Source organism: Equus asinus, unplaced genomic scaffold (assembly GCF_041296235.1).
Source record: "Equus asinus isolate D_3611 breed Donkey unplaced genomic scaffold, EquAss-T2T_v2 contig_1, whole genome shotgun sequence".
Taxonomy (NCBI): domain Eukaryota; kingdom Metazoa; phylum Chordata; class Mammalia; order Perissodactyla; family Equidae; genus Equus; species Equus asinus.
In genome coordinates this window covers 1-250,499 of record NW_027224738.1, presented here as the reverse complement: position 1 = coordinate 250,499, position 250,499 = coordinate 1, and the positions used below count along the sequence as shown (strand labels likewise).

General features: G+C 40.2%; 3 protein-coding genes and 3 long non-coding RNA genes across 18 annotated transcripts; 1 reads left to right on the top strand and 5 right to left on the bottom strand.

Moving 5' to 3' along the window:
• Positions 1 to 17,780: 17,780 nt before the first annotated feature.
• Positions 17,781 to 31,326, bottom strand: LOC139042820 (uncharacterized). Of its 2 annotated transcripts, XR_011499972.1 has the most exons (6): positions 31,131 to 31,326; positions 28,555 to 28,646; positions 27,614 to 27,692; positions 25,726 to 25,823; positions 22,620 to 22,783; positions 17,781 to 20,739 (listed from the first exon to the last, which is right to left on the bottom strand). It is a non-coding gene; the product is annotated as an uncharacterized lncRNA (long non-coding RNA). The 2 variants fall into 2 exon arrangements; XR_011499971.1 differs by lacking the exon at positions 22,620 to 22,783 and having other exon boundaries at positions 17,781 to 20,735.
• Positions 31,327 to 38,069: 6,743 nt separating this feature from the next.
• On the bottom strand, positions 38,070 to 72,752 carry LOC139042819 (centromere-associated protein E-like). Its single transcript, XM_070503353.1, has 13 exons — positions 72,290 to 72,752; positions 67,838 to 67,914; positions 63,309 to 63,416; positions 59,951 to 60,169; positions 57,834 to 58,031; positions 56,727 to 56,930; positions 54,640 to 54,858; positions 51,530 to 51,715; positions 44,947 to 45,059; positions 43,243 to 43,340; positions 41,444 to 41,627; positions 39,470 to 39,756; positions 38,070 to 38,425 (listed from the first exon to the last, which is right to left on the bottom strand). Exons 2-13 carry the CDS (start codon positions 67,838 to 67,840, stop codon positions 38,331 to 38,333), a joined length of 1,914 nt encoding a protein of 637 aa, XP_070359454.1. The 5' UTR covers positions 67,841 to 67,914; positions 72,290 to 72,752; the 3' UTR covers positions 38,070 to 38,330.
• A 4,630-nt stretch (positions 72,753 to 77,382) lies between these two features.
• Positions 77,383 to 169,291, bottom strand: LOC139039788 (uncharacterized short-chain type dehydrogenase/reductase y4lA-like). 12 transcript variants are annotated; one of them, XR_011499969.1, is made up of 6 exons: positions 169,080 to 169,291; positions 166,504 to 166,595; positions 165,563 to 165,641; positions 118,674 to 118,849; positions 111,048 to 111,206; positions 77,383 to 78,229 (listed from the first exon to the last, which is right to left on the bottom strand). XR_011499969.1 is itself a non-coding variant. In XM_070503344.1 (6 exons), exons 2-5 carry the CDS (start codon positions 166,573 to 166,575, stop codon positions 95,228 to 95,230), a joined length of 456 nt encoding a protein of 151 aa, XP_070359445.1. In that variant the 5' UTR covers positions 166,576 to 166,595; positions 169,080 to 169,291; the 3' UTR covers positions 77,383 to 78,229; positions 95,196 to 95,227. The 12 variants fall into 12 exon arrangements, 7 of the variants coding, with proteins under 7 accessions (XP_070359445.1, XP_070359451.1, XP_070359452.1 ...); XM_070503344.1 differs by lacking the exon at positions 111,048 to 111,206 and adding an exon at positions 95,196 to 95,356; XM_070503347.1 differs by lacking the exons at positions 111,048 to 111,206; positions 169,080 to 169,291 and adding exons at positions 95,196 to 95,356; positions 166,836 to 167,948 and having other exon boundaries at positions 77,601 to 78,229.
• Positions 169,292 to 176,018: 6,727 nt separating this feature from the next.
• Positions 176,019 to 213,392, bottom strand: LOC139042863 (centromere-associated protein E-like). The gene is made up of 14 exons (XM_070503429.1): positions 213,318 to 213,392; positions 210,239 to 210,704; positions 205,786 to 205,862; positions 201,257 to 201,364; positions 197,899 to 198,117; positions 195,782 to 195,979; positions 194,675 to 194,878; positions 192,588 to 192,806; positions 189,478 to 189,663; positions 182,896 to 183,008; positions 181,192 to 181,289; positions 179,393 to 179,576; positions 177,419 to 177,705; positions 176,019 to 176,374 (listed from the first exon to the last, which is right to left on the bottom strand). Exons 1-14 carry the CDS (start codon positions 213,390 to 213,392, stop codon positions 176,280 to 176,282), a joined length of 2,529 nt encoding a protein of 842 aa, XP_070359530.1. The 3' UTR covers positions 176,019 to 176,279.
• A 1,931-nt stretch (positions 213,393 to 215,323) lies between these two features.
• Positions 215,324 to 239,631, bottom strand: LOC139042817 (uncharacterized). Its single transcript, XR_011499964.1, has 2 exons — positions 238,393 to 239,631; positions 215,324 to 216,170 (listed from the first exon to the last, which is right to left on the bottom strand). It is a non-coding gene; the product is annotated as an uncharacterized lncRNA (long non-coding RNA).
• On the top strand, positions 237,535 to 241,972 carry LOC139042818 (uncharacterized). The gene is made up of 2 exons (XR_011499965.1): positions 237,535 to 237,950; positions 239,625 to 241,972. It is a non-coding gene; the product is annotated as an uncharacterized lncRNA (long non-coding RNA).
• Positions 241,973 to 250,499: the final 8,527 nt, after the last annotated feature.

The window sequence follows — 250,499 nt, the reverse complement described above, 5'->3', positions numbered from 1 at the left end:
GAATAGATGGGTAATATAAGCAGAGAGATGGAAACTCTATTAAATAAAACAAAAGGAAATGCTATAAATCTAAAACACTGTAAAAGAAATAAAGATGCTTTTGATGGGCTCATCAATAGACTGGACACAGGCAAGGAAAGAATCAATGAGCTCGAAGAGGAAAGAACCAGTCAGGTTGATGATACGTCAACAGAAATTTTCCAAACTGAAATGCAAAAGAGAAAAGAGAGAAAAAAAGAAAACAGAAAAACTAGTAACTATAGGACAATTACAAAAGTTGTAACATACACATAATGGAATAAGAAAGAGAGAGAAAAGAGCAGAAGAAATGTTTGAAATAATGGTGGGTGGAAAATCTTCCAGAATTAATGATAGATACCACAGACGCAGGAAGCACAGAGAATATCAAGCAAGATAAATACCAAATATCTACACCGAGCTATATCATATGCAAACAGGCAAAAAAACAAAGACAGAGAAGAATTTTAAGAAGGCAGAAGAAAGACACCTTATCTAAAGAGAAACAAGGATAAGCATTCCATCTGACATGTGGTCAGAAACCATGCAAGCAGGAGGAGCACGGAATAAAATATTTAAAGTGTTTAAAGGAAATAAAAAAACCACCAAGCAGGAACAATGTATCCAGCAAAATGATCCTTTGAAAGCGAAAGAAAAATAAAGGCTTTCTCAAACAAATGAAAACTTAAAGAATCTGTTGCCAGGAGACTTGCCTTGCAAGAAATGTTAAAAGAAGTTTTTCAAAGAGAAAGAAAATTATATACGTCAGAAACACACATCTGATAAAGAAAGGAAGAGCATTAGAGAAGGAATAAATGAAGGGAAAATAACATCTTTTATGTTTCTTATTCTTAACTTACCTAATAGCAAAAATGTATCGGGTGAGTGTGATCCCCTTACAGATAAGAGGAAGAATTGGGAACGCTCTATTATCAGGTACCTACACTATTTGTGAATGGTATGGTTTTATTTGAAAGTAGACTCAGACTAGTTATAAATGTATATTGCAAACTGTAAGACAACCAATAAAAATTGTTTTAAAGAAGTATAATTTATAAGTTAAAAGAGGAAAGAAAATGAAATCATATAAAATGTTTAAAACCAAAGGCAAAATGGGGAAGATAAAAAGAAAACAAAGAACAAGTGCAATGAATAAACAACAGCTACAAACATGGCAGATATTAATCCAAATATATAAAAATTAACTTTAAATGTAAATGATCTAAATACATCAACTAAGAGTCAGAGTGTGTCAGAGTGTCAGTGTGGATACAATCAGGTGTCAGAATGAATTAAAAAACAAGACTCAATTATATGTTGTCTACAAGAAACCCACTTGAAACATAACAATATTGGGGCTGGCCCGGTGGCACAGCAGTTAAGTTCGCATGTTCCGTTTTGGTGGCCCAGGGTTCGCCAGTTTGGATCCCAGGTGCAGACACGGCACCGCTTGGCAAGCCATGCTGTGGTAGGCGTCCCACATATAAAGTAGAGGAAGATGGGCATGGATGTTAGCTCAGGGCCAGTCTTCCTCAGCAAAAAGAGGAGGATTGGCAGCAGTTACCTCAGAGCTAATCTTCCTCAATAAATAAATAAATGAATAAATAAGTAAATAAAAATAAACATAACCATAGTGATTTTAAGTAAAGGGATGATGGGGGAAATGGGGACTTGTTGTTTAATGGGTATAAAGTTTCAGTTTTGCAAGAAGAGAAAGTCCTGAAGATTGGTTGCACAACAATGTAAATGCACTTAACACTATTGAAATGTACATTTAAAGGTTAAAATGGGGGCCAGCCCAGGTGGCCCAGTGGTTAAGTTTGGCACGCTCCACTTCGGCAGCCTGGGTTCAGTTACCAGGCACAGACCTCTGTCAGTGGTCACGCTGTGGTGGTGGCGCACATACAAAAAGAGGAAGATTGGCAACAGATGTTGCCAGGGTGAATCTACCTCAACAACAACAACAACAACAAAAGGTTAAAATGGTAAATATTATGTTATGTATGGGTAGTTCACCACAATATTTTTTTAAAAAGTAAAGGGATGTATATTCAAGTCCTTTGCCATTTTTTAATTGAGTTGTTTGTCTTTTTGTCACTGAGTTGTAAGAGTTTTTTATATATTCTAGATAGTAAACCCTTATCAGATATATGATTTGCAAATATTTTTTCCCATTCTGTAGATTATCTTTACACTCTCTTAACAGTGCCCTTTGATGTGAAAAAAGGTTTTAATTTTAAGGAAATCCAAACTATTTTTTCTTTTGTTGTTTGTGTTTTGTGCATCTTATTTAAGACACCACTGGCAAATCCAAGGTCATGAAGATTAGCCCCTATGATTTCTCCTGAGAGTTTTATAGTTTTAGGTCTTTAATTTAGGTATTTGATCCATTGTGAGTTGTGGTATAAAGTATAAGGTAAGGATCCAATCTTCATTCTTTTGCATGTGGATATCCAGTTGACCCAGCACCATTCACTGAAGAGACTATCAAGAAAGGTATACAGTTTTTGTCAGGGATGATAAAAGAGCTCTGAGTATAGATGGTGGTGATTGTTACATACTGTGAATGCATTTAATGTCACTGAATTGCACATTTACAAATGGCTAAAATTATAAATATTGTGTTAGATATATTTTACCACAATAAAAATAAATGTGAGATACTACTTCACATCCACTAGAATGGGTATAATAAAAAAAGATGGACAATAGGATGTGTTGGTAAGGATGTGGAAAAATTGGAACCATGATACAATGCTGATATGAATGTCAAATAGTATCGTCACTTTGAAAAACAGTTCTGAAAGTTCCTCAAAAAGATAAACAGAGTTACCACATGACCCAGCAATTCCACTCCTAAGTATATACCAAAGAGAAGAGAAAATATATGCCCAGACAAAAATTTATACACACTCATAATTCGATTCATAATAACCAAAAAGTAGAAACAAACCAAATATCTGTCAAATGATGAATGGGATATTATTCAACAATAAAAAGAAATGAAGTTTTAAGTCATGCTACAACGTGGATGTACCTTGAAAACATTATGTTAAAATGAATGTAGCTGGTCACAAAAGACCACATGTTGTATGATTCCTTTTATATAAAATATTCAGAATACACAAATACATAGAGATAGAAAGTAAAAGAGTGGTTGTTAGGATCCAGGGTAGAAGTTGTGAGGGGCAATGAGGCATGCCCACTAATTGGTATGGGGATTCTTGTTGGAGTGATAAATATTGTGGTGACTATACTAAAACCACTGAAATGTACTCTTTAAATGGGTAAACTGTGTGGAATGTGATTTATTTTAATAAAGCTGTTATTTTAAAAAAATGACGCACATTAACTGAATTGCTGATAGATCTTTTGACAGTAATTGCACTGGAATTTTGTCCTTTAATACAATTTCTAGCCCAAAGAAGAACGAGGGAGGAAAAACCTAACTCAAACTAAAAGATTTAACATGATCTGAAAATATTATTTGAATCCTGAGCTTTAAAAGGAATAAATAGGAAGTAATCAATCTGTAATTGCTTGAATTTTTTGCTTCAGCAGAGATTATAAAATTATGGAATGGAAATAGAAATTAAAATAATCTGTTATAAATATACATATTTTTTAACTTATCTGTCAAGACAATTATTTTGTTGCCTTTTGAGGCCAAGCAGTAGTGAACATTGATTGACTATATTAAAAATGAGCAGAAGCAGCACAAGTTCCTTCCACCAAGGATCTCACCCTAGGATATCAACTCTTTAATGAAGCTCTGCTTTCTGAAAAATTCCACATTCAGTATTAAGAAAAAAACCAAGTGTCCACACTTTATGTTCATCAAGGGCACAAGGTTTTTACAATGTGATTTTACAATTTCTGTTCTCTATAATAAGATTTTTTGGCCTTCAACTCTACTTGAATCTTATTATTGTATTACTTTCTATTTAACATTAATTGCTTAATATTAATTTTGTACTGGGACACAGAAAGGACCAAAGTACCAGACAGTCTGGCAGGAAGCTTGTGCCACAAGTAAGGGAAGTCAAATGGTATCTTCCCTTTTTAATTCTTCAGAGATCTCTCTAGAGATCCTCTAAAAGACCTAGACTTTTTAAACCCACGTGCTTCTCTTGACCCTTGAGAAATATTAACATCTTAAACTTCAAAAATTTCTGGGAATATAACAAACTTTTGTTCCTTTTCAAAAAGAAAAAAAAGGAGGGGAAGAGAAAATACTGAAACAAGAAATAAACAAGACTGGTGTCTATTCTACATCATCTCAAAAAATCATTCAGGCCTCCCAGCCATCTAAGGATATAAAAATTAAGTATATGAGACAACAGGTCACACCAGCATGGGTAACACAGAATAGTCATCTTAGAAGATTAATTTTATTTTTCTAAAGACAGCGTCCAAAGTTTACCACAACCAACATGGCATTACTGAAACGTAAGACCTTCTCTTTGAGTCCTCACACAAGATACATTAAAAGGTAGTCCTTCACAAATAAGTATCCTGCATACAAAGAGCCACGGAAAATCTCTTGAATACCACTGAAGATTTCTCTAAAAACAAAAAGGAGGCGATCCTTTTTTTTCACAAAACCTTGGATCTAACTCATTTGAGTAAAAACTCAGAATAGCGGTTCTACATTTTGTAGAAGCCATCTTAAGACTTTGCAGAAGTAAACGGAAGAATTCATAAGGAGTTGATCAGAAGCAAACTAATTCTGTACGCCGTGCCTAACCATTAAAGTTACATGAAGATTAGCATAAAGAGAGGGCTCAACTAAGAAGAAACAAGAGAAAATCAGTAAGTTCTGCAATTCTGATAGATGAGGAGTAGAATACAACCCAACAAACGTGTCCAACATCAGCTCTAATCCTCCTACCTCAAGACAACTAGAGTTCCTAGTCTGTGTGTACTCATTCTGATAGTTGAGCATCTTGCCCTGTACGTAAAACCTAATTCTCGTCTTACCACCCAAAACTACAACTCATTCCTTGTCACTCTGGTTAAACTTCCTCATTCATTTCTTTTCAGCTGATGGCACCGATCTCAGAAAACTAAAATTAATACCACTCCCAGAATGCAAATAGCCTATCTTCTTTAACTATTAAATGGTTTTCTTATAATTCCATTATGATTAATAAAAGAGATTCAGAAATGGCCAAAGATCCTGAGTTTCGAATTTTCCAGTCTGGTTTAACACATGAAAAAGTCATATGGGTCTGTTTTAGCAGGCTGATGCCTCAGGGGAAAGATGAGTCATAATCTAGGAGTAACAATATAATAAGGAAACAAGACTAATAGATATAACTTTCTAATGGTTGATGCTTTTTTGAAAATCCTTTAAAGTAACCGTGTAGCATTAAAATTACAAAGCAAAGGCAATTCAGGTCACCTTCACAAATATCTGTTGCCTGGAAAACTTCCATTTAAACTCTTCCCGAATTGATAAGGGTTTTAAACCCAGTTAACCAGTCAGATTTCACGTCTTATTCATGAGGAGTTAGATTCACTTAGTCATTTTACAATATTTACCAAATGCTGAATCTATTCTGGACACTTGGTATTGGAATAAAAAATATATTAAGACCTCACCTCAAGGAACTCACAATCTAATAGTGAAAAAAGGCTGTTAAGTAGCCCAGGAGTAATCTAGGGAAGAAAGGGGGGGTCCATCCCTATAACTATGAATTACCTAATGCTTTTTAAATCTTTGACTACACCTAATTTTTATATAGCTTCCTTTAGGGTTAAAACTCTTTACCTTATTTCCAACAACTGCTAACCTCCATTTTAAGAACCAAAATTTGCTAGAGGGTCAGGAATTTCCTGAAAGAATACCTTGGAAAAGCAAACACTGAACCACAAATGTTTCCTGTATTAAAAGAGAAAGGTGTAATGGTTTAACATAAAGTCAAGGGAAAACGTAGATCACTTGAAGGTGGTAAATATTTGCAAAGCTTAGATTTATCATTCCATTCAAGGCAAATCTACCCAAATTCAATACATTCTATTCACTTTAACACAAAAAGTAAACAAGTATTACTGCCTTTATTTTCTACAAAAGCATGCTAAATTCTTTCAAAAAAGGAAACCTTTAGGAGGTTTTTAACAGGATGAAGTTTATTTTAGCTCAAAGGGAATGAATTTAGATTTAAGTAAGTTAAAAGACAAACTACCCTCAAATGAAGCAGAAATACAATTTTACTTCTACTCATTGTAACAAAATCTATTTTCCTCTAGAACTTGATTCAGAGTGAATTTATATCCCTATATATTGTCATACAAAGAGTACTTAAACCCAGTTTAAATAAAAGCCTTATTTCTCTTTTGGTAAAGAAGAAAGTGGAGAAAACCAAAATCTAGATTTCCTGAGAGAAAACAAAAGTCACGTTCCTATTCTATAGCTAAATATTTAGTGTCATAACTAAGCCCATCCACAAGCTACTATGGTAACCATTTAATTTGTGGACTACTACTCAATTTTGAGAGAGTGCTAAAAAGCAAATCTCTCCAGATAAAAACAAAGCTTATTTCCCTAATCAATAAAAACTGAATCAGATAAAATCTGCAACACAAGTGGCTAACTAAACAGAGTTTTGAAAAATATTAATTAAGCTCTGAAATAATATTAAGCTTTTTACACAAGCAATAAAACCATCATGCCAGAGGCAAAAGATATATAAACACATTAGATCATCTTCGAAAAAACAGTGTTCAGCTCATCTTTAGAATGTAGTGAACTCGATACTCCAGGTGATAGACACCTGAGAAGGAAGGTATGAAAAATCAGAATCAACTTATATGGTAACTTCCATACTTTGGGATATGTACATCACAGCTATTCATAGCTCTTTTCATAGAATTCATACCTAATCAATTCTCTCTCCAACTATTAAGTAAATCCACTCCAAAAAATAGAAAAGGAGCAAAAAAGGAAAGTCAAGGGGCTGGCCCTGTGGCCTAATGGTTAAGTTCACGGGCTCTGCTTTGGTGGCCCAGGGTTTTACTGGTTCGAATCTTGGGCACAGACATGGCACACTGCTCATCAAGCCATGCTGAGGCGGCATCCCACATGCCACGACTAGAAGGACCCACGAGTAAAAATACACAACTATGTACCAGGGAGCTTTGGGGAGAAAAAGGAAAAATAAAATCTTAAGAAAAAGAAAAGGGAGGGGCGGCCCATTGGCACAGCAGTTGAGTGTGCACATTCTGCTTCAGAGGCCTGGGGTTCACCGATTCGGATCCCAGGTGTAGACATGGCACTGTTTGGCAAGACATGCTGTGGTAGACGTCCCACATACAAAGTAGAGGAAGATGGGCACGGATGTTAGCTCAGGGCTAATCTTCCTCAAAAAAAAGAAAAGAAAGCTAGTCAATTTTGTTAAGAGCGTACACTATGCTAAACATCTTATAAAGATTTTCATTTAGGTGTTATTGTTTCCATTGCACAGATGAAAAACCAACTTTCCAAAGTCACCCAAAGTTACAAAGCAAGAGAATTGGATTTGAACCCAAATCTATCGCTATATCATGTAATTCCAAATGAAAGCAAGTTGAGAGTAGAGCTCAAACTATTTTAATTGTATTCCAAAGGATTGGAGATTAATCGATTTTCCTCTACTTCCTTTCCCCGAGAAGAGAAAATACCAAATGCAAATAGACCTCTTACTTAAGTTAAATGACAATCCCTCAATAATTTATGAGATATTCTTTGAAATATTCCTCTAATAATGGAAAAACAACCGGTAAACAATAATATAGCTTGGTTCCATTTGCATCTTAAGGAAAGCCTGATATTTAATAAAAGAAAAGCACTAATTCGTCTTTGAAAATGAAAACAATTACAGCTCATTTACTCACTTATCTTTTCTATAACAATAGTCCAGGTGTGGAAGTTTTAGCATATGGTTACTAAGGACTCTCCTCCACATCCTTCTTCCCTGATGATAAATCCACTACTGAAAGTAAAATATAAAGAAAAGTGTGAAGTACAAAATAGAATGTCATCTAAAATCCCACCATCCAGAGATAATCGTAGGGGAAAATGTTAACACACATTTGGTTTTAACAAAACTGAATGGTTACTCTACTGGTTTGTAACCTTTCCTGTCCATTAATATACTGTAAATATTTTCCTGCATCATTAAATATTCTTCTAAAACATAATTTTTAGTGGCAGCATAGTATTCCATCATGTAAAGATGCCATAAGATTTTTTTCCAGCTAACAGCACTTAAAGAGGGATATGCTTTCATTGTAAGAATTGCAGCTGCATACTAATAGGATATATAGCACAGCTGGTAAATTTTAAAATCAATTTTTATTTATTCAGATCATAAGTACCACAAAAATAAGGGCTACGTGTATTAACTATTACAAAAGATTCGCTGAGAAAAATATGGTGACACTTATTTTATCTTCACTTAAAGAATTACCAATGCTTGTCTGCGCTGTTAAAAACTTCAGTGTTAAGTTATAGGTGTCTACAAAAACACACTGGCCACAATAAAGAACTGCAGAACAAGAAAATTCTCAAACTGCCAGTGGAAGTGTAAATTAATAAAGTCATTATGGAGAGCAATTTGGCAATTCTAATAAGAAACAAAGGAGTGACATCAGCATCATGGCAGAGTGAGGTCTTGCCTTACACTCTCCCCCCCTAAGATACAATGAAAAGGACACTCATAAACCAACAGAGGAAACTGACACAATACAAGAGATGTCTGAGAGATCCACACAGCCATATGTCTGAAGATGAAGGTGCTGGACCACACAGGAGGCAGCGGAAGGAGGTAAGGGGATCTCCTGTCGCCCCTCGAACGGCAGCAATCTAGAGCATAACACCATGCATGGCTCTGAGAGAAGAGAGGGGGAAAGGGCAGCCCTCCAGGGGAACGCATTCAATCTCAGAGTTGTCTCCCAGCCTGTGGCAACACTCCACACAGAGGAGGCTTAGCAATCACGGGGGCGTCTTCCCCAAGCTGAGCAGCCCAGAAGGGCAGAGAGTGAGTACAGAGCAGGAGCACCCCCAGGATCACGCAGCAAAAGAAAGCAGCCTTCCCCTGCCTGGCACATCAGCTCATCCAGAGCAAGGGACTCTCACCAGAGCGCCTGCACACCTATGTGTGTAAAGCAGCGGTGGCCAGTGGGCAAATGCAGATGGGCCCTGTCAGCACAACTTCCAAAGGACAAGCACACCTGCCAGGGATTGCAGTGGGCTCAGAATACACAGGTTCTGCCCGGCCCTCCCGTGGTGGGAAGAGGCAGCTGTGACTAGATACTACCACTATGCAACAGCACAAATCCACCCCATCAAATAGTATGAAGAGATATATTAACACTACAGACCAGAAAGTAAATGACCCAGAAATGAATCCTGAAGCCACAGAAAATTACAATCTAACTGACGGACAATTCAAAATAACTATCACAAAAAAACTCAATGAGATATAGAAAAAAAAAATCAGAAATGCTGGCAATGAAAAACACAATGAATAAGATAAAGAAAAATTTGGAGTCTTTAAACAGAGGTGATATTATGGAGGACAAAATTAGCAATTTAGAAGAAAGAAATATGCAAATGCTTCAGAAGGATGAGGAGATAGAAGTAAGACTACAAACAAATGAAAAAATATCCAACTCAATTACAAAATGTAACATAAGGATAATCGGTATTCCAGAGGGAGAAAGGAGCAGAGAGCTTGTTCAAAGAAATAATAGCTGAGAACTTCCCAAAGCCAGGGAAGGAGCTGGAATTACAAGTAAATGAAGTCAATAGAACTCTTAATTACATCAACATAAAAAGACCTTCTCCAAGGCATGTATTAGTAAAACTGGCAAAAATCAAAGACCAAAAGTATTAAGGGCAGCAAGGCAGAAGAAAATAACCTACAACAGAACCCCTATCAGGCTTTCAGATTTCTCAGCAGAAACCTTAGAGGCTAGGAGAGAGCAGAATGATATATTCAAAATTCTGAAAGACAAAAACTTTCAGCCGAGAATACTCTACCCAGCAAAAATATCCTTCAGATATGCTGGAGAAATAAAAACTTTTCCAGATGAATAAAAGCTAAAGGAGTTCACTGCCACAAAACCTCACATAAAAGAAATGATCACGAAGGCCCTCATACCTCAAAAAAAAAGGGTTAACCAAGCCTTGAGCGAGGAGATAGACAAAAACAGAATATTACAACTCTCTATCACAACAGGTTAGCAAACAATTATAACGTTAAAGAAAAAGGGAAGGAAAACATCAAAAATAACTATAATCACTTCATTTTAACCAAAACTCACAAAACGGATTAAGTTGTGACAACAATAACTCAGGGAAGAAGGAAGAGATGGAACCTGCTCAGACTAAGAAAATAAGAGGCTATCAGAAAATGGACTATTTCATCTACAAGATCTTTTATACAAACCTCACGATAACTACTGAACAAAAACTCAGAACAGAGACACAAATGATAAATAAAGACAAAACTGAGAAAACCCTCATAGAGAGTCGCCAAACTTAATTCACAGTCAGAAATACACCGGATTGAGAAACAAGGGAAATACAGAACAACCAGAAAACAAGTGATAAAATGGCAGCATTAAGCCCTCATATGTCAATAATCATTATAAATGCAAGTGGAGTGAATTCTCCAATCAAAAAACACAGAGTGGCTGGATGGATTAAAAAAACAAGACCCAACAATATGCTGCCTCCAGGAAACATCTCAGCTCTAAACACAAATACGGGCTTAGAAGGGATGGAAGACAATACTCCAAGTTAAGGGAAAACAAAAGAAAGCAGGTCTTGCCATACCTGTATCAGACAAAGTAGACTTCAAGATAAAAAAGGCAATGAGAGACAACACAGGCAGTATATAATAATAAAAGGGACACTACACCAAGAGGATATAACACTTTTAAGTATATGCACCTAACACAGGAGCACCAAAGTACACAAAGTAACTACTGACTGACCTAAACAGAGATATTAACAGCAAAACAATAATAGTAGGGGCCCTTAACACCCCACTTACATCAATGGATAGATCATACAGAAAGTCACCAAGGAAACATGGGATATAAATGAAAAACTAGAGCAGAGGGACTTAACAGATATGTATAGAACATTCCATCCAAAAACTGCAGAATACACATTGTTCCCAAGTACACGTGGAACATTCTCAAAGACGGACCATATGTTGGGAAACAAGGCAAGCCTCAAGAACTTAAGACTGAAATCATATCAAGCATCTTTTTCAACTGTATTCTATGAAACTAGAAGTCAACTACAAGAAAAAAGCTGGGCAAGTCATGAATATGTGGACACTAAACAACATGCTACTGAACAACCAATGGATCACTGAAGAAATCAAAGGAAAAATCAAAAAATATCTGGAGACAAATGAAAATGAAAACACATCATACAAAGTCATATGGGATGCAGCAAAAGAGGTCCTGAGAGGGAAATTCACAGCAATCCAGGTCCACCATGGAAACAAGAAAAATCTCCAATAAGCAATCTTAAACTATGCCTAACAGAGAAAATGAAGAACAAAATCCAAAGTCAGCAGAAAGAAGAAAATAATAAAAACTAAGTTCAGAAAAAAATGAAACAAATCAAATAAACAGTAGAAAAGATCAATGAAACTAACAGCTGGTTCTTTGAGAAGATAAGCAAAATTCACAAACCCTTAGCCAGACTCACTAAGGAAAAAAGGAAAAAGGCTCAAGTAAATATAATTAGAAATGAAAGAAGAGAAATTACAACGAATACCACAGAAATGCAAAGGATTATAAGAGAAGACTGTGAAAAACAGTATGTCAACAAATGGGACAATCTAGAAGAAATGGATAAATTCTTAGACTCATACAACCTCCCAAAACTAAGTCAAGAAGAAACAGAGGATCTGAATAGACCAATCACAAGCAAAGAGACTAAAACAGTAATCAAAAGCCTCCCAGAAAACAAAAGTCCAGGACCAAATGGCTGCTCTGGAGAATTCTAGGAAACATTCAAAGAAGAGTCAGTGCCTATCCTTCTCAAACTTTTCCAAAAAATTCAAGAAGATGGAACACTTCCTAACACGTTCTACAAGGCCACTGTCACCCTGATCCCAAAGCCAGATGAGGAAAACACAAAGAAGGAAAATTAGAGGCCAGTATCACTGATGAACATACATGCAAAAGTCCTCGACAAAACAGTGGCAACCTGAATGCAGCAATACATTAAAAGCATCATACACCATGATCAAATGGGATTTATACAGGGATGCACGGATGCTTCAGCATCTGCGAATCAATCAATGTGATAAACCACATTAACAACATGAGGAATAAAAACTATATGATCATCTCAACAGACACAGAGAAAGCATTTGACAAGATCCAACAGCCATTTATGATAAAAACTCTCAACAAAATGGGTACAGAAGTAAAGTGCCTCAACATAATAAAGGCCATATATGACAAACTGACAGCCAACATCATACTCAACAAGGAAAAACTGAAAACCATCCCTCTAAGACAAACAGGAAGAAGACAATCTCCACTAATATTCAATGCAGTAGTGGATATTTTGGCAAGAGCAATTAAGCAAGAGAAAGAAATAAAAGCAATCCAAGCTGGCAATGAAGAAGTGAAACTCTCAGTGTTTACAGATGACATGATTTTATATATAGAAAATCCTAAAGAATCCACTGGAAAACTACTAGAAATAATGAAGAACTACAGCAAAGCTGCAGGGTACAAAATCAACTTATAAAAATCAGTTGCATTTCTATACTCTAATAATGAACTAACAGAAAGAGAACTCAAGAATACAATCCCATTTACAAGTGCAACAAAAAGAATAAAATATCTAGGAATAAATTTGACCAAGGAGGTAAGACCTATACAATGAAAATTATAAGACATTATTGAAAGAAATCAATAATGACATTATAAAACGGAAAAATATTCCAGGCATATGGATTGGGAAGATAAACATAGTTAAAATGTCCATACTACCTAAAGAAATCTACAGATCCAATGTAATCCCAATCAGAATCCCAATGATATTCTTCAGGGAAAGAGAACTAAGAAGGCTAAAATTCATATGGGGCAACCAAAGACCCCAAACAGTGAAACCAATCCTGAGAAAAAAGAATGAAGCTGGAGGCATCACAATCCCTGACTTCAAAATATACTACAAAGCTATGGTAATCAAAATAGCATGGTACTGGTACACAAACAGACACATAGATCAATGGAACAGAACTGAAAGCCAGAAAGAAAACCACACATCTATGGACAGCTAATCCTCGACAAAGGAGCTAAGAACATACGATGGAGAAAGCAAAGTCTCTTCAATAAATGGTGCTGGGGAAACTGGGCAGCTACATGCACAAGAATGAAAGTAGACCATTATCTTTCTCGCCATACACAAAAATCAACTCAAAAGAGATTAAAGACCTGCAGATAAGACGTGAAACTATAAAACTCCTAGATGAAAATATAGGCAGTATACTCTTTGACATCGGTCTTAGCAGTACCTTTTCAAATACCATGTCTACTCTCGCAAGGGAAACAAAAGAAAAAATAAGCAAATGGGACTTCATCAGATTAAGGAGCTTCTGCAAGGCCAAGGAAACCAAGAACATAACAAAAAGACAACCCACCCACCAACTGGGAGAAAATATTTGCAAGTCATATATCCAACAAGGGGTTAATCTCCATACTATATAAAGAACTCATACAATTCAACAACAAAAAAACAAACAACCCAATCAAAAAATGGGCAGAGGAATGTGAGGACACAGGGAAAGGTGGCTGTCCACAAGGTAAGAAGAGAGGTCTCACCAGAAACCAATTCTGGTGGCACCTTCATCTCTGACTTACAGCCTCCTTATGAGAAAATAAACTTCTGCTGTTTGAGCCACCCAAAAAAAAAAAAAAAAGGGCAGAGGATATGAACAGACATTTCTCCAAAGCAGATGGCCAACAGGCACACGAAAAGATGTTCAACATCACTAATCATCAGGAGAATGCAAATCAAAACTACACTAAGTATCACCTTACACCTGTCAGAATGGCTATAATCACCAAGACAAAAAAGAACAAATGTTGGAGAGGGTGTGGAGAAAAGGGAACCCTCATACACTGCTGGTGGGAATGCAAATTGGTGCAGTCACTATGGAAAACAGCATGGAGATTTCTCAAGAAATTAAAAATAAAACTACCATATGATCCAGCTATGCCACTGCTGGGTATTTATCCAAAGAACTTGAAATCAACAATTTAAATAGACCCATGAACCCCTATGTTCTTTGCAGCATTATTCACAATAGTCAAGATGTGGAAGCAACTCAAGTGCCCATCGACTGATGATTGAATAAAGATGATGTGGTAGTTATATACAATGAAATACTACTCAGCCATAACAAAAGACAAAACCTTCCCATTTGAAACAACATGGATGGAACTTGAGGATATTATGTTAAGATAAATAAGCCAGACAGAAAAAGATGAACACCGTATGATTTCACTCATGTGGAAGATAAATACATGGACAGAGAACAGATTAGTGGTTACCTAAGGGTAGGAGGTTCGGGGGTGGGGATAAGGGCTAAAGGGGCACATATATATGGTGAGTGACAAATAATAATGTACAACTGGAATTTCACAATGTTATAAACTATTATGACCTAAGTAAAATTGATCTCCTGAAGAAACGCTAGCATATGTTCAAAGGAGACATGATGAAGAGTGTTTATGGAACCACATTTAATAGCACCAAATTAGAAAAAGATTCAAAAATCCACCAAGGGTAGATAAATTACAGTTTACTCATACAACTTAATACTAAACAGGAATGAAAAGTGAGCAATCTAGATTAGTGTTGTCCAAAAGAAATGTAATGTAAGCCACAAACATGAGCCACAAATATAATGTAAAATTTTCTAGAAGCCAAGTTAAGGAAATTGAAAAGGCAGGTGAAATTAATTTTAATATCTTATTTAACCCAATATATCCAAATTATCACTTCAATATACAATATAAAGGAATTCGTAATGAGATTTTACATAATTTTTTCATTTTGTCTTAACCCATTGTGCAAATACACTTCCAGCACATCTCAATTCACACTAGCTACATTTCAAATACTCAATAGCCAGAGATAGTGGCTATTGTTTTGGATAGTGCTGATCTGAGGCTACTTCATACTCCCCAAAACAACACTAAACAAAAAAGCAAGCTGTAAAATAATATGTACTGTAGGGTGCAACTTAAACTTAGGAAACCAAAAGAATTCTAAATAATGTTTATGACTACGTAAAAACGTGTCCATTATATGTTCATATATGTAGACAATATTTTAAAATCCATGAGACCTCATGTCTACCTGTAATGTTTTACTTCTCTAAAAGAAATCTGAAGCAAATGTGACATAAGATTTCATAAGGCTGGGTAGTAGGTGGAAAGGTATTTATATTGTGTTCTTGTCTGGAATATTTCACAATTAAATAAATTCAGAGTGTGCATGTTCTAGAACTCTCATTACCTCTACCTTACAATAACTTAAGTCTGAAAATATGCTAACGAAGTATTTAGAATATAAACAACTTACTTCACTTTGTTCTACAGAGAATAAAAGTAGCCTTCTTTCCTTCATGTAAGTTTTAAGGGAAACGAAAACTTCAAAAAACAAAATAAAGATAAAAATTGATACATTTGCCTTACTTATTTACTCAATAAGCATTTACTACATGGCTATCATTAGCATTCAAGAAGCTCATGGTGTGGAGAACAGCTTTTTCTGTCACAAGTTACACAGTCATGTGGAGATCAAAGTATATTTAGGCACTTTACAGAATACCAAGATCCAAGAAAAAGAGCTACACACCAAAACAGCGACTTTTGGCCCTCAAAATAATCGTTAAATGGAAAAATTTAAAGGAGATTCCTAAAATAGCATATTAGTTTGCTGTATCACCCTGGGACACACAAGGACTTCCTAGAATAGTGTTTTTTAAAAGACCAGTGAAAACACACATGCAAAACCCTCATTATTCATTCTATTTAGTGTTGGCTAAATATGAATTACTGGGACATAAGCTAAATACTCTAAGAAAGGTTCCCAGTGTATGAAAGCAAAGTTCAAAATGAGAAGCACTGAAACCACAGAGAATGAGTTGTCACAACTCAGAACTTCAGATATAAACCATCATTCACAACAACAAATTTTATGCAGAACAAGAAATCTGATAAAATCTAGTTGAAAAGGCAACTTTAAAAATTAAACTTCAATTATCCTGATCTCTTCAGTTTACTTTGAAATGAATAAGAAAACAAGATGGATTGTTACATCAATGGAGAGTTGGATAGATAGATAAATATGTGATGAAATAAGTACAGTAAAATACTAAAGGTAGACTCCAGTAAGTATATGTAAAATTTTTTCAATCTAGCTGTAAGTTTGAAAATTTTTCATAATAAAATGTTGAAATATTTATACTTCAATAATATGAGAGTAGGGGCTGGCCCCATGGCCGAGTGGTTAAGTTTGCGCGCTCCACTGCAGGCGGCCCAGTGTTTCGTTGGTTCGAATCCTGGGCACAGACATGGCACTGCTCATCAGACCACGCTGAGGCAGCATCCCACATGCCACAACTAGAAGGACTCACAACGAAGAACGTACAACTCTGTACTGGGGGGCTTTGGGAAGAAAAAGGAAAAAAATAAAAAATCTTTAAAAAAATAACATGAAGAGTATAATAACCTCTAAACTACAATTATGATGGACGCCAAACACCAAAGATACTACCACTTAAAGGAAATCAAGAATGCTACCTGTTTCTTGTATTGGCACCAAAAGAAAATAAAAAAAAATCAACTTGTCTTTTTGCAAATAGTTCATTTTAGGCAAACCCTCTACGGCACAGTTTTTTTAAAAAACAAAAAAATTCAATATAATAATATGATGTCTGGAATTTGTTTCCAAATAATCCAGTGAGGGGGGACCTGGGTGGGTATATATGAAATTCAACTAACCATGAGATGGTAATTGTTGAAGCTTGGTGACAGGTACTTGGCAGGGTTCTATTTTCTTCTTTTTGAATACACTTGTGATTTTCCAGAATAAGAAAGTTAAATATATAAAGAATATTATTTTAACACCTAGCTCAGTGTTCTATACCCTAGAATAAGTGGCCTATAAACAGTAGGTACTCAAATTTGTATAGATAAGCATTTATATAAGTAAGGAAATCTAGAATTTAAACTCACACACTTCTGATTATATTCAGTTAAACATGGATTAATGCTTATTTGTGAATTCATGACATAAAAACATACAAGTCATTCATTTCAAGCGTCCCCTGCCCTTACACCTCACTGGGTGTTCCTAGAGAAGATTCAACCGCCATAGGTAACATTTACTGGGTTAAGCACTGTTCTAAGTGCTTAACACGCATTATCTCAGGTAATCCTCAGAACTACCCTATAAGATAGGTACTATTATTATCTCCATTGTACGGATGAGAAAACTGAGGCACAGGGAGGTTAGGTAACTTGCCCGAAGTCACAATGTAAATAAATTGTGGAGCCAGAATCTAAATGTAGTTGATAACTCCCAAATCATACCTTAGCCAGATCTGAATTACAAAGTACTTAAGAAGTAGAGGTTTGCTTTCATTTAATATAGCAAGTAAAAAATGGGGAGAGATTTTTAAAGTACTCAGGAAAAAAAGAAAAAAAAGAAAGTACTCAGGAAAAACAATTCTTAGCAATGTTTTAATTAGATGGGGGCTTTAAACAAGTGAGTCCAATGTCCTGAATTTACAGCAAATCAAACACAGCTATAATTAAACATATTCTACTTGATTACATAAAAATTCCACAAATACATATGACACTAGAAAGAAACAGCTCTCTAGAGCCACAGGATAGTATGGACGTCACGACTGTATCCCCTAGTAAATAAATAGCCATTTAATAAGTATTTGCTGAATAAGCTGAATGGTTAAAACAATCCTTATCTTATTTGTATAGTTGGATGTTTTTTACTTTGCAGATAAAATAAGCTGTTTCAACTATTTATAGTATTAAAGGTGTAACTAATCCTGGCTCCCCATTAAACGATAATCTTGTAGAAAGATACTGATCCTTGTTTTTATGGACAATTAAGTTCTAAATCTTCTGGGTACCTCCATATTTCTTGATCTATTATTATAGTGTGCATTTAGGAAAGTAGTAAGAGAGTTACCAGGACTTGACATGAGTTCCATAAATCTGATCCAAGCTTCTGGACTTTCCCCACTCTGATCAAAGAATGTAAGGGAAGGGTAACTGTTCTTTGGCCAACTTCTAACTTATTCCACATTTTTCACCATAATAAAATCACATAGGTAATAAAGAAATGGAATTCCAAGTTCTAATATAAGACATACGATGGAAAGGTCAAATAAGGAATATTTTTTCACAGCAGAAAGATTAGTTTAAATTACTCAAATTTTATAGAAGACTAGAATTGGTTTACTCTCACTTTTTTTCTCCTATTCCAGACTTCCTCCTGCTATAGGTAGGCATCAAGACCTTTCTACCTAGCAAATGGAATTTATTCTGACCCCTAAAGGTCATACTGTTAAACTGGTTATGGAACTTAAAACAGAGTCAAAACTATGGAGCATGCAAATCCAAAGTAGAAACTGTACATCAGAACAAAGAACACATACAAACTACTTTGAGATTAGAAAAGGAAACTTTTCTGATCGAAAACAACTATGTCACTAATTGCACACTCCTAGAAAGTTCCCTTAGCTTCTGAGTTATGTTGTAGTGATTTCAGTAAATAATCACCTTATCTTAATTTAAATAGTAAGGAAACAACTCTGAAGCATATGAACAAAAACACAAGGAATCAAGAAGATTCTAAATAATCCACTGTCACAACAATAGAATTGTAGCTAATTTACTTCCTTGAGACTGTAGCAATGACACAAAACTGTAAAAATTACTTTAAGACATAACAAGTGTCCTTTGGTTTCTTGAACAAGAGTTCTGACATGACTTACAGAAAAATATTCTACATTCTTCATTGTTATAAAATACATACAAAAAATCCTAATGGGCTATTAAAAGCATAGTACTGCACCAAGAACCCTGATCTGGGAGTCAAATAATCTTGGTTCTAGTCCTAATTACTACTTAGAGTTATGACCTTAAGCAAACTGCAACCTCAGTAGAGCTCAATTTCCTCACTTGTAAAATGAGAGAACTTTACTAGATGACTGTTAAGATAACGTTCCAGCTATTAAATTTGCTTCTGAAAGGGATCATCAATCCAACTTTATATTTGACTTTCCAAGTGGTTAAGTTCACACACTCGCTTTGGCAGCATGGGTTTCCCCAGTTTGGATCCTGGGTGTAGACCTACACACTGCTCATCAAGCCACATTGTGGCAGCATCCCACATAACATAGAGGAAGGTTGGAACAGATGTTAGCTCAGCAACAATCTTCCTCAAGCAAAAGGAGGAAGATTGGCAACAGATGTCAGCTCAGGGCCAATCTTCCTCACACAAATAAAAAAGAAAGAAAGAAAGAATTGAGACCTAGGGACACACAAGTAATAGAAGACCCAGAACTAAGTTACAGAAAGCATGGTATTACTCCAGTGCTTTTTCAATATTTCATTCTATTAAAAACACTACCCATAACCTGATAATACCTTGACTTACTTTATATCACCCAAAGTTTCAAAGTTATTTCATTCCTTCACCAACTATTTAAGTCTAAGTGTAAATCAAGCTAGCTATCATCGCTGAACGGGAGCTGTGTCATATAATAAATCTACTTTGCCCATCATTCCACTGTTTATCATTGTTAACTAATTATCTTTTCAAAAGCAAGAGACTCAATAATCCTCACAGAGATCTGGCCCAAGAGTAAAGACAGACTTCCTCCCCCTACCATGTTTCCTAATTTTTAGAAAAGCACATGCAACAAATAACAAAGATTTATTATCTATCGTTACACAAATAAATGTTGGCTTTAACAATAACTTTGATGAAACAAATTTATGAATAAAAGGAAATGTTTTGAACTCCTCACTCTTTTATAACTGGATCACAACTAGGCCACACTACTCAAAACTAAGGAAATATGAACCATACCCTTGCTTCCTTAGAAGGATATCATTAAATATGTCTAGCGTCCACATGGAGGAAAAATCCTGTCCTCAGGTACTTTTCTTGAAAAACAGAAATACAGTAAATAAGAGGAAATAAATGTATCTACGCATATGGTCTTAGCCAGTTCTTAGAAAGCAAAAGACTAGCCATACCATTACAAGATTCAAAACCATGAAAATTTCACTTCTAAAATCGTTATTACATAAAAACTTGCAGAGCTCTCTTTTAGAGAAAGGAATAGCAAATTCAAATACAACACTAGAAATAAAACAAAAGTTAGAAAAATCCACTTAAATTATTAAAGATAAAGCAAACAGGAGCCAGACCGGTGGTGCAGCAGTTACGTTTGCACGTTCCTCTTTGGGGGCCCGGGGTTCACGGGTTCAGATCCTGGCTGCAGACATGGCACCGCTTGTCAAGCCATGCTGTGGCAGGCGTCCCACATATAAAGTAGAGGAAGAAGGGCACGGATGTGAGCTCAGGGCCAGTCTTCCTCAGCAAAAAGAGGACGATTGGCAGCAGATGTTAGCTCAGGGCTAATCTTCCTCAAAAAAAAAAAAGGTAAAACAGTATAAACAGTATATTCTTAGACATGACTATGAACATGTTAAAAGAACATTTCCAGTCACATAAAAATTACTTCTGATTTTCACAGAATGCTATTCCCCATCCCTGCCAACTATAATCTGTTATGGTGAAAGACCTAAGCCAAGCCAAGTTATATTTGTAAGTTTCAAGACCGTAACAATTTAAATAAAAAGGAAAACAAGCCAAGAAAAATACCCCCAGAAATATGATGAAAAACTAACATCTATTTCTATTAAGATATCAAATACATTTTAAAAAATTTTGTCATCAAAGGAATAGACAAGGACATCAAGGACAAAGAATAGAACAATTCTCACAAAAGATGCAATTAGTAAAATGTGTTGAACTACCTTTAACCTCTTTATAGCAAGGTACCATTTTACACCCAACAACTGAAAATATAATGCCCAATGAAGGTACAGTGAAATGGGTACTCTCACACATTATGCTAACAGTGTAAATAAGTATAAACCCTTTAGAAAGCAATTGGTAAATTACAGAAGAATCATAAACGTCATAACCTTTGATTCACTAATCCCTCTCTTAGGAATATAAACTAAAGAAATAACCTTTTAAAACGCCTTATAAGAATGAATGAAGCCATTGTCACAGAGAATAATAGAGTAAATTACGCTATAGCTAAATGGATTAAAAACAACTGAAAGAAACAGAAATCAGAACAGAAATTAACAGAGGATAGAGAGAACAGGAACGGGGAATTACTGTTTAATGGATACACAGGTTCTCTTTGGGATGATGAAAAAGTTCTGCAAATAGACTGTGGCGATGGTTACACAATACTATGAATTTACTTAAAGACACTGAACTGTACACTTAAAAATGGTTAAAATGGTAAATTTTATGCTACGTATATTTTTACCACAATAAAAAAGATGGAAAAAATAACTACGTAAACTACATTTTTAAGTGAAAATACTGATTCTCAAATTTAATCAAAACTATTTCTAACTATGTGAACATTATACACGCACATGTCCAAGGAATTTTAAAGCACCACGGGAGCTGGAGCAAAACACCGCTGGAGGACAGCAGCTCTCTCCGGGGGCAATTTTGCCCCCAGGGTACATGTGACAATGTCTGGAGACTATTTTGGAGATCACAACAGCGGATGGGGTCATCACTGGCATATAGTGGGGAAGGGGCGAAGGATACTGCTAAACATCTTGCGACGCACCCAAGAGTGCCCCCACGACAAACAATCATCTGGCCCAATACATCAACAGTGATCCTGCTGAGAAATCCTGCTTTAACAAGATTTTTGGAGAGTTCTCTTTTATTTAATGTGTCTATATTGTTTTTAACGACTGCAGGGTAAATAAAAATTCATTAAAGGCTCAGCAGTTGGGTCTCTTTTTCTTTCCCCTACAAATCTCCCCCACAATCCGTATTTTTTATTCTAGAGAAAGGTCGGGAACCAAAGGTCAAAAATGGGAAAAGCAGCAAATTGTTACACATGGGTTATTTTTCTGCAAACTGTTCTTAAACAAATTACAAGAAATAGAACAAATCTGGAATTGGCAGGCTTTTAACACAATTTCCATAGACCTATCCATATGTTGGCTTTGTATTATTTTCTATTATATTTTTTCTATGATTTTTCTTATTAAGATTATGATAGATTACAACCTTGTGAGATTTCAGTTGTACATTATCGTTAGTAATGATGTGAGTACACCACTTCACCCTGTGTGCCCTCCCCCCACCCCCCCTTTTCCCTGGTAACCACCGATCAGTTTTCCTTGTCTATATGTTAACTTCCACCTATAAGTGGGGTCATATAGAGTTCGTCTTTCTCTGTCTGGCTTATTTTGCTTACCATAATACCCTCAAGGTCCATCCATGTTGATGCGAATGGAACAATTTGGTCCTTTTTTATGGCTGAGTAGTATTCCATTGTGTATATATACCATATCTTCTTTATCCAGTCGTCAGTTTCTGGGCATTTAGGTTGGTTCCATGTCTTGGCTATTGTAAATAATGCTGCGATGAACATAGGGGTGCATGGGATTCTTAGGATTGCTGATCCAAAACCACAAAAAGTGACAAATGTTGGAGAGGTTGTGGAGAAAAGGGAACCCTCATACACTGTTGGTGAGAATGCAAACTAGTGCAGCCACTATGGAAAACAGTATGGAGATTTCTCAAAAAGTTAAAAATAGAAATACCCTATGACCCAGCTATGCCACTACTGGGTATCTATCCTAAGAACCTGAAATCAGCAATCCCAAGAATCCCATGCACCCCTATTTTCTATTATATTTTATGACTCCACATTCTCATTTGTTTCATCATAGCAATTTATTTTCAAATTTGAGACCTATTACTGTTTTACACCATCGTTTCTCCACGATAAAATAACTTTTAAAAATGTTGTTCTTCAAATGCATCTTTGTAAATGCCAGTAAGCGTAAAATAAATGAAATCAATCACCACATTTTTTAAAAGTCATAGTAATAAATTAATGCTAAAACTAGTAAGTGAAAGTTTATTAAGGAATAAGATATTTACACAGTCTCAGTATCTCCCCACAAATTATTTAGTGGTTAAAAATGGGGAATAATTAACTTTACATAGAAAAATCTGGTGGATACCACTTTAACCAAGCGATCGAAATTATCATCACTAGTCTTGGGATCAATTGACATCATGTGTCTCCTATCAAGATGCACTAAAAAGAACACAGTATCACTTCTGTTGTATTTCTACCAAAAATGCATAACCTTAATCTAATCATAAGGAGGCATCACACAGACCCAAACTGAGGGACCTTATAAAAACATAACTGGCCTGTGCTCCTCAAAAATATCAAAGTTAAGAAAGACAATGAGAGGCAGAAGAACTGTTCCAAATTAAAAGACATCAGGGCAAGTGGAAACTCTGAATATGGATTTTGCATTAGATAAGAGTATTATACATATTTAAAGTTTCTGATTTGTTATTTGCATAAAAGAATATTCTTGTCCTTCCAAAATACTGAAGAATTCAGGGGAAAGGGAGCATGATGTCTGCAACTCACTCTCAAATGGTTCAGAAAAAAAATGAATATAAGAAGAGAAAATGCAACTAATTAAGTAGTTGGGACAAAATGTTAACAATGGAACTCTAGATAAAGGGTAAACAGGAGTTCTTTGTACTAGTCTTGTAATGCTTACGTAAGTGTGAAATAATATCACAATAAAAGTCACCAGGTTCCATGATGAACAAAACTGGAAGAGTAATTAAACAATGGGGAAAAATTATCATTAAAAACGATTTCTATTCCACTTCCTTTTCATTTTTATTTTCATTTATTGACTTAGACCATTGTCCCTTCCCTAACCAAGACTTTTAACAATTCAAACATAGTATCACTTGGTACATTAGGTAAGTAAGTGTCTCAACAACTTAAGGTAAAAAATTCATTATTTGAAAACAAGATCCTTCTTTTAAAAGAAGGCGGCAAGTGTCTGGAGCCCCCAAACATAAGAAGCTCTATACCAAATGCACAGGAAATATCAACGCCATTACAAACAACTGAGGACACTTGCCCCAGTGGACTCTGATTTCAAGAGCAGCAGTGCCCTCAGGTGGCAAGAACTTATCATTCTCAAGGGAAATCAAAGTTGCAGGGAAAACAAGTATCTCACCATCTCAGGGCAGCAAAGTAATATCGCTACTGTACAGTTCTGACATACTGAGTAAACAAAGCAGAACAAAAGAAAACCCTCAAAATAGCCTTTGCTATTTTCCAAGTCACATTTCCTCAAGGAAGCTTTATAACAATGGGGTCCTAATTGATTTCACTGTCCCCTGGACCAAAATTATGTAATTACTTATAAAATATTGTCAGTTGTGATTCCCATGTACCACTGTACTTCCAGTTCAATCAAATGACAGCAAGAACCACATGCTATATTTCTATATCCCTTACTTTGCTGAAAATTTAATAGATGCTCAAAAAATAATTTTGCTAGTTGATTTTTTCATGGTTCTGAATATATTCTTCTATGAAAGATGAGCAGATTATTTATAAAATAGATAATCATAAATTGTTGCTTTAATTTCCATACATTGTAACACATGATAAACTATGAATAGACAGACTTTTTTCATACTGAAACATGATTAGGAAGAATCATAAAAATACATAAGAAGGCTCTAGGATTTTTCTATCAATGCCACAGTATAAACGTTAACACCACACAAGAAAAGTGGAACATCAGACTCTATCTACTTAGTCCTGCGTAAGCCTCAACTGTCCTCATCTCTACTGTCATGCCTGAAAAGGGAGAGTGAGCACAAGCACTAGCTGCTCCACATGGGGCTGCTCCAGCTCCAGTCTCTCATCCTTCAAGCATGGTTCAGCAAGTTTGGTACTACTCTATCAAGTTCAATTAAGCCATTCTCTTTGTGCTGTATATAAAGCAACAGAGTGAAACTTCTTTTGCTGGGATTAATTGTCCTAATAAGAAATGCTGCGCTTGGGAGGTAGAAAGAACTTGCCAGAATGTTGTGCCAACAAATGGGGAACATTCGCATTTCAATAAACTGAGTACTCAGTTTTTGGCAGATATACTTTGCCTTAAAGACACTCCTGGAAAACAGTTTTTAATTTTATTTTATAAGTCTTAGTGGAACATCAGTGACAAGTCCACTGGTGTGAGCCTGTCCCCAGCCTTAGGTAGATCAACAGCGTTGGATTGGTAGCAGTTGTCTTGAGTATCCTTAAGTGCCTTTAGGCCCCAAGCACATGTCAACTTCTATGGCTGTTTTACTTGCTGAATCTTACTTGTAACAAAAATTCTGTCCAAAATCCAGCTTTATTTCCTAAGGAATATATTAGGGTTCACAAAGAATAATTTGGCCATATTATCAAATTTCTTTTAATAAAAGACATAGAAAACTTTCTGTGAGGAGAATGAAATTAAAAAGTTATGAATTACCCAGCAACATTAAAGAGAATGTCAACTCTCTCAATTTCATTGGCAAACTCATCAATTTGTTTTTTTTTTTGTGACATCCAGGACTCGAGTCTGAATACCTGAAACATAAAACAAGGGAAACTATTTACTTATACCCATAAAAAATGTTTAGTCTTGTAGATGTAGCTGCTTTGAAGTACAAAGATTACAGTATCTGTCCATTTTGCCTTCATAGGATTGTTGACCATTGGTAGGGTCTTAAGAATCTTAAGAATCTCATTAATAAAAATCTTAAAATCTTCCCCATCCTGAACTCCCAATAACACACCTCTCTTTCCCTCCCTTTCTCTTCACTCTCTAAATTGAATACTAAAGGCCTTTTCTGAGAAAAGACTTTACAGTGAAGTATGATCTATATTAGATGCTTCTCAGTGAGCCAGCAGTAATAACAGAGCGCAGGCTTGCTCTTTCCCCAGAGGTGAGTCACTGCCCCAGGAACACTGAATCCTATCTGAGTGAGGGGTAGGGAAGGGCAGGGCAGTGAGACAGGAGACTGCTTCCATTTGTGCACTTTACCTTCATGTCAATTCCATTATTTATTGGAAACAACTTTGTCAGTCAAGGGTATAATCACTTATTTCTGCACTAAATTGCAAGGAGAAGAAATGAGGGGCCAGGAGAAGGGATGAAACACTTGAAAGCTAGACATGAGAGATCCAGCATTGGATCTCAGAGACACACTGTAATAGTTACTAAAAAACCCCAAACATTCTCTAATAAAAGAAAGTCACTATTTTAATGTTTTTAAAAAAATATGGTTTATTATTCTTTTATAGATATAGAAAGAAAAGATTATAAACATAGAAAAGGAGAGAAAGGGGAGAAAGTTTTGGGAGGACTTTCTTCCCTTAGTACTTTTTCAATACTTTTTCAGTACAACAGCGTTTTTCTGACTTGGAGTTAAAATTCCCTATTATTAAAATTAAATAATTTTCCAATAATAAATAAACAATCCAATAATTAAAATAGCATAGTCTAATTCCGTTCATGAATTCAATGTGCTAATTTGCATTTGATTATATAACCTGTTCTATTTTGCTGGAAGAATTAACTTTCAAATGAGCTGTCTGTTCTGATTTCTTTCAGAGGAACTCTAGTTGAAGTCCTTTGATGCTGGAGTTGAGTTCAGTGTGGTGCAGTAAGGGGTGATACACAGCGAAATAATTTGCATAATCTCTTAGGGTTTCTGATCATATGTGACTTTAGGGCTGAGCTGTCTCCAATATGGTAGCCACCAGGCACATGTGGCTACTAAGCACTTGAAATGCAGCTAGTCAGAACTGAAATGCGCTGTAAGTGTACAACACACGTGAATTTAAAAGATTTAGTATGAAAAAAGAACGTAAAATATTCCATAAATTTTTTTTATATTGAGTATGTTAAAATGGTATTTTAGATATATTTAGTTAAATAAAATACATTACTAAAATTAATTTTCATCTGTTTCTTTTTACTTTTTAAATGTAGCCACAGGAAATTTAAATCACACACGTGGTTCACATCATTTTCCTACTGGACAGCACTGTGCTGAGTAGGGCACAGAAGTGAAAGTTGTCATTAAAAGTTAACGCAACAACTGTTAAATTTCACATACAACTTTGTAATTAGGTACTGAATCCTTCAACATGCTGGATAAAAAAAATTTTAAGTATACAACTTTTATATATTTAAGTATACAGATTTTTGTCTGTAGGTTCACAGAATATAGATTTGATATCAAAGAATCAGGCTCTAAGAAGAAGGCCGGTGGAGCTGACCAGCCAAGTAATTTTCTTTCAGCAGACGAGTACTGTTTTTTATAATACCTTATGGACTCTGAATCCCAAGTTCAAGCTGCTGAGTTGCTTACCCGGGTACTTTTCCAGTTCTTGAAGTTTGGACTCATTGATATCTGTGGCTATGACTTGGGCACCTTCTCTTGCAAAAGCCTGGAAGACAACACACAAATGAATCCTTTGTTTACTTGGTTAAGCTGCTCTCATGAATAGAAAATCCTTTAGCCTTTTCTCCCTTTATCTTATTTTCATTGTTTTCCTTATACATGGGTGGAATTTCAAACTATCTAGTCTCACTTAGCCCTTCCCATTGTTATTTTTATCATTAATTAGTACAACATGACATACATTGTGCTTGTCATCTGACTTTGTCCCTTTTAGTAACATCAAATACAATCGTGTTTTTAAAAAACTAGGATTCTGTTATTAACACCTCTCAAAATACTACTATTCTGTGATTTGACAGCCTTTATTCCATTTCTGAGCAGGTGACTAAACCCAAAATAATGAGAAAAATGGGTTATTTCAACACTTTTCCTCCTAAGAGTATACTAGTGTATTTACAAATATCAAACTAATCCTACCGTTACAGTTAAGCTGCATTATTAGCTCAAGTGAGGACTATAATGTGCAAGAAGCTGCTATAAATTACAAGGTAAAGGTAACCTGATAGTCTTAGAACTCTGGAGTCCTATGTCTGAACTGAGGTGATTTCAGAGGGCTATGTACTCCTTTAGGCCCGCTGTAACAAATTTATTACAGTGCAGAGAAACTGAGGCAAAGAAATAAGTTCTCAGCGTCAAAAGTTATGAGACGTCACATAATAAATATGTGAGGTAAGCCTTGCTTCATCTGCCTGGGATCAAGAGTAGCAACTTTTATTTTTGTAACTTAAGACAACAGAAGCACAAAAGCCAATAAAAAAAAGAAGTAGAGCAGAATTAAACAGCCATGGGATCTGTCCACGTGATTCAACACCTCTAAAGGCAGGAAGCAAACAGAGATAGTAACTTACTATGGCAGTGGCCCGGCCGATCCCCTGAGCAGCAGCTGTCAGGACGATGACCTTCCCATCAAGTCGACCCATAACGGAACCTGCGGTTTAATCTACAGACACGTGTATTTAATGGCATGCACTGTAGACATGGTCCTATGCAGTAACATCTAGAATGAATGGTTCAATGTACTCCTTTAAGAACCTGAAGATGGCACCTCAGCACAAATATTCCCACCATGAGAATTCTCCAAGAGCGCCCACTCTAGATACCTAGCTTTGTACATCAAAACCATTTGGCACAGCCCACTCAACTGATACTCAGTAAGAGACAGACATTGAACTTGACCCACCTTTCGGTTTTTTGAGAACCCAATGCTGATCCAGAAGGGGTGGAGTCCTCCCCTCCCCATCCTCCCCGCTGTGCCCGCACGCACTGCTATGCCACTGGGCATGTCCTTCCTGCTTTCTGTCCTGTAAACTTCCGTTGGGTTTGCACCATCAATCATTTCTAGTTTGTTTATTTATATTCTTATTTTTGCAGGGGAAGATTCGCCCTAAGCTAACATTGAACCAGGAGGCTGAAGTGGAGTGCACCAAACTTTAACCACTAAGCCATCAGGGCTGGCTCTCATCTGTGGTTTTTCCTTGTCCCTTGGAAAGATTTCACCATCGGCCTCAGAAAGTCACTGAACAAAAGAACCGGAAAATCAAATCATGTCCAATACCCCCATTTTACAGATGAGGAAACTGATGTGGCCTGGTCCAGGTGAGAGAGACAGACGAAACGCAGGCCTCCCCATAACGCTGCCGATCCTCTTCTCAAGCTTAAGCCGGCGGGAGTTAACGCTTTAACAGCCACAGTCAGTCACTTCTGACAGGCAGGACTGAGACACTGTGACCTGGGGAAAGGTGGCGTGCATCAGGTCTGATCAGTGCCGACTGCAGGGCGCGCGGAACGGCTAGTGCTGAGGTCGGGGTGGCGAGGAGTCAAACGATGATCAAATGAGGTGGTCTTCAAGGAGCCAGGCTCTCTCCCCCATCCTGCTGTTCTCAACGTGTGCCTCTGACCTCGCGCCAAGTCACAACATGGCTGCTATGTCCCAAGGCACCATATCCGCATCCGCGTCAAAAAACACCAAGGGAAGGAGCAAAAGCCAAAGGTCTTTCTACCCAAGAAGGAAGGCCTGCTCAGAACCCCGGCCCACGTTTCACCCGCCAGCCCTAGCAGCCGCGGGGGCCGGCGTGTGGGGGCGCCGTCTTCCCCCCTCAGGATGGGAAAGGCAGGGAAGCGAGCTGGGAGGGCGTTGAGCGAACGCACTCAAGCAGCACGCGCGCACACACACCGCGCCCGAGAAGGCGCAGGCGGCTTCTCCAGCCTGGGCCCCGAAGCCCTTTCCTCCCGAGCCCCACTCCGTCCTCCTCAGCCACGCGCGGCTCCGCCCGCCGGGGGCGCTCACGCGGGCAGGCGTCAGGCAAGCGGGGGCGGGAGGGCCGGGGGCGGGGGGGGGGCGTCAGGAAGGCGTGGGCGGACGCGCCGGGGGGGGGTGTCAGGCAGGCGGGGGCGGGCGCGCTGGGGGAGGCGGGGCGCGGGGCGAAGGCCCGAGGTGCGGCCGGGTCCCGCGCGCTCCTTCCCGCGTCCCAGCCGGCGTCGCACCCGGGCCTCCCACCGGCCATCCCAGCGGGCCTCGTGTCGCCCGGACGCCTGCCGTCCAGCCCTCGGCCGCCCGGGGCCCGCGGCGTCCACGCGCGGACAGGCGGCGGGCGTTCCAGGGGGTGCCCCGCCGTCCCCGCCCCTGCCCGGGCGCTCGCTCCCTCTGCTCCCAGCGCTGCCCCGAGCTGCCGGCGCCCGACTCCGGGACCAGCTCGCCGCTGCCCGAGGCGCTCCGACCGCGGCCGCCCTCGCCAGCCACCAAGAAGCCCAGCCACTCTGAGGCAACGAAATTTTCACTGGTTTTCCCCCTTCTTACACGAGAGGTTCATACTCACTTTAAACTTGGGGAGAGTTGAGATATTTTCAGTATGTACTTTAGGAATGAGAGACTCCAGGAACCTTTACCCACCCCCAGTCCTGAGCGTGCGGATCAAACGCTGTGACTTGAGACCGTGCGCCCCGCGGCTCTGGGCGCCGGGCTCCGGGCGGCCTCCCCGCCTTTCTGGGCCCGGAGTTTGGAGCCGAAGGTTTACTGTTAGGTCAACTGCACTGCCACGCTAAAACAGAGTTTTTGGGAAAATGAGTTGCAAACATAGACTGAAATGGTAAAATCCAATATGAAAAGCAAACTTGATGGCTTTCTTACTGTAAACACTGGAATCAAAGTGTTAATTTTTCATTATCAGAGACAGAGCATTTTCAGGAATTCTGTCTTCGTGAGCCCGGAAGAAAAATGTTCACTTAAAACACTGAAAAATCCTCTCTTCTTTGGTTATTTTGAAAAACTTAAGATACCAGACTTCCAAATGCATCCTTATCCTGATCTAACTGCTAAGATTTCCTGAAATAAGTAACGTGCAGAGCAAAGCAACATCTAAAAATTAAACATCTCCTTTTCCCAGTCCATTTAAAGTTTCATTGAAAAAATACCAGGAAATCTTACTTTAGAGTAGCAGCAGGTGGATGGCGTCCTCCAGGTCACTGCGCGAGCGGCAAACGGAGACCGACCTTCGTGCAGACAAGTCAGGCGCTTAATGATGAATGCTGGGATGTGTAGTTCAGGTTTCTTCCGAGTTTGCTGGTTCTGTTTCCTTGAGTTTTTAAGGATTCGCACATTGGTATACTCAATGTGTGTACGTGCTGCCGTCTAGTGGAGCTCAGGTCGAACTGCTAACTCCGAGTAAATGGTGAAAAGCGGAAAAAGCCCCCGCAGCATGCTCAGGACTGGAAACCACTCCCTTGGCTTTGACCCCTCTCAGTCCCTGTCGTTTGTGTCTACTACGTGCCGTTCTGCGGTGTTCAAGATGGAATGAGGCAGAAGTCGCATGTGGAAGACGGCAGAGCCGCGAAACAGAAGGAGCCCAGGTCACTGAAGATACTAGAGCCTTCTCTCCTGGCCCTTGACATGATTGCTGAGAGGGCAGCACACGTTCTCTCGCGTTGAAGGTATGGTTGTGGTTCTCTTGTGACGCGCCGTCTCTTCTAACACTAATACACGCTTAGTGGCGGAATGCAGGCGTCCTGACTGCACTGGCGGTGGCGTCAGGGAGCAGGTTGAGCCTCAGTGGGAGTGTGGAGGCTTCAAGGAAAGAACATGCTGGGTAAGAGCAAAAAGCCAAGTCTGGCTGAAGAGAACAGATACACAAGAAGGAAAAGAAAGGACTGGGTCACGTGAGCCCTCTACACTAGGCTTCGTAACTCCAACTTTCTCAGGCAGGTAACTGAGCAGAGTGAGTGTGTAGGTTGTTTGTGCACGTGCTGTTTAAGTGGCTTCACTCAGCACCCACCCAACTCACTTTCACCTGCCTCCTACACTGTAAGGGTGATAAATAAATGACAAGCAGTAGGCTATATTGGAGGATATGAGGAAGCCATTTGGTTTGAAACTAATTTGACCTGACCTTGTTTTTCCAGAAAGGTCTGTTGAGCATGCATTGTACATCTGCTTTAAACGCTTACAATGTCCCAAAGATAAGAACAATGCCCTTAAAGATAAGGAGGTAGCTTCCCCCCGACATCGGCATTTCCTTTAATATGCATCTCTCCCTAAACTAAGGATTAATTATGGACCTGCTGTGCTCACCGTGTGACCACCCACCTTGTGACCACTGACCTACTGACCTCTGACCTGCTGGGCCAGCAAAGCATCTCGCGATAATTGTAAAAGGGATATTCCTGCCATATATGATGGATGCTCTTTGTTCCAAGACTGTGTATAACCACTCGGTACACCCCACTTCTTTGGTGCCCTTCCTTCCTTGGGGGAGGAAGGCCCCAGGCTAGTCCTCAGACCTGACTCATAATAAATTCACCCCAATTTTGATTTGTAGATTGATGTGGATTATTTGTGTCAAGGGGCTGAAAACAAAACTCTCAAATTGCCAGCTTCCTTTGCTGCTAGGGTTGGCCAATGAAATGTGGGCTGGAGTTTCTGAGGAGGCCTTTCTTCTTGGATAGAAAGGCCTTTGGCTTTTGCTCCTTCCTTTTTGGGGGGGGCGGTCCTGGAACGTGGATATGGTGCCTTGGGACCTAGCAGCCATTTTGTGACTTGGTCTGAGGTCAGAGGCACACACTAAGGACAATAGGGAAGAAAAGGAACCTAGTTCCTTGAAGACAGGCTTAAGACAAAATCCCTAAACTAACTCCTCTGGACTTCTTATGTGAGAAAAATAAACTTTAGTCACTTTTCAGGTTTTTCGTTCTTGGAGCTAAGTGTATCCGTAACAGTCACAGTGGTTAAGAACAGACTGTGGAGTCAGAAAGATGCAGGTAAGTCCCACATCTTTCCCTCACCAGCTAAGTGAATAAGTTACACAGCTGACCAAACCTGTTTCACGTCTGTAAAATGAAGGTAGGCATAGCACCTACCTCAGGGATGTTGTGAGGAGGAAGGACTTGGCATGTACAATATTTGTTACATTTGTACTTAAAAATGTGAATGATTATTAGAAATCCAATTATAATGGATGGTAAAAATTACCCTTAAAGATTTTTTAAAACCCTGCCCTAGTTTCTGCTTGTGTTCACATAAGGTCTTTGGTAAAACTGTCTCTCATTGCCCCACTGTAGCTTCTAACACTGGGTCTAATGACTGTAATCACACGCAGCTGTGCTCCTTGTGTTCCTAACAACATCTTTCCTTTCTTTTTTTTTATGCTTTTTTTTTGGTGAGGAAGACTGGCCCTGAGTTAACATGTTACCAATCTTCCTCTTTTTTTTTTTCTCCCCAAAGCTCCAGTACATAGGTGTATAGCTTAGTTGTAGGTCATTCTAGCTCTTCTATGTGAGACACTGCTACAGCATGGCTTGATGAGCAGTGGTAGGTCCACGCTCAGGATCTGAACCAGTGAACCCCACGCCACCAAAGCAGAACATGCGAACTTAACCACTTGGCCATGGGGCCAGCGCCAATACCTTTCCTTTGACTTTTGAGGATTTTGGAATAGACTTTTTATGAATATGAGAGTTCCCTAATCAAGGCCAACTCAGGTACCTCTTTCTCGATGCAGCTGTCTTCAGCCTCCCTTTATTCACAGATCTTCAACAATTATGCTTACTCTACGACCGCCTAAGTCACATGGTATTGCAGATATTTGCTTACCCCTCTGTATAGTCAGTGGACTAAATTTGTTTAAGGTTAGGGACCATATCTTTTTCACCCTTACATTGTGATCAGCTCATATTAAAAGTATGAGTTATTTGTTTTCCAGCTACAACATGAGTCCCACAAAGGCAGTGCCTTTCGGTGCCTAGACCAGTGATCAGCACACAGTAGAAGGTAGTTAAATATTTGAGTATGAATGGCAGGCTCTCAATAAGTTTCCTGAACATGATTCTGCTAGGCTCTCAAGAAAATGTTTCCTATGAACAATACTGTATTTTGTCTTCTCTGGTCCTGACTTGACTTTTCAGATTTTAGTGTTGTCTGACCATCTTATTGCTTTTTAACATTCTCGCAAGTTTCCATTGCTAACTTTCATCATTGTTCCTTCACAATCTTTCATCATGACACTGAAACTCAGGTCATAAGAGTTAAGCAACATTCTGAGGGAGACATCAGCAAGACGGAGGAATACAAAGTCCCGGCTCTTTTTCCCTGACAGAGACACTGTCGTAACAGCAATACATGGACCAAAGTATCTTTGTGAGAACTTCAGAAGCCAGGTAAGAAGTTGCAGTCCCCTGGGTAAGGGCAAAGCTAACAACTTCCACCCTGAAACTAGGCAGAAGAGCCCTTTCATTTTCCCTGCGACCACCTCTCCCCCAAGCCAGCACAGCTCACCCCTGCTTACAGCTCCTCCATCGTGAGGAGCAGGGGAAAGAAAAGAGAGGAAAATTCATTCACAGTTCCGTCTTTTTGGAGATCTGCCTGAAGGACTGGTTTCTGTCTCACTTGACCCGAACTGCTGATGGAACTGGCATGGTCTGGCACCAGACAGAGCCTAGCGTGGCTCAGCACCATCAGGAGTAGGTGCCCAACTCGAAGCTTCATCCTCGGGAGGGAGGGAGGGAGGAGAGCAGAGCGTGTGTCTTATGTGCCAGCGTTTTGGAGGGCTGCCATTGGGACTGGTTTCTATCTCACCTGATTTGGGGTGCTGATGGGAGCTGACGTAATTTGGATGCCTGGGGGCCAATGAGAACAAAGGAGAGTGGGGTGGCTTCCTGCTGCAGCACCAAAGAAGCTGCAGTACTACAGACAGATATTAGAGGGAGCAAGAGATTATGAGCTCCTGAAAAAGAAACTGGCAAACCTCTCTAATTGGCAAATCACATACACAAGCCTAGAGAATCACATCTGCCCAAAAGCTTTCAGAGGGCCCACAGTCTATAACTGGGCTGACTGATGAAGGTCTTCCCCTGTATGAAGCAGCCCACAAAGACTGGAAGAGGTGGCTATTTTTCAAATGCATAAAAGTCAGCAAAAAAATCAAAAGGCACACAAAGAAACAGAGAAACATGATGCAATCAAAGAAACAAACTAAATCTCCAGAAACCCACTCCAAAGAAATGGTGACCTATGAGCAAATACCTGACAAACACTTGAAAATAATAGTTTTAAGGAAGCTCAATGATCTACAAGAGAACACCAATAGACAGCTAAATGAAATCAGGAAAATGATGCACAAACAAAATGAGAATATTAAAGAGATGGAAACTATAAAAAAGGACCAAACAGAAATTCTGGAGCTGAAGAATACAAATAACTAAAATGAAAAATTCACAGAGGGGTTCAATAGCAGACTTGATCAAGCAGAAGAATCAATAAGTTGAAACCAGGTCATATGAAATTACTCAGTTAGAGAAGAAAAAAGAAAAAAGAATAAAGAAAAGTGAAGAGAGCCTAAGGTACTTATGGGACATCAGCAAGTGGACCAATATATGCATCATGGAACTTCCAGAAGGAAAGAGAAAGGGACAAAAGATTTATTTGAGGAAATAATGGCCAAAAACTTCCCAAATCTGAGGAATGAAAGATATCCAAATTCAAGAGTTAAGCAACATTCTACTAGACTGGATATCTGAAGACTGATCTTATATATATATATAATTTCTATTGAGTTCATAAGAGTTGACATCATTGTGAAATTTCAGTTGTACATTGTTTCTTGTCTGTCACCACGTAAGTGTTCTCCTTCACCCCCTATGCCCACCCCTCACCCCCCTTCCCCTGGTAACCACTGAACTGTTTTCTTTGTCCATGTGTTTGTTTATATTGCACATGTGAGTGAAATCATCTGGTGTTTGTCTTTTTCAGTCTTACTTCCCTTAGCATAATTCCCTCCAGGTCCTTCCATGTTGTTGCAAATGGGATGGATCCGTCTTCTTTTAATGGCTGAGTAGTATTCCATTGTATATATACCACATCATCTTTATCCAATCATTGGTCAATGGGCACTTGGGTTGCTTCCAGGTCTTGGCTATTGTGGATAGTGCTGCTATCAACACAGGGGTGCATATGTTCTTTGGATTATTGATTGCAAGTTGTTTAGGTAGATACCCAGTAATGGAATAACTGGATATGGTATTTCTATTTTTAGTTTTCTGAGGAACCTCCATCTTGTTTTCCATAGTGGCTATACCAGTTTGCAGTCCCACCAGCAGTGTATGAGGGTTCCCTTTTCTCCACACCCTCTCCAACTTTTGTTATTTTTAGTCTTAGTGATTATAGCCATTTAAACAGGTGTAAGGTGGTATCTTAGTGTAGTTTTGATTTGCATTTCCCTGATGATTAGTGATGTTGAACATCTTTTCATGTGTTTCTTGGCCATCTGTATATCTTCTTTGGAAAAATGTTCATATCCCCTGCTCATTTTTTGATTGTGCTGTCTTTTTGTTGTTCAGTTGTGTGAATTCCTTATATATTATGGAGATTAACTCCTTGTCAGATATATGATTTGCAAATATTTTCTCCCACTTGGTGGGCTGTCTTTTTGTTTTGATCCTAGTTTCTTTTGCCTTGCAGAAGCTCTTTAGTCTGATGAAGTCCCACTTATTTTTTTCTTCTGTTTCCCTTGTCTGAGAAGACCTGGTATTCAAAAAGATCCTTTTAAGTTTGATGTCAGTGAGTCTACTACCTATATTTTCTTCTAGGAGTTTTATGGTTTCAGGACTTATCTTCAAGTCTTTGATCCATTTTATTTTTGTGTATGGCATGAGATAATGGTCTACTTTCATTCTTTTGCATGTGGCTGTCCAGTTTTCCCAACACCATTTGTTGAAAATACTTTCCTTTCTCCATTGTATGTTCCCAGCTCCTTTGTCAAAGATTAGCTGTCCATAGATGTGTGGTTTTCCTTCTGGGCTTTCAGTTCTGTTCCACTGATCTGTGTGTCTGTTTTTGTACCAGTACCATGTCATTTTGATCACTATGGCTTTGTAGTACACTTTGAAGTCAGGGATGGTGGTACCTCCAGCTTTGTTCTTTTTTCTCAGGATGGCTTTAGCAATTTGGCGTCTTTGGTTGCCCCATATGAATTTTAGGATTCTCTGTTCTGTTTCCATGAAGAATGTCATTGGGATTCTGATTGGGATTGCATTACATCTGTAGATTGCTTTGGGTAGTATGGACATTTTAACCGTGTTTATTCTTCCAATCCATGTGCGTGGAATCGCTTTCCATCTCTTTATGTCATCATCTATTTTTAAGACTGATTATATTTTTAATGGCCTTAAAGTCGTTTTATTACCCAGGTGAACATACCTACTACTTTGCAATACTCTTATTCAGTGGAGGAGTGAACATCGTAGAGAATCAACCTGCAGCTCTGTAATCATGTCTGGTTTGGGTGCAGAGGAGAAACCAAACTCCCAAGGGACAGGCCTGAGGGACAGCGTTATAGGAAGGCACAGTTTCACTTCACCCTAGTGAACCTGTGACAGTGTGTTAAGGTAAGGGAAATAACCAATTCATAGACTTTAACAGTGATGGCTATGATACAATTAATAATCTCTCCCTTTGAATAAGTCTTCTTACCAAAGAGCCAAGAATGCCTTGAAATCACTAACTCTGTTCTAAACCTTATGCAACTTGCTGTTTTATATGGTTTTTCAAAGTCATATGATATAAAAGTACTATCAGATACTCTCTAAAACCACAGTTCTTAACCTCTTATAGAGTAACAGACCTCTCAGAGAGTATGTTATAAGAAAGTAGGGACCCTAGTATCCTAGAAAACTGAATCCACACACAAAAGATAAAATTTCAGAGGTTTTACAGATTGTGTGAAGCCCATCCATAGATGCTTTATGTGTTGCGGGGAGCCCAGGTTTAGGAATTTTGTTAATTAAATGATGCTTTAATTTATGTATTATCTAAGTCACATGTGGATTACGAGATTAATGAAAATGTATACATTTTATGTATACACGGAAAGACTGGAAATTTCCTTCAATAACTTTATTCTTCACAAAATATATAAATAAATAAAACAATTCAACTTCTAAAGTATTACCACATTCAGGAAGAAGGCAGTCTATCACCATTCTAAATGACTGGAATGCCTCAATTTCTAATGGCAAAGTGCAAACTGAATTGAAATTAAGTTGGACTGTGACATCATTGCCAGGGATAGAAAAATAAAGTAACAAATACAGTCATTTCTAAATAAGGAACACTAGGCCCCTAGAAAAGTGACAGCAGAGTTTACTGAGTCTTGCACTCGGGCACAGCTTGTCCTGAGGAGGCGTGCCAAGGGCCTGGCTGAGGATCCACACTCTCTGCTCCAGCAGTTTGTTCTTCTGAGAAAAAAATAGAAAGCAAAAGTCATCTTATTAAAAAACACGTTTGGTTGCAACACAACATACAGCTTATATACAGTTTACCTTACAGCTGAGGTAATGTTTTCAAATTGATAACCCATTATGTTCTCCTGCTGTTCTTTAACATCTTTCAACGGCTTCCTCTAGCATGCTCCCAGGATGAAGTAAAAATTCCTCTCCACAACCCACAAAGTCCTGCGCATCTGGCTCTTCTCTCTCTGGCTTCACCGACTTCACCCAGAGGAACCTGTGTGCACTGCGCTCTGGCCACACGTGGTTTTCCAACCCTTCCCCTGGTTACGGTCTCTCCCAGCTGGGCCGACCCTGTTCCCTCTGCCTGAATCGCCTTCCCCTCCCCTCTTTGTTAAGCTAACTCACCTTAACCTGTTAGATCTCAGTCCCCTTCTTCAAGGAAGACTTCCTTATGTTCCTAAAACAACCTATTAAAAACTCATAGGCTTTTGAACTCTAGAACTGTACCTTTTTTGACTACTTGATCACCGTCTATACCCACTAGACTGTGAACTCCAGGAAGGCAGGGGCCATATCTGGTTTGGTTATCAATGTACCATCAGGGTGCAATATGTGACACATAGGTGGAGACCAAAAATTTCTGTTCATTGAATGAATATGTAAATGATATAAGTCTATGATCTGGCTTGTGTAAAATGAATATAATGCTACTGGAAATACTGGCCCATTGAATTGATAAGAAGGTCTTTTGCAGTAAAAGTAGTTATGTTTGTAGGATGGTGTCTCTCTGTGTCCTCGAGAGCTGCTTGTCTATCTGAGGGAAAAGTTGAAGGTTCAGGAGGCAGAATAAGACTTCCCTCGGGGTAAAAAGTGATTTCAATTCAGTGCTGTGCTTTGGAGAAACTTCTCACAGAGACAGCAAATGACATCTCTGCAGTGCAGCTTCTCCATGACATCTTCTCTTGTCTAAACTTGCCCTTTGGGGCCACAGGTGACAAATGAGTTCCAACCGTTATCCCCGATCCCCAAGTAACCAGTATATTTACCCACCTGGGCGGAGGCCTAGACTTGAGTTATCAAAATAGCGAACTGGGTGAGGTGCTGGGAAAGACTTTGATCGGCCATCAAAAAACCAAGATTTCGGTGAGTCCTTTGGCACAGGATCTTGTAAATTCTGTTCCTTGCATTGAGAAGGCGTATGCTGTCTCTCTTGAGAAGCTGGTCCGGTCACTTTAGGAGACTTTGGAGAATTCTCACAAGTCACTTCTTTGTGAGCTTCTCTTTTAAGAGTTCTCTCCTTCCACATTTTGACCTCATTGGAAAGATGATGATTATTGCTTAAATGTGGGGAAAAATAAAAGAGACTGTAAGACTGCTCAATTCCAGAAATATATTCATATTTACATAAAATTTTTTTTCTTAATTGTGGTAAAATATATGTGACATATAATTTACCATTTTATCATATTTACATTTTAATTTCAACCTAATGCTTCCTAAGTTTGGATTATTTCCACAGTTCAGAAAATGAAATGAGGTCAATATAAATTGAAAAATTGTACTAAATCTCCGTGATCACAGAATCTTGAAAAGTATGATATTAGGTTTCAAATGAATCAGTGATGTCGTCCAGCATGGTTTATCTACTGATGCTCTGTGGCAATAATTTGATAAGTTAGTCTTCTGGATGGATGAATCTTTAATGTACCTTTGTTATTTTAAAAGATATATTACACTGTGCTTTTCTGGATTACTTATAGTGTTGCTTCCCACAGGAAATGCTGCCTGCATTTATTCACTCCTTCAGAGAAGCCTGGGAAGCAATCCTAGGCCCTGCTCTCCTTTCTTTGATCAGTCAGCCAAGTGTGTTGATACAACCTCACACTTTTGGGTTCCCCCCCATTCTGCTCTAGCAGCTAGAGACGCCGTATGAGCTCATTAGGCCCCAGCTTAAAATCCTCCAGTGGTGGTAATCCTCCCGTTACATTTAGGAGACCACCCCAGCTGCCTCAGAATGACCTGCAATGTGTAATCTGGACCAGTGGCCTCTGGCATCGCATCTTGCACTTACTCTGCCTCATTCTGTATGCTCTGGCCACACTGCATGTCTTTCTGTTCCACTTTCCTCTTTGACTCAAAGCCTGTGCACATGCTGTTCCCTCAGCCTAGAAGGCTTAGCCATCTCTACTGTCATCAAGCCTAACTGCTACTCATTTTCAGATCTACTCTTACATATTAGTTTCTTGATCACCGCCCCTCCCCACATCTAGATAAGGTCTGATCCCTCTGTTGGACCCTTTCATAATGTCCTGTTTGCTTTTTTTGTTGTTTAATAGCCTCACACAGAACAGTAGCTATTTGCATATTTATTTAATGCCTATTTTTCTTCTATTGCATCATTAGTAAAGATTAGCACAAGATTCTAATCTTTGGTAGAAGCCAATTAATTAAATTTTTTACAACTGTTTATAAAGGTTAATGGGCTACAATAATGGACCTCAGGGATTCTCCTTTGAGTAAAGCCTCACTGACTTGGGCATATTTGTGGCATATTTAAGCTCCCCTCAAAGATCTTGGTTTACTTTTTGGTTCTTGGCTTAGTTAAAAACAGGCTTAGCTAAAATCAGTTGATGGGCCAGCCCTGTGGCCTAGTGGTTAAGTTCCGGGCACTCCACTTTGGCAGCCTGGGTTTGGTTTTCGAGTGTGGACCCACATCACTCTGTTAGTGGCCATGCTGTGCTGGCAGCCCACATACTAAAAATAGAGGAAGATTGGCATGTTAGCTCAGGGGAATCTTCCTCAGGAAAAAAAAAAGGTCAGTTGATGGATAGCAAACCTCTGGAATGGTGCTACCATATTCTCATTCCTTTTAAAAAAGACACATTACATGAGCTCTAAAAATTACTTCCCCTATATGTGTGAGGGGTTGCCCACTGCAAAAAATATATATGCATGTGTAGGCATCATCCTCTCCCACACGTACCACCATAAGCATAATTCCTGTATCAGGTAAGCAGATCTTACCTTAACAGTTCATTCCATTGCTTTGTTAACTGTTCATTTTGCTGCTTTAACTTAGAAATTTCCTTTTCTAGCCGTATATATTCACTTTTCAAAATAAGAGCTCTTGTGCTTTGTACAATGCCGCTGCCACCCCCACAGGTTAAGGGTTTCCTTGAAGGCTGAGAATCAGTATGTTCTGATATCACTGTGGGAGGCAAACACACAGGCAGGTGATAATTTTAATTATCTCCAAAGTTCACAATAAAGGAAACATTAGTAAGTTCAATAAATCACTATAAAAAACAAAACATCTCAGCACCATCTCCCTGAACATCATCCTTGACTTCCTCCTCTTCCCTCACCTCCTATGCCAATTCCATCATGGATTCTAAGTATCTGTGGAACCCCTGCTTCTCTCCACCCACTACCTCCACCACCACCACCTGCTAGGATCACTCACGGTGACGGCAGCAGTCGGAGCTGCCCTTCACTGTCTACTCTCGACGCCAGTGGGGTCCCCTGGAGGGCTGCTTCCACCACACAGCGTGTGTGGGGTCCACCCCAAGGCAGTCAATGTGCTCCCAATACTCAACACGTATTTGTTAACTAAATAAACCTTAGACTGCTATTAAAGAATATACTATTCAGTATTTTACACCATATGTGTACAAGTAATGTAAAGAACTGTTTTGTAAATTTTAGGTAAAATTGCATAAAAGTGTGAGGTGCTTAGAAAGTGGAATGATCCACTGGGTCACTGACTGTTTACAAGGGAGGGGCAAGATGAGTGTGGGGAAGACACTCAATGTCCATTTCCTTTTGAATTATTCTGAATTCAGGTATAACACGTACCTGAAAGTCACAAATTAGAAGGAATCATCCTGACCCTTCTCTAACAACAAAAGTTCTATTTTTACCCCTTGAAGTTTTCCAGGTAGGAGCTGCAATTATCCTGCAATGGACACTAGGGCAGTTCAAACTAAACAAGCACCAGACAATGCGTGGACAATAATACACACAAACATCATCTTGCATTTGCCTGACATTTAGAATTTTCAGTGTGCTTTCACACACAACTTTTAGCCTGATCCTTACAAGTCTATATCCAATCTAGAAGGTCAGGCGTTCTCCTCATGATTTCACAGGCTGTTAAGTGAGGGCAGTCAGCTTAGAGAACTGTTCGTGACGTTATTTCGATGCTGGACCCACTACACAAAGCTGCCCCAAGTACTGTTCAGCATTCTCTCTTTTCAAATGAAACATAAGAGACAGAAATATGGGAAAAGATACAGTTTGAGGAATGTATATGCAGAAATTTGATGATTAGATTTGAAAACTGTATCTAAGATAAGTTTCAAAGAGTTTGCCAGTAAGCATCAAGTCTGTATTTTCAGTACCAACAACAAGTAGGATAATATTTACTGTATACTGACTATGTTTTTACAGTGCACATGGTTAAAATCTATTAAGATATGCTTGTGTTTTATTGGGAAGGGTACGTCTACCTTGACAGGTAAGTCATTCTTGTATACTACTGAAGGTATCTTCACTGATATGTAAAGATCTGATAGCGCACAGGTTACATTCATAGTTTTTAAGAATCTATAATGGATAAATAGTTGAGATTACAGGAAACTTAAGGAGGTATCACAGGATAAATATGATCTCAATGAATTCATTTTAAAAATAGTTCTTTATAAATTAGTGATTAACAGGTTTATTCTTGACTGTCATATATATAGTAGCAGTCTTCAAAATGTGTAAGTATACTGAGAAGTAAGATGGAAAAAGATCTGGAAATATCAGCATTTTCTACTTACTTGAAGTATCTTGGGCCTGCTGATTTCGTCTAAGATTTTCTCTCAATAGCCTTATAACTTCTTTTTGATGTTCTACAGTGGCTTTTGTACAAGTAATTCTATTAAGAATAACAACAGAAATATGTAAAAGGCCAGCAACTAATTTTTAATGGAAGAATAAACAGAACTGCTGTCAAGAATTTTCTGATAAGATACATCACATTGATATGATATGCATAAGCAGCAGTAGGTAAGCCCTCACGATACCCCCTGGTATCATGCACTTTATAGCCATAAATAACACCATCAAATTGGAAGTGTTCTGTTTGGCTGCAGGGGCAATTTTTTTTTAACATTGAGAAACCAATTCTTTTAAAATTTCTGAAAGCCCAATAGGTATCATTAACTGGATATTGAGCAAAATTACATTCAGGGGCACCATAAAACAAATAATTGGGTTGTTATCATGAGGTCCTAGAAACCTCTTGAAGGTACAACAATTACCAAAGCGTAAAACCAAAAGCACCTTCTGTATACACTGTAAGGAAAGCACACTCGACTGCAGCTCTGATCTGAGGTGACACAGTCAGAGGTCACAGTCTGCTCATTGCACCCAGGAGAAAAAGACATTCTGTTAATTATTTGCTTGAGTGTTAATTGGCAATGCTAAATTATGAGACTTTCTGCCTTTCTTAGAGACTGAAAGTATCTGCTGATTCTATTCTATATAAAATTGCTTTGCATTTATTTAAAAAAATTTTTTTCTTTTGAGGAAGATTAGCTAGCCCTGAGCTAACATCTGCCACCAATCCTCTTTTTGCTGAGGAGGACTGGCCCTGAGCTAACATCGGTGCCCATCTTCCTCTACTTTATATGTGGGATGCCTACCACAGCATGGCTTGACAGGTGATGTGTAGGTCCACACCTAGGATGGTGAACCCTGGGCCACCGAAGCGGAATGTGCAAACTTAACCACCGTGCCACTGGGCTGGCCACTAAAATTGCCTTTTTAATGATGCTCCACTAAAACCAACAGTCCTATCAATAGAAGGCTGGTTAGAATGCATGAAGATTCAGAGTGCGACTTTTTGGGCAAAATTAGATATCATCATTAAACATTTATTAAACATTTACAGGAAGAATAAAAAGTGTGAGGAGTCAGAGGTGACATATTAATAAGTGGCAACATTATATTTCTAATTCAGTTTCCTTGACTCTCTGTTTAATGTTCTTTTCATTATGCTATACCACAAAGAACTTTAGGCATGCTATTGTATATGGTACTATACATAAATAAATCAATAAAAAGGGAATATGCTCTTGGGCACTAAGTACTACAATTTAAAAGGAAATAAAACCTTACACAAAAATACAATAGGAAGAACAAATGAAATTAAGAGAACCAACGGAAACCTTAGACAAACTGCTAAAAACACACACACGTTCTTAATATTCACTTTCAAACAAAAAAGGCCATTTTTAAGCTGTTCCTATATGATTGAACAAGAAGTATCCAAAGACATAGTATGTCAGTAATTGATCAGAATTGTGCTTGTTTTCAAAACCTTTGCATACATAATGAGAATTTAATAACTTTAAAATCTGTAGATGTTTGTATTTATTTTATAAAAAGCAATAACAATATCTTAATATATTTTAAATTTATACAGTTTAGAAAGGAAATTTAAGCTACTAAAGTCATATTCAATTAAGACAAAGACATACTCCTTTTCAAACTCCTTGGCATTTCTCATCTTCTCTAGGTCTGTTTTCACCAGCTTTGTTTTGAGCTCTTCAATTTCTTCTTTATAGGGCTTAGCTCCTAAAGCAACTTTGTCCTAAAGGTTTTAGAGAAAAGAGAAATAAAGTAATTTTAGAGCAGTTTCAAAGACTTGTTAACTACCTAATATAGTAGGAACATTTTAAAACAGCAAACTCCAAACATATGAAAAGGAGGAAAGGCACAAATTTTAACCCTAAAATGAGTAACAAATAGATATTTGATGTGAAGTACATGTGAAGCTATTGGAAGCTAATGTGTAATTAGAAAACCTATGACTTCTATTTCTTAAAACAAATATTTTTCCCAATTAAAAAACAATATACTTAAACAAAATGAAACAGAAAAGTTGAAACGAATGAAATGGGTAGATAAAGGTAAATCAGGAAAATAAGACAAGAGATGAACAGTAATATAAATATCAAAGTAGAACTGAATTCAAGGCACAAAATATTATATAACATTATTGGGGATATTCTGTACTCAAGGTTGGTTCAATCTAGCCATACATCTACTTCGACTCAGAAAAAAAATCAGTCATATATACATACAAACATATACAAAAATCTTTTTTAATAAATAGGTTTAATTTTTTAGAGCAATTTTAGGTTTATAGACAAATTGAGCAGAGTACATAGAGTCCCGGTAATACCCGTGTCCTCCCCTAGTTTCTCCTATTATTAGCATCTTAGTGTGGTATGATTGTTACAAATGATGAGCCAATATCGATACATTATTAACTGACGTTCACAGTTTACATTAGAGTCTATTGTTTGCATTGTATAGTCCATGGGTTTTGACAAATGTATGACACGTGTTCATCATCACTGTATCATGCAGAATAGTTTCACTGCCCTAAAAATCTCCTGTGCTCCACTTATCCATCCCTCCACCCTCCCCCAGAACCCTTAGTAATCATTGATCTTTTCCTGTTCGCCTAGTTTTGCCTCTTCCAGAATGTCATACAGTATGCAGTGTTTTTAGATGGGCTTTTTAAAATTAGCAATGTGCATTTAAGGTTCCTCCATGTCTTTTGTGGCTTGATGGCTCATTTCTTATTATTGCTGAATAAATCATTCATTTCTTTTATTGCTGTTACCACAGCCATACTATGGATTACTATTATATATTGAATACAAAAATAAACCCATCTAAATAGGGACCCAGAGAGCTCTTCATTCCTCTAGGCGTTACCCCCAGTGCCTATAAAAACATTTGCACACACACGTAGTTAGCAAAGACTAAAAAGATGCAAGCTTCCAAAGCTGAGATGCTCAGCTTAAGAGGGTTGCTGACTAGGTCAGATAAGCCCATTCTGGGAGGAGCCCAGTATTTGCTCAGTCATGGCACCAGTAAAATACCCTGGCTTTCTGGACCAGATGCTGATATCAGGGACTCCTTGAGCATATGACTGGCTGGAGTGGTGTCAGTTTTGTAAGAAACTGCCAAACTCTCTTCTAAAGTGGCTACTGTACCACTTGCATTCCCACCAGCAGTGAGCAAGAGCTCCTGGCCCCACTCCTTGCCAGCATTTAGTGTAGTCAGTGTTCCGGATTTTGGCCATTATATTTTGAGATACAGTGGATGTACAGTGGTATCTCATTGTTTTTTAATTTGCAATTTTCTAATGACATATGATGTGGAGCATCTTTTCATATGCTTATTTGCCATGTGTGTATCTTCTCTGGTGAAGTGTCTGTTCAGATCCATTGCCTATTTTTAAATCAGGCTGTTTGCTTTCTAATTATTGAGTTTTAAGAGTTCTTTGTATATTTTGGATAACAGTTCTTGAAAGATATGTGTTTTGCAAAGATTTTCTTCCAGTCTGTGGCTTGTCTTTCATAGGGCAAACATTTTTAATTTAAATGAAGTCCAGTTTATCAATTTTTTTCCTTCATAGATTATGCTTTTGGTGTTGTATGTAAAAAAATGTCAATGCCAAACCCAAGGTCACCTCGATTTTCTCCTACGTTATCTTCTAGGCATTTTCTAGTTTTGTGTTTTAGATTTAGGTTACAATCAATTGAGTTAATTTTTGTGAAAGGTGCCCAGTTGTTCAGCACCGCTAGTTGATAAGACTACCCTTTTCCATTGAATTGCCTTTGCTCTTTTGTCAAAGATGAACTGACTATATTTGTGTGTATATATTTCTGGGCTCTCTATTTTGTTCCATTGATCTATTCGTATACATTTTGATTTAAAAGTTCAAAGAACTCTAAAAATATTTATTCATTTATGACACCTAAAAGAAAATTTCAATATATTCTAAAAATGGAGAAATTGCAGTAATTTTTTTGCCACAATATAATGAAATAAATTAGTCATATATAACAGTTTTAAAACAATTCTTGAGTAAAAGAAATTGAAATTGGAAATACTCTCTTAGAAATGAAAGACAGTGAGAATTCCTTATTTCAAACACACGACGTGTGCCCAAGCTGCACTCAGAAGCGCTGACAGCCTTAAACATCCTCTAGCCGCCTGAGGAGTCTGAGCGCCTGTGTTCTCAGTGAACAGCACCTGCTCATCCTATTTTAGATGGAGTCTGCTGAGAAACTTTCTTTGCTCTACCAGAAAAAGAATTCCTTTGAGATTCTGATTTGAATTACATTAACTTTAGAAATTAATTTGGGAAAAACTGATGGTTGTACAGTATTTAGGTTACAACCTAGGAAATGGCATATTTCTTATTTTAAACCACATGCTCTCCTATATTTCCTTTTAGAGTTTTGTTGTTCTTTTCATATATGTTGCCTCATTTTTTGTTAAGGTTAGTCACTTGAGCATTTTATATTTTGTGCCAGTTATAAATAAGATCTTTTTTTCCCCACTGTGCAGGATGTCCCTAAAGTACTAGCACACTTTGAATTTTTAACAAATTTACTGCTACTTGATATAAATAATTTGTAAAGATACAACAGAGGAAATGTATCAAGATTTAAACAAAACTGTTAATGAGTCATTTGTTCAAATTACTTTCTTCTATATTCACTTAATAAACCCTACATTATATTGGACAGCTATATCCAGGTGAATTAAAATAGTGGTGAATAGGTTAAAAGTTAATATCTTTGCATTTTACTATGCCAAATCTCGAGTTAAATATACTGTTGCATTTTATAGAATATTTATATAAAATACAGAAACAGATTCTTAAAAATTCAAACTGTATAAAGATTTTATGGATACCCTATACTTTGCTTTCTTTCCTCATGGATGCTGTACAATGGCATACTCTATTATATTATCTAAATGGTTACTTTTAGTATGCAGGAAAGATATTCCTCTCTCCATAGACACCTGTACCAATCTATACTGAGTGTGGAGAAATTTGTCGCTTACTCCCTCTTTCTTGAAACACTAGCTTCACTTATATGAAGAAACTGGAACCACTCTGTTGCCCAGACCCCCTTTTCTTTTTCACTCACTGGCTGCTCCATCTCAGTATCATTTGGTTACTCCACATCTCCTCTCCATTATGCTTATGCCCTCGTCCAGTCTCATGATTTTTATATGCTGATGATTCCCCAAACTTAAACCTCTCGCCTATATCTTGCTCAGACTCAGATATTCAATTGCCTAAGTCATATCTCAACTTGGGTGTCCCCAGTGGGCATTTCCAATTCAGCATGTCCAAAACTGAACTTTCCTGGTTTCAAACTTCCTCTTCTGGCAGTCTTTCCCATTTCCGTATGTAGCAACTCTATCTTCTTGGCTGCTCAGGCCAAAAACTTTGGAATCATCTCTGACTCCAAGAAATACGAGAGGTACGTGTTTGGCTTTCTCTTTGATAAATTGAATCTAAATATTTTGCAAAAAAAAAGAAATATGAGAGGAAGAGACATGTGCCACTTCTGGGCCAGAGCCTTTATGAGTACAGATTTTAAGACAATTTTTAGCTTCTCCATCTTGTCCCTTTTCTGTGAGCCTGAGCACGGACAGCTTACAACTGGGCTTTAACCATGCAGATGAAAACAGCACCAAGGAAGTGCTGGAGAAACAAGATGGGAGAAACGGGGGCCTCTGAATGACCATGTGGAAAGGAGCCACTTGCCAAGCTGGAACCCACACTTTTACGTGTGAAATAAGCTTCTGTTTTGTTTGAGCCATTGCATTTTGTGGTTCCCTTTGTTGTAGGAGCTGGCACGTCACTAACAAACACGCCTTCCTGGATTCTATTTTCAAAGGGCAGCCTTTAAAAATTTAAGTCAGACTATATCATTTTGCCAAAATCCTCTGATGACTTCCCATCTCATCCAGAATAAAACCCAAAGTGCTTACAAATAGCTTTCAAGATGCTTTATGATTTGGCTCTCTGCTACTTCTCACCTATTTCCCCTTCTATCCTTGCCCACGCTGCTCAGGAGACGCTGGCTTTCTTGCTGTTTCCTTGAATACATCTCAACTACTTCTGTGTTGCGGCCTTCGCATTTGCTACTTCTTTTGCCTAGAAGGCCCTTCCCTACCAGACAGCTCACACCATCACTTCGTCATCTTAATTGTGCGGCTCTCCTCAACTCCCCTTACAAAATCACACTCCTACTCACACCCACTCTCACCCTGCACCTATATACCTCTGTCTGGCTTAATATTTTTCCATTGCACTTCTCACCGTTTAACAAACATATATACTTGTTTATTTTCTGACTTCATGAAGCAGAATGTAAGCCTCTTCAAGGAGGCTTTATTTTTTTTCCATTGCAGTACACATGGCATCTAGAACAATGACCAACACATAGTAGGTATTCAACAAATACTTGTTGAATGAATAAAAATGTGATCATTTAGTTATTTGAAGTATTAAAAAATTACTCTCAAAGATTTTAAAGCTTTACAGTTGATTTTCTTGGTTTTTAGCTATACTAACAATTTCTAAAAACAAAATTAAGATTATTTTCTCTTGCCTCTCTGTTTCATGTCTCATTGAAAGAACCAGAATTTTTAGAACAATGTTAAATAATGAAAAGAGTAGGCATTCTTGGCTTGTTTCTAATTTTGGAATGAAGAGAAGAGACACTGGAGCAGGAACAGTGAACAAAATGCCTATTAGGATCCGACCCAAGTAGCAGAAGAGTGAGAAGTAGCTGTGGCTCAGACGAGGAAGGAAGGCTGTGATGAAGGAGGGTGCGACTTGTGTAACGGCATTCAAGCTCAAAAACATTTCAACTCTGCTCTTTCTAGAGAAAACAGGTTAGATTAAGCCCATAGGCTACCAGGTGGGACTCAATAACAGGGGATTAAGTAGAAAAAAATATAATTTTAAAATGTACTTATCTAACAGAGTATTAAATATTTAGATAAGAAGCATATTTTTTTGAAAAATAAAAAGAAAGTCTCAACAAGAAAAAAACCAACAACTCAATTAAAAAGTGGGCAAAAGATCTGAACAGAGATTTCTGCAAAGAAGATATATGGGTGGCCAACAGGCTCATGAAAAGATGTTCAACATCATTAGCTATCAGGGAAATGCAAATCAAAACTACAAGGCGATATCACCTCACTCTGGTCAGAATGGCTATAATTAACAAGACAGGAAACAACAAGTGTTGGAGAGGATGTGGAGAGAAAGGAACCCTCAAACATTGCTGGTGGGAGTGCAAAGTGGTGAAGCCACTATGGAAAACAGTATGGAGACGCCTCAGAAAATTAAGAATAGATCTACCATATGATCCAGCTATCCCACTGCTGGGTATTTATCCAAAGAACTTGAAAACACAAAGGCATAAAAGATATATGCACCCCTATGTTCATCACATCATTATTCACAATAGCCAAGGCTTGTAAACAACCTAGGTGCCCATCAAGGGACGAATGGAAGATGTGGTATATATACACAATGGAATACTACTCAGCCATAAGAAATGATGAAATCTGGCCATTTGTGACAACATAGATGGACCTTGAGGGTATTATGCTAAGTGAAATAAGTCAGAGGGAGAAAGTCAAATACCATATGATCTCACTCATAAGTAGAAGATAAAAATGACAAACAAACACAGAGCAAGAGAGACTGGATTGGTGGTTACCAGAAGGGAAGGGAGGAGGGGGAAGGGCAAAAGGGGTGATTAGACACACGTGTGGTGATGGATAATTGGTCTTTGTGGGGTGAACATGATGTAATCTACACAGAATTCGAAATATATTATGATGTACACCTGAAAGTTATATAATGTTATAATCCAATGTTACTGCAATAATAAAAAATTAAAAAAAAAACATATTTATGAAAAAATGTTGCAATATACTACTAGAGATATACAAACATACATCCTCTACATTTTTGGCATTCAGAAATTAAAGTGAAAATAAAAAATTTCCTTACTTTGAAAAGTAAAAAAATTAAAAAAAATTAAAAAAATAAGATATATTTTAAACTGTCAAGAATATTTATGTTTTTTAAAAATAATTTTTACAGGAAGATGAAAACAATCATTATTTGGCATGAAAATAAACGTATGCATTTATTTATATTTATTATGCATAATTTATAAAATTATGCCTTTATTTATAAAATGAGTTTTAAGTTACCTGAAGTACTTGGATCATTTCTTTTGTTTTTTCAAGGCATTTATTTGATTCATTAACTTGTGATTGAAGTTTTGCTATTATATCATTAGTCATCTCAAGCTCTTTCTGCATCTTTATAATCTTGTCTTCCTTTTGCATGGCAGTTTCTTTAGCTTCACGTAGTGAAGTTTCCAGCTCTTGAATCTTCTATTAAAAAAAACACACATATATAAGGTGTGCCTTGAAGACAGAATCACAGTTTATATGAAACAAAGATCATATATAGGTATTAATCTTTCAGATTGCATCAACATAGGATAGATGGAGACTCCAAATGTCACTCAATTTATACATGTATTATTTTTTTCATTTAGAAGCTGATCATTTAGGACTAAAAGAGGCCCAGATTTTATATAAGGTTAGTACTTATTTTATTTACTAGTTAGCATGGTGCTAAGCATATTAAATAGGCACTTACATTTTAAATTAACACTACTTACAGAAAGTATATTTGTTAATTGACACTTTAGAGGAATACATGTAACATATCTTTCCCTTTATTTTTATTACCTAGTTTTTATGCTGAAAAATACAAGTATGTGGAAAAATCCAAAGGCATATAATTAAGATTAAGTTCCCCCATCTCAGAACCCCCACTGACTCTAAAGCGACGACTACTAAACTCTTTCAAGTGTATCCTTCTAGAAATTTTCTATATGTATCTACGCATGTGAATATACAGTTTACAAAAACAGTAAGTCACACACACAATAGTGTGTAAGAAGAAAGTTCACACAGAATAGCGTGAAAGAAGAAAGAGCCAAAGCAGGACTGCATTCGAACATGAAGAAGACAGATATGACTACAGAAGAACTATACAACTTTAATGTAGACCATGAAGACACTGAAATTGTTAAAGGTTTTGTTTCCCTTGGTTCAGTCATCAGTTTAAATGGAGACCGCAGCCAAGAAATCAAGAGAAGACTGTGACTCAGAAGGGCAGCGATGGAAGAATCAGGAAAGATCATCAACAGTAAGGGAGTATCATTAGAGACCAAGGCCAAGATTATCGACACCCTCGCATTCCCAATTACTATGTGTGGGTGCGAAAGCTGGACAGTGAAGAAGGCTGACAGGAAAAAATGGACTCATTTGAGATATGGTGTTGGAGGAGAGCTCTACAGATACCCTGGACTGCCAGAAAAATGAACAAGTGGGTCCAAGAGCAAATTAAGCCTGACCTATCTCTGGAGGCAAAAATTGTAAAACTGAGACTATCCTACCTTGGGGACATGATGAAAAGTAAAAGGCAGCAGGAAAAGAGGAAGACGAAATACGAGATGGCGTAATTCCAGAAAGGAAGCCATAGGCGTGAGTCTACAGGAGCTGAGTAGGGCTCTTGAGGACAGGATATTGGACATCACTCATTCATAGAGTTGCCAGGAATCAGAGCTGACTCTACAGCACATAACAACAATAAATATATACTTCTGGTTTTTTGTGGGTTTTTATTGCTGAGGAAGATGAGCCCTGAGCTAACTTCCTCTTTTTTTGCTTGAGGAAGATTAGCCCTGAGCTAATATCTATGTCAATCTTCCTCCATTTTATATGTGGATTGCTGCCACATCATGGCTGCCAATGAGTGGTGTAGGTCCGTGCCTGGGATCTGAACCATGAACTGGGCCGCCGAAGTAGAGCATGCAAACTTAACCACTATGCCATGGGGCTGGCCTCCTGCTTTTTAAAAAATTAAAAATTTTATTTTCACTTGATAATATATTTTCCAGATCTTTTCATTATCAACACATAGATCTCTCGCATTTTTGTTTTCATGGGTAAATATATCCTATTTCATGGAGGTACTATAAACTAGTTAACCTGTCACCTACTAATGAACATTTAGGTTATTTCCAGTTTTTTATAAGTACAAAAATATCTTAATTTGTTCATAATATAAGACTGTTCACATATACACACATGCAGGTTTTCCTGGAAAACGTTTCTTTTTGGTCCACCTGGAATTTACTTTTGTTTAATGAATGAGGTAGGAGTCCAGACTTATTCTTCTAAGATGGCTAGTTGGTTGTTCTGATTCAAACATTAAGCAGACTATCTTTCCCCCCTGAGTTGACTGCTCCTACTGTCATGCACTGAATTCTCCTACTTGTTTGGGTGGACTGCCCAACTCTCTGCCTGCCCCACTGCTCTACCTCCACATCACTGACCTGCTCTGTGCTACTCTGATTTGGCCTAATTATCAAACTAATAACATACGATTTATTATCTGATGGGGTATTTCCTGGGGTCATTGAAAATGGGATTTCCTTGTGCTTGTTTATCTTATTGCTTTGGAAGATGGGTTTCATATTTCCACTATTTTTACCTCTACAGCTGACTGAGGTCTGTAGTGATCAGCAAATCAATAAACTCTATATTAGTGATCTTCTAGTTTCCACTAGTAATAATTATTAAACTGGCAGTTGATGTTTTATTATAAATATTTATTTTGGTAAAAATGCTAAGTTGTAATTCACTCGGGTTCCCCACTAAGACGTGTGTGCTAACAAAATAAAACAGCGTGTTTGCTGTACAGATTCCCAAGTAAGGGCAGTTAATACAGTTATTGGATTATTCAAATAATGTACTGATTCTTGGGCACAGGTTAATCTGTATAAGAAATTTATTATACTTTTAGCCTCTTCCATTTTCGTTTTGATCACATTAACCAATATTAAAGACACTGATGATAATTAGAGAAAAGCTAAATTGCTCTTTCTCTCTAAACTAGTTTGGTACTATAGACATAGATTATAATTTAATAGAAAGTCACATGATTTAGAAAACTTATAATGTATGGTAATAACACCTTAAGTGGTATACATACCTATTAATCAAATTAAGGCATGAGTTACTTCTATTTTATAATTCAAAGGTAAGATCTTATGTAACATGTAGCTTTATAATTAGTTGAGTGAGCGCCCCAATAGAACTATATTTAAAAAACAAGTCCATCATGCATGTTCCCTAATACCTTCAATACTGTGATTTTGCTCTGAAATGTTACATATGATACATCTTTAACTCTACAATGAAGCTGCAAATTGAAAAACATCTTATAAGAAATCTCATACCTCTGTGGTTAGTTGTGTAGCTCTTGATGTGACATGAAGATTCTTATCGCCTTGTGTAGTAGGATTAACAAGGGCACCAGATGTTCGAGAGATCTTCAAAGTTTGATAGTTTTTCAACAGTTTTTCATTTTTCTCTTTCACTGATTTCAGGTCATGTTCCCATTCTTTGGTGATGGTCACATTTCTTTCCTCAAACTCTGTTGATTCATTCATTATAGCCTATTGAGTAGTAAAGACAACACTATAGCTTCTAAAATGAATTACGTATTAAAAAAACCACTATGGAAAATACTAGAGTTCTAGGACAAGGCATATGTTGAAATTCATTATTCAGAACATTCTAGAATAGTACTTTAAAAGAATGTGAACATTCTTTGTGGCTTGCACCAGTTCCTGACATTTCAGAAGATGCTGGATATTGATTATGAGAATAAAAGAAGAATAAGGACTAGAGAGGATTCATATTGATCTGCAAGATGATAATCTCATTCTATTAGATCAGCACTGACATATGAAGAGGAATCTGAAGAACTGGTCAGGTTAAAATCATTATGTATGTTATGACATATATAATGTCATATATAAACATTAACTGACATCTAATAGCAGAGCATACCCAGTAAACTTAATAACAATCTATTTTCCTCTTTCATTTCAAACCTCAGTGTTTATAAGGAAAAAAATTTACTGACTTTTCGTAATCTGAAAATCTTCTATTTCCGTGCAGGGAGTAACAGCCAATCCATACCCTCGTTACATCAAAGGCTGACTCACTCTGAAATTGCTTCTATCATCTTTTTACTTCCTATTCCTATGGGATGTACTTTTTGCTCTCATCATGAATGCCTTCTTGGCCTTACCTGTATCTTTCTTTGTGGCTTTATGGTAGTTCTGTGAGATGCGGATCCTAAATTAGTTGTGTTCTTGCTGGCACCCTGGACTCTCCTTGGTTCTGGACTACTGACCCCACACCACACCAAGTTATCAATTGCTATGCTCAGATGGTGGAAGAAGCCACATATCCATGCTGATCCACAGAGCAGAAATCTCTACTTTCTAACCACAAGTGAGCCCTCAATATTATGAGAAAAACACTGAATTATATGGAAATTATCTTATCCCAAACACTGGTTTTATGCTTTTCTTCATTGATTGTGGACCATTTTTTTTTATTTTAAAAGCTCATTTACTGTTTTGCTAGCTTGGGGTATTCGACAAATGGGATTCACTATCCACAGGAAAACCTTTTTTAAAAATGTTATCTACATTTCAATGTGATTTAAGTATAGTTTCCAGATGAAATTAAAGTGTCAGGAAAGAACTACCCAAACAAATGAAATATAAAACCAATCTTAGGAGCTATAATATTAATCTAGCTCCCTTTGCTCCAACTGCCTATATAACAAGCAACTTTCTGATTAATGACAATTTTACCAGGTGTATGAGGTAGAGATTACTTCAGAAAGCCGAATGAATCTTCTCATCAGTGGAAAGTAAAACAAATTAATAAAACTGATCTCAAGCAATCTTGGTTCATATGAATCTGTCCACAAGGGCTGGTCACCTTGGGAACAATGATACAAACCACATGTTTGAACCTCACAGTTGAAGGATCAGCACGTATGATAGCAACAGCACCGAGGTGAGAAGCACAAGGCCTCACTAATTAGTGGACTAGAGCTGTCTTTGGCTTGACCACAGGTGCTGCCCACAGCCCTGAAACAGGCTAGCATCTCACCTTGTTTGAGGATACTTGGGGGAAAAGGCTCGGGTCCTACGGAAGCGAGAAAGGACAGAGGAAAATGGCAAGATTTGAGGTTTCACCAGTGGAAATGGATTGTTATACTGCAACATTTTATTATCTTCTTTACAAGTTGATATATTTAATTACCTTAAGGAAGCAAAATGTGTTAGAGGAAGAATACATTTACAGTCACTCTTTTTCAAATAAAAAAATAAAGAAGCATATACAAATAAATGAAAGAAAATATACTTAAAATTAAGTTGCTCTAAGTCTTTTTAAGAATGAGGCAGAAAAGTTAAAGCAAACAAAAAAAAAGAATGAGCACAAAAAAAGTACTACTTACAATTATCTTTTTATTATAAAAGATATTCACTTCACAAATCCTATCATTTTCTTTCTGGATGCCATTTTTAAGCTTTTCTATATCAAAATGAGTATTCAACCACTCTTCCAAAAACTGGGTCATTTCTTTCCTATTACTCAGTACTTGTTGAAATTCCATCTTTACGCTGTGGAAGTCACATTCCGAAAAATCTTTGAGAATTTCCTGTGTGAAAAATAAGCATTGAATCTCCTGAATCTTAGGAAAGTTTTTATCTAAATATCAGACAAATATCATAAAAAGGGGAAAATAACCTTACTGAACTTTCACTTCTAATATTTTGAAGTAAACATAATTCTAATTTATCCTCATTATATTAGAAATATAATTCTAATTTAAATAATAAAATTTTGGCAGTATAGGCTATGTAACAGAGGCACATCTACAAATTCTGCCTTTTGGCATTTTTAAAACCTGTTCGAAACAATGAATCTGTGACAGTGTCTGAAGTGCTTCTGGATGCAGCTTTTCTGTGCATACAGCAGGCCTTGCATGCATACTGGGAACTGCAGGGGCCTCACACTGCTGGGTGAGAGCAGGACACTCCATGTGGGGTTGCTACAATACAAATGTCTGTGACTCCCAGTCACAGATCTAGGAAGTTTTAGAAGGCATTTGGAAACTTATTCTGGCCTTCCAAGAAATCCTACTTGCTGATATTAAGTCTACTTTTCTATATCTGTGTAGTTCTGAAAGGAGGCTAGTCTATGACTTGGCACTCTTTACATCTGGCCAGCTGTCATCCTGCAACCTATTTTTTCTCTCCCCAAAGCCCCAGTAGTACATAGTTGTATATCCTAGTTCTAGGTCCTTCTGGTTCTTCTCTGTGGGACACTGCCACAGCATGGCCTGACGAGCAGTGCCAGGTCCACGCCTAGGATCTGAATCAGCGAACCCCAGGCTGCCAAAGCAGAGCACAGGAACCCACTTGCTACGCCACCAGGCTGGCCCCTCTGCAAGCTGTTTTTAATTTCATAAATGAAAATGACTCTAAGCACATGAAGAGGTACCTTTCTATTTGATAAAAAGACTTAAAATCTAATTAAATCCATTTTAAATAAATCATACCTCAATATGTAGATCCATTTTCTGGCTCAACTGGAGGTCCCCTAATTCTCTGGATGGTACATCATCATCTTGTTGAAGATGCTGCATTTTACTTAGCAGTTCATTTTGCTTTTCCACTTCATCAATAAAAACCATTTCAAGTTTACTGATGGATTCATGTTGTTCTTCCTTTATCTTTGTAACATGGCTTAACACATACTTGCAGGAAAACATGAAACAAATTGGGAAATGAAACTTTTATCACGTTTAGAGGAAGTTCTAAACTCTCAAGACTAAGAGGTGGGGCGGCTTGTCTTGTTTGTCTCTATCCTCTGAGGAGTGAGGAAGAAGGGAAGAACCTCTCTCTATTCCCAAGTTTCTACTCTCAGCGTCTTCGGAGAGTGACTTCCAGACCTCTAGTTTCTTATTTCTGACTTCCTTCTGGAGCTACCTCAGGGATGTCCTACAGTTACCTCAGATTCAATATGTTTACAATGTAACATGATGCCTTTCCCTATAAACCCACCTTTTTCTATTGCCTCCTTTTGGTTAATTATATCACGCAGTTTTCCCAGTGAGATTCATTTCAACATCCTCTCCTGCCTATGTCAGCTGGGTGGCCAACGTGAGTGTGCCCTGCCTCAGGACTTACCTGTCAAGTGTGGCTTAAAGGGGACAAGAATTTGAATGCCCTGGTTCTATGGACCTCATGAATAAGTTCTGGATATCTGATTGTTAGGCTTTTGAAGACTATTAGAGCCTGAGGGGCAATCTACCTAGGTAGGGAAGATACCGCTTCCTACTTCCTCAACTTCCACCATTCCTTAACAATTTACAATCTGGCCTCTTTCCTAACCACTCAACTAAAACTGCTCTGACAAAGGTCACCAGTAAGCTCTATTGTCAACAATTGAGGGGATCTCTTCATTCATGTTCTGGCTGTCTGAAGCATCTGCCACTCTTGACCACTTCATCTTGGACACACTCTCCTCCACTGACTTGACCAATGGCACTTTTGCTCAGTTCTCTCTTATCTCTCTGACTTTTCCAACCTCAAACTCATGTGTTGCTCTCTTTTCTGCTACTGCCTCTTGAGAACTGATCTTTTCCAGAGTTCTCTTTTATCTTCACTCTATTATGCTTCTGGGTGGCCTCATTCACACCTGTTGTACTATCTATCACCAAATGCTGATGGATCCCACATCTTTATCTGTGGTCCTGATTTTTCTCCTGACAAACCTCAGATTCACAACTAAAAGCCTACTTGGTTTCTCTTCCTGGATGTTCCATTATAGGTATTTCTATCTCAAAACATCTCAAATTAAACACCAGATCTCTCCTCCTGCCTCACCTGCCTTCTCCCTTTCGTTTTTTCTTTCTATCAGTTAATGGCACCACTATCCACAAACCCGGCTAAGCCCAAATCCTGGGGCTCAGTCTGAACTTCCCTCCCCTCCCTCCACTGTCAAGCACATGGACCTACTATTGTAAACTGCCAAATATTTCTTTAACTTCTTTCATCCTTTCCATCCCTATGAATCCTTCCCCCATAGTACTGTCACCCATCACATCTCATCAGGACAATTGTAACTGCCTCTTGTCTCTTCTCTCTGCCACCAGGCTTATCATCCCCTGCAGACTCATTTCTTCTTTGTCTGTAGTGAAGTCTCTACAATGGCAACCCGATCACATTACTGCCACCACTTAAAATAACTGTCCAGTGACCCCTCCTCATCTCTAAAATGAACTCTAAGCTTTACTGCTTGAGCCCAGCTTCCAGTCCAGTCTTGTCTTCAACTTGTTCTCCAGGACATTGTCCACTACTGCACTTCTCACCTGTTCAAATGTCTGCCTCACCCACTGGACTAGGAGAGATTTAGCGGTTGCTCATCTCTGTCTCCCCAGCACCCTGACACATTGTTAAGGCCAAAGGCAGAGCTCAGGTTTTGTTGAATGAGCAGGTCCTAGATGCACTGAGGATCCTGCACATGCTATTCTCAGACCCATGCCATCTTTAATTCAGTAGCAAATGTACTAATTAGCAAATACACCAACTCCCAAAGCAGGACTTAAATATACTGGTTTGTAACTGAAATTAATGGCAATATTTACAAAGATATTACTAAAACAGGTGGTACCTTGAGTTTCTTCATGACTCTGTGGAACTCCATGGAACATCTCTGGTTGGCAGTGAGAAGTTTCTGAATCTGTCTGGTTTGTGGATGTGGAAGTGAGAGGTTTGCTTTTACTCTAATTGAAAGCTCTCTTTGGGTTTCAATTTCCCTCTCCAAGTCAAGGCAGAGTCCATTTAAGCACTCATAATGACTATCCATCTCTGTGTATCTCTTCAGAAGCTCCTAAAGGCAGTGAGAATTCATTCAATTTAATAATTCATTCTACTTTAACAATAAGTAGTCCTAGCTCTGGAATTGTAACAAAATTTATGCTTTAACACTTTCTATAGGGCAGAAATAAATTGAGACTTTTGTGTATAAAAAACAAAGAGAAAATGTTATTGTCGATTTTGGATTATAGAAATAATTATAATCATTGTGGAAATTTAAGAAGTTTAAACTGTAGGGGAGGAAGATATTTCCTCTACACGCTCTAGGTCCTTCTGGCTGGACAGCGAATTAAATTCACATGAGACAGAATAACAGGAGAAAATTAAACAAAGCTTTATAACATGTATACATGGGAGAGACCCAGGAAAACTGAGCAACTCACCAAAATGGCAGAAGCTCTCACCTTAAATATCATCTTCAGCTAAAGACAAAGGAGGATGTTGTGGGTAGGGGGAGTCAGTATGGGAGGTTACCAGACAAGTACAGTAAACAAGAGTAAGGTTATTATGCAGATTTAAGTCCTTGCCTTCCGCATTGATAAGAGTTTCTAGAGGTAAGGTCATCCCCCTTCTTCCTGGTACAGAGAGGGAGACATCTTTACAGATGGAGATTTCCCTTACAAATGGAAATGTCTCTTACAAAGGGTAACTTCTACTTTTCAGAGTTTCTCTCATGTCTGCAGTTTTTGAAAGTAACCAGCCCAAAATAATCTTCATGCCAAAGAGATATATCTTGGGGTGGCCAATTCTAATCCTCTATAAAACAGCTATAACAAAGAAAACCAGAAACAACCATTGTTATCATTTTGATACATTTTCTTTTAGTCTTCTAAACATCCATGATTTGAATGAACATTTACAAAGTTGGAAGAGAAATTTGCATGAATTCAATCTAGTATGTATTGTAGGTCAAGGCTGAATGCTAGCTTCTGTTGACAATAGGTGGTGTGAGTGAGCAGATAAAACTGATGAGGATCAAGGATGCCTCAGGGAGAAAAGCCCAAGGCTTCCTGGCCTACATACCAATCTATATCATCCTCACAGAAGCATGGGACATCCTGACCTCATTCAATCTGATTCTTACCCAAAGTTATAAGACCACCTGATAACCAGACTCCACCTGCACTGATACTTTTTTTACCTAATTTTTCCTTTGTCTTGTAAAGAAGCAACTCACATACTTATGCCTTATAAATTTAGCCCTACCCTCAACCCATGTTTGCAGCTCTTCACTGCCCATAGGTCCTGTCCCCATGCTACTCCATGCTACTTCCTGAATAAAAGAGCACTACTGCCAGACCTTGAGAGTCCAAGAAATGTTTCTTTCGACTCCTCAGCTCACTGAGCCAGCATCAAAACGAGTGACAACAAATCACATGACCTACGTTCTATTATCTGCCTAGAATCTGAGATTTCTCACCTTTTATCAGAGTTAGAGTTCAGGTTCTAGCCCTGTCACTTCCTGACTGGGGAAATCCTTGAGCCATTCTCCCAACTACAAAATGAAGACTACAATAATTTCCACAAAGTTTTCTAGGGAATTAAGTAAAATGTTAGATAATATCTAAATATAACCTATAAAATACATACAGACACTATAAATTAAAGGAAATAAAATTACATTTGTAGAAATGCTTCTATACCCAAGTTTTAAACTTAGACTTGGTTTCAAATCCTAATTTTACCAATTTACCAGCTGTGTGACCTTGGGCAATGACTAAACTTCCTCCTGGGCCTCAATTTCTTTGTTTATAAATGGAACAATAAACTCTGTCTCATGAGGTAAAGCACCCAGTCTAGTGCCTTGTGTATGGCAGACACCCATTAGGCCCAGGCCCAGCAGCTCAACTTTCTAGAGACCAGACAGGTGACAAGCTGGTCAGGGCACAGGTGGAAGAACACTTTACATTCAATCGGGTATTAACATATTTAGTTCAGGGTGCTAAACAATAGAGTAAGGGGCTTCTGACAATAATGAGCTCTCCTTTTAATAATTTAAGGAAAACCTAGATAGATGTTCATTAATCTGGGATGTTGGAGAGGGGATTCTTGCCTTTGGTCTTAGGAGGAATCACCTTATGGTTGGAGCAGCACTGTCTAGTCATTCATTTGTACTTTTAATAAATACATATTGAAGGCTGACTTCTGTCAGGACTGTGCTAAGTGATGCAGCCATAAACAACACACAGAAGTCTTTAGGGATCTTGTGTTCTAATAGGGGTGACAGTAAATCCTGTTGGCTTTACCCTCACTACATGTTCAGAATCCACACACTTCTCACTGCTTCCACTACTACCTCTCTGGGCCAAGCCATCACCATCTTCGCATGATTACTGAAATTAGTCTTTCAAATAGTCTTCCTGCTATCACTTAATTTTCAACACAACAATCAGAGCTATCCCTTTAAAATGTAAGTCAGACCATGTCTCTCTTGTGGTCAAAACTCTCCAGTGGATCCACATCTCGTTCAGAGTAAAACCCAAAGTCTTTTAAAAGCCCCACAGCCTGCTTCCTCCTGTTAACTCTGACCTCGTTTCTCATTAGCTTTCCCCCTTGTTGATGTTGCTGGAGCCCACTAGGCAGCTTCTGCTCAGGAGCTCTGTCCTTGCTGTTCTCCCTGCCTGTTCTGCTCTCCACCAGATACCTGTATGTCTCAACCATTGACTCCTTTCAGGTATCTGCTGAAATACCACCTTTCCAGTGAAGCCTCAAAATCATAAACCCTACTGTTTTTTTTCAAAGATTGGCACCTGAGCTAACATCTGTTGCCAATCTTTTTTCTTCTTCTCCCCAAAGCCTCCCCAGTACATAATTGTATATTCTAGTTGTGAGTACCTCTGGTTGTGCTATGTGGGATGCTGCCTCAGCGTGGCCTGACAAGCGGTGCCATGTCTGTGCCCAGGATCTGAACTGGGGAAACCCTGGGCTGCCGAAGCGGGAGCAGAAACTTAACCACTTGGCCCCAGGGCCGGCCCCAAACCCCACTGTTTTGTTTGTGTATGTATGCATGTATGCACACACATATCTGTACTAGATTATGAAGTTTAGAAGAATACTGAGCATTATCTATTCATTCCATAGAGGTGCCTGTGACTCCTCAGGCCTTTGGAAGGGCCCCAATATTTATTTGTAATTTGAACAGGGGCACTTACTTTTATCCTAAAGCACTTTTCTCTCAGGCTTTCTGTAAGGTGCTGTTTTCCATCACATAGCAACATTTTTTCATATTTTAATACCTCTTTGATGTTCTGTTGGTCCTGCTTGGATGGAAAGAAATAAACAAGGCTTCAGCTATAACTCCATTCATATATAATGTCTAATCATTTACTTTTTCAATTACACATTGTACATTATTTCAATAATGGAATCAAATATTATACTTGTAACACAAAAAAATGTAAAAAATGGTCAGAAAATGAATAATAGTATCATGAAGTCTTTTAGTGAGTAACCTCAACTCATTGGGGAAAAAAGTGGGAGAACCACATATTTTTTGGAGACAGAATCTGTTCCTGTAACCTTCATAGCTGCAAATTAGGTTTTAGATTTATCTCTGGTTCCTACTCTTCCAGATCTCTGCAGTAGAATAATTATTGCCAACTAAACATGCTAGCACGACTGTCTGTACTGTCCATGGTGCTCCAAGCTCCATTCATATATTCTTCCCAGCACCTTGGACCAGAAAATTCATACCCTGCCTACATTTTGTATTTCTGACTACAAGTACAAAACAAAACATTTTCTCCCATTTGTTTATCTTATTTACTGCAGTACCCAGAAGACTAATTGTTCAATGATTATTGGTTGAATGAATTAAATCTCTTTATAAATTTAGTTAGGGTCCACATAAATATGATTCCCAAGTGTCTGATGTTTCTATTGAGATTGCAAATGATACTGTTTTCCACTTTATTCTTTCTTCACTATTGAAATATGAGAATGAAAAAGATTTTTATAGATTTCATAAACTTTCTTATTGATCTGAAGTTTACATTACTTTTTAGAGGATTCAGTTCAATTTCTTTTCCAATATCCATTTATGATAAAAACTCTCAATAAAATGGGTATAGAGGGAAAGTACCTCAACATTACAAAGGCCATATATGACCAACCCACCGCCAACATCACACACAATGGTCAAAAAGTGAAAGCCATTCCTCTGAGAACAGGAACAAGACAAGGGTGCCCACTCTTGCCACTCTTCTTCAACATAGTACTGGGAATTTTAGCCAAACAAGTAAGGCAAGAAAAAGAAATAATAGGTATCCAAAAAGGAAAGGAAGAATTAAAACTGTCACTATTTGTGGTTGACATGATTCTATATACAGAAAACTGTAAAGAATCCAACAAAAAACTATTAGAAATAATCAACGAATACAGTAAAGCTGCAGAGTACAAAATCAACATTCAAAAATCATTTGCATTTCACTCCATAACGGGGGCCTGCAGTTTGCCAGTTGGGATCCTGGGCGTGGACCTACACACCGCTCATCAGGCCATGCTGTGGTGGCATCCCAAATAGAAGAACTAGAACTATTTACAACTAGGATATACAACTATGTACTGGGGCTTTGGGGAGAAAATAAAAGAGGAAGATTGGCAAAATACGTTATCTCAAGGCCAGTCTTCCTCACACACACAAAATCAGTTGCATTCCTATACACTAGTAATGGACCACCAGAAAGAGAAGTCAAGACTATAATCCCATTTACAACTGCAACAAAAAAGAATAAAATACTTGGAATAAATTTAACCAAGGAGGTGAATGCCATATACTCCAAAAACTATGACATTAATGAAATAACTCAAAGAAGACAAAGAAATGGAAAGATATTCCATTCCCACGCATTGGAAGAATAAACACAGTTAAAATGTCCATATTACCTAAATCAATCTACAGATTGATCTACAGATCAACCTACAGACTTAATGCAAACCCGAATGGAATACCAATGACATTCTTCATGAAAAGAGAAAAAAGAATCTTAAAATTTATATGGAAAAACAAATGACACTGAATAGCCAAAGCAATTCTGAGGGGGGAAAAAAGAAACAATATTTGGATGTATCATGCTCCCTGAACTCAAAATATACTACAAAGCTGTAGTAGTCAAAACAGCATGGTACTGGCATAAAAAACCCGGATATACAGATCAATGGAACAGAATTGAAAGCCCAGAAGTAAAACCACACATCAAGGGACAGCTAATCTTCAACAAAGGAGGCAAGAACACACAATGAAGAAAGGAAAATCTCTTCAATTAATAGTGTTGGGAAAATTGGACAGCCACATGCAAAAGAATGAATGTAGACCATTGTCTCACATGATACACAAAAATTAACTCTAAATTGATTAAAGACTTGAACGTAAGACCTGAAACCATAAAACTCTTAGAAGAACATATAGGCAGTACAGATTTGACGTAGGTCTTAGTAGTATCTTTCTGAATACCATGTCTCTACAGGCAAGGGAATCAAAAGACAAAATAAAGAAATGGGATTACATCAGACTAAAGAGCTTCTGTAATGCAAAGGAAACCATCAGCAAAACGAAAAGACAACCTACCAATGGGAAGAAAACATTTGCAAATCATACATCTGACAAGGCGTTACTTTCCAAAATATATAAAGAGCTCATACAACTCATTAACAAGAAAAAAGAATAATCCAATAAAAAAATGGGCAGAGGATACGAACAGACATTTTTCAAAGACGATATCCAGATGGCCAACAGGCACACGAAAAGATGTTCGACATCACTAATCATCAGGGAAATGCAAATCAAAACGACAATGAGATATCACCTCAGACCAGTCAAATGGCTATAATTACCAAGACAAAAAATAACAAACGTTGGAGAGGATGTGGAGTAAAGGGAATGCTCATAAACTGGTGGTGGGAATGCAAACCGGTGTGACCACTATGGAAAACAGTATGCAAATTTCTCAAAAACTTAAAAACGGAAATACTGTATGATCCAGCCATTCTGCTACTGGGTATTTATCAAAAGAACATGAAATCACTAATTCAAAAAGATATATGCACCCGTATGCTCACCACAGCATTATTCACAATAGGCAAGATGTGGAAGCAACCTAGGTGCCCATCAAGAGACAAATGGATAAGAAGGTGTTGTATATATATACAATGGAATACTAATCACCCATAAAAACAGACAAACTCCTCCCATGTGAGACAACATGGATGGATCTTGAGCAAAATAAGTCAGACAGAGAAAGAAATACTGTATGATTTCACTCCTATGTGGAATATAAGCAAACACATAAATGAGAATAGATTAGTGGTTACCAGAGGAAAAAGGGATGAGGGAGGATGAAATGGTAAAGCCACATATGTATGGTGATGGATAAAAACTGAATTATTGGTGATGAACACAATGCAGTCTAAAGAGAAACCGAAATATAATGATAGACACTTGAAATGTATACAAGGTTGAAAGCCAATATGACCCAATAAAATAATTATATATATAAATACATATATATATACATATATATATATTTAAATACAGACACTGACCACTAAAAATAGGCACATATAGAAAAAGCAAGTTAAAATGGAATTTTAAATAAATATTATTAACCCCAAAGAAGAAAAAAAGAGAAAGGGGAACAAAAGCCAAACGGAAAAAAAGAAAACATATAGTAAAACGGATGACCTAAATCTAACTGTCAATAATTACATTAAATGTAAAAGGATAAAATTCTCCAATTGAAACTTAGAGTTTGTCATAACAGATAGAAAAACAGCATTTAAAAAGAAACAAAAGAATATCTTAAATACTCAAATTCTTTGTTAAATTCTATCATATGTAGTTTCATTATTTTGACAAATATTTTGAATGGCTGCATAGCACTCTAACTTATGGTATAATAGAATTAATCATGTTTAGATGATTATGATTTTATACATTAAGTTGGACAACATATCTAAGGTCTTTTCTGCTCTTGCTCTCTGTTAATTTAAGACATGATTTTACTCTCTCTTATGGCCACTAGCAATCCGACTTAGTACTTCTGTGGTTCATGAGTTAGAGGATACTAATGTAGGATGATCCAGAATTATATCAAAGTCATTAAAATTCATCGCATCCTAGTCAGCAATAAAATAGTCATATTTATCATTCAGGAATCCCTTACCAAGGACCATGATCCATATATTTTCAAGTCTTAAATCATATTGCTATTCAATTCCAAAAACCTCACAGAGCATTGGATCTCAGCCTCCAGAGATCGTTCATTGCTGGGCTTTATCACGTGTATCTAGAAAACTCACGTCTGTGAGAATGTCAGAGTCTTTCCCTGCTTGGCCAAATGGGATCTCCATCTCTCATGCAACTACAGTCCTGACACGGGAAGCTCAAATCATTTCTTGACAGGACTTAATTTCTTCATTCCTCCATTATAGCTCTTAATATTACTAAGTTGAACATATAGGAGAGAATAATCTGGTCAGTGAATACATAAACACTGGCTAGAAGAGACTCGGCCACATAAGGAGGACTAGGTTATTTGGAACCATTGTTCAGTTCACTGGAATGGGAGGAACTGGGAAGCACATAATAACATGGGGTTCTTTTGGGTAGGAAGCTTCAGAACAATTAATGAAAACATTTACGTCCCACTATTTCAATGAGAAGGAAACACTAACTTACACATACCATGGTTGTGCACCTGCCAAAACGGATCAGTCCTCCTTGGGATTCCTCTACTGGGAAAGAACAAAGAGAATCCAGAGCTGGGAAAGGAAAAAGAGACCATGAGAGCAAGCATAATTTAGGGTTACCATGAGAGGAAGTAACATTTGGCTCCTCCATTCCATTTTGCATAATACCTCTAACTGTACAAACATAACAATATGAAAAAATTAGAAGGACTGTAGATAAACCCAAACTCTTCCCCTAATGCCCAGGAAACCCAAACACTTCAGCAGACAGTTTTCTGGCCAGACCTCCACTTTGGGGAAGCTGCTCTGCCCCTGAGACTAGGCTGCTCAGCCCAGCCCTGAACAGGTCCTCCTCCCTCCATTCACACCTTCCAGGACTGAAAAGGAGCCACGCCATCCAGGCACACCTAACCTCATGGCCTTGGGGTCAGGTGAGGTTGAAGAGGTTAGAAAAGACATAGAACTGGTCAGGAAATATTCAGTATTCCAATTCCAGAAAAACTGACTGTGATTAAACACATTACAACATATCCACGTAATAAACGTGAAGTCAGGAAAAATATCGTGAACATGGAAAGCATTCCGGAAACACTGTCAGTAGAAAAATCAGGTTATAAAACTATAGGTACAATATGATACCATTTGAAGAACATATGTGTATCTCAATATCAAACGACTGAAAAATCATCAGACTTCAATAGACAGAAAAAATCTAGAAAGTTTTACATTTACATGTTGACAGTGCTTATCTTTTGCCCCTGATGGGGGATTTTGTTTGTTGAGTATATCTTAACTTGCTGATTGAATGTTCATTTGTTAAAATATCTATGCATGTGAAGATTTGTTGTGTGTTAAGTGGAAGCTGTTTTCCAAAATGTGGACAGTTCATTCTTCTAAACAGAGTTTAGTTGGTCTTGGGGAAATGTACTAAATTTGGGTTGTTTTATTAAATGGTTTTTGTTTCCTTCAGTTACCAGTGACACAATCTCCTCTCAGGTTTCTAGGCATGCTCATTGCTGGATTACTGTCTAGACAGATGGCTGAAGTCCCTGAGTATAGCTAATATGTATTGTTGCTGGTCTCGGGGCTACATCCTTTTGCAAGTTCTCTTCATGGAACCCGTTCCCATCCTGTTAGCCACGTCCTCCAGAAAGCTGCTCAATTATCTTATCCCATCAGTCTCACTCAGCAACCATCATCATCAGAATAAAAAATGTAAAGTAGGAGTTACCATGTGACCCAGCACTTCTGCCCTTAGGTATATACTGAAGAGAATGGAAATATGCATTCACACAAAAACTAGTACACAAATGTTCACATTTGTCACAGCCAAAAAGTGGAAGCAATACAAATGTCCATCAACAGATGGATGAAGAAAATGCCATTTATGGATATAAGGGAATATTACGCAGCCAGAAAAATAAGGCTATTTTGATACCGACTCCTCATGGATGACCTTGAGGACACTGCACTAAGTAAAATGAGCTAGTCACAAAAGTATAAATTTTGCACGATTGCTCTACTATGAGGGTCCTAGAGAAGTCAAATTCATAGACACAGAAAGGAGAACAGTGGTTGCCAGGACTGGGAGGAGAGGGGAATGGGGAGTTAGTGTTTAATGGGACAGAGTTTCAGTCGAAGATGAAAAAGTCCTGGAAGTGGGTGGTGCTGATGGTTGTACAACAGTGTGAATGTACTTACTGTCACAGAACTGTACACTGAAAAGTGGTTAAAATAGCAAATGTAATGCCGTGTATACTTTCCAAAATAAAGTAAAAGAATGATGTGCTTATCTACCACATGGACGAACTTTGAAAACCTCAGGCTAAGTGAAAGGAGCTAGACATAAAAGGACACATACTGCATGATTCCATGTAGACTGAATTTCAAGACTCAGCAAATCCATGGAGACAGACGACGTGTTAGTGGTTTCCAGAGTATGGGAGGACGAGGGATAGGAAGTGACAGCTGACAAGGACAGGGTTTCTTACTAAGGTGATCAAATATTTTGGAATTAGATAGTGGTACTGATTTGTACAACCTTGTGAATATAGTAAAAAGTTTTCTTTTGAGTACATTTTTACAAGGTGAATTTGGGGCTGGCCCAGTGGCGTAGTGGTCAAGTTCAGCACATTTTGCTTTGGTGGCCCGGGTTCACAGGTTTGGGTCCCAGGCATGGACCTACACCACTCATCATGCCATGCTGTGGTGGCACCCCACATACACAACAGAGGAAGACGGGCACAGATGTTAGCTCGGGGCCACTCTTCCTCAAGCAAAAAGAGGAAGATTAGCCACAGGTGTTAGCACAGGGCCAAACTACCTCACCAAAAAAAAAAAAAGGGGGGGGAATTTTATGATCATGTATATATCTCAACTGAAAAAGTAAGGTAAAAATTTACAACATAAATTCCTTACCATCATGGTGCTCTCATAGGTCATCATAGTTTGATCGCAACCCGACAGTGGTGGCTGCAGTCAGAATGACATCACTGCCTTATCAAACACCAAGTCACATTATCTGAATCTCCCTAGTGGCCTTCAATGCATCTATTCCTATTCAGGGTTTACTTTACCTACCAGAAGGAACATAAGAGTATCAACAGTGTCATTTGAGTCTTTTTATCACCCCAAATACTAAGATGGCATGGTCTGGCATATGATAAGCATTTACTAAAAATCTGATTATTTTACCCCAAATTCTAGTTCTAGACATTTCTTAAGAAAATATTGAGATAAAGAAATGCATGTACGAGTATCTTCAATACAGAGTTTTTGACAGCCAAAAACTAGAAACACAAAAATCTAACAGGGAACAGGTTAACTAATTTGGTTCTGCTGTGTGATGGCATGTACAGGATTATTAATCAGGATGATACTGGTCCCAGTGTAAAGTACACACTCATAACCGGGGAATGGTATCCAGTTGAAACTTAAGACATAGATTCTGTTCTCAGATTTTCTAAATGTAACTGCTCTTAGAGTTCATGACATTTTAGTGTCTTGGGTTTTTCATCAGTAAAGGCAAGAGTACGAAGATCACTTACTTAGCATGAATATGTTGGAGAAATATGATCTACATTAAAACTTAGTAATATGTTGTAATCCCATATAAATATAAATATGTTAGCTATTTTTATTGAAGAACATTGCATGTCCCCTAATTGGGTATTATAAAAGAAACGATTCTCCTTCCTAGAGTAAAATTGTGCTTATCAGCCCTGCTCTGATAATGCTCACAAAAATAATGGGCAAAATTAGATCTTTTGCTTGAGAATGCATTTTTAATTCATACATCAAGAGTTTCTAGAAAAGAGGAGGAGGAAATTTCCCTCCCGCCGAAATGCAGCAGAAACAAAGAGACATTTGTGAATCACAACCTGCGCAAAGAAGCTGATGTGATCAAGCGTCTCATAAAGTGAGAACATCAGTAAGACTCTCAATGCCCTGAAGCAGCAACAAAAGGCATGTGGGTAAATAAAACGATTCCTTATTTTCTTGTATTTCAATCAGTATTTGGAAATCTTTTTGGGAAGACAATTAAAAATCAGATATTATTGCAAAGTTTTGTTAAATTTTTCTTATATCAATAATTTAAAATCAGTGAATTTATGAAAGAAAGAAACAACTATCCTCAATGTTGATTTTTGCATGAAAACAATTCTTTCCCCTCCCCAAGGTTCTTCTTTGGGGGATGGCAGGACTGAGGAGGAAGTCACCAGGCACCAGGCTGTTCTTGGGGCACAGAATGACTCCCTTACACGACACTCTCCAGGTCCACACCCGCCCTGCTCATACACATAAACAGATGGAAAAGACGACAGAGCCTGGACTACGGGTATAGGTTTACAGCACGTTCCTGGGGTCCGAGCTCTGGGAACCCCGAGGCTCTGAGACAGTAGCTGCCCCTCAGAGCTCCCAAGTAGAGAACTTTCCAGGCTTTCCCAAACTAACCTCGGTGCCCCCTGGCTGGAAATCTTCCTTTAGGGCTCAATATCCTACTTTCCTCTTGCAGCCAAGTGGCTGTGAGGAGAGAAGAGGAGGAAGCGCCAGGGAGCCCAGAGCCACCAGACAGTGACGCCACAAAGCCACAGCCATCACACCCGCACAGATGAAGGACACGCAACCAAATCCCCGTCACCCCAGCACAGCCACTCACCTGTCACAGCCTCGCAGCCACACCCACGGCACGGAGGCGCATCCCACCGCTCACTCGCGTCTCTCACACACACCCCGCCACACGCTGCCCGTCTGTCCCCACAGACACACACCGTCCTCTGCCGTTCATGCCCGAGAGTCCCCTGAGGACTGGCGTCCTTACTACGGGCCTCCACCCTGTGAGCGCTCCCGCTGCCACCCCACCTGGTTCACGTCGGGCTCCGAATTGACTCGCTTCACAGGATTCCCGCATCCTGTGCTAACACATCCACAAACGAGCTCCACTCACCTTGCAAAGAGGGAGAAGCGCGCGAAAACGGAATGGAAGCCGAAGATCTGGCGTGACCGCTGCCCTCTGGCAAGTGTCGCTCCAACCTGAACCTCTCTGGGCGCGGCGGCTCGTCAGACAGGCCGCCGAAGCGCGGAAGTCCCGGTGGAACTGCAGCGGCGAGAACCGCCCGGAGCCCGGCCCCGGAGCGCGCGATGCGAGGGCACGTGCACGGGCAAACGCCGCTGCGCCCAGGAGGCCGAGCAGGGCAGCCCGGCGCTGGTTCTGAGCCTCTGGCCTGTGCACGCAGAGTCGCACTGGAGTGTCGGGGGGCGGCCCCTGGGGCGCGAGCGCACGGCGGGTGTGAGCTCTGAGGGCGGGGCCCCGGGCGAGTCCCCTCAGGCGGCTGCAGCCTGGCGACAGCATATGCGGAACCTAACTCCTGATACCGCCGGGGGCGGGCTGGTTTATTCAGAAAGCCTGTTAGCTGCGTTTAAACGGTGTGTAGGAGTGAAGTAACACATGTTTACTTAATTCTCTAGGCTAAGCTATAATAATAAAAATGGAATGAATATTTAATTGTAAAGGTGCTGTGGTGAATATTTTGTATATACTTTGCAATATTGATTTAGGGACAGATTTTCCAAGCATACCCAAAGAGAGGAATCTTAGTAAAATTCTAAGAGTTCACTGGATAATTATTGTAATCATCCTAATCACTTGAATGCAAATCAATTAATAAAAGTAAATCCTAGACAAAGATTTGATAGATTTATTTTAACAAATATAATGAGACTGCATTACAGCCCGCTGAATTAGAATCTCTGGAAAGCTTTTGTTTATGTCTGTGGAGGATTTTGACACAGCCAATGCATGGACTAAGATTTGAGAGTCAGTGCCTAATAACAAGTATAATAATGCAAATAATAACTAATGTATACTTAATCCATGCCATGAGCCATGCACCAGGCCAAGCACTTCAGATTATCTCCTTTAACATTCATAACAACCCAATGGTGTAGGTACTGTTACTATTCCTGTTTTATATGTGAGGGAATGGACGTTTAGAGGGGTCAAGTTACCTGCTTAAGGTCACATGGTAGGACTTGAGCTCATGAAACAGACAAACAGCTTTTCAGCCTCTAGCTGTAACCATCAATTATATACAGAGGGCCAAGGAACATGTTAAATGGCACCATGGGGATTCAATCAGAAAACTCCAGAATGTGGGAAATTCCATGACATAAATGACTTGGGTTTTTTTTGACAATCAAAATGGATGAAACAGAGAGGGAAGAGAGACTTGTAGATCAGCACTGTCCTATAACACTTTGTGCAATCGTGGAAATGTTCCGTATCTGCACTATCCATGCGACTATTTGGCACTTGAAATGTGGCTGTTGCAATGGAGGAACTGAATTTTTAATTTTATTTAATTTGAATTAATTTGTGTTTAAATTTAAATGGATACATGTGGCTAGTAGCTGCCATGTTGAACAGTGCAGTTATAGATCAGACTAAAGAGACAGGTCAGTCAAATGCTATGTGTAGACCTTATTTAAATCCTGAGTCAAACAAAATAATTCTAAAAAGATTTTATGAGACAACTGGGAAATGGCCACTGACTAGGTATGTGTTAAAATTTTTAAGTAGCATAATGGCTTTATAGTTAGGCTTTTAAAAAAGAGACTTTACCTTTTAGAGATACACACTAAAATATGTAAGCATGGGGATGATATGACATCTGGAACTTGCTGTATAAGATTCCTTTGGGGGCAAGAGAGAGTACTGGTTGGAGTATAGATGAACATCACTGACCGTGAATGGATGATTGTTGAAGCTGGGTGATGGGCACATGAGGGTACAACTGTCTTCTCTCCACCTTAGAATAGGTTTGAAATTTTCAACAATTAAAAATGTAAAAAGATATTTGCGTAGTGCTTTTCCATGTATTATCTCATTTAATCATCAGAACTTAGGAAGCAACTGGAACGACTGTTTACAGATGGAGAATCCGAGGCTCAGAGAGATTAGGTAACGTGCCTGAGGTCACACAGCTAGTTGAAGGCCTAGACTCAAATCCAAGCAATCTACCTCCAAATGTTGTGATTCCATCTCCTCATACTCTGTGTGACAACCTGTGTCATTGTCACGGGTTGCTTAACGGTGAATGAAGCAGGAAGGGTGAGGGAAACAGAGTAAACACCATGGCTCTCATTCAGAATGATGGCTCTGCAGCACGTGCTCCTCTAATTAGGAAGAGATGACCGTCAGCCACCAGCTGCATGAGCTGATTAGTGAGCACAGAGAGAGAATGCTGCTGAACAGGATTAATTTGTAAGTTCCAGCTGTGAAAGAGGCTTTATTAACCTTTTTCTATATACCACCAATGATGATAATAAAAGCCATTTAAGACATTAAGTCCATTGATTGCAATTGCTCTTCTCAGGACTCAAAGGTTATATTATGCTCCTTTTCCTTCAAAATATAGTCAATATGTGCCGAGGAAAATTTTCTCAGGGTAGTATCTGAAACAAAAGACAAGTAACTTGTATTTGATCTTGTTAATGCATCTATTCTCAAATTAAATGATTTTGGTCTTTAATTTCTTATACCTTCCTCAAAGGCCTTGGTTCCTATCGGCATATGATGACACGTTAACGTTTCCTACATAAAAGATTTCACAGCAGAGGCACAGCTTGGCCAATGCTTTTAGGCAATATTTTCACTCCTTGACAATTATGATACAGTGAAGTATCTTTCTTAAGCTAATAAATTAACCACTTAGTATCTGTGGGAACTACAAACAAGAGAGATGAATATACTAATTATTACCCTTCGTATCCGGACCTTTGTCTAGGCTTCACTGCTTACTGGTTGTAGCCTATGATAGTAGTCACTCAGCACTTGAGTGAAGAGTCACATGTAGCTTCATCTCTAAAAATATTTGCAAATATTTGCCTGGATCTGTTGGAATGTAATAAAAGGGACAAAAAAATAATGGCCTAATAATGACAGGATGCAGGAAAAAGGGTTATGAATTGAATCTTGAAGCAATTAAACTGTGTCCCGTAGAATTTTATTCCTGGGCTGAGAGTAACGGCCTTGAAGCACTGAGCCTTCTTGCTCAGAACAATTGCCTGCTTCCCAAGCAGCTGCTCTGAATCCAACATCTCCATCATCTCAAGCAGCCGTCACTCCCTCCTCAGGTCTGAGCTGACCCATCTCACCTGAGAGCTGGTGTTGCAGGAAGGCACGAGGCAGGAATTGGAGTCAGAAGGCAAATGGCAAGCGCAGATTTATGGAATGGTGAGTTCCAATAATTAAGTAACCAAAATGTCATACAGAAATGAGATGTGCCACACAAATTGTAACCATGAGTGCCTTAGAGTTTGCTTAGGAGAGAATAGGATTACGAAGACTTTACCCTAATGGTCTAAGAAGGCTTTGAAAACTACGGATGTCTTTCCACGTGCTTTGAGTCAAGACTTGTTTTCTTCACGTTATTAAAAAATCCACCTCTAGCCAAAAGGGTTTAAAGACATTACCGCCTTCTAAAGATCATGAAAATTGAAAATCAAAATGACTTTGCTTATGTAGGATCCAAACTTTTCTGAAGTATTTGAGTTCTCTTCAAAGGAAATTTCACACATAATTTGGAGGAATGCACGTGTTGAGGTAAAGATTCTTTTAGGGACATTTAGATGGTGAAAGAAAGTAAGCCCTACCCTCACCCCCACAGATAGTGCAATAAACCATTATTAGATCTTATACTGTTATTAAATAATATGTTTTACAAAAAAGATTGAACACATAAAATAAGAACATACCTCTGATTGTTCCAGAAGTAAAAATATCATCATTTTGTGTCAAAAAGCTCTTCCTGATTGACCACACCTGCTATGTTCCTTGTTCACTGTGTAGTTTATTGCTTATTTCTACAGGCCGGCTCTGCAGATGTCACGTCTGGTTATGCGACAGGTTTGGAGTTTTAGTTTATTTTTGGCTGGGATGGCGTGACAAAGTTTAATGTCTTGCATAAGCTTAACATTTCAAAAATTTTTAGCCTGAACTTTGTTACATCTAGGACTTTCCTGAAACTTTGACCTGATAATGAGGAGAAAGTGAACATTATTCAAAAGATGTAGGACAAGGAAGATAGGGAGAAAGGAGCATCAGTACTGAACCCTCCAGATCAATCTTCGCCCTCGACCTGATACAGTTATCAATGCTGCATTAGACAACCCGGCTCTGGGCAGTGAGCAGAAGCCTTTCAACGAAGACGTCTGGCTACTACATACAGTGTTTAGCATGGTTTCCCAATTGAAGGTTTCTGAATTTAATTTAACCTCACCGTTAGCCTCCCTTAATATCTGGCAGGCAAAGTGTTGCACAGTCTGGATAGAATCCTGCTGCAGGATTACCAGATTTCTGGACTATTAGTACTATTCTCTTTTAATGTCATCGTTGTGAAACAAAATGAACAACCTGAAAACTATATTTGCAAGTTAAGCTGCAGTAACCATTTACTGCCAAAACTAAACGTGACCAAAAACCTCTAAACATGACAAAACACACGCACACCACCCTACACCACACACACACACACACACACACACACACACACACACACACACACGGGCCAGGAGCCATAAGGCAATAGTTTGATAAATTATACTACTATCAAAATCATACAACTCCCAAACACAGAGGATACACACAAGAGACAGAAAGGATGTGGGTAAGAGGAATCCTCACTTACTACTAGGGAAAAGTATGAACTCTAGGAGACAACCACGCTGAAGAACACTTTACAATAGCCAGTAAGGAGGGTGCAGGACTCACAAACCAACAGCCTCCCTTGTAGACAGACACACTAGGGAAATCCTTGGACACGTGCACAAGGAGATATGTCAATGCAGCATTGTTTTTACTAAAGGAAAAAGGAATAATCTAAATGTTTATTAATTTTAAAATAGAAAAATATATTCATAAAAGGGACTACTATTCGGTAGTTAAAAGGAATAATCTCAATCTATATGCATCCACATGGATAAATTTTGAAGTCATAGTGAATAACCATGCTGAATTGCAGAATGATATGCACAGTCTGGTGCAATTTATAGAAACTTTATAATTTTAAAAAATTATATATATACATTTTTTAAAGAAACAGATCTGTGAAAAAGTATAAAACCATGGGAGTGTATTGTTTAAGGTGTTGTCAAAATCACAGGTGACTCCCTTGTTTAGGCCAAGCCCAATTTGGGTTCTTTTAAAAATAAGCAATGAGGTAGAAGTTTCAGAATATCCAAAGACTAGAGAGTATTCAGAAGTTTCTTTTACCGTCCTTTAATTCTTTCTGCAAAAACGTTCAGACATGAGCACATTGGTTCCATCAGCCTCCTCAGGAAATGTCTTCATTTTTCATGTGCCCGAGCAGATAGGAACGCCCCAGGCCCCCTGCCTGCAACCTTTCATAGAGGCAGACGTTAGAGCTTTGACCCCAGCTAAAATCTGCTCCAAAGTGGGCAGAAAGAGGTATTATGGCCCTTTTCAAATGAACCTCTCCTAGGGTCAAAATAAATTATTGTATAATATATAATATATCCAATCACAACTCAACGACCTCCTTTGAGGCAAGTTTGACGGGCAGATTCTTCTCTGTTCTTTATTAGCAACATCAGTCAGAAGGTGGCACAGTTTGTGAACAGCTTCTCACGGGAACTTTGCGAGCCTCACTGTTGCAACGATGTGAACCTGGTCTCTCTTGGAAAGATGCTTGCAGATCCCGGGAAGGCTTACTTGAGAACAACTGTCCACAGACAATTCATTATTGCTGTCTTTTTTTCTTCTAAAAGACACAGGAAAATATTTAAACCTTTGGTGCATGTGAGGGGGTTTTCAGGTGTACAAAGGGTCTCCACAAATGATGCACGTCACCTTCGAGGTGGTGGTCACCTGTGGGGAGACGTGGAGAAGAACGGCATCAGTGAGAGTGGAAGAGAAGCTTCAGCTGTACCTGTAACATTTTATTCTTTAAAAAACAAAGGTGAAGCAAATATTGCAAAATCACGGTAACATTTTAAAACTGGATGGTGGACATATAGGTGCTATTATATAATTCTCTCCTGCTTTCTGTACACTTGAAATGTTATACTTAAAAAAATGATAAAGAAACAAAGCAATGCTGAAGGGTGAACAACAAACTTGGAAAAATATATTCAGAACATGTATGGGTGTGGGCCCTGTGGCCGAGAGGTTAAGTTCATGTGCTCATCTTTGGCAGCCTGGGGTTTGCTGGTTCGGATCCTGGGTGTGGACCTACACACTGCCCACCAGGCCATGCTGCGGTAGCATCCCACATAGAAGAACTAGAATGACTTGGAACTAGGATATACAATTACGAACTGGGGCTTTGGGGAGAAAAAAAATACAGGAAAATTGGTAACAGGTGTTAGCTTAGGGCCACTCTTGCTCACCAAAAAAAAAGGAAAAGCATACTTAAAAAAAAAGGAACATGTATGAGAAAAGGGTCTATTTTCCTGATATGTAAAGACAAATCAATAAGGACAAGATAAATGACCCAAGAGAAAAATCTGTGGAGGATATGAATGGGGAATTTATAGAAAAATAGCTAATGAATTTATAAAATATATAGCCTAAATATATATGAATCTCTCTCCATGTGTGTCTATGTGTGTGTATACACTCATCAAACAAATGCAAATTGAGAAAACAATACTGCTTTTCACTATCATATTGGCAAAATTTCTTATATTTGGCAAAACACAGTGTTACTAATGGTGGAGAAGAAACATTCTCATGTGTTTTTGAGAAGACTGTATTGGTATAATCATTCTGGAAGGCAACATTTTTTACATTCCCTTTGAAAGACCAATTCCATTTCTAGGGTTTTTTCCCTTTGGATATAATTGCATGAATGCACACAGATATATGTATAAAGGTATTGTTTATCATAGTAAAAAATTGAAGAGAAAATAAATTTTCACCAGTGGAAGACAGATCAAATTGATGATGATACATCCAATTGCCGAATAGTCTGTATCAACAAATGAAGATCTCCACAATACAACATAAGTTTAGAATGAGCAAGTGGTGGAACCATGTATACAATACAATTCGATTTGCATGAAAGGCATGCGTTATACATACGTGTGCACCCAAATGTCTGAACGCAGCATCACAGTGATTACCTCCGGGGCATGAAACTGGAGGTTGGGAACAGGCAAGAAACCTTTTCTTTCCTCTTAGACTTTTATTGCATCAGTTAGGACTCTATGCTGCAAATGACGGAAAACGGAAACTCAACCTGCTCTAAGAAGTGGGTGGATTTGTTGGCTTAATGTAACTGAAAAATCTGGGGGGAGTTTCAGTTCATCTTGAATCACGGCTCTGCAATGTCACCAGGATGCTTTTCCTGGGTCATGACTTCATCTTTTGCGTATGTGAATGGTGTCCTCTAGGGGTGTGTACCTGATGGCCCTGATCATCTGGATAGCTCCCCTATCCATTACCAAAGGCAGGGGGGAATGCTTCCCTTTTCCAGAAGCCTCTACTTACTGGCTCTCAAGGGTTCATCAGTTCTAATTGGATTGTATACCAATCTTTGAATCAAACATCATCAATCGTGGCAACGGGCTTGTGGATCAATTCCAGGCAAACAAATTAACATAAAATGGAGTCTGGATGGTTTCCCAAAAGAAAGAGGGATGCTGGGCAGCAAAGAGCAAATATCCACTATTGCTAGATAATGTTTTCCCAAGGGCATGTAATTATCTGTCTGTCTATCTATCTATCTATCTATCTATCTTTCTATCTATCTATCTATCTATTTTATAGTCCACTAGGGCCTAGACTCTGAGCTCCACAGGAAGGGACTATGTTTGTGTCACTCATTATCTGTCCTTTGGGTCTAAGACGGGTTCCTGGAACATGATAGGTGGTCAGATAATATTTGTAGAATAAAAACAAAATGAAACAACCTACATTGCAACCTGACTCCTAATCACTGTCTACAGATTAAGAAAACTTAGTCACAGAATGAGCATCCTCAAGGCTATCTTTCACAATATTTTCATCCCAAGTGATCAGAAGAGAGGCTGATGTAGTGAGAGAGACACAATTTTTAGGAGAAACACTGATGGCTCTTTTAAACATTTGCTGATACTGCTTTTTGTTGATAGAAATTATTTGATACATTGTGTGAATTCATTACTCCTGAACTATTGCAATAATGGATGAACTCAGCTAATTCACTTACTCTATTGTTCAAATAGCTTAGGGTCAGGCTAATTTAAGACTTTTCTTCTTCTTTCTCTTCCCTTTCCTTGGCCCTCCTTTGAGTACTCCCCTCACCGGGCCACCGAGAACTGCTTCTGCCTGTGCAGCTTGCCACATATTTACGGTTGCCAGATAAAATACAGGATGCTCAGTAATGTGTGAATTTCAGATAAACAGCGCATTATTTTTCAGTACGTGTATGTCCCAGATATTGCATGGGACCAGATATTACATGGGGTATGCTTATCTAAAAGATTATTCATTGTTTATCAGAGTTCACATGTAACTGAGCATCCAGTGTTTTTATTTGCTGTAATTTCTTATTTTTATTTGCTAAATCTGGCAACTCTACACATAATGCCGGCTACCTGCAACTACTTTCAGTTTCCCAAAGGGTAAACCCCTGGGCTTTCTGGACCATGAAATAGCTGATTATTGGATTTTTACTTGTTAGTATGGCTCTTTTATACTTAAAGAGCAATCCTAAAGTAAACCCGTGTGTAACCACCCCCCAGGTGAAGAAACATAGCAGAACGATGCCAGTACCTTAGCGCCATCTGTGGTTCTTTCCTATATCAGCATCCTCCTCCCTCCCTTGAGGGGTAACGACTGGCTTTTTTCATCATTCTCTGGCATCTCTTTAGGTTTGCCACCTGTATAAGCATGCATAACGATATAGCTCCTTTTGACTACCTTTGATAGTTTCTTTGTGACTTGTTTCTTTCACCCAACCTTGCACTTGTGAGGTTTATCCATGTTTATGAGTGCCGCTGTGCTTCCTTACTTGTCATTGCTGCACAGTGTTCCAAAATGTGATCATACCCATGATTATCCATCCATTGTACTGTTGTGCGGTTGATGGTACAGTTTTAACTTAAGTTGAAAATTTTAGAATGTTTTAAATTTATTGCAGGAAACTAAAATAACTACCATAAAATAGTTTCATACCGTTTAGGGAAATTTCTAATACTTAGTACTCCTCTGAAAATTTCTGTTGCTATATTCAATAATTGGGCAAAGTTTAGAGGCTTATATAAATTGGTTCTCATTTATATTCACAAATTGTTTTTTATTGTGGAATAATAGACATATAGTAAAATGCACAAATCTTAAATGTATATCTTGATGAATTTTTACATATGTATATACCTGTGTAACCATCACCCAGATCAAGATCTAGAACGTTTCCAGCATCCTTTTACTATGACTGTCTTGCAGCTCTTTTATTTCCTGTTGCTACCTACAAGATAGCTGTCTGTCTAAATTTTTGGACATGCCCAATACAAGTCTGTATGATGATGGGTTTTGGGCTTTCAGGTGCACCACATGGTGAGTCTGCACAATGCTAAGTGGTTCCTTTAGAGAAGGGCTCAAGCCATTCGATTTCCAAAAGGAAAAGTGATAATACAGATGCTGATGGGGCTAACAAAGTAGATGAACTAATGTTTCTATTAAATAAAAAAATATTTATCTTCCAAAAGGAGGATTTAAGATCAGGCAGATAGTAACATCACATGTCTTTATAGTTAAATTGAACATATAACTCTCTGCTTGTGTATTTATCATATAAAGAAAAAACTGACTTATTGCAAATATTATAACCCACTAGCTGTAAAATGCCTTGAACCTGGTGATGTGTAGAAAGTATAAGGATAAAGTTACATGCAAGCAATTTATTCAAAACTTTGAACTTATTGATATATTTTTTATTACTATAATGTATTCTGTATACTACTCTGTATTCTGACCACAAATTGCTGTGATTCCCCTCAGAATTATGCCACTCTCTAATGGCTACATAACAGCAATGTCTCTTAAAATATACCCAGTGGCACAGTGGTTAAGTTTGCACCCTCCACTTCAGCGGCCCAGGGTTCACCTGTTCAGATCCCGGGTCCAGACAAGGCACCACTTGGCAAGCCATGCTGCGGGAGGCATCCCACATATAAAGTAGAGGAAGATGGGCATGAATGTTAGCTTAGGGCCAGTCTTCCTCAGCAAAAAGAGGGGGATTGGCTCAGGGCTAATCTGCCTAAAAAAAATATATATATATATATATACACTCTGAAATTTATTTATTTATTTATATTTTAATTGCAGTAACATTGGATTATAACATTATATAGCTTTTGGATGTACATCATAATATATTTCGAATTCTGTGTAGATTACATCCTGTTCACCACCCCAAAATTAATTATAGTCCATCCCCTCACATGTCAGCCTAATCACCCCTTTTGCCCTCCCCTCCTTTCCCTATGGCAACCACCAATCCAATCTCCATTGCTATGTGTTTGTTTGTCATTGCTTTTATCTTCTACTTATGAGTGAGGTCATACGGTATTTGACTTTCTCGCTCTGACTAATTTCACTCAGCAGAATACCCTCAAGGACCATCCATGTTGTCAGAAATGGCCATGTTTCATCATTTCTTATGGCTGAGTAGTATTCCATTGTGTATAAATACCACATCTTGTTTATCCATTCATCCCTTGATGGGCACCTAGGTTGCTCCCAAGTCTTGGCTATTGTGTATAATGCTGCAATGAACATAGGGGTGCATGCATCTTTATGCTTTTGTATTTTCAAGTTCTTTGGATAAATACCCTGCAGCAGAATAGCTGGATCATATGGTAGATCTATTCTTAATTTTCTGAGGATACTCCATACTGCTTTCCATAGTGGCTGCACCAGTTTGCACTCCCACCAGCAGTGTACAAGGGTTCCCTTCTCTCCACATACTCTCCAACATTTGTTGTTTCCTGTCTTGTTAATTATAGCCATTCTGACCAGAGGGAGGTGATACCTCATTGTAATTTTGATTTGCATGTCCCTGATAACTAATGATGTTGAGAACATTTTCATATGCCTGTTTGCCATCTGTGTATCTTCTTTAGAGAAATCTCTGTTCAGATCTTTTGCCCATTTTTTAATTGGATTGTTGGTTTTCTTGTTGAGCTGTATGAGTTCTTTGTATATTTTGGATACCAGCCCCTTATCTGGTATATGGTTTGCAAATATCTTCTCAATAAAGGAATACAGTCAAGTCGCAGGAAACAAAATCAATGTACAAAAATTAGTTGCGTTTGTACATACTAACAATGAAGCAGAAGAAAGAGAAATTAAGAATGCAATCCCACTTACAATTGCAATCAAAAGAATAAAATACCTAGGAATAAACTTAACCAAAGAGGTGAAAGATCTGTACACCGAAAACTATAAAACATTGATGAAAGAACCCAAAGAAGACACATAGAAATGGAAAGATATTCCATGCTCTTGGATTTGAAGAATCAACATCATTAAAATGTCCATACTCCTTAAAGCAATCTGTAGATTCAATGCAATCCCTATCAAAGTTCCAACAAACTTTTTCAAAGAAATAGAACAAAGAATCCTAAAATTTACATGGAACAACAAAAGACCCTGAATAGCCAAAGAACACCTGAGAAAAAAGAACAAAGCTGGAGGTATCACACTTCCTGATTTCAAAATATACTACAAAGCTACAGTAACCAAAACAGCATGGTACTGGCACAAAAACAGACACACACATCAAGGGAACAGAATCGAGAGCCCAGAAATAAGCCCACACATTTATGGACAGCTAATATTCGACAAGGGAGCCAAGAGCATACCATGGAGAAAAGAGAGTCTCTTCAATAAATGGTGTTGGGAAAACTGGACAGCCACATGCAAAAGAATGAAAGATCATTCCCTTACACCATGCGCAAAAATCAACTCAAAATGGATTAAAGGCTTGAATGTAAGACCTGAAACCATGAAACTCCTGGAAGAAAACATAGGCAGTACGATCTTTGACGTCGGTCCTAGCAGCATATTTTCAAGTCACACGTCTGTCCGGGCAAGGGAAACTAAAGAAAAAATGAACAAGTGGGACTACATCAGACTAAAAAGCTTCTGCACAGCAAAGGAAACCATGTGAAATTTCTGAATGCTCACTAGAGATACGTTGTTCAGACAGATCTCTCCAGTATTTTACATTTTCAGCATGGGAAGGAAAGAGAACTCAAGCACTGAGAGTTTTAGTGAATCTTAAGGAAAAGTATTCACGTGTTAAATGAAATGATTTTGTGTGCACATGCAATACATGTTGAAGAGGAAGAGAGGGAAGAAGAAAGTGGATGGGCACTGAACAATGTTTTATTTCTATAAATGTGGAGCTTACAATTGAGAATCTCTTGCAGGAAAGATTCCAGGTCAAGATGTACGCTGTGACACATGATTAATCCCCACTCTCTCATCTCCCACTGAAATTCCAACACAGACACTTTTCAAAATCACAGAACTATATCTGTAGAAAACGATTACAGTCTCGTCAGTTTGCCAGAAATTTTGAGGACTACCTGGAAAATAGAAAGCAAATGGGTTGAAATTTCCTGTAAAAATCAAAAGAGAAGAAATTGCATCTCAGGACACCAAAGCCAAGCCAGGTTCTTTCTAGGAAGCCTCAGATAAGCTCTAGGCTCAGCATCAGCGGATTCAAAGGGAGGAGCTGGCTGTGGAGCAACCATCAGTGGAGTTCCCTCAAGATGCTTCCTCGTGAGAGTATTTGGGCCTGAGAGAAAAACCAAAGCCAGACTTGTAGTAATGTCAGAATTTAGACCCAAAAAAGCATTAAAACAAGATACTTTATAATATTAAAGGGGGAATTTGCAATGAAGGTATAAAATCTCTGCACCAAATAACATAGCATCAATATCGATCAAGCAACAACTGTAGGAGATGCAAGGAGAAATAGAAACCCACTAGAGATGGAGCCTTCAGTTCACCTCTCTCGATCTATTTTAGAGCAAGTAGACAAAAGTAAGAAAATAGAAGAAAGTGCAGTAATGTCTTCAAAGGTCTAGGGAAAGACTTTTTGAATTTAGCCTTATTGTTAATTAAGCATCAGGATAAAATGAAGACATCTGGAAATTAAAAAGTTACCATTCAGTGTCCCCACGAGAAAACAATTACTTGAAGTTCTTCAGGCCAAAAATGGGAAACCAAGACATCAGATTGTACATAATGGTGGCAACTAAGTACAACCAGAAAAAATAAAAGAAAAATTTAAGCAGCAAACTTTTAATGTCGTAGCCTTCAGTTTCCTTCTAAATTAGTTCAATCGCAATGTTTGGTTTGCGGTGAATAATACTTATGTAATCTTAATATTGTACATGCCGTGTATTGGTTTTCACTTTTGGGTGTCAAACAATGTCAAAAGCACAGAAGATTTAATAATTATATTACAGAACAGCAAGTAAATCTCATAAATCTTGGCAATTTAAAGATTACGTGGCAGGGTATCTCAGCCAACAAATTCAAGTGTATAAGAAATATCACTTTATTTTCTACATTTCAGTTTAATTTCCACCTCTGGGAAATATTCTCTTTCTCCCTCTACCTCTCTCATAAGACCTGCTTGATGGGAAATGTAACCACAGACATTCCTGGGCTTTCTCTGCCCTCCTGGGGTCCCACCAAGGTATGCAGTTGCCAAATATTCAGAGAGAAGGGCGCCCCCCAGGCTTCAGTGATCTGCACACCCGGGTAACCGGGAGCCTCCATGAATGACTCTTTGCAGCGCAGCAGATCTCTGCTCCTTTGGGGCTCCACGCGCGGCATGGGAGTCTCAGCTGAGGTTGGAACCCTGTGCTAGGGTCCTGCTTTCCCCAAATAGCTGACACCACTACCTTTTCTGAGGTTTGCCCCTCCTAGGGCTCCACCATGGAGCAGTGTTTGTTTCCCACGTAGCTTCACAGCACCGCTCCGGCCCTCGCGGACCTCCGACGGGGGAGCCTCTCCTGCCCCTGCTCCTCCAGGGCCCCTGCGTCCTCCTGAACGTCGTGTGCTCCTCGCTGAGCTCAGGTGTGTGGACAAGTAAAACAGGCAAACATTTGACTGGCTAACTCTGCCCTCCTCCCTGCCCTGTGCCTCTCCTGAGGCAATAAAATTCACAGCATGTTACTGCTTGAATGGAAAAATGGAAAAGGGGAAACATGAATTAAGATCACACAGTATTTTTCAGACAATATTAACATAACTGAGAACAATAGGGAGGTAACTAGAGAGAAGAGGAGTAGAAGGGTAGTGTTCTTGCCTTTCATTGTGGATACTGAATCCATAGTAAATTTGATAAATCAAGAATTAAACATTTATATATGCTATTTAGAGTAAATAAGGCAATGACTAGAAAATAAAAATATAAACAATATAATCCAGAGGTGGAAGGGGAGTTAAATCATGATAAATTCTTAGTCCCTCAGAGTGGAATATCAATAGATTCTGTATAAACTTGATAAAACTTGAAGAAATATGATATAAAACTAAACTAAAAACTATTAACAGAGGTGATTTCTGGGAAATGAGTTAGGGCCTAGGGAGAAGAGGAGAAAACTGGGAAGAGGAGGGAGACTTTGTTATTTTCATTTTAAGCTTTTTTATTTTAATTTTTTTAATGATGCAATCCTTTTCTAACAAAAATTAGGTTAGTTAAAAATAAATGACTATTTTAACACACTGCCTCATCAACATTTATAAGACATACTTAATAAAGAATTCACACATTAAAATGTGCCTATGGGCACTAGGCCTTTACTTTAAAAATTCACTATTAAATTCCTTCCCATATTAGGAAGAGCTGCTAAAAAATCCACACCGAAAAACAAACCCCCTTAGCTTTATATAGATAAACAAATAATTTAGCCAAAAAGAAATACTTGAGAAACGACTAGAAGGAAACACTAACAAAAATTAGCAAGAGTGACAAGGCAATGGTAATGAGCACGCCGTCTTTCAAAAGAAGAAATCATTCAAAATATTTCTTTATCAGAGTCGCAAAAAAAATCATGTCCTCTGGTACAGTAAAACCACTTTAAAGATATATTCCAGCACCCTGCTAAATTCCATCAAAGTTCCTGTATGTAATCTCTATCAGTGCACACTACACTATATATTTACTCCTGAGATCTAAACTTCATGTAAAACTACACATCATCCTGAATAAGAGAGAGTGCAAGATGGCACAGGCAAGCACACAGACTCAGTGCCCTCTTCACAGTCTACTTTCCTTCAGAAGGTGGGCAAGTTCCTTTACCTCCAGCTCTTGTTTTTCTCCTCTGCCAATATGGAACTTCCAAATCGAGGTCTTATGAGGCTTTCCACATATGCCAAGAAGGAACCCAGCTACCAGGCAAAGAAGTCCAAGAGAGACCAAATGGAGAATCTGCTGGGGAAGGAAAGCCTAACCAAAGGGAGAGAATGGCCCCACTTGATAGTCAGCAACTGGGTCCACAAAGATGAGCGAGACGGCCGTGGATTCTCTCACTCTAGTGGGAGAATGAGAAGAGAGAATTAGAAAGGGGATCAATACCCATCCCAGTCAGTGCCTGGCCCTTTGAGCCAACCCAGCTGAGAACACAGACATGAAACACAGATGACTTGTTCCACTGAGGTCTGCCCAAATTCCTGACCCACTGAATCAAGAGCAAATAAAATGGTGGTTGTTTTATGCTGCACATTTTGGGGTAATCTGCTACAAAGGAATAAGTAACGCATATAGTCCCCTTTGTGTATTCTCATTCATGATACTGTTTGTGTCTTCTTTTTTGGATCAATCTTGCTAGAGTTTTATCTATTTTAATTTTTTCAAAGAATGAAGTTTTAACTTTGTCGATTTTCTTATTGTATCTTTACTTTCTATTTCACTGGTTTGTGTACTTTCTTTTACTATCTTTCTATTTTCTTTGACTTTACTCAGTTATTATTTTTCTAATTTCTTAAGAGGGACACATATTAATTTTAAGATTTTCTTCTTTTCTAATATAAGCATTTAAAATTTCTTTCAAAATTCCTTTCAAAGCACCTAATCCCACTAGTCTTGATTTGCTTCTTCATTATCTTTTGGTTTTAGACATTTACATTTTCCATCATAAGTTTCATCTTAAACCCAGAAGTTACTACACAGGGATTTTAAATTTATTTTTCGCTTTTAATTTCTAACTTTCTTGAGTCTATGCAGTTTGTTGAAGTTTTCTTCATGGCCTAGTGTGTGATCATTTGTAACTCCTCCATACGTGCTCAAGGAAAATATGTGTTCTCTGATTATTGAATGTCCATTCGGTCAAGTTGGTTAATGCTTTTGTTGAGATCTTCTTTATATCGTTGCTGAATTGTGTCTGTTTGGTCAATCAGTGCTGAGAGAGGTGTGTTGAATCACTCACGATAACGGCGGATTCATCATTTTTTCTCTGTAGTTCTGTAGATTTTTGCTTCATCAATAGTGAGCCTATTTTATTAGCTCCATACATGTTTAAAATTGCTCTAGCTTGGCGAATAGAATGTTTTATCATTGCACCATGACCCTCTCTGTTCCTAACAATGTGCCAGCTTTCTTTTGGAAAACTGCTTGGCAATTTCTTATAAAGTTAAGCATACCCAGAATGACCCAGAAATACCACATCTATATTTCCCCAAGAGAAATAAAACATGCCCACAAAAAAGACTTGTACAAGAATGTTTATAGCAACTGTTGACCTTAAACAGACAGTCAGTTATTTCTCCAGCAAAAATGGGTTTATGGGGGACCAGGAAAGAATTGCAGTTCAAAGTCTGAAACCATCTCGAGCCAGGTGCAAGTCGCTAGCAGCATGGAGGAGAAACTCTATTCTGGGAGGAAGAGCAAGTTGGGACGGCCATTGTAAACATGGAGTCCAGAGGTATAGCAGCGTTTCACTAGCTGAGTTGTGATAGTCTCTCATTGGCTGAGCTTCTTGGTCAAGAAGAAGTCTGTCTTCTTCCTGTTGGGCTCTGCTAGAAGGTAGGGTGTGAGAGCTCCGCCTTTGGGCCCCAAGACTCCAATTTAATGAAGTTTCTATTTATTAATTTCCACACAACTTTATTCATAATCGCTAAAAACGGAAACAATCCAGATGTCCAGCAATGGGTGAATGGGTAGACAAAGTATTCGATGGAATACTTTTCAGCAATAAAATCCAACTCCTGATCACGCAACAGTAGGGATGGATCTGGAAAGCATGGTTAGAGAAAGAAGGCCCACCTGGGAGAGGACCTACCCCCTTTATGTGTGTGGTGATGGAAATCAGAGCAGAGGTTGGCTGCCTAACAGTGGGCGCCTGGAAAGGGGATGAGGGAACTCTCAGTGATGGAAATACTCTGTATCCCGATTGGGTGGTGCTTACACAGCTGTTTACGTTTAGCAAAACTCATCAAATCACACACTAAAAGATCAATCCTTTCCACGGTATTTAAATTTTACCTCAATAAAAAGCGGATGGGAAAAAAAAAGCCTGGCGATGTTGGAAAGTAACGCTAAGCGATGTAAGGAGAAATCTGCGGTAGTAAACCCTTTTTAAAAAATATTAAGTGAAGAAAACGTTCCAATAAGCTGTGCTGTATTTGTGTGACTAAATAAGGACGTTAAAAAGCCCTGCAAACAGTGAATCCCTTCTGCTCCGAGGAGCGCTTTCATTTTTCCTCGGATGCTGGGGCCCTGGAGCTCCGGTCGGATTAGGGACCCTAACGCCTCACCTGCGCCCCGGCCCCGCCCCTCAGGCATAATCCCGTCGTACCCGCCCATCCTTTGAACCGTGCGTTCACCTTTCAATCAGTTCGAATAGCACAGGGAGAGAACCAATCGCAAGCCTCGTGGGAGAGAAGGGGCGGGCCCCTTTCCCGCAGGGGTTGCTCAAAGGCCCTCCAATCAGAGGCTGGGTGTGGGAAGTTCGGATTCTGGGCGGCTCAGGTGTAGGCGGCACTGCTCCGAGGCGGCGGCGGCGGCTCTCCAGACAGGGAGCGTTCCTTTCCTTTTGGTTTGACTGAGGTTTCACGCGACAGGCTGCCTGAGGAAGGTGAGTGCTGGGAGCTGGAGGAAGGGCGCTGGCTCGCCTCCTCCTAGAAGGTCTGGAAGGGTCTGAGGTGGGCAGTGGCGAGCTGGACGCCGCTTGGGGGAGGCTCCTCTAGGACCACTTACCTGTCCTTCCCGCAGCCGATGGCTCCGTCCTCCAGAAGAGTAAGTATTTGTTGCCATAATCTATGCAGCAGTCAGCGTTTCACCACTGGGCCGTGATTGGCCTCTGGGGCGGGACGATGCTTAGCATCCTTGGCCCCGACCTTCAATTCCAGTAGCTGCCCCCAGAGCCAGCGACAACTAAACAGGCCCTGGTTGGGAACCTCTAGGCAAGCAAGACGAAGGCATTCTAGACTTTCAAGCTGGAAGAAACTCCACTCAGCCAAGAGGGGAACTTAGATGTCCTGTATGTGAAGAGCCAGGCTGCGGGGCTTGAGATCCCAGCTCCAGCGCCTGTTGGCAGTTCTCTCCCTCACCTGTGTAACAGCGATGACACTAACCACCTGTGCTGGTTTAGGTGACAATTAAACACGCCTTTACTATTAACTCGAGCTTTTGCACACACCCTGTCTCTCTTTGTGGAGCATAGTCCTATGCAGTATTTTAAAATAACTAATGGTTTATTGTTTAACATTTAGCACATTAATACTTGCAGGAGGTGGCAAGTCAAATAGTAGAGGAGCATGCTTACTGAAAAGTAGAGTCCTTTGTCACTTCCCCTGGGCTCTTACAGGAGAATGTTATTAGCATCCAGGTCAGAAGAATTCTCATTTTTTATATACTCTGTTGATTGCTTAAAATCATGTAACATTTTAATGGGTTGCATTTCTTGTGCAGATTTTTCTTTTATCTGGAGTTTTCTAGTGGACTGTCTCAGTTATTCTTGTTGTTGAAGAGTATAGTGTGCTTAGAACTTTTCTATCTTCCTATTGCAGACCTTCCCCTTTTTCTTTCTTTTTTTTTTCTTTTGAGCCAGCAACACTTGTGGAGAATCAGTCATCTTTCTCCCATTGGGCTTGGTTCTTTTCTATACCAGCTGCATAGGTGACTCCCTTAGACTTTCCACTTTCCTTTATTCTTTTCCTCATTTGAATGAAGGATTTCCTGGAACACATGGCATCCTGTTTCTTGTCCTTCTCCCTTGTTTTGCTTGAACACGTTCTCAAGAATCTTTCTAAGAAAAGAGTATGGGCCAGGTAAACAATATGATTTTTCACATGGCCGAAAATAATTTCATTATGCCCTCAAATGGCAAACTATGGTTATCCTTCTGTATCACCATGGTAGTTCTTCTAAAATCCCATCTTTTGCTCAATCTTGTATATCCAACTGCCTGCTTATCATCCCTGTCTGTCTAATAGGCATCTCGTGTGTTTGTTTTGTTTTGTTTTTTGGCTTGAGAAAAAATGCCAGGCTGCCTGCCTTCATCACAGGGAAAGGTTAGGAAACGATTCTGTATACTGTCCTTCACTTACTTTCCCTATTCTCTCCTTTCCTTCACTCTTGTCACTTTGTAATGCTGTGCGGTGAGCCTAGAGCCTCTTGTTTGTGTTATGGCCCACAGCTTCCTGGGCTTCACTTCATCTGTCAAGCAAGGCCCTATGTAGAAGCCCAAAATAGATCGTACTATCTTTTGATAACTTTCTTCCCACTCTGCAGTGTCGTATATTTATTCCATTTTGTACTGAAAATTTTTTATTTCAGAATTCTCTGAGGTGGGGCAGGAGGTGAACTGGAATCTTAATTTTTTAAATAATATGAAAATCTATATAAGTTGTCTACCTTTCTTTTCCCTGGCAGGATGGCTGCATCACATTTTGCCAGTCAACTGAGAAAGGATTTAAGTATTGAGATGATTAGAACTAAAATTGCTGAGGAGAGTTTTCTCTCTCAGAAAGCAGACAGATATGATAAATATGAACGAAAAAGACACTCTGGTTTGACGGATGTCAACCTTCCAACCTTGGAAGGTAGAAATCTTGAATTAGAGGAGACATCTCAAGAGCCTATTCCAGAAGAGATGAGTGTGAGGCAAAGTAAGTAAAGAGCTATTGTAATTTTAACTGCTTTGAAGAGGGGAAAAAGTTGGTTTAATACCTGAGGTTAAAAAATCCTTGACCAGGGGCCAGCTGGGTGGTGTGGTGGTTAGGTTCACATACTCTGCTTCTGCGGCCCGAGGTTTGTGGGTTCGGATCCTGGGCGTGGACCTACATACTGCTCCTCAAGCCTGTGGCAGCATCCAGCAAACAAAATAGAGGAAGCTTTGGCAACAGATGTTACCTCAGGGACAATCTTCCACATCAAAAAAAAAAAAAAAAACTTACCAGAAGAATGGAGTTTTGAAATACCATTCTAAATAACTTGATATTTTCTATGACTAAATACTTCCTATTTAAGGTAAAGGCTGTGAAAGTTCCATTCGCTTGTGGAGTGTTGTAAGTTCTGACTTCTGGAGTTTGAATAAGATAAGTGTTGACAAGATTAATTGATAAGGGACATTAAAATAGAAGTTTTGTAGCTAAATCAGGTCTCAAGTTGTTTAAATGTTCACTGCTTCAATTTTGTCATTTTCCAGGACCAGTGAAATATGCAGCCCAAGGGCCTTCTTTACAGGGAGACCAGCTTTACTCTGAGTGACATGAGAAGCCATTATTGGATTAGTGTGTTTATAATCTGCTTTATGTTTTAAAGCATCACTTACGGATGGTAGGGTGACCAGCATGGCCTCCAGAAGACCAGCTGGGAGATAACTGCAATAATTTAGCTCATGGTTGACCACAGTGGGAACGGCAACCCTGGGTGGTTTCATTCTGGTTACATTTTGAAGTTTGAACCAATAGGATTTCCTAATAGAGTGGATGTAGGTTGATAAAGAAAAGTCAGGATGGTTCTAAGGGTTTTGGCCTGAGCAACTAAAAAAATGGAGTGGCCATTTACTAAGTTGTAAAATACTGAGAGAAGAACTTGCCATCTATAGATGGCAAGTCAGGGTGCTGTCTAGTATGGTCTGATGATGTGAAATATAAAGCTGGGCTGTTTTAGTGAAGAGGAAGAAATAATTGAGAAACAGCAATGAGGGACCACCCCCCACCCCGGCCCGCTTCAGGCCCAGTGATATGACCTTTGTGGGAGAAGAAAACAGTCAACCACTTGAGAGGACAACTAGGGGAGCGTTGTCTTCAGGGGAGAGCCAGGTTACGGTTAGATCAAGAGATGAAGGGAAGAGGAACTTCAGGGAAGTTGAGGATATAGGGGTTTCATCGATGATTAACCACTTCATCATCTGAGCTTTCGCATCTTCTGTTCTCTGCCTGGATTATTTCTTTTAAACAACTTTATTGAGGTAGAATTTGCATACCATAAAATTCACCCATTTAAGTAAATGCCTTTTGTTTAGTAAATTTACTGAGTTGTGCAGTCATCTCCCTGGATTATTTTAAACCCTCACCCAGTGGGCAAACGCACTCTCATTCTTCAGAAACCTTCTCGGGTATTCTCTCTTCTGACAAGCCTTTCCTGACCTCCCCAGACAGGTTTATACTGATTCTCGATTGTGCATTCTCGTAGTCTTCATTCCATGCTAAACCAAATTGAAACTGTGCTCATCTCCCCCACGATACTGTGAGCCCTTCAGGGGCAGAAATTCTCTTATTCTTACTTCCTAAAAATGTCTGGTACATAGTAGCCACTCACATTTTTCAAACAAGTTTAAATAAACATGAAAATACATAGTAGAAACCTGAGTTGAGAATCACAGGTGGGAGATAAGGAATCTGACAGGTCAAGGTGTCATCCAGGGATGCCTCTGAAGCTTGACTGAGGCTGGAGGAGCTGTTTCCAAGATGACTCACTCACATGACTGGCAAGTCGATGCTGGCTTTTGGCAGGAGGCCTTAGTTCTTCGTCATGTGGTGTCTCCATAGGGCTGCCTGAATCTCCTTAAGGCTCCACATGGCCACTGACTTCCACAGCGCAAGTGATCTGAGAGAGAGCAGGGCCAAGCTGCACTGTCTTTAATGATACAGTCTTGGAAGCCACACTCCATCATTCCCACACTTTTCTTGGTGACACAGCTCAGCCCTATTCTGTGTGGAGGGGACAACACAAGGGCATGACTACCAGGAGGTGAGAATTGTTGGAGGTCAGCTTGGAGGTGGGTGATCATAGAAGTTAATTAATTTAAAAGTGAAGTAATGGATGCCTAGGGGATGGCAAGCAGTTAATTTGTGAACAAGAGAAGGCAAAAGGGAGAGAAATTTTGAAAGAACAGGGGTTGAAATGACTTGTGTGGTTAGCGTGCTAAGGAATCAATACGAAGTTACTGAAAGTATTGCTTAGCAGCTGTTGAAGTTAGATAATGGTATTTTAGACATTTGGATAACTTTTTATTTGAATGTTTTATATGCTATTTTCCCCCCTGCTTAGGATCAGCAAAGTCTCTTCTAAGTGATCAACGAAGACAAATGTTCCAGAAATACCTAGAGGAAAAGCGACTGAAAAAATTGAGAAACCTTCAGCGATGACCATTTATAGTGGGTGTTTATAGACATGATAAGACTATTTTTCTTTCATGAATACCAGCACACCAACCAAAAAAGGTAAATTTAGTATCATAACTTGATATTCAGGAATAGTTCTTAACCAGACTTTTCTTTAAGAGATTATACTTGATCTTAGCCAAGAGGCCAAGAAGCGATTATTTGAGAGTTTAAATGACTAAAACAACCCTTTCCCTGTAGTCCCTTTACTCACTTAGCTAGTTGGCAGGAGCTGGGAGTGACATCCTAATAGTTCAGAAGATGGAGATGAGGTCTCTTGGTGCAGCCATAGGTAGGTTGACACGGGATAAAACTAGCAAAGCAGTCAGAGCCAGGCTGGACGGGCAAGGCCGGGCGAAGGATCTGGCGTCCACCCTGTCGGATGCGGAGAGTCAAGAGAGGCTTATACATGAGCTTGTACCATGATCAGATTAATAATTCAGGAAGATTACCCTAGGCTGGAAGATCGTAGTCTGGAAGGGGAAGAACTTATAGGTAGGAAGACTGTAGTGAGACTGTCGTGATGGAATAGATGAGACAGGATAAGGGGACTGGGGCAGTGGGCTTAAAGGAAGAAACAGGTGTGAGACATCTCAGGAGATAAATTTGACGGGGACCAAGCAGATGGTGAGGGGTGAAGGAAATTGAAGAGTCGGAGATAAGATGATTCTGAAGATAAATTAGTTTGAGCAACCATATAAATTGTGCTGCTGCTAAAAGAGGGGTGGAAGGCAGGAAAAGGAACATGCCTAAGTGGGTGCATATTGATAATGCTTTTCCTGCTTTTTCTGCAGCTCATTTGGGCCATCTGGATAACAGGCAGTTGGGAATAAAAATTTGAAAATCAGGACGGAGATCCATGCTGAGTGGTGGATTTAGGATATGATATTGGGAGTATGGATGGGGGTTTAAGCTGTAGGGCTAAATGAGACCACTCCAGTAAAGATATACACATTGTGAAAGAGTGAGGACTAGAGAGCACCTTCAAGTGGGCAGAAGTCAGGTACCAGTGATAGGTCAGATTGGCAGGAGAGCTAAAACAGGACAGAAGCTGGAGGAGGGGTGATCTAAAGAAGAGAATGATCCATGAGTTAAGGGGGATGAAGTTTGAACACAGGCAGCTGGATTTGTAAATTAGGTAGTCACTGGTGATTTGCTCTTTTCAAGGTCGTCTCTTGTTGGCTGTGTATTCATTCCTGATTTAAATAAGAATTGAATAATATAAAAGCTCAAGATATCGCCTGTTTTTGTTTGCTTCAGGAATGTCATTGATTTGAGAGACCTTTGATTACTCTGCATGTGACCTTAGGATAAGGTGGAAGTGACCAAAATTAGTAGAATGTAGCTCAAGGTGGAAAGATACAGAAAAATATGGTGTGTATGTGTTCGAGGAGGGCGAGATTGTTTCTGTTTGGAGGAACATCAGAGAAGACCTCTTGGAAGGGGCTGAATTTAATCTGGCTTCTCAAGAGTATGTAAGGCACCAGTCATTGGTCTAAACTGTAAACAGCTATTTACAAAGTGTTATATGTAGGGGGAAAAAGACACACATTGTTGTGTTAAATAATACGATTCACCAGTAGTTTTTTATTCTACTTAGACAATAGCCATCGCTGAATATTGTTTACTTTGTGCCTCGTTTCTTCAGCACTAGATCTTCCCTGAGATTTGGAGAAGCAAGTGGCTTCTAATCTACAGAAGAAGTCTGATTGTGCTTCTTCAGGAATTTTAGAGTTGATAAATAACTTATCACTTTTAATCAATCCTTCTCTTGCTGGATTTCTTCCTTGCTTTGTGATCAGGTCTCCATTTTCTTATGGACAGAGGACAAGTGCACAATCATTGGATTTGAAGGCAAACTGTCAAAGCTAAGAAAGTAAGCTGTGCAGTATCTTTTCATAAACAGGAGAGAAGAGATCTTAATACTCTAGTTTCTTCATTGACCCCTTCCAAATATTTCCAGTTCATCATATTAACAAGGATTCTAATACCTGGAAAATATAGTATGAAATTTCTCCTTTGTGCTCACTGAGAAATATGAGTAAGTTTTGAGGCTTTTAAGCATAATTTAAATCAAACCAGAACCAGAAAAGAGAGTAATTTAAGTTAGCAAGTATCTTTTTGCCATAAATGATTAAGGGTTGGATGACTAAGGGTAAAATTTAACTTTAAAATGGAGACTTTATTTTGTAATGAGACATGGAAGTAAATTATGGCAGTTCATTTTTTTTAACTTTGTCTGCTTTTGATTGTTTTAATGCTGTTCCATCTTGTATGGATTGCCAGGTCAAAGGCCAAAGCCCAAATGGAGCTGACTAGGGTGAAGTTGATAGTAGATAATTGTTACTAAAATGATGAATCGTGCTCCTTTTCTCAGAGTAAGTAAATTCATTTTAAATCTATTATCAGCTTCAATCAGAGTGATTATTTTACTAGAGTTAACAGTACCAAACTCCCTGTTATTGGCATGGTGACATAGAGCAGTTTTGGCTAGATGCTAAGGAAGTACTCACTTGAAATATTCATTGCCAAACATCCCTTATGAGATCTATACCAACTCTGTGTGTCACTCTGTTTGTTTACTGGGCTCTATTATGCATCCATGTCACTATAAAATGCAGATAGGGATATAAAGCACGTAGGGTGGGGGATAAACTTACGGGTCTTCAGAACACCATTATGGACAAAGTTAATAGGACGATTACTAAAATAAAGTGAAGTGGGCAAGGAGGTAAATAGCATGTCTCTTTATCAGGTGAGAAGGCTCCGTTTCACGTATTCAATAAATTGAGTCACTGCCATGTTCCTCTAGGCTCTAGGATATAGTAATGAATAAAGCAACATTCCCTGTTTTCATGGAGCTTACATGTGAGATAGGCAATGAAAAGAAAAATATATAGTATGTGATGGTCCTAAGTATTATGCGGGAAATAAAAAAAAAAAAAGAAGGCAGATGGGGAGTATTGAAGCTGGTACAGGGTGAGCTTCCGATGGGGCCTCACTGAGACGGTGGCGCTTTGAATGCAGTCTCCAAGGAAGTTGCAGAGTGCACTGTGGGAAGAGTTTTCTATCCAGGAGAAGATTTTTCCAGACAAAATTCAAAAGTTTTGAAGCGAAAACATGCTGGTATGTTTAAGGACTCTCAGAAGATTATAGTCAGCTATTTAGAATAGCTTAGGCTATTAGCATTTTCAAAATTCTAGGATTCTACAAAAAGTTTGTAAGGAAATCTATATAATGGAAAACTTTTTTCATCTCATCTTATTTGGGGTGGTGGATTTTTTGCTGGGTCATTTACAATAGATTTCAGATGAGGGGTCAAAATACCGATTGAAAATGTGGTAATTTGATTCATCAAGCAATTAAATCACATACCACCTAATCTTTTCAATAGATCATTAATAGGAGTGATGTTCGAGCAACACGATCTGGTCAAAGACAAACTTCTGAAAAGAAAGTGTCCAACGAGAAAAAGGTAGCTTATTATTGTAAGCTCTGACGTTGCCGCAACAATGCTTTAGTAATTACCGAAAGCATTTAATTTCATGGTTCCCGCAGCAGGGCAGCCTGCAATGCCCACGTGCGTGAGAACCACTCGGTCGATGACTCAAAGAGCGAAGCAGACCTCGGGGGCAGGCACCGCCAGTGCAGCCTCTGCGGGAGCAGCCTTGGCTGTGCCGGCCACGCGAGCGGCACGTGGTGAGAACTGTTCCTTCATCAGTGGCTGAAGTAGAATGCTCTGGTCCCTGAGGTTTTTCGTGTTCAGTTTTTAAAGTCATCGTGTACTTCTTTGAGTAGGCGAGGAGGAAACGGGAGATTCCAGGTCCCCAAGACAGGTTCAGTGCCCCACCATCCAGTTAGCACACAGTGGGCGCTCAAGCGGTGAAGCGTGTGCATCGGTGGGCAGCGCCACAAAGTGAAGATTAATGGCCCCAGTAAATTACAGCCCATTTGTTTGGTGGAATACAGTGTAGCGTTTAAGAACGATCCTGTGAAAGACACTTCATGACATGGTCCAGGATGTATTAAGTGGGCAAAGAAAACAGGTCCAATTCTGAACAGTGTGATCACAATTCTAAAATATGTATGTGAATATGTGAACATAGGAAAAAAACTGGAAAAGCATACCCTGAATTGTCAGCAGTGATGATTTCTGAGTAAGGTCATCTTGAGTGATTTTTATTTATTTATTTTTTGAGGAAGATTAGCCCTGAGCTAACATCTGCCGCTAATCCTCCTCTTTCTTGCTGAGGAAGAGTGGCTCGGAGCTAACATCCGTGCCCATCTTCCTCTGCTTTATATGTGGGACACCCACCACAGCATGGTTTCGACAGGCAGTGGGTGGGTCCGCACCCGGGATCTGAGCACCTGGGCTGCCAAAGCAGAAGCGTGAACTTACCTGCTGCGCAGCGGGGCCAGCCCCTCTGGGGTGATGTTTTTTGCATTGTTTTTGTGCTTTGCTTTTCCTGATTTTCTATAATAAATATGCATTTGATAGTCAGAGGCAAAAGGTAAAATACTTTAGCACCTTTGGTTTTGTAAACAGATATCCTATACTTGGCAGGAAGTTTTATCTGTATTTATCGTATTTAAATAGGGTATTTTAAATAGGATATTTTAAAATGACTTTTAATCACAAAATCCATTAAGGCATAGATTCATATTGTTGCCTTTTTTTCTTTCCCAAATTACCTAGTACTTTTTAATTTTTTTCGAGGAAGATTGGCCTTGAGCTAACATCTGTGCCCATCTTCCTCTAGTTTATATGTGGGACAGCTGCCACAGCATGGCTTGATAAGCAGTGCATAGGTCCATGCCCAGGATCTGAACCAGCAAACCCCGGGCCACCAAAGTGGAGTGTATGAACTCAGCTGCTATGCCACTGGACCGGCTCCTTACCTAGCATTTTTAATGCAGAATTTTCTATCTAGTCAAAATGGATCTGTTATGTCATTTTTATTTTAGATAATATAACAGAAAGAAAAGTACCAGATCAAGGAAGGCCTGCCAAAAAGATCGAAGAAGAACCAGGCAAGGTAGAGTATAAGTATCTGTTTATTTCTAGACATTTGGAAAATCTCATTTTTATTTTCATGAAGCTGAAATTAAGCTTACAAAACTGCTTCAAGAGGTTAACCTCCACGTGTGTGAAAACCTCTTGAAGCACAAGGAAGCGTCAAGAGGGTTGACTGTTATGGTTTGTGAGGTGTCTCATCTTTAAAACCTTATAGGTAGAGAATGTGTAGTTTGGTTAACAGAAGAGAGAAAATAAAAACACAGCTGATGGAAACCTTCATGTGAGCATCGGCTAGGAGATGGGTGCAGTGGGTGAAATGCGTTGACTCTGGATTCAGCTAGGCCTGAGTTTGCCTATTGTCTCGCTTCCAATTGGCTATATAATCTTGGGGAAGCTATGAGTTTGTTCTCCCAGCTGTAACATGTAATATCTACACAGAGTAGTTTCAAGAATGAAATCACCTGACGTTTCTGACAGCATCTAGCATAGTGCCTGGTAGAGTCTTCAAAAAGAGCCACCATTTCGAGGACCCAATCCCTTAATTTATAATCCATGCTATAATTCCTTAGCCTTAAAAAAAAAAAACAAAGTTATGCCAAAGTGTAAGAAACCTGGCTAGGTTCTTACCAAAAATCAGACATAGATCCTCCAAGGAAGGCAGTACAGGGTGATCTTCACAGGCGAGCAGCTGGACCTCACAGCTCCTCCCTCAAGGTTGGTTTTCTCCTTAAGGATTATCGCTAGTGTCTACCTTTGCAGCCACACAGGCCTCAAGCACAGTGTTACCCTTAAACTCTAGTCCGGGTAGAAATACGTATCTCATTAAAACTCAGAAACGTAGAAACCTCTAAAAATTATGTTGAAATGAGTGGATTAAATTGGCAAAGGTGGTTGAAAGGTACAAACTTCCAGTTATAAAATAAGTAAGTAGAGAATGTAATGTACTGCATGGTGACTACAGTTAATAATATTGTATATTTGAAAGTTGCTAAGAGTAGATCTTAAAAGTTCTCATCACAAGAAAACAAAATTTGTAACTGTGCATGGTGATGGATGTTAACTAGACTAACTGGGGTGATCATTGCACAATATACAAATATTGAATCATGTTGTATACCTGAAACTAATGTAATGTTGTATGCCAATTATATTACAGTAAAAAAAACTACCAAATAACAAATTGACTTGAAAAAGAAAATACGCTTCACATTTTATATGGTTAATCTTACTGTGCCACATTGAAAAATAGTTTTGCTCATATGATAAACTTATTTATAATAATCCAAAGTTATTAAAGATTTTGTCCTTGACAATACTGGTAATCCAATAAACATTGGATTTCTGATTCTCAAACCTTTGTAATTATCAACATAATTTAAGTAAAAAGATACGTATTTGTTAGGTGAGAGAATTTTTCCACCTTAGTTTTCATATATTTTAATTTTTGGTAATACCTAAAACCTATTATATAGTTTTTTTAATATGGATTGGTTCTCCCTCTTTCTGGACCATAGCAATGGTTTATGTAGCTGGTCTTCTGACTCCATGTAAACATTTAATTGTATTTGTTTTTGTTTCTTAAATTATGTACGTGGGACATATCTCTTAACTTTCACATTTTCGGGCCTAAAAAATTGGTGGAATATATCCCAAGAAGAGAGACTCTCACTCTATTCTGTTTATTCACATCCAGGTCATGTCTTTTAAAGTTGATAGCGAAGTAAATACTTTGGAATCACAAACCAGTGTGACAAACGGAAGGGATCCAGATGGAGTCTTATCCAAAGTGGAAAAGTTACCTGAGACAAATCCTGCAGAAGTGAAAGGGAGGCCATCCTTCGCACCAGTAGATTTTCTGTTTCGGCCACCAGATGGTCTGAAGAGCTATGACGTAACACCTAGACTCCAACAAGCACCGCTACTTTGACAGCCAGTGACAGAATGAGATGTTATGAATGAATTCCTTGCTGACATGGAGAACGAATGCCTTTCTTAAATTTGGCCTGTGCTTTTTAAGTTATTTAGTTAGTAAACTATGTTCATTATAAATCATGAAAATTTGACCTTTCCAAAAAATTTTTCAGAAGGATACAATAATGTATTTGTCAGATTTGATATTTTGTGTGCATTATTATTTTCACGATTCAATTTGCTTTTTTTTGCTTTTAAGAAGTGACTTAATTGCAACACTTAGAAATAAATTTTTAGAAAGAAGAAATTGCTATACTGCAGCTCAGACATGGTTTGGATTTTTTTGTTTGTGTTTTTTTTACTGAGTACTACTTTATAAAAGCTATCTCAAAAGACAAAATGATTAACTTGTAAAGTGGGGAGAAAAAATCAGTTTGAATCTTTACAAGAAATGGCAAGGTTGCTTTCCAAAGGCTGGCTGGCGGCAGATTGACCGAGAACTGCTCTGCGGCATCTGAGACTCCTAAGTGTGTATGTCCGGTTGAGAGGGCTTTGCATCTGTGGATCTCATCACAGGGGGCAGAGACGGGCCTTCCCGCTGGAGGTGTTTACGGTTTTTCCCTCTAGATTAGACATGTTTTAAAAAACAGAAACATATTTCTATTTTATCCCATGTTTTTAAAAAACAACATAATTTTGAAATCCTTCAGTGAGATGTATGGGTTCATGTTTTACGAAGTGTATTTTTGCTCTTGCTTAGTGATGAGGCTCCAGAAGTAACAAAAGAAATGTTGGCACACAAAAGTGAAACTTCAGTACATCAAGATTCCGACGAATTACGCCGTCCTTTGAGTTCTCTGACAGTTGGGAGCACAGGTATGGTATTTTCATGAATTTTTTACTTGTTTCTCTGGGTTATGGTTTATCAGAGATCGTTTAGAGTCTTTTCCACCATGTGTCTCACCATGTAGCTCAGGGTGTGATCTCAGGGTCAGAAGAGACGGAAAAGCATGGGGAGGGCTATCTGGAAACAGAGCTGGAATGAGGACTGCAGACTGAGAGGGGGACCGAAATGTAAATTTCAAGAGATGAAGAACATTGAGAGACACTGTAAAAGGAGATCTGATGAATGAAATCTTTGAGGCAGAAATAAAATTTTATTTAAATTTTAAATTTATTTACAATTTTAAATTTCAATGTTGAAAAAATTGAAGGATTTAAGAAATTTGTCTTGTGGGGGATGTCGTTATAGGAGTTGCTGCTTTGAAATGTATATGTAATGTTTTCTTTAATCTATAGATCGTGTCTTAAATAAAAATGAAACTACTACTGAAAATTTACATGGCTTTCCAATAAAAGAAGTCCCATCACTTGAAATAAAGGAGGATCAGACATCTCAGCAGCGACATGTGCTGCATTTCAGGTCTGTGCGTTTGTTCCCAGTGTAAGCATTTTGTATTAATGTCTAGACATTTAAAACCAAAATTAAACTATTTTAACCTTAATATAATACGTAGATGAATTAGGAGGAAACTGACCTTGAGTGATTTTTATTTATCTTTTAAATTAAAAATCTTTTTCAATGGCTAGTATATTCATGTGGTTGCTAACTTAAAAGATAGAAAGAGGTACAAGTGAGAAGCCTTTTTTCCAACTCTGCTCCCAACCCTACAGTTCGAACCTTCCACAGAGGCAAGTGTTATTCATTTCTTGTGAATTCTTCCAGAGATACATAATGCATATGTAGATAAACTTTTTTTAAATGTAAACAGTAGCATACTATTCTGTTTTCATTTAATGTTAAATGTAGGAGATATTCCATTTTAGTCCTTTAAGAACTTTCTCATGCTGTTTTTGTGTGTGTTTTAATGGCCGCATGGTATCCAATTGTATGGCTACACCACGATTTACTTAGTAGGTCCCTGTTGCTGGTTGTTTCCATTGAGTTCAGTCTGGTAGTATTACTGTCAAGCCTGCAAAAAACAAGCCTGGATGCTTTTCAATCCTCTCCTGTGCAAATAAATAAAGACCTCAATTTACATTCCCTCAGCAAAATATGGGAGTTCCTATTTTATCATACCTTTTTTTTCAAACAAAGAAACTAAGTTAATGTTTATTTTACAAAAGAAGGATAGAGGGAGATGATGGTAGGCTCCTTGGCCCACTAAATCATAAGATAGGATTATGTTTCTCCAACTATGAAGACTGAAAATTAGAGTTCCTGTTTGGGAACCTAAAAGCCATGTCACCTAAATGCCTTGGACACAGATCAGAGGACTGCATCTGGAGAAAGGCCCCAACGCTCCACATCACACAGGAAATGATGACATACTATGTTCTTGAGTGAATGTAGCAAGGAGATTCTCACATCTTTTCCAATACAGTACTAACCACTTTTTTGGGCTTTGACAATCAAATAGAGGAGAAATATTATCTTCCTATACTTTTAATACTCATTTGTTCTATTATGAATGAGTATATTTCAGAGCCACTTCAGCTGTTTGTAGAACGTAAGGTTTTATGATTGTAAGGGATTTTAGAGATGAGCTAGTCCACCGTGTTGTTGGACTGAGACATTGAGATAATAAGCAATTTACCCAACTAAATAATGTCGGATCTAAGACAAGTCTCCTTTCTCATTAATTAAGTTTTCATTAGATATAAACAGCTAATTTTTTCTTCTAAGAAAAAAAACTATCCTCAGTTTCTCCTGCTAAGATGCTTTTTATAAAGAGACAGATTCAATTTATCTTGGGCCGGGGTTTCTCAACTTGCACTACTGACATTTCAGATTGGATAATTCTTGTTGTGGGGCCGTCCTCTGCATCGCAGGATGTTGTGTAACGTCCCAGACCAGTAGCACTCCTCTGGTTTGTGACAAAGGTGCTCTAGACACTGCCAGATGTCCCCTGGGGGGCAAAATTGACCAGTGTTGAGAACTACCGCCCTTGGACAAGCAAAGCCTACTAATTAGAATCTGTGAGGCCCTGACACTGTAATTCCAGTCTTACAGGGTTTAGCTTCAACTTACTCTGGGCAGTTGGGTTGGTCTCAGTTCCATGGGCAATACCAGAAGTAAAGACAGAACTCAGGCATGTCTGGTTCTTTCTGTTTCATCTCTGATAAATGAGAACGGAAAGAACTAGAAATATTAGCTTGGAAAGTTGCTCTTGGCATTAACCATCCACGTAAGTTTTAGGTGTAGAAAGATGGACATGTATAGGATATCAACTTGTATTTATGGATTTTAATATATCACAGTTCATAAAATAAGCATCAGCTCTGGAAAATCGCTATTGTATAAGTGTCATATTGCTAATACTTAGATATTAGTATGAGAAACATTTGTAAAGCTGAAACATGTCATAATTTTAGAAAGATTCTCTGATATGAAAGAGAGGAATTAATATTGACCGACTGCCTTGAGTGGGAAAGGAAGCTTGAAGTATAGATTCCAAACAAAGGGGAGGGAACATTTATGTTTTTTGTCTTAGCTTTGTTTATTTTATTTTATTTATGTATTTATTCTTTTTAGGAAGATCGGCCCTGAGCTAACATCTGTTGCCAGTCTTCCTCCTTTTTTTCCCTCTCCCCAAAGCCCTGACATAATAGCTGTATATCCTAGTTGTAGGTCATTCTAGTTCTTCTGCGTGGGATGCCAGCACAGCATGGCCTGATGAGCGGTGTGTAGGTCTGGGCCCAGGATCTGAACCAGTGAACCCTGGGCTGCTGAAGGTGAGTGCATGGACCCAACCACTTGGCCACCAGGGTGGCTCTGCATTGTTTATTTTAATATGTCTACATTTATCTGAAACAAAAATCTAGTGTTGCCGAACTTTATAGTTTTGTTAATCAAAATAGCAAGACTTTTCATTTCTCAACATACGTTCACTAGTATCTCTGTGCTAAAATGGTAGATGACTTATAAGGTGTAAGTAATTAGAATGTTAGCAATCATTCCTGGGAGTTAAACGTTTGCCTATTTATTGTTAGATTTTTTATGACTTTTTGAGTGACATCTATATCTAGTATTGTTTAATTATGCAAAATATTTTCTGAATGAAAATGACCTAAATAAATATGGAACAAATTTTCTGATATTTCCTTAATCTTATTTGGAGAAGCTTTTTAGAAAAAATCATTTGTGTGCTGTGTGAAGTCCTTAGATGCTGATGTACAGTGAGTTGTTTGAGGTTGAATTCTTGTAAAATACAAGGTGAGCAGAATGCTGTTTACTATGTAGCAACATATATGAGAATGAATATTGCTACGTTTTAGTGGGAACAGAAGCAGACAGTTAATGCTCAGTATTTGTATGACAAAGTTTTGTAGTCGATGTTTTTTTGTTTTGCTTTAAGGTAAGAGTTTGATTCTGGAAGCCCCAGGATATTTGGGGTGAGGTCGTCTTATCAGCTGGCTGACTTGCAATCAAGGTCCTGTTTTGTTCTCTAGCTTTTAAAAATCTCATCTTTTCCTTAGCAGAAGATCTTATTCCCCTCGCAGTTGGTCAAAAAAGACTCCTTAAGGCAGAAATATTCAAACGGTTTGAAGAACTGGTGGACAATTTGGAATACAAATGAGGCAAAAAGGATACCACCTGTGCAGACCTGGATGGGTTCTGGAACATGGCCAGCCTTCAGGTATGTGGCCAGGATTTGGAATGGCTTAACTTTCGAGTCGCATGTTTTTGGAAGTGAGGTAACAGTAGTAAAATGGGAGTAGTAGAGGCTGCTTAGGTATCTGTAATATTAAAGGAGATATTAGCCCCTTTACAAACTGTAAAGCACTGTCTAAATTTTATGGCTGCTGTCCCCTCCTCCTGCATACTGTCAGGGTAATTTCTATATGGGTTGGAAATTGAGATTCTATTCAGCTGTTGCCTAGTCTGTGATGATTCCATGTGTGCGAAAATGAGGACGAGTCTTCAGTAGCTGGGTCCATCGAGCAGTTATTGTCCCTGCTGTGTGTCAGGCGTTGTATGAGGAGCTGACAAATAGGCACATTCTCTACCCCAGAGGAGTTTATAGTTTTATCAGAGTCAGACATAGCCCTCATACCAATCTGGTGTAGAAAGCGCTGATAGAGGCCGTTACTAGGAAAATCAGTGAAGGTAGGGAGATGACAATTTCTAGCTTTTTGAGCTTATTTTAGAAATAAGCATATAAAATACTAATTCAAGAACCAGTGGCCAAGAACCATGAGACATTTGCAGACAGCCCGAAACCTGGAAGAAGGGGCCGCAGCAGCACAGGAAGGAAGCTGTCTGGATGAGGCCATGGGCTGATCCAGGAGAAAGAACTTTAAAAGCAAGTGTTAATATGCTCAAAGAGACCAGGCATTTTTTCTGCCAAATGAGAACAGCTATGCAAAAAAGAACATTCAGAGAACGACAACAAGAGCTCTTTGAAGTTAAAAACTATATGAGCAGAAATGTAAGATTCACTAGAAAGATGGAATATGAAGCTGAGATCTCCCATAAATTAGAGCAAAAAGAGAGAGATAAAAGAGGAGAGACTAGATAAGAATATTAAGGGGACCAGTCTAGGAAGTATAATATCCAAATAACAGGGATTCCAGAAAAAGAGAACAGAAAAAATAGTGGAGAGGAAATGATCAATGAAATAGTTTGACATTTTCCTGGAACTGGAGGACCTGAATTCCAGATTGAAGGAGCCCATTGAGTGCCTAGCACTGTATGTCAGTGTAGACACACACCAATGCACAATGAAATATAATTGTACAACTCTTGGGATGAGGAGAAACATCTAGAAACTTCCAGAGAGCAAAAACAAGTTTCATACAAAAGGTCAAAAATCAGAATATCCCTAGATTTCTCAACAGCGACATCGAAAGCTGGGAGAACAAGGCCCTCGAACTTCTCGGGGAAAATAACACTCAGCCTGGTGTTGTATACCCAGCCAGTCACGCTTGAGGGTGGAAAGGCATGTTTCAGACACACACAGTCTGAAATTTTACCTCCCAGGCACCCTTTCTCAGGAAACTGAGAACGGCCCTCACAAAAATGAGGGAGTAAGCCAAGAAAGGGGAAGGAGCTGGGACAGATCCCCAAAAAGTCTAAGGGAATTGTGGCTGAGGTGAGTAAAGAGGGTGAGCAGCAGGCTTAGGAAGCAGCTGTTCAGACTGGAGCAGGAGGCTGGGGCTCGGCGAGATACTGTCTCTGAGGCTGAACGGAACAGAATACCCGAGTGGTTTGCTTTTCTAGTTGTATTAAGAGGGAATTTATACATACTGTGCAGACTTTAGAGGCAAATTGATGATAGATACATTAAAAAACTAAGCAAACAAAAAGCAAAGCAATGATGAAGTCTAGAGAAAAATGTGAAGAAACACAATATTCTGGTAATTATATGGCGCAGAAGTGAATAGTGTTTATGGAGTCACTTTATGACCAGTTGACATAATAATGAGTTGGTTCACTAGCATCCTTCAATGGTGACCAATTAATTTTGTCTTTCTTAGTATCATAATTATTTTATGGATTTAAAAGTATTTGTGTTGGCATCTTTTACAGTCATTATCTTTAGTGATGCTCATTTCCCAGTTTTGGCCAGTGGGAGCCTCTTCAAGTTGGCTCCTGGGGCTTTTATTTATTTTAAAGAGCTATACTGAGGATAAACAATCTACATATGATAAAATCTGCCCATTCTAAGTGTAAAAGTCAATGATGTTTAGTAAATTTACAGAGTTGTGCAACCGTCGCTGCAATCCAAACTTAGAACGTTTTCCTCACCACAGAAAGATGCCTCTTGCCTGTTTTCAGTCAGTTCCCATTGCCACTCCCAGTCCCAAGCAACCACGAGTCTCCTTACTGTCTCTGTAGATTTGCTTTTTCTGAACGTTTCATTCTAAGAATCACCCAATATGTGGTCTTTTGTATGTGGCTTCTTTCCCTCGGCGTGGTGTCTCTGGGGTTCCTCCATGTTGCAGCACATGCCTGTACTTTGTTCCTTTCATGGCTGAGTAGCGGTTCATGGAGACATCAGTCTGTATCGTCCAGTTGATGGACATTTCCACTATTTGACGATTACGAATAATCTATGAATATTCACTTACAAATCTTCATGTGGGCATGTTTTCTTTCACTTGGGTAGATATGGCTGGATCATGTGGTAAATTTCTGTTTAACTATTTAAGAAACTGCCAAACTGCTTTCCAAATTGATTACACCCTTTCACGTGCCCGCCAGCAGTGTGTGAGAGCTCCTGTTGCTCCGCATCCTCACCAGTGCTTGCTCCTGTCTCTCTTAGTATCGGCCATCCTGTGGGGTGTGAACTGTCATATTGTAGATTTGATTTGCATTTCCCTAATGAGTAATGATGATCAGCATCTTTTCATGTGCTTATTATTAGACATTTGTATGTCGTCTTCGGTGAAATATCTATTCAAATCTTTTTGCCCATTTTTAATTGGGTCTGTCTTTTTATTATTGAGTTGTAAGTGTTCTTTGTATATTCTGGATACAAGTCCTTTATCAGAAATATTTGCAAATATTTCCTCCCAGTTTGTGGCTTGTTCTTTAATTTTCTTAATGGTATCTTTTGGAACACAGCTGTTTTTAATTTTGATGAAGTTCAGTTTATCAATTTTTTTAATGTTGTGATTTTGGCATTATTTCCAAGAACTCTTTTTGCCTAACCATAGGTCACAAAGATTTTATCTTATGTTTACTTCTAAAAGCTTTATCTCTTTCACTTAGGTCTGTGAACAATTGGAGTTCATTTTTTAAAAAAATTAAGTTGTGATTAATTATTTTTTGCTAGGAAAGATTTGCCCTGAGCAAATCTGTTGCCAGTCTTCCTCTCTTTTTTTTCCTCCCCAAAGCCCTGGTACATAATTGTGTATTCTAGTTGTAAGTCCTACTAGTTCTTCTGTGTGAGCTGCCACCACAGCATGGCTACTGCTAGACAAGTCATGTGGTTCCACACCCAGGAACTGAACTTGGGCTGTCAAAGCACAGCATACTGAACTTTGACCACTAGGTTATCAGGGCTGGCTCTGGAGTTCATTTTTGTGTATGGTGTAGGAAAGAGCCCAAATTCATATTTTTTCTTGCAGATATCCACTTTTCTCAGTCCTGTTTGTTGGAAAAAACTATCTTTTCCTCACTGAATTGCATTGGCACTTTTGTTGAAAATCAATTGGTCATAAGTGTAATCCTGAGTCTTTTTGACATTTAAATTTTTTTGAGAAAGGGAGATTGAGAGTACCTATTTGTATAAATGCAAATAGAGTACCTATTTGTATAAATGCAAATAGAGTACCTATTTGTATAAACGGAGACTCAAAGCATATTTACCCAACTGTTGACAGTGGTTACCACTTTGAGGAGATTGGAAATACCAGAAGGATGGGATCATACATTCCCATCCTGCTAGTATGTATATTATTTGAATCCTTTAAAATGAGATTGTGCCAGGGTCAGCCCAGTGGTATAGTGGTTAAATTTGGCACACTCCACTTCATTGCCCCAGGGTTTGCGGGTTCTGATCCCAGGCATGGACCTACACCACTCATCAAGCCATGTTGTGGTGGTGACCCACGTACAAAATAGAGGAAGACTGGCACAGATGTTAGCTCAGGGCCAGTCTTCCTCAAGCGAAAAAAGAAGAGGATTGGTAACAGATGTTAGGGCCGATCTTCCTCACCAAAACAATAAAAATGAAAATAAAATGAGATTATGTCAAGAGAAAGAGAAGGCAAGCTACAGACTAGGGGAAACTTTTGCAAAAGACCTATCTGATAAAGGACTGTTTTCTAAAATATACAAAGAACTCTTAAAACTCAACAATGATAAATCAAGCAACCTGATTTAAAAATGGACAAAAGAACTGAACAGACAGACACTTGATCAAAGAAGACAGATGGATGGCAAGTAAGTGTATGAAAAGATAAGATGCTCAACATCATATGCCCTTAGAGAATTGCCAGTTAAAAGTAAAATGAGACACTAGTACACACTTATTAGAATGGCAAAGATCCAAACCGCTGACAGCACCGGATGTTGGTGAGGATGTGGAGCAACAGGAGCACTCATTCATAGCTGGTGGGGGTGCAAAATGGTGCAGCCACTTTGGAAGACAGTTTGGCAGTTTCTTACAAAACTAAACAGAGTCTTACCATACGATGCTGCAGTCACGCTCCTTGGTGTTTGCCCAAATGAGCTGAAAACCTGTGTCCAGACAAACATGTGCACAGATGTTTATAGCAGCATTGTTCATAATTGCCAAGACTTGGAAGCAATGGATATGCTCCTCAGTAGGAGAAGGGATAAATAAACTGTAAAAAAAAAACAAAAAAACAAAAAAAAAACGGAGAGATTGTGTTCACACTGTATAATTTAGGATATCTCTCCTACCATTTTAGTCATCAAAATAGTTTGGGAGTTATTCACATATGACATCCTTTATGTAGATTTTTAACATAAAATAACAATGAACAATTTTACCATAAGAATTCATTTGAATACAAAATTGACAATGACAGTCTAATTTTATGTCACCAGTCCAAGTCGTTGTCAATTTGTTTGAAGCTTTTATGCATTAATTTGTAAATTTAATATGGTTAGCATTAATCTGATAAACTTGTGCTTCATTTATTAACAGATACAGGATCTACGCCAGAAATTCAACAATCTGACCATACTTGAGGAGTGTGGATGGGAGAAAGCCAGCAATACGAGCAAAGATGTGTTTCAGGTAAATTTGTGGATTTCTAATATAGACTTTTACTTTAATGAATTTAAGCTTTAGAAACATTTAGCTTCAGGTTTTTCATTTCACAAAACGTGTCATCTATTACAATGTCCTGATTGTCTTGAAAGAGTGAGGAAAGGTCAACACAAAATTCAGGATGGTTATTTCTGGCGGGGGAGGTGGGGCTGAGATTGGATTTGGTCCTCCTGAGAGCTTCTGAGTTGCTAAGTAACGGTATGTACCAGTGTGTTTTATTCTTTAAACTGTACCTATACATTGTTTTGCAGTAATAATAGCAGTAGTACATAATTTATATAATGTGCCAACTATGCTTCCCAGGCCCTCACACACATTGACTCAGTTAATCCTCACAACAGTCCTGTGAGGTGGGTGCCGTTATCCCCGGGTGGGGAATCTGAGGCCAGGAAGACTCGAGCACGTGCCCAGGGTGGAGCTGGGTTTCTCATTCCAGAACCCATGTTCTTAACCCACAGGTTATGCCATCTCTGCTTTCTATACTCTTGTGCGTGATATATTTCAAAATGAAAGAACTTTTTAAGTAGAAAAGAGGAACAATGACTCTTAGACTCTCTCTCTTCTTCCCAAATTTTATCATGTAAAATTTCCTATTTTCTCTGTAAAATTGGCTTTGTTGACATGATAGATTCCATTCTTATCTATTAGTACTAATTTTTTTCCCAAAATATTTTAACTCCAAGCTTTTGGTTCAGAATTGCTACTTCTCAAGCCAGCTTGGAGCCCTGCCACTTTTTCTTTTAGATTTTAGAAAAATGCCTCTGGTTGTAAAATCAGGTTTCTAAACTGGTACTTTATTATGCTGTGTAATCCAAATAAAAACTCTGTTTTGAATTCTGTCTTAGGAGTTTAAGATGTTAGAGTATTAAAGGATTATTGTAGGATTGTTTTACTAATGAAGTCTCCTTATTTTACTAATGAAGTAATGTCTTAGTAAGACGTTAGTAATGTCTTACTAATGACAAAGGCCCTGAGGACAGTGACGAGATTGATTGAATGAATTTCAAGTCTGTTAAACAGGAAGGATGCTGGGACATTTGGACCTGCCGTGCGATTTCTTATCGGGTGCTTAGTCCTGGGGACATAACACCATCAGTGACGCAGATAACGGCTGTGTCAAGACAGCATTATGTCGGAGCCTTGTAATTCTGCCCCTTACCACCAGTGTTTCTCTCCTACATTATTTTATAGGCCACCGTTAAGACTACTGAACAGTTAAAATCAAACTAATCTTTTATCTGTACTTTGGAACCATTCCCCCAGATCTCTTAGTCATTGACCTCTCATCCCATCACTTAGCCTTGTTCTCTCTTTTCCATCAGTTTTTAGACATGTTGAAGGGTCCTATCTTTGTTTACATTAAACGACAACCACAACTAACTCCTTGAGGGCAGGAACTTTGTCCTTTACCTTTGACCCCCAGCATGTTTAGCACATACTAGGAACTTGATAAGCATAAGATGGATGTGTGAAATATTTTAGGCATGCTTTATTCATTTTTCTTATAAGATGGTAATGAGTTGCTTTAGTAAATGTCATAATTTCTCTTTGTAGGAAAAAGTTGTCTCGGGTATAGCGAGTGAACCAAAACATGATGATGCTGGGATCGCAGATGGGGGTCGCCTCGCTGCTGTGAAGAAGGCAATGAGAGAGAGGATGCAGCCGGGAGAGCGTGCTGAGGCCGTGGGCTCTGCGGTGCCAAAGGAAGTTGATCATAAAGCGTTTGACACTGGATCTTTTAGAATTGAAAGTCCCGTTAAATCATTCTCAGGTTAGTTTTTCTGTTGAGACTACTTAAGAAACGTACTTGGGTTGGATGGGAGCTTGTACAGGAGGTGAAAAAGTTTTCACAGGAAGCAATATAAGCTGTCTGTGATTTCTGGAAAATAGACCACATCCTCACCACCAAACACTTGCAGATTTTGTTTGATGGATGGGATTAGATTACCTGAAGTGACATATCTCCTAAAGTTGCTTTTCTGTGTTTTCTAAGTGACTTCACTTCCATTATTAGCCCCTAACCCCAAGGTCCTGGGAGGAAGGTCCCAGGTCCCAAGAGGGAAGGGCGATGAGCATGAGGAGTGAGGTGATTTCCTTCAGGTTGGTGCCAGGCTGGATGAGAATTTCAGCAGGAAAGGAAGCTTAGGCACCAAACCATCACACTTCTCTGGCTGTTCTTAAAAAATGACGCTTAGGGAAGGTGGGTTTGGTTTTATTTTCATTTGTATCAAAACTTTTGCCCAGATCTTTTTGAAACACAACAGGCCAATCCACAGACAGAAAGGGGACTCATGGTTGCCAGGGGCTGGGCGTGGGGAATGGGGAGTGACTGCTACAGAACCCGGGATTCCCTTGTAGGGGGATGTGAATGTTCGGGAACCAGACAGTGGTAATGGTTGTGCAACACTGTCTATGAAATAAAGGCCCCTGAATTGTACATCTTAAAATGGTTAAAATGCTGGTGGAACTTTATGTGAATTTTACCACCATAAAAAGAATGAAAGTATCTGCAGTATGATTTAGTTTATGTACAATTCTAGAAATCCCTAATCAATAGTGACCACAGGGAGCCTGGGGCTGGGGGCGGGAGGGATGAGAATGAAGCAGAGTTTAGGGGCCAGTGGAGACGCTCATCATGCTGACTGTGCTGACGGCTTGACAGGCCCACTGGAACTCACCAAACTGTCCACAGCAGACACCCACTGCTTCTCGCCCAGCAACCGTGCCCGGAGAAAGCCGCCAAAGAAGTAGAAAAGCTACACAGGTTTCAGCTCGTGGGGTCACTTTCATGCTCCCACACGAACATGCAAAGCGAGGGCCACCTCGCCAATGGGGAGTGATCGCCACCCATAATGTTCAGAGAGAACACACCCAAGCATAGAACAGCGTGCTACTTCTCATCCAAGAAAGGGAAGAAATTAAATATGTGTGTACATACACAGATGTATATTTGTAGGTATTTGCTCATATTAAAAAATAAAGGATAAGCCAAATTTATGAAAACTGTTACTTATGGGGGAGGAAGAGAGCAGAGTTGAACAGACAGGGGTAGACTCTGGACTTATGGGAATATATCTGGTTTGTGAGTTTTGACCTTGGAACCATGTACGTTTTTACATACTTATAAAACAAAATTTAAAAACATACTTTAAAAAGGCGATCTCTAACAGAAGAGAAGGGGACACTTCCGATCTTCCTCTTGGACCAGTGTTACCCTAATACCAAAACCAGACACAGGAATCACAGGAAAACTGCCAGCCAGTATCTCTTCTGGATACGGACACAAAAACCATCCACAGAATACCAGCCAGTGAAATCCAGCCACGCAGAAAAAGGACCACACACGATGGCCAAGTGGGATTTGCTCCAGAACGCAAGGTTGGTTTAACATTGGAAAAACCAACTCACGTAATGCACCTCATCCATAGAATAAAGAACCAAACCACACGGGCCTCTCAACAGACACAGGAAAAGCATCCGACCAAGCTAACATCTTTTCTTGATAAAAACGCTGACCAAACCAGGAATGGAAAGGAAGGTCCCCAACCCGATAAAGGGTATCTGTGAAAACCCACGCTCACAGCATGCTTAGCGGTGAAGGACTGGATGCTTTTCCCAAGGGCAGGATCAAGAACCTCCACTCTCGGACATCAACACCACACCACGCTACAGGTTCTTCCCAGAGCAGTCGGGCGCGACGAGGAAATAACAGATCCACACCGGGAAGGAAGAAGCGAAACTATTTCTAGCCGCAGGTAACATGATCATGTACACACAAAATCCTAAGGAATACGCTAAAACACTATTAGAACGAATAAATGAGTTCAGAGGACTGCAGGATACAAGATCAGTACACAGGAATTAATTGCATTTTTATACACTTGCAATGAACAAGCTGAAAATAAAATTCAGAGAAGCATTCCAGTTATAATAGCATCAAAAAGAATAAAATGCTTCAGAACAAATTTAACAGAAGATGTGCAAAACTTATACTTGAAAACTACAAAACATCTTCGAAAGAAACTAAGACCTAAATGAGTGGAAGACGTCCTATGTACACGGATGAGAAGACAGTAGTAAGACGGCCATACTCCCCACACCGATCTACAGAGTCAACGCGAGCCCAGCAGAACCCCAGCTGGCGTCTCTGCAGAAACTGACAAGCTGACCCTAAAATCCATAAGGAGTTGCAAGGGTCCACGGAGAGCCAAAACAAGCTTGAGAAGGGACTCACACGTCCCATTTCAAAACCGACTACAAAGCAGCAGTAATCAAGACAGGGTGGAACTGGCATAAAGACACAAGGACAGGTCAAGGGCTAGAATCAGAATCCAGTACTAAACCCTCATATTTATGGGGAACTGATTTTCAACAAGGGGGCCAGGGCCGCTGGACGGGGAAAGAATGGTCTCTTCAGCCTTGGTGCTGAGACAACTGGATTTCCAGACGTAAAAAATGGAGTTTGACCGCTGCATCACTATATTCAAAAATTAACTCAAAATGGATCAAAGACCTAGACGTAAAGGCCGAAACTAGAAACTCTCAGGAAAAAACAAAAGCAAATCTTCATGACCTTGCATCTGGCAATGATTTCTTGGATATGACGGCAAAAGTACGGGCAACAAATGAAAAAACAGATAAAGTGAACTTTATCAAACAAACAAAAACTTTTTGGCATCATGGAAGACTATCAAAAACTGAAAAAAGGGGTCAGCCTGGTGGTACAGTAGTTAAGTTTGCACACTCTGCTTCAGTGGCCCAGTGTTGGTGGGTTCAGATCCTGGGCACAGACTTACACACCGCTCAACAAGCCATGCTGTTGCAGCAGCCCACATCCAAAATAGAGGAAGACTGGCACAGATGTTAGCTCAGGTCCAGTCTTCCTCAGCAAAAAAGAAAAGGTTAAAAAAGACTCAGGTCAATTCTCAGTTTTTCAGGTGCTGAGTACATATAATTAAAAAAAAGAAAAAACAACTCAGAGAATGGGAAAAAATGCACACCAAGTATTGGATAAGGGACTTGAATCTAGAATATATGAAGAACTCTTACAATTGGACAATAAAGTGACAATCCAGTTAAAGAACGGGCACAGGATCTAAACAAACATTTCTACAAAGAAGATGCACAAATAGCCAATAAGCAGATGAAAAGCTGCTCAACATGACAGTCTTCAGGGAAATGCGAGTCAAAACCACCAGGAGACACTTCGTGCCCCCTAGGACACGCTGTCTACAATCAGCAAGACACAAGTGCTGGCGAGGGTGTGAGAGATCGGAACCCTCCTACGCTGCCGGTGGGAATGCAAAATGGGGCAGCTGCTTTGGGAAATGGTCTTGTGGCTCCTCAAAGCGTTAAACATGGTGTCGCCATGTGTCCCAGCAATTCCACTCCTAGGTGTGTATATCTGAGAGAACCCTACACCTGCACACCAAGACTCGCACACGCGTGTTCCAGCAGCCCTGTGCACCACAGCCCAAAGGTGGGCCAACCCAGACGTCCATCAGTTGATGAATGGATAAATGCACAACGGGACGCTGAAAGGACGTGCCACTGACACACGCCCCAATACAGACGAACCTTGAAAACACAGGCTCACTTGTATTTTTGCTTTATTTTGCAATAAAGCACTTCCTTTATTGCTCCTCGCTTTACCGCGCTTTGCTTTATTGCGTTTTTCACCAGATGCTCCACCAGCAAAGAGAAGATGACTTGCTGAAGGCTCAGGTGCTGGTTAGCATTTTTTAGCAATATGGTATTTTTTAATTAGGGTATGCACTTTTCTTTAGTCATAATGCTATCACCCACTTAGACTACAGCATAGCATAAACCTAACTTTTATCTGCACTCGGAAACCAAACAATTCGTGTGACTTGCTTTATGGTGACATTCACTTTGTTGTGGGGGCCTGGAGCCGAGCCCCCAGTGTCGCCCGGGTCTGGCTGTGTGCTGAGGGAAAGAAGGCAGACACAAAAAGCCACACATGGTATGGATCTGTTTACATAAGATGTCCAGGATACTCGAACCTACAGAGACAGGAAGTGGATTAGTTGGGGGTGGGGGAGGGGGGATGACAGCTAAAGGGTACAGGGTTTCTTTTAGGGGTGACAAAAATGTCCTCCAGTTGACTACGATGATGGCTGCACAACTCCGGGCATACACTGCATTGTGCTGAGTTGTACGTTTTAAATGGGTGAACTGTGGTCCGAGAGTTATATCTCAATAAAGCAGTTCCAACAAGAAAAGAGGACAAGCCCTAAAAACTGCAAGCAAAAGGAAGCACGTGAACCATTCAGCAGGTGGAACAGAACCTGCTCACAACACACATGGACGGAGGGTCAGCATCCAGAATAGGAAGAGACATTCCAGAGGGGAGGGTGGGGATGAAGAGAGAGAAAGCACCCCGGAAGCACAGGGGCAAAGGGGAAGCACAAGCACCCCAATGCGGCCTGAAGGCGGAGCTCAGGAGCACAGCCCAAGGCAGCCCGATCCATGGGGGAGCGGGACGCGTCAACGCCAGCACCCAGGAGGGGCCGTGCCAGCTGCCGGCTACACGGGAGCCTTCCCACGCGGCTGAGGCGATGTGGGAAACCACGATTGTGCTCGTCTACATGTGTCTACACATGTCAACATGGATGGCCTGGAGACATGCCACCGAATTTCAAAACCAAATGGTGAGACAATGCACGGGGGATCATGTGTTAGGCTAAGTTCAAAATCGACATGTTGCTGCGCATGGACTGTGGGTCCACTAGCACCCACCCTACACAGGGAGAGACAGGGGGCAGGAGGGCGCAGAGGAAGGGCCAGGCTGGACCTCAGGGGATCAGTTGCTTAAAAAATGCAAAGGTGAACGCTGCTCCATCTGGGAGGGCAACAACGCACAGGCATGTCTGTCTTCAATATTTGGCACAACCGTTAATACAGAGTCTCCACTGTGTTTCAGATCCTGAAAACAGAACACAAGCACCAACCCGTGAACGTGGTGCTGCCCAGAGGCAGCACGCAGGGCACCCACCTTGGCCACCTTGCCCATGTCCTCCATGGTGGCTCTCTCGTGCGGAAACTGGGCGAAGGTCCGCTCAATCTTGGCGATGACGGCATCGACGTTCACTGTCCCCTGCGGACGGCCTCGGGGGAAGTAGAAGGTGGGGATGCTCTGGCTGGTGGCAGGGGCTCCTCCTTTGTCTGGACCTGAGAAATGAGACAGGTGGTGAGGACTTGGGAACAGGAAACATCGTCCTCACATGAACCCGTAACAGACAGGGGCGGCACCGTTCTCAAAGTGAGCGCACGGGGCCACGGAACCCCAATGTGCACAGAACGCCAGACAATCCTGGGGGCCAACTCCAGCCATGAGGCCACCCGCATCCGAAAGGTCACACACCACAAGAGAGCGTCACATACCACTGATCCACACTGCTGAGCCTCCCCCAGCCCTGCCTCAGTGTGACCCCGCAACAGTGACAGCTGACGGCCCAGGCTGCCAGGGAGGCTGGCACAGGTCCTTGTGGGGAGCCTGCCCCGCAGTCCTCCTGGGGTCAGGGTCCTCCAGGCGGGCCGTCAATGGCGCTCGCTCACAGCCAGGACAGGTGTGGCCTCTCTTTGGGGCCCACACCTGCAGTCGCTGGTTCCCACGTGTGCCTCCCGGAGAATGGGACGTACGTCTGTCACCTGACCTGGGATGGCCCTCCGGGAAAGGATCTGGCCCTGCAGCCTCTTTCTCGCCAGAAGGCAGAACGGCAGCTGAGCCACCCCAAGTGAAGCCAGCACCTTCAGCAGCAACTACTTCGGAGAAGTTTGACCTCCTGACATGCTTTCCAAGACACAGTGGTGTCGGGACGTGCCCTCGGGGATTCAGGGAGCTGACCTGCTGTGGGGCTGTCGTTACAGGCGGAAGGGGGGACTCTGTATATAAAACACGGTTGTTTAAAATGCCCCCAAGCAGAAAGAGCTGTTCAGTGGACCCGGTTAAGGAATGACTGCCGAAAGTTGGCCCCAGGCCAGGTCTGCAGCACCCAGGGGGGAGAGGCTCTGAATCTCCTCTGAGGCCGAGCCCATGAGGCTCGCTGTTCCCACTACGGTGGGCACGGTCGCCCAGCAGGACTCAGCAGCATCTCCCTGCTGACTCAGGAGAGGCCTTCTGGGGCCAGAAACAGCTCCTGGGAGCCGGGTCGTAGACGGCCGCCGAGGACCAGGCACCCGGTCGGCCTCGACGGGCAGTGACGGGGAGGCACAGTCTGGCCCATGGACGCATCTCCGGTCTACACCCTACATTCTCTAGGGCTGGGGACACGAGGCCACAGTCTCAGGAGGCAGGAACAGCCCAGCGTCCTACTGGAGAAGGACTGGACTGAGCAGCAAAAACCCAATGCCTGAGGCCACGGGGGCTGATGGGGCCGGGAGTGGGCAGATGGTCAGGAGAGTGCACTGTGAGGGTCCCCAACTCAACAAGGTCTGGGGAACCCAATGCACACGGGACACCACGGGACCACATAGGACCTGCAGACCCTGAGCGTGCAGGAGACACACACACAACACAGCAGGCCGAGGAAACACCACAGAGGGTTCAGGGCCGGCCCAGTGACCGGGCACATCGTGGTTCTTACCCAGAGGAATGGCACCGCCAGCAGGCCCGAACGCCCAGGTGGGGGGTCCCCTCCATGCGCCACGGGGCACTCACATGTCAGCCACCCTCCCCAAGGCCGAGTGACAGAGCACAGCTCATGCAGCCACCGCCTCATGCCACAGGGACCAGGGGCTGGAACACCAGACACCAACAGCACTACCAATTTGCCACCAGGATACACAGTCAACACGGCTCCCCACTGAAACCTGCGGGTGTCCTACACATCTCGTCCTGCAACGGGGGCCTCTTCACCACCCAGCTGCAGCCTCTGGGACCGGCTAGTGTCCTCCTCAGTCCATCAGTCCATCTCAGGGACGGCCCATGTTCTCTCAGTCACGTCTCGGGATGGCCCCACGTCCCCCTCACTCATGTCTTGGGATGGCCCCCCACGTCCCCTCAGTCACGTCTCAGGATGGCCCCACGTCCCCCTCAGTCACGTCTCGGGACGGCCCTGCATCCCCTCAGTCACGTCTCAGAACGGCCCTGCATCCCCTCACTCACGTCCCGGGACGGTCCCTCGTCCCCCTCACTCACGTCTCGGGAGGGGCCCATGTCCCCCTCAGTCATGTCTCAGGGTGGCCCCGCATCCCCTCAGTCACGTCTCAGCATGGCCCCATGTCCCCTTCAGTCACATCTCGGGACGGCCTCGCGTCCCCTCAGTCATGTCCCGGGACGCCCTGTGTCACCTGTCTGTTTTCCCTCCAGCACTAGGAGGAGGAGTCACTTGTAAACGCTTTCTGTCCTGCCCCACTGACGTGACCCACAGACGACAGCAACACGTCCAGAGGTGTTGCTGTCCTGAGTCTGCTGTACTGGGGGGCTATGGGGAGAGCCTGCAGACGCACGACAATGAGCCCTGTGATCACAACAGGGCAAATAAAACAGTCAGGGGTTTGACGCAGGGTCACCTCAGTGCTGAGAGCCGAGAGGCAGATGTGGACGGCACGGTGATCAGAAAGGAGAGGCTGCAAAGGGCGGCCCTGAGGTTCCGGCACCTATTGCAGGCCGGCTGTGCTGAGCGAGGTGGATCTGCCATGGACGGTGGGAAGCACGAGGACCACACTGTGGACTAAGCCTCAGAGCAGAGCAAAGGCTGGACGATGACCTCGGGCCCACCCTTCACGAGACTCGGCCCGAGTCAGCACCCAGGGACACAGGCTGATCCCCCTCCTCCCAGCCCGGGATGTCCTGTTCCACGGGGATTGGGTTACAGTGTCAGAATCACTGAGTCCTGATGTGACAGCCCTGCACAGCAGCACTGAGCCAAAACCACACCCACCGTGGCCCAGGGACAGGCGGGAGGGGAAGCCACACCCAGAGCTGCCTCCTTGGAAGGAGAGGGTTCGGTTCAACAGATCTGCTGGGGGTGCCCACGATTCGCTTTGAGGAAGATAACTTTTCCCCTCGATTTCTGGAACAAAGACTGAGGGCCATTTTTCATTTTTTTAATTTTTTGTGAGGAAGACTGTTACTGAGCTAACATCTGTCCCAATCGTCTACTACTTCATATGAAGGAGGCCGCCTCAGCGTGACTTGACGAGCGGTGCTAGGTCTGCGCCTGGGATCCGAACCCGCGAACCCCAGGCCACCGAAGCGGAGCCTGTAAACTTAACTGCTGTGCCCCCGGGGCAGGCCCCTGAGTGCCTGTTTCCTTGCCTTGTGGCGGTGGTTCCGTTTTCCCGTCTTTCTCTTTTCTTCTCTCCCGCGAGGCGGAATGAATTGCGAGCCCAATGCCCTGAGCTGTCGGCCACAGTCGCTGCCCTTGTACCTTTGTGCAATACGGTGTTGGTGTTTCCTGAGCACCGACCACATCTTCCCATGAGCCATCTCACTCAACTGCCGCGTTCAGGACAATCTGTGACTGACGTGCCACCAGCATCCTGTATTCACGGTGGGAAAACTGAGGCACAAGGAGTCTGGCGCTCCAGGCAGAGGGCAGGGCGCCTACACTGTGGGGTGGCTGCCCCTGGGCTGGTTCTGGAGCCGTTGTCAACCATGTGCCTTCTCCCCAGTCCATGGCTGGGCTGACACAGACCCCTGGGCTGCTAAGTCACAGGGACGTCGTTCGCTGCTGGTCAGCGCTAGGAGGCCGCGCACCTGGTCACCTGGGAAAGGACAAGGAAGAGGGATGACAGCGCTGCTACGCCTCCATGCAGACACACTGCTCGGCCTCTCGCCTACGACCAGGTGTGATTCCTGAAAACGAGGTTGCTGTCACCGTGTCAGCCGGCTTCTGCCAGACCCGTTACACAGTTAATACTCAGGCCGGTCCTGAGAAATGGACTTTGACAAAATGGACAGAACGTGACAAAGAACTTAAATCAAATCTTCCTGCGGCTGTCAGTGCACAGCAATCCACCACGAGGCTCACCCTCGCCCCCCTGGCTGGCCCGAGCGTCCCCATGGGTGCCCTCCTCCCCCTGGATGGCCACAGGCACACTCCAGCTGGTGACGGCGTGATGCTGACTCCACCACACGAAGCCCTGAAAGCAGCGGGGTGGGCTCACTGGGGCGTCCTGGACATGTGGTGTCAGGCCCTGTGTCGCTCACGCCCACTATCTGTGCCCCCCTCCTGTGGAGACATAGGGACATTTCCTGCCCAAGGGCTGCCAAGCGACAGCTCTGGAACCTCGCTGGACACTCACGAGGAAGTCTGTCTTCATCTGCACAAGTCACGCGTGGCGACCAGACCTCCTCATGAATCCGCAGTCTACGCAGATGCGAATCCAGGCTGGGATCCGCGAGCAAGGCTTTGCCCTGGGGTCCTGGCGGCTCTGCCTGGGGAAGTAACGTGGCCTTTGTGCCCTGGTGACCTCGCGGTGACCCGGCCGCCACCACACGTGAGGGGAGGGCGGGAGGCCAGCATGCCCCTTTGTGGAGCAGCAGCAGCAGCAGCGAGTGCTCGTGGCTCCTGTCCTAGGCGTGAGGATACATGCGAGCACCTCCTGAGGGGGCTTTGGGGGCCTGGTGTCCCTGGTGCTGGTGTCTGCACACACCACAGTCCTAAAGGTGGGCGGTCCCCACCACGGGCTAGGCGCCTGTCCTGCGTTGTTTAAAGGTGAGCGAGTGCAAGAAGCTTACAAAGGCCCCAATCTGAATGGGAGCACAGGGAGGCAGCCGGCACGGCCTCAGCACCGCAAGAGTGTGGCTCGTCCACGTGCTCCTGCGGGAGGAGCTCCGGGGGCCACCACCATCTCCGACACCGCATTCCCTCCTGCCCCGTCAGCAGAGGGCGCTGTCAAACTGAGGTTCCGCCGTCTGGGGGAACTAAGACACCACACAGGCATCAGGCTCCACCCCCACCGTACTCTGAACCAGGTGGAGCATCTCCTCATTTGTCTAAAAGGCAAGGACACCATCTTCCCTGCCCCTTCTCTACTCCACGCTGTGCCGTCATTTCTGTTCCTCCTCTGACCATTCCCAGGGCGGCACGTGTCTTCGGCTTTGTGAGTTTTGTCCTCCGTCCCCAGGCCCCACGTCTTTTTATTTACTTTGTGACGTCTGTCACCACACGGGAGTTTTTAGATCACGTTTGTAGTCGGCTTCATTCTCTCGTTGGTCTAACAGATGGTCCAAGGCAGCACTGGGAGCTACTTTATGACATCTGAGCACGTGCCCTGTGCTCACGAACTCAGAACGACCGGCACCACGGGGACAACGTCTGAGGTCTGTACAGTGGCCCATCGACCCTCCCATGGCCCTGCTGGGCGGGGAGGCCTCGGACAACAGGAGAGGCCAGAGGTATAGAGAAGGACATGGGGGGCCAGTTCCAAGGAGGATGGACACCGGGCCCCCGTGATGCAGGCTCGGCCGCAGTCCGAGAGGGAGAAGCTGATGGGCCACCCGGGCAGAGGGGCCAGCCTGGGCCAAGGGCACGGGGAGCCCCAGGTCCTGTGTGGGCCTCGCAAGGGGCAGAAACCACGCATCAGGAGCAAGTTCACCAAACCTCTGTGGGTGGAGACGCGCCAACGTGTCTTCCGAAGCTGCAAAGACTGAGCACTCTAGGAGGCAGTATTCACACTGCAGGGGATGAACCACATCTGACGGTTTCTACCCGCTTCCTGAGCACATGGCGCAGAGATTCCCACGACAGCGATGGCACCGGCTCAGTCACCTGTTCCTCCTTCTCCATCCCCCACCGTCTGCTGGTCCGCTTGTCTCCAGGGGCAGGAACAGGAAGGGGATGGGGCCCAACAGCCAAATGGGCCTCCCAGTCAGGACTGGCGGGGAAGGGCCTGCTGGTCGCGATGGAGACACACACACAGACGCACACACACGCATGAGGCCTCCACGCCCAGGGCTGCCACGCGAGGGCCTGTCTCTGCCTCAGCTCGTGTGTCTGTTCCTGGGGGTGGACACACAGCTCGCTGATCTCCAGGAACCCCTCGCCTCGTGCGGCAGCCCGGGTCCTTCTGACCCTGGAACACAGCAGAGCTCCTGTCTTCCTCTGCTCCGGGCCCTGAGGCCTGGCCCCGAGGACACACGCATAGCTCCATGAGACATGACCTTCTGGACAGCGGCACAGGACGAGCAGAGTGGGACACGAGCGAGCTTACTGCCTGGGGAGCTTGACCATGGTGGAGGGAGGACGCCCACATGGGCTGCGCAGTGAGAGACGGCCCCTGTGGTCAGAGCCATGCGGACGGGGGGAATTTGGGGGGAATTTGGCAGATGGAGGGAGGGAGGAAGGGAGACAGCTACAAACTTAGGGGCAAAGACACAACCACAGGTCTTTGGTGCTCTTGACAGCGCCCTGCAGACACCCCGCATGGCCACACTGGCTGCTGCCAGCAGGAGGGCTTCCCTTGAGGGTGCCACACGTCCCTTCCACCAACACGCTGGTACAGGAGGACGGTCCCCTGGGTCAGGAGTTTGAGAACCACTGCACCACAGCTCCCTGGGGCACAGCGGGTGTGTGGAGGCGCTAATGACTGCCCCTGTCACTGCCCACCTCAGGGCCTTTGTGCCTACTGTTCCCAGGCGCCCCACAAACACTGCCTTACCTCATCTAAGACCATGATCAGATCCCACCTGCCACTAGCATGTCATCAATAGACAACACAACACCCCCCGCCTGAGCCCACTCCCACCTGCCGTCCCCTCACACCAACCATCACCCCAGGTCACAAGGTCATCCCTGACACACCACACATCCCACCCCACCTGCCGCCCCCTCATAGTAACCGTTACCCCAGGTCACAAGGTCATCCCTGACAGGACAAACATCCCACCCTACCTGCTGCCCCTTCACAGGAGCCATCACCCCAGGTCACAAGGTCATCCTACACACCACACATCCCACCTCACCTGCAGCCCCCTCATAGGAACAATCACCCCAGGTCACGAGGTCATCCCTGACAGAACACACATCCCACCCCACCTGCCGCCCCTTCACAGGAACCTCACCCCAGGTCACAAGGTCATCCCTGACAGAACACACATCCCACCCCACCTGCCGCCCCCTCATAGTAACCGTTACCCCAGGTCACGAGGTCATCCCTGACAGAACACTCATCCCACCCCACCTGCTGCCCCCTCACAGGAACCATCATCCCAGGTTACAAGGTCATCCCTGACAGAACACACATCCCACCCCATCTGCTGCCCCCTCACAGGAACCATCACCCCGGGTCACAAGGTCATCCCTGACAGAACACACATCCCACCCCATCTGCTGCCCCCTCACAGAATACATCACCGCAGGTCACAAGGTCATCCCTGACAGAACACACATCCCACCCCACCTGCCGCCCCTTCACAGGTACTGTCATCCCAGTCAGGCTCTGTAGGCTTTTCTGTCATCCCAACTAGAAGGTGCAGCTACCCTCCAGTGCCTGGCACAGAGCAGGCCCCCAGCAATATGCAGTGATGGAACGCACATCCCAAAGAGCTCCCCTGAAAGGAAAACACCTTTCGCTGTGTTCGGAAAGCTGCTACCTCAGAGAACTTGGCCACATGACTCTGTTTCCCTCTGTCCACAGTGAGTCTCTCCCAGCCTGGAACCTTCCATGTCTCTCACACTCATGGGGAAGCAAGCGTCTCCCACCAACTCACTCCCTGAGGCACAGCGCAACACTGGATGACCCAGTTCTGGTGCTGGACTTGCAGGATCGACTCAGGGAGAAGTAAATGCTAACATGTGTGCTCTTTCTGCGGCCCTGTCAAGACCCAGGTACCCGGACCAGCCCTTCTGAGGAAGGCAGCTGGAAATGCTGGGGAGAGCACTTGACAAACATCTTCCTGAGTGCCTCACGGACTGGCAAGAGAGGAAGGACTCTCAGGGCACGGACGCTGGGAAGGGGCACCCAGCGAGGCCAGGAGAGGCTGGACAGGCGCTGCCTTCAGGGAGTGCACTCAAGGGGGTGAAGTGACCGTCACCTCACAGTGTTGCAGAGCTCGGGGACAGGAGGCAACATCCAGCATCCTCGACGGAGGCTGCCCCCTGAGCGGGATCCTGGGGGCTGCCCCTGCAGTGAGAAGAATGAAGTGGAAATAAATCCCCACCAACCTCTGACCCCAGGAAGGAAAGGACAATCATAGGCCTGAAAGCTGGTGCTGCATCAAGGGGCTGTGGGCAGGGGTGGTGGCGAAGCTCCCGAGAGCTCACAGCAGACTCCCAGTCAAGTGTGCAAACCAAATGTACATCCTGTGCCTGGTCCCCAAACCCTCCAGCCGACGACATCAGGCTGCCACAGATCAGCAGTGCCCGGAAGCAGCAAGATGTGCTGAGGTGAACCATCCTCAACTCGGGACTCAGAAAACGCCCCAAGTTCCAAGGAAAGTGAGGCGTTCATGATCAAAATGCACAAACACACATGAAAGGAAGGCACCATGGGGGAGAGCCGGCAAGCAGGGAGCAGCTGGGCTGGCGAAGACTCCGGACTCTGACGTTGTTGAGAATGAGAGCCGACACGCTTCATATATCAAGACAGGGAGAGGCTTGAAGATGCAAGAGTGAGGAGACTTAAGACAGCCCCAAATAAAACGTCCAGAAGAACAGGAAACACACTTGCTTTCTGGGTTGGAGAGCAGAGCAGCACAGCTGGGAGGGACTCGTGCCCCGGGAGGGAGGAGACGCAGGTGCTGAGCCTGCAGCTGCAGAGCTGGAGACACATCCTGAGACCCGAGGCCCAAGGAACCCCAAGCAGGAGTCCTTGGAGCGACCCACACTGCACACCGGACGACGAGACTGGACAACATCCAAGACAGCGGCAGATCCTCAGAACCTGCCACAAGGAGACGGAACGGAACAGAAAAGGGGACCGTCTCCAAAGGAGCGACCCAGGAGCCCTGCAGCCAGCTTCTCGACAGAAATGCAGGGGCCAGAGCTGGAGGAGAGCGGCTGCCCTTTCGCCCAAACGCCACCTCCCGGGAGGTGTCTGCCACACAAAACCAACATGGAGACAGTTTGAGACCAAAACGGAAGAAAAGCAAAAGCGAGCCGGCCACTGTCAGCAGACGCTGGTCCAGGATGTGCGGGGGACCGTGCGTCAGGCAGAAGCCAAGTGCTCCTGACGCAGGTCGGAGATGCAGGAAAGGGGCGTATGGGGGGCAAATCTCAACACGCTGACTGTGTGAATCATCATAAGGCGGCGATTTTATTTCTTTTTAAAAACCCTCCGAAGGCAACAACAGCAGTATAAAATGAATGGGGTCATGGAATGGAAGTGTCTGAGAGTTTTGTTTTTTTTTGTTGAAGAAGATTAGCCCTGAGCATCTGCCGATCCTCCTCTTTTTGCTGAGGAAGACTGGGCCTGAGCTAACATCCGTGCCCATCTTCCTCTACTTTATATGTGGGACGCCTACCACAGCATGGCTTGCCAAGTGGTGCCATGTCTGCACCTGGGATCCGAACTGGTGAACCCCGGGCCGCTGAAGCAGAACATGCTCACTTAACTGCTGCGCCACTGGGCCAGCCCCCATCTGAGTGTTTTGAGCTGGAAGGCAAAGGTATTAATTTTTCACCTGGAAAAATCCAGTAGTGGCCATTTCTAGGATGAGCAGTCAGCTAGGAGCAAGGGAATACTCCAAAGTAGGAGAGGAAAAGAGAAAGAGGAGGCAAGAAAGGACAGGACGAAAATAAACCAAGATGGACGAACAGTCATAACACGTGGAAACAGACAAACGGCACAGTTAAAAGATGAAGATCAGAAGGAAAAAGAGAATCGTGTCTATTCACAAGAGACACACATAAGACGTAAGGGTGCAGAGGGTGAACATCTTCTCAAAAGACGGAAAAGGGTAGAGGGGCCGTGGGGTGGCTGGACTGATGTGCACACAAGAGGTGGAGGTGTGGACAGTACTAGAGAGAGACAGGGACCGCGTCAGGGCAGGCGACCAGGGGAAACGACATGCCTCAGAGCTGGCCAATGCCGGCCCCAGGAGCCCCACACGGACACGGCAGACGCTGCAGGGAAAAGCAGAGGTCCAGCCCCCAGGGAGGCCGGGCCCAGCTCCCCGGAGCGATGACGGAGCTGACGGGACAACGAGAAACAAACAGCCTGCTGCAGACACGGGAGATTTACAAGTTTAATCTCCGGGACAGAAATAGATGCGGCCCCAGCACAGCTGCAGCTCTCACATTCTTTTCCAACACACAGGACGCCGTTGGGGGCTGGCCACCTCCTGGGCCGCAAAACAGGTCTCAGCAGGTCCTGCAGGGACCGTGGGGCGCATTCCCCGACCTCCAGGGGACGCGGCCAGATGACTGGAATGAACAAAAGTGGCAAAAACACACACGTGTGTGTGTGAAAGGAGAGTCCTAAAGTACGGCTCAGGCCTCTTAAAAAATGACAACCAGCCGACCAAGGGGCATTCGGGTCCCCAAGCCTCTTGCCTGGGCTCCCACCCGCCCCGCCCCACGCAGGCCCCCTGCAGCCCCGATCAAGGGGCACGGCCTCACGGAGAGCTACTTCTGTAGAGGGCCCCAGCCGCCTGCTCCCTGACTCGACCCCACTCCTGGGACCTCAGACTCGCCCATGGGCCTCCCAGAACACACAGTGGGGCGGAGCGGTGCCCCCACGACCAAAATCCAAGCCCTGGGATAAAGCAAAGGCATCTCTTCTCCCGCAGAAGGGTATGGGGGAGCCCAGCAGAAATCCGTCCAGCTGTGTCTCTGGGGTCACACCTCCCAACACCAGCCTCGGACGGTCAGGTCCCAGAGGGGTCAGACGGCACATGCTGGGACATCAGATGGGTCCCTCCGACTCCAACGGGCCAGGACAGGGCACAGGTGGCAGAATGAGAGCAGGCCAGGCAGGGACGCTGGGCCGGAGCGGCCAAGCCCAGCAGCGTCCTGGGCGGCCCCGTCTGAGACCGGATGCAGCAGCAAGGCCGGGACGGGGCCCTGGACGGGGCCAGGGAGCTCAGGGGGACAGCCTGTGGATTCCAGGTGAGCCCAGGCCCCAAAGATGCTGCACCCAACAGGAGGCCCCTGTGGGCCGCGAGCTTTCTCCTCGGCTCCCGTGGACCCTCCACCCCAGCTGGCAGGAGGTGCGCCAACTAAACGCGTGAACGACACTCCACGCTGACAGATGGGAGCCAGAGGTCAAAGTTTAACACAGGGGAGCCAAAGACAACAACGGGGGAGCCAGGCCCTGCACACGGGTTCGTGCGAAGGATCTCCCTCCAGCACAGGAGGGGCCGGGCTCACTGTGGAGGCTGCTGGGCCAGCCGCGTTCACAGGAGGGAGCAGAGCTGTGTTCCCAACACTGACACAGACGGGGGAGCCCGGCTGAGCGGGGTCCCCGGCCTGGACACTGTCAGCCTGGCTCTGCACCTGCCCCACAGGACGGGCTCCCAAGGGGGCGTGTGTGCGGCTCTGGAGTGGCCTGTGAGGGGAACCTGCATCCACAGCCGAGTGGACAGAGGGGCCGCTTCCAGCTGCCAGGGTCCTGGGAATGTGGATCAAAGGGGGTATTCATGACCCTTCCTGCAGGGTACTGTGACCCCACCCAGACTAGGACCCCAGACTGTGGCCCACTTGCCATCTGGGACAGGCAGAGCTGGGAGGCCACGCTGTCACCCCAGGGAGGGGAGGTCAGCTCAGAGTCCAGGACTGTCCCCAGGGGGTGGCCACACTGGGGTCTGGAATGACGCTCAGCGGGGTCTGTGTGCCCTGAAGGACCCTGCAGGGAGGCTGGACAGCGTGTCCGGGCCCACAGCAAGGTGACAGAGTGGAGGAGCAGAGGCGCCCGTCAACTGTGCCTGAGCCTGTTTGTGGAGAGTGGGTGATGGGACCCCCGGGGTACAGGACGCTCAGGACCCCTTCCAGCGGGGTGAGCCGAGCATGTCCTGGGCCTGAGAGAGCCTGCAGTGACCACCGGGAGTTGGCGCTGCTCGGCGCCCAGAAGGCCCGAGAATCCCTGGGCAGGGTGGGCGGGTGGACATGGGAGGCGGGAGCAGGGATGGCTCCACTGTGGACGGCACAGCCGTGCCCCAGGGTCCTCTGCTCCGGGCCAGGGGGGCCCACTGAGCGGGTGGCGTGGCCGTCAGGCTGAAGCACCACCTCCCTCCCTCCACCCCCAGCCTCTCCCTCTACCCCCAGCCTCTCCCAAAGATGTTGGCTGACCCCCCCAAGGCTGTGTCCCGAATCCGCCCTCCAACATCTTGGGATGAAAGGAGCCAGGAGAACTCTCCTTCTGCTCCTCCCACAACCCCCATGAGAAAGACCCACTGGTCCACCGCCTGCAGCCCAGGGAGCACTCACGTTACGCAATGCACATCGTCACGGCTGAGAAGCAAGGTTGAGACATGTTTTCTGTGACAAGAAACAACTTCCCATGAAATGAATTCATAAAGTTTGATTCCCAAAAAGTGATTTTCATTTGATAAGCAGCAGCCCTAAAGCAATGCAGACTTTCCTGCATGGGCTCTGTGGGGAGCCGGGCCCCCAGGCACGACCATCCTGGGCGAGGCTGGAGGGATTTCCGGGTCTCCCACACAGCCCAGTGGACCATCAGGAGAAACCCTAACTGCCCCACATCTGTTTTCCTATCGTCAAAGCAGGACCCGCGTGGGGCAGATTCCACTCCTGGGTCTCCAAATGCAGGCACTTTCCTTAAAATCTAGGGACAGACTCACACCTTCCCCAGCTGCAGACAAAACTTCAGAAGTTGGAAGACACAAGACAGGAAAAATTCCCAAGCTGTGTAAAAGCTGAGATATGATCCCAGAAAAACTCCCATTAAAATATCAGCAGAAGGCAGGTCTTTTTTTCCCCCAGATGGCCCGGTCTGATTGGATGTCATTTTTTTTGGCCACAACAGGACGTTAAGTCCTGGCCTAGAGAAAAAGTGCGGGTGTCTAACTGCAAGAGGTGAGGCGTTCAGGAGCAGGAGCCCCGGCCCCAAGCCCTGTGGCCCTGCCCCCAGCACCGGCCCAGAGCTGAGGCGAGGACAAGATATGCCACGGAGACCCCTCGAGTCACAGACAGACTCTGGGGATCACGGGCTGTCTGATGCTTCCAAACGACTGGGTCCCTCAAACTAACTCGTAACACGTCCAAGGTGTAGACACAGCAGGTCTTACTCCTCCGAGCACACACAACCATGGAGAGGGTGTCTACACGCCAACTACTCACTATCAGCACCGAGCCATCCACTTGCCCGGCCCATGTGTGCAGATCCCCACAGCCCAGTAAACACCATGTGGCCGAGAAGGCCAGGCGTCCCACAGGGCCGTGTCATCACGGAGATGGCCGTGACCATGGGCCAGGCTTCCCACCGGGACCACAGGGTCAGGTCCCCACCCGAGCCAGAACCTGTCCACGCGCTGGGGGCTTGCATCCTGGCCACACCGCGGCACCTGCCGCCAAAACTCCAGCAACGGGCGAGCTCTTAGGAGCTCTCCCAGCGACTTCACGCGGGACCCACGCTCCCTGCACGGGTGGGTGCGAGCAGCCCCCGCCCCCCCCACACCAGGGAGGGACTCGGGAGGGACCCGGGTGGGCCGGGGGGGTGACATGCGGCAGACCTGGACCTGCTGGAAGGCCTTGAGCCTCTTCTTGAAGCGGGAGGGCAGCACGAAGTCGCAGCCGCGGGCCAGTGAGGCCAGCTCCTGCCTCAGGCTGGGGTCCTGGCACAGCGACGGCTCGTGGAGCCGCATGTCGGCTCGCGTGGGCCGCCAGGGCCCGGGCCAGGCACCTCGCTCTGGCTCTTGCTCTCGGGGCTGGGCCTGGCTGGGGCCGCTGGGCTCGGGGCGGCAGCTGCGCCCGGCAGGACGGTTGGGGTGGCTGGGCTCAGCGCACTCCGTGCGTCGCTGGCCAGGCGCTGTGGGGGCCGGCCCAGGCGGCGCGCGTTCCACAGGCTGAGGAGGGCACATGGCTGGAGGAGGGGTGGCAGGCCACCCCTCCCGCGGGCGGGCGGGCCGGCGGCTGTGCAGGTGGGAGGGGACAGCTGGCGCGCCCTGACGGAGCAGCTCTCTGCGAGGCTGCTGAGGGTGCGGGAGGCCTTGCAGGGGGCGGTGTCTGCAGGGACCCCGGCTGTGGCTCAGTGTGGACGCACAGGGCACAAACAGGTCAGCAAGGACAGCCGATCTGGGGCAGATCTGGGGCCGCCTGCCAGCGCTCGCACAGCGGGGAGGTGGCGCTCTCCCCAGAAGCAAAGCCTGCCTGCCCGCCCACGACTAAAGGGGACCTGCCACAGGCTCCTCGCGGAGGAGCGGGTTCTACGCTGAGGCCCCAGCCTGGGACCCAGATGCAGCCAAGCAGCTGTTCCCTCCCTGAAAACGCACTGGGAACAAAGGGGTCTGCCCGCCCCAGCTTCCCCTGCTCGTTAGAGGCTGAGAAAACATACTGAAGCTGCAGAGGACACCGGAAAGTTTTCTCTTCAAAAATCGGGTGAGGGGGTGAGTATTCTGGCTTCTGTAGTCTTGGTGCCGGTTCCACACGACAAAACGTAGAATGTCAGGACAGGGCAGAAAGTACCACAACATACAAGGTAACAATATGGAACGACAGTGTGGAACGTCACGACAAAGTACCAAGTAACCAGAACGTCCAAAATAACGACAGTGCACAAAGTACCAACAGGGCAGAACGTAACCACAACGCAGGATGTAGCGCTAACGCACACCATAAGGTAGGAGCCAGTCACATAAACGTCAACAGGGCAGCAGACAGCAGGTGCACTGAGGATGCGGCCAGCGGACACACGGACACCCGGCACCTCCGCCCGCTCCCGCAGGAAGGACCAAGGCTGCAGTGGGGGCCGAGTCGCCTGGGCCCACGCAACTCAACAACAAAACATCAAACAACCCAATCAAAAAATGGGCTGGAGACATGAACAGACATTTCTCCAAAGAAGATATACTGATGGCCAATAGGCACAGGAACAGATGCTTATCATCGCTGATCATCAGGGAAATGCAAATCAAAACTACACTAACATATCACCTTACACCCGTTAGAATGACAAAAATATCTAAAACTAATACTAACAAATGTTGGAGAGGTTGTGGAGAAAAAGGAACCCTCATACACTGCTGGTGGGAAGGCAAACTGGTGCAGCCACTATGGAAAACAGTATGGAGATTCCTCAAAAAATTAAAAATAGAACTACCATACGATCCAGCCATCCCACTACTGGGTATTTATCCAAAGAGCTTGAAGTCAGCAATCCCAAAAGTCCTATGCACCCCAATGTTTATTGCAGCACTATTTACAATAGCCAAGATGTGGAAGCAACCTAAGTGCCCAGCAACAGATGAATGGATAAAGAAGATGTGGTACATATATACAATGGAATACTACTCAGCTGTAAAACAGAACAAAATCATTCCATTTGCAATAACATGGATGGACCTTGAGGGAATTATGTTAAGTGAAATAAGCCAGCAAGAGAAGGATAATCTGTGTATGACCCCACTCATATGAGGAATTTAAAATTATGGACTAAGAACAGTTTAGCGGATACCAGGGGAAAGGTGGGGTGGGGGGTGGGCACAAAGGGTGAAGTGGTGCACCTACAACACGACTGACAAACATTAATGTACAACTGAAATTTCACAAGATTGTAACCTATCATTAACTCCATAAAAAAGTGTTAAATGTATATCTTTTTTTACTTATCAAATACTTAAGGGAAAAAAAGACTACCCATTGTAGGACAACTTACTCTGAAGTAGACACTCTCACATATGGACAGTGGTAATAAAAGGATTTAGAAAACAACTTGGCAATAAGCCTTTGATCTCTTGAGTAATTCTGCTTCTTTTTATCTATACAAAGAAAATAATTCTTAATAAATAACTTTACTCACAAAAGATACTGATCTATGAGTTATTTACAACAGCGAAAACACTGTAAATAATTAAAATGTATAATAATGGCTAAATAAACAGGTATGCATAAAAGTCATACAATATCATACCATCCATTAAAAATAATTCAAAAAAGTTCAATTATAATATGGAAAATAGTTCACACTACAATGCTAACCAAAAATAGCAGGCTATAAGTTGTAGACAAAATATGATCACAACTATGTTTAAAAGCACATGAGGTAAGCCCTGTGGGATAGTGGTTAAGTTCACGTGCTCCACTTTAGCGGCCCGGGGTTCATGGGTTCAGATCCCAGTCTCAGACCTACACACCACTTATCAAGCCATGCTGTGGCGGTGTTCCACATACAAAATAGAGGAAGACTGGCACAGACGTTAGCTCAGCAACAATCTTCCTCAAGCAAAAAGAAGATAAGCAACAGATGTTAACTCAGGGCCAATCTTCCTCAACAAAAAAAAATACAATAGGGGGCCAGCCTGGTGGCATAGTGTCGTTAAGTTGGCAGCAGCCTGGGGTTCACAGGTTCAGATCCTGAGCACAGACCTAGCACCACTGTCAAACCACGCTGTGGCGGCATCTCACATAAAATAGACGAAGATTGACACAGATGTTAGCTCAGCAACAATCTTCCTCAAGCAAAAAGAGGAAGATTGGCAACAGATGTTAGCTAGGGCCAATCTTGCTCACACACACCAAAAAAAAAAGGAAATAAAATAAAATAAAATAAAACTATTACAGTAAAATACTGTCAGAAATATTAATAGTAGGTGTTATCTAGATGATAATATTATAGGTGATCTTTTTCTACCTTTTCATATTATAAATTTATCGCTTTTATGCTGTAAAAGTTCTGTTTTCTTTTTTAATTCATGTAATTTTCTTTTATAGTTCATAAATGAAGATTGGAGATGTATGAGGTAAACTAAACTTAAAAGTTGAAAACTTAATTTTCCTAAGATTTTGCAAGGTAATCCACTCCCATTCAAGAAATTACTCATATGTGCATGTGTTTTTAGTTTTAAAATTATAGTATCTATTTACAATGCATTATAAAATATACAGCTCATTTATTTGTTAGTATCCATAATAACTTCAGTTATAAATCAAACAGTATTTGATAGTTAGCTTTTCACACCTCCTTTATTTACAAGTTTACTCCTTGCTTTAGTGTTAGAAATCTTATGTCCTTATTCAAGTAAAATTATAAGAAATTCTATCAAAATCTTCCAAGTATTAATTACATAAGCATATAAAATAAAGTCTAATTGTCTATAAACTTTTTATGCCTTGATTTTAGTCGCAAATGTGATACAGGCCCATACAGGTTTCCACTACGCTGCTGAATACTTAACCACTGCTTCCGGTTGTTAGGGTAAATGGTGGAATTTTTCTCAGTGGGTCCACGTGTCTTGGGTTTCCTTACAAAAACTTACCAAATTTTAACATGTGCATTTTATGCACACTGACCTGATTTAAACCTCATGAGAACTTTATTACAGGAACCTGAGGCTCAGAAAGGCACTTATTTGCTGAATGCAATAAGGGAGTTAAATAATTTGCACTTACAGCTACTAAGTGGAAAATTAGGAATTCTATCTCCAACCAAAGCCTACGCTATACTGCACCCCTTAGGGGAACTCCAGGCACAGTGACAAATATAATTTAATGAATAGAAAAAGTAGTTACCCTAAAAGATAATCCTCAAAAAACTCAAAATCTGAAGTACAGTTTCTACTGAATGTGTATCGCTTTTGCACCATTGTAAAGTCAAAAAATCGTTAAGTTGAACCACCATTAAGTTGGGAACCGTCTGTACTTAAAAGGACTATGGACAAACTAAGACGTCCATGAAAGTGCTTTCAGTTACTAGAGCATACTTTTCCAAAGTTTTTCATCTTTGTTCATTGCTATCTTTATTGTTTTATATACGCTCATTGATTTAATTTACTTTTTTAATAAGACACTTTATGGACACATGAAATTACCCGAGTTCTCTGGCTTTACTGCTCATGCTTAAGCCACTGTGCTTACCACACTATTTTCACTTGGACATAGCAGCAACTAAAGATAAATCACTAACAATAAGAAAAGTAAATCATTTTAAAATCAATTCCTAAAACTTCCAACTAAAACTGGAACCGATCCTCACAAAGACCAAGACTTGACAGGCGTTACAAAAGTATTTCAAACAAAGGACAGTACGAAAACTAAAGCCACAGACAGCTATGGCATTTCACATAGGACCATTTAAAAAAAAAACAAAAAACACTAACCAGTCAGCTACAGCCCATAAGGAGCTTATAAGTCCTCACTCCTATGCTCACAACAAGAAAAAAGATAAAGGAAACTGTAAATCAATAACATCTTAGAAAACTGAGGTCACAGGGCAAATCACCACTGAAAACACTGGAGACAGGCAGATACAGAGAATCACAGCTTATCTGGAGTGGGAACACTTCAACAGTAACTGACAAACTGTAGGAGACCAAGTATGGATCAGCCTGAGAGTTAAAATATCTTGGGGTCCCAGTTTTGGGGGGGGGCCCACACTTTCCTGGGTTTTACGTCCAGGAACCCTAGGAGGTTTTCAGGTTTTCACAATGAAGATCTGAGGAAAATCCTCTTCTGCTTTGAGCAGGAGAAGGGGAAAGTAACCATACTGAAATATGCCCAGAACATTCTCTTCTTAACAAAGTCACACCCTGAAGATAAAGTACTTTAGCAGAGCATCATCTACCTGGAGGAAGAGCAATTAGGCAACCTCAGCCTCCACCAGCCTTCTTGTCTCACCGAAGCTGGGGGAGGGAGGGAGGGCTAAAAGACACTTTTGAAGGTCACAGTCCAGGGACTCAGGACCACTAGAAAAAAATGAGATTTAATCGTAAGATTACAGAACACTTTCCCTCCCCAACTGCTTATCACCCCATCAACAGGGATCCACCATAACAACAGTGAATTACAAGTGAGAATACAGCAAGATAACAGACTCTGTTTAAGAAGGAGTTTTTACTTAGGGAAATCCAAAGAAAACAGGAAGAAAAAAATTAAAACAAGGAAACTAGAAGAAAATGAAGCCTCTGTCACCTACGGGTACAGCAAATATTAAACACAACCCAGTTCCTAGTGAGATTAACATAAAAGCTCACACTAAAAGCCTGATTACCTCAGTTCCTATCACCAGAAATATCATATTTGGCTTTCAAAAAAAATTGCAAGTCATGCTAAAAGGCAAGAAAAAACACAATCTTAAGAGACAAAGACTGCATTAGAACCAGACTCAGATAAGACACAGGTTTTTGGAATTATAAGACAGGGGAATTAAAAATAACTGTGACTAGTATGATAAGGTCTCCAATAAAAAAAAGCAGGTAACGTGCAAGAATAGATGGGTAATATAAGCAGAGAGATGGAAACTCTATTAAATAAAACAAAAGGAAATGCTATAAATCTAAAACACTGTAAAAGAAATAAAGATGCTTTTGATGGGCTCATCAATAGACTGGACACAGGCAAGGAAAGAATCAATGAGCTCGAAGAGGAAAGAACCAGTCAGGTTGATGATACGTCAACAGAAATTTTCCAAACTGAAATGCAAAAGAGAAAAGAGAGAAAAAAAGAAAACAGAAAAACTAGTAACTATAGGACAATTACAAAAGTTGTAACATACACATAATGGAATAAGAAAGAGAGAGAAAAGAGCAGAAGAAATGTTTGAAATAATGGTGGGTGGAAAATCTTCCAGAATTAATGATAGATACCACAGACGCAGGAAGCACAGAGAATATCAAGCAAGATAAATACCAAATATCTACACCGAGCTATATCATATGCAAACAGGCAAAAAAACAAAGACAGAGAAGAATTTTAAGAAGGCAGAAGAAAGACACCTTATCTAAAGAGAAACAAGGATAAGCATTCCATCTGACATGTGGTCAGAAACCATGCAAGCAGGAGGAGCACGGAATAAAATATTTAAAGTGTTTAAAGGAAATAAAAAAACCACCAAGCAGGAACAATGTATCCAGCAAAATGATCCTTTGAAAGCGAAAGAAAAATAAAGGCTTTCTCAAACAAATGAAAACTTAAAGAATCTGTTGCCAGGAGACTTGCCTTGCAAGAAATGTTAAAAGAAGTTTTTCAAAGAGAAAGAAAATTATATACGTCAGAAACACACATCTGATAAAGAAAGGAAGAGCATTAGAGAAGGAATAAATGAAGGGAAAATAACATCTTTTATGTTTCTTATTCTTAACTTACCTAATAGCAAAAATGTATCGGGTGAGTGTGATCCCCTTACAGATAAGAGGAAGAATTGGGAACGCTCTATTATCAGGTACCTACACTATTTGTGAATGGTATGGTTTTATTTGAAAGTAGACTCAGACTAGTTATAAATGTATATTGCAAACTGTAAGACAACCAATAAAAATTGTTTTAAAGAAGTATAATTTATAAGTTAAAAGAGGAAAGAAAATGAAATCATATAAAATGTTTAAAACCAAAGGCAAAATGGGGAAGATAAAAAGAAAACAAAGAACAAGTGCAATGAATAAACAACAGCTACAAACATGGCAGATATTAATCCAAATATATAAAAATTAACTTTAAATGTAAATGATCTAAATACATCAACTAAGAGTCAGAGTGTGTCAGAGTGTCAGTGTGGATACAATCAGGTGTCAGAATGAATTAAAAAACAAGACTCAATTATATGTTGTCTACAAGAAACCCACTTGAAACATAACAATATTGGGGCTGGCCCGGTGGCACAGCAGTTAAGTTCGCATGTTCCGTTTTGGTGGCCCAGGGTTCGCCAGTTTGGATCCCAGGTGCAGACACGGCACCGCTTGGCAAGCCATGCTGTGGTAGGCGTCCCACATATAAAGTAGAGGAAGATGGGCATGGATGTTAGCTCAGGGCCAGTCTTCCTCAGCAAAAAGAGGAGGATTGGCAGCAGTTACCTCAGAGCTAATCTTCCTCAATAAATAAATAAATGAATAAATAAGTAAATAAAAATAAACATAACCATAGTGATTTTAAGTAAAGGGATGATGGGGGAAATGGGGACTTGTTGTTTAATGGGTATAAAGTTTCAGTTTTGCAAGAAGAGAAAGTCCTGAAGATTGGTTGCACAACAATGTAAATGCACTTAACACTATTGAAATGTACATTTAAAGGTTAAAATGGGGGCCAGCCCAGGTGGCCCAGTGGTTAAGTTTGGCACGCTCCACTTCGGCAGCCCGGGTTCAGTTACCAGGCACAGACCTCTGTCAGTGGTCACGCTGTGGTGGTGGCGCACATACAAAAAGAGGAAGATTGGCAACAGATGTTGCCAGGGTGAATCTACCTCAACAACAACAACAATAACAAAAGGTTAAAATGGTAAATATTATGTTATGTATGGGTAGTTCACCACAATATTTTTTTAAAAAGTAAAGGGATGTATATTCAAGTCCTTTGCCATTTTTTAATTGAGTTGTTTGTCTTTTTGTCACTGAGTTGTAAGAGTTTTTTATATATTCTAGATAGTAAACCCTTATCAGATATATGATTTGCAAATATTTTTTCCCATTCTGTAGATTATCTTTACACTCTCTTAACAGTGCCCTTTGATGTGAAAAAAGGTTTTAATTTTAAGGAAATCCAAACTATTTTTTCTTTTGTTGTTTGTGTTTTGTGCATCTTATTTAAGACACCACTGGCAAATCCAAGGTCATGAAGATTAGCCCCTATGATTTCTCCTGAGAGTTTTATAGTTTTAGGTCTTTAATTTAGGTATTTGATCCATTGTGAGTTGTGGTATAAAGTATAAGGTAAGGATCCAATCTTCATTCTTTTGCATGTGGATATCCAGTTGACCCAGCACCATTCACTGAAGAGACTATCAAGAAAGGTATACAGTTTTTGTCAGGGATGATAAAAGAGCTCTGAGTATAGATGGTGGTGATTGTTACATACTGTGAATGCATTTAATGTCACTGAATTGCACATTTACAAATGGCTAAAATTATAAATATTGTGTTAGATATATTTTACCACAATAAAAATAAATGTGAGATACTACTTCACATCCACTAGAATGGGTATAATAAAAAAAGATGGACAATAGGATGTGTTGGTAAGGATGTGGAAAAATTGGAACCATGATACAATGCTGATATGAATGTCAAATAGTATCATCACTTTGAAAAACAGTTCTGAAAGTTCCTCAAAAAGATAAACAGAGTTACCACATGACCCAGCAATTCCACTCCTAAGTATATACCAAAGAGAAGAGAAAATATATGCCCAGACAAAAATTTATACACACTCATAATTCGATTCATAATAACCAAAAAGTAGAAACAAACCAAATATCTGTCAAATGATGAATGGGATATTATTCAACAATAAAAAGAAATGAAGTTTTAAGTCATGCTACAACGTGGATGTACCTTGAAAACATTATGTTAAAATGAATGTAGCTGGTCACAAAAGACCACATGTTGTATGATTCCTTTTATATAAAATATTCAGAATACACAAATACATAGAGATAGAAAGTAAAAGAGTGGTTGTTAGGATCCAGGGTAGAAGTTGTGAGGGGCAATGAGGCATGCCCACTAATTGGTATGGGGATTCTTGTTGGAGTGATAAATATTGTGGTGACTATACTAAAACCACTGAAATGTACTCTTTAAATGGGTAAACTGTGTGGAATGTGATTTATTTTAATAAAGCTGTTATTTTAAAAAAATGACGCACATTAACTGAATTGCTGATAGATCTTTTGACAGTAATTGCACTGGAATTTTGTCCTTTAATACAATTTCTAGCCCAAAGAAGAACGAGGGAGGAAAAACCTAACTCAAACTAAAAGATTTAACATGATCTGAAAATATTATTTGAATCCTGAGCTTTAAAAGGAATAAATAGGAAGTAATCAATCTGTAATTGCTTGAATTTTTTGCTTCAGCAGAGATTATAAAATTATGGAATGGAAATAGAAATTAAAATAATCTGTTATAAATATACATATTTTTTAACTTATCTGTCAAGACAATTATTTTGTTGCCTTTTGAGGCCAAGCAGTAGTGAACATTGATTGACTATATTAAAAATGAGCAGAAGCAGCACAAGTTCCTTCCACCAAGGATCTCACCCTAGGATATCAACTCTTTAATGAAGCTCTGCTTTCTGAAAAATTCCACATTCAGTATTAAGAAAAAAACCAAGTGTCCACACTTTATGTTCATCAAGGGCACAAGGTTTTTACAATGTGATTTTACAATTTCTGTTCTCTATAATAAGATTTTTTGGCCTTCAACTCTACTTGAATCTTATTATTGTATTACTTTCTATTTAACATTAATTGCTTAATATTAATTTTGTACTGGGACACAGAAAGGACCAAAGTACCAGACAGTCTGGCAGGAAGCTTGTGCCACAAGTAAGGGAAGTCAAATGGTATCTTCCCTTTTTAATTCTTCAGAGATCTCTCTAGAGATCCTCTAAAAGACCTAGACTTTTTAAACCCACGTGCTTCTCTTGACCCTTGAGAAATATTAACATCTTAAACTTCAAAAATTTCTGGGAATATAACAAACTTTTGTTCCTTTTCAAAAAGAAAAAAAAGGAGGGGAAGAGAAAATACTGAAACAAGAAATAAACAAGACTGGTGTCTATTCTACATCATCTCAAAAAATCATTCAGGCCTCCCAGCCATCTAAGGATATAAAAATTAAGTATATGAGACAACAGGTCACACCAGCATGGGTAACACAGAATAGTCATCTTAGAAGATTAATTTTATTTTTCTAAAGACAGCGTCCAAAGTTTACCACAACCAACATGGCATTACTGAAACGTAAGACCTTCTCTTTGAGTCCTCACACAAGATACATTAAAAGGTAGTCCTTCACAAATAAGTATCCTGCATACAAAGAGCCACGGAAAATCTCTTGAATACCACTGAAGATTTCTCTAAAAACAAAAAGGAGGCGATCCTTTTTTTTCACAAAACCTTGGATCTAACTCATTTGAGTAAAAACTCAGAATAGCGGTTCTACATTTTGTAGAAGCCATCTTAAGACTTTGCAGAAGTAAACGGAAGAATTCATAAGGAGTTGATCAGAAGCAAACTAATTCTGTACGCCGTGCCTAACCATTAAAGTTACATGAAGATTAGCATAAAGAGAGGGCTCAACTAAGAAGAAACAAGAGAAAATCAGTAAGTTCTGCAATTCTGATAGATGAGGAGTAGAATACAACCCAACAAACCTGTCCAACATCAGCTCTAATCCTCCTACCTCAAGACAACTAGAGTTCCTAGTCTGTGTGTACTCATTCTGATAGTTGAGCATCTTGCCCTGTACGTAAAACCTAATTCTCGTCTTACCACCCAAAACTACAACTCATTCCTTGTCACTCTGGTTAAACTTCCTCATTCATTTCTTTTCAGCTGATGGCACCGATCTCAGAAAACTAAAATTAATACCACTCCCAGAATGCAAATAGCCTATCTTCTTTAACTATTAAATGGTTTTCTTATAATTCCATTATGATTAATAAAAGAGATTCAGAAATGGCCAAAGATCCTGAGTTTCGAATTTTCCAGTCTGGTTTAACACATGAAAAAGTCATATGGGTCTGTTTTAGCAGGCTGATGCCTCAGGGGAAAGATGAGTCATAATCTAGGAGTAACAATATAATAAGGAAACAAGACTAATAGATATAACTTTCTAATGGTTGATGCTTTTTTGAAAATCCTTTAAAGTAACCGTGTAGCATTAAAATTACAAAGCAAAGGCAATTCAGGTCACCTTCACAAATATCTGTTGCCTGGAAAACTTCCATTTAAACTCTTCCCGAATTGATAAGGGTTTTAAACCCAGTTAACCAGTCAGATTTCACGTCTTATTCATGAGGAGTTAGATTCACTTAGTCATTTTACAATATTTACCAAATGCTGAATCTATTCTGGACACTTGGTATTGGAATAAAAAATATATTAAGACCTCACCTCAAGGAACTCACAATCTAATAGTGAAAAAAGGCTGTTAAGTAGCCCAGGAGTAATCTAGGGAAGAAAGGGGGGGTCCATCCCTATAACTATGAATTACCTAATGCTTTTTAAATCTTTGACTACACCTAATTTTTATATAGCTTCCTTTAGGGTTAAAACTCTTTACCTTATTTCCAACAACTGCTAACCTCCATTTTAAGAACCAAAATTTGCTAGAGGGTCAGGAATTTCCTGAAAGAATACCTTGGAAAAGCAAACACTGAACCACAAATGTTTCCTGTATTAAAAGAGAAAGGTGTAATGGTTTAACATAAAGTCAAGGGAAAACGTAGATCACTTGAAGGTGGTAAATATTTGCAAAGCTTAGATTTATCATTCCATTCAAGGCAAATCTACCCAAATTCAATACATTCTATTCACTTTAACACAAAAAGTAAACAAGTATTACTGCCTTTATTTTCTACAAAAGCATGCTAAATTCTTTCAAAAAAGGAAACCTTTAGGAGGTTTTTAACAGGATGAAGTTTATTTTAGCTCAAAGGGAATGAATTTAGATTTAAGTAAGTTAAAAGACAAACTACCCTCAAATGAAGCAGAAATACAATTTTACTTCTACTCATTGTAACAAAATCTATTTTCCTCTAGAACTTGATTCAGAGTGAATTTATATCCCTATATATTGTCATACAAAGAGTACTTAAACCCAGTTTAAATAAAAGCCTTATTTCTCTTTTGGTAAAGAAGAAAGTGGAGAAAACCAAAATCTAGATTTCCTGAGAGAAAACAAAAGTCACGTTCCTATTCTATAGCTAAATATTTAGTGTCATAACTAAGCCCATCCACAAGCTACTATGGTAACCATTTAATTTGTGGACTACTACTCAATTTTGAGAGAGTGCTAAAAAGCAAATCTCTCCAGATAAAAACAAAGCTTATTTCCCTAATCAATAAAAACTGAATCAGATAAAATCTGCAACACAAGTGGCTAACTAAACAGAGTTTTGAAAAATATTAATTAAGCTCTGAAATAATATTAAGCTTTTTACACAAGCAATAAAACCATCATGCCAGAGGCAAAAGATATATAAACACATTAGATCATCTTCGAAAAAACAGTGTTCAGCTCATCTTTAGAATGTAGTGAACTCGATACTCCAGGTGATAGACACCTGAGAAGGAAGGTATGAAAAATCAGAATCAACTTATATGGTAACTTCCATACTTTGGGATATGTACATCACAGCTATTCATAGCTCTTTTCATAGAATTCATACCTAATCAATTCTCTCTCCAACTATTAAGTAAATCCACTCCAAAAAATAGAAAAGGAGCAAAAAAGGAAAGTCAAGGGGCTGGCCCCGTGGCCTAATGGTTAAGTTCACGGGCTCTGCTTTGGTGGCCCAGGGTTTTACTGGTTCGAATCTTGGGCACAGACATGGCACACTGCTCATCAAGCCATGCTGAGGCGGCATCCCACATGCCACGACTAGAAGGACCCACGAGTAAAAATACACAACTATGTACCAGGGAGCTTTGGGGAGAAAAAGGAAAAATAAAATCTTAAGAAAAAGAAAAGGGAGGGGCGGCCCATTGGCACAGCAGTTGAGTGTGCACATTCTGCTTCAGAGGCCTGGGGTTCACCGATTCGGATCCCAGGTGTAGACATGGCACTGTTTGGCAAGACATGCTGTGGTAGACGTCCCACATACAAAGTAGAGGAAGATGGGCACGGATGTTAGCTCAGGGCTAATCTTCCTCAAAAAAAAAGAAAAGAAAGCTAGTCAATTTTGTTAAGAGCGTACACTATGCTAAACATCTTATAAAGATTTTCATTTAGGTGTTATTGTTTCCATTGCACAGATGAAAAACCAACTTTCCAAAGTCACCCAAAGTTACAAAGCAAGAGAATTGGATTTGAACCCAAATCTATCGCTATATCATGTAATTCCAAATGAAAGCAAGTTGAGAGTAGAGCTCAAACTATTTGAATTGTATTCCAAAGGATTGGAGATTAATCGATTTTCCTCTACTTCCTTTCCCCGAGAAGAGAAAATACCAAATGCAAATAGACCTCTTACTTAAGTTAAATGACAATCCCTCAATAATTTATGAGATATTCTTTGAAATATTCCTCTAATAATGGAAAAACAACCGGTAAACAATAATATAGCTTGGTTCCATTTGCATCTTAAGGAAAGCCTGATATTTAATAAAAGAAAAGCACTAATTCGTCTTTGAAAATGAAAACAATTACAGCTCATTTACTCACTTATCTTTTCTATAACAATAGTCCAGGTGTGGAAGTTTTAGCATATGGTTACTAAGGACTCTCCTCCACATCCTTCTTCCCTGATGATAAATCCACTACTGAAAGTAAAATATAAAGAAAAGTGTGAAGTACAAAATAGAATGTCATCTAAAATCCCACCATCCAGAGATAATCGTAGGGGAAAATGTTAACACACATTTGGTTTTAACAAAACTGAATGGTTACTCTACTGGTTTGTAACCTTTCCTGTCCATTAATATACTGTAAATATTTTCCTGCATCATTAAATATTCTTCTAAAACATAATTTTTAGTGGCAGCATAGTATTCCATCATGTAAAGATGCCATAAGATTTTTTTCCAGCTAACAGCACTTAAAGAGGGATATGCTTTCATTGTAAGAATTGCAGCTGCATACTAATAGGATATATAGCACAGCTGGTAAATTTTAAAATCAATTTTTATTTATTCAGATCATAAGTACCACAAAAATAAGGGCTACGTGTATTAACTATTACAAAAGATTCGCTGAGAAAAATATGGTGACACTTATTTTATCTTCACTTAAAGAATTACCAATGCTTGTCTGCGCTGTTAAAAACTTCAGTGGTAAGTTATAGGTGTCTACAAAAACACACTGGCCACAATAAAGAACTGCAGAACAAGAAAATTCTCAAACTGCCAGTGGAAGTGTAAATTAATAAAGTCATTATGGAGAGCAATTTGGCAATTCTAATAAGAAACAAAGGAGTGACATCAGCATCATGGCAGAGTGAGGTCTTGCCTTACACTCTCCCCCCCTAAGATACAATGAAAAGGACACTCATAAACCAACAGAGGAAACTGACACAATACAAGAGATGTCTGAGAGATCCACACAGCCATATGTCTGAAGATGAAGGTGCTGGACCACACAGGAGGCAGCGGAAGGAGGTAAGGGGATCTCCTGTCGCCCCTCGAACGGCAGCAATCTAGAGCATAACACCATGCATGGCTCTGAGAGAAGAGAGGGGGAAAGGGCAGCCCTCCAGGGGAACGCATTCAATCTCAGAGTTGTCTCCCAGCCTGTGGCAACACTCCACACAGAGGAGGCTTAGCAATCACGGGGGCGTCTTCCCCAAGCTGAGCAGCCCAGAAGGGCAGAGAGTGAGTACAGAGCAGGAGCACCCCCAGGATCACGCAGCAAAAGAAAGCAGCCTTCCCCTGCCTGGCACATCAGCTCATCCAGAGCAAGGGACTCTCACCAGAGCGCCTGCACACCTATGTGTGTAAAGCAGCGGTGGCCAGTGGGCAAATGCAGATGGGCCCTGTCAGCACAACTTCCAAAGGACAAGCACACCTGCCAGGGATTGCAGTGGGCTCAGAATACACAGGTTCTGCCCGGCCCTCCCGTGGTGGGAAGAGGCAGCTGTGACTAGATACTACCACTATGCAACAGCACAAATCCACCCCATCAAATAGTATGAAGAGATATATTAACACTACAGACCAGAAAGTAAATGACCCAGAAATGAATCCTGAAGCCACAGAAAATTACAATCTAACTGACGGACAATTCAAAATAACTATCACAAAAAAACTCAATGAGATATAGAAAAAAAAAATCAGAAATGCTGGCAATGAAAAACACAATGAATAAGATAAAGAAAAATTTGGAGTCTTTAAACAGAGGTGATATTATGGAGGACAAAATTAGCAATTTAGAAGAAAGAAATATGCAAATGCTTCAGAAGGATGAGGAGATAGAAGTAAGACTACAAACAAATGAAAAAATATCCAACTCAATTACAAAATGTAACATAAGGATAATCGGTATTCCAGAGGGAGAAAGGAGCAGAGAGCTTGTTCAAAGAAATAATAGCTGAGAACTTCCCAAAGCCAGGGAAGGAGCTGGAATTACAAGTAAATGAAGTCAATAGAACTCTTAATTACATCAACATAAAAAGACCTTCTCCAAGGCATGTATTAGTAAAACTGGCAAAAATCAAAGACCAAAAGTATTAAGGGCAGCAAGGCAGAAGAAAATAACCTACAACAGAACCCCTATCAGGCTTTCAGATTTCTCAGCAGAAACCTTAGAGGCTAGGAGAGAGCAGAATGATATATTCAAAATTCTGAAAGACAAAAACTTTCAGCCGAGAATACTCTACCCAGCAAAAATATCCTTCAGATATGCTGGAGAAATAAAAACTTTTCCAGATGAATAAAAGCTAAAGGAGTTCACTGCCACAAAACCTCACATAAAAGAAATGATCACGAAGGCCCTCATACCTCAAAAAAAAAGGGTTAACCAAGCCTTGAGCGAGGAGATAGACAAAAACAGAATATTACAACTCTCTATCACAACAGGTTAGCAAACAATTATAACGTTAAAGAAAAAGGGAAGGAAAACATCAAAAATAACTATAATCACTTCATTTTAACCAAAACTCACAAAACGGATTAAGTTGTGACAACAATAACTCAGGGAAGAAGGAAGAGATGGAACCTGCTCAGACTAAGAAAATAAGAGGCTATCAGAAAATGGACTATTTCATCTACAAGATCTTTTATACAAACCTCACGATAACTACTGAACAAAAACTCAGAACAGAGACACAAATGATAAATAAAGACAAAACTGAGAAAACCCTCATAGAGAGTCGCCAAACTTAATTCACAGTCAGAAATACACCGGATTGAGAAACAAGGGAAATACAGAACAACCAGAAAACAAGTGATAAAATGGCAGCATTAAGCCCTCATATGTCAATAATCATTATAAATGCAAGTGGAGTGAATTCTCCAATCAAAAAACACAGAGTGGCTGGATGGATTAAAAAAACAAGACCCAACAATATGCTGCCTCCAGGAAACATCTCAGCTCTAAACACAAATACGGGCTTAGAAGGGATGGAAGACAATACTCCAAGTTAAGGGAAAACAAAAGAAAGCAGGTCTTGCCATACCTGTATCAGACAAAGTAGACTTCAAGATAAAAAAGGCAATGAGAGACAACACAGGCAGTATATAATAATAAAAGGGACACTACACCAAGAGGATATAACACTTTTAAGTATATGCACCTAACACAGGAGCACCAAAGTACACAAAGTAACTACTGACTGACCTAAACAGAGATATTAACAGCAAAACAATAATAGTAGGGGCCCTTAACACCCCACTTACATCAATGGATAGATCATACAGAAAGTCACCAAGGAAACATGGGATATAAATGAAAAACTAGAGCAGAGGGACTTAACAGATATGTATAGAACATTCCATCCAAAAACTGCAGAATACACATTGTTCCCAAGTACACGTGGAACATTCTCAAAGACGGACCATATGTTGGGAAACAAGGCAAGCCTCAAGAACTTAAGACTGAAATCATATCAAGCATCTTTTTCAACTGTATTCTATGAAACTAGAAGTCAACTACAAGAAAAAAGCTGGGCAAGTCATGAATATGTGGACACTAAACAACATGCTACTGAACAACCAATGGATCACTGAAGAAATCAAAGGAAAAATCAAAAAATATCTGGAGACAAATGAAAATGAAAACACATCATACAAAGTCATATGGGATGCAGCAAAAGAGGTCCTGAGAGGGAAATTCACAGCAATCCAGGTCCACCATGGAAACAAGAAAAATCTCCAATAAGCAATCTTAAACTATGCCTAACAGAGAAAATGAAGAACAAAATCCAAAGTCAGCAGAAAGAAGAAAATAATAAAAACTAAGTTCAGAAAAAAATGAAACAAATCAAATAAACAGTAGAAAAGATCAATGAAACTAACAGCTGGTTCTTTGAGAAGATAAGCAAAATTCACAAACCCTTAGCCAGACTCACTAAGGAAAAAAGGAAAAAGGCTCAAGTAAATATAATTAGAAATGAAAGAAGAGAAATTACAACGAATACCACAGAAATGCAAAGGATTATAAGAGAAGACTGTGAAAAACAGTATGTCAACAAATGGGACAATCTAGAAGAAATGGATAAATTCTTAGACTCATACAACCTCCCAAAACTAAGTCAAGAAGAAACAGAGGATCTGAATAGACCAATCACAAGCAAAGAGACTAAAACAGTAATCAAAAGCCTCCCAGAAAACAAAAGTCCAGGACCAAATGGCTGCTCTGGAGAATTCTAGGAAACATTCAAAGAAGAGTCAGTGCCTATCCTTCTCAAACTTTTCCAAAAAATTCAAGAAGATGGAACACTTCCTAACACGTTCTACAAGGCCACTGTCACCCTGATCCCAAAGCCAGATGAGGAAAACACAAAGAAGGAAAATTAGAGGCCAGTATCACTGATGAACATACATGCAAAAGTCCTCGACAAAACAGTGGCAACCTGAATGCAGCAATACATTAAAAGCATCATACACCATGATCAAATGGGATTTATACAGGGATGCACGGATGCTTCAGCATCTGCGAATCAATCAATGTGATAAACCACATTAACAACATGAGGAATAAAAACTATATGATCATCTCAACAGACACAGAGAAAGCATTTGACAAGATCCAACAGCCATTTATGATAAAAACTCTCAACAAAATGGGTACAGAAGTAAAGTGCCTCAACATAATAAAGGCCATATATGACAAACTGACAGCCAACATCATACTCAACAAGGAAAAACTGAAAACCATCCCTCTAAGACAAACAGGAAGAAGACAATCTCCACTAATATTCAATGCAGTAGTGGATATTTTGGCAAGAGCAATTAAGCAAGAGAAAGAAATAAAAGCAATCCAAGCTGGCAATGAAGAAGTGAAACTCTCAGTGTTTACAGATGACATGATTTTATATATAGAAAATCCTAAAGAATCCACTGGAAAACTACTAGAAATAATGAAGAACTACAGCAAAGCTGCAGGGTACAAAATCAACTTATAAAAATCAGTTGCATTTCTATACTCTAATAATGAACTAACAGAAAGAGAACTCAAGAATACAATCCCATTTACAAGTGCAACAAAAAGAATAAAATATCTAGGAATAAATTTGACCAAGGAGGTAAGACCTATACAATGAAAATTATAAGACATTATTGAAAGAAATCAATAATGACATTATAAAACGGAAAAATATTCCAGGCATATGGATTGGGAAGATAAACATAGTTAAAATGTCCATACTACCTAAAGAAATCTACAGATCCAATGTAATCCCAATCAGAATCCCAATGATATTCTTCAGGGAAAGAGAACTAAGAAGGCTAAAATTCATATGGGGCAACCAAAGACCCCAAACAGTGAAACCAATCCTGAGAAAAAAGAATGAAGCTGGAGGCATCACAATCCCTGACTTCAAAATATACTACAAAGCTATGGTAATCAAAACAGCATGGTACTGGTACACAAACAGACACATAGATCAATGGAACAGAACTGAAAGCCAGAAAGAAAACCACACATCTATGGACAGCTAATCCTCGACAAAGGAGCTAAGAACATACGATGGAGAAAGCAAAGTCTCTTCAATAAATGGTGCTGGGGAAACTGGGCAGCTACATGCACAAGAATGAAAGTAGACCATTATCTTTCTCGCCATACACAAAAATCAACTCAAAAGAGATTAAAGACCTGCAGATAAGACGTGAAACTATAAAACTCCTAGATGAAAATATAGGCAGTATACTCTTTGACATCGGTCTTAGCAGTACCTTTTCAAATACCATGTCTACTCTCGCAAGGGAAACAAAAGAAAAAATAAGCAAATGGGACTTCATCAGATTAAGGAGCTTCTGCAAGGCCAAGGAAACCAAGAACATAACAAAAAGACAACCCACCCACCAACTGGGAGAAAATATTTGCAAGTCATATATCCAACAAGGGGTTAATCTCCATACTATATAAAGAACTCATACAATTCAACAACAAAAAAACAAACAACCCAATCAAAAAATGGGCAGAGGAATGTGAGGACACAGGGAAAGGTGGCTGTCCACAAGGTAAGAAGAGAGGTCTCACCAGAAACCAATTCTGGTGGCACCTTCATCTCTGACTTACAGCCTCCTTATGAGAAAATAAACTTCTGCTGTTTGAGCCACCCAAAAAAAAAAAAAAAAGGGCAGAGGATATGAACAGACATTTCTCCAAAGCAGATGGCCAACAGGCACACGAAAAGATGTTCAACATCACTAATCATCAGGAGAATGCAAATCAAAACTACACTAAGTATCACCTTACACCTGTCAGAATGGCTATAATCACCAAGACAAAAAAGAACAAATGTTGGAGAGGGTGTGGAGAAAAGGGAACCCTCATACACTGCTGGTGGGAATGCAAATTGGTGCAGTCACTATGGAAAACAGCATGGAGATTTCTCAAGAAATTAAAAATAAAACTACCATATGATCCAGCTATGCCACTGCTGGGTATTTATCCAAAGAACTTGAAATCAACAATTTAAATAGACCCATGAACCCCTATGTTCTTTGCAGCATTATTCACAATAGTCAAGATGTGGAAGCAACTCAAGTGCCCATCGACTGATGATTGAATAAAGATGATGTGGTAGTTATATACAATGAAATACTACTCAGCCATAACAAAAGACAAAACCTTCCCATTTGAAACAACATGGATGGAACTTGAGGATATTATGTTAAGATAAATAAGCCAGACAGAAAAAGATGAACACCGTATGATTTCACTCATGTGGAAGATAAATACATGGACAGAGAACAGATTAGTGGTTACCTAAGGGTAGGAGGTTCGGGGGTGGGGATAAGGGCTAAAGGGGCACATATATATGGTGAGTGACAAATAATAATGTACAACTGGAATTTCACAATGTTATAAACTATTATGACCTAAGTAAAATTGATCTCCTGAAGAAACGCTAGCATATGTTCAAAGGAGACATGATGAAGAGTGTTTATGGAACCACATTTAATAGCACCAAATTAGAAAAAGATTCAAAAATCCACCAAGGGTAGATAAATTACAGTTTACTCATACAACTTAATACTAAACAGGAATGAAAAGTGAGCAATCTAGATTAGTGTTGTCCAAAAGAAATGTAATGTAAGCCACAAACATGAGCCACAAATATAATGTAAAATTTTCTAGAAGCCAAGTTAAGGAAATTGAAAAGGCAGGTGAAATTAATTTTAATATCTTATTTAACCCAATATATCCAAATTATCACTTCAATATACAATATAAAGGAATTCGTAATGAGATTTTACATAATTTTTTCATTTTGTCTTAACCCATTGTGCAAATACACTTCCAGCACATCTCAATTCACACTAGCTACATTTCAAATACTCAATAGCCAGAGATAGTGGCTATTGTTTTGGATAGTGCTGATCTGAGGCTACTTCATACTCCCCAAAACAACACTAAACAAAAAAGCAAGCTGTAAAATAATATGTACTGTAGGGTGCAACTTAAACTTAGGAAACCAAAAGAATTCTAAATAATGTTTATGACTACGTAAAAACGTGTCCATTATATGTTCATATATGTAGACAATATTTTAAAATCCATGAGACCTCATGTCTACCTGTAATGTTTTACTTCTCTAAAAGAAATCTGAAGCAAATGTGACATAAGATTTCATAAGGCTGGGTAGTAGGTGGAAAGGTATTTATATTGTGTTCTTGTCTGGAATATTTCACAATTAAATAAATTCAGAGTGTGCATGTTCTAGAACTCTCATTACCTCTACCTTACAATAACTTAAGTCTGAAAATATGCTAACGAAGTATTTAGAATATAAACAACTTACTTCACTTTGTTCTACAGAGAATAAAAGTAGCCTTCTTTCCTTCATGTAAGTTTTAAGGGAAACGAAAACTTCAAAAAACAAAATAAAGATAAAAATTGATACATTTGCCTTACTTATTTACTCAATAAGCATTTACTACATGGCTATCATTAGCATTCAAGAAGCTCATGGTGTGGAGAACAGCTTTTTCTGTCACAAGTTACACAGTCATGTGGAGATCAAAGTATATTTAGGCACTTTACAGAATACCAAGATCCAAGAAAAAGAGCTACACACCAAAACAGCGACTTTTGGCCCTCAAAATAATCGTTAAATGGAAAAATTTAAAGGAGATTCCTAAAATAGCATATTAGTTTGCTGTATCACCCTGGGACACACAAGGACTTCCTAGAATAGTGTTTTTTAAAAGACCAGTGAAAACACACATGCAAAACCCTCATTATTCATTCTATTTAGTGTTGGCTAAATATGAATTACTGGGACATAAGCTAAATACTCTAAGAAAGGTTCCCAGTGTATGAAAGCAAAGTTCAAAATGAGAAGCACTGAAACCACAGAGAATGAGTTGTCACAACTCAGAACTTCAGATATAAACCATCATTCACAACAACAAATTTTATGCAGAACAAGAAATCTGATAAAATCTAGTTGAAAAGGCAACTTTAAAAATTAAACTTCAATTATCCTGATCTCTTCAGTTTACTTTGAAATGAATAAGAAAACAAGATGGATTGTTACATCAATGGAGAGTTGGATAGATAGATAAATATGTGATGAAATAAGTACAGTAAAATACTAAAGGTAGACTCCAGTAAGTATATGTAAAATTTTTTCAATCTAGCTGTAAGTTTGAAAATTTTTCATAATAAAATGTTGAAATATTTATACTTCAATAATATGAGAGTAGGGGCTGGCCCCATGGCCGAGTGGTTAAGTTTGCGCGCTCCACTGCAGGCGGCCCAGTGTTTCGTTGGTTCGAATCCTGGGCACAGACATGGCACTGCTCATCAGACCACGCTGAGGCAGCATCCCACATGCCACAACTAGAAGGACTCACAACGAAGAACGTACAACTCTGTACTGGGGGGCTTTGGGAAGAAAAAGGAAAAAAATAAAAAATCTTTAAAAAAATAACATGAAGAGTATAATAACCTCTAAACTACAATTATGATGGACGCCAAACACCAAAGATACTACCACTTAAAGGAAATCAAGAATGCTACCTGTTTCTTGTATTGGCACCAAAAGAAAATAAAAAAAAATCAACTTGTCTTTTTGCAAATAGTTCATTTTAGGCAAACCCTCTACGGCACAGTTTTTTTAAAAAACAAAAAAATTCAATATAATAATATGATGTCTGGAATTTGTTTCCAAATAATCCAGTGAGGGGGGACCTGGGTGGGTATATATGAAATTCAACTAACCATGAGATGGTAATTGTTGAAGCTTGGTGACAGGTACTTGGCAGGGTTCTATTTTCTTCTTTTTGAATACACTTGTGATTTTCCAGAATAAGAAAGTTAAATATATAAAGAATATTATTTTAACACCTAGCTCAGTGTTCTATACCCTAGAATAAGTGGCCTATAAACAGTAGGTACTCAAATTTGTATAGATAAGCATTTATATAAGTAAGGAAATCTAGAATTTAAACTCACACACTTCTGATTATATTCAGTTAAACATGGATTAATGCTTATTTGTGAATTCATGACATAAAAACATACAAGTCATTCATTTCAAGCGTCCCCTGCCCTTACACCTCACTGGGTGTTCCTAGAGAAGATTCAACCGCCATAGGTAACATTTACTGGGTTAAGCACTGTTCTAAGTGCTTAACACGCATTATCTCAGGTAATCCTCAGAACTACCCTATAAGATAGGTACTATTATTATCTCCATTGTACGGATGAGAAAACTGAGGCACAGGGAGGTTAGGTAACTTGCCCGAAGTCACAATGTAAATAAATTGTGGAGCCAGAATCTAAATGTAGTTGATAACTCCCAAATCATACCTTAGCCAGATCTGAATTACAAAGTACTTAAGAAGTAGAGGTTTGCTTTCATTTAATATAGCAAGTAAAAAATGGGGAGAGATTTTTAAAGTACTCAGGAAAAAAAGAAAAAAAAGAAAGTACTCAGGAAAAACAATTCTTAGCAATGTTTTAATTAGATGGGGGCTTTAAACAAGTGAGTCCAATGTCCTGAATTTACAGCAAATCAAACACAGCTATAATTAAACATATTCTACTTGATTACATAAAAATTCCACAAATACATATGACACTAGAAAGAAACAGCTCTCTAGAGCCACAGGATAGTATGGACGTCACGACTGTATCCCCTAGTAAATAAATAGCCATTTAATAAGTATTTGCTGAATAAGCTGAATGGTTAAAACAATCCTTATCTTATTTGTATAGTTGGATGTTTTTTACTTTGCAGATAAAATAAGCTGTTTCAACTATTTATAGTATTAAAGGTGTAACTAATCCTGGCTCCCCATTAAACGATAATCTTGTAGAAAGATACTGATCCTTGTTTTTATGGACAATTAAGTTCTAAATCTTCTGGGTACCTCCATATTTCTTGATCTATTATTATAGTGTGCATTTAGGAAAGTAGTAAGAGAGTTACCAGGACTTGACATGAGTTCCATAAATCTGATCCAAGCTTCTGGACTTTCCCCACTCTGATCAAAGAATGTAAGGGAAGGGTAACTGTTCTTTGGCCAACTTCTAACTTATTCCACATTTTTCACCATAATAAAATCACATAGGTAATAAAGAAATGGAATTCCAAGTTCTAATATAAGACATACGATGGAAAGGTCAAATAAGGAATATTTTTTCACAGCAGAAAGATTAGTTTAAATTACTCAAATTTTATAGAAGACTAGAATTGGTTTACTCTCACTTTTTTTCTCCTATTCCAGACTTCCTCCTGCTATAGGTAGGCATCAAGACCTTTCTACCTAGCAAATGGAATTTATTCTGACCCCTAAAGGTCATACTGTTAAACTGGTTATGGAACTTAAAACAGAGTCAAAACTATGGAGCATGCAAATCCAAAGTAGAAACTGTACATCAGAACAAAGAACACATACAAACTACTTTGAGATTAGAAAAGGAAACTTTTCTGATCGAAAACAACTATGTCACTAATTGCACACTCCTAGAAAGTTCCCTTAGCTTCTGAGTTATGTTGTAGTGATTTCAGTAAATAATCACCTTATCTTAATTTAAATAGTAAGGAAACAACTCTGAAGCATATGAACAAAAACACAAGGAATCAAGAAGATTCTAAATAATCCACTGTCACAACAATAGAATTGTAGCTAATTTACTTCCTTGAGACTGTAGCAATGACACAAAACTGTAAAAATTACTTTAAGACATAACAAGTGTCCTTTGGTTTCTTGAACAAGAGTTCTGACATGACTTACAGAAAAATATTCTACATTCTTCATTGTTATAAAATACATACAAAAAATCCTAATGGGCTATTAAAAGCATAGTACTGCACCAAGAACCCTGATCTGGGAGTCAAATAATCTTGGTTCTAGTCCTAATTACTACTTAGAGTTATGACCTTAAGCAAACTGCAACCTCAGTAGAGCTCAATTTCCTCACTTGTAAAATGAGAGAACTTTACTAGATGACTGTTAAGATAACGTTCCAGCTATTAAATTTGCTTCTGAAAGGGATCATCAATCCAACTTTATATTTGACTTTCCAAGTGGTTAAGTTCACACACTCGCTTTGGCAGCATGGGTTTCCCCAGTTTGGATCCTGGGTGTAGACCTACACACTGCTCATCAAGCCACATTGTGGCAGCATCCCACATAACATAGAGGAAGGTTGGAACAGATGTTAGCTCAGCAACAATCTTCCTCAAGCAAAAGGAGGAAGATTGGCAACAGATGTCAGCTCAGGGCCAATCTTCCTCACACAAATAAAAAAGAAAGAAAGAAAGAATTGAGACCTAGGGACACACAAGTAATAGAAGACCCAGAACTAAGTTACAGAAAGCATGGTATTACTCCAGTGCTTTTTCAATATTTCATTCTATTAAAAACACTACCCATAACCTGATAATACCTTGACTTACTTTATATCACCCAAAGTTTCAAAGTTATTTCATTCCTTCACCAACTATTTAAGTCTAAGTGTAAATCAAGCTAGCTATCATCGCTGAACGGGAGCTGTGTCATATAATAAATCTACTTTGCCCATCATTCCACTGTTTATCATTGTTAACTAATTATCTTTTCAAAAGCAAGAGACTCAATAATCCTCACAGAGATCTGGCCCAAGAGTAAAGACAGACTTCCTCCCCCTACCATGTTTCCTAATTTTTAGAAAAGCACATGCAACAAATAACAAAGATTTATTATCTATCGTTACACAAATAAATGTTGGCTTTAACAATAACTTTGATGAAACAAATTTATGAATAAAAGGAAATGTTTTGAACTCCTCACTCTTTTATAACTGGATCACAACTAGGCCACACTACTCAAAACTAAGGAAATATGAACCATACCCTTGCTTCCTTAGAAGGATATCATTAAATATGTCTAGCGTCCACATGGAGGAAAAATCCTGTCCTCAGGTACTTTTCTTGAAAAACAGAAATACAGTAAATAAGAGGAAATAAATGTATCTACGCATATGGTCTTAGCCAGTTCTTAGAAAGCAAAAGACTAGCCATACCATTACAAGATTCAAAACCATGAAAATTTCACTTCTAAAATCGTTATTACATAAAAACTTGCAGAGCTCTCTTTTAGAGAAAGGAATAGCAAATTCAAATACAACACTAGAAATAAAACAAAAGTTAGAAAAATCCACTTAAATTATTAAAGATAAAGCAAACAGGAGCCAGACCGGTGGTGCAGCAGTTACGTTTGCACGTTCCTCTTTGGGGGCCCGGGGTTCACGGGTTCAGATCCTGGCTGCAGACATGGCACCGCTTGTCAAGCCATGCTGTGGCAGGCGTCCCACATATAAAGTAGAGGAAGAAGGGCACGGATGTGAGCTCAGGGCCAGTCTTCCTCAGCAAAAAGAGGACGATTGGCAGCAGATGTTAGCTCAGGGCTAATCTTCCTCAAAAAAAAAAAAGGTAAAACAGTATAAACAGTATATTCTTAGACATGACTATGAACATGTTAAAAGAACATTTCCAGTCACATAAAAATTACTTCTGATTTTCACAGAATGCTATTCCCCATCCCTGCCAACTATAATCTGTTATGGTGAAAGACCTAAGCCAAGCCAAGTTATATTTGTAAGTTTCAAGACCGTAACAATTTAAATAAAAAGGAAAACAAGCCAAGAAAAATACCCCCAGAAATATGATGAAAAACTAACATCTATTTCTATTAAGATATCAAATACATTTTAAAAAATTTTGTCATCAAAGGAATAGACAAGGACATCAAGGACAAAGAATAGAACAATTCTCACAAAAGATGCAATTAGTAAAATGTGTTGAACTACCTTTAACCTCTTTATAGCAAGGTACCATTTTACACCCAACAACTGAAAATATAATGCCCAATGAAGGTACAGTGAAATGGGTACTCTCACACATTATGCTAACAGTGTAAATAAGTATAAACCCTTTAGAAAGCAATTGGTAAATTACAGAAGAATCATAAACGTCATAACCTTTGATTCACTAATCCCTCTCTTAGGAATATAAACTAAAGAAATAACCTTTTAAAACGCCTTATAAGAATGAATGAAGCCATTGTCACAGAGAATAATAGAGTAAATTACGCTATAGCTAAATGGATTAAAAACAACTGAAAGAAACAGAAATCAGAACAGAAATTAACAGAGGATAGAGAGAACAGGAACGGGGAATTACTGTTTAATGGATACACAGGTTCTCTTTGGGATGATGAAAAAGTTCTGCAAATAGACTGTGGCGATGGTTACACAATACTATGAATTTACTTAAAGACACTGAACTGTACACTTAAAAATGGTTAAAATGGTAAATTTTATGCTACGTATATTTTTACCACAATAAAAAAGATGGAAAAAATAACTACGTAAACTACATTTTTAAGTGAAAATACTGATTCTCAAATTTAATCAAAACTATTTCTAACTATGTGAACATTATACACGCACATGTCCAAGGAATTTTAAAGCACCACGGGAGCTGGAGCAAAACACCGCTGGAGGACAGCAGCTCTCTCCGGGGGCAATTTTGCCCCCAGGGTACATGTGACAATGTCTGGAGACTATTTTGGAGATCACAACAGCGGATGGGGTCATCACTGGCATATAGTGGGGAAGGGGCGAAGGATACTGCTAAACATCTTACGACGCACCCAAGAGTGCCCCCACGACAAACAATCATCTGGCCCAATACATCAACAGTGATCCTGCTGAGAAATCCTGCTTTAACAAGATTTTTGGAGAGTTCTCTTTTATTTAATGTGTCTATATTGTTTTTAACGACTGCAGGGTAAATAAAAATTCATTAAAGGCTCAGCAGTTGGGTCTCTTTTTCTTTCCCCTACAAATCTCCCCCACAATCCGTATTTTTTATTCTAGAGAAAGGTCGGGAACCAAAGGTCAAAAATGGGAAAAGCAGCAAATTGTTACACATGGGTTATTTTTCTGCAAACTGTTCTTAAACAAATTACAAGAAATAGAACAAATCTGGAATTGGCAGGCTTTTAACACAATTTCCATAGACCTATCCATATGTTGGCTTTGTATTATTTTCTATTATATTTTTTCTATGATTTTTCTTATTAAGATTATGATAGATTACAACCTTGTGAGATTTCAGTTGTACATTATCGTTAGTAATGATGTGAGTACACCACTTCACCCTGTGTGCCCTCCCCCCACCCCCCCTTTTCCCTGGTAACCACCGATCAGTTTTCCTTGTCTATATGTTAACTTCCACCTATAAGTGGGGTCATATAGAGTTCGTCTTTCTCTGTCTGGCTTATTTTGCTTACCATAATACCCTCAAGGTCCATCCATGTTGATGCAAATGGAACAATTTGGTCCTTTTTTATGGCTGAGTAGTATTCCATTGTGTATATATACCATATCTTCTTTATCCAGTCGTCAGTTTCTGGGCATTTAGGTTGGTTCCATGTCTTGGCTATTGTAAATAATGCTGCGATGAACATAGGGGTGCATGGGATTCTTAGGATTGCTGATCCAAAACCACAAAAAGTGACAAATGTTGGAGAGGTTGTGGAGAAAAGGGAACCCTCATACACTGTTGGTGAGAATGCAAACTAGTGCAGCCACTATGGAAAACAGTATGGAGATTTCTCAAAAAGTTAAAAATAGAAATACCCTATGACCCAGCTATGCCACTACTGGGTATCTATCCTAAGAACCTGAAATCAGCAATCCCAAGAATCCCATGCACCCCTATTTTCTATTATATTTTATGACTCCACATTCTCATTTGTTTCATCATAGCAATTTATTTTCAAATTTGAGACCTATTACTGTTTTACACCATCGTTTCTCCACGATAAAATAACTTTTAAAAATGTTGTTCTTCAAATGCATCTTTGTAAATGCCAGTAAGCGTAAAATAAATGAAATCAATCACCACATTTTTTAAAAGTCATAGTAATAAATTAATGCTAAAACTAGTAAGTGAAAGTTTATTAAGGAATAAGATATTTACACAGTCTCAGTATCTCCCCACAAATTATTTAGTGGTTAAAAATGGGGAATAATTAACTTTACATAGAAAAATCTGGTGGATACCACTTTAACCAAGCGATCGAAATTATCATCACTAGTCTTGGGATCAATTGACATCATGTGTCTCCTATCAAGATGCACTAAAAAGAACACAGTATCACTTCTGTTGTATTTCTACCAAAAATGCATAACCTTAATCTAATCATAAGGAGGCATCACACAGACCCAAACTGAGGGACCTTATAAAAACATAACTGGCCTGTGCTCCTCAAAAATATCAAAGTTAAGAAAGACAATGAGAGGCAGAAGAACTGTTCCAAATTAAAAGACATCAGGGCAAGTGGAAACTCTGAATATGGATTTTGCATTAGATAAGAGTATTATACATATTTAAAGTTTCTGATTTGTTATTTGCATAAAAGAATATTCTTGTCCTTCCAAAATACTGAAGAATTCAGGGGAAAGGGAGCATGATGTCTGCAACTCACTCTCAAATGGTTCAGAAAAAAAATGAATATAAGAAGAGAAAATGCAACTAATTAAGTAGTTGGGACAAAATGTTAACAATGGAACTCTAGATAAAGGGTAAACAGGAGTTCTTTGTACTAGTCTTGTAATGCTTACGTAAGTGTGAAATAATATCACAATAAAAGTCACCAGGTTCCATGATGAACAAAACTGGAAGAGTAATTAAACAATGGGGAAAAATTATCATTAAAAACGATTTCTATTCCACTTCCTTTTCATTTTTATTTTCATTTATTGACTTAGACCATTGTCCCTTCCCTAACCAAGACTTTTAACAATTCAAACATAGTATCACTTGGTACATTAGGTAAGTAAGTGTCTCAACAACTTAAGGTAAAAAATTCATTATTTGAAAACAAGATCCTTCTTTTAAAAGAAGGCGGCAAGTGTCTGGAGCCCCCAAACATAAGAAGCTCTATACCAAATGCACAGGAAATATCAACGCCATTACAAACAACTGAGGACACTTGCCCCAGTGGACTCTGATTTCAAGAGCAGCAGTGCCCTCAGGTGGCAAGAACTTATCATTCTCAAGGGAAATCAAAGTTGCAGGGAAAACAAGTATCTCACCATCTCAGGGCAGCAAAGTAATATCGCTACTGTACAGTTCTGACATACTGAGTAAACAAAGCAGAACAAAAGAAAACCCTCAAAATAGCCTTTGCTATTTTCCAAGTCACATTTCCTCAAGGAAACTTTATAACAATGGGGTCCTAATTGATTTCACTGTCCCCTGGACCAAAATTATGTAATTACTTATAAAATATTGTCAGTTGTGATTCCCATGTACCACTGTACTTCCAGTTCAATCAAATGACAGCAAGAACCACATGCTATATTTCTATATCCCTTACTTTGCTGAAAATTTAATAGATGCTCAAAAAATAATTTTGCTAGTTGATTTTTTCATGGTTCTGAATATATTCTTCTATGAAAGATGAGCAGATTATTTATAAAATAGATAATCATAAATTGTTGCTTTAATTTCCATACATTGTAACACATGATAAACTATGAATAGACAGACTTTTTTCATACTGAAACATGATTAGGAAGAATCATAAAAATACATAAGAAGGCTCTAGGATTTTTCTATCAATGCCACAGTATAAACGTTAACACCACACAAGAAAAGTGGAACATCAGACTCTATCTACTTAGTCCTGCGTAAGCCTCAACTGTCCTCATCTCTACTGTCATGCCTGAAAAGGGAGAGTGAGCACAAGCACTAGCTGCTCCACATGGGGCTGCTCCAGCTCCAGTCTCTCATCCTTCAAGCATGGTTCAGCAAGTTTGGTACTACTCTATCAAGTTCAATTAAGCCATTCTCTTTGTGCTGTATATAAAGCAACAGAGTGAAACTTCTTTTGCTGGGATTAATTGTCCTAATAAGAAATGCTGCGCTTGGGAGGTAGAAAGAACTTGCCAGAATGTTGTGCCAACAAATGGGGAACATTCGCATTTCAATAAACTGAGTACTCAGTTTTTGGCAGATATACTTTGCCTTAAAGACACTCCTGGAAAACAGTTTTTAATTTTATTTTATAAGTCTTAGTGGAACATCAGTGACAAGTCCACTGGTGTGAGCCTGTCCCCAGCCTTAGGTAGATCAACAGCGTTGGATTGGTAGCAGTTGTCTTGAGTATCCTTAAGTGCCTTTAGGCCCCAAGCACATGTCAACTTCTATGGCTGTTTTACTTGCTGAATCTTACTTGTAACAAAAATTCTGTCCAAAATCCAGCTTTATTTCCTAAGGAATATATTAGGGTTCACAAAGAATAATTTGGCCATATTATCAAATTTCTTTTAATAAAAGACATAGAAAACTTTCTGTGAGGAGAATGAAATTAAAAAGTTATGAATTACCCAGCAACATTAAAGAGAATGTCAACTCTCTCAATTTCATTGGCAAACTCATCAATTTGTTTTTTTTTTTGTGACATCCAGGACTCGAGTCTGAATACCTGAAACATAAAACAAGGGAAACTATTTACTTATACCCATAAAAAATGTTTAGTCTTGTAGATGTAGCTGCTTTGAAGTACAAAGATTACAGTATCTGTCCATTTTGCCTTCATAGGATTGTTGACCATTGGTAGGGTCTTAAGAATCTTAAGAATCTCATTAATAAAAATCTTAAAATCCTCCCCATCCTGAACTCCCAATAACACACCTCTCTTTCCCTCCCTTTCTCTTCACTCTCTAAATTGAATACTAAAGGCCTTTTCTGAGAAAAGACTTTACAGTGAAGTATGAATGATCTATATTAGATGCTTCTCAGTGAGCCAGCAGTAATAACAGAGCGCAGGCTTGCTCTTTCCCCAGAGGTGAGTCACTGCCCCAGGAACACTGAATCCTATCTGAGTGAGGGGTAGGGAAGGGCAGGGCAGTGAGACAGGAGACTGTTTCCATTTGTGCACTTTACCTTCATGTCAATTCCATTATTTATTGGAAACAACTTTGTCAGTCAAGGGTATAATCACTTATTTCTGCACTAAATTGCAAGGAGAAGAAATGAGGGGCCAGGAGAAGGGATGAAACACTTGAAAGCTAGACATGAGAGATCCAGCATTGGATCTCAGAGACACACTGTAATAGTTACTAAAAAACCCCAAACATTCTCTAATAAAAGAAAGTCACTATTTTAATGTTTTTAAAAAAATATGGTTTATTATTCTTTTATAGATATAGAAAGAAAAGATTATAAACATAGAAAAGGAGAGAAAGGGGAGAAAGTTTTGGGAGGACTTTCTTCCCTTAGTACTTTTTCAATACTTTTTCAGTACAACAGCGTTTTTCTGACTTGGAGTTAAAATTCCCTATTATTAAAATTAAATAATTTTCCAATAATAAATAAACAATCCAATAATTAAAATAGCATAGTCTAATTCCGTTCATGAATTCAATGTGCTAATTTGCATTTGATTATATAACCTGTTCTATTTTGCTGGAAGAATTAACTTTCAAATGAGCTGTCTGTTCTGATTTCTTTCAGAGGAACTCTAGTTGAAGTCCTTTGATGCTGGAGTTGAGTTCAGTGTGGTGCAGTAAGGGGTGATACACAGCGAAATAATTTGCATAATCTCTTAGGGTTTCTGATCATATGTGACTTTAGGGCTGAGCTGTCTCCAATATGGTAGCCACCAGGCACATGTGGCTACTAAGCACTTGAAATGCAGCTAGTCAGAACTGAAATGCGCTGTAAGTGTACAACACACGTGAATTTAAAAGATTTAGTATGAAAAAAGAACGTAAAATATTCCATAAATTTTTTTTATATTGAGTATGTTAAAATGGTATTTTAGATATATTTAGTTAAATAAAATACATTACTAAAATTAATTTTCATCTGTTTCTTTTTACTTTTTAAATGTAGCCACAGGAAATTTAAATCACACACGTGGTTCACATCATTTTCCTACTGGACAGCACTGTGCTGAGTAGGGCACAGAAGTGAAAGTTGTCATTAAAAGTTAACGCAACAACTGTTAAATTTCACATACAACTTTGTAATTAGGTACTGAATCCTTCAACATGCTGGATAAAAAAAATTTTAAGTATACAACTTTTATATATTTAAGTATACAGATTTTTGTCTGTAGGTTCACAGAATATAGATTTGATATCAAAGAATCAGGCTCTAAGAAGAAGGCCGGTGGAGCTGACCAGCCAAGTAATTTTCTTTCAGCAGACGAGTACTGTTTTTTATAATACCTTATGGACTCTGAATCCCAAGTTCAAGCTGCTGAGTTGCTTACCCGGGTACTTTTCCAGTTCTTGAAGTTTGGACTCATTGATATCTGTGGCTATGACTTGGGCACCTTCTCTTGCAAAAGCCTGGAAGACAACACACAAATGAATCCTTTGTTTACTTGGTTAAGCTGCTCTCATGAATAGAAAATCCTTTAGCCTTTTCTCCCTTTATCTTATTTTCATTGTTTTCCTTATACATGGGTGGAATTTCAAACTATCTAGTCTCACTTAGCCCTTCCCATTGTTATTTTTATCATTAATTAGTACAACATGACATACATTGTGCTTGTCATCTGACTTTGTCCCTTTTAGTAACATCAAATACAATCGTGTTTTTAAAAAACTAGGATTCTGTTATTAACACCTCTCAAAATACTACTATTCTGTGATTTGACAGCCTTTATTCCATTTCTGAGCAGGTGACTAAACCCAAAATAATGAGAAAAATGGGTTATTTCAACACTTTTCCTCCTAAGAGTATACTAGTGTATTTACAAATATCAAACTAATCCTACCGTTACAGTTAAGCTGCATTATTAGCTCAAGTGAGGACTATAATGTGCAAGAAGCTGCTATAAATTACAAGGTAAAGGTAACCTGATAGTCTTAGAACTCTGGAGTCCTATGTCTGAACTGAGGTGATTTCAGAGGGCTATGTACTCCTTTAGGCCCGCTGTAACAAATTTATTACAGTGCAGAGAAACTGAGGCAAAGAAATAAGTTCTCAGCGTCAAAAGTTATGAGACGTCACATAATAAATATGTGAGGTAAGCCTTGCTTCATCTGCCTGGGATCAAGAGTAGCAACTTTTATTTTTGTAACTTAAGACAACAGAAGCACAAAAGCCAATAAAAAAAAGAAGTAGAGCAGAATTAAACAGCCATGGGATCTGTCCACGTGATTCAACACCTCTAAAGGCAGGAAGCAAACAGAGATAGTAACTTACTATGGCAGTGGCCCGGCCGATCCCCTGAGCAGCAGCTGTCAGGACGATGACCTTCCCATCAAGTCGACCCATAACGGAACCTGCGGTTTAATCTACAGACACGTGTATTTAATGGCATGCACTGTAGACATGGTCCTATGCAGTAACATCTAGAATGAATGGTTCAATGTACTCCTTTAAGAACCTGAAGATGGCACCTCAGCACAAATATTCCCACCATGAGAATTCTCCAAGAGCGCCCACTCTAGATACCTAGCTTTGTACATCAAAACCATTTGGCACAGCCCACTCAACTGATACTCAGTAAGAGACAGACATTGAACTTGACCCACCTTTCGGTTTTTTGAGAACCCAATGCTGATCCAGAAGGGGTGGAGTCCTCCCCTCCCCATCCTCCCCGCTGTGCCCGCACGCACTGCTATGCCACTGGGCATGTCCTTCCTGCTTTCTGTCCTGTAAACTTCCGTTGGGTTTGCACCATCAATCATTTCTAGTTTGTTTATTTATATTCTTATTTTTGCAGGGGAAGATTCGCCCTAAGCTAACATTGAACCAGGAGGCTGAAGTGGAGTGCACCAAACTTTAACCACTAAGCCATCAGGGCTGGCTCTCATCTGTGGTTTTTCCTTGTCCCTTGGAAAGATTTCACCATCGGCCTCAGAAAGTCACTGAACAAAAGAACCGGAAAATCAAATCATGTCCAATACCCCCATTTTACAGATGAGGAAACTGATGTGGCCTGGTCCAGGTGAGAGAGACAGACGAAACGCAGGCCTCCCCATAACGCTGCCGATCCTCTTCTCAAGCTTAAGCCGGCGGGAGTTAACGCTTTAACAGCCACAGTCAGTCACTTCTGACAGGCAGGACTGAGACACTGTGACCTGGGGAAAGGTGGCGTGCATCAGGTCTGATCAGTGCCGACTGCAGGGCGCGCGGAACGGCTAGTGCTGAGGTCGGGGTGGCGAGGAGTCAAACGATGATCAAATGAGGTGGTCTTCAAGGAGCCAGGCTCTCTCCCCCATCCTGCTGTTCTCAACGTGTGCCTCTGACCTCGCGCCAAGTCACAACATGGCTGCTATGTCCCAAGGCACCATATCCGCATCCGCGTCAAAAAACACCAAGGGAAGGAGCAAAAGCCAAAGGTCTTTCTACCCAAGAAGGAAGGCCTGCTCAGAACCCCGGCCCACGTTTCACCCGCCAGCCCTAGCAGCCGCGGGGGCCGGCGTGTGGGGGCGCCGTCTTCCCCCCTCAGGATGGGAAAGGCAGGGAAGCGAGCTGGGAGGGCGTTGAGCGAACGCACTCAAGCAGCACGCGCGCACACACACCGCGCCCGAGAAGGCGCAGGCGGCTTCTCCAGCCTGGGCCCCGAAGCCCTTTCCTCCCGAGCCCCACTCCGTCCTCCTCAGCCACGCGCGGCTCCGCCCGCCGGGGGCGCTCACGCGGGCAGGCGTCAGGCAAGCGGGGGCGGGAGGGCCGGGGGCGGGGGGGGGGCGTCAGGAAGGCGTGGGCGGACGCGCCGGGGGGGGGTGTCAGGCAGGCGGGGGCGGGCGCGCTGGGGGAGGCGGGGCGCGGGGCGAAGGCCCGAGGTGCGGCCGGGTCCCGCGCGCTCCTTCCCGCGTCCCAGCCGGCGTCGCACCCGGGCCTCCCACCGGCCATCCCAGCGGGCCTCGTGTCGCCCGGACGCCTGCCGTCCAGCCCTCGGCCGCCCGGGGCCCGCGGCGTCCACGCGCGGACAGGCGGCGGGCGTTCCAGGGGGTGCCCCGCCGTCCCCGCCCCTGCCCGGGCGCTCGCTCCCTCTGCTCCCAGCGCTGCCCCGAGCTGCCGGCGCCCGACTCCGGGACCAGCTCGCCGCTGCCCGAGGCGCTCCGACCGCGGCCGCCCTCGCCAGCCACCAAGAAGCCCAGCCACTCTGAGGCAACGAAATTTTCACTGGTTTTCCCCCTTCTTACACGAGAGGTTCATACTCACTTTAAACTTGGGGAGAGTTGAGATATTTTCAGTATGTACTTTAGGAATGAGAGACTCCAGGAACCTTTACCCACCCCCAGTCCTGAGCGTGCGGATCAAACGCTGTGACTTGAGACCGTGCGCCCCGCGGCTCTGGGCGCCGGGCTCCGGGCGGCCTCCCCGCCTTTCTGGGCCCGGAGTTTGGAGCCGAAGGTTTACTGTTAGGTCAACTGCACTGCCACGCTAAAACAGAGTTTTTGGGAAAATGAGTTGCAAACATAGACTGAAATGGTAAAATCCAATATGAAAAGCAAACTTGATGGCTTTCTTACTGTAAACACTGGAATCAAAGTGTTAATTTTTCATTATCAGAGACAGAGCATTTTCAGGAATTCTGTCTTCGTGAGCCCGGAAGAAAAATGTTCACTTAAAACACTGAAAAATCCTCTCTTCTTTGGTTATTTTGAAAAACTTAAGATACCAGACTTCCAAATGCATCCTTATCCTGATCTAACTGCTAAGATTTCCTGAAATAAGTAACGTGCAGAGCAAAGCAACATCTAAAAATTAAACATCTCCTTTTCCCAGTCCATTTAAAGTTTCATTGAAAAAATACCAGGAAATCTTACTTTAGAGTAGCAGCAGGTGGATGGCGTCCTCCAGGTCACTGCGCGAGCGGCAAACGGAGACCGACCTTCGTGCAGACAAGTCAGGCGCTTAATGATGAATGCTGGGATGTGTAGTTCAGGTTTCTTCCGAGTTTGCTGGTTCTGTTTCCTTGAGTTTTTAAGGATTCGCACATTGGTATACTCAATGTGTGTACGTGCTGCCGTCTAGTGGAGCTCAGGTCGAACTGCTAACTCCGAGTAAATGGTGAAAAGCGGAAAAAGCCCCCGCAGCATGCTCAGGACTGGAAACCACTCCCTTGGCTTTGACCCCTCTCAGTCCCTGTCGTTTGTGTCTACTACGTGCCGTTCTGCGGTGTTCAAGATGGAATGAGGCAGAAGTCGCATGTGGAAGACGGCAGAGCCGCGAAACAGAAGGAGCCCAGGTCACTGAAGATACTAGAGCCTTCTCTCCTGGCCCTTGACATGATTGCTGAGAGGGCAGCACACGTTCTCTCGCGTTGAAGGTATGGTTGTGGTTCTCTTGTGACGCGCCGTCTCTTCTAACACTAATACACGCTTAGTGGCGGAATGCAGGCGTCCTGACTGCACTGGCGGTGGCGTCAGGGAGCAGGTTGAGCCTCAGTGGGAGTGTGGAGGCTTCAAGGAAAGAACATGCTGGGTAAGAGCAAAAAGCCAAGTCTGGCTGAAGAGAACAGATACACAAGAAGGAAAAGAAAGGACTGGGTCACGTGAGCCCTCTACACTAGGCTTCGTAACTCCAACTTTCTCAGGCAGGTAACTGAGCAGAGTGAGTGTGTAGGTTGTTTGTGCACGTGCTGTTTAAGTGGCTTCACTCAGCACCCACCCAACTCACTTTCACCTGCCTCCTACACTGTAAGGGTGATAAATAAATGACAAGCAGTAGGCTATATTGGAGGATATGAGGAAGCCATTTGGTTTGAAACTAATTTGACCTGACCTTGTTTTTCCAGAAAGGTCTGTTGAGCATGCATTGTACATCTGCTTTAAACGCTTACAATGTCCCAAAGATAAGAACAATGCCCTTAAAGATAAGGAGGTAGCTTCCCCCCGACATCGGCATTTCCTTTAATATGCATCTCTCCCTAAACTAAGGATTAATTATGGACCTGCTGTGCTCACCGTGTGACCACCCACCTTGTGACCACTGACCTACTGACCTCTGACCTGCTGGGCCAGCAAAGCATCTCGCGATAATTGTAAAAGGGATATTCCTGCCATATATGATGGATGCTCTTTGTTCCAAGACTGTGTATAACCACTCGGTACACCCCACTTCTTTGGTGCCCTTCCTTCCTTGGGGGAGGAAGGCCCCAGGCTAGTCCTCAGACCTGACTCATAATAAATTCACCCCAATTTTGATTTGTAGATTGATGTGGATTATTTGTGTCAAGGGGCTGAAAACAAAACTCTCAAATTGCCAGCTTCCTTTGCTGCTAGGGTTGGCCAATGAAATGTGGGCTGGAGTTTCTGAGGAGGCCTTTCTTCTTGGATAGAAAGGCCTTTGGCTTTTGCTCCTTCCTTTTTGGGGGGGGCGGTCCTGGAACGTGGATATGGTGCCTTGGGACCTAGCAGCCATTTTGTGACTTGGTCTGAGGTCAGAGGCACACACTAAGGACAATAGGGAAGAAAAGGAACCTAGTTCCTTGAAGACAGGCTTAAGACAAAATCCCTAAACTAACTCCTCTGGACTTCTTATGTGAGAAAAATAAACTTTAGTCACTTTTCACGTTTTTCGTTCTTGGAGCTAAGTGTATCCGTAACAGTCACAGTGGTTAAGAACAGACTGTGGAGTCAGAAAGATGCAGGTAAGTCCCACATCTTTCCCTCACCAGCTAAGTGAATAAGTTACACAGCTGACCAAACCTGTTTCACGTCTGTAAAATGAAGGTAGGCATAGCACCTACCTCAGGGATGTTGTGAGGAGGAAGGACTTGGCATGTACAATATTTGTTACATTTGTACTTAAAAATGTGAATGATTATTAGAAATCCAATTATAATGGATGGTAAAAATTACCCTTAAAGATTTTTTAAAACCCTGCCCTAGTTTCTGCTTGTGTTCACATAAGGTCTTTGGTAAAACTGTCTCTCATTGCCCCACTGTAGCTTCTAACACTGGGTCTAATGACTGTAATCACACGCAGCTGTGCTCCTTGTGTTCCTAACAACATCTTTCCTTTCTTTTTTTTTATGCTTTTTTTTTGGTGAGGAAGACTGGCCCTGAGTTAACATGTTACCAATCTTCCTCTTTTTTTTTTTCTCCCAAAAGCTCCAGTACATAGGTGTATAGCTTAGTTGTAGGTCATTCTAGCTCTTCTATGTGAGACACTGCTACAGCATGGCTTGATGAGCGGTGGTAGGTCCACGCTCAGGATCTGAACCAGTGAACCCCACGCCACCAAAGCAGAACATGCGAACTTAACCACTTGGCCATGGGGCCAGCGCCAATACCTTTCCTTTGACTTTTGAGGATTTTGGAATAGACTTTTTATGAATATGAGAGTTCCCTAATCAAGGCCAACTCAGGTACCTCTTTCTCGATGCAGCTGTCTTCAGCCTCCCTTTATTCACAGATCTTCAACAATTATGCTTACTCTACGACCGCCTAAGTCACATGGTATTGCAGATATTTGCTTACCCCTCTGTATAGTCAGTGGACTAAATTTGTTTAAGGTTAGGGACCATATCTTTTTCACCCTTACATTGTGATCAGCTCATATTAAAAGTATGAGTTATTTGTTTTCCAGCTACAACATGAGTCCCACAAAGGCAGTGCCTTTCGGTGCCTAGACCAGTGATCAGCACACAGTAGAAGGTAGTTAAATATTTGAGTATGAATGGCAGGCTCTCAATAAGTTTCCTGAACATGATTCTGCTAGGCTCTCAAGAAAATGTTTCCTATGAACAATACTGTATTTTGTCTTCTCTGGTCCTGACTTGACTTTTCAGATTTTAGTGTTGTCTGACCATCTTATTGCTTTTTAACATTCTCGCAAGTTTCCATTGCTAACTTTCATCATTGTTCCTTCACAATCTTTCATCATGACACTGAAACTCAGGTCATAAGAGTTAAGCAACATTCTGAGGGAGACATCAGCAAGACGGAGGAATACAAAGTCCCGGCTCTTTTTCCCTGACAGAGACACTGTCGTAACAGCAATACATGGACCAAAGTATCTTTGTGAGAACTTCAGAAGCCAGGTAAGAAGTTGCAGTCCCCTGGGTAAGGGCAAAGCTAACAACTTCCACCCTGAAACTAGGCAGAAGAGCCCTTTCATTTTCCCTGCGACCACCTCTCCCCCAAGCCAGCACAGCTCACCCCTGCTTACAGCTCCTCCATCGTGAGGAGCAGGGGAAAGAAAAGAGAGGAAAATTCATTCACAGTTCCGTCTTTTTGGAGATCTGCCTGAAGGACTGGTTTCTGTCTCACTTGACCCGAACTGCTGATGGAACTGGCATGGTCTGGCACCAGACAGAGCCTAGCGTGGCTCAGCACCATCAGGAGTAGGTGCCCAACTCGAAGCTTCATCCTCGGGAGGGAGGGAGGGAGGAGAGCAGAGCGTGTGTCTTATGTGCCAGCGTTTTGGAGGGCTGCCATTGGGACTGGTTTCTATCTCACCTGATTTGGGGTGCTGATGGGAGCTGACGTAATTTGGATGCCTGGGGGCCAATGAGAACAAAGGAGAGTGGGGTGGCTTCCTGCTGCAGCACCAAAGAAGCTGCAGTACTACAGACAGATATTAGAGGGAGCAAGAGATTATGAGCTCCTGAAAAAGAAACTGGCAAACCTCTCTAATTGGCAAATCACATACACAAGCCTAGAGAATCACATCTGCCCAAAAGCTTTCAGAGGGCCCACAGTCTATAACTGGGCTGACTGATGAAGGTCTTCCCCTGTATGAAGCAGCCCACAAAGACTGGAAGAGGTGGCTATTTTTCAAATGCATAAAAGTCAGCAAAAAAATCAAAAGGCACACAAAGAAACAGAGAAACATGATGCAATCAAAGAAACAAACTAAATCTCCAGAAACCCACTCCAAAGAAATGGTGACCTATGAGCAAATACCTGACAAACACTTGAAAATAATAGTTTTAAGGAAGCTCAATGATCTACAAGAGAACACCAATAGACAGCTAAATGAAATCAGGAAAATGATGCACAAACAAAATGAGAATATTAAAGAGATGGAAACTATAAAAAAGGACCAAACAGAAATTCTGGAGCTGAAGAATACAAATAACTAAAATGAAAAATTCACAGAGGGGTTCAATAGCAGACTTGATCAAGCAGAAGAATCAATAAGTTGAAACCAGGTCATATGAAATTACTCAGTTAGAGAAGAAAAAAGAAAAAAGAATAAAGAAAAGTGAAGAGAGCCTAAGGTACTTATGGGACATCAGCAAGTGGACCAATATATGCATCATGGAACTTCCAGAAGGAAAGAGAAAGGGACAAAAGATTTATTTGAGGAAATAATGGCCAAAAACTTCCCAAATCTGAGGAATGAAAGATATCCAAATTCAAGAGTTAAGCAACATTCTACTAGACTGGATATCTGAAGACTGATCTTATATATATATATAATTTCTATTGAGTTCATAAGAGTTGACATCATTGTGAAATTTCAGTTGTACATTGTTTCTTGTCTGTCACCACGTAAGTGTTCTCCTTCACCCCCTATGCCCACCCCTCACCCCCCTTCCCCTGGTAACCACTGAACTGTTTTCTTTGTCCATGTGTTTGTTTATATTGCACATGTGAGTGAAATCATCTGGTGTTTGTCTTTTTCAGTCTTACTTCCCTTAGCATAATTCCCTCCAGGTCCTTCCATGTTGTTGCAAATGGGATGGATCCGTCTTCTTTTAATGGCTGAGTAGTATTCCATTGTATATATACCACATCATCTTTATCCAATCATTGGTCAATGGGCACTTGGGTTGCTTCCAGGTCTTGGCTATTGTGGATAGTGCTGCTATCAACACAGGGGTGCATATGTTCTTTGGATTATTGATTGCAAGTTGTTTAGGTAGATACCCAGTAATGGAATAACTGGATATGGTATTTCTATTTTTAGTTTTCTGAGGAACCTCCATCTTGTTTTCCATAGTGGCTATACCAGTTTGCAGTCCCACCAGCAGTGTATGAGGGTTCCCTTTTCTCCACACCCTCTCCAACTTTTGTTATTTTTAGTCTTAGTGATTATAGCCATTTAAACAGGTGTAAGGTGGTATCTTAGTGTAGTTTTGATTTGCATTTCCCTGATGATTAGTGATGTTGAACATCTTTTCATGTGTTTCTTGGCCATCTGTATATCTTCTTTGGAAAAATGTTCATATCCCCTGCTCATTTTTTGATTGTGCTGTCTTTTTGTTGTTCAGTTGTGTGAATTCCTTATATATTATGGAGATTAACTCCTTGTCAGATATATGATTTGCAAATATTTTCTCCCACTTGGTGGGCTGTCTTTTTGTTTTGATCCTAGTTTCTTTTGCCTTGCAGAAGCTCTTTAGTCTGATGAAGTCCCACTTATTTTTTTCTTCTGTTTCCCTTGTCTGAGAAGACCTGGTATTCAAAAAGATCCTTTTAAGTTTGATGTCAGTGAGTCTACTACCTATATTTTCTTCTAGGAGTTTTATGGTTTCAGGACTTATCTTCAAGTCTTTGATCCATTTTATTTTTGTGTATGGCATGAGATAATGGTCTACTTTCATTCTTTTGCATGTGGCTGTCCAGTTTTCCCAACACCATTTGTTGAAAATACTTTCCTTTCTCCATTGTATGTTCCCAGCTCCTTTGTCAAAGATTAGCTGTCCATAGATGTGTGGTTTTCCTTCTGGGCTTTCAGTTCTGTTCCACTGATCTGTGTGTCTGTTTTTGTACCAGTACCATGTCATTTTGATCACTATGGCTTTGTAGTACACTTTGAAGTCAGGGATGGTGGTACCTCCAGCTTTGTTCTTTTTTCTCAGGATGGCTTTAGCAATTTGGCGTCTTTGGTTGCCCCATATGAATTTTAGGATTCTCTGTTCTGTTTCCATGAAGAATGTCATTGGGATTCTGATTGGGATTGCATTACATCTGTAGATTGCTTTGGGTAGTATGGACATTTTAACCGTGTTTATTCTTCCAATCCATGTGCGTGGAATCGCTTTCCATCTCTTTATGTCATCATCTATTTTTAAGACTGATTATATTTTTAATGGCCTTAAAGTCGTTTTATTACCCAGGTGAACATACCTACTACTTTGCAATACTCTTATTCAGTGGAGGAGTGAACATCGTAGAGAATCAACCTGCAGCTCTGTAATCATGTCTGGTTTGGGTGCAGAGGAGAAACCAAACTCCCAAGGGACAGGCCTGAGGGACAGCGTTATAGGAAGGCACAGTTTCACTTCACCCTAGTGAACCTGTGACAGTGTGTTAAGGTAAGGGAAATAACCAATTCATAGACTTTAACAGTGATGGCTATGATACAATTAATAATCTCTCCCTTTGAATAAGTCTTCTTACCAAAGAGCCAAGAATGCCTTGAAATCACTAACTCTGTTCTAAACCTTATGCAACTTGCTGTTTTATATGGTTTTTCAAAGTCATATGATATAAAAGTACTATCAGATACTCTCTAAAACCACAGTTCTTAACCTCTTATAGAGTAACAGACCTCTCAGAGAGTATGTTATAAGAAAGTAGGGACCCTAGTATCCTAGAAAACTGAATCCACACACAAAAGATAAAATTTCAGAGGTTTTACAGATTGTGTGAAGCCCATCCATAGATGCTTTATGTGTTGCGGGGAGCCCAGGTTTAGGAATTTTGTTAATTAAATGATGCTTTAATTTATGTATTATCTAAGTCACATGTGGATTACGAGATTAATGAAAATGTATACATTTTATGTATACACGGAAAGACTGGAAATTTCCTTCAATAACTTTATTCTTCACAAAATATATAAATAAATAAAACAATTCAACTTCTAAAGTATTACCACATTCAGGAAGAAGGCAGTCTATCACCATTCTAAATGACTGGAATGCCTCAATTTCTAATGGCAAAGTGCAAACTGAATTGAAATTAAGTTGGACTGTGACATCATTGCCAGGGATAGAAAAATAAAGTAACAAATACAGTCATTTCTAAATAAGGAACACTAGGCCCCTAGAAAAGTGACAGCAGAGTTTACTGAGTCTTGCACTCGGGCACAGCTTGTCCTGAGGAGGCGTGCCAAGGGCCTGGCTGAGGATCCACACTCTCTGCTCCAGCAGTTTGTTCTTCTGAGAAAAAAATAGAAAGCAAAAGTCATCTTATTAAAAAACACGTTTGGTTGCAACACAACATACAGCTTATATACAGTTTACCTTACAGCTGAGGTAATGTTTTCAAATTGATAACCCATTATGTTCTCCTGCTGTTCTTTAACATCTTTCAACGGCTTCCTCTAGCATGCTCCCAGGATGAAGTAAAAATTCCTCTCCACAACCCACAAAGTCCTGCGCATCTGGCTCTTCTCTCTCTGGCTTCACCGACTTCACCCAGAGGAACCTGTGTGCACTGCGCTCTGGCCACACGTGGTTTTCCAACCCTTCCCCTGGTTACGGTCTCTCCCAGCTGGGCCGACCCTGTTCCCTCTGCCTGAATCGCCTTCCCCTCCCCTCTTTGTTAAGCTAACTCACCTTAACCTGTTAGATCTCAGTCCCCTTCTTCAAGGAAGACTTCCTTATGTTCCTAAAACAACCTATTAAAAACTCATAGGCTTTTGAACTCTAGAACTGTACCTTTTTTGACTACTTGATCACCGTCTATACCCACTAGACTGTGAACTCCAGGAAGGCAGGGGCCATATCTGGTTTGGTTATCAATGTACCATCAGGGTGCAATATGTGACACATAGGTGGAGACCAAAAATTTCTGTTCATTGAATGAATATGTAAATGATATAAGTCTATGATCTGGCTTGTGTAAAATGAATATAATGCTACTGGAAATACTGGCCCATTGAATTGATAAGAAGGTCTTTTGCAGTAAAAGTAGTTATGTTTGTAGGATGGTGTCTCTCTGTGTCCTCGAGAGCTGCTTGTCTATCTGAGGGAAAAGTTGAAGGTTCAGGAGGCAGAATAAGACTTCCCTCGGGGTAAAAAGTGATTTCAATTCAGTGCTGTGCTTTGGAGAAACTTCTCACAGAGACAGCAAATGACATCTCTGCAGTGCAGCTTCTCCATGACATCTTCTCTTGTCTAAACTTGCCCTTTGGGGCCACAGGTGACAAATGAGTTCCAACCGTTATCCCCGATCCCCAAGTAACCAGTATATTTACCCACCTGGGCGGAGGCCTAGACTTGAGTTATCAAAATAGCGAACTGGGTGAGGTGCTGGGAAAGACTTTGATCGGCCATCAAAAAACCAAGATTTCGGTGAGTCCTTTGGCACAGGATCTTGTAAATTCTGTTCCTTGCATTGAGAAGGCGTATGCTGTCTCTCTTGAGAAGCTGGTCCGGTCACTTTAGGAGACTTTGGAGAATTCTCACAAGTCACTTCTTTGTGAGCTTCTCTTTTAAGAGTTCTCTCCTTCCACATTTTGACCTCATTGGAAAGATGATGATTATTGCTTAAATGTGGGGAAAAATAAAAGAGACTGTAAGACTGCTCAATTCCAGAAATATATTCATATTTACATAAAATTTTTTTTCTTAATTGTGGTAAAATATATGTGACATATAATTTACCATTTTATCATATTTACATTTTAATTTCAACCTAATGCTTCCTAAGTTTGGATTATTTCCACAGTTCAGAAAATGAAATGAGGTCAATATAAATTGAAAAATTGTACTAAATCTCCGTGATCACAGAATCTTGAAAAGTATGATATTAGGTTTCAAATGAATCAGTGATGTCGTCCAGCATGGTTTATCTACTGATGCTCTGTGGCAATAATTTGATAAGTTAGTCTTCTGGATGGATGAATCTTTAATGTACCTTTGTTATTTTAAAAGATATATTACACTGTGCTTTTCTGGATTACTTATAGTGTTGCTTCCCACAGGAAATGCTGCCTGCATTTATTCACTCCTTCAGAGAAGCCTGGGAAGCAATCCTAGGCCCTGCTCTCCTTTCTTTGATCAGTCAGCCAAGTGTGTTGATACAACCTCACACTTTTGGGTTCCCCCCCATTCTGCTCTAGCAGCTAGAGACGCCGTATGAGCTCATTAGGCCCCAGCTTAAAATCCTCCAGTGGTGGTAATCCTCCCGTTACATTTAGGAGACCACCCCAGCTGCCTCAGAATGACCTGCAATGTGTAATCTGGACCAGTGGCCTCTGGCATCGCATCTTGCACTTACTCTGCCTCATTCTGTATGCTCTGGCCACACTGCATGTCTTTCTGTTCCACTTTCCTCTTTGACTCAAAGCCTGTGCACATGCTGTTCCCTCAGCCTAGAAGGCTTAGCCATCTCTACTGTCATCATGCCTAACTGCTACTCATTTTCAGATCTACTCTTACATATTAGTTTCTTGATCACCGCCCCTCCCCACATCTAGATAAGGTCTGATCCCTCTGTTGGACCCTTTCATAATGTCCTGTTTGCTTTTTTTGTTGTTTAATAGCCTCACACAGAACAGTAGCTATTTGCATATTTATTTAATGCCTATTTTTCTTCTATTGCATCATTAGTAAAGATTAGCACAAGATTCTAATCTTTGGTAGAAGCCAATTAATTAAATTTTTTACAACTGTTTATAAAGGTTAATGGGCTACAATAATGGACCTCAGGGATTCTCCTTTGAGTAAAGCCTCACTGACTTGGGCATATTTGTGGCATATTTAAGCTCCCCTCAAAGATCTTGGTTTACTTTTTGGTTCTTGGCTTAGTTAAAAACAGGCTTAGCTAAAATCAGTTGATGGGCCAGCCCTGTGGCCTAGTGGTTAAGTTCCGGGCACTCCACTTTGGCAGCCTGGGTTTGGTTTTCGAGTGTGGACCCACATCACTCTGTTAGTGGCCATGCTGTGCTGGCAGCCCACATACTAAAAATAGAGGAAGATTGGCATGTTAGCTCAGGGGAATCTTCCTCAGGAAAAAAAAAAGGTCAGTTGATGGATAGCAAACCTCTGGAATGGTGCTACCATATTCTCATTCCTTTTAAAAAAGACACATTACATGAGCTCTAAAAATTACTTCCCCTATATGTGTGAGGGGTTGCCCACTGCAAAAAATATATATGCATGTGTAGGCATCATCCTCTCCCACACGTACCACCATAAGCATAATTCCTGTATCAGGTAAGCAGATCTTACCTTAACAGTTCATTCCATTGCTTTGTTAACTGTTCATTTTGCTGCTTTAACTTAGAAATTTCCTTTTCTAGCCGTATATATTCACTTTTCAAAATAAGAGCTCTTGTGCTTTGTACAATGCCGCTGCCACCCCCACAGGTTAAGGGTTTCCTTGAAGGCTGAGAATCAGTATGTTCTGATATCACTGTGGGAGGCAAACACACAGGCAGGTGATAATTTTAATTATCTCCAAAGTTCACAATAAAGGAAACATTAGTAAGTTCAATAAATCACTATAAAAAACAAAACATCTCAGCACCATCTCCCTGAACGTCATCCTTGACTTCCTCCTCTTCCCTCACCTCCTATGCCAATTCCATCATGGATTCTAAGTATCTGTGGAACCCCTGCTTCTCTCCACCCACTACCTCCACCACCACCACCTGCTAGGATCACTCACGGTGACGGCAGCAGTCGGAGCTGCCCTTCACTGTCTACTCTCGACGCCAGTGGGGTCCCCTGGAGGGCTGCTTCCACCACACAGCGTGTGTGGGGTCCACCCCAAGGCAGTCAATGTGCTCCCAATACTCAACACGTATTTGTTAACTAAATAAACCTTAGACTGCTATTAAAGAATATACTATTCAGTATTTTACACCATATGTGTACAAGTAATGTAAAGAACTGTTTTGTAAATTTTAGGTAAAATTGCATAAAAGTGTGAGGTGCTTAGAAAGTGGAATGATTCACTGGGTCACTGACTGTTTACAAGGGAGGGGCAAGATGAGTGTGGGGAAGACACTCAATGTCCATTTCCTTTTGAATTATTCTGAATTCAGGTATAACACGTACCTGAAAGTCACAAATTAGAAGGAATCATCCTGACCCTTCTCTAACAACAAAAGTTCTATTTTTACCCCTTGAAGTTTTCCAGGTAGGAGCTGCAATTATCCTGCAATGGACACTAGGGCAGTTCAAACTAAACAAGCACCAGACAATGCGTGGACAATAATACACACAAACATCATCTTGCATTTGCCTGACATTTAGAATTTTCAGTGTGCTTTCACACACAACTTTTAGCCTGATCCTTACAAGTCTATATCCAATCTAGAAGGTCAGGCGTTCTCCTCATGATTTCACAGGCTGTTAAGTGAGGGCAGTCAGCTTAGAGAACTGTTCGTGACGTTATTTCGATGCTGGACCCACTACACAAAGCTGCCCCAAGTACTGTTCAGCATTCTCTCTTTTCAAATGAAACATAAGAGACAGAAATATGGGAAAAGATACAGTTTGAGGAATGTATATGCAGAAATTTGATGATTAGATTTGAAAACTGTATCTAAGATAAGTTTCAAAGAGTTTGCCAGTAAGCATCAAGTCTGTATTTTCAGTACCAACAACAAGTAGGATAATATTTACTGTATACTGACTATGTTTTTACAGTGCACATGGTTAAAATCTATTAAGATATGCTTGTGTTTTATTGGGAAGGGTACGTCTACCTTGACAGGTAAGTCATTCTTGTATACTACTGAAGGTATCTTCACTGATATGTAAAGATCTGATAGCGCACAGGTTACATTCATAGTTTTTAAGAATCTATAATGGATAAATAGTTGAGATTACAGGAAACTTAAGGAGGTATCACAGGATAAATATGATCTCAATGAATTCATTTTAAAAATAGTTCTTTATAAATTAGTGATTAACAGGTTTATTCTTGACTGTCATATATATAGTAGCAGTCTTCAAAATGTGTAAGTATACTGAGAAGTAAGATGGAAAAAGATCTGGAAATATCAGCATTTTCTACTTACTTGAAGTATCTTGGGCCTGCTGATTTCGTCTAAGATTTTCTCTCAATAGCCTTATAACTTCTTTTTGATGTTCTACAGTGGCTTTTGTACAAGTAATTCTATTAAGAATAACAACAGAAATATGTAAAAGGCCAGCAACTAATTTTTAATGGAAGAATAAACAGAACTGCTGTCAAGAATTTTCTGATAAGATACATCACATTGATATGATATGCATAAGCAGCAGTAGGTAAGCCCTCACGATACCCCCTGGTATCATGCACTTTATAGCCATAAATAACACCATCAAATTGGAAGTGTTCTGTTTGGCTGCAGGGGCAATTTTTTTTTAACATTGAGAAACCAATTCTTTTAAAATTTCTGAAAGCCCAATAGGTATCATTAACTGGATATTGAGCAAAATTACATTCAGGGGCACCATAAAACAAATAATTGGGTTGTTATCATGAGGTCCTAGAAACCTCTTGAAGGTACAACAATTACCAAAGCGTAAAACCAAAAGCACCTTCTGTATACACTGTAAGGAAAGCACACTCGACTGCAGCTCTGATCTGAGGTGACACAGTCAGAGGTCACAGTCTGCTCATTGCACCCAGGAGAAAAAGACATTCTGTTAATTATTTGCTTGAGTGTTAATTGGCAATGCTAAATTATGAGACTTTCTGCCTTTCTTAGAGACTGAAAGTATCTGCTGATTCTATTCTATATAAAATTGCTTTGCATTTATTTAAAAAAATTTTTTTCTTTTGAGGAAGATTAGCTAGCCCTGAGCTAACATCTGCCACCAATCCTCTTTTTGCTGAGGAGGACTGGCCCTGAGCTAACATCGGTGCCCATCTTCCTCTACTTTATATGTGGGATGCCTACCACAGCATGGCTTGACAGGTGATGTGTAGGTCCACACCTAGGATGGTGAACCCTGGGCCACCGAAGCGGAATGTGCAAACTTAACCACCGTGCCACTGGGCTGGCCACTAAAATTGCCTTTTTAATGATGCTCCACTAAAACCAACAGTCCTATCAATAGAAGGCTGGTTAGAATGCATGAAGATTCAGAGTGCGACTTTTTGGGCAAAATTAGATATCATCATTAAACATTTATTAAACATTTACAGGAAGAATAAAAAGTGTGAGGAGTCAGAGGTGACATATTAATAAGTGGCAACATTATATTTCTAATTCAGTTTCCTTGACTCTCTGTTTAATGTTCTTTTCATTATGCTATACCACAAAGAACTTTAGGCATGCTATTGTATATGGTACTATACATAAATAAATCAATAAAAAGGGAATATGCTCTTGGGCACTAAGTACTACAATTTAAAAGGAAATAAAACCTTACACAAAAATACAATAGGAAGAACAAATGAAATTAAGAGAACCAACGGAAACCTTAGACAAACTGCTAAAAACACACACACGTTCTTAATATTCACTTTCAAACAAAAAAGGCCATTTTTAAGCTGTTCCTATATGATTGAACAAGAAGTATCCAAAGACATAGTATGTCAGTAATTGATCAGAATTGTGCTTGTTTTCAAAACCTTTGCATACATAATGAGAATTTAATAACTTTAAAATCTGTAGATGTTTGTATTTATTTTATAAAAAGCAATAACAATATCTTAATATATTTTAAATTTATACAGTTTAGAAAGGAAATTTAAGCTACTAAAGTCATATTCAATTAAGACAAAGACATACTCCTTTTCAAACTCCTTGGCATTTCTCATCTTCTCTAGGTCTGTTTTCACCAGCTTTGTTTTGAGCTCTTCAATTTCTTCTTTATAGGGCTTAGCTCCTAAAGCAACTTTGTCCTAAAGGTTTTAGAGAAAAGAGAAATAAAGTAATTTTAGAGCAGTTTCAAAGACTTGTTAACTACCTAATATAGTAGGAACATTTTAAAACAGCAAACTCCAAACATATGAAAAGGAGGAAAGGCACAAATTTTAACCCTAAAATGAGTAACAAATAGATATTTGATGTGAAGTACATGTGAAGCTATTGGAAGCTAATGTGTAATTAGAAAACCTATGACTTCTATTTCTTAAAACAAATATTTTTCCCAATTAAAAAACAATATACTTAAACAAAATGAAACAGAAAAGTTGAAACGAATGAAATGGGTAGATAAAGGTAAATCAGGAAAATAAGACAAGAGATGAACAGTAATATAAATATCAAAGTAGAACTGAATTCAAGGCACAAAATATTATATAACATTATTGGGGATATTCTGTACTCAAGGTTGGTTCAATCTAGCCATACATCTACTTCGACTCAGAAAAAAAATCAGTCATATATACATACAAACATATACAAAAATCTTTTTTAATAAATAGGTTTAATTTTTTAGAGCAATTTTAGGTTTATAGACAAATTGAGCAGAGTACATAGAGTCCCGGTAATACCCGTGTCCTCCCCTAGTTTCTCCTATTATTAGCATCTTAGTGTGGTATGATTGTTACAAATGATGAGCCAATATCGATACATTATTAACTGACGTTCACAGTTTACATTAGAGTCTATTGTTTGCATTGTATAGTCCATGGGTTTTGACAAATGTATGACACGTGTTCATCATCACTGTATCATGCAGAATAGTTTCACTGCCCTAAAAATCTCCTGTGCTCCACTTATCCATCCCTCCACCCTCCCCCAGAACCCTTAGTAATCATTGATCTTTTCCTGTTCGCCTAGTTTTGCCTCTTCCAGAATGTCATACAGTATGCAGTGTTTTTAGATGGGCTTTTTAAAATTAGCAATGTGCATTTAAGGTTCCTCCATGTCTTTTGTGGCTTGATGGCTCATTTCTTATTATTGCTGAATAAATCATTCATTTCTTTTATTGCTGTTACCACAGCCATACTATGGATTACTATTATATATTGAATACAAAAATAAACCCATCTAAATAGGGACCCAGAGAGCTCTTCATTCCTCTAGGCGTTACCCCCAGTGCCTATAAAAACATTTGCACACACACGTAGTTAGCAAAGACTAAAAAGATGCAAGCTTCCAAAGCTGAGATGCTCAGCTTAAGAGGGTTGCTGACTAGGTCAGATAAGCCCATTCTGGGAGGAGCCCAGTATTTGCTCAGTCATGGCACCAGTAAAATACCCTGGCTTTCTGGACCAGATGCTGATATCAGGGACTCCTTGAGCATATGACTGGCTGGAGTGGTGTCAGTTTTGTAAGAAACTGCCAAACTCTCTTCTAAAGTGGCTACTGTACCACTTGCATTCCCACCAGCAGTGAGCAAGAGCTCCTGGCCCCACTCCTTGCCAGCATTTAGTGTAGTCAGTGTTCCGGATTTTGGCCATTATATTTTGAGATACAGTGGATGTACAGTGGTATCTCATTGTTTTTTAATTTGCAATTTTCTAATGACATATGATGTGGAGCATCTTTTCATATGCTTATTTGCCATGTGTGTATCTTCTCTGGTGAAGTGTCTGTTCAGATCCATTGCCTATTTTTAAATCAGGCTGTTTGCTTTCTAATTATTGAGTTTTAAGAGTTCTTTGTATATTTTGGATAACAGTTCTTGAAAGATATGTGTTTTGCAAAGATTTTCTTCCAGTCTGTGGCTTGTCTTTCATAGGGCAAACATTTTTAATTTAAATGAAGTCCAGTTTATCAATTTTTTTCCTTCATAGATTATGCTTTTGGTGTTGTATGTAAAAAAATGTCAATGCCAAACCCAAGGTCACCTCGATTTTCTCCTACGTTATCTTCTAGGCATTTTCTAGTTTTGTGTTTTAGATTTAGGTTACAATCAATTGAGTTAATTTTTGTGAAAGGTGCCCAGTTGTTCAGCACCGCTAGTTGATAAGACTACCCTTTTCCATTGAATTGCCTTTGCTCTTTTGTCAAAGATGAACTGACTATATTTGTGTGTATATATTTCTGGGCTCTCTATTTTGTTCCATTGATCTATTCGTATACATTTTGATTTAAAAGTTCAAAGAACTCTAAAAATATTTATTCATTTATGACACCTAAAAGAAAATTTCAATATATTCTAAAAATGGAGAAATTGCAGTAATTTTTTTGCCACAATATAATGAAATAAATTAGTCATATATAACAGTTTTAAAACAATTCTTGAGTAAAAGAAATTGAAATTGGAAATACTCTCTTAGAAATGAAAGACAGTGAGAATTCCTTATTTCAAACACACGACGTGTGCCCAAGCTGCACTCAGAAGCGCTGACAGCCTTAAACATCCTCTAGCCGCCTGAGGAGTCTGAGCGCCTGTGTTCTCAGTGAACAGCACCTGCTCATCCTATTTTAGATGGAGTCTGCTGAGAAACTTTCTTTGCTCTACCAGAAAAAGAATTCCTTTGAGATTCTGATTTGAATTACATTAACTTTAGAAATTAATTTGGGAAAAACTGATGGTTGTACAGTATTTAGGTTACAACCTAGGAAATGGCATATTTCTTATTTTAAACCACATGCTCTCCTATATTTCCTTTTAGAGTTTTGTTGTTCTTTTCATATATGTTGCCTCATTTTTTGTTAAGGTTAGTCACTTGAGCATTTTATATTTTGTGCCAGTTATAAATAAGATCTTTTTTTCCCCACTGTGCAGGATGTCCCTAAAGTACTAGCACACTTTGAATTTTTAACAAATTTACTGCTACTTGATATAAATAATTTGTAAAGATACAACAGAGGAAATGTATCAAGATTTAAACAAAACTGTTAATGAGTCATTTGTTCAAATTACTTTCTTCTATATTCACTTAATAAACCCTACATTATATTGGACAGCTATATCCAGGTGAATTAAAATAGTGGTGAATAGGTTAAAAGTTAATATCTTTGCATTTTACTATGCCAAATCTCGAGTTAAATATACTGTTGCATTTTATAGAATATTTATATAAAATACAGAAACAGATTCTTAAAAATTCAAACTGTATAAAGATTTTATGGATACCCTATACTTTGCTTTCTTTCCTCATGGATGCTGTACAATGGCATACTCTATTATATTATCTAAATGGTTACTTTTAGTATGCAGGAAAGATATTCCTCTCTCCATAGACACCTGTACCAATCTATACTGAGTGTGGAGAAATTTGTCGCTTACTCCCTCTTTCTTGAAACACTAGCTTCACTTATATGAAGAAACTGGAACCACTCTGTTGCCCAGACCCCCTTTTCTTTTTCACTCACTGGCTGCTCCATCTCAGTATCATTTGGTTACTCCACATCTCCTCTCCATTATGCTTATGCCCTCGTCCAGTCTCATGATTTTTATATGCTGATGATTCCCCAAACTTAAACCTCTCGCCTATATCTTGCTCAGACTCAGATATTCAATTGCCTAAGTCATATCTCAACTTGGGTGTCCCCAGTGGGCATTTCCAATTCAGCATGTCCAAAACTGAACTTTCCTGGTTTCAAACTTCCTCTTCTGGCAGTCTTTCCCATTTCCGTATGTAGCAACTCTATCTTCTTGGCTGCTCAGGCCAAAAACTTTGGAATCATCTCTGACTCCAAGAAATACGAGAGGTACGTGTTTGGCTTTCTCTTTGATAAATTGAATCTAAATATTTTGCAAAAAAAAAGAAATATGAGAGGAAGAGACATGTGCCACTTCTGGGCCAGAGCCTTTATGAGTACAGATTTTAAGACAATTTTTAGCTTCTCCATCTTGTCCCTTTTCTGTGAGCCTGAGCACGGACAGCTTACAACTGGGCTTTAACCATGCAGATGAAAACAGCACCAAGGAAGTGCTGGAGAAACAAGATGGGAGAAACGGGGGCCTCTGAATGACCATGTGGAAAGGAGCCACTTGCCAAGCTGGAACCCACACTTTTACGTGTGAAATAAGCTTCTGTTTTGTTTGAGCCATTGCATTTTGTGGTTCCCTTTGTTGTAGGAGCTGGCACGTCACTAACAAACACGCCTTCCTGGATTCTATTTTCAAAGGGCAGCCTTTAAAAATTTAAGTCAGACTATATCATTTTGCCAAAATCCTCTGATGACTTCCCATCTCATCCAGAATAAAACCCAAAGTGCTTACAAATAGCTTTCAAGATGCTTTATGATTTGGCTCTCTGCTACTTCTCACCTATTTCCCCTTCTATCCTTGCCCACGCTGCTCAGGAGACGCTGGCTTTCTTGCTGTTTCCTTGAATACATCTCAACTACTTCTGTGTTGCGGCCTTCGCATTTGCTACTTCTTTTGCCTAGAAGGCCCTTCCCTACCAGACAGCTCACACCATCACTTCGTCATCTTAATTGTGCGGCTCTCCTCAACTCCCCTTACAAAATCACACTCCTACTCACACCCACTCTCACCCTGCACCTATATACCTCTGTCTGGCTTAATATTTTTCCATTGCACTTCTCACCGTTTAACAAACATATATACTTGTTTATTTTCTGACTTCATGAAGCAGAATGTAAGCCTCTTCAAGGAGGCTTTATTTTTTTTCCATTGCAGTACACATGGCATCTAGAACAATGACCAACACATAGTAGGTATTCAACAAATACTTGTTGAATGAATAAAAATGTGATCATTTAGTTATTTGAAGTATTAAAAAATTACTCTCAAAGATTTTAAAGCTTTACAGTTGATTTTCTTGGTTTTTAGCTATACTAACAATTTCTAAAAACAAAATTAAGATTATTTTCTCTTGCCTCTCTGTTTCATGTCTCATTGAAAGAACCAGAATTTTTAGAACAATGTTAAATAATGAAAAGAGTAGGCATTCTTGGCTTGTTTCTAATTTTGGAATGAAGAGAAGAGACACTGGAGCAGGAACAGTGAACAAAATGCCTATTAGGATCCGACCCAAGTAGCAGAAGAGTGAGAAGTAGCTGTGGCTCAGACGAGGAAGGAAGGCTGTGATGAAGGAGGGTGCGACTTGTGTAACGGCATTCAAGCTCAAAAACATTTCAACTCTGCTCTTTCTAGAGAAAACAGGTTAGATTAAGCCCATAGGCTACCAGGTGGGACTCAATAACAGGGGATTAAGTAGAAAAAAATATAATTTTAAAATGTACTTATCTAACAGAGTATTAAATATTTAGATAAGAAGCATATTTTTTTGAAAAATAAAAAGAAAGTCTCAACAAGAAAAAAACCAACAACTCAATTAAAAAGTGGGCAAAAGATCTGAACAGAGATTTCTGCAAAGAAGATATATGGGTGGCCAACAGGCTCATGAAAAGATGTTCAACATCATTAGCTATCAGGGAAATGCAAATCAAAACTACAAGGAGATATCACCTCACTCTGGTCAGAATGGCTATAATTAACAAGACAGGAAACAACAAGTGTTGGAGAGGATGTGGAAAGAAAGGAACCCTCAAACATTGCTGGTGGGAGTGCAAAGTGGTGAAGCCACTATGGAAAACAGTATGGAGACGCCTCAGAAAATTAAGAATAGATCTACCATATGATCCAGCTATCCCATTGCTGGGTATTTATCCAAAGAACTTGAAAACACAAAGGCATAAAAGATATATGCACCCCTATGTTCATCACATCATTATTCACAATAGCCAAGGCTTGTAAACAACCTAGGTGCCCATCAAGGGACGAATGGAAGATGTGGTATATATACACAATGGAATACTACTCAGCCATAAGAAATGATGAAATCTGGCCATTTGTGACAACATAGATGGACCTTGAGGGTATTATGCTAAGTGAAATAAGTCAGAGGGAGAAAGTCAAATACCATATGATCTCACTCATAAGTAGAAGATAAAAATGACAAACAAACACAGAGCAAGAGAGACTGGATTGGTGGTTACCAGAAGGGAAGGGAGGAGGGGGAAGGGCAAAAGGGGTGATTAGACACACGTGTGGTGATGGATAATTGGTCTATGTGGGGTGAACATGATGTAATCTACACAGAATTCGAAATATATTATGATGTACACCTGAAAGTTATATAATGTTATAATCCAATGTTACTGCAATAATGAAAAATTTAAAAAAAACATATTTATGAAAAAATGTTGCAATATACTACTAGAGATATACAAACATACATCCTCTACATTTTTGGCATTCAGAAATTAAAGTGAAAATAAAAAATTTCCTTACTTTGAAAAGTAAAAAAATTAAAAAAAATTAAAAAAATAAGATATATTTTAAACTGTCAAGAATATTTATGTTTTTTAAAAATAATTTTTACAGGAAGATGAAAACAATCATTATTTGGCATGAAAATAAACGTATGCATTTATTTATATTTATTATGCATAATTTATAAAATTATGCCTTTATTTATAAAATGAGTTTTAAGTTACCTGAAGTACTTGGATCATTTCTTTTGTTTTTTCAAGGCATTTATTTGATTCATTAACTTGTGATTGAAGTTTTGCTATTATATCATTAGTCATCTCAAGCTCTTTCTGCATCTTTATAATCTTGTCTTCCTTTTGCATGGCGGTTTCTTTAGCTTCACGTAGTGAAGTTTCCAGCTCTTGAATCTTCTATTAAAAAAAACACACATATATAAGGTGTGCCTTGAAGACAGAATCACAGTTTATATGAAACAAAGATCATATATAGGTATTAATCTTTCAGATTGCATCAACATAGGATAGATGGAGACTCCAAATGTCACTCAATTTATACATGTATTATTTTTTTCATTTAGAAGCTGATCATTTAGGACTAAAAGAGGCCCAGATTTTATATAAGGTTAGTACTTATTTTATTTACTAGTTAGCATGGTGCTAAGCATATTAAATAGGCACTTACATTTTAAATTAACACTACTTACAGAAAGTATATTTGTTAATTGACACTTTAGAGGAATACATGTAACATATCTTTCCCTTTATTTTTATTACCTAGTTTTTATGCTGAAAAATACAAGTATGTGGAAAAATCCAAAGGCATATAATTAAGATTAAGTTCCCCCATCTCAGAACCCCCACTGACTCTAAAGCGACGACTACTAAACTCTTTCAAGTGTATCCTTCTAGAAATTTTCTATATGTATCTACGCATGTGAATATACAGTTTACAAAAACAGTAAGTCACACACACAATAGTGTGTAAGAAGAAAGTTCACACAGAATAGCGTGAAAGAAGAAAGAGCCAAAGCAGGACTGCATTCGAACATGAAGAAGACAGATATGACTACAGAAGAACTATACAACTTTAATGTAGACCATGAAGACACTGAAATTGTTAAAGGTTTTGTTTCCCTTGGTTCAGTCATCAGTTTAAATGGAGACCGCAGCCAAGAAATCAAGAGAAGACTGTGACTCAGAAGGGCAGCGATGGAAGAATCAGGAAAGATCATCAACAGTAAGGGAGTATCATTAGAGACCAAGGCCAAGATTATCGACACCCTCGCATTCCCAATTACTATGTGTGGGTGCGAAAGCTGGACAGTGAAGAAGGCTGACAGGAAAAAATGGACTCATTTGAGATATGGTGTTGGAGGAGAGCTCTACAGATACCCTGGACTGCCAGAAAAATGAACAAGTGGGTCCAAGAGCAAATTAAGCCTGACCTATCTCTGGAGGCAAAAATTGTAAAACTGAGACTATCCTACCTTGGGGACATGATGAAAAGTAAAAGGCAGCAGGAAAAGAGGAAGACGAAATACGAGATGGCGTAATTCCAGAAAGGAAGCCATAGGCGTGAGTCTACAGGAGCTGAGTAGGGCTCTTGAGGACAGGATATTGGACATCACTCATTCATAGAGTTGCCAGGAATCAGAGCTGACTCTACAGCACATAACAACAATAAATATATACTTCTGGTTTTTTGTGGGTTTTTATTGCTGAGGAAGATGAGCCCTGAGCTAACTTCCTCTTTTTTTGCTTGAGGAAGATTAGCCCTGAGCTAATATCTATGTCAATCTTCCTCCATTTTATATGTGGATTGCTGCCACATCATGGCTGCCAATGAGTGGTGTAGGTCCGTGCCTGGGATCTGAACCATGAACTGGGCCGCCGAAGTAGAGCATGCAAACTTAACCACTATGCCATGGGGCTGGCCTCCTGCTTTTTAAAAAATTAAAAATTTTATTTTCACTTGATAATATATTTTCCAGATCTTTTCATTATCAACACATAGATCTCTCGCATTTTTGTTTTCATGGGTAAATATATCCTATTTCATGGAGGTACTATAAACTAGTTAACCTGTCACCTACTAATGAACATTTAGGTTATTTCCAGTTTTTTATAAGTACAAAAATATCTTAATTTGTTCATAATATAAGACTGTTCACATATACACACATGCAGGTTTTCCTGGAAAACGTTTCTTTTTGGTCCACCTGGAATTTACTTTTGTTTAATGAATGAGGTAGGAGTCCAGACTTATTCTTCTAAGATGGCTAGTTGGTTGTTCTGATTCAAACATTAAGCAGACTATCTTTCCCCCCTGAGTTGACTGCTCCTACTGTCATGCACTGAATTCTCCTACTTGTTTGGGTGGACTGCCCAACTCTCTGCCTGCCCCACTGCTCTACCTCCACATCACTGACCTGCTCTGTGCTACTCTGATTTGGCCTAATTATCAAACTAATAACATACGATTTATTATCTGATGGGGTATTTCCTGGGGTCATTGAAAATGGGATTTCCTTGTGCTTGTTTATCTTATTGCTTTGGAAGATGGGTTTCATATTTCCACTATTTTTACCTCTACAGCTGACTGAGGTCTGTAGTGATCAGCAAATCAATAAACTCTATATTAGTGATCTTCTAGTTTCCACTAGTAATAATTATTAAACTGGCAGTTGATGTTTTATTATAAATATTTATTTTGGTAAAAATGCTAAGTTGTAATTCACTCGGGTTCCCCACTAAGACGTGTGTGCTAACAAAATAAAACAGCGTGTTTGCTGTACAGATTCCCAAGTAAGGGCAGTTAATACAGTTATTGGATTATTCAAATAATGTACTGATTCTTGGGCACAGGTTAATCTGTATAAGAAATTTATTATACTTTTAGCCTCTTCCATTTTCGTTTTGATCACATTAACCAATATTAAAGACACTGATGATAATTAGAGAAAAGCTAAATTGCTCTTTCTCTCTAAACTAGTTTGGTACTATAGACATAGATTATAATTTAATAGAAAGTCACATGATTTAGAAAACTTATAATGTATGGTAATAACACCTTAAGTGGTATACATACCTATTAATCAAATTAAGGCATGAGTTACTTCTATTTTATAATTCAAAGGTAAGATCTTATGTAACATGTAGCTTTATAATTAGTTGAGTGAGCGCCCCAATAGAACTATATTTAAAAAACAAGTCCATCATGCATGTTCCCTAATACCTTCAATACTGTGATTTTGCTCTGAAATGTTACATATGATACATCTTTAACTCTACAATGAAGCTGCAAATTGAAAAACATCTTATAAGAAATCTCATACCTCTGTGGTTAGTTGTGTAGCTCTTGATGTGACATGAAGATTCTTATCGCCTTGTGTAGTAGGATTAACAAGGGCACCAGATGTTCGAGAGATCTTCAAAGTTTGATAGTTTTTCAACAGTTTTTCATTTTTCTCTTTCACTGATTTCAGGTCATGTTCCCATTCTTTGGTGATGGTCACATTTCTTTCCTCAAACTCTGTTGATTCATTCATTATAGCCTATTGAGTAGTAAAGACAACACTATAGCTTCTAAAATGAATTACGTATTAAAAAAACCACTATGGAAAATACTAGAGTTCTAGGACAAGGCATATGTTGAAATTCATTATTCAGAACATTCTAGAATAGTACTTTAAAAGAATGTGAACATTCTTTGTGGCTTGCACCAGTTCCTGACATTTCAGAAGATGCTGGATATTGATTATGAGAATAAAAGAAGAATAAGGACTAGAGAGGATTCATATTGATCTGCAAGATGATAATCTCATTCTATTAGATCAGCACTGACATATGAAGAGGAATCTGAAGAACTGGTCAGGTTAAAATCATTATGTATGTTATGACATATATAATGTCATATATAAACATTAACTGACATCTAATAGCAGAGCATACCCAGTAAACTTAATAACAATCTATTTTCCTCTTTCATTTCAAACCTCAGTGTTTATAAGGAAAAAAATTTACTGACTTTTCGTAATCTGAAAATCTTCTATTTCCGTGCAGGGAGTAACAGCCAATCCATACCCTCGTTACATCAAAGGCTGACTCACTCTGAAATTGCTTCTATCATCTTTTTACTTCCTATTCCTATGGGATGTACTTTTTGCTCTCATCATGAATGCCTTCTTGGCCTTACCTGTATCTTTCTTTGTGGCTTTATGGTAGTTCTGTGAGATGCGGATCCTAAATTAGTTGTGTTCTTGCTGGCACCCTGGACTCTCCTTGGTTCTGGACTACTGACCCCACACCACACCAAGTTATCAATTGCTATGCTCAGATGGTGGAAGAAGCCACATATCCATGCTGATCCACAGAGCAGAAATCTCTACTTTCTAACCACAAGTGAGCCCTCAATATTATGAGAAAAACACTGAATTATATGGAAATTATCTTATCCCAAACACTGGTTTTATGCTTTTCTTCATTGATTGTGGACCATTTTTTTTTATTTTAAAAGCTCATTTACTGTTTTGCTAGCTTGGGGTATTCGACAAATGGGATTCACTATCCACAGGAAAACCTTTTTTAAAAATGTTATCTACATTTCAATGTGATTTAAGTATAGTTTCCAGATGAAATTAAAGTGTCAGGAAAGAACTACCCAAACAAATGAAATATAAAACCAATCTTAGGAGCTATAATATTAATCTAGCTCCCTTTGCTCCAACTGCCTATATAACAAGCAACTTTCTGATTAATGACAATTTTACCAGGTGTATGAGGTAGAGATTACTTCAGAAAGCCGAATGAATCTTCTCATCAGTGGAAAGTAAAACAAATTAATAAAACTGATCTCAAGCAATCTTGGTTCATATGAATCTGTCCACAAGGGCTGGTCACCTTGGGAACAATGATACAAACCACATGTTTGAACCTCACAGTTGAAGGATCAGCACGTATGATAGCAACAGCACCGAGGTGAGAAGCACAAGGCCTCACTAATTAGTGGACTAGAGCTGTCTTTGGCTTGACCACAGGTGCTGCCCACAGCCCTGAAACAGGCTAGCATCTCACCTTGTTTGAGGATACTTGGGGGAAAAGGCTCGGGTCCTACGGAAGCGAGAAAGGACAGAGGAAAATGGCAAGATTTGAGGTTTCACCAGTGGAAATGGATTGTTATACTGCAACATTTTATTATCTTCTTTACAAGTTGATATATTTAATTACCTTAAGGAAGCAAAATGTGTTAGAGGAAGAACACATTTACAGTCACTCTTTTTCAAATAAAAAAATAAAGAAGCATATACAAATAAATGAAAGAAAATATACTTAAAATTAAGTTGCTCTAAGTCTTTTTAAGAATGAGGCAGAAAAGTTAAAGCAAACAAAAAAAAAGAATGAGCACAAAAAAAGTACTACTTACAATTATCTTTTTATTATAAAAGATATTCACTTCACAAATCCTATCATTTTCTTTCTGGATGCCATTTTTAAGCTTTTCTATATCAAAATGAGTATTCAACCACTCTTCCAAAAACTGGGTCATTTCTTTCCTATTACTCAGTACTTGTTGAAATTCCATCTTTACGCTGTGGAAGTCACATTCCGAAAAATCTTTGAGAATTTCCTGTGTGAAAAATAAGCATTGAATCTCCTGAATCTTAGGAAAGTTTTTATCTAAATATCAGACAAATATCATAAAAAGGGGAAAATAACCTTACTGAACTTTCACTTCTAATATTTTGAAGTAAACATAATTCTAATTTATCCTCATTATATTAGAAATATAATTCTAATTTAAATAATAAAATTTTGGCAGTATAGGCTATGTAACAGAGGCACATCTACAAATTCTGCCTTTTGGCATTTTTAAAACCTGTTCGAAACAATGAATCTGTGACAGTGTCTGAAGTGCTTCTGGATGCAGCTTTTCTGTGCATACAGCAGGCCTTGCATGCATACTGGGAACTGCAGGGGCCTCACACTGCTGGGTGAGAGCAGGACACTCCATGTGGGGTTGCTACAATACAAATGTCTGTGACTCCCAGTCACAGATCTAGGAAGTTTTAGAAGGCATTTGGAAACTTATTCTGGCCTTCCAAGAAATCCTACTTGCTGATATTAAGTCTACTTTTCTATATCTGTGTAGTTCTGAAAGGAGGCTAGTCTATGACTTGGCACTCTTTACATCTGGCCAGCTGTCATCCTGCAACCTATTTTTTCTCTCCCCAAAGCCCCAGTAGTACATAGTTGTATATCCTAGTTCTAGGTCCTTCTGGTTCTTCTCTGTGGGACACTGCCACAGCATGGCCTGACGAGCAGTGCCAGGTCCACGCCTAGGATCTGAATCAGCGAACCCCAGGCTGCCAAAGCAGAGCACAGGAACCCACTTGCTACGCCACCAGGCTGGCCCCTCTGCAAGCTGTTTTTAATTTCATAAATGAAAATGACTCTAAGCACATGAAGAGGTACCTTTCTATTTGATAAAAAGACTTAAAATCTAATTAAATCCATTTTAAATAAATCATACCTCAATATGTAGATCCATTTTCTGGCTCAACTGGAGGTCCCCTAATTCTCTGGATGGTACATCATCATCTTGTTGAAGATGCTGCATTTTACTTAGCAGTTCATTTTGCTTTTCCACTTCATCAATAAAAACCATTTCAAGTTTACTGATGGATTCATGTTGTTCTTCCTTTATCTTTGTAACATGGCTTAACACATACTTGCAGGAAAACATGAAACAAATTGGGAAATGAAACTTTTATCACGTTTAGAGGAAGTTCTAAACTCTCAAGACTAAGAGGTGGGGCGGCTTGTCTTGTTTGTCTCTATCCTCTGAGGAGTGAGGAAGAAGGGAAGAACCTCTCTCTATTCCCAAGTTTCTACTCTCAGCGTCTTCGGAGAGTGACTTCCAGACCTCTAGTTTCTTATTTCTGACTTCCTTCTGGAGCTACCTCAGGGATGTCCTACAGTTACCTCAGATTCAATATGTTTACAATGTAACATGATGCCTTTCCCTATAAACCCACCTTTTTCTATTGCCTCCTTTTGGTTAATTATATCACGCAGTTTTCCCAGTGAGATTCATTTCAACATCCTCTCCTGCCTATGTCAGCTGGGTGGCCAACGTGAGTGTGCCCTGCCTCAGGACTTACCTGTCAAGTGTGGCTTAAAGGGGACAAGAATTTGAATGCCCTGGTTCTATGGACCTCATGAATAAGTTCTGGATATCTGATTGTTAGGCTTTTGAAGACTATTAGAGCCTGAGGGGCAATCTACCTAGGTAGGGAAGATACCGCTTCCTACTTCCTCAACTTCCACCATTCCTTAACAATTTACAATCTGGCCTCTTTCCTAACCACTCAACTAAAACTGCTCTGACAAAGGTCACCAGTAAGCTCTATTGTCAACAATTGAGGGGATCTCTTCATTCATGTTCTGGCTGTCTGAAGCATCTGCCACTCTTGACCACTTCATCTTGGACACACTCTCCTCCACTGACTTGACCAATGGCACTTTTGCTCAGTTCTCTCTTATCTCTCTGACTTTTCCAACCTCAAACTCATGTGTTGCTCTCTTTTCTGCTACTGCCTCTTGAGAACTGATCTTTTCCAGAGTTCTCTTTTATCTTCACTCTATTATGCTTCTGGGTGGCCTCATTCACACCTGTTGTACTATCTATCACCAAATGCTGATGGATCCCACATCTTTATCTGTGGTCCTGATTTTTCTCCTGACAAACCTCAGATTCACAACTAAAAGCCTACTTGGTTTCTCTTCCTGGATGTTCCATTATAGGTATTTCTATCTCAAAACATCTCAAATTAAACACCAGATCTCTCCTCCTGCCTCACCTGCCTTCTCCCTTTCGTTTTTTCTTTCTATCAGTTAATGGCACCACTATCCACAAACCCGGCTAAGCCCAAATCCTGCGGCTCAGTCTGAACTTCCCTCCCCTCCCTCCACTGTCAAGCACATGGACCTACTATTGTAAACTGCCAAATATTTCTTTAACTTCTTTCATCCTTTCCATCCCTATGAATCCTTCCCCCATAGTACTGTCACCCATCACATCTCATCAGGACAATTGTAACTGCCTCTTGTCTCTTCTCTCTGCCACCAGGCTTATCATCCCCTGCAGACTCATTTCTTCTTTGTCTGTAGTGAAGTCTCTACAATGGCAACCCGATCACATTACTGCCACCACTTAAAATAACTGTCCAGTGACCCCTCCTCATCTCTAAAATGAACTCTAAGCTTTACTGCTTGAGCCCAGCTTCCAGTCCAGTCTTGTCTTCAACTTGTTCTCCAGGACATTGTCCACTACTGCACTTCTCACCTGTTCAAATGTCTGCCTCACCCACTGGACTAGGAGAGATTTAGCGGTTGCTCATCTCTGTCTCCCCAGCACCCTGACACATTGTTAAGGCCAAAGGCAGAGCTCAGGTTTTGTTGAATGAGCAGGTCCTAGATGCACTGAGGATCCTGCACATGCTATTCTCAGACCCATGCCATCTTTAATTCAGTAGCAAATGTACTAATTAGCAAATACACCAACTCCCAAAGCAGGACTTAAATATACTGGTTTGTAACTGAAATTAATGGCAATATTTACAAAGATATTACTAAAACAGGTGGTACCTTGAGTTTCTTCATGACTCTGTGGAACTCCATGGAACATCTCTGGTTGGCAGTGAGAAGTTTCTGAATCTGTCTGGTTTGTGGATGTGGAAGTGAGAGGTTTGCTTTTACTCTAATTGAAAGCTCTCTTTGGGTTTCAATTTCCCTCTCCAAGTCAAGGCAGAGTCCATTTAAGCACTCATAATGACTATCCATCTCTGTGTATCTCTTCAGAAGCTCCTAAAGGCAGTGAGAATTCATTCAATTTAATAATTCATTCTACTTTAACAATAAGTAGTCCTAGCTCTGGAATTGTAACAAAATTTATGCTTTAACACTTTCTATAGGGCAGAAATAAATTGAGACTTTTGTGTATAAAAAACAAAGAGAAAATGTTATTGTCGATTTTGGATTATAGAAATAATTATAATCATTGTGGAAATTTAAGAAGTTTAAACTGTAGGGGAGGAAGATATTTCCTCTACACGCTCTAGGTCCTTCTGGCTGGACAGCGAATTAAATTCACATGAGACAGAATAACAGGAGAAAATTAAACAAAGCTTTATAACATGTATACATGGGAGAGACCCAGGAAAACTGAGCAACTCACCAAAATGGCAGAAGCTCTCACCTTAAATATCATCTTCAGCTAAAGACAAAGGAGGATGTTGTGGGTAGGGGGAGTCAGTATGGGAGGTTACCAGACAAGTACAGTAAACAAGAGTAAGGTTATTATGCAGATTTAAGTCCTTGCCTTCCGCATTGATAAGAGTTTCTAGAGGTAAGGTCATCCCCCTTCTTCCTGGTACAGAGAGGGAGACATCTTTACAGATGGAGATTTCCCTTACAAATGGAAATGTCTCTTACAAAGGGTAACTTCTACTTTTCAGAGTTTCTCTCATGTCTGCAGTTTTTGAAAGTAACCAGCCCAAAATAATCTTCATGCCAAAGAGATATATCTTGGGGTGGCCAATTCTAATCCTCTATAAAACAGCTATAACAAAGAAAACCAGAAACAACCATTGTTATCATTTTGATACATTTTCTTTTAGTCTTCTAAACATCCATGATTTGAATGAACATTTACAAAGTTGGAAGAGAAATTTGCATGAATTCAATCTAGTATGTATTGTAGGTCAAGGCTGAATGCTAGCTTCTGTTGACAATAGGTGGTGTGAGTGAGCAGATAAAACTGATGAGGATCAAGGATGCCTCAGGGAGAAAAGCCCAAGGCTTCCTGGCCTACATACCAATCTATATCATCCTCACAGAAGCATGGGACATCCTGACCTCATTCAATCTGATTCTTACCCAAAGTTATAAGACCACCTGATAACCAGACTCCACCTGCACTGATACTTTTTTTACCTAATTTTTCCTTTGTCTTGTAAAGAAGCAACTCACATACTTATGCCTTATAAATTTAGCCCTACCCTCAACCCATGTTTGCAGCTCTTCACTGCCCATAGGTCCTGTCCCCATGCTACTCCATGCTACTTCCTGAATAAAAGAGCACTACTGCCAGACCTTGAGAGTCCAAGAAATGTTTCTTTCGACTCCTCAGCTCACTGAGCCAGCATCAAAACGAGTGACAACAAATCACATGACCTACGTTCTATTATCTGCCTAGAATCTGAGATTTCTCACCTTTTATCAGAGTTAGAGTTCAGGTTCTAGCCCTGTCACTTCCTGACTGGGGAAATCCTTGAGCCATTCTCCCAACTACAAAATGAAGACTACAATAATTTCCACAAAGTTTTCTAGGGAATTAAGTAAAATGTTAGATAATATCTAAATATAACCTATAAAATACATACAGACACTATAAATTAAAGGAAATAAAATTACATTTGTAGAAATGCTTCTATACCCAAGTTTTAAACTTAGACTTGGTTTCAAATCCTAATTTTACCAATTTACCAGCTGTGTGACCTTGGGCAATGACTAAACTTCCTCCTGGGCCTCAATTTCTTTGTTTATAAATGGAACAATAAACTCTGTCTCATGAGGTAAAGCACCCAGTCTAGTGCCTTGTGTATGGCAGACACCCATTAGGCCCAGGCCCAGCAGCTCAACTTTCTAGAGACCAGACAGGTGACAAGCTGGTCAGGGCACAGGTGGAAGAACACTTTACATTCAATCGGGTATTAACATATTTAGTTCAGGGTGCTAAACAATAGAGTAAGGGGCTTCTGACAATAATGAGCTCTCCTTTTAATAATTTAAGGAAAACCTAGATAGATGTTCATTAATCTGGGATGTTGGAGAGGGGATTCTTGCCTTTGGTCTTAGGAGGAATCACCTTATGGTTGGAGCAGCACTGTCTAGTCATTCATTTGTACTTTTAATAAATACATATTGAAGGCTGACTTCTGTCAGGACTGTGCTAAGTGATGCAGCCATAAACAACACACAGAAGTCTTTAGGGATCTTGTGTTCTAATAGGGGTGACAGTAAATCCTGTTGGCTTTACCCTCACTACATGTTCAGAATCCACACACTTCTCACTGCTTCCACTACTACCTCTCTGGGCCAAGCCATCACCATCTTCGCATGATTACTGAAATTAGTCTTTCAAATAGTCTTCCTGCTATCACTTAATTTTCAACACAACAATCAGAGCTATCCCTTTAAAATGTAAGTCAGACCATGTCTCTCTTGTGGTCAAAACTCTCCAGTGGATCCACATCTCGTTCAGAGTAAAACCCAAAGTCTTTTAAAAGCCCCACAGCCTGCTTCCTCCTGTTAACTCTGACCTCGTTTCTCATTAGCTTTCCCCCTTGTTGATGTTGCTGGAGCCCACTAGGCAGCTTCTGCTCAGGAGCTCTGTCCTTGCTGTTCTCCCTGCCTGTTCTGCTCTCCACCAGATACCTGTATGTCTCAACCATTGACTCCTTTCAGGTATCTGCTGAAATACCACCTTTCCAGTGAAGCCTCAAAATCATAAACCCTACTGTTTTTTTTCAAAGATTGGCACCTGAGCTAACATCTGTTGCCAATCTTTTTTCTTCTTCTCCCCAAAGCCTCCCCAGTACATAATTGTATATTCTAGTTGTGAGTACCTCTGGTTGTGCTATGTGGGATGCTGCCTCAGCGTGGCCTGACAAGCGGTGCCATGTCTGTGCCCAGGATCTGAACTGGGGAAACCCTGGGCTGCCGAAGCGGGAGCAGAAACTTAACCACTTGGCCCCAGGGCCGGCCCCAAACCCCACTGTTTTGTTTGTGTATGTATGCATGTATGCACACACATATCTGTACTAGATTATGAAGTTTAGAAGAATACTGAGCATTATCTATTCATTCCATAGAGGTGCCTGTGACTCCTCAGGCCTTTGGAAGGGCCCCAATATTTATTTGTAATTTGAACAGGGGCACTTACTTTTATCCTAAAGCACTTTTCTCTCAGGCTTTCTGTAAGGTGCTGTTTTCCATCACATAGCAACATTTTTTCATATTTTAATACCTCTTTGATGTTCTGTTGGTCCTGCTTGGATGGAAAGAAATAAACAAGGCTTCAGCTATAACTCCATTCATATATAATGTCTAATCATTTACTTTTTCAATTACACATTGTACATTATTTCAATAATGGAATCAAATATTATACTTGTAACACAAAAAAATGTAAAAAATGGTCAGAAAATGAATAATAGTATCATGAAGTCTTTTAGTGAGTAACCTCAACTCATTGGGGAAAAAAGTGGGAGAACCACATATTTTTTGGAGACAGAATCTGTTCCTGTAACCTTCATAGCTGCAAATTAGGTTTTAGATTTATCTCTGGTTCCTACTCTTCCAGATCTCTGCAGTAGAATAATTATTGCCAACTAAACATGCTAGCACGACTGTCTGTACTGTCCATGGTGCTCCAAGCTCCATTCATATATTCTTCCCAGCACCTTGGACCAGAAAATTCATACCCTGCCTACATTTTGTATTTCTGACTACAAGTACAAAACAAAACATTTTCTCCCATTTGTTTATCTTATTTACTGCAGTACCCAGAAGACTAATTGTTCAATGATTATTGGTTGAATGAATTAAATCTCTTTATAAATTTAGTTAGGGTCCACATAAATATGATTCCCAAGTGTCTGATGTTTCTATTGAGATTGCAAATGATACTGTTTTCCACTTTATTCTTTCTTCACTATTGAAATATGAGAATGAAAAAGATTTTTATAGATTTCATAAACTTTCTTATTGATCTGAAGTTTACATTACTTTTTAGAGGATTCAGTTCAATTTCTTTTCCAATATCCATTTATGATAAAAACTCTCAATAAAATGGGTATAGAGGGAAAGTACCTCAACATTACAAAGGCCATATATGACCAACCCACCGCCAACATCACACACAATGGTCAAAAAGTGAAAGCCATTCCTCTGAGAACAGGAACAAGACAAGGGTGCCCACTCTTGCCACTCTTCTTCAACATAGTACTGGGAATTTTAGCCAAACAAGTAAGGCAAGAAAAAGAAATAATAGGTATCCAAAAAGGAAAGGAAGAATTAAAACTGTCACTATTTGTGGTTGACATGATTCTATATACAGAAAACTGTAAAGAATCCAACAAAAAACTATTAGAAATAATCAACGAATACAGTAAAGCTGCAGAGTACAAAATCAACATTCAAAAATCATTTGCATTTCACTCCATAACGGGGGCCTGCAGTTTGCCAGTTGGGATCCTGGGCGTGGACCTACACACCGCTCATCAGGCCATGCTGTGGTGGCATCCCAAATAGAAGAACTAGAACTATTTACAACTAGGATATACAACTATGTACTGGGGCTTTGGGGAGAAAATAAAAGAGGAAGATTGGCAAAATACGTTATCTCAAGGCCAGTCTTCCTCACACACACAAAATCAGTTGCATTCCTATACACTAGTAATGGACCACCAGAAAGAGAAGTCAAGACTATAATCCCATTTACAACTGCAACAAAAAAGAATAAAATACTTGGAATAAATTTAACCAAGGAGGTGAATGCCATATACTCCAAAAACTATGACATTAATGAAATAACTCAAAGAAGACAAAGAAATGGAAAGATATTCCATTCCCACGCATTGGAAGAATAAACACAGTTAAAATGTCCATATTACCTAAATCAATCTACAGATTGATCTACAGATCAACCTACAGACTTAATGCAAACCCGAATGGAATACCAATGACATTCTTCATGAAAAGAGAAAAAAGAATCTTAAAATTTATATGGAAAAACAAATGACACTGAATAGCCAAAGCAATTCTGAGGGGGGAAAAAAGAAACAATATTTGGATGTATCATGCTCCCTGAACTCAAAATATACTACAAAGCTGTAGTAGTCAAAACAGCATGGTACTGGCATAAAAAACCCGGATATACAGATCAATGGAACAGAATTGAAAGCCCAGAAGTAAAACCACACATCAAGGGACAGCTAATCTTCAACAAAGGAGGCAAGAACACACAATGAAGAAAGGAAAATCTCTTCAATTAATAGTGTTGGGAAAATTGGACAGCCACATGCAAAAGAATGAATGTAGACCATTGTCTCACATGATACACAAAAATTAACTCTAAATTGATTAAAGACTTGAACGTAAGACCTGAAACCATAAAACTCTTAGAAGAACATATAGGCAGTACAGATTTGACGTAGGTCTTAGTAGTATCTTTCTGAATACCATGTCTCTACAGGCAAGGGAATCAAAAGACAAAATAAAGAAATGGGATTACATCAGACTAAAGAGCTTCTGTAATGCAAAGGAAACCATCAGCAAAACGAAAAGACAACCTACCAATGGGAAGAAAACATTTGCAAATCATACATCTGACAAGGCGTTACTTTCCAAAATATATAAAGAGCTCATACAACTCATTAACAAGAAAAAAGAATAATCCAATAAAAAAATGGGCAGAGGATACGAACAGACATTTTTCAAAGACGATATCCAGATGGCCAACAGGCACACGAAAAGATGTTCGACATCACTAATCATCAGGGAAATGCAAATCAAAACGACAATGAGATATCACCTCAGACCAGTCAAATGGCTATAATTACCAAGACAAAAAATAACAAACGTTGGAGAGGATGTGGAGTAAAGGGAATGCTCATAAACTGGTGGTGGGAATGCAAACCGGTGTGACCACTATGGAAAACAGTATGCAAATTTCTCAAAAACTTAAAAACGGAAATACTGTATGATCCAGCCATTCTGCTACTGGGTATTTATCAAAAGAACATGAAATCACTAATTCAAAAAGATATATGCACCCGTATGCTCACCACAGCATTATTCACAATAGGCAAGATGTGGAAGCAACCTAGGTGCCCATCAAGAGACAAATGGATAAGAAGGTGTTGTATATATATACAATGGAATACTAATCACCCATAAAAACAGACAAACTCCTCCCATGTGAGACAACATGGATGGATCTTGAGCAAAATAAGTCAGACAGAGAAAGAAATACTGTATGATTTCACTCCTATGTGGAATATAAGCAAACACATAAATGAGAATAGATTAGTGGTTACCAGAGGAAAAAGGGATGAGGGAGGATGAAATGGTAAAGCCACATATGTATGGTGATGGATAAAAACTGAATTATTGGTGATGAACACAATGCAGTCTAAAGAGAAACCGAAATATAATGATAGACACTTGAAATGTATACAAGGTTGAAAGCCAATATGACCCAATAAAATAATTATATATATAAATACATATATATATACATATATATATATTTAAATACAGACACTGACCACTAAAAATAGGCACATATAGAAAAAGCAAGTTAAAATGGAATTTTAAATAAATATTATTAACCCCAAAGAAGAAAAAAAGAGAAAGGGGAACAAAAGCCAAACGGAAAAAAAGAAAACATATAGTAAAACGGATGACCTAAATCTAACTGTCAATAATTACATTAAATGTAAAAGGATAAAATTCTCCAATTGAAACTTAGAGTTTGTCATAACAGATAGAAAAACAGCATTTAAAAAGAAACAAAAGAATATCTTAAATACTCAAATTCTTTGTTAAATTCTATCATATGTAGTTTCATTATTTTGACAAATATTTTGAATGGCTGCATAGCACTCTAACTTATGGTATAATAGAATTAATCATGTTTAGATGATTATGATTTTATACATTAAGTTGGACAACATATCTAAGGTCTTTTCTGCTCTTGCTCTCTGTTAATTTAAGACATGATTTTACTCTCTCTTATGGCCACTAGCAATCCGACTTAGTACTTCTGTGGTTCATGAGTTAGAGGATACTAATGTAGGATGATCCAGAATTATATCAAAGTCATTAAAATTCATCGCATCCTAGTCAGCAATAAAATAGTCATATTTATCATTCAGGAATCCCTTACCAAGGACCATGATCCATATATTTTCAAGTCTTAAATCATATTGCTATTCAATTCCAAAAACCTCACAGAGCATTGGATCTCAGCCTCCAGAGATCGTTCATTGCTGGGCTTTATCACGTGTATCTAGAAAACTCACGTCTGTGAGAATGTCAGAGTCTTTCCCTGCTTGGCCAAATGGGATCTCCATCTCTCATGCAACTACAGTCCTGACACGGGAAGCTCAAATCATTTCTTGACAGGACTTAATTTCTTCATTCCTCCATTATAGCTCTTAATATTACTAAGTTGAACATATAGGAGAGAATAATCTGGTCAGTGAATACATAAACACTGGCTAGAAGAGACTCGGCCACATAAGGAGGACTAGGTTATTTGGAACCATTGTTCAGTTCACTGGAATGGGAGGAACTGGGAAGCACATAATAACATGGGGTTCTTTTGGGTAGGAAGCTTCAGAACAATTAATGAAAACATTTACGTCCCACTATTTCAATGAGAAGGAAACACTAACTTACACATACCATGGTTGTGCACCTGCCAAAACGGATCAGTCCTCCTTGGGATTCCTCTACTGGGAAAGAACAAAGAGAATCCAGAGCTGGGAAAGGAAAAAGAGACCATGAGAGCAAGCATAATTTAGGGTTACCATGAGAGGAAGTAACATTTGGCTCCTCCATTCCATTTTGCATAATACCTCTAACTGTACAAACATAACAATATGAAAAAATTAGAAGGACTGTAGATAAACCCAAACTCTTCCCCTAATGCCCAGGAAACCCAAACACTTCAGCAGACAGTTTTCTGGCCAGACCTCCACTTTGGGGAAGCTGCTCTGCACCTGAGACTAGGCTGCTCAGCCCAGCCCTGAACAGGTCCTCCTCCCTCCATTCACACCTTCCAGGACTGAAAAGGAGCCACGCCATCCAGGCACACCTAACCTCATGGCCTTGGGGTCAGGTGAGGTTGAAGAGGTTAGAAAAGACATAGAACTGGTCAGGAAATATTCAGTATTCCAATTCCAGAAAAACTGACTGTGATTAAACACATTACAACATATCCACGTAATAAACGTGAAGTCAGGAAAAATATCGTGAACATGGAAAGCATTCCGGAAACACTGTCAGTAGAAAAATCAGGTTATAAAACTATAGGTACAATATGATACCATTTGAAGAACATATGTGTATCTCAATATCAAACGACTGAAAAATCATCAGACTTCAATAGACAGAAAAAATCTAGAAAGTTTTACATTTACATGTTGACAGTGCTTATCTTTTGCCCCTGATGGGGGATTTTGTTTGTTGAGTATATCTTAACTTGCTGATTGAATGTTCATTTGTTAAAATATCTATGCATGTGAAGATTTGTTGTGTGTTAAGTGGAAGCTGTTTTCCAAAATGTGGACAGTTCATTCTTCTAAACAGAGTTTAGTTGGTCTTGGGGAAATGTACTAAATTTGGGTTGTTTTATTAAATGGTTTTTGTTTCCTTCAGTTACCAGTGACACAATCTCCTCTCAGGTTTCTAGGCATGCTCATTGCTGGATTACTGTCTAGACAGATGGCTGAAGTCCCTGAGTATAGCTAATATGTATTGTTGCTGGTCTCGGGGCTACATCCTTTTGCAAGTTCTCTTCATGGAACCCGTTCCCATCCTGTTAGCCACGTCCTCCAGAAAGCTGCTCAATTATCTTATCCCATCAGTCTCACTCAGCAACCATCATCATCAGAATAAAAAATGTAAAGTAGGAGTTACCATGTGACCCAGCACTTCTGCCCTTAGGTATATACTGAAGAGAATGGAAATATGCATTCACACAAAAACTAGTACACAAATGTTCACATTTGTCACAGCCAAAAAGTGGAAGCAATACAAATGTCCATCAACAGATGGATGAAGAAAATGCCATTTATGGATATAAGGGAATATTACGCAGCCAGAAAAATAAGGCTATTTTGATACCGACTCCTCATGGATGACCTTGAGGACACTGCACTAAGTAAAATGAGCTAGTCACAAAAGTATAAATTTTGCACGATTGCTCTACTATGAGGGTCCTAGAGAAGTCAAATTCATAGACACAGAAAGGAGAACAGTGGTTGCCAGGACTGGGAGGAGAGGGGAATGGGGAGTTAGTGTTTAATGGGACAGAGTTTCAGTCGAAGATGAAAAAGTCCTGGAAGTGGGTGGTGCTGATGGTTGTACAACAGTGTGAATGTACTTACTGTCACAGAACTGTACACTGAAAAGTGGTTAAAATAGCAAATGTAATGCCGTGTATACTTTCCAAAATAAAGTAAAAGAATGATGTGCTTATCTACCACATGGACGAACTTTGAAAACCTCAGGCTAAGTGAAAGGAGCTAGACATAAAAGGACACATACTGCATGATTCCATGTAGACTGAATTTCAAGACTCAGCAAATCCATGGAGACAGACGACGTGTTAGTGGTTTCCAGAGTATGGGAGGACGAGGGATAGGAAGTGACAGCTGACAAGGACAGGGTTTCTTACTAAGGTGATCAAATATTTTGGAATTAGATAGTGGTACTGATTTGTACAACCTTGTGAATATAGTAAAAAGTTTTCTTTTGAGTACATTTTTACAAGGTGAATTTGGGGCTGGCCCAGTGGCGTAGTGGTCAAGTTCAGCACATTTTGCTTTGGTGGCCCGGGTTCACAGGTTTGGGTCCCAGGCATGGACCTACACCACTCATCATGCCATGCTGTGGTGGCACCCCACATACACAACAGAGGAAGACGGGCACAGATGTTAGCTCGGGGCCACTCTTCCTCAAGCAAAAAGAGGAAGATTAGCCACAGGTGTTAGCACAGGGCCAAACTACCTCACCAAAAAAAAAAAAAGGGGGGGGGAATTTTATGATCATGTATATATCTCAACTGAAAAAGTAAGGTAAAAATTTACAACATAAATTCCTTACCATCATGGTGCTCTCATAGGTCATCATAGTTTGATCGCAACCCGACAGTGGTGGCTGCAGTCAGAATGACATCACTGCCTTATCAAACACCAAGTCACATTATCTGAATCTCCCTAGTGGCCTTCAATGCATCTATTCCTATTCAGGGTTTACTTTACCTACCAGAAGGAACATAAGAGTATCAACAGTGTCATTTGAGTCTTTTTATCACCCCAAATACTAAGATGGCATGGTCTGGCATATGATAAGCATTTACTAAAAATCTGATTATTTTACCCCAAATTCTAGTTCTAGACATTTCTTAAGAAAATATTGAGATAAAGAAATGCATGTACGAGTATCTTCAATACAGAGTTTTTGACAGCCAAAAACTAGAAACACAAAAATCTAACAGGGAACAGGTTAACTAATTTGGTTCTGCTGTGTGATGGCATGTACAGGATTATTAATCAGGATGATACTGGTCCCAGTGTAAAGTACACACTCATAACCGGGGAATGGTATCCAGTTGAAACTTAAGACATAGATTCTGTTCTCAGATTTTCTAAATGTAACTGCTCTTAGAGTTCATGACATTTTAGTGTCTTGGGTTTTTCATCAGTAAAGGCAAGAGTACGAAGATCACTTACTTAGCATGAATATGTTGGAGAAATATGATCTACATTAAAACTTAGTAATATGTTGTAATCCCATATAAATATAAATATGTTAGCTATTTTTATTGAAGAACATTGCATGTCCCCTAATTGGGTATTATAAAAGAAACGATTCTCCTTCCTAGAGTAAAATTGTGCTTATCAGCCCTGCTCTGATAATGCTCACAAAAATAATGGGCAAAATTAGATCTTTTGCTTGAGAATGCATTTTTAATTCATACATCAAGAGTTTCTAGAAAAGAGGAGGAGGAAATTTCCCTCCCGCCGAAATGCAGCAGAAACAAAGAGACATTTGTGAATCACAACCTGCGCAAAGAAGCTGATGTGATCAAGCGTCTCATAAAGTGAGAACATCAGTAAGACTCTCAATGCCCTGAAGCAGCAACAAAAGGCATGTGGGTAAATAAAACGATTCCTTATTTTCTTGTATTTCAATCAGTATTTGGAAATCTTTTTGGGAAGACAATTAAAAATCAGATATTATTGCAAAGTTTTGTTAAATTTTTCTTATATCAATAATTTAAAATCAGTGAATTTATGAAAGAAAGAAACAACTATCCTCAATGTTGATTTTTGCATGAAAACAATTCTTTCCCCTCCCCAAGGTTCTTCTTTGGGGGATGGCAGGACTGAGGAGGAAGTCACCAGGCACCAGGCTGTTCTTGGGGCACAGAATGACTCCCTTACACGACACTCTCCAGGTCCACACCCGCCCTGCTCATACACATAAACAGATGGAAAAGACGACAGAGCCTGGACTACGGGTATAGGTTTACAGCACGTTCCTGGGGTCCGAGCTCTGGGAACCCCGAGGCTCTGAGACAGTAGCTGCCCCTCAGAGCTCCCAAGTAGAGAACTTTCCAGGCTTTCCCAAACTAACCTCGGTGCCCCCTGGCTGGAAATCTTCCTTTAGGGCTCAATATCCTACTTTCCTCTTGCAGCCAAGTGGCTGTGAGGAGAGAAGAGGAGGAAGCGCCAGGGAGCCCAGAGCCACCAGACAGTGACGCCACAAAGCCACAGCCATCACACCCGCACAGATGAAGGACACGCAACCAAATCCCCGTCACCCCAGCACAGCCACTCACCTGTCACAGCCTCGCAGCCACACCCACGGCACGGAGGCGCATCCCACCGCTCACTCGCGTCTCTCACACACACCCCGCCACACGCTGCCCGTCTGTCCCCACAGACACACACCGTCCTCTGCCGTTCATGCCCGAGAGTCCCCTGAGGACTGGCGTCCTTACTACGGGCCTCCACCCTGTGAGCGCTCCCGCTGCCACCCCACCTGGTTCACGTCGGGCTCCGAATTGACTCGCTTCACAGGATTCCCGCATCCTGTGCTAACACATCCACAAACGAGCTCCACTCACCTTGCAAAGAGGGAGAAGCGCGCGAAAACGGAATGGAAGCCGAAGATCTGGCGTGACCGCTGCCCTCTGGCAAGTGTCGCTCCAACCTGAACCTCTCTGGGCGCGGCGGCTCGTCAGACAGGCCGCCGAAGCGCGGAAGTCCCGGTGGAACTGCAGCGGCGAGAACCGCCCGGAGCCCGGCCCCGGAGCGCGCGATGCGAGGGCACGTGCACGGGCAAACGCCGCTGCGCCCAGGAGGCCGAGCAGGGCAGCCCGGCGCTGGTTCTGAGCCTCTGGCCTGTGCACGCAGAGTCGCACTGGAGTGTCGGGGGGCGGCCCCTGGGGCGCGAGCGCACGGCGGGTGTGAGCTCTGAGGGCGGGGCCCCGGGCGAGTCCCCTCAGGCGGCTGCAGCCTGGCGACAGCATATGCGGAACCTAACTCCTGATACCGCCGGGGGCGGGCTGGTTTATTCAGAAAGCCTGTTAGCTGCGTTTAAACGGTGTGTAGGAGTGAAGTAACACATGTTTACTTAATTCTCTAGGCTAAGCTATAATAATAAAAATGGAATGAATATTTAATTGTAAAGGTGCTGTGGTGAATATTTTGTATATACTTTGCAATATTGATTTAGGGACAGATTTTCCAAGCATACCCAAAGAGAGGAATCTTAGTAAAATTCTAAGAGTTCACTGGATAATTATTGTAATCATCCTAATCACTTGAATGCAAATCAATTAATAAAAGTAAATCCTAGACAAAGATTTGATAGATTTATTTTAACAAATATAATGAGACTGCATTACAGCCCGCTGAATTAGAATCTCTGGAAAGCTTTTGTTTATGTCTGTGGAGGATTTTGACACAGCCAATGCATGGACTAAGATTTGAGAGTCAGTGCCTAATAACAAGTATAATAATGCAAATAATAACTAATGTATACTTAATCCATGCCATGAGCCATGCACCAGGCCAAGCACTTCAGATTATCTCCTTTAACATTCATAACAACCCAATGGTGTAGGTACTGTTACTATTCCTGTTTTATATGTGAGGGAATGGACGTTTAGAGGGGTCAAGTTACCTGCTTAAGGTCACATGGTAGGACTTGAGCTCATGAAACAGACAAACAGCTTTTCAGCCTCTAGCTGTAACCATCAATTATATACAGAGGGCCAAGGAACATGTTAAATGGCACCATGGGGATTCAATCAGAAAACTCCAGAATGTGGGAAATTCCATGACATAAATGACTTGGGTTTTTTTTGACAATCAAAATGGATGAAACAGAGAGGGAAGAGAGACTTGTAGATCAGCACTGTCCTATAACACTTTGTGCAATCGTGGAAATGTTCCGTATCTGCACTATCCATGCGACTATTTGGCACTTGAAATGTGGCTGTTGCAATGGAGGAACTGAATTTTTAATTTTATTTAATTTGAATTAATTTGTGTTTAAATTTAAATGGATACATGTGGCTAGTAGCTGCCATGTTGAACAGTGCAGTTATAGATCAGACTAAAGAGACAGGTCAGTCAAATGCTATGTGTAGACCTTATTTAAATCCTGAGTCAAACAAAATAATTCTAAAAAGATTTTATGAGACAACTGGGAAATGGCCACTGACTAGGTATGTGTTAAAATTTTTAAGTAGCATAATGGCTTTATAGTTAGGCTTTTAAAAAAGAGACTTTACCTTTTAGAGATACACACTAAAATATGTAAGCATGGGGATGATATGACATCTGGAACTTGCTGTATAAGATTCCTTTGGGGGCAAGAGAGAGTACTGGTTGGAGTATAGATGAACATCACTGACCGTGAATGGATGATTGTTGAAGCTGGGTGATGGGCACATGAGGGTACAACTGTCTTCTCTCCACCTTAGAATAGGTTTGAAATTTTCAACAATTAAAAATGTAAAAAGATATTTGCGTAGTGCTTTTCCATGTATTATCTCATTTAATCATCAGAACTTAGGAAGCAACTGGAACGACTGTTTACAGATGGAGAATCCGAGGCTCAGAGAGATTAGGTAACGTGCCTGAGGTCACACAGCTAGTTGAAGGCCTAGACTCAAATCCAAGCAATCTACCTCCAAATGTTGTGATTCCATCTCCTCATACTCTGACAACCTGTGTCATTGTCACGGGTTGCTTAACGGTGAATGAAGCAGGAAGGGTGAGGGAAACAGAGTAAACACCATGGCTCTCATTCAGAATGATGGCTCTGCAGCACGTGCTCCTCTAATTAGGAAGAGATGACCGTCAGCCACCAGCTGCATGAGCTGATTAGTGAGCACAGAGAGAGAATGCTGCTGAACAGGATTAATTTGTAAGTTCCAGCTGTGAAAGAGGCTTTATTAACCTTTTTCTATATACCACCAATGATGATAATAAAAGCCATTTAAGACATTAAGTCCATTGATTGCAATTGCTCTTCTCAGGACTCAAAGGTTATATTATGCTCCTTTTCCTTCAAAATATAGTCAATATGTGCCGAGGAAAATTTTCTCAGGGTAGTATCTGAAACAAAAGACAAGTAACTTGTATTTGATCTTGTTAATGCATCTATTCTCAAATTAAATGATTTTGGTCTTTAATTTCTTATACCTTCCTCAAAGGCCTTGGTTCCTATCGGCATATGATGACACGTTAACGTTTCCTACATAAAAGATTTCACAGCAGAGGCACAGCTCGGCCAATGCTTTTAGGCAATATTTTCACTCCTTGACAATTATGATACAGTGAAGTATCTTTCTTAAGCTAATAAATTAACCACTTAGTATCTGTGGGAACTACAAACAAGAGAGATGAATATACTAATTATTACCCTTCGTATCCGGACCTTTGTCTAGGCTTCACTGCTTACTGGTTGTAGCCTATGATAGTAGTCACTCAGCACTTGAGTGAAGAGTCACATGTAGCTTCATCTCTAAAAATATTTGCAAATATTTGCCTGGATCTGTTGGAATGTAATAAAAGGGACAAAAAAATAATGGCCTAATAATGACAGGATGCAGGAAAAAGGGTTATGAATTGAATCTTGAAGCAATTAAACTGTGTCCCGTAGAATTTTATTCCTGGGCTGAGAGTAACGGCCTTGAAGCACTGAGCCTTCTTGCTCAGAACAATTGCCTGCTTCCCAAGCAGCTGCTCTGAATCCAACATCTCCATCATCTCAAGCAGCCGTCACTCCCTCCTCAGGTCTGAGCTGACCCATCTCACCTGAGAGCTGGTGTTGCAGGAAGGCACGAGGCAGGAATTGGAGTCAGAAGGCAAATGGCAAGCGCAGATTTATGGAATGGTGAGTTCCAATAATTAAGTAACCAAAATGTCATACAGAAATGAGATGTGCCACACAAATTGTAACCATGAGTGCCTTAGAGTTTGCTTAGGAGAGAATAGGATTACGAAGACTTTACCCTAATGGTCTAAGAAGGCTTTGAAAACTACGGATGTCTTTCCACGTGCTTTGAGTCAAGACTTGTTTTCTTCACGTTATTAAAAAATCCACCTCTAGCCAAAAGGGTTTAAAGACATTACCGCCTTCTAAAGATCATGAAAATTGAAAATCAAAATGACTTTGCTTATGTAGGATCCAAACTTTTCTGAAGTATTTGAGTTCTCTTCAAAGGAAATTTCACACATAATTTGGAGGAATGCACGTGTTGAGGTAAAGATTCTTTTAGGGACATTTAGATGGTGAAAGAAAGTAAGCCCTACCCTCACCCCCACAGATAGTGCAATAAACCATTATTAGATCTTATACTGTTATTAAATAATATGTTTTACAAAAAAGATTGAACACATAAAATAAGAACATACCTCTGATTGTTCCAGAAGTAAAAATATCATCATTTTGTGTCAAAAAGCTCTTCCTGATTGACCACACCTGCTATGTTCCTTGTTCACTGTGTAGTTTATTGCTTATTTCTACAGGCCGGCTCTGCAGATGTCACATCTGGTTATGCGACAGGTTTGGAGTTTTAGTTTATTTTTGGCTGGGATGGCGTGACAAAGTTTAATGTCTTGCATAAGCTTAACATTTCAAAAATTTTTAGCCTGAACTTTGTTACATCTAGGACTTTCCTGAAACTTTGACCTGATAATGAGGAGAAAGTGAACATTATTCAAAAGATGTAGGACAAGGAAGATAGGGAGAAAGGAGCATCAGTACTGAACCCTCCAGATCAATCTTCGCCCTCGACCTGATACAGTTATCAATGCTGCATTAGACAACCCGGCTCTGGGCAGTGAGCAGAAGCCTTTCAACGAAGACGTCTGGCTACTACATACAGTGTTTAGCATGGTTTCCCAATTGAAGGTTTCTGAATTTAATTTAACCTCACCGTTAGCCTCCCTTAATATCTGGCAGGCAAAGTGTTGCACAGTCTGGATAGAATCCTGCTGCAGGATTACCAGATTTCTGGACTATTAGTACTATTCTCTTTTAATGTCATCGTTGTGAAACAAAATGAACAACCTGAAAACTATATTTGCAAGTTAAGCTGCAGTAACCATTTACTGCCAAAACTAAACGTGACCAAAAACCTCTAAACATGACAAAACACACGCACACCACCCTACACCACACACACACACACACACACACACACACACACACACACACGGGCCAGGAGCCATAAGGCAATAGTTTGATAAATTATACTACTATCAAAATCATACAACTCCCAAACACAGAGGATACACACAAGAGACAGAAAGGATGTGGGTAAGAGGAATCCTCACTTACTACTAGGGAAAAGTATGAACTCTAGGAGACAACCACGCTGAAGAACACTTTACAATAGCCAGTAAGGAGGGTGCAGGACTCACAAACCAACAGCCTCCCTTGTAGACAGACACACTAGGGAAATCCTTGGACACGTGCACAAGGAGATATGTCAATGCAGCATTGTTTTTACTAAAGGAAAAAGGAATAATCTAAATGTTTATTAATTTTAAAATAGAAAAATATATTCATAAAAGGGACTACTATTCGGTAGTTAAAAGGAATAATCTCAATCTATATGCATCCACATGGATAAATTTTGAAGTCATAGTGAATAACCATGCTGAATTGCAGAATGATATGCACAGTCTGGTGCAATTTATAGAAACTTTATAATTTTAAAAAATTATATATATACATTTTTTAAAGAAACAGATCTGTGAAAAAGTATAAAACCATGGGAGTGTATTGTTTAAGGTGTTGTCAAAATCACAGGTGACTCCCTTGTTTAGGCCAAGCCCAATTTGGGTTCTTTTAAAAATAAGCAATGAGGTAGAAGTTTCAGAATATCCAAAGACTAGAGAGTATTCAGAAGTTTCTTTTACCGTCCTTTAATTCTTTCTGCAAAAACGTTCAGACATGAGCACATTGGTTCCATCAGCCTCCTCAGGAAATGTCTTCATTTTTCATGTGCCCGAGCAGATAGGAACGCCCCAGGCCCCCTGCCTGCAACCTTTCATAGAGGCAGACGTTAGAGCTTTGACCCCAGCTAAAATCTGCTCCAAAGTGGGCAGAAAGAGGTATTATGGCCCTTTTCAAATGAACCTCTCCTAGGGTCAAAATAAATTATTGTATAATATATAATATATCCAATCACAACTCAACGACCTCCTTTGAGGCAAGTTTGACGGGCAGATTCTTCTCTGTTCTTTATTAGCAACATCAGTCAGAAGGTGGCACAGTTTGTGAACAGCTTCTCACGGGAACTTTGCGAGCCTCACTGTTGCAACGATGTGAACCTGGTCTCTCTTGGAAAGATGCTTGCAGATCCCGGGAAGGCTTACTTGAGAACAACTGTCCACAGACAATTCATTATTGCTGTCTTTTTTTCTTCTAAAAGACACAGGAAAATATTTAAACCTTTGGTGCATGTGAGGGGGTTTTCAGGTGTACAAAGGGTCTCCACAAATGATGCACGTCACCTTCGAGGTGGTGGTCACCTGTGGGGAGACGTGGAGAAGAACGGCATCAGTGAGAGTGGAAGAGAAGCTTCAGCTGTACCTGTAACATTTTATTCTTTAAAAAACAAAGGTGAAGCAAATATTGCAAAATCACGGTAACATTTTAAAACTGGATGGTGGACATATAGGTGCTATTATATAATTCTCTCCTGCTTTCTGTACACTTGAAATGTTATACTTAAAAAAATGATAAAGAAACAAAGCAATGCTGAAGGGTGAACAACAAACTTGGAAAAATATATTCAGAACATGTATGGGTGTGGGCCCTGTGGCCGAGAGGTTAAGTTCATGTGCTCATCTTTGGCAGCCTGGGGTTTGCTGGTTCGGATCCTGGGTGTGGACCTACACACTGCCCACCAGGCCATGCTGCGGTAGCATCCCACATAGAAGAACTAGAATGACTTGGAACTAGGATATACAATTACGAACTGGGGCTTTGGGGAGAAAAAAAATACAGGAAAATTGGTAACAGGTGTTAGCTTAGGGCCACTCTTGCTCACCAAAAAAAAAGGAAAAGCATACTTAAAAAAAAAGGAACATGTATGAGAAAAGGGTCTATTTTCCTGATATGTAAAGACAAATCAATAAGGACAAGATAAATGACCCAAGAGAAAAATCTGTGGAGGATATGAATGGGGAATTTATAGAAAAATAGCTAATGAATTTATAAAATATATAGCCTAAATATATATGAATCTCTCTCCATGTGTGTCTATGTGTGTGTATACACTCATCAAACAAATGCAAATTGAGAAAACAATACTGCTTTTCACTATCATATTGGCAAAATTTCTTATATTTGGCAAAACACAGTGTTACTAATGGTGGAGAAGAAACATTCTCATGTGTTTTTGAGAAGACTGTATTGGTATAATCATTCTGGAAGGCAACATTTTTTACATTCCCTTTGAAAGACCAATTCCATTTCTAGGGTTTTTTCCCTTTGGATATAATTGCATGAATGCACACAGATATATGTATAAAGGTATTGTTTATCATAGTAAAAAATTGAAGAGAAAATAAATTTTCACCAGTGGAAGACAGATCAAATTGATGATGATACATCCAATTGCCGAATAGTCTGTATCAACAAATGAAGATCTCCACAATACAACATAAGTTTAGAATGAGCAAGTGGTGGAACCATGTATACAATACAATTCGATTTGCATGAAAGGCATGCGTTATACATACGTGTGCACCCAAATGTCTGAACGCAGCATCACAGTGATTACCTCCGGGGCATGAAACTGGAGGTTGGGAACAGGCAAGAAACCTTTTCTTTCCTCTTAGACTTTTATTGCATCAGTTAGGACTCTATGCTGCAAATGACGGAAAACGGAAACTCAACCTGCTCTAAGAAGTGGGTGGATTTGTTGGCTTAATGTAACTGAAAAATCTGGGGGGAGTTTCAGTTCATCTTGAATCACGGCTCTGCAATGTCACCAGGATGCTTTTCCTGGGTCATGACTTCATCTTTTGCGTATGTGAATGGTGTCCTCTAGGGGTGTGTACCTGATGGCCCTGATCATCTGGATAGCTCCCCTATCCATTACCAAAGGCAGGGGGGAATGCTTCCCTTTTCCAGAAGCCTCTACTTACTGGCTCTCAAGGGTTCATCAGTTCTAATTGGATTGTATACCAATCTTTGAATCAAACATCATCAATCGTGGCAACGGGCTTGTGGATCAATTCCAGGCAAACAAATTAACATAAAATGGAGTCTGGATGGTTTCCCAAAAGAAAGAGGGATGCTGGGCAGCAAAGAGCAAATATCCACTATTGCTAGATAATGTTTTCCCAAGGGCATGTAATTATCTGTCTGTCTATCTATCTATCTATCTATCTTTCTATCTATCTATCTATCTATTTTATAGTCCACTAGGGCCTAGACTCTGAGCTCCACAGGAAGGGACTATGTTTGTGTCACTCATTATCTGTCCTTTGGGTCTAAGACGGGTTCCTGGAACATGATAGGTGGTCAGATAATATTTGTAGAATAAAAACAAAATGAAACAACCTACATTGCAACCTGACTCCTAATCACTGTCTACAGATTAAGAAAACTTAGTCACAGAATGAGCATCCTCAAGGCTATCTTTCACAATATTTTCATCCCAAGTGATCAGAAGAGAGGCTGATGTAGTGAGAGAGACACAATTTTTAGGAGAAACACTGATGGCTCTTTTAAACATTTGCTGATACTGCTTTTTGTTGATAGAAATTATTTGATACATTGTGTGAATTCATTACTCCTGAACTATTGCAATAATGGATGAACTCAGCTAATTCACTTACTCTATTGTTCAAATAGCTTAGGGTCAGGCTAATTTAAGACTTTTCTTCTTCTTTCTCTTCCCTTTCCTTGGCCCTCCTTTGAGTACTCCCCTCACCGGGCCACCGAGAACTGCTTCTGCCTGTGCAGCTTGCCACATATTTACGGTTGCCAGATAAAATACAGGATGCTCAGTAATGTGTGAATTTCAGATAAACAGCGCATTATTTTTCAGTACGTGTATGTCCCAGATATTGCATGGGACCAGATATTACATGGGGTATGCTTATCTAAAAGATTATTCATTGTTTATCAGAGTTCACATGTAACTGAGCATCCAGTGTTTTTATTTGCTGTAATTTCTTATTTTTATTTGCTAAATCTGGCAACTCTACACATAATGCCGGCTACCTGCAACTACTTTCAGTTTCCCAAAGGGTAAACCCCTGGGCTTTCTGGACCATGAAATAGCTGATTATTGGATTTTTACTTGTTAGTATGGCTCTTTTATACTTAAAGAGCAATCCTAAAGTAAACCCGTGTGTAACCACCCCCCAGGTGAAGAAACATAGCAGAACGATGCCAGTACCTTAGCGCCATCTGTGGTTCTTTCCTATATCAGCATCCTCCTCCCTCCCTTGAGGGGTAACGACTGGCTTTTTTCATCATTCTCTGGCATCTCTTTAGGTTTGCCACCTGTATAAGCATGCATAACGATATAGCTCCTTTTGACTACCTTTGATAGTTTCTTTGTGACTTGTTTCTTTCACCCAACCTTGCACTTGTGAGGTTTATCCATGTTTATGAGTGCCGCTGTGCTTCCTTACTTGTCATTGCTGCACAGTGTTCCAAAATGTGATCATACCCATGATTATCCATCCATTGTACTGTTGTGCGGTTGATGGTACAGTTTTAACTTAAGTTGAAAATTTTAGAATGTTTTAAATTTATTGCAGGAAACTAAAATAACTACCATAAAATAGTTTCATACCGTTTAGGGAAATTTCTAATACTTAGTACTCCTCTGAAAATTTCTGTTGCTATATTCAATAATTGGGCAAAGTTTAGAGGCTTATATAAATTGGTTCTCATTTATATTCACAAATTGTTTTTTATTGTGGAATAATAGACATATAGTAAAATGCACAAATCTTAAATGTATATCTTGATGAATTTTTACATATGTATATACCTGTGTAACCATCACCCAGATCAAGATCTAGAACGTTTCCAGCATCCTTTTACTATGACTGTCTTGCAGCTCTTTTATTTCCTGTTGCTACCTACAAGATAGCTGTCTGTCTAAATTTTTGGACATGCCCAATACAAGTCTGTATGATGATGGGTTTTGGGCTTTCAGGTGCACCACATGGTGAGTCTGCACAATGCTAAGTGGTTCCTTTAGAGAAGGGCTCAAGCCATTCGATTTCCAAAAGGAAAAGTGATAATACAGATGCTGATGGGGCTAACAAAGTAGATGAACTAATGTTTCTATTAAATAAAAAAATATTTATCTTCCAAAAGGAGGATTTAAGATCAGGCAGATAGTAACATCACATGTCTTTATAGTTAAATTGAACATATAACTCTCTGCTTGTGTATTTATCATATAAAGAAAAAACTGACTTATTGCAAATATTATAACCCACTAGCTGTAAAATGCCTTGAACCTGGTGATGTGTAGAAAGTATAAGGATAAAGTTACATGCAAGCAATTTATTCAAAACTTTGAACTTATTGATATATTTTTTATTACTATAATGTATTCTGTATACTACTCTGTATTCTGACCACAAATTGCTGTGATTCCCCTCAGAATTATGCCACTCTCTAATGGCTACATAACAGCAATGTCTCTTAAAATATACCCAGTGGCACAGTGGTTAAGTTTGCACCCTCCACTTCAGCGGCCCAGGGTTCACCTGTTCGGATCCCGGGTCCAGACAAGGCACCACTTGGCAAGCCATGCTGCGGGAGGCATCCCACATATAAAGTAGAGGAAGATGGGCATGAATGTTAGCTTAGGGCCAGTCTTCCTCAGCAAAAAGAGGGGGATTGGCTCAGGGCTAATCTGCCTAAAAAAAAAATATATATATATATATACACTCTGAAATTTATTTATTTATTTATATTTTAATTGCAGTAACATTGGATTATAACATTATATAGCTTTTGGATGTACATCATAATATATTTCGAATTCTGTGTAGATTACATCCTGTTCACCACCCCAAAATTAATTATAGTCCATCCCCTCACATGTCAGCCTAATCACCCCTTTTGCCCTCCCCTCCTTTCCCTATGGCAACCACCAATCCAATCTCCATTGCTATGTGTTTGTTTGTCATTGCTTTTATCTTCTACTTATGAGTGAGGTCATACGGTATTTGACTTTCTCGCTCTGACTAATTTCACTCAGCAGAATACCCTCAAGGACCATCCATGTTGTCAGAAATGGCCATGTTTCATCATTTCTTATGGCTGAGTAGTATTCCATTGTGTATAAATACCACATCTTGTTTATCCATTCATCCCTTGATGGGCACCTAGGTTGCTCCCAAGTCTTGGCTATTGTGTATAATGCTGCAATGAACATAGGGGTGCATGCATCTTTATGCTTTTGTATTTTCAATTTCTTTGGATAAATACCCTGCAGCAGAATAGCTGGATCATATGGTAGATCTATTCTTAATTTTCTGAGGATACTCCATACTGCTTTCCATAGTGGCTGCACCAGTTTGCACTCCCACCAGCAGTGTACAAGGGTTCCCTTCTCTCCACATACTCTCCAACATTTGTTGTTTCCTGTCTTGTTAATTATAGCCATTCTGACCAGAGGGAGGTGATACCTCATTGTAATTTTGATTTGCATGTCCCTGATAACTAATGATGTTGAGAACATTTTCATATGCCTGTTTGCCATCTGTGTATCTTCTTTAGAGAAATCTCTGTTCAGATCTTTTGCCCATTTTTTAATTGGATTGTTGGTTTTCTTGTTGAGCTGTATGAGTTCTTTGTATATTTTGGATACCAGCCCCTTATCTGGTATATGGTTTGCAAATATCTTCTCAATAAAGGAATACAGTCAAGTCGCAGGAAACAAAATCAATGTACAAAAATTAGTTGCGTTTGTACATACTAACAATGAAGCAGAAGAAAGAGAAATTAAGAATGCAATCCCACTTACAATTGCAATCAAAAGAATAAAATACCTAGGAATAAACTTAACCAAAGAGGTGAAAGATCTGTACACCGAAAACTATAAAACATTGATGAAAGAACCCAAAGAAGACACATAGAAATGGAAAGATATTCCATGCTCTTGGATTTGAAGAATCAACATCATTAAAATGTCCATACTCCTTAAAGCAATCTGTAGATTCAATGCAATCCCTATCAAAGTTCCAACAAACTTTTTCAAAGAAATAGAACAAAGAATCCTAAAATTTACATGGAACAACAAAAGACCCTGAATAGCCAAAGAACACCTGAGAAAAAAGAACAAAGCTGGAGGTATCACACTTCCTGATTTCAAAATATACTACAAAGCTACAGTAACCAAAACAGCATGGTACTGGCACAAAAACAGACACACACATCAAGGGAACAGAATCGAGAGCCCAGAAATAAGCCCACACATTTATGGACAGCTAATATTCGACAAGGGAGCCAAGAGCATACCATGGAGAAAAGAGAGTCTCTTCAATAAATGGTGTTGGGAAAACTGGACAGCCACATGCAAAAGAATGAAAGATCATTCCCTTACACCATGCGCAAAAATCAACTCAAAATGGATTAAAGGCTTGAATGTAAGACCTGAAACCATGAAACTCCTGGAAGAAAACATAGGCAGTACGATCTTTGACGTCGGTCCTAGCAGCATATTTTCAAGTCACACGTCTGTCCGGGCAAGGGAAACTAAAGAAAAAATGAACAAGTGGGACTACATCAGACTAAAAAGCTTCTGCACAGCAAAGGAAACCATGTGAAATTTCTGAATGCTCACTAGAGATACGTTGTTCAGACAGATCTCTCCAGTATTTTACATTTTCAGCATGGGAAGGAAAGAGAACTCAAGCACTGAGAGTTTTAGTGAATCTTAAGGAAAAGTATTCACGTGTTAAATGAAATGATTTTGTGTGCACATGCAATACATGTTGAAGAGGAAGAGAGGGAAGAAGAAAGTGGATGGGCACTGAACAATGTTTTATTTCTATAAATGTGGAGCTTACAATTGAGAATCTCTTGCAGGAAAGATTCCAGGTCAAGATGTACGCTGTGACACATGATTAATCCCCACTCTCTCATCTCCCACTGAAATTCCAACACAGACACTTTTCAAAATCACAGAACTATATCTGTAGAAAACGATTACAGTCTCGTCAGTTTGCCAGAAATTTTGAGGACTACCTGGAAAATAGAAAGCAAATGGGTTGAAATTTCCTGTAAAAATCAAAAGAGAAGAAATTGCATCTCAGGACACCAAAGCCAAGCCAGGTTCTTTCTAGGAAGCCTCAGATAAGCTCTAGGCTCAGCATCAGCGGATTCAAAGGGAGGAGCTGGCTGTGGAGCAACCATCAGTGGAGTTCCCTCAAGATGCTTCCTCGTGAGAGTATTTGGGCCTGAGAGAAAAACCAAAGCCAGACTTGTAGTAATGTCAGAATTTAGACCCAAAAAAGCATTAAAACAAGATACTTTATAATATTAAAGGGGGAATTTGCAATGAAGGTATAAAATCTCTGCACCAAATAACATAGCATCAATATCGATCAAGCAACAACTGTAGGAGATGCAAGGAGAAATAGAAACCCACTAGAGATGGAGCCTTCAGTTCACCTCTCTCGATCTATTTTAGAGCAAGTAGACAAAAGTAAGAAAATAGAAGAAAGTGCAGTAATGTCTTCAAAGGTCTAGGGAAAGACTTTTTGAATTTAGCCTTATTGTTAATTAAGCATCAGGATAAAATGAAGACATCTGGAAATTAAAAAGTTACCATTCAGTGTCCCCACGAGAAAACAATTACTTGAAGTTCTTCAGGCCAAAAATGGGAAACCAAGACATCAGATTGTACATAATGGTGGCAACTAAGTACAACCAGAAAAAATAAAAGAAAAATTTAAGCAGCAAACTTTTAATGTCGTAGCCTTCAGTTTCCTTCTAAATTAGTTCAATCGCAATGTTTGGTTTGCGGTGAATAATACTTATGTAATCTTAATATTGTACATGCCGTGTATTGGTTTTCACTTTTGGGTGTCAAACAATGTCAAAAGCACAGAAGATTTAATAATTATATTACAGAACAGCAAGTAAATCTCATAAATCTTGGCAATTTAAAGATTACGTGGCAGGGTATCTCAGCCAACAAATTCAAGTGTATAAGAAATATCACTTTATTTTCTACATTTCAGTTTAATTTCCACCTCTGGGAAATATTCTCTTTCTCCCTCTACCTCTCTCATAAGACCTGCTTGATGGGAAATGTAACCACAGACATTCCTGGGCTTTCTCTGCCCTCCTGGGGTCCCACCAAGGTATGCAGTTGCCAAATATTCAGAGAGAAGGGCGCCCCCCAGGCTTCAGTGATCTGCACACCCGGGTAACCGGGAGCCTCCATGAATGACTCTTTGCAGCGCAGCAGATCTCTGCTCCTTTGGGGCTCCACGCGCGGCATGGGAGTCTCAGCTGAGGTTGGAACCCTGTGCTAGGGTCCTGCTTTCCCCAAATAGCTGACACCACTACCTTTTCTGAGGTTTGCCCCTCCTAGGGCTCCACCATGGAGCAGTGTTTGTTTCCCACGTAGCTTCACAGCACCGCTCCGGCCCTCGCGGACCTCCGACGGGGGAGCCTCTCCTGCCCCTGCTCCTCCAGGGCCCCTGCGTCCTCCTGAACGTCGTGTGCTCCTCGCTGAGCTCAGGTGTGTGGACAAGTAAAACAGGCAAACATTTGACTGGCTAACTCTGCCCTCCTCCCTGCCCTGTGCCTCTCCTGAGGCAATAAAATTCACAGCATGTTACTGCTTGAATGGAAAAATGGAAAAGGGGAAACATGAATTAAGATCACACAGTATTTTTCAGACAATATTAACATAACTGAGAACAATAGGGAGGTAACTAGAGAGAAGAGGAGTAGAAGGGTAGTGTTCTTGCCTTTCATTGTGGATACTGAATCCATAGTAAATTTGATAAATCAAGAATTAAACATTTATATATGCTATTTAGAGTAAATAAGGCAATGACTAGAAAATAAAAATATAAACAATATAATCCAGAGGTGGAAGGGGAGTTAAATCATGATAAATTCTTAGTCCCTCAGAGTGGAATATCAATAGATTCTGTATAAACTTGATAAAACTTGAAGAAATATGATATAAAACTAAACTAAAAACTATTAACAGAGGTGATTTCTGGGAAATGAGTTAGGGCCTAGGGAGAAGAGGAGAAAACTGGGAAGAGGAGGGAGACTTTGTTATTTTCATTTTAAGCTTTTTTATTTTAATTTTTTTAATGATGCAATCCTTTTCTAACAAAAATTAGGTTAGTTAAAAATAAATGACTATTTTAACACACTGCCTCATCAACATTTATAAGACATACTTAATAAAGAATTCACACATTAAAATGTGCCTATGGGCACTAGGCCTTTACTTTAAAAATTCACTATTAAATTCCTTCCCATATTAGGAAGAGCTGCTAAAAAATCCACACCGAAAAACAAACCCCCTTAGCTTTATATAGATAAACAAATAATTTAGCCAAAAAGAAATACTTGAGAAACGACTAGAAGGAAACACTAACAAAAATTAGCAAGAGTGACAAGGCAATGGTAATGAGCACGCCGTCTTTCAAAAGAAGAAATCATTCAAAATATTTCTTTATCAGAGTCGCAAAAAAAATCATGTCCTCTGGTACAGTAAAACCACTTTAAAGATATATTCCAGCACCCTGCTAAATTCCATCAAAGTTCCTGTATGTAATCTCTATCAGTGCACACTACACTATATATTTACTCCTGAGATCTAAACTTCATGTAAAACTACACATCATCCTGAATAAGAGAGAGTGCAAGATGGCACAGGCAAGCACACAGACTCAGTGCCCTCTTCACAGTCTACTTTCCTTCAGAAGGTGGGCAAGTTCCTTTACCTCCAGCTCTTGTTTTTCTCCTCTGCCAATATGGAACTTCCAAATCGAGGTCTTATGAGGCTTTCCACATATGCCAAGAAGGAACCCAGCTACCAGGCAAAGAAGTCCAAGAGAGACCAAATGGAGAATCTGCTGGGGAAGGAAAGCCTAACCAAAGGGAGAGAATGGCCCCACTTGATAGTCAGCAACTGGGTCCACAAAGATGAGCGAGACGGCCGTGGATTCTCTCACTCTAGTGGGAGAATGAGAAGAGAGAATTAGAAAGGGGATCAATACCCATCCCAGTCAGTGCCTGGCCCTTTGAGCCAACCCAGCTGAGAACACAGACATGAAACACAGATGACTTGTTCCACTGAGGTCTGCCCAAATTCCTGACCCACTGAATCAAGAGCAAATAAAATGGTGGTTGTTTTATGCTGCACATTTTGGGGTAATCTGCTACAAAGGAATAAGTAACGCATATAGTCCCCTTTGTGTATTCTCATTCATGATACTGTTTGTGTCTTCTTTTTTTGATCAATCTTGCTAGAGTTTTATCTATTTTAATTTTTTCAAAGAATGAAGTTTTAACTTTGTCGATTTTCTTATTGTATCTTTACTTTCTATTTCACTGGTTTGTGTACTTTCTTTTACTATCTTTCTATTTTCTTTGACTTTACTCAGTTATTATTTTTCTAATTTCTTAAGAGGGACACATATTAATTTTAAGATTTTCTTCTTTTCTAATATAAGCATTTAAAATTTCTTTCAAAATTCCTTTCAAAGCACCTAATCCCACTAGTCTTGATTTGCTTCTTCATTATCTTTTGGTTTTAGACATTTACATTTTCCATCATAAGTTTCATCTTAAACCCAGAAGTTACTACACAGGGATTTTAAATTTATTTTTCGCTTTTAATTTCTAACTTTCTTGAGTCTATGCAGTTTGTTGAAGTTTTCTTCATGGCCTAGTGTGTGATCATTTGTAACTCCTCCATACGTGCTCAAGGAAAATATGTGTTCTCTGATTATTGAATGTCCATTCGGTCAAGTTGGTTAATGCTTTTGTTGAGATCTTCTTTATATCGTTGCTGAATTGTGTCTGTTTGGTCAATCAGTGCTGAGAGAGGTGTGTTGAATCACTCACGATAACGGCGGATTCATCATTTTTTCTCTGTAGTTCTGTAGATTTTTGCTTCATCAATAGTGAGCCTATTTTATTAGCTCCATACATGTTTAAAATTGCTCTAGCTTGGCGAATAGAATGTTTTATCATTGCACCATGACCCTCTCTGTTCCTAACAATGTGCCAGCTTTCTTTTGGAAAACTGCTTGGCAATTTCTTATAAAGTTAAGCATACCCAGAATGACCCAGAAATACCACATCTATATTTCCCCAAGAGAAATAAAACATGCCCACAAAAAAGACTTGTACAAGAATGTTTATAGCAACTGTTGACCTTAAACAGACAGTCAGTTATTTCTCCAGCAAAAATGGGTTTATGGGGGACCAGGAAAGAATTGCAGTTCAAAGTCTGAAACCATCTCGAGCCAGGTGCAAGTCGCTAGCAGCATGGAGGAGAAACTCTATTCTGGGAGGAAGAGCAAGTTGGGACGGCCATTGTAAACATGGAGTCCAGAGGTATAGCAGCGTTTCACTAGCTGAGTTGTGATAGTCTCTCATTGGCTGAGCTTCTTGGTCAAGAAGAAGTCTGTCTTCTTCCTGTTGGGCTCTGCTAGAAGGTAGGGTGTGAGAGCTCCGCCTTTGGGCCCCAAGACTCCAATTTAATGAAGTTTCTATTTATTAATTTCCACACAACTTTATTCATAATCGCTAAAAACGGAAACAATCCAGATGTCCAGCAATGGGTGAATGGGTAGACAAAGTATTCGATGGAATACTTTTCAGCAATAAAATCCAACTCCTGATCACGCAACAGTAGGGATGGATCTGGAAAGCATGGTTAGAGAAAGAAGGCCCACCTGGGAGAGGACCTACCCCCTTTATGTGTGTGGTGATGGAAATCAGAGCAGAGGTTGGCTGCCTAACAGTGGGCGCCTGGAAAGGGGATGAGGGAACTCTCAGTGATGGAAATACTCTGTATCCCGATTGGGTGGTGCTTACACAGCTGTTTACGTTTAGCAAAACTCATCAAATCACACACTAAAAGATCAATCCTTTCCACGGTATTTAAATTTTACCTCAATAAAAAGCGGATGGGAAAAAAAAAGCCTGGCGATGTTGGAAAGTAACGCTAAGCGATGTAAGGAGAAATCTGCGGTAGTAAACCCTTTTTAAAAAATATTAAGTGAAGAAAACGTTCCAATAAGCTGTGCTGTATTTGTGTGACTAAATAAGGACGTTAAAAAGCCCTGCAAACAGTGAATCCCTTCTGCTCCGAGGAGCGCTTTCATTTTTCCTCGGATGCTGGGGCCCTGGAGCTCCGGTCGGATTAGGGACCCTAACGCCTCACCTGCGCCCCGGCCCCGCCCCTCAGGCATAATCCCGTCGTACCCGCCCATCCTTTGAACCGTGCGTTCACCTTTCAATCAGTTCGAATAGCACAGGGAGAGAACCAATCGCAAGCCTCGTGGGAGAGAAGGGGCGGGCCCCTTTCCCGCAGGGGTTGCTCAAAGGCCCTCCAATCAGAGGCTGGGTGTGGGAAGTTCGGATTCTGGGCGGCTCAGGTGTAGGCGGCACTGCTCCGAGGCGGCGGCGGCGGCTCTCCAGACAGGGAGCGTTCCTTTCCTTTTGGTTTGACTGAGGTTTCACGCGACAGGCTGCCTGAGGAAGGTGAGTGCTGGGAGCTGGAGGAAGGGCGCTGGCTCGCCTCCTCCTAGAAGGTCTGGAAGGGTCTGAGGTGGGCAGTGGCGAGCTGGACGCCGCTTGGGGGAGGCTCCTCTAGGACCACTTACCTGTCCTTCCCGCAGCCGATGGCTCCGTCCTCCAGAAGAGTAAGTATTTGTTGCCATAATCTATGCAGCAGTCAGCGTTTCACCACTGGGCCGTGATTGGCCTCTGGGGCGGGACGATGCTTAGCATCCTTGGCCCCGACCTTCAATTCCAGTAGCTGCCCCCAGAGCCAGCGACAACTAAACAGGCCCTGGTTGGGAACCTCTAGGCAAGCAAGACGAAGGCATTCTAGACTTTCAAGCTGGAAGAAACTCCACTCAGCCAAGAGGGGAACTTAGATGTCCTGTATGTGAAGAGCCAGGCTGCGGGGCTTGAGATCCCAGCTCCAGCGCCTGTTGGCAGTTCTCTCCCTCACCTGTGTAACAGCGATGACACTAACCACCTGTGCTGGTTTAGGTGACAATTAAACACGCCTTTACTATTAACTCGAGCTTTTGCACACACCCTGTCTCTCTTTGTGGAGCATAGTCCTATGCAGTATTTTAAAATAACTAATGGTTTATTGTTTAACATTTAGCACATTAATACTTGCAGGAGGTGGCAAGTCAAATAGTAGAGGAGCATGCTTACTGAAAAGTAGAGTCCTTTGTCACTTCCCCTGGGCTCTTACAGGAGAATGTTATTAGCATCCAGGTCAGAAGAATTCTCATTTTTTATATACTCTGTTGATTGCTTAAAATCATGTAACATTTTAATGGGTTGCATTTCTTGTGCAGATTTTTCTTTTATCTGGAGTTTTCTAGTGGACTGTCTCAGTTATTCTTGTTGTTGAAGAGTATAGTGTGCTTAGAACTTTTCTATCTTCCTATTGCAGACCTTCCCCTTTTTCTTTCTTTTTTTTTCTTTTGAGCCAGCAACACTTGTGGAGAATCAGTCATCTTTCTCCCATTGGGCTTGGTTCTTTTCTATACCAGCTGCATAGGTGACTCCCTTAGACTTTCCACTTTCCTTTATTCTTTTCCTCATTTGAATGAAGGATTTCCTGGAACACATGGCATCCTGTTTCTTGTCCTTCTCCCTTGTTTTGCTTGAACACGTTCTCAAGAATCTTTCTAAGAAAAGAGTATGGGCCAGGTAAACAATATGATTTTTCACATGGCCGAAAATAATTTCATTATGCCCTCAAATGGCAAACTATGGTTATCCTTCTGTATCACCATGGTAGTTCTTCTAAAATCCCATCTTTTGCTCAATCTTGTATATCCAACTGCCTGCTTATCATCCCTGTCTGTCTAATAGGCATCTCGTGTGTTTGTTTTGTTTTGTTTTTTGGCTTGAGAAAAAATGCCAGGCTGCCTGCCTTCATCACAGGGAAAGGTTAGGAAACGATTCTGTATACTGTCCTTCACTTACTTTCCCTATTCTCTCCTTTCCTTCACTCTTGTCACTTTGTAATGCTGTGCGGTGAGCCTAGAGCCTCTTGTTTGTGTTATGGCCCACAGCTTCCTGGGCTTCACTTCATCTGTCAAGCAAGGCCCTATGTAGAAGCCCAAAATAGATCGTACTATCTTTTGATAACTTTCTTCCCACTCTGCAGTGTCGTATATTTATTCCATTTTGTACTGAAAATTTTTTATTTCAGAATTCTCTGAGGTGGGGCAGGAGGTGAACTGGAATCTTAATTTTTTAAATAATATGAAAATCTATATAAGTTGTCTACCTTTCTTTTCCCTGGCAGGATGGCTGCATCACATTTTGCCAGTCAACTGAGAAAGGATTTAAGTATTGAGATGATTAGAACTAAAATTGCTGAGGAGAGTTTTCTCTCTCAGAAAGCAGACAGATATGATAAATATGAACGAAAAAGACACTCTGGTTTGACGGATGTCAACCTTCCAACCTTGGAAGGTAGAAATCTTGAATTAGAGGAGACATCTCAAGAGCCTATTCCAGAAGAGATGAGTGTGAGGCAAAGTAAGTAAAGAGCTATTGTAATTTTAACTGCTTTGAAGAGGGGAAAAAGTTGGTTTAATACCTGAGGTTAAAAAATCCTTGACCAGGGGCCAGCTGGGTGGTGTGGTGGTTAGGTTCACATACTCTGCTTCTGCGGCCCGAGGTTTGTGGGTTCGGATCCTGGGCGTGGACCTACATACTGCTCCTCAAGCCTGTGGCAGCATCCAGCAAACAAAATAGAGGAAGCTTTGGCAACAGATGTTACCTCAGGGACAATCTTCCACATCAAAAAAAAAAAAAAACTTACCAGAAGAATGGAGTTTTGAAATACCATTCTAAATAACTTGATATTTTCTATGACTAAATACTTCCTATTTAAGGTAAAGGCTGTGAAAGTTCCATTCGCTTGTGGAGTGTTGTAAGTTCTGACTTCTGGAGTTTGAATAAGATAAGTGTTGACAAGATTAATTGATAAGGGACATTAAAATAGAAGTTTTGTAGCTAAATCAGGTCTCAAGTTGTTTAAATGTTCACTGCTTCAATTTTGTCATTTTCCAGGACCAGTGAAATATGCAGCCCAAGGGCCTTCTTTACAGGGAGACCAGCTTTACTCTGAGTGACATGAGAAGCCATTATTGGATTAGTGTGTTTATAATCTGCTTTATGTTTTAAAGCATCACTTACGGATGGTAGGGTGACCAGCATGGCCTCCAGAAGACCAGCTGGGAGATAACTGCAATAATTTAGCTCATGGTTGACCACAGTGGGAACGGCAACCCTGGGTGGTTTCATTCTGGTTACATTTTGAAGTTTGAACCAATAGGATTTCCTAATAGAGTGGATGTAGGTTGATAAAGAAAAGTCAGGATGGTTCTAAGGGTTTTGGCCTGAGCAACTAAAAAAATGGAGTGGCCATTTACTAAGTTGTAAAATACTGAGAGAAGAACTTGCCATCTATAGATGGCAAGTCAGGGTGCTGTCTAGTATGGTCTGATGATGTGAAATATAAAGCTGGGCTGTTTTAGTGAAGAGGAAGAAATAATTGAGAAACAGCAATGAGGGACCACCCCCCACCCCGGCCCGCTTCAGGCCCAGTGATATGACCTTTGTGGGAGAAGAAAACAGTCAACCACTTGAGAGGACAACTAGGGGAGCGTTGTCTTCAGGGGAGAGCCAGGTTACGGTTAGATCAAGAGATGAAGGGAAGAGGAACTTCAGGGAAGTTGAGGATATAGGGGTTTCATCGATGATTAACCACTTCATCATCTGAGCTTTCGCATCTTCTGTTCTCTGCCTGGATTATTTCTTTTAAACAACTTTATTGAGGTAGAATTTGCATACCATAAAATTCACCCATTTAAGTAAATGCCTTTTGTTTAGTAAATTTACTGAGTTGTGCAGTCATCTCCCTGGATTATTTTAAACCCTCACCCAGTGGGCAAACGCACTCTCATTCTTCAGAAACCTTCTCGGGTATTCTCTCTTCTGACAAGCCTTTCCTGACCTCCCCAGACAGGTTTATACTGATTCTCGATTGTGCATTCTCGTAGTCTTCATTCCATGCTAAACCAAATTGAAACTGTGCTCATCTCCCCCACGATACTGTGAGCCCTTCAGGGGCAGAAATTCTCTTATTCTTACTTCCTAAAAATGTCTGGTACATAGTAGCCACTCACATTTTTCAAACAAGTTTAAATAAACATGAAAATACATAGTAGAAACCTGAGTTGAGAATCACAGGTGGGAGATAAGGAATCTGACAGGTCAAGGTGTCATCCAGGGATGCCTCTGAAGCTTGACTGAGGCTGGAGGAGCTGTTTCCAAGATGACTCACTCACATGACTGGCAAGTCGATGCTGGCTTTTGGCAGGAGGCCTTAGTTCTTCGTCATGTGGTGTCTCCATAGGGCTGCCTGAATCTCCTTAAGGCTCCACATGGCCACTGACTTCCACAGCGCAAGTGATCTGAGAGAGAGCAGGGCCAAGCTGCACTGTCTTTAATGATACAGTCTTGGAAGCCACACTCCATCATTCCCACACTTTTCTTGGTGACACAGCTCAGCCCTATTCTGTGTGGAGGGGACAACACAAGGGCATGACTACCAGGAGGTGAGAATTGTTGGAGGTCAGCTTGGAGGTGGGTGATCATAGAAGTTAATTAATTTAAAAGTGAAGTAATGGATGCCTAGGGGATGGCAAGCAGTTAATTTGTGAACAAGAGAAGGCAAAAGGGAGAGAAATTTTGAAAGAACAGGGGTTGAAATGACTTGTGTGGTTAGCGTGCTAAGGAATCAATACGAAGTTACTGAAAGTATTGCTTAGCAGCTGTTGAAGTTAGATAATGGTATTTTAGACATTTGGATAACTTTTTATTTGAATGTTTTATATGCTATTTTCCCCCCTGCTTAGGATCAGCAAAGTCTCTTCTAAGTGATCAACGAAGACAAATGTTCCAGAAATACCTAGAGGAAAAGCGACTGAAAAATTGAGAAACCTTCAGCGATGACCATTTATAGTGGGTGTTTATAGACATGATAAGACTATTTTTCTTTAATGAATACCAGCACACCAACCAAAAAAGGTAAATTTAGTATCATAACTTGATATTCAGGAATAGTTCTTAACCAGACTTTTCTTTAAGAGATTATACTTGATCTTAGCCAAGAGGCCAAGAAGCGATTATTTGAGAGTTTAAATGACTAAAACAACCCTTTCCCTGTAGTCCCTTTACTCACTTAGCTAGTTGGCAGGAGCTGGGAGTGACATCCTAATAGTTCAGAAGATGGAGATGAGGTCTCTTGGTGCAGCCATAGGTAGGTTGACACGGGATAAAACTAGCAAAGCAGTCAGAGCCAGGCTGGACGGGCAAGGCCGGGCGAAGGATCTGGCGTCCACCCTGTCGGATGCGGAGAGTCAAGAGAGGCTTATACATGAGCTTGTACCATGATCAGATTAATAATTCAGGAAGATTACCCTAGGCTGGAAGATCGTAGTCTGGAAGGGGAAGAACTTATAGGTAGGAAGACTGTAGTGAGACTGTCGTGATGGAATAGATGAGACAGGATAAGGGGACTGGGGCAGTGGGCTTAAAGGAAGAAACAGGTGTGAGACATCTCAGGAGATAAATTTGACGGGGACCAAGCAGATGGTGAGGGGTGAAGGAAATTGAAGAGTCGGAGATAAGATGATTCTGAAGATAAATTAGTTTGAGCAACCATATAAATTGTGCTGCTGCTAAAAGAGGGGTGGAAGGCAGGAAAAGGAACATGCCTAAGTGGGTGCATATTGATAATGCTTTTCCTGCTTTTTCTGCAGCTCATTTGGGCCATCTGGATAACAGGCAGTTGGGAATAAAAATTTGAAAATCAGGACGGAGATCCATGCTGAGTGGTGGATTTAGGATATGATATTGGGAGTATGGATGGGGGTTTAAGCTGTAGGGCTAAATGAGACCACTCCAGTAAAGATATACACATTGTGAAAGAGTGAGGACTAGAGAGCACCTTCAAGTGGGCAGAAGTCAGGTACCAGTGATAGGTCAGATTGTCAGGAGAGCTAAAACAGGACAGAAGCTGGAGGAGGGGTGATCTAAAGAAGAGAATGATCCATGAGTTAAGGGGGATGAAGTTTGAACACAGGCAGCTGGATTTGTAAATTAGGTAGTCACTGGTGATTTGCTCTTTTCAAGGTCGTCTCTTGTTGGCTGTGTATTCATTCCTGATTTAAATAAGAATTGAATAATATAAAAGCTCAAGATATCGCCTGTTTTTGTTTGCTTCAGGAATGTCATTGATTTGAGAGACCTTTGATTACTCTGCATGTGACCTTAGGATAAGGTGGAAGTGACCAAAATTAGTAGAATGTAGCTCAAGGTGGAAAGATACAGAAAAATATGGTGTGTATGTGTTCGAGGAGGGCGAGATTGTTTCTGTTTGGAGGAACATCAGAGAAGACCTCTTGGAAGGGGCTGAATTTAATCTGGCTTCTCAAGAGTATGTAAGGCACCAGTCATTGGTCTAAACTGTAAACAGCTATTTACAAAGTGTTATATGTAGGGGGAAAAAGACACACATTGTTGTGTTAAATAATACGATTCACCAGTAGTTTTTTATTCTACTTAGACAATAGCCATCGCTGAATATTGTTTACTTTGTGCCTCGTTTCTTCAGCACTAGATCTTCCCTGAGATTTGGAGAAGCAAGTGGCTTCTAATCTACAGAAGAAGTCTGATTGTGCTTCTTCAGGAATTTTAGAGTTGATAAATAACTTATCACTTTTAATCAATCCTTCTCTTGCTGGATTTCTTCCTTGCTTTGTGATCAGGTCTCCATTTTCTTATGGACAGAGGACAAGTGCACAATCATTGGATTTGAAGGCAAACTGTCAAAGCTAAGAAAGTAAGCTGTGCAGTATCTTTTCATAAACAGGAGAGAAGAGATCTTAATACTCTAGTTTCTTCATTGACCCCTTCCAAATATTTCCAGTTCATCATATTAACAAGGATTCTAATACCTGGAAAATATAGTATGAAATTTCTCCTTTGTGCTCACTGAGAAATATGAGTAAGTTTTGAGGCTTTTAAGCATAATTTAAATCAAACCAGAACCAGAAAAGAGAGTAATTTAAGTTAGCAAGTATCTTTTTGCCATAAATGATTAAGGGTTGGATGACTAAGGGTAAAATTTAACTTTAAAATGGAGACTTTATTTTGTAATGAGACATGGAAGTAAATTATGGCAGTTCATTTTTTTTAACTTTGTCTGCTTTTGATTGTTTTAATGCTGTTCCATCTTGTATGGATTGCCAGGTCAAAGGCCAAAGCCCAAATGGAGCTGACTAGGGTGAAGTTGATAGTAGATAATTGTTACTAAAATGATGAATCGTGCTCCTTTTCTCAGAGTAAGTAAATTCATTTTAAATCTATTATCAGCTTCAATCAGAGTGATTATTTTACTAGAGTTAACAGTACCAAACTCCCTGTTATTGGCATGGTGACATAGAGCAGTTTTGGCTAGATGCTAAGGAAGTACTCACTTGAAATATTCATTGCCAAACATCCCTTATGAGATCTATACCAACTCTGTGTGTCACTCTGTTTGTTTACTGGGCTCTATTATGCATCCATGTCACTATAAAATGCAGATAGGGATATAAAGCACGTAGGGTGGGGGATAAACTTACGGGTCTTCAGAACACCATTATGGACAAAGTTAATAGGACGATTACTAAAATAAAGTGAAGTGGGCAAGGAGGTAAATAGCATGTCTCTTTATCAGGTGAGAAGGCTCCGTTTCACGTATTCAATAAATTGAGTCACTGCCATGTTCCTCTAGGCTCTAGGATATAGTAATGAATAAAGCAACATTCCCTGTTTTCATGGAGCTTACATGTGAGATAGGCAATGAAAAGAAAAATATATAGTATGTGATGGTCCTAAGTATTATGCGGGAAATAAAAAAAAAAAAAGAAGGCAGATGGGGAGTATTGAAGCTGGTACAGGGTGAGCTTCCGATGGGGCCTCACTGAGACGGTGGCGCTTTGAATGCAGTCTCCAAGGAAGTTGCAGAGTGCACTGTGGGAAGAGTTTTCTATCCAGGAGAAGATTTTTCCAGACAAAATTCAAAAGTTTTGAAGCGAAAACATGCTGGTATGTTTAAGGACTCTCAGAAGATTATAGTCAGCTATTTAGAATAGCTTAGGCTATTAGCATTTTCAAAATTCTAGGATTCTACAAAAAGTTTGTAAGGAAATCTATATAATGGAAAACTTTTTTCATCTCATCTTATTTGGGGTGGTGGATTTTTTGCTGGGTCATTTACAATAGATTTCAGATGAGGGGTCAAAATACCGATTGAAAATGTGGTAATTTGATTCATCAAGCAATTAAATCACATACCACCTAATCTTTTCAATAGATCATTAATAGGAGTGATGTTCGAGCAACACGATCTGGTCAAAGACAAACTTCTGAAAAGAAAGTGTCCAACGAGAAAAAGGTAGCTTATTATTGTAAGCTCTGACGTTGCCGCAACAATGCTTTAGTAATTACCGAAAGCATTTAATTTCATGGTTCCCGCAGCAGGGCAGCCTGCAATGCCCACGTGCGTGAGAACCACTCGGTCGATGACTCAAAGAGCGAAGCAGACCTCGGGGGCAGGCACCGCCAGTGCAGCCTCTGCGGGAGCAGCCTTGGCTGTGCCGGCCACGCGAGCGGCACGTGGTGAGAACTGTTCCTTCATCAGTGGCTGAAGTAGAATGCTCTGGTCCCTGAGGTTTTTCGTGTTCAGTTTTTAAAGTCATCGTGTACTTCTTTGAGTAGGCGAGGAGGAAACGGGAGATTCCAGGTCCCCAAGACAGGTTCAGTGCCCCACCATCCAGTTAGCACACAGTGGGCGCTCAAGCGGTGAAGCGTGTGCATCGGTGGGCAGCGCCACAAAGTGAAGATTAATGGCCCCAGTAAATTACAGCCCATTTGTTTGGTGGAATACAGTGTAGCGTTTAAGAACGATCCTGTGAAAGACACTTCATGACATGGTCCAGGATGTATTAAGTGGGCAAAGAAAACAGGTCCAATTCTGAACAGTGTGATCACAATTCTAAAATATGTATGTGAATATGTGAACATAGGAAAAAAACTGGAAAAGCATACCCTGAATTGTCAGCAGTGATGATTTCTGAGTAAGGTCATCTTGAGTGATTTTTATTTATTTATTTTTTGAGGAAGATTAGCCCTGAGCTAACATCTGCCGCTAATCCTCCTCTTTCTTGCTGAGGAAGAGTGGCTCGGAGCTAACATCCGTGCCCATCTTCCTCTGCTTTATATGTGGGACACCCACCACAGCATGGTTTCGACAGGCAGTGGGTGGGTCCGCACCCGGGATCTGAGCACCTGGGCTGCCAAAGCAGAAGCGTGAACTTACCTGCTGCGCAGCGGGGCCAGCCCCTCTGGGGTGATGTTTTTTGCATTGTTTTTGTGCTTTGCTTTTCCTGATTTTCTATAATAAATATGCATTTGATAGTCAGAGGCAAAAGGTAAAATACTTTAGCACCTTTGGTTTTGTAAACAGATATCCTATACTTGGCAGGAAGTTTTATCTGTATTTATCGTATTTAAATAGGGTATTTTAAATAGGATATTTTAAAATGACTTTTAATCACAAAATCCATTAAGGCATAGATTCATATTGTTGCCTTTTTTTCTTTCCCAAATTACCTAGTACTTTTTAATTTTTTTCGAGGAAGATTGGCCTTGAGCTAACATCTGTGCCCATCTTCTTCTAGTTTATATGTGGGACAGCTGCCACAGCATGGCTTGATAAGCAGTGCATAGGTCCATGCCCAGGATCTGAACCAGCAAACCCCGGGCCACCAAAGTGGAGTGTATGAACTCAGCTGCTATGCCACTGGACCGGCTCCTTACCTAGCATTTTTAATGCAGAATTTTCTATCTAGTCAAAATGGATCTGTTATGTCATTTTTATTTTAGATAATATAACAGAAAGAAAAGTACCAGATCAAGGAAGGCCTGCCAAAAAGATCGAAGAAGAACCAGGCAAGGTAGAGTATAAGTATCTGTTTATTTCTAGACATTTGGAAAATCTCATTTTTATTTTCATGAAGCTGAAATTAAGCTTACAAAACTGCTTCAAGAGGTTAACCTCCACGTGTGTGAAAACCTCTTGAAGCACAAGGAAGCGTCAAGAGGGTTTACTGTTATGGTTTGTGAGGTGTCTCATCTTTAAAACCTTATAGGTAGAGAATGTGTAGTTTGGTTAACAGAAGAGAGAAAATAAAAACACAGCTGACGGAAACCTTCATGTGAGCATCGGCTAGGAGATGGGTGCAGTGGGTGAAATGCGTTGACTCTGGATTCAGCTAGGCCTGAGTTTGCCTATTGTCTCGCTTCCAATTGGCTATATAATCTTGGGGAAGCTATGAGTTTGTTCTCCCAGCTGTAACATGTAATATCTACACAGAGTAGTTTCAAGAATGAAATCACCTGACGTTTCTGACAGCATCTAGCATAGTGCCTGGTAGAGTCTTCAAAAAGAGCCACCATTTCGAGGACCCAATCCCTTAATTTATAATCCATGCTATAATTCCTTAGCCTTAAAAAAAAAAAACAAAGTTATGCCAAAGTGTAAGAAACCTGGCTAGGTTCTTACCAAAAATCAGACATAGATCCTCCAAGGAAGGCAGTACAGGGTGATCTTCACAGGCGAGCAGCTGGACCTCACAGCTCCTCCCTCAAGGTTGGTTTTCTCCTTAAGGATTATCGCTAGTGTCTACCTTTGCAGCCACACAGGCCTCAAGCACAGTGTTACCCTTAAACTCTAGTCCGGGTAGAAATACGTATCTCATTAAAACTCAGAAACGTAGAAACCTCTAAAAATTATGTTGAAATGAGTGGATTAAATTGGCAAAGGTGGTTGAAAGGTACAAACTTCCAGTTATAAAATAAGTAAGTAGAGAATGTAATGTACTGCATGGTGACTACAGTTAATAATATTGTATATTTGAAAGTTGCTAAGAGTAGATCTTAAAAGTTCTCATCACAAGAAAACAAAATTTGTAACTGTGCATGGTGATGGATGTTAACTAGACTAACTGGGGTGATCATTGCACAATATACAAATATTGAATCATGTTGTATACCTGAAACTAATGTAATGTTGTATGCCAATTATATTACAGTAAAAAAAACTACCAAATAACAAATTGACTTGAAAAAGAAAATACGCTTCACATTTTATATGGTTAATCTTACTGTGCCACATTGAAAAATAGTTTTGCTCATATGATAAACTTATTTATAATAATCCAAAGTTATTAAAGATTTTGTCCTTGACAATACTGGTAATCCAATAAACATTGGATTTCTGATTCTCAAACCTTTGTAATTATCAACATAATTTAAGTAAAAAGATACGTATTTGTTAGGTGAGAGAATTTTTCCACCTTAGTTTTCATATATTTTAATTTTTGGTAATACCTAAAACCTATTATATAGTTTTTTTAATATGGATTGGTTCTCCCTCTTTCTGGACCATAGCAATGGTTTATGTAGCTGGTCTTCTGACTCCATGTAAACATTTAATTGTATTTGTTTTTGTTTCTTAAATTATGTACGTGGGACATATCTCTTAACTTTCACATTTTCGGGCCTAAAAAATTGGTGGAATATATCCCAAGAAGAGAGACTCTCACTCTATTCTGTTTATTCACATCCAGGTCATGTCTTTTAAAGTTGATAGCGAAGTAAATACTTTGGAATCACAAACCAGTGTGACAAACGGAAGGGATCCAGATGGAGTCTTATCCAAAGTGGAAAAGTTACCTGAGACAAATCCTGCAGAAGTGAAAGGGAGGCCATCCTTCGCACCAGTAGATTTTCTGTTTCGGCCACCAGATGGTCTGAAGAGCTATGACGTAACACCTAGACTCCAACAAGCACCGCTACTTTGACAGCCAGTGACAGAATGAGATGTTATGAATGAATTCCTTGCTGACATGGAGAACGAATGCCTTTCTTAAATTTGGCCTGTGCTTTTTAAGTTATTTAGTTAGTAAACTATGTTCATTATAAATCATGAAAATTTGACCTTTCCAAAAAATTTTTCAGAAGGATACAATAATGTATTTGTCAGATTTGATATTTTGTGTGCATTATTATTTTCACGATTCAATTTGCTTTTTTTTGCTTTTAAGAAGTGACTTAATTGCAACACTTAGAAATAAATTTTTAGAAAGAAGAAATTGCTATACTGCAGCTCAGACATGGTTTGGATTTTTTTGTTTGTGTTTTTTTTACTGAGTACTACTTTATAAAAGCTATCTCAAAAGACAAAATGATTAACTTGTAAAGTGGGGAGAAAAAATCAGTTTGAATCTTTACAAGAAATGGCAAGGTTGCTTTCCAAAGGCTGGCTGGCGGCAGATTGACCGAGAACTGCTCTGCGGCATCTGAGACTCCTAAGTGTGTATGTCCGGTTGAGAGGGCTTTGCATCTGTGGATCTCATCACAGGGGGCAGAGACGGGCCTTCCCGCTGGAGGTGTTTACGGTTTTTCCCTCTAGATTAGACATGTTTTAAAAAACAGAAACATATTTCTATTTTATCCCATGTTTTTAAAAAACAACATAATTTTGAAATCCTTCAGTGAGATGTATGGGTTCATGTTTTACGAAGTGTATTTTTGCTCTTGCTTAGTGATGAGGCTCCAGAAGTAACAAAAGAAATGTTGGCACACAAAAGTGAAACTTCAGTACATCAAGATTCCGACGAATTACGCCGTCCTTTGAGTTCTCTGACAGTTGGGAGCACAGGTATGGTATTTTCATGAATTTTTTACTTGTTTCTCTGGGTTATGGTTTATCAGAGATCGTTTAGAGTCTTTTCCACCATGTGTCTCACCATGTAGCTCAGGGTGTGATCTCAGGGTCAGAAGAGACGGAAAAGCATGGGGAGGGCTATCTGGAAACAGAGCTGGAATGAGGACTGCAGACTGAGAGGGGGACCGAAATGTAAATTTCAAGAGATGAAGAACATTGAGAGACACTGTAAAAGGAGATCTGATGAATGAAATCTTTGAGGCAGAAATAAAATTTTATTTAAATTTTAAATTTATTTACAATTTTAAATTTCAATGTTGAAAAAATTGAAGGATTTAAGAAATTTGTCTTGTGGGGGATGTCGTTATAGGAGTTGCTGCTTTGAAATGTATATGTAATGTTTTCTTTAATCTATAGATCGTGTCTTAAATAAAAATGAAACTACTACTGAAAATTTACATGGCTTTCCAATAAAAGAAGTCCCATCACTTGAAATAAAGGAGGATCAGACATCTCAGCAGCGACATGTGCTGCATTTCAGGTCTGTGCGTTTGTTCCCAGTGTAAGCATTTTGTATTAATGTCTAGACATTTAAAACCAAAATTAAACTATTTTAACCTTAATATAATACGTAGATGAATTAGGAGGAAACTGACCTTGAGTGATTTTTATTTATCTTTTAAATTAAAAATCTTTTTCAATGGCTAGTATATTCATGTGGTTGCTAACTTAAAAGATAGAAAGAGGTACAAGTGAGAAGCCTTTTTTCCAACTCTGCTCCCAACCCTACAGTTCGAACCTTCCACAGAGGCAAGTGTTATTCATTTCTTGTGAATTCTTCCAGAGATACATAATGCATATGTAGATAAACTTTTTTTAAATGTAAACAGTAGCATACTATTCTGTTTTCATTTAATGTTAAATGTAGGAGATATTCCATTTTAGTCCTTTAAGAACTTTCTCATGCTGTTTTTGTGTGTGTTTTAATGGCCGCATGGTATCCAATTGTATGGCTACACCACGATTTACTTAGTAGGTCCCTGTTGCTGGTTGTTTCCATTGAGTTCAGTCTGGTAGTATTACTGTCAAGCCTGCAAAAAACAAGCCTGGATGCTTTTCAATCCTCTCCTGTGCAAATAAATAAAGACCTCAATTTACATTCCCTCAGCAAAATATGGGAGTTCCTATTTTATCATACCTTTTTTTTCAAACAAAGAAACTAAGTTAATGTTTATTTTACAAAAGAAGGATAGAGGGAGATGATGGTAGGCTCCTTGGCCCACTAAATCATAAGATAGGATTATGTTTCTCCAACTATGAAGACTGAAAATTAGAGTTCCTGTTTGGGAACCTAAAAGCCATGTCACCTAAATGCCTTGGACACAGATCAGAGGACTGCATCTGGAGAAAGGCCCCAACGCTCCACATCACACAGGAAATGATGACATACTATGTTCTTGAGTGAATGTAGCAAGGAGATTCTCACATCTTTTCCAATACAGTACTAACCACTTTTTTGGGCTTTGACAATCAAATAGAGGAGAAATATTATCTTCCTATACTTTTAATACTCATTTGTTCTATTATGAATGAGTATATTTCAGAGCCACTTCAGCTGTTTGTAGAACGTAAGGTTTTATGATTGTAAGGGATTTTAGAGATGAGCTAGTCCACCGTGTTGTTGGACTGAGACATTGAGATAATAAGCAATTTACCCAACTAAATAATGTCGGATCTAAGACAAGTCTCCTTTCTCATTAATTAAGTTTTCATTAGATATAAACAGCTAATTTTTTCTTCTAAGAAAAAAAACTATCCTCAGTTTCTCCTGCTAAGATGCTTTTTATAAAGAGACAGATTCAATTTATCTTGGGCCGGGGTTTCTCAACTTGCACTACTGACATTTCAGATTGGATAATTCTTGTTGTGGGGCCGTCCTCTGCATCGCAGGATGTTGTGTAACGTCCCAGACCAGTAGCACTCCTCTGGTTTGTGACAAAGGTGCTCTAGACACTGCCAGATGTCCCCTGGGGGGCAAAATTGACCAGTGTTGAGAACTACCGCCCTTGGACAAGCAAAGCCTACTAATTAGAATCTGTGAGGCCCTGACACTGTAATTCCAGTCTTACAGGGTTTAGCTTCAACTTACTCTGGGCAGTTGGGTTGGTCTCAGTTCCATGGGCAATACCAGAAGTAAAGACAGAACTCAGGCATGTCTGGTTCTTTCTGTTTCATCTCTGATAAATGAGAACGGAAAGAACTAGAAATATTAGCTTGGAAAGTTGCTCTTGGCATTAACCATCCACGTAAGTTTTAGGTGTAGAAAGATGGACATGTATAGGATATCAACTTGTATTTATGGATTTTAATATATCACAGTTCATAAAATAAGCATCAGCTCTGGAAAATCGCTATTGTATAAGTGTCATATTGCTAATACTTAGATATTAGTATGAGAAACATTTGTAAAGCTGAAACATGTCATAATTTTAGAAAGATTCTCTGATATGAAAGAGAGGAATTAATATTGACCGACTGCCTTGAGTGGGAAAGGAAGCTTGAAGTATAGATTCCAAACAAAGGGGAGGGAACATTTATGTTTTTTGTCTTAGCTTTGTTTATTTTATTTTATTTATGTATTTATTCTTTTTAGGAAGATCGGCCCTGAGCTAACATCTGTTGCCAGTCTTCCTCCTTTTTTTCCCTCTCCCCAAAGCCCTGACATATAGCTGTATATCCTAGTTGTAGGTCATTCTAGTTCTTCTGCGTGGGATGCCAGCACAGCATGGCCTGATGAGCGGTGTGTAGGTCTGGGCCCAGGATCTGAACCAGTGAACCCTGGGCTGCTGAAGGTGAGTGCATGGACCCAACCACTTGGCCACCAGGGTGGCTCTGCATTGTTTATTTTAATATGTCTACATTTATCTGAAACAAAAATCTAGTGTTGCCGAACTTTATAGTTTTGTTAATCAAAATAGCAAGACTTTTCATTTCTCAACATACGTTCACTAGTATCTCTGTGCTAAAATGGTAGATGACTTATAAGGTGTAAGTAATTAGAATGTTAGCAATCATTCCTGGGAGTTAAACGTTTGCCTATTTATTGTTAGATTTTTTATGACTTTTTGAGTGACATCTATATCTAGTATTGTTTAATTATGCAAAATATTTTCTGAATGAAAATGACCTAAATAAATATGGAACAAATTTTCTGATATTTCCTTAATCTTATTTGGAGAAGCTTTTTAGAAAAAATCATTTGTGTGCTGTGTGAAGTCCTTAGATGCTGATGTACAGTGAGTTGTTTGAGGTTGAATTCTTGTAAAATACAAGGTGAGCAGAATGCTGTTTACTATGTAGCAACATATATGAGAATGAATATTGCTACGTTTTAGTGGGAACAGAAGCAGACAGTTAATGCTCAGTATTTGTATGACAAAGTTTTGTAGTCGATGTTTTTTTGTTTTGCTTTAAGGTAAGAGTTTGATTCTGGAAGCCCCAGGATATTTGGGGTGAGGTCGTCTTATCAGCTGGCTGACTTGCAATCAAGGTCCTGTTTTGTTCTCTAGCTTTTAAAAATCTCATCTTTTCCTTAGCAGAAGATCTTATTCCCCTCGCAGTTGGTCAAAAAAGACTCCTTAAGGCAGAAATATTCAAACGGTTTGAAGAACTGGTGGACAATTTGGAATACAAATGAGGCAAAAAGGATACCACCTGTGCAGACCTGGATGGGTTCTGGAACATGGCCAGCCTTCAGGTATGTGGCCAGGATTTGGAATGGCTTAACTTTCGAGTCGCATGTTTTTGGAAGTGAGGTAACAGTAGTAAAATGGGAGTAGTAGAGGCTGCTTAGGTATCTGTAATATTAAAGGAGATATTAGCCCCTTTACAAACTGTAAAGCACTGTCTAAATTTTATGGCTGCTGTCCCCTCCTCCTGCATACTGTCAGGGTAATTTCTATATGGGTTGGAAATTGAGATTCTATTCAGCTGTTGCCTAGTCTGTGATGATTCCATGTGTGCGAAAATGAGGACGAGTCTTCAGTAGCTGGGTCCATCGAGCAGTTATTGTCCCTGCTGTGTGTCAGGCGTTGTATGAGGAGCTGACAAATAGGCACATTCTCTACCCCAGAGGAGTTTATAGTTTTATCAGAGTCAGACATAGCCCTCATACCAATCTGGTGTAGAAAGCGCTGATAGAGGCCGTTACTAGGAAAATCAGTGAAGGTAGGGAGATGACAATTTCTAGCTTTTTGAGCTTATTTTAGAAATAAGCATATAAAATACTAATTCAAGAACCAGTGGCCAAGAACCATGAGACATTTGCAGACAGCCCGAAACCTGGAAGAAGGGGCCGCAGCAGCACAGGAAGGAAGCTGTCTGGATGAGGCCATGGGCTGATCCAGGAGAAAGAACTTTAAAAGCAAGTGTTAATATGCTCAAAGAGACCAGGCATTTTTTCTGCCAAATGAGAACAGCTATGCAAAAAAGAACATTCAGAGAACGACAACAAGAGCTCTTTGAAGTTAAAAACTATATGAGCAGAAATGTAAGATTCACTAGAAAGATGGAATATGAAGCTGAGATCTCCCATAAATTAGAGCAAAAAGAGAGAGATAAAAGAGGAGAGACTAGATAAGAATATTAAGGGGACCAGTCTAGGAAGTATAATATCCAAATAACAGGGATTCCAGAAAAAGAGAACAGAAAAAATAGTGGAGAGGAAATGATCAATGAAATAGTTTGACATTTTCCTGGAACTGGAGGACCTGAATTCCAGATTGAAGGAGCCCATTGAGTGCCTAGCACTGTATGTCAGTGTAGACACACACCAATGCACAATGAAATATAATTGTACAACTCTTGGGATGAGGAGAAACATCTAGAAACTTCCAGAGAGCAAAAACAAGTTTCATACAAAAGGTCAAAAATCAGAATATCCCTAGATTTCTCAACAGCGACATCGAAAGCTGGGAGAACAAGGCCCTCGAACTTCTCGGGGAAAATAACACTCAGCCTGGTGTTGTATACCCAGCCAGTCACGCTTGAGGGTGGAAAGGCATGTTTCAGACACACACAGTCTGAAATTTTACCTCCCAGGCACCCTTTCTCAGGAAACTGAGAACGGCCCTCACAAAAATGAGGGAGTAAGCCAAGAAAGGGGAAGGAGCTGGGACAGATCCCCAAAAAGTCTAAGGGAATTGTGGCTGAGGTGAGTAAAGAGGGTGAGCAGCAGGCTTAGGAAGCAGCTGTTCAGACTGGAGCAGGAGGCTGGGGCTCGGCGAGATACTGTCTCTGAGGCTGAACGGAACAGAATACCCGAGTGGTTTGCTTTTCTAGTTGTATTAAGAGGGAATTTATACATACTGTGCAGACTTTAGAGGCAAATTGATGATAGATACATTAAAAAACTAAGCAAACAAAAAGCAAAGCAATGATGAAGTCTAGAGAAAAATGTGAAGAAACACAATATTCTGGTAATTATATGGCGCAGAAGTGAATAGTGTTTATGGAGTCACTTTATGACCAGTTGACATAATAATGAGTTGGTTCACTAGCATCCTTCAATGGTGACCAATTAATTTTGTCTTTCTTAGTATCATAATTATTTTATGGATTTAAAAGTATTTGTGTTGGCATCTTTTACAGTCATTATCTTTAGTGATGCTCATTTCCCAGTTTTGGCCAGTGGGAGCCTCTTCAAGTTGGCTCCTGGGGCTTTTATTTATTTTAAAGAGCTATACTGAGGATAAACAATCTACATATGATAAAATCTGCCCATTCTAAGTGTAAAAGTCAATGATGTTTAGTAAATTTACAGAGTTGTGCAACCGTCGCTGCAATCCAAACTTAGAACGTTTTCCTCACCACAGAAAGATGCCTCTTGCCTGTTTTCAGTCAGTTCCCATTGCCACTCCCAGTCCCAAGCAACCACGAGTCTCCTTACTGTCTCTGTAGATTTGCTTTTTCTGAACGTTTCATTCTAAGAATCACCCAATATGTGGTCTTTTGTATGTGGCTTCTTTCCCTCGGCGTGGTGTCTCTGGGGTTCCTCCATGTTGCAGCACATGCCTGTACTTTGTTCCTTTCATGGCTGAGTAGCGGTTCATGGAGACATCAGTCTGTATCGTCCAGTTGATGGACATTTCCACTATTTGACGATTACGAATAATCTATGAATATTCACTTACAAATCTTCATGTGGGCATGTTTTCTTTCACTTGGGTAGATATGGCTGGATCATGTGGTAAATTTCTGTTTAACTATTTAAGAAACTGCCAAACTGCTTTCCAAATTGATTACACCCTTTCACGTGCCCGCCAGCAGTGTGTGAGAGCTCCTGTTGCTCCGCATCCTCACCAGTGCTTGCTCCTGTCTCTCTTAGTATCGGCCATCCTGTGGGGTGTGAACTGTCATATTGTAGATTTGATTTGCATTTCCCTAATGAGTAATGATGATCAGCATCTTTTCATGTGCTTATTATTAGACATTTGTATGTCGTCTTCGGTGAAATATCTATTCAAATCTTTTTGCCCATTTTTAATTGGGTCTGTCTTTTTATTATTGAGTTGTAAGTGTTCTTTGTATATTCTGGATACAAGTCCTTTATCAGAAATATTTGCAAATATTTCCTCCCAGTTTGTGGCTTGTTCTTTAATTTTCTTAATGGTATCTTTTGGAACACAGCTGTTTTTAATTTTGATGAAGTTCAGTTTATCAATTTTTTTAATGTTGTGATTTTGGCATTATTTCCAAGAACTCTTTTTGCCTAACCATAGGTCACAAAGATTTTATCTTATGTTTACTTCTAAAAGCTTTATCTCTTTCACTTAGGTCTGTGAACAATTGGAGTTCATTTTTTAAAAAAATTAAGTTGTGATTAATTATTTTTTGCTAGGAAAGATTTGCCCTGAGCAAATCTGTTGCCAGTCTTCCTCTCTTTTTTTTCCTCCCCAAAGCCCTGGTACATAATTGTGTATTCTAGTTGTAAGTCCTACTAGTTCTTCTGTGTGAGCTGCCACCACAGCATGGCTACTGCTAGACAAGTCATGTGGTTCCACACCCAGGAACTGAACTTGGGCTGTCAAAGCACAGCATACTGAACTTTGACCACTAGGTTATCAGGGCTGGCTCTGGAGTTCATTTTTGTGTATGGTGTAGGAAAGAGCCCAAATTCATATTTTTTCTTGCAGATATCCACTTTTCTCAGTCCTGTTTGTTGGAAAAAACTATCTTTTCCTCACTGAATTGCATTGGCACTTTTGTTGAAAATCAATTGGTCATAAGTGTAATCCTGAGTCTTTTTGACATTTAAATTTTTTTGAGAAAGGGAGATTGAGAGTACCTATTTGTATAAATGCAAATAGAGTACCTATTTGTATAAATGCAAATAGAGTACCTATTTGTATAAACGGAGACTCAAAGCATATTTACCCAACTGTTGACAGTGGTTACCACTTTGAGGAGATTGGAAATACCAGAAGGATGGGATCATACATTCCCATCCTGCTAGTATGTATATTATTTGAATCCTTTAAAATGAGATTGTGCCAGGGTCAGCCCAGTGGTATAGTGGTTAAATTTGGCACACTCCACTTCATTGCCCCAGGGTTTGCGGGTTCTGATCCCAGGCATGGACCTACACCACTCATCAAGCCATGTTGTGGTGGTGACCCACGTACAAAATAGAGGAAGACTGGCACAGATGTTAGCTCAGGGCCAGTCTTCCTCAAGCGAAAAAAGAAGAGGATTGGTAACAGATGTTAGGGCCGATCTTCCTCACCAAAACAATAAAAATGAAAATAAAATGAGATTATGTCAAGAGAAAGAGAAGGCAAGCTACAGACTAGGGGAAACTTTTGCAAAAGACCTATCTGATAAAGGACTGTTTTCTAAAATATACAAAGAACTCTTAAAACTCAACAATGATAAAACAAGCAACCTGATTTAAAAATGGACAAAAGAACTGAACAGACAGACACTTGATCAAAGAAGACAGATGGATGGCAAGTAAGTGTATGAAAAGATAAGATGCTCAACATCATATGCCCTTAGAGAATTGCCAGTTAAAAGTAAAATGAGACACTAGTACACACTTATTAGAATGGCAAAGATCCAAACCGCTGACAGCACCGGATGTTGGTGAGGATGTGGAGCAACAGGAGCACTCATTCATAGCTGGTGGGGGTGCAAAATGGTGCAGCCACTTTGGAAGACAGTTTGGCAGTTTCTTACAAAACTAAACAGAGTCTTACCATACGATGCTGCAGTCACGCTCCTTGGTGTTTGCCCAAATGAGCTGAAAACCTGTGTCCAGACAAACATGTGCACAGATGTTTATAGCAGCATTGTTCATAATTGCCAAGACTTGGAAGCAATGGATATGCTCCTCAGTAGGAGAAGGGATAAATAAACTGTAAAAAAAAAACAAAAAAACAAAAAAAAAACGGAGAGATTGTGTTCACACTGTATAATTTAGGATATCTCTCCTACCATTTTAGTCATCAAAATAGTTTGGGAGTTATTCACATATGACATCCTTTATGTAGATTTTTAACATAAAATAACAATGAACAATTTTACCATAAGAATTCATTTGAATACAAAATTGACAATGACAGTCTAATTTTATGTCACCAGTCCAAGTCGTTGTCAATTTGTTTGAAGCTTTTATGCATTAATTTGTAAATTTAATATGGTTAGCATTAATCTGATAAACTTGTGCTTCATTTATTAACAGATACAGGATCTACGCCAGAAATTCAACAATCTGACCATACTTGAGGAGTGTGGATGGGAGAAAGCCAGCAATACGAGCAAAGATGTGTTTCAGGTAAATTTGTGGATTTCTAATATAGACTTTTACTTTAATGAATTTAAGCTTTAGAAACATTTAGCTTCAGGTTTTTCATTTCACAAAACGTGTCATCTATTACAATGTCCTGATTGTCTTGAAAGAGTGAGGAAAGGTCAACACAAAATTCAGGATGGTTATTTCTGGCGGGGGAGGTGGGGCTGAGATTGGATTTGGTCCTCCTGAGAGCTTCTGAGTTGCTAAGTAACGGTATGTACCAGTGTGTTTTATTCTTTAAACTGTACCTATACATTGTTTTGCAGTAATAATAGCAGTAGTACATAATTTATATAATGTGCCAACTATGCTTCCCAGGCCCTCACACACATTGACTCAGTTAATCCTCACAACAGTCCTGTGAGGTGGGTGCCGTTATCCCCGGGTGGGGAATCTGAGGCCAGGAAGACTCGAGCACGTGCCCAGGGTGGAGCTGGGTTTCTCATTCCAGAACCCATGTTCTTAACCCACAGGTTATGCCATCTCTGCTTTCTATACTCTTGTGCGTGATATATTTCAAAATGAAAGAACTTTTTAAGTAGAAAAGAGGAACAATGACTCTTAGACTCTCTCTCTTCTTCCCAAATTTTATCATGTAAAATTTCCTATTTTCTCTGTAAAATTGGCTTTGTTGACATGATAGATTCCATTCTTATCTATTAGTACTAATTTTTTTCCCAAAATATTTTAACTCCAAGCTTTTGGTTCAGAATTGCTACTTCTCAAGCCAGCTTGGAGCCCTGCCACTTTTTCTTTTAGATTTTAGAAAAATGCCTCTGGTTGTAAAATCAGGTTTCTAAACTGGTACTTTATTATGCTGTGTAATCCAAATAAAAACTCTGTTTTGAATTCTGTCTTAGGAGTTTAAGATGTTAGAGTATTAAAGGATTATTGTAGGATTGTTTTACTAATGAAGTCTCCTTA

Bases quoted from the DNA above. Each gene is read 5' to 3' on its own strand.
- LOC139042819 (XM_070503353.1), bottom strand. The intron at 54,859-56,726 runs GTAAGTAGTACT...ACTACTCAATAG, and splicing joins TTTATAATAAAAAGATAATT to GCTATAATGAATGAATCAAC. The intron at 39,757-41,443 runs GTAAGATCTGCT...CCCACATTTAAG, and splicing joins CAATGGAATGAACTGTTAAG to CAATAATCATCATCTTTCCA.
- LOC139039788 (XM_070503344.1), bottom strand. From the start codon at position 166,575: ATGGGTCGACTTGATGGGAAGGTCATCGTCCTGACAGCTGCTGCTCAG. The intron at 165,642-166,503 runs GTAAGTTACTAT...GTTGTCTTCCAG, and splicing joins TCGGCCGGGCCACTGCCATA to GCTTTTGCAAGAGAAGGTGC. The intron at 118,850-165,562 runs GTAAGCAACTCA...CTCATTTCTCAG, and splicing joins AGAACTGGAAAAGTACCCGG to GTCCAGACAAAGGAGGAGCC.
- LOC139042863 (XM_070503429.1), bottom strand. From the start codon at position 213,392: ATGGAGATGTTGGATTCAGAGCAGCTGCTTGGGAAGCAGGCAATTGTT. The intron at 205,863-210,238 runs GTGAGTGGAGCT...TTCCTTTCCCAG, and splicing joins CGCTTCTCCCTCTTTGCAAG to CTCTGGATTCTCTTTGTTCT. The intron at 195,980-197,898 runs GTACCACCTGTT...TTTTCCTGCAAG, and splicing joins GAGTCATGAAGAAACTCAAG to TATGTGTTAAGCCATGTTAC.